The sequence below is a fragment of the Heterodontus francisci genome, chromosome 7 (genome assembly GCF_036365525.1).
Source record: "Heterodontus francisci isolate sHetFra1 chromosome 7, sHetFra1.hap1, whole genome shotgun sequence".
In the NCBI taxonomy this organism is placed as follows: Eukaryota; Metazoa; Chordata; class Chondrichthyes; order Heterodontiformes; family Heterodontidae; genus Heterodontus; species Heterodontus francisci.
This window is the reverse complement of record NC_090377.1, coordinates 136,864,536-137,114,115: the sequence shown is the minus strand read 5'-3', so window position 1 is coordinate 137,114,115 and position 249,580 is coordinate 136,864,536. Positions and strand designations below refer to the sequence as shown.

The 249,580-nt window shown below is 45.8% G+C and overlaps 2 protein-coding genes and 1 long non-coding RNA gene across 3 annotated transcripts; 2 read left to right on the top strand and 1 right to left on the bottom strand.

Moving 5' to 3' along the window:
- Positions 1-111,639: 111,639 nt before the first annotated feature.
- Positions 111,640-115,236, top strand: LOC137372427 (probable G-protein coupled receptor 139). Its single transcript, XM_068036314.1, has 2 exons — positions 111,640-111,709; positions 114,329-115,236. The coding sequence occupies exons 1-2, from the start codon at positions 111,640-111,642 to the stop codon at positions 115,234-115,236; spliced, it is 978 nt and encodes a 325-aa protein (XP_067892415.1).
- Positions 115,237-123,992: 8,756 nt separating this feature from the next.
- LOC137372426 (uncharacterized) lies at positions 123,993-231,200 on the bottom strand. Its single transcript, XM_068036313.1, has 26 exons — positions 231,118-231,200; positions 226,759-228,071; positions 226,509-226,611; positions 225,413-225,552; positions 219,013-219,131; positions 218,778-218,856; positions 218,463-218,620; positions 212,346-212,503; positions 210,562-210,629; positions 209,759-209,825; positions 201,686-201,877; positions 199,020-199,107; positions 196,767-196,918; positions 191,466-192,686; positions 191,150-191,257; positions 186,256-186,398; positions 160,198-160,444; positions 157,535-157,696; positions 157,094-157,252; positions 154,903-155,869; positions 153,932-153,984; positions 132,828-132,892; positions 132,240-132,473; positions 131,982-132,088; positions 130,204-130,265; positions 123,993-128,252 (listed from the first exon to the last, which is right to left on the bottom strand). Exons 2-26 carry the CDS (start codon positions 227,961-227,963, stop codon positions 126,939-126,941), a joined length of 7,371 nt encoding a protein of 2,456 aa, XP_067892414.1. The 5' UTR covers positions 227,964-228,071; positions 231,118-231,200; the 3' UTR covers positions 123,993-126,938.
- On the top strand, positions 196,860-226,605 carry LOC137372361 (uncharacterized). Its single transcript, XR_010975424.1, has 3 exons — positions 196,860-196,942; positions 197,107-197,280; positions 226,463-226,605. It is a non-coding gene; the product is annotated as an uncharacterized lncRNA (long non-coding RNA).
- Positions 231,201-249,580: the final 18,380 nt, after the last annotated feature.

Genomic DNA, 249,580 nt, shown 5'->3' with positions numbered 1-249,580 from the left:
ACACGAAAAAAGGAAAGAAGGTACCAGCCCTTCGCTTTGCAAGCTGGAACATCAGAACTATGTGTCCTGGCCTGTCGGAAGACCTTACGCAAATCAACAATTCTCGGAAGACCGCCATCATTAACAACGAGCTCAGTAGACTCAATGTAGACATTGCAGCACTTCAGGAGACACGCCTCCCCGCGAGTGGATCTCTAGCAGAGCAAGACTACACCTTCTTCTGGCAGGGCAGGGATCCTGAAGAACCAAGACAGTACGGAGTGGGCTTCGCCATCAGAAACTCCTTGCTCAGCATGATAGAGCCTCCCTCAAATGGCTCGGAACGCATACTGTCCATCCGACTGCTCACCACCTCTGGTCCAGTACACCTACTCAGCATCTATGCTCCAACACTCTGCTCCCCACCTGAAGCTAAAGACCAGTTCTACGAGGAACTCCATGACATCATTAGCAGCATCCCCAACACCGAACACCTATTCCTGCTGGGGGGCTTTAATGCCAGGGTTGGGGCCGACCATGACTCATGGCCCTCCTGCCTTGGGCGCTATGGCGTTGGAAGGATGAATGAGAATGGGCAGAGACTGCTTGAGTTGTGTACCTATCATAACCTCTGCATCACCAACTCGTTCTTTCACACTAAACCCTGTCACCAGGTTTCATGGAGGCACCCAAGATCGCGTCGTTGGCACCAGCTAGACCTCATTGTCACAAGGCGAGCTGCCTTAAACAGTGTTCAAATCACACGCAGCTTCCACAGTGCAGACTGCGACACCGACCACTCCCTGGTGTGCAGCAAGGTTAGACTCAGACCAAAGAAGTTGCATCATTCCAAGCAGAAGGGCCACCCGCGCATCAACATGAGCAGAATTTCTCACCCACAGCTGTTACAAAAATTTCTAAATTCACTTGTAACAGCCCTTCAAAACACTCTCACAGGGGATGCTGAGACCAAGTGGGCCCACATCAGAGACGCCATCTATGAGTCAGCTTTGACCACCTGCGGCAAAAGTGCGAAGAGAAATGCAGACTGGTTTCAATCTCATAATGAAGAGCTGGAACCTGTCATAGCCGCTAAGTGCATTGCACTGTTGAACTACAAGAAAGCCCCCAGCGATTTAACATCCGCAGCACTTAAAGCAGCCAGAAGCACTGCACAAAGAACAGCCAGGCGCTGCGCAAACGACTACTGGCAACACCTATGCAGTCATATTCAGCTGGCCTCAGACACCGGAAACATCAGAGGAATGTATGATGGCATGAAGAGAGCTCTTGGGCCAACCATCAAGAAGATCGCCCCCCTCAAATCTAAATCAGGGGACATAATCACTGACCAACACAAACAAATGGACCGCTGGGTTGAGCACTACCTAGAACTGTACTCCAGGGAGAATGCTGTCACTGAGACTGCCCTCAATGCAGCCCAGCCTCTACCAGTCATGGATGAGCTGGACATACAGCCAACCAAATCGGAACTCAGTGATGCCATTGATTCGCTAGCCAGCGGAAAAGCCCCTGGGAAGGACAGCATTACCCCTAAAATAATCAAGAGTGCCAAGCCTGCTATACTCTCAGCACTACATGAACTGCTATGCCTGTGCTGGGACGAGGGAGCAGTACCCCAGGACTTGGGCGATGCCAATATCATCATCCTCTCTAAAAACAAAGGTGACCGCGGTGACTGCAACAACTACCGTGGAATCTCCCTGCTCAGCATAGTGGGGAAAGTCTTTGCTCGAGTCGCTCTAAACAGGCTCCAGAAGCTGGCCGAGCGCGTCTACCCTGAGGCACAGTGTGGCTTTCGTGCAGAGAGATCGACCGTTGACATGCTGTTCTCCCTTCGTCAGATACAGGAGAAATGCCGTGAACAACAGATGCCCCTCTACATTGCTTTCATTGATCTCACCAAAGCCTTTGACCTCGTCAGCAGACGTGGTCTCTTCAGACTACTAGAAAAGATTGGATGCCCACCAAAGCTACTAAGCATCATCACCTCATTCCATGACAATATGAAAGGCACAATTCAACATGGTGGCTCCTCCTCAGAGCCCTTTCCTATCCTGAGTGCTGTGAAACAGGGCTGTGTTCTCGCACCCACACTTTTTGGGATTTTCTTCTCCCTGCTGCTTTCACATGCGTTCAAATCCTCTGAAGAAGGAATTTTCCTCCACACAAGATCAGGGGGCAGGTTGTTCAACCTTGCCCATCTAACAGCGAAGTCCAAAGTACGGAAAGTCCTCATCAGGGAACTCCTCTTTGCTGACAATGCTGCTTTAACATCTCACACTGAAGAGTGCCTGCAGAGTCTCATCGACAGGTTTGCGGCTGCCTACAATGAATTTGGCCTAACCATCAGCCTCAAGAAAACAAACATCATGGGGCAGGATGTCAGAAATGCTCCATCCATCAATATTGGCGACCACGCTCTGGAAGTGGTTCAAGAGTTCACCTACCTAGGCTCAACTATCACCAGTAACCTGTCCCTAGATGCAGAAATCAACAAGCGCATGGGAAAGGCTTCCACTGCTATGTCCAGACTGGCCAAGAGAGTGTGGGAAAATGGTGCACTGACACGGAACACAAAAGTCCGAGTGTATCAGGCCTGTGTCCTCAGTACCTTGCTCTATGGCAGCGAGGCCTGGACAACGTATGTCAGCCAAGAGCGACATCTCAATTCATTCCATCTTCACTGCCTCCGGAGAATACTTGGCATCAGGTGGCAGGACCGTATCTCCAACACAGAAGTCCTCGAGGCGGCCAACATCCCCAGCTTGTACACACTACTGAGTCAGCGGCGCTTGAGATGGCTTGGCCATGTGAGCCACATGGAAGATGGCAGGATCCCCAAAGTCACATTGTACAGCGAGCTCGCCACTGGTATCAGACCCACCGGCCGTCCATGCCTCCGCTATAAAGACGTCTGCAAACGCGACATGAAATCCTGTGACATTGATCACAAGTCGTGGGAGTCAGTTGCCAGCGTTCGCCAGAGCTGACGGGCAGCCATAAAGACGGGGCTAAAATGTGGCGAGTCGAAGAGACTTAGTAGTTGGCAGGAAAAAAGACAGAGGCGCAAGGGGAGAGCCAACTGTGCAACAGCCCCGACAAACAAATTTCTCTGCAGCACCTGTGGAAGAGCCTGTCACTCCAGAATTGGCCTTTATAGCCACTCCAGGCGCTGCTTCACAAACCACTGACCACCTCCAGGCGCGTATCCATTGTCTCTCGAGATAAGGAGGCCCAAAAGAAATAAAAAGAATTTCAGAAAGCGAAAACAAATTCACCATCCAGCATTCGGCTGCCAGCGACAATTTCATCACCTGCCGTGAACAAAGAGTCCCAGAATCATCACTCAGAATCACCACCATAAAAGTAGGAAACTGCTCCAAATACACAAGAGGACGGGCGCTTGTCAAAAGGTATTGCAGTTTTGGTGTGTAGACGTTTCCCAGAACTGCAGGCAGGACCGACTGACAATATAAACTGGGAGTGTGTGTATGTAATTTTCGTGTCTCTAGACAAATTGAGTGTTTATGCAACGAGTGCAATATTTTGTGTGTGTGTGCGTGTGAGTTGTAAATTTACTTCATTTTTATATTACATCACGTTCTAAATCTATATATATTTATGATTGAAACTGTGATGCATGTAAATGTATTGTGGGTGTATTAGTGTGCTAGTTATGAACAAATATGGGTGCATCTGTGCGTTATTTCTCCATGTATTTTTGTCTATCTGTGTTGTGTATAAACGTATTTACTTGTAATTGATGAGTAAGAGGGAAATAAATAGGCAGGAAATCCTTTCCAAATTAAGACAGAATCAGCTGAGAAAAAGAACAAAGGATACAGATACATGTCAATAGTTTTGTAAGCAGAAGAGTCATGAAATGTATTTAGATCTGGCACAGGGAGTCAAAATCATATCTCAATTAATATTGATCAGTTCAATTATATTTACAATGGTCAAAGCACTTGAAAGCACTGATGTTTGTTGGCCAGGATTTGATGCTGTCACTGCTGCAACCTAGGTTTGATTTCCAGCCAGGTTTATCCGTTAGATGAATGATAATTGTTTGATCCCTGCTGCCGGTCTGGTTTTGGTGACACTGGGCATTTCAGCGAGAAATTTTCTTGCCATTTCTATCACAAGATTTGTAACCAGACCTGCTGAATGGCACTTTAAATTATGTCAACCTTTTGCTATCGCTCACAGTATTAGAGCAGTCACTGTTATCACCGGCTTGTTATCTATTTTCCTGTGGCACATTTGCTGAACAACATTAGCTCATCGTATCTCCACTTTCTTCACTTTGAACACCAGTGCGAAAATATGCACAATTTCAACATAATGCAGCATGTACCAGATTGGAAGTAGAGTGTGATTGTGGATTATGGGCGGTGGGAGCAACTCTTGTATTCTGGTCATCTGCCCTAAAATTTCCTTATGTGACCCACTGTCAAGTTCTGTCGAATAATGCTCCTATGAAGCATCTTTGGACAGTTTACTACGTTAAATGTGCTATATAAATGATATAAATGCAAGTTGTTGTTGTTAGCAACATAGGATTACACAATTCGGCCCCTTGAGACTGTTTCACCATCTATTAGATCATGGCTGATCTTTGTCTTAACTTCATTCACCCGCCTTACAAAGAACAGTACAGCACAAGAACAGGCCATTCGGCCCTCCAAGCCTGCGCCGATCTTGATGCCTGCCTAAACTAACACCTTCTGCACTTCCGGGGCCCATATCCCTTTATTCCCTTCCTATTCATATATTTGTCAAGATGTCTCTTAAACGTCGCTATCGTATCTGCTTCCACCACCTCCCCTGGCAGCAAGTTCCAGGCACTCACCACCCTCTGTGTAAAAAACTTGCCTCGCACATCCCCTCTAAACTTTGCCCCTCTCACCTTAAACCAATGTTCGCTAGTAACTGACTCTTCCACCCTGGGAAAAAGCTTCTGACTATCCACTCTGTCCATGCCGCTCATAACTTTGTAAACCTCTATCATGTCACCCCTCCAACTCTGTCGTTCCAGTGAAAACAATCTGAGTTTTTCCAACCTCTCCTCATAGCTAATGCCCTCCAGACCAGGCAACATCCTGTTAAACCTCCTCTGCACCCTCTCCAAAGCCTCCACGTCCTTCTGGTAGTGTGGCGACCAGAATTGCACGCAATATTCTAAGTGTGGCGACCAGAATTGCACGCAATATTCTAAGTGTGGCCTAACTAAGGTTCTGTACAGCTGCAACATGACTTGCCAATTTTTATACTCTATGCCCCGACCGATGAAGGCAAGCATGCCGTATGCCTTCTTGAATACCTTATCCACCTGCGTTGCCACTTTCAGTGACCTGTGGACCTGTACGCCCAGATTTCTCTGCCTGTCAATACTCCTAAGGGTTCTGCCATTTTACTGTATACCTCCCACCTGCATTAGACCTTCCAAAATGCATTACCTCACATTTGTCCGGATTAAACTCCATCTGCCATTTCTCCGCCCAAGTCTCCAACCGATCTATATCCTGCTGTATCCTCTGACAATCCTCATCATTATCCGCAACTCCACCAACCTTTGTGTCGTCCGCAAACTTACTAATCAGACCAGCTACATTTTCCTCCAAATCATTTATATATACAAACTGCAAAGGTCCCAGCACTGATCCCTGCAGAACACCACTAGTCACATCCCTCCATTCAGAAAAACATCCACCCACCCTCTGTTTTCTGTGACTGAACCAGTTCTGTATCCATCTTGCCAGCTCACCTCTGATCCTGTGTGACTTCACCTTTTTCACCAGTCTGCCATGCGGGACCTTGTCAAAGGCTTTACTAAAGTCCATAAAGGCTCCGGTTTCCTCCCACATGCCAAAGACATGCAGGTTGACAGGTTAATTGGCCATTATAAATTGCCTCTAGTATAGGTACGTGGTAGGGAAATATAGGGACAGGTGGGGATGTGGTAGGAATATGGAATTAGTGTAGGATTAGTATAAATGGGTGGTTGATGGTCGGCACAGACTCGGTGGGCCGAAGGGCCTGTTTCAGTGCTGTATCTCTAAACTAAACTAAACTAAACATCCACCGCCCTTCCCTCATCAATCATCTTCGTCACTTCCTCAAAAAACTCAATCAAATTAGTAAGACACGACCACCCCTTCACAAAACCATGCTGTCTCTCACTAATAAGTTCGTTTGTTTCCAAATGGGAGTAAATCCTGTCCCGAAGAATCCTCTCTAATAGTTTCCCTACCACTGACGGAAGGCTCACTGGCCTATAATTTCCTGGATTATCCTTACCACCCTTCTTAAACAAAGGAACAACATTGGCTATTCTCCAGTCCTCTTGGACCTCACCTGTAGCCAATGAGGATGCAAAGATTTCTGTCAAGGCCCCAGAAATTTCTTCCCTTGCCTCCCTCAGTATTCTAGGGTAGATCCCATCAGGCCCTGGGGACTTAGCTGCCTTAATGCTTTGCAAGACACCCAACACCTCCTCCTTTTTGATAATGAGATGACTGAGACTATCTGCATTCCCTTCCCTAGGCTCATCATCCACCAAGTCCTTCTCCTTGGTGAATAGTTCCCTATCTTATCTTTTCTCCTTGTTATATGAAACTTTTAGACTGTGTTTGAATTCTTACAAATTCTGCCTCATTCTCTTGATCATTTCTGACAATCCCATTGAGCTGCTGAATGTTTCTTTTTCTATTTGAATTCTAGCATCCTGGACTGCGTGAGTGTTCCAGAGGATGAGACCAAGGTTCTGTCATTGAGGCAACAATAAGAACATGGCAGAAGTGGGGAAATACTTCCTCCAGCTCGAGCCTGCTGTCGACGATGCGGCATAGAATTATCCAATCACACAGCATAGACAGAAGCCATTTGACTCATCATGCCTTCTTGTACTGCTGCAGTCCTTGGGGTGTAGGTACACCAACAGTGCTGTTAGGAAGGGAGTTCCAGGATTTTGATTCAGTGAAGGAACGGCAATATAGTTCCAAGTCAGGATGATGTGTGGCTTAGAGGGGAACTTGCAAGTGTTGGTGTTCCCATGCATCTGCTGCCCTTGTCCTTCTAGATGATAGAGTTCATGGGTTTGAAAGGTGCTGTCGAAGGAGCCTTGGTGAGTTGCTACAGTGTATCTTGTAGATGGTAGACACTGCTGCCACTGTGCAGTGAATGTAGGTGAAGGTAGTGAATGTTGAAAGTTGTGGATGGGGTGCCAAGCAAGTGGGCTGCTTTGTCCTGGATGGTGTCGAGCTTCTTGAGTGTTGTTGGAGCTGCACTGATCCAGATAAGTGGAGAGTATACCATCTCACTCCTGACTTGTGCCTTGCAGATGGTGGAGGTGAGTAACTCGCCGCAAAATTCCCAATCTCTGACCTGCTCTTGTAGCCACAGTATTTATGTGCCTGGTCCAGTCATTTTCTGGTCAATGATAACACCTAGGATGTTGATAGTGGGGGATTCAGCAATGGTAATGTCATTGAAAATCAAGGGAGATGGTTAGATTCCCTTTTGTTTGAGATGGTCATTGCCTGGTACTTGTGTGGCGCAAATGCTACTTGCCACTTATCAGCCCAAGCCTGGATGTTGTCCAGGTCTTGCTGCATGTGGACAGACTGTTTCAGTATCTGAGGAGTCGCAAATGGTGCTGAACATTGTGAAATCATCAGCCAACATCCCCACTTCTGAACTTATGATGGAGGGAAGGTCATTGATGAAGCAGCTGATGATGGTTGGGCCTAGGACACTACCCTGAGGAATTCCTGCTGTGATGTCCTGGGACTGAGATGTTTGTCCTCCAACAGCCACAACCATCTTCCAAATGGATCCTAAAGAGAGCAGTCTGATTCAGAAAGTTCAGGGAAGTAAATTCGGAAGCTCCTCTGGGAGTTTAAAGACTTTGTGATAGCTATTCTGCCCGTATGACTTGTGTGGCTTGGAACGACGAAGTTTTTTTTATTACAGCCAGGTGGTAAAAGGTATGGGTGGTTCCCACTGTTCACCTCCCAACTGACCACAATTATATTTCCTTAAAATGATGAGTTTGCCCCGAAGTGTTTTTCTTGCCAAATAAGCAGAGAGTGACAGTTTTTTCTTGTAGGTTTAAAACGGAAGATAAACTACTTATTGAACTATATTCATTCCCCAAAACATTCAGAACGCCACTTATACATGCATTCACTCTCAAGGGAAGATGGATAGAAGGTAAGAGTTCAAGATATGGTAGGTATTCGTGGTTTACGGTAAACCTGTTGAATCTTCTAAGTAAAGCAGTCTTTACCAAAGATGCAGTCCTGGTTTGTTTGTCGTCACCAGTGTAGCAGTTATCATCTGCACATCACAAGCAAAAGGTACCTGGTCACTAGGAAACATTTCCTTCATTGTGCAACGGACTGTCATGGAGTTATTAATAGTAATGACGGATTAATAGTCTGATGGATTAACTGTTTCATAAGAGCTGCTTCCCTGATTGGGAATTACCCTGGTCTGTGGTTGTGAGAGCATTGGAGCTGAGGCACTAGACCCCCAGGGAAAGCTGCAGTCACACAATGTGATCAGTGTACATATAGTTAGACTTATGCTATGACTGAAGTGGGAGGAGTACACTGTCTTTCTTTAGTTCCACTACTCCAAGTGTCACAAAATATACTTAAATGTTTACCCAGTTTCTGATATGGACAATTATATACTCTTTTTATTTCAGAATAAAATGCTTCAACCAGGTTTCTTAAATAAACAACAAAATTATTCATTCATTACAAAACATGACTGAGTAAAGATACAAAGCATTAACACACACTTTGAAAAATGAAAGTTCCTTTTTTAAAATCAGACACACACACACACCAATTAAAGAAAAAGAAAATAAAGACGTTTTCTCTGCATAGATCTTCTAACAAAAAAAACTTCAGCCAAATACTTGTTAATTCTTGAAGGAAAAGTAGAAGATATGGAATAATATCAGTTGTCCCTTTATTCTGACGTCTCAAATGCACGTAGATGGCTATTACTGGGATCTTTTTGGAGCAGTTCTTTTCAGATGGCATCGAGAATTAGTCTGGCGGGCTTTCCAGGAGAAATGCAGCATCAGGCATTTCAGCTATCACGCACTGGATTTTGCAGGGTTTCTCGGAGAGGTGGAGAAAGGATGAGCTGGGTGTTTCTCTCTTAGCAGGCTACAAACCCAACTGACTCAAAACAATATTCCAAAATGAAAGCAACTCTTGACCTGTCACTTCTCTGTAAACAACGACCCACATCATCAAAGTTGTTTATCTAGCTTAAGACATGTGACATCCAGTAAATGTTATTTTTAAACAAAAAGCTCAAGTCCTTCCTGTAACCTTTTTTGGAAAAAAAAAGACAAAGTCAAACCTCTATGGAATCACTTTAGTCCCAAATGAATTCAGCCCCATAATTTTCAACCATGATTCCTCAAAAAATATTTTAAAAGAAGCACTTTCATAACACTGATCAGTGTTACATGTAGCTATATTTTGATTTCTTGTGTTGGATGTTATTTTTTTTTAAAACCTAAATCAAATCGCCATTTACCTTTGTATATTCCAAGGAGTAAACACCTACTTTATTTAATTTCGCCTCATAATGTAACCATTTGTTATGACCAGGTAAGAAAGCGGTCTAGGGGTTCCTGCTCAGCCCTTTCCTGGCTTGACCGTAACACAGTTTAATTTTTAAAACAACATCCCAAGTGTCTCCTTTTCTATGGTGGAGTACCTTTTCTGGTGCCGATTTAACTTTTTGGAGAAGTACCCTCCCGGTCCCTTAATGCCTCCTGGAGCAGGACAGCACTGGCATCAACCCTTTAAAGGGTTGATCAAAGTTGGGAGCTTCTGGCACCTGTTCATTCATCAATACGGCCTTTAGCCTCTCGAAAGCAGTTTGACACTTTTCTGACCACACCACCTTTGCCTTTTTTGCAGTAAGTCAGTTAGTGGGGTAGTTAAGGTGCTGAATTTTGGAACGAACTTGCAGTAAAACCCGCACATCCCCAAGAAATGCATGATTTTGCATTTCAAGGTAGGGGCGAAAAGGTCCACCAACGCTTGTACTTTTGCTGCCCTGGGTAGCACTCGCCCCTGTCCTACCACATGACCAAGGTAGATCACTTGGGCCATAGTGAACTCACTCTTGGCGTGGTTTACCACCAGCTGGGCTGCCTGTAATTGTTGGAAGAGGGCGTCTAATTGGGCCACGTATCCCCCTAGGTCTCGCTGTATACCAGCGTATCGTCTAGGTATACCACACAGATGGGTAGGCCAGCCACCACGCGGGTCATCAGCCTTTGTACGGTGTCTGGGGCACTCTTTAGCCCAAAAGGCATTACTTGGCACAGGGATAGGCCATCTGGGGTGACAAATGCTGATATCTCCTTGGTTTGGGGTGTTAAGAGAACCTGCAAATATCCCTTTAGTAAATCTAATTTTGTCATGTAGGTGGCATTCCCCACCCTGTCAATACAGTCCTGCAGGCAGGGAATAGAATAGGAATCAGCTCTGGTCACTGCATTGACCTTCCGATAATCAATTCAGAGTCAGATAGAGCCATCAGGTTTGGGCACTAGCACCACTGGAGAATTCCAGCTGCTCTTGCTGGGCTCAATCAGATTATTCTCTATCATATATTGAATTTCCTCCCAAACCTGGACCAGTTCCTGGGGGCCCATGCGGCAAGGATTCTATTTATTGGGGGTGGGGGGGTCTCCCCCTCCTCCACATCATACAGGGTTAAATTCTTACACCTTGGTTGTCGTGGCAGGCTGCTTTCTAGGTGGCGAGCAGCCTAGCTAGGGCTTCTCTTTCTTCCACCCCTAAATAGGAGAGTGTGGTATCTAGGTTGTTTAACACTTCGGTGTTAGTCAACTGGACAGGACGGGGTTTGATGTGAGGGCCGCCAGGCCTTCCTCTAGCTTAGTCCCTATGATCCTGATCATCCTCTTCCTCCCAGACTATCAGAAAAACCTGTGCCTGTCTGTCCCCTTTCCGGCTGTGATATTGTTTAGTTTAGTTTAGAGATACAGCACTGAAACAGGCCCTTTGGCCCATCGAGTCTGTGCCGACCATCAGCCACCCATTTATATTAATCCTACACTAATTCCATATTCCTACCACATCCCCACCTGTCCTTATATTTCCCTACCACCTACCTGTACTAGGGACAATTGCTAATGGCCAATTTACCTATCAACCTGCAAGTCTTTTGGCTGTGTGAGGAAACCGGAGCACCCGGAGGAAACCCACACAGACACAGGGAGAACTTGCAAACTCCACACAGGCAGTACCCAGAATTGAACCCGGGTCGCTGGAGCTGTGAGGCTGCGGTGCTAACCACTGCGCCACTGTGCCACCCATGCTTTAACATGTTAATGTGGCACAGCCTTTGCTTTTTGTTTCCTTTGGTCTGAGGTGTTGATTATATAATTTACTTGGTGGATTTTTTTTGCCACTCGGTATGGGTCACTTGCAGGCGTTCACCCTAAATGAGGAGTAATACCAATACATGCATCCCAAGCCAAAGAGCTCTGGCTTTGCCATGTTTATCTGCTTGCCTTTTCATAGTTGCCTGGGAGGCCTTGATGTGCTCCTGAGCCAGTGTGCAGGCTCTCGTGAGCGGCTCACGCAATGTCGAAATGTAGTCTAAAATATGTCTACCTCAAAGTTGCGGGACAGGTACTTTAAGTGGGTATCAAAGAACCAACGCCTGGAAACTCGAGTGCCAAGCGATCAAAGCACATGCCAGGGTAATAGGTCGCATGTTGAGAGAACCGGACAGAGAGGTGAAGCAGGGGATTTAGAGGTATCCTGAAGGCCGTTATCCCGCAGGAGAGTGTGCTGAGTGAGACTGCCAGGCAGACCTTCACTACAGGTAAAGCTGTACAGGAGATTTAAAGAGTGTCACGTAGGTCCATATACCATTTAGGGGATTTTATTGGCATCCTGTAGGTCAATACCGCTCAGGCAGACCACACTCTGACAGAATGACCAGTAGCACAGAAGGACTAGATTGGGGACCGGAGGGGTCCCTTACCAGGTTTACAACAGATAAATATAAGAATTTTATCAGTAAAATGAAAAAAGATGGGTAGAAATCTATTGACCCCCTTCCCCCACCATCGGAAGGATAATCATAATGAACTCTTACCTAGGACTCTGTCAGTGAGGTTTTTTTTTAATTCATTCATGGGATGTGGGCGTCGCTGGCCAGGCCAGCATTTATTGCCCATCCCTAATTGCCCTTGAGAAGGTGGTGGTGAGCTGCCTTCTTGAACCGCTACAGTCCATGTGGGGCAGGTACACCCACAGTACTGTCAGGAAGGGAGTTCCAGGATTTTGATCCAGCGACAGTGAAGGAACGGCGATATAGTTCCAAGTCAGGATGGTGTGTGAATTGAAGGGGAACATGCAGGTGGTGGTGTTCCCATGCATTTGCTGCCCTTGTCCTTCTAGTTGGTAGAGGTCGCAGGTTTGGAAGGTGCTGTCTAAGGAGCCTTGGTGCGTTGCTGCAGTGCACCTTGTAGATGGTACACACTGCTGCCACTGTGCATCGGTGGTGGAGGGAGTGAATGTTTGTAAATGGTCTGCCAATCAAGCGGGCTGCTTTGTCCTTCATGGTGTCGAGCTTCTTGAGTGTTGTTAGAACTGCACCCATCCAGGCAAGTGGAGATTAATCCATCGCACTCCTGACATGTGCCTTGTAAATGGTGGATAGGCTTTGGGGAGTCAGCAGGTGAGTTACTCACCTCAGGATTCCTAGCCTCTGACCTGCTCTTGTAGCTACGGTATTTATATGGCTATTCCAGTTCAGTTTCTGGTCAATGGTAGCCCCCACAATGTTTGATAGTGGGGATTCAGGGATGGTAAGGCCATTGAATGTCAAGGGGAGATGGTTAGATTCTTTATTGTTGGAGATGGTCATTGCCTGGCACATGTGTGGCGTGAATGTTACTTGCCACTTATCAGCCCAAGCCTGGACATTGTCCAATTCTTGCTGCATTTCTACACGGACTGCTTCAGTATCTGAGGAATCACGAATGGTGCTGAACATTGTGCAATCATCAGCGAACATCCCCACTTCTGACCTTATGATTGAAGGAAGGTCATTGATGAAGCAGCTGAAGATGGTTGGGCCTAGGACACTACCTTGAGGAACTCCTGCAGTGATGTCCTGGAGCTCAGCTCTGACCTCCGACAACCACAACCATCTTCCTTTGCGCTAGGTATGACACCAACCAACAGAGGGTTTTCCCCCTGATTCCCATTGACCTCAATTTTGCTCGGGCTCCTTGATGCTATACTCGGTCAAATACTGCCCTGATGTCAAGGGCAGTCACTCTCACCTCACCTCTAGAGTTCAGCTCTTTTGTCCATGTTTGAACCAAGGCTGTAATGAGGTCAGGAGCTGAGTGGCCCTCGCGAAACCCAAACTGAGCATCACTGAGCAGTCTATGAATACACCCGAAACCAGAAACAGAACCCTAAAATAGCCATTGCTAAGATAGGTCTACGGGATCAAGGGATATGGGGGGAAAGCGGGGACAGGGTATTGAATTTGACAATCAGCCATTATCGTTTTTGAATGGTGGAGCAGGCCCAAAGGGCCTACACCTGCTCCTATTTTCTATGACTCACTGTTTCTAGGTTCTAATGAGGACAACAACGACAGTGAAGACAGTGACTACAATATTGAGTGGGAAGAATTAGAAATAGAGGCAGCCGAATATGGGAGCCAAGCGGGTGGGTGGGGGATACCCCCACCATAGGACGAGGCAGCAAAGGGCACAGCGCCTTTGGCCCCTCCACTCCCGAACAAATTGACACCGGACAAATCCTCAGCCCCTCTAAGACTAAACGCCAAGACCCCGGTTAAGAGGATGATAAAGAAAAAGTGAGGGAGGCCGCACAAAGGCAAGAAGAGTGTGGGCGATGAGAGACAAGTGCCGAGTATGGTGCAGGGGGAGGAAGAGACTGAGGAAGTTAGAGTAGAAGAAAGGATAGAACATCCCGTTTACACCTGGGGGAAAACAATTGATCCTCAAGGATCTGCCCCAACTTAGAGAAGATGACGATGACAAAGACTTTTGGGATAAATTACAGGAGATGCAGGCATCTCACACCATGCACCCGAAGGACACAAATATCCTTGTGTGGTACACGTGTCCCAAGAGCCGCTGGGCTGAGGTGGACGTGGTTTATAGGGATGGGCAGTGGGCAGCGGATAAGGAAGCTGAAGATGAGCCTCAAGACATGAAACACCGACCATTCCACATGGTGGCCCAGAGCATACTGGGGAATAGGCAAGCAAACTGGGGTGCCATAACGTCCACTGTTCAGCAGAAAGGCGAGGGCACCACAGAATACGCCGAAAGAAAGTTTGACTCATATGTAAAATGGGGCAGTCTTCCCAATCCCCGTGGAAACTATGAGATCTTCCTTAAACTACTGGCCACCAGAAGATTCTGCAGTTGGGTCTGCCATTTGGTGGCAATTATCCCGAAGTTCTCAGGTCGACCACTGAGGTGGAGACCCACAAAAACTCGAATGCCTCACTGGGGGCTGTAGCCGTGACTGGGGCGGGGGGACCATACACAGGGGCGCAAGGAGCATGTTACAATTGTGGGAAGCTAGGACACCAGGCCAGAGAATGCAGGCAGGGCCAGAGGTGTACGAATTGCCACAGAATTGGGCATGGAAAGGGACAGTGTTAGGATCCAGGCGGCGGGATTGAAGGGAACAGACCGAGGTAGGAGAACCAACAAACAGAGATCAAACTTGTGACCCAGGAGGAGATCAGAGCAATTATTCTAGGAATATTGGAAAAGAAATAGGTCGGATTATAGGGGCCACAGGATGTACATCAACGCACTGATGGGGGGCTGACAGTACAGGATGTTGATAGACGCGGGGGCCTCAGTATCCTTGACAGATTTAGATACTCCAATGGGTAAACAATATATTACATTTTTGGTGAAAGAGCCAAAAGAAGCGAGAACATCCTGTTGGAAATAGGAGGATTGATAATTCCCACCCACCTGTGGGCGCGTAGAAACACAGAAGGGACGATCCTGGGAATGGATCTATTCTGGAACTAGGAGCACTGAACGACCCTAAAAAGGGACGAGAGGTGTGGCCCAGTGCAGGGAGTAGTCACAGACAATCGATCCCAGTAGCCAGGATGTCAAAAGTGGCACCCGTCAAGACAGCAGAAATGCATTGGGAGATACATGGGGCGTAGAGACAGTTGTGTCAGCAGATCCCTGAATTGTGGACTAGTAATAGACAAGTCTGTGGGCGAGTGCAAATGGAGCCGGTAGTGGTGAATGGACCCAAAACACCAGGCAAAGAAACAATACCCAATTAAACCAGAGGTGCAACAGGCTGTAGCAGAAATAGTCCAACAACTGAGGGATAGGGGCATGATTTGTCCCACTGTCTCTATGACCAACTCATGGGCCTGTCCAGTGAGGAAGCTCGATGGGACATACCAACTTACTACAGATTACACTGCCCTTAACAAGGTTACCCTATAGGAACACCGGATATTGGCAAGCCCTGTCACTATTTTCAATGGACCAAAACCAGAATATCAGGTCTTTACAGTATTGAACATAGCTAATGGTTTTTGGGCAATGCCCCTAGCAAAAGAGTCACAGGAGAAGTCCGCCCTTATAATGGGTTGCCGACAGTACACCTGGACCAGGTTACCACAGGGTTTCCACAATAGCCCTGCAGTATTCTACAGAGTCATGAGCTCCTTACTGGAGCCTCTGGACTTGGGAAGATTTAACAGCACTATACTGCAATATGTGGACGATCTCCTCATTGCATTGGAGACGGTGAAGGGGAACCGTTCTGGAGGCATTGAGTGAGGCAGGACTTAAAAGCCAATCCAAGGAAGGCTCATATTGGAGAGTGGAAGGTGCAGTACCTAGGTTAAGCTTCAGAAAAGGGGCACAGGTTCATTCTCTTAGACCAGAAGGGATCTATTAATAAAAAAGCCTAGACCAAAAATAGTAAGAGGAGTATGCATTGTGCTCGGGTTATTTAACTACTGTCGAGATTTTGTGGAAGAGTTTGCACGAAAGGCAGCCCCTATACAACAGCTTGTGAAGGGGGGGGTAAGGCCGCTTCAGATCCAGTAGAATGGGGAGAGGAGCAGGAACAGGCTTACACATGTCTGAAACAAGCCCTTACATCGGTACCAGCCCTCGGGCTGCCAGACATGGGGAGGCCATTCCACATTTATACCAACAACAATGCTGGGCATTACAGTGCCGTGGTAGCTCAGGTACATGGAGACCGAATGAGGCCGGTAGCATACTTCTCTACAAAACAAACTCCTGTGGCAATCAGGACACTGCGATGTGTGGTGGAACTCAATTGCGCTGCTTGGGCAGTAAAGGTTAGCGAACCTATTATAATGATGAGGAGATCGTGTTACACACCAAGCACATCTTAGTATCTCATTATCAAAAAGGATCGGTATCAGCGGTAGCAGTGAGAGTGCGAGCCAGGGGGCAGCTGGGAAGGTAAGATCAGTACAAAGTACTTACCTAGCGATTCGGCAGCTTCTTTTTGAACAGCAGTAGCAGTGAGAGTGCTAGCCAGGGGGCAGCTGGGAAGGTAAGTTTCAGTATAAAGTACTTACCTAGCGATTCGGCAGCTCCTTTTTGAACAGCGGTAGCAGTGAGAGTGCGAGCCAGGGGGCAGCTGGGAAGGTAAGTTTCAGTATAAAGTACTTACCTAGCGATTCGGCAGCTTCTTTTTGAACAGCGGTAGCAGTGAGAGTGCGAGCCAGGGGGCAGCTGGGAAGGTAAGTTTCAGTACAAAGTACTTACCTAGCGATTCGGCAGCTTCGGCAGGGTGGGGGGGGAAAAAACTGAAAAAGTGACGTCACAGGAAAGCTGTGACCAGATTGGCTGGTAGGGAATCGATACCGAATTTGAAAATAAAACTGATAAAAATTGATTAAAACACTAATTAACTAATTAATAAGTAGAGTAACTAAACCAGAGGGAGGAGATTACTGTAATTAGACAGCATTTAATATTTATTGTAGAAATCTAGCACGAGGGACCACATAGTTAAGTAAGGATTTAATAAGTATTTATTTATTTTATATCAAATAACTAGTGATAGAAATGACAGTTAGAGGGGTGAAGTGCTTCACCTGTGAGATGTGGGAGGTCCGTGATGCTTCCAGCGTTCCGGACGACTACATCTGCAGGAAGTGTACCCAGTTGCAGCTCCTCACAGACCGCATGGATCGGTTGGAGCGACAACTGGATGCACTGAGGAGCATGCAGGTGACGGAAAGCGTCATACACAGGAGTTTTAGAGAAGTGGTTACACCCAAGGTGCAGGCAGATAGATGGGTGACCGCTAGAAGGGACAGGCAGTCAGTGCAGGAATCCCCTGTGGCTATCCCCCTCTCTAACAAGTATTCCGTTTTGGATACTGTTGGGGGGGATGGCCTATCAGGGGAAAACAGCAGCAGCCAGAGCAGTGGCACCACAGCTGGCACTGTTGTTCAGCAGAGAGGGACAAAGCGCAGAAGAGCAATAGTTATGGGGGACTCTGTAGTCAGGGGCACAGATAAGCGCTTCTGTAGATGTGAAAGTGACTCCGGGGGCATTCTGAAGGGAGAGGGTGAACAGCCAGAGGTGGTGGTACACATCGGTACCAATGACATAGGCAGGAAGAGTGATGAGGTCCTGCAGGGGGAGTTTAGGGAGTTAGGTAGTAAGTTAAAAGACAGGACCTCTAGGATTGTAATCTCTGGATTACTCACTGTGCCACGTGCCAGTGAGGCTAGAAATAGGAAGATAGTGCAGCTAAACACGTGGCTGAGCAGCTGGTGTAGAAGGGAGGGTTTCAGATATCTGGACCATTGGGCTCTCTTCAAGGACAGATGGGACCTGTACAAGAAGGACGGGTTGCTTCTAAACTGGAAGGGCACTAATATCAAAGAACAAAGAAAATTACAGCACAGGAACAGGCCCTTCGGCCCTCCAAGCCTGCGCCAATCCAGATCCTCTATCTAAACATGTCGCCTATTTTCTAAGGGTCTGTATCTCTTTGCTTCCTGCCCATTCATGTATCTGTCTAGATACATCTTAAAAGACGCTATCGTGCCCGCGTCCACCACCTCCACTGGCAACGCGTTCCAGGCACCCACCACCCTCCGTGTAGAACTTTCCACGCATATCCCCCCTAAACTTTTCCCCTTTCACTTTGAACTCGTGACCCCTAGTAATTGAATCCCCCACTCTGGGAAAAAGCTTCTTGTCTATACCTCTCATGATTTTGTACACCTCAATACTGGCTGCAAGGTTTGCTAGCGTCACTCGGGAGGGTTTAAACTAGTGTGGCAGGGGGGTGGGAACCAGAGCAGTAGGACAGCTAGTGAAGTAAATGAGGAGGACATAGTAAATAAGGCCAGTAGGACCAAGAGGAAGAGCAGGCAGGGAGATGTTGCTGAGCACAGCGGGACTGGTGGTCTGAAGTGCATTTGTTTCAATGCGAGAAGTATAACAGGTAAGGCAGATGAACTTAGAGCTTGGATTAGTACTTGGAAATATGATGTTGTTGCGATTACAGAGACTTGGTTGAGGGAAGGGCAGGATTGGCAGCGAAATGTTCCAGGCTTTAGAAGCTTCAGGCGGGATAGAGGGGGATGTAAAAGGGGTGGGGAGTTGCATTACTGGTTAAGGAGAATGTCACAGCTGAACTGCGGGAGGACACCTCAGAGAGGTCATGCAGCGAGGCAATATGGGTGGAGCTCAGGAATAGGAAGGGTGCAGTCACGATGTTGGGGGTTTACTACAGGCCTCCCAACAGCCAGCGGGAGGTAGAGGAGCAGATTTGTAGACAGATTTTGGAAAGATGTAAAGGTAACAGGGTTGTAGTGGTGGGTGATTTTAACTTCCCCAATATTGACTGGGACTCACTTAGTGCTAGGGGCTTGGATGGGGCAGAATTTGTGAGGAGCATCCAGGAGGGCTTCTTGAAACAGTATGTAGATAGTCCAACTGGGGATGGGGCCATTCTGGACCTGGTATTGGGGAATGAGCCCGGCCAGGGGGTCGAAGTTTCAGTGGGGAGCATTTCGGGATCAGTGACCATAATTCCATAAGTTTTAATGTACTTGTGGATAAGGATAAGAGTAGTCCTCGGGTGAAGGTGCTAAATTGGGGGAAGGCTAATTATAACAATATTAGGCAGGAACTGAAGAATTTAGATTGGGGGTAGCTGTTTGAGGGTAAATCAACATCTGACATGTGGGAGTCTTTCAAACGTCAGCTGATTCGAATCCAGGACCAGCATGTTCCTGTGAGGAAGAAAGACAAGTTTGGCAAGTTTCGGGAAGCTTGGATAACACGGGACATTGTGAGCCTAGTCAAAAAGAAAAAGGAAGCATTTGTAAGGGCTGGAAGGCTAGGAACAGATGAAGCACTTGAGGAATATAAAGACAGTAGGAAGGAACTTAAGCAAGGAGTTAGGAGGGCTGAAAGGGGTCATGAAAAGTCATTTGCAAACAGGATTAAGGAAAATCCCAAGGCTTTTTATACATATATAAAGAGCAAGAGGGTAACCAGGGAAAGGGTTGGCCCACTCAAGGACAGAGATGGGAATCTATGTGTGGAGCCAGAGGAAATGGGCGAGGTGCTAAATGAGTACTTTGCATCAGTATTCACCAAGGAGAAGGACTTGGTGGATGATGAGCCCAGGGAAGGGAGTGCAGATAGTCTCAGTCATCTCATTATCAAAAAGGAGGAGGTGTTGGGTGTCTTGCAAAGCATTAAGGTAGATAAGTCCCCAGGGCCGGATGGGATCTACCCTAGAATACTGAGGGAGGCAAGGGAAGAAATTGCTGGGAACTTGACAGAAATCTTTGCATCCTCATTGGCTACAGGTGAGGTCCCAGAGGACTGGAGAATAGCCAATGTTGTTGTTTATAGCCTTTGTTTAAGAATGGTGGCAAGGATAATCCAGGAAATTATAGGCTGGTGAGCCTTACGTCTGTGGTAGGGAAACTATTAGAGAGGATTCTTCGGGACAGGATTTACTCCCATTTGGAATCAAACGAACTTATTAGCGAGAGACAGCATGGTTTTGTGAAGGGGAGGTCGTGTCTCATTAACTTGATTGAGTTTTTTGAGGAAGTGACGAAGATGATTGATGAGGGAAAGGCGGTGGATGTTGTCTATATGGACTTTAGTAAAGCCTTTGACAAGGTCCCTCATGGCAGACTGGTGAAAAAGGTGAAGTCACACGGGATCAGAGGTGAGCTGGCAAGATGGATACAGAACTGGCTCGGTCATAGAAGACAGAGGGTAACAGTGGATGGGTGTTTTTCTGAATGGAGGGATTTGACTAGTGGTGTTCTGCAGGGAAAAGTGCTGGGACCTTTGCTGTTTGTAGTATATATAAATGATTTGGAGGAAAATGTAGCTGGTCTGATTAGTAAGTTTGCGGAGGACACGAAGGTTAGTGGAGTTGCGGATAATGATGAGGATTGTCAAAGGATAAAGCAGGATATAGATCGGTTGGAGACTTGGGCGGGGAAATGGCAGATGGAGTTTAATCCGGACAAATGTGAGGTAATGCATTTTGGAAGGTCTAATGCAGGTGGGAGGTATACAGTAAATGGCAGAACCCTTCGGAGTATTGACAGGCAGAGAGATCTGGGCGTACAGGTCCACAGGTCACTGAAAGTGTCAACGCAGGTGGATAAGGTAGTCAAGAAGGCATTCGGCATGCTTGCCTTCATCGGTCGGGGCATAGAGTATAAAAATTGGCAAGTCATGCTGCAGCTGTACAGAACCTTAGTTCGGCCACACTTAGAATATTGCGTGCAATTCTGGTCGCCACACTACCAGAAGGACGTGGAGGCTTTGGAGAGGGTACAGAGGAGGTTTACCAGGATGTTATCTGATCTGGAGGGCATTACCAATGGGGAGAGGTTGGAAAAACTCGGATTGTTTTCCCTGGAACGACGGAAGTGGAGGTGTGACATGATAGAGGTTTACAAAGTTATGCGCGGCATGGACAGAGTGGATAGTCAGAAGCTTTTTCCCAGGGTGGAAGAGTCAGTTACTCGGGGACATAGGTTTAAGGTGCGAGGGGCAAAGTTTAGAGGGGATGTGCGAGGCAAGTTCTTTACACAGAGGGTGGTGAGTGCCTGGAACTTGCTGCCAGGGGAGGTGGTGGAAGCAGATACGATAGCGAAGTTTAAGAGACCCTTGACAAATATATGAATAGGAAGGGAATAGAGGGATTTGGGCGCGGGATTGCAGAAGGTGTTAGTTTCGGCAGGCATCAAGATCGGCGCAGGCTTGGAGGGCCGAATGGCCAGTTCCTGTGCTGTTCTTTGTTCTTTGCTCTAAAGTAACTAAGCACAGGCAGACTGAAAACAGTCTCGGATAACCGTAGGACAACATGGGAGGCGGTATTGTTGCCCAAGAATAAGTCACTGCAAATAATAAGAGAATTGGGAGTCAACCCCACAGAAGGGATGCTGGATGAGGGGGAACCTCATGAATGTGCAGAAGCAATGACAACCGAGGATAGTAGTAGACCTAGCAATCAGCCACTGTCAGATACTGATATTACACTGTTTGTGGATGGGTCGAGACAATATGTGGACGGAGTGCCAGATACTATTTGGGCCGTGGATGGTACAGTGGTTAAGGACGGGAGTTTGATTTTTGATTTAGAGATACGGCACCGAGTCTGTGCCAACCATTAACCACCCATTTATACTAATCCTACACTAATCCCATGTTTCTACCACATCCTCACCTGTCCCTATATTTCCCTACCACATACCTACACTAGGGGCAATTTATAATGGCCAATTTACCTACTACCCTGCAAATCCTTTGGCTGTGGGAGGAAACAGGAGCACCCGGAGAAAACCCACGCAGACACAGGGAGAACTTTCAAACTCCACACAGGCAGTACCCAGAATTGAACCCGGGTCGCTGGAGCTGTGAGGCTGCGGTGCTAACCACTGCGCCACTGTGCCACCCCAAGGCGGATTATCAGCAAGGGTCATGGAATTAACCACATTAACAGAAGCTTTGAGGGTGGCAGAAGATCAGATAGTGAACATATATACAGACAGTAGATATGCCTTTGGTGTGGTACATGACCATATGGCAGCTTGGAGAAGGCCAGTGTGAATGAGGAGGTGGTCGGGACCTGGTGGAAGCCACAAACTTGCCACAAACGGCAGCCATTATCAAGGTGAGAGCACATCAAAAGTACAGAATGTTGTACAAAATGGTAACCAATTAGCAGGTGAGGCAGCAAACCGGCTGCAATGCATCCCCCGACACACCCTAGGGGATGACCATTTGTGCTATTGCTCCGGAGGAGGTGAATGTGCAGAAGCTTCATGCAGAAAACTCACAAGAAGAAAAGAAGGAATGGGAGCGTGGAGGAGCTAGAACAGATGCAGATCACGTATGGAGGAAGGAAAGTAGGGTGGTGGCCCCAAAATGTATTGAGCAGAATTTACTCAAAATCTATCATAGGGACTAACACACTGGGTGCAACGCCATGATAGGATGGATGGAATGCTGTTGGTGCAGGCCTGGCATGGGCAGGGACATAGCTAAGCACTGTCAGTGGTGTATTGTATGTGTCCAATTTAACCCAGGCAAGGCCATTAAGATCAAGATCTCCCATCAACCCGGGCTAGGAACACTTACAAATCGACTTCACGGAATCCCGTTACCCTAGTAAGGGTAAAACCTACTGCCTGGTGATAATGGATCATTTCATCTGGTGGATAGAGGCATTTGCCGCACGTGAGTGCTCCGCCACCACCGTAGCAAGAATCTTGGCAGAAGAAGTAATACCGTGCAGGCTGTTGGTGGGGGGTGGGGGAGAGGGGGTACAATTGCAAATTGACTCAGACCAAGGAATCCATTTTACTGGAAAAATAGTGAAGCCGATATGAGCCTTGATGGGAATTCGGGAAAAGTTCCACATGCCATATCATCCTCAGAGCTCAGGAATGTCCTTAGCTAAAGCAATAACAGAGACATGGAAGGGATGGGCACACCTGTTACCCAGTATCCTGATGAAGGTACAGGCCGCCCTTAACAGAACGACCGGACTGACACCCTTCGAGTTGATGATAGCCAGGTAGACAGGGCTATGAGGCTTTCAGGGGATGTCTATGTAAGAAGTGAGGATGTAGGACCCGCGAGGTAGCGGGTAAAGTGATTTGTGAAGGAGTTATGTAAACAGTTACATGGTTTAAGACAGGAGGCAAGGGACCAGCAGCTGATCAAAGACTTAGAAACTGATGAGGCTAAGGAGAAGGAAAGATTACCCAGTACCGGAGACTTGGTTACGGTAAAGGCCTTGCCAGGAAAACCCAGCTGGGCACCATGCTGGCTGGGACCCTATGAGATCCTTATGACCAGCGACTCATGCGCTTGCATGGAAACATGGAAACATAGAAAATAGGAGCAGGAGTAGGCCATTTGGCCCTTCGAGCCTGCTCCGCCATTCATTACGATCATGGCTGATCATCCAACTCAATAACCTGTTCCCGCTTTTGCCCCATACTCTTTGATCCCTTTAGACCCAAGAGCTATATCTAACTCCTTCTTGAAAACATACAATGTTTTGGCCTCAACTGCTTTCTGTGGTAGCGAATTCCACAGGTTCACCACTCTGTGGGTGAAGAAATATCTCCTCATCTCAGTCCTGAAAAGTTTCCCCCGTATCCTTAGACTATGACCCCATATGCAGGGCAGGGGCCGATGGAAACATTGGTCCCAATTACGGCCTTACACTGGCACTAGGAATAACTGAGGCCGACCGGTGACGACTGGTGTCCATCATATGTTACCCCTGCAGGATCATGAGGGTCGCAATGTTGTTCACGTGAATGGAGATCTTCCTTCCCATCGCTGAGGGAGCCAAGGCTATCATCCGACTCCTCGTTCCTGGTCGCACTTAACGTTACTTGTGGTTTACCAATGTCCTGTCTGCTGTTGTTGGGTTACCGTGGGGAAGCAAATAACCTTGAATTGCAGCACAGGTGTACGCACGACAAGGAACGAAGATGACGGGTTTGGTGAGAATTTGAACAGCGGCACATACATAACGTTCCCAAACTCAAACAATGTGTGCATTAAAAACAAGGAGGAGAGCTTTTGTAGTTGTTCAAACGTGGGCTATATACGAGCATGGTGTAAGACAGATTATACCCAGTTCAATCATTTGCACTCCACGAATTCAGGGTGGGGTTTGTGCAACCCGAGGGGAGGTAGTTTGTGGACGTGGGATGTGTGCCCTAAGGAAAAGCTCCATACAACAACGAGCCACTACGGTAAACACCAGAACTGCGGGAGCTGCACAACCCTTTGTACCTTGTCCAGAGCTGAACCTGGGCCCAGACAATGGGCTGGTGGTAATAAAAAAAGACAAGCTTCTGTGTGACAGTGTATACCATGAGCTGGTACTTGTAGTATTGAATATATCGGATATAGGCATACCGTTTGTTTTCCGTTAAAACCCAAACATTATTGCCCTATTGAGGCAAGTGTTGAAACAGACTGCTCAGTTTAATGGTGGGAATGGGCGAAGTCCCGGCTCCTGAGGCAAGGGATGGAGAAAGCGCAGTCAGGTAAGTGACACTGCCACATTGTTTAATACCGGACCTCTAGTCAATTCCATTGATTTAGCCTCAGTGGAATATAAGGTCTGCAGATAGAGTGCCCAAATTAAAGTGATATTAACTAGAGAGCAAGAAGTCCAGGCCAGACAACTTCATACAGACCAGGATCTAACCCAAACGGTGCAGGCCCTGGCAACTGTATTGGAGAGTTACACACGGACCATTAACGAATAGATTAATGAAGGCCACAATGCCTCACACAAGCAGCCCAAAATGATGTCTGCAGTAGAAATGGGTGCTCGAACAGGCACGGGAAATTCATGAGGGAAAAGTACCCATGTGGGTTACAAATGAACAGTTGACCGACCTGTCTAGAAAGGCAGGGTCAAACATCACCGGTTGCCAGCTCAGGTGTTTAAGACGGGTGTATTCCACAAATGCTGAATGTGTTATAAGAAACAGAATGTTGCTTGGCATGGTCTTAGCAATCCCAGTTTTGGCAAAATTTTGGAAGGACTTTGTATAGAATCGAGAATATAGGCGTGATTGGAGCAGATTTTTATGTGAGGCACCGTGACGTGCTATCATATGCAGTAGAGAAAGAAGGAAGTATGCTAGGTACCACTTTGGATGAGTGCAGTGTAGGGACCTCTACAGTAGTGTGCCCCACCCAATAAATGAGACAGAAGAGGCCAGATGTGGCTTTAAGGCAACAGCTAACTGTACAATGGAAGCCATAGCAGCCGGAATGGAACCGACATGTGTAGCAGACCAGGGCAAAGGGAGATATTGCTTCACCACATCACACAAGGAATACCACCACGGGAATCGCCTATGTCCACTGGCCAAGCATACCATATGTCTGCACCCCCAGGTGTCAGCCCGGGTAAGAAGGGTTAAACGAATAGATATCCACAAGCGGGGGACCGTTTATATGCAGGTTGAGGAGGACATGAAAGATAACCTGACACTATACATCAACGGGTTTTCCTAACCAATACCCCCACTACCCGAGCACTTCACTGCAATACAAGAAGAACTTGATAGGGTGCATAAAGTATACTATATCCTGCAGCAGAAGAGCAAGGAATTCGATAAGGGCTTAGAACAGATAGACAACACCACCTGGTGGGAGAACCTCTGGAATTGGGGCCTCAGTGTGCAGATCCATCCATGGATCCAGATTATCTCCCATGTTTTGGTGGTTGCCCAGTTGGTGACGCAGCTATATATGGTTTGCACCGTGTATAGTTTGAAGAGACAACGGAAAAATACACTGGCCAATGTTCTGGACAATATGGAACGGGTGCCCTTGAGGGGCGGGAGCACCTGCTAGAGAGTTTGGTCCTGAGTTAACTAGAGTAGCAATCGAGTTTAGCTTCAGCAGATGTTATACCTAGGCTAAGAGTTTTTTAGCATTTTCATAGCATATTACAAAGTATCAATTCCAGCCTGTTCACTAGGACATAGGTGACATTGTAAGAGGATGCGAGGGAAGGATCCGAAGCTCATTGAAACTGGTAGGGTCCCTGGATTATTCGATGGACAGAGAATCCCAGGGTAATGGCTACATTGGGCCAGGTGCTGGCCAAAGGCCAAAGGGGGAGTCTATAAGGGGAGACTGGCATAGGGAATCATGGGATACTTGGCGTAACAGAGTCCCTGAAACTTGAGAAAAGCTTGCCTGTTAGACACTCGAATCACATGAATAACCTAATCAAGAGTTTGACGAGGTGAATAATACAATCAAGGCAGGATAAGATTAGGGAAGACCGTAGATGGGAGATGATGTAATTAAATCTCAAGTAAATCTCCGTAAACTGCATAAAATGACATTGTACTAGTAGAATCCTTACAATCACTCAGGAGAGTAGGACTTCTCCTTGTATGCTCGTAATAAAGTTTGCTTGTTTGAACAAGACATCTGATTCCCGAGGCGTTTTTTGGGTACTGGGACAAGCCCTCACCCTTACAATATTAAAACAATACATGATGTAGCCGCTGGTCTATGTGTGGATTTGTCCAACTTGAAGAGCGATCCTGTGTCAAGGCGCTTCTAGGAATATCCCTCAGTGAGACTGTCAGCATGAAAATTCGATGATGGTCCACGGGAAAGCAAGAAAGAAACTTAACTGACTGAGAGAGATTGCTGATTCAGTGTCATGTGGCCAGGAGCAGGGTGCCGTGGTTTGTGGAGAGTTGGGTGGAGCAGAGGAACTGCTGGACTTCTTAAAGATGATTTAGTTGACCAGATTATTCCAGCATACTTTCATGTAGATTTGTATTATTTGACATTGTGGGACAAAGGGTTAATCTTGCCTCTAGATATGAACAAATGACAGTTCCAATTTCAACACATTTCAACCTAAGAGATAAGATGTAGTGTACGCATGTATATGCTATAAGCAAGGCTTGTAACACAGATGCAGAGGCTGGCAAGACTATAATCTTGGTAAAAACTAAAAATGTGGCCTCAGCTAAACATACAAACTATGTATTTATACCTACTTAGTGCATAAGCATGGATAAAGTAAGCATTGCAATATATGGGCGGCACAGTGGCGCAGTGGTTAGCAGCGTAGCCTCACAGCTCCAACGACCCGGGTTCAAGTCTGGGTACTGCCTGTGTGGAGTTTGCAAGTTCTCCCTGTGACAGCGTGGGATATCGTCGGGTACTCCGGTTTCCTCCCACCACCAAAGACTTGCAGATGATAGGTAAATTGGCCATTGTAATTTGCCCCCAGTGTAGGTAGGTGATAGGGAACATGGGATTACTGTAGGGTTAGTATAAATGGGTGGTTCTTGGTCGGCACAGACTCTAAGGGCCTGTTTCAGTGTTGTATCTCTAAATCAAAAGAATAGAACATAGCACAGTACAGGCCCTTCGGCCCACGATGTTGTGCCGACCCTTTAACCTACTCTAAGATCAAACTACCTACATACCCTTCATTCTACTATCGTCCATGTACCTATCCAAGAGTTGCTTAAATGTCCCTAATGTATCTGCTTCTACTACCACCGCTGGCAGTGCATTCCACGCACCCACCACTCTCTGTGTAAAGAACCTACCTCTGACATCTCCCCGAAACCTTCCTCCAATAACCTTAAAATTATGCCCCCTAGTGATAGTCCTTTCCGCCGTGGGAAAAAGTCTCTGGCTATCCACTCTATCTATGCCTCTCATCATCTTGTACCCCTCTATCAAGTCACCTCTCATCGTTCTTCGCTCCAATGAGAAAAGCCCTAGCTCCCTCAATCTTTCTTCATAAGACACGCCTTCCAGTCCAGGCAGCATCCTGGTAAATCTCCTCTGCACCCTCTCTAAAGCTTCCACATCCTTCCTATAATGAGGCGACCAGAACTGAACACAATATTCCAAGTGTGGTCTAACCAGGGCTTTATAGAGCTGCAGCATAACCTCGCGGCTCTTAAACGCAATCCCCCTGTTAATGAAAGCCAACACACCATACGCCTTCTTAACAACCCTATCAACTTGGGTGGCAACTTTGAGCGATCTATGGACGTGGATCCCAAGATCCCTCTGTTCCTCCACACTACCAAGAATCCTGTCTTTAAGCCTGTATTCTGCATTCAAATTTGACCTTCCAAAATGAATCACTTCACACTTTTCCAGGTTGAACTCCATCTGCCACTTCTCAGCCCAGCTCTGCATCCTGTCAATGTCCTGTTGCAACCTACAACAGCCTCCACACTATCCACAACTCCAGCAACCTTTGTGTCATCGGCAAACTTACTAACCCAGCCTTCCACTTCCTCATCCAAGTCATTTATAAAAATCACAAAGAGCAGAGGTCCCAGAACACATCCCTGTGGAACACCACTGGTCACCGAGCTCCAGGCTGAATACTTTCCATCAACTACCACCCTCTGTCTTCTGTGGGCCAGCCAATTCTGTATCCAGACAGCCAAATTTCCCTGTATCCCATGCCTCCTTACTTTCTGAATGAGCCGACCATGGGGAACCTTATCAAATGCCTTGCTAAAATCCACATACACCACATCCACTGCTCTTCCTTCATCAATGTGTTTTGTCACATCTTCAAAGAATTCAATAAGGCTTATTTATTTATTTAGAGATATAGCACCAGGCCAACCAGGGGCGATGCCACATTGGATTTGGTACTGGGTAATGAACCCGGCCAGGTGTTAGATTTAGATGTAGGTGAGCACTTTGGTGATAGGGATCACAATTCGGTTAGGTTTACCTTAGCGATGGGCAGGGACAGGTATATACCGCAGGGCAAGAATTATAGCTGGGGGAAAGGAAATTATGATGCGATTAGGCAAGATTTAGGATGCGTAGGATGGGGAAGGAAACTGCAGGGGATGGGCACAATCGAAATGTGGAGCTTATTCAAGGAGCAGCTACTGCGTGTCCTTGATAAGTATGTACCTGTCAGGCAGGGAGGAAGTTGTCGAGCGAGGGAGCCGTGGTTTACTAAAGAAGTTGAAGCGCTTGTCAAGAGGAAGAAGAAGGCTTATGTTAGGATGAGACGTGAAGGCTCAGTTAGAGCGCTTGAGAGTTACAAGCTAGCCAGGAAGGATCTAAAGGGAGAGCTAAGAAGAGCAAGGAGAGGACACGAGAAGTCATTGGCGGATAGGATCAAGGAAAACCCTAAGGCTTTCTATAGGTATATCAGGAATAAAAGAATGACTAGAGTTAGATTAGGGCCAATCAAAGATAGTAGTGGGAAGTTGTGTGTGGAATCAGAGGAGATAGGGGAAGCGTTAAATGAATATTTTTCGTCAGTATTTACAGTAGAGAAAGAAAATGTTGTCGAGGAGAATACTGAGATTCAGACTACCAAGCTAGATGGGATTGAGGTTCACAAGGAGGAGGTGTTAGCAATTTTGGAAAGTGTGAAAATAGATAAGTCCCCTGGGCCAGATGGGATTTATCCTAGGATTCTCTGGGAAGCCAAGGAGGAGATTGCAGAGCCTTTGTCCTTGATCTTTATGTCGTCATTGTCGACAGGAATAGTGCCGGAAGACTGGAGGATAGCAAATGTTGTCCCCTTGTTCAAGAAGGGGAGTAGAGACAGCCCTGGTAATTATAGACCTGTGAGCCTTACTTCGGTTGTGGGTAAAATGTTGGAAAAGGTTATAACAGGATTTATAATCATCTTGAAAAGAATAAGTTCATTAGCGATAGTCAGCACGGTTTTGTGAAGGGTAGGTCGTGCCTCACAAACCTTATTGAGTTTTTCGAGAAGGTGACCAAACAGGTGGATGAGGGTAAAGCAGTGGATGTGGTGTATATGGATTTCAGTAAGGCGTTTGATAAGGTTCCCCATGGTAGGCTATTGCAGAAAATACAGAAGTATGGGGTTGAAGGTGATTTAGAGCTTTGGATCAGAAATTGGCTAGCTGAAAGAAGACAGAGGGTGGTGGTTGATGGCAAATGTTCATCCTGGAGTTTAGTTACTAGTGGTGTACCGCACGGATCTGTTTTGGGGCCACTGCTGTTTGTCATTTTTATAAATGACCTGGAAGAGGGTGTAGAAGGGTGGGTTAGTCAATTTGCGGATGACACGAAGGTCGGTGGAGTTGGATAGTGCCGAAGGATGTTGTAGGGTACAGAGGGACATAGATAGGCTGCAGAGCTGGGCTGAGAGATGGCAAATGGAGTTTAATGCGGAAAAGTGTGAGGTGATTCACTTTGGAAGGAGTAACAGGAATGCAGAGTACTGGGCTAATGGGAAGATTCTTGGTAGTGTAGATGAACAGAGAAATCTTGGTGTCCAGGTACATAAAACCCTGAAAGTTGCTACCCAGGTTAATAGGGCTGTTAAGAAGGCATATGGTGTGTTATCTTTTATTAGTAGGGAGATCGAGTTTCGGAGCCACGAGGTCATGCTGCAGCTGGACAAAACTCTGGTGAGACCGCACCTGGAGTATTGCGTGCAGTTCTGGTCACCGCATTATAGGAAGGATGTGGAAGCTTTGGAAAAGGTGCAGAGGAAATTTACTAGGATGTTGCCTGGTATGGAGGGAAGGTCTTATGAGGAAAGGCTGAGGGACTTGAGGTTGTTTTCGTTGGAGAGAAGGAGGAGGAGAGGTGACTTAATAGAGACATATCAGATAATCAGAGGGTTAGATAGGGTGGATTGTGAGAGTCTTTTTCCTCGGATGGTGATGGCAAACACGAGGGGACATAGCTTTAAGTTGAGGGGTGATAGATATAGGACAGATGTTCGAGGTAGTTTCTTTACTCAGAGAGTAGTAGGGGCGTGGAACGCCCTGCCTGCAACAGTAGTAGACTCGCCAACTTTAAGGGCATTTAAGTGGTCATTGGATAGACATATGGATGAAAATGGAATAGTGTAGGTCAGATGGTTTCACAGGTAGGCGCAACATCGAGGGCCGAAGGGCCTGTACTGCGCTGTAATGTTCTTATCTTCTAATCTAATTCTGATCACTGAAACAGGCCCTTCGGCCCACCGAGTCTGTGCCGACCATCAACCACCCATTTATACTAATTCTACATTAATCCCATTACCCTCTCACATCCCCACCTTCCCCCTAACTATACTAGGGGCAATTTATAATGGCCAATTTACCTACCAACCTGCAAGTCTTTGGCTGTGGGAAGAAACCGGAGCACCCGGCGAAAACCCACGCAGTCACAGGGAGAACTTGCAAACTCCGTACAGGCAGTAACAAGAATTGAACCCGGGTCGCTGGAGCTGTGAGGCTGCGGTGCTAACCACTGCGCCACTGAGTAAATCTTCGCTGCACCGCCTCCAGTGCAAGTATATATTTTATGATTCTGATATGTCTTCCTTTTTCCTCAACCAAGAATTTCCCCCCATTGTGGTTGACAGGGCCCTCGACCGTGCCCGGCCCATTTCCCGCAACTTTACCTTCACCCCTTCCCTTCCCTCCCAGAACCGCGACAGGTTTCCCCTTGTCCTCACTTTCTACCCCACCAGCCTCCACATCCAAAGGATCATCCTCCACCATTTCTGCCACCTCCAGCGTGATGCCACTGCCAAAGGCATCTTCACCTCCCCTGTCAGCATTCCGAATAGATCTTTCCCTCCGTGACACCCTGGTCCACTCCTCCATTACCCCCACACCTCTTCCCCTTCCCACGGCACCTTCCCATGCAATCGCAGGAGGTGTAACACCTGCCCTTTTACCTCCTCTCTCCTCACTATCCAAGGCCCCAAACACTCCTTTCAGGTGAAACAGCGATTTCCTTGTACATTTTTCAATTCAGTATACTGTATTCGCTGCTCACAATGTGGTCTCCTCTACATTGGGAGACGAAACGCAGACTGGGTGACCGCTTTGCAGAACACCTCCGCTCAGTCCGAAAGCATGACCCCGAGCTTCCGGTTGCTTGCCATTTCAACACACCTCCTTGCTCTCATGCCCACATATCTGTCCTGGGCTTGCTGCAGTGTTCCACTGAACATCAACGCAAGCTCAAGGAACAGCATATCATTTACCGATTAGACATGCTACAGCCTACCATACTGAACATTGAGTTCAATAATTTCAGAGCATGTCGGGCCCCACTTTTTGTTTTTAGTTATTTTTTCTTTTTTATTATTTATTTTTATTTGTTTATTTTATTTTAGTTTGTTTCATCATTCATTTTTTTACCATGTGCCTACCCACCTTTTTTTTTCATGGTTGTGCTTTGGGCCAGGGTTGTTCATTTTTCTGTCAATTAACACCCTCTTTGCACTAACGCTTTGTCTTTCAGCACACCATTAACATACCGTTTGCCTTTGCGCCATGACCTTCTGGTCAGTTATTCTCTGTGACCCTCTGTCCTATCAACACCTTCTCTTTTGTTATCTCTTGCCCCACCTGCTTAAAACTTATTACATTTCCACCATTTGCCAGTTCTGATGAACAGTCACTGACCTGCCCCTCGCAAAGCCATGCTGACTATCTCTAATCAAACTATGCTTTTCCAAATAATCATAAATCCTGTCTCTCAGAATCCTCTCCAATAATTTGCCCACCACCGACGTAAGACTGACTGGTCTGTAATTCCCAGGGTTACCCCTATTCCCTTTCTTGAACAAGGGAATAACATTTGCCACCCTCCAATCATCTGGTACTAGTCCAGTGGACAGTGAGGACGCAAAGATCATCGCCAAAGGCGCGGCAATCTCTTCCCTCGCTTTCCGTAATAACCTTGGGTATATCCCGTCTGGCCCCGGGGACTTATCTATCCTCATGTCTTTCAAAATTTCAAGCACATCCTCCTTCTTAACATCAACCTGTTCGAGCATATCAGCCTGTTTCACGCTGTCCTCACAAACGACAAGGTCCCTCTCACTGGTGAATACTGAAGCAAAGTATTACTTACCTTCCCGGCTGCCTCCTGGCTCGCGCTCTCACCGCTCCTGCTGCTCAAATGGAAGCTGCCGAATCACTCAATCAAGTTAGTGAGACACGACCTCCCCTTCACAAAACCATGCTGCCTCTCGCTAATAAGTTCATTTGTTTCCGAATGGGAGTAAATCCTGTCCCGAAGAATCCTCTCCAATAATTTCCCTACCACTGACGTAAGGCTCAGCGGCCTGTAATTTCCTGGATTATCCTTGCTACTCTTCTTAAACAAAGGAAAAACATTGGCTATTCTCCAGTCCTCTGGGACCTCACCTGTAGCCAATTAGGATGCAAAGATTTCTCTCAAGGCCCCAGCAATTTCCTCTGTTGCCTCTGCCAGTATTCTGGGCAAGATCCCATCAGGCCCTGGGGACTTATCTACCTTAAAGTTTTTCAAGACGCCCAACACCTTCTCCTTTTTGATATCGACATGACCCAGACTATCTACACTCCCTTCCCTAGACTCATCATCCACCAAGTCCTTCTCTTGGGTGAATACTGATGCAAAGTACTCATTTAGTACCTCGCCCATTTCCTCTGACTCCACACATAGATTCCCGCCTCTGTTCAAAAGTGGGCCAACCCTTTCCCTGGTTACCCTCTTGCTTTTTATATACGTATAAAAAACCTTCGGATTCTCCTTAATCCTGTTTGCCAATGACTTTTCATGACCCCTTTTAGCCCTCCTGACTCCTTGCTTAAGTTCCTTCCTACTTTCTTTATATTCCTCAAGGGCTTTGCCTGTTCCTAGCCTTCTAGCCCTTACGAATGCTTCCTTTTTCTTTTTGACTAGGCTCACAATTATCCAAAGTTCCCGAAACTTGCCAAACTTATCCTTCATCCTCACAGGAAAATGCCTGTCCTGGATTCTCATCAACTGACGTTTGAAAGACTCCCACATGTCAGATGTTGATTTACCTTCAATCAGCCGCCCCCAATCTAAATTCTTCAGTTCCTGCCTAATATTGTTATAATTAGCCTTCCCTCAATTTAGCACCTTCAACCGAGGACTACTCTTACCCTTATCCACAAGTACCTTAAAACTTATGGAATTATGGGCACTGCTCCCGAAATACTCCCCTACTGAAACTTCGACCACCTGGCCTGGCTCATTCCCCAATACCAGGTCCAGTACGGCCCCTTCCCTAGTTGGACTATCTACATATTGTTTCAAGAAATGCTCCTTATAAATTCTGCCCCATCCAAGCCCCTAGCACTAAGTGAGTCCCAGTCAATATATGGGAAGTTAAACTCACCCACCACTACAACCCTGTTGCTTTTACATCTTTCCAAAATCTGTCTACATATCTGCTCCTCTACCTCCCGCTGGCTGTTGGGAGGCCTGTAGTAAACCCCCAACATCGTGACTGCACCCTTCCTATTCCTGAGCTCTACCCATATTGCCTCGCTGCATGACCCCTCCGAGGTGTCCTCCCGCAGTACAGCTGTGATATTCTCCTTAACCAGTAATGCAACTCCCCCACCCCTATTACATCCCCTTCTATCCCGCCTGAATCTTCTCAATCCCGGAACGTTTAGCTGCCAATCCTGTCCTTCCCTCAACCAAGTCTCTGTAATAGCAACAACATCATATTTCCAAGTACTAATCCAAGCTCTAATTTCATCTGCCTTATATGTTATACTTATCGCATTGAAACAAATGCACTTCAGACCACCAGTCCCACTGTGCTCAGCAACAGTTCCCTGCCTGGTGTTCCTCTCAGTCTACTGACTTTATTTACTAGTTCCCCCTCAGTTATTACACTTGCTGACCTACTGCTCTGGTTCCTCCACCACCCACCCCACCCCACCCCACCCCACCCCCCTGCCACACTAGTTTAAACCCTCCCGAGTGACACTAGCAAACCCCGCAGCCAGGATATTTGTGCCCCTCCAGTTTAGATACAACCCGTCCTTCTTGTACAGGTCCCATCTGTCCCTGAAGAGATCCCAATGGTCCAGATATCTGAAACCCCCCCTCCTTCACCAGCTATTCAGCCACGTGTTTAGCTGCACTATCTTCCTAATTCTAGCCTCACTGGCACGTGGCGCAGGGAGTAATACCGAGATTAGAACCCCAGAAGTGCTGCTTTTTAACTTTCTTCCTAACTCCCTGAACTCCCCTTGCAGGACCTCATCACTCTTCCTGCCTATGTCGTTTGTACCAATGTGTACCATAACCTCTGGCTGTTCACCCTCCCCCTTCAGAATGTCCCCGGCCCATTCAGAGACATCCTTGACCGTGGCACCAGGGAGGCAACATACCATCCTGGATTCTCTGTCACGTCCACAGAAGCACCTATCTGTGCCCCTGACTATGGAGTCCCCTATAACTATTGCTCTTCTGCGCTTTGTCCCTCCCTGCTGAACAACAGAGGCAACCGTGGTGCCACTGCTCTGGCTGCTGCTGTTGTTTTCCCCTGATAGGCCATCCCCCCCAACAGTATCCAAAACGGTATACTTGTTAGAGAGAGGGATAGCTGCAGGGTATTCCTGCACTGACTGCCTGCCCCTTCTAGCGGTCACCTATCTATCTGCCTGCACCTCGGGCGTAAACACGTCTATAAAACTCCTGTCTATGATGCTTTCCGCCACCTGCATGCTCCTAAGTGTATCCAATTGCCGCTCCAACCGATCCATGTGGTCTGTGAGGAGCTGCAGTTGGATACACTTCCTGCAGACGTAGTTGTCCGGAACGCTGGAAGCGTCACGGACCTCCCACATCTCACAGGTGAAGCACTTCACCCCTCTAACTGTCATTTCTAGCACTAATTAATAAATTAATTTAAAGTAAATACTTATTAAATCCTTACTAAATTAAATTACAATTAACTATATTGTCCCTAGCTCTAGATTTCTGCTATAAATATTAAATGCTAATTACAGTAATCTCCTCCATCCTCTACTTATTAATTCAGTTATTACTACTGGAGACCCTGTCTCTGTTTAGTTTAGAGATACAGCACTAAAACAGGCCCTTCGGCCCACTGAGTCTGTGCCGACCATCAACCACCCATTTATACTAATCCTACACTAATCCCATATTCCTACCACATCCCCACCTGTCCCTATATTCTCCTACCACCTACCTATACTAGGGGCAATTTATAATGGCCAATTTACCTACCAACCTGCAAGTCTTTTGGCTTGTGGGAGGAAACCGGAGCACCCGGAGAAAACCCACGCAGACACAGGGAGAACTTGCAAACTCCACACAGGCAGTGCCCAGAATTGAACCCGGGCCGCTGGAGCTGTGAGGCTGCGGTGATAACCACTGCGCCACTGTGCCGCCCCTTTATATTACACTAGACCTTGTCTCAGTTATTACTGCAATAGATTCTGCCTCTATTCATATTATATTGTCTGTCTCAATTATTACTGCATGAGACTATAGATATGTTTATATTATACAAGGTCATGTTTCCGTGATAGTTCTATTTCAGAACTTGTCTCTTTTATTTTACATCGGATACTGTGCCTTTTAATCAATTATTTTGGGAGACAGCGCTTAAACTTTGAACTCTGCTCTGAGCGAAACAAGGAGTGCTGAAGTATATGTTATGTTTAGTCGTACCTTTCTTCTTTGGCCTCCTTATCTTGAGGGACAATGGGTAAGCGCCTGGAGGTGGTCAGTGGTGTGTGGAGCAGCGCCTGGAGTGGCTATAAAGGCCAATTCTTGAGTGACAGGCTCTTCCACACGTGCTGCAGAAAAATTTGTTTGTCGGGGCTGTTACACAGTTGGCTCTCCCCTTGCACTTTTGTCTTTTTTCCTGCCCACTGCTAAGTCTCTTCGACTCGCCACACTTTAGCCCCACCTTTATGGCTGCCCGCCAGCTCTGGCATACCTTTGTATTGCATTTTATTTGTAGCACTGTATCTGACGTCTCATTGTTTAGTTGACATTCTGTGTCTTGTTCATGTCTCAGAGTATTGTTTAATTAACCACACTAATCTGCACATAGCTCGCTGGGAGTGTTAGAGGAGAGACATTTTCCATCTGCAAGGAGCAGACTGCATGAGCCTTTCTGTTCACAGGTTTGCTACCACCTGGTGGTGTGCTTAGCATTTACATAGATGGCAAAAATTAGCATGATGGTGATTTTTTATTATTATCTACTACGAAGGAATATGAATTTATACACATCATTATCACGCCTTCAGGCAACACAAATGACAGGCAATGCAAATGAAATGCTACAACTTTAAAGCGGGTTCAGGAGCAGAGAGATCTAGGAATTTGGCAGGACAGCTCGATTAGGCTGCTATTAAATGCAGGATCCATCGTTTGATGCATTGAAGCATGGATGCAAGTAAGTTATGCAACATATTTATTTATCACTGGTTAGATCTCAGGTAGAGTAATGTGTCTAATTCTGGACACCACGCCTTAAGAAGGATGTCAAGGCCTTGGTGTAGGCACATGCCTTCAAGGAAAGATCCTGTGAGACAAGGGCTACCCACTAAAGGTATGACTACTCACAGCTGTCTGGAACCCATGCAAGGAGACATGGGAGAGGTACAACACCTACCACGGATCAACCGAGCGACCATTGGACTTCTGAAGATGCAATTCGGGTGCCTTGATCAATCCAGTGGAGCCCTTCAGTATAGCCCAGCGAGGGGCTTACGTATTGTGATGACCTGCTGTACACTGCACAACCTAGCACTGCAGAGGGGGGAGACATGAAGCAATGAGGACATCGTTGATCACGATACCTCCTATGACAATGAGGATATGGAGGAGCCAGCTGACTAAGCGACGCAAGATGAGGAACTGCTTGGACGACTGGCAAGGGAGATTGCAGAGCCTTTGTCCTTGATCTTTATGTCGTCATTGTCGACAGGAATAGTGCCGGAAGACTGGAGGATAGCAAATGTTGTCCCCTTGTTCAAGAAGGGGAGTAGAGACAGCCCTGGTAATTATAGACCTGTGAGCCTTACTTCGGTTGTGGGTAAAATGTTGGAAAAGGTTATAAGAGACAGGATTTATAATCATCTTGAAAAGAATAAGTTCATTAGAGATAGTCAGCACGGTTTTGTGAATGGTAGGTCGTGCCTCACAAACCTTATTGAGTTTTTCGAGAAGGTGACCAAACAGGTGGATGAGGGTAAAGCAGTGGATGTGGTGTATATGGATTTCAGTAAGGCGTTTGATAAGGCTCCCCACGGTAGGCTATTGCAGAAAATACAGAAGTGTGGGGTTGAAGGTGATTTAGAGCTTTGGATCAGAAATTGGCTAGCTGAAAGAAGACAGAGGGTGGTGGTTGATGGCAAATGTTCATCCTGGAGTTTAGTTACTAGTGGTGTACCGCAAGGATCTGTTTTGGGGTCATTGCTGTTTGTCATTTTTATAAATGACCTGGAAGAGGGTGTAGAAGGGTGGGTTAGTAAATTTGCAGATAACACTAAGGTCGGTGGAGTTGTGGATAGTGCCAAAGGATGTTGTAAGGTACAGAGGGACATAGATAGGCTGCAGAGCTGGGCTGAGAGATGGCAAATGGAGTTTAATGCGGAAAAGTGTGAGGTGATTCACTTTGGAAGGAGTAACAGGAATGCAGAGTACTGGGCTAATGGGAAGATTCTTGGTAGTGTAGATGAACAGAGAGATCTTGGTGTCCAGGTGCATAAATCCCTGAAAGTTGCTACCCAGGTTAATAGGACTGTTAAGAAGGCATATGGTGTGTTAGCTTTTATTAGTAGGGGGATCGAGTTTCGGAGCCACGAGGTCATGCTGCAGCTGTACAAAATTCTGGTGAGACCGCACCTGGAGTATTGCGTGCAGTTCTGGTCACCGCATTATAGGAAGGATGTGGAAGCTATGGAAAGGGTGCAGAGGAGATTTACTAGGATGTTGCCTGGTATGGAGGGAAGGTCTTACGAGGAAAGGCTGAGGGACTTGAGGTTGTTTTCGTTGGAGAGAAGGAGGAGGAGAGGTGACTTAATAGAGACATATGAGATAATCAGAGGGTTAGATAGGGTGGATAGTGAGAGTCTTTTTCCTCGGATGGTGATGGCAAACACGAGGGGACATAGCTTCAAGTTGAGGGGTGATAGATATAGGACAGATGTCAGAGGTAGTTTCTTTACTCAGAGAGTAGTAGGGGCGTGGAACGCCCTGCCTGCAGCAGTAGTAGATTCGCCAACTTTAAGGGCATTTAAGTGGTCATTGGATAGACATATGGATGAAAATGGAATAGTGTAGGTCAGATGGTTTCACAGGTCGGCGCAACATCAAGGGCCGAAGGGCCTGTACTGCGCTGTAATGTTCTAATTCTAAGGTGAAAATGAGGTACCTGCAAGGGAGGCTCAGGACACCTTCATACAAAAACTTTCCTTTGATTCCTGTGCACTTTCAGAAAGATTACAGTAAAACGTTTTCTTGAATTAGCCCTGCTGTCACCTCTTCCATTTGGCTGTCCATCAGCCAGGTGCACATCACATACTGGCAAGGCTGAGGAGTGCAATTGACACGGCTGAGTGCACCACTTCCAGCCCCTTGAGGGAGAAAAGGTGTAGAGACAATCTTACAGGGAACCGAGTATTAAAATAAGAAGCAGGAAGATCGAGTGACAGATTTATTGAGGCGCAGACTAGAAATGAAACTTAACATATAAAAATGTAAAACACCCATGACTTCCAAGTGCAACAAATTGATATTTGTAAATCTCTTACGGATGCTGCTCTGTGGTGCTTTCCCTGTGCTTTCAGCTGAGGTGGAGACAGACTACTGATGGTGCTGCCGCAAGTCTTGGGATGACCTTGGTCCTTGCAAGGGATCAGTATTGCTTTAAGAACCAGCAAGCCTTAAAGGCAAAACGCATATTTCAAAAAACTACAGGACCATGACAACACCCATCCACAGATGATGGAGGAGTCCATCCAAGCCATGAGTGCTACCATGTCTCTGATGGGACACATTTGGCTTCCTCCATTGAGAGATTGGTGACTCTCATGGAGAGCCAAATCCAGTGGGTATCGGGAATGCACACAGACCTACCTTGGCCTTGACCTTAATACAACAGTGCCAAGATGAGAGGGCGACAAGGTGCCTCGATTCTCCACCAGGTCTTCATCCTTCTCAGTTCAAGGCTTGCAAGGGATCAGTATTGCTTTAAGAGCCGGCAAGCCTTAGGAGTTATAGGAAGATGCATTTTCGTTGCCTTAGAAACAGCCATTTGGAGACTGCAATTCAAAGGGTGCATTCTCATTACCATGGAAACAGCCACTGGGAGTGAACCTGATGTGATACATTGGTTACAATTCAGTTCTGAACTGGCAGTTGAAGACAGTTTGTCCTAACTGAACACACACAGAAGGCACAGACAGCTGTGGCGTCAGCACTGAAAAAGAGCTCTCAATCATTTAAACTGATGGAAATAGGATTTTTGTCTATTTAATTATTATTTCTCGAAATTCTAAAAAGTCAAGCCAAGACAGAGATCTCTGGTAATTTAAATTGAAGAAAGGAAAGTCAGACTGTGACAAACTTTTATCCCTCAAAAAACTCTAAAGTCAGATTGATTCTGTTGAAAGTATTTGCAAGTCATTAATTGTTGAAATTCACAGGACTTTGAACAACATTCTGCGAGGACTTCGAACAACATTGGACTGTAAATTTGCAAGGACTCTAATTTTTTTTCTATTTTTAAATGTTCATAGTGTTTAAGAATGTAGTTATTTTGATTAAACAGTTAATAATTAAAGACACCTGGTTTGGTTAGCCTTATTCGGGGGTTAATAAATGGGACAATTTAGTGGGTCTTTCTTTAACTTGGAAAGTTTTTAAATGATATGTTAGCCAATCTGTGGAACGACAGGATTGAATTAACAGTGCATTGGTCCCACCACATTCAGAATGGCATATTTTGATTGGGGGCTTTGACAGAAGCGGTCTGTCATATTCTTCTTTCTTTGGGCCTCCTTATCTCGAGAGACAATGGATACGCGCCTGGAGGTGGTCAGTGGTTTGTGAAGCAGCGCCTGGAGTGGCTATAAAGGCCAATTCTGGAGTGACAGGCTCTTCCACAGGTGCTGCAGAGAAATTTGTTTGTTGGGGCTGTTGCACAGTTGGCTCTCCCCTTGCGCCTCTGTCTTTTTTCCTGCCAACTACTAAGTCTCTTCGACTCGCCACAATTTAGCCCTGTCTTTATGGCTGCCCGCCAGCTCTGGCGAATGCTGGCAACTGACTCCCACGACTTGTGATCAATGTCACACGATTTCATGTCGCGTTTGCAGACGTCTTTATAAAGGAGACATGGACGGCCGGTGGGTCTGATACCAGTGGCGAGCTCGCTGTACAATGTGTCTTTGGGGATCCTGCCATCTTCCATGCGGCTCACATGGCCAAGCCATCTCAAGCGCCGCTGACTCAGTAGTGTGTATAAGCTGGGGGTGTTGGCCGCTTCAAGGACTTCTGTGTTGGAGATATAGTCCTGCCACCTGATGCCAAGTATTCTCCGAAGGCAGCGAAGATGGAATGAATTGAGACGTCGCTCTTGGCTGGCATACGTTGTCCAGGCCTCGCTGCCGTAGAGCAAGGTACTGAGGACACAGGCCTGATACACTCGGACTTTTGTGTTCCGTGTCAGTGCGCCATTTTCCCACACTCTCTTGGCCAGTCTGGACATAGCAGTGGAAGCCTTACCCATGCGCTTGTTGATTTCTGCATCTAGAGACAGGTTACTGGTGATAGTTGAGCCTAGGTAGGTGAACTCTTGAACCACTTCCAGAGCGTGGTCGCCAATATTGATGGATGGAGCATTTCTGACATCCTGCCCCATGATGTTCGTTTTCTTGAGGCTGATGGTTAGGCCAAATTCATTGCAGGCAGACGCAAACCTGTCGATGAGACTCTGCAGGCATTCTTCAGTGTGAGATGTTAAAGCAGCATCGTCAGCAAAGAGGAGTTCTCTGATGAGGACTTTCCGTACTTTGGACTTCGCTCTTAGACGGGCAAGGTTGAACAACCTGCCCCCTGATCTTGTGTGGAGGAAAATTCCTTCTTCAGAGGATTTGAACGCATGTGAAAGCAGCAGGGAGAAGAAAATCCCAAAAAGTGTGGGTGCGAGAACACAGCCCTGTTTCACACCACTCAGGATAGGAAAGGGCTCTGATGAGGAGCCACCATGTTGAATTGTGCCTTTCATATTGTCATGGAATGAGGTGATGATACTTAGTAGCTTTGGTGGACATCCGATCTTTTCTAGTAGTCTGAAGAGACCACGTCTGCTGACGAGGTCAAAGGCTTTGGTGAGATCAATGAAAGCAATGTAGAGGGGCATCTGTTGTTCACGGCATTTCGCCTGTATCTGACGAAGGGAGAACAGCATGTCAATAGTCGATCTCTCTGCACGAAACAGTGTTCAAATCACACGCAGCTTCCACAGTGCGGAGTGCGACACCGACCACTCCCTGGTGTGCAGCAAGGTTAGACTCAGACCAAAGAAGTTGCATCATTCCAAGCAGAAGGGCCACCCGCGCATCAACACGAGCAGAATTTCTCACCCACAGCTGTTACAAAAATTTCTAAATTCACTTGTAACAGCCCTTCAAAACACTCCCACAGGGGATGCTGAGACCAAGTGGGCCCACATCAGAGACGCCATCTATGAGTCAGCTTTGACCACCTACGGCAAAAGTGCGAAGAGAAATGCAGACTGGTTTCAATCTCATAATGAAGAGCTGGAACCTGTCATAGCCGCTAAGTGCATTGCACTTTTGAACTACAAGAAAGCCCCCAGCGATTTAACATCCGCAGCACTTAAAGCAGCCAGAAGTACTGCACAAAGAACAGCTAGGCGTTGCGCAAACGACTACTGGCAACACCTATGCAGTCATATTCAGCTGGCCTCAGACACCGGAAACATCAGAGGAATGTATGATGGCATGAAGAGAGCTCTTGGGCCAACCATCAAGAAGATCGCCCCCCTCAAATCTAAATCGGGGGACATAATCACTGACCAACGCAAACAGATGGACCGCTGGGTTGAGCACTACCTAGAACTGTACTCCAGGGAGAATGCTGTCACTGAGACTGCCCTCAATGCAGCCCAGCCTCTACCAGTCATGGATGAGCTGGACATACAGCCAACCAAATCGGAACTCAGTGATGCCATTGATTCCCTAGCCAGCGGAAAAGCCCCTGGGAAGGACAGCATTACCCCTGAAATAATCAAGAGTGCCAAGCCTGCTATACTCTCAGCACTACATGAACTGCTATGCCTGTGCTGGGACGAGGGAGCAGTACCCCAGGACATGCGCGATGCCAACATCATCACCCTCTATAAAAACAAAGGTGACCGCGGTGACTGCAACAACTACCGTGGAATCTCCCTGCTCAGCATAGTGGGGAAAGTCTTTGCTCGAGTCGCTCTGAACAGGCTCCAGAAGCTGGCCGAGCGCGTCTACCCTGAGGCACAGTGTGGCTTTCGTGCAGAGAGAGGTCTGTCATAACAGTACGCATATCCTCTGGAAACTTCACCAGATGTTTCATCACCTCTCACCGAACCTGTAACAGTTGCTGTGTCACGGCCAACTCCAAAGTCACGTTATCAGCCTGGGGCTCTGCATGGGCCCTCAAGTCCTCCGACTGTCTGTGACCTCACTGTCACAGTCTCCATCAACTGCTCTGGCACACCTGTGCTTTGCTTAACAACTTGTGACCCTGAATCTATTCATGAATGCATACCCACTGATGTGAGAGTATCTGCAATGATGGTGAATGTGAGGAAATGATGCAATGCTGCACCCATTGAGGACTCTCCTCCACCCCAGGGGTGGCCAACTGTTTCCAGGTCGCTCGCTGCCTTCTGGCCTCAGCTTGTCCCTGACCTTCATGAGAGAAGATAAACATGCAAGGCTTAAATCCCTCCCATTTCTTCACCAAGTCATGCTTGCTGTGGCTGTGGAGCTCCATGCATCCAGATTTGGTCACATGGGGACTATGTCTTCTGTGTACCAGATGCAGCCTTGTGCACCTCATTCATTAACTCACCCTCTTGGGTTGACACTCCTGTCTCACAACAGCAATAGAACGGCCACCCTCGTGGCCAGACAGCAACAAGGCCTTCGCTTTCATGGGGTTGGGGGGGGGGGGGGTGGGTGAGGATGTGGAGATACTGCTCCCGATCTTGACCCTCTTTTTAAAGTCGTGTGTCATCTTTTCCTGGGAGCACAAAAAGGAAGACTGTTAGTTTCCCCTTGGAGACAAGCACAACGCCTTTCAGAAGTGGCCCAGCGGGTCATGACGGGGTCACACGGATGAGACCTGCATACAGCAGGTCTTAAGGGACCTTGTGGGGGTCAGAGAACCCAGAAAAGTGCCTCTCACCAAAAGGCAGCCACGCCTCATACATGATATGCTGCTTCCTAAGTGCCATGGCAATGATGGATGATCACTCCCTCAGCACCAAGCCAACCCTCTTGTGTTACCACATGCAAGCCCCAAATAGAAAAAAAAAAGTAACATTGATTACTCACCTCGGTGGAGCGAATGAGGTAATTGACGCACTCCCGCCAATGGATCCAGGTTCTGGGGTGATCCCATGGCTGCTGACCTCCTCTGCAATCTCTGTTCAGGGTCGCTTGGTCAGGCGGGATCCGCTCCTCCTCTGTCCTTTGGGAAGATGACCTTGGCCCTTGCCCTTGCAACCTAGATGAGAACCTCATCATGCAGGGAGGCATCACTGGGAATTGTGGGGCCACCTGGGACCTTCTTTCTGGCATTTCGATGTTGCTTCCCATGGAGCTTCTTAGTGCCTTTGAGTCCTGAATGAGGGGAGCAGCAGCATGGTGGTTGATGGCAGGATGTCTCCAGGCAGCAGTGGCAGGTTACACCAAGGCTTCAGCAGCAGAGTGTCTCCACACAGCAGTGGCAGGTTACAACAAAGAAATATCAGCAGAGTGCTTCCAGGTAGGAGTGGCAGGTTACACCAAGACAATAGCTGCTGTGTCTCCAATCAGCAGTGGCAGTTTAAACCAAGACATCAGGAAAAAAGACTGCTTTGTTTAAGCAGGAATGAACGCAGGGCTGGCTGCCCTTTAAATATGACATCAGCACATGCCACGCCATGACCTCACTGCCACTGTTGCCGCCTCAGGCCCAGGATTAAATGGTTCCCACATCTCCTGCTTATTAACTGGATAGCCCCCATGCCACATAATCCTTCAGTATCTGGCCACTGTGAGATCACGTGTGAACAGCTACCGCACGCCAGAACAGAAATGCCACCCAGTTCTGGTGCCTCCCATGACCTGTGCCATCATCATAAAGTTCAAACCTTTTGTCATTGAAAACAATGTGTTGTGGTTGGAGTATGTGGGAGCTCGTGGACGCCGGTGCGATCCACAGTGACCACATCTGCAGCAAGTGTTGGCTGTTCGAGGAACTTCAGCTCAGAATTGCTGAGCTGGAGTCCGAGCTGTGGACACTGCAATACATCAGGGAGGGGGATAGTTAACTGGACACTATGTTTCAGGAGACAGTCACACCGCTTCGATTAACTACCCTGAATTCGGCCAGTGGTCAGGGACAGGAAGGTGTGACTGCGAGTGAGGCAGGTATGGGGATCCAGAATTTAGCTTTGGAGGAGCCTCAGCCAGTGTCCTTATCCAATAGGTACGAGGTTCTTGCTCCCAGTGTGGACGAGGGCACAGACTGTAGGGAGGATGAGCAAACTAACCACAGCACCGTGATTCAGAGCGACATTCAAATGAGGGCAGAAAAGAGAAATGTAGTTGTAGTAGGGGATAGTATAGTTAGGCGAGTAGATATTGTTCTCTGCAGCAATGATAGAAAGTCCCGAAGGCTCTGTTGCCTACCTGCTGCCAAGGTTAAGGACATCTCTTCTGGGCTGGAGAGGAACTTGGAGTGGGAGGGAAATGATCCAGTTGTCGTCGTCCACGTAGGTACAACGACATAGGTAGGACTAGGGAAGAGGTTCTACTGAGGGACTATGAGCAGCTCGGGGCCAAATTAAAAAGCAGAACCACAAAGGTAATAATCTCCGGCTTACTACCTGAGCCACGTGCAAATTGGCATAGGGTAAAAATGATTAGAGAGGTAAATGTGTGGCTCAAAGATTGGTGTGGGAGAAATGGGTTCTGATTTATGGGACGCTGGCACCAATACTGGAGAAAGAGAGAGCTGTGCCGTTGGGATGGACATCACTTGAATCATGTTGGGACCAGTGTCCTGGCGAATCGTATAACTGGGTTTGTAGATAAGGCTTTAAACTAAGTAGTTGGGGGGAGGGTTCAATTGAAAGGAAGTTTAAAAAGTCGAAAAGCAACGAGAGAGCAGAGGTGCAGGATTGTGAAGGAGCATACATTAATCAGAGAGTGACAGGAAGGGACAGAGAACACAAGCATAAGAGTACAGCAGAAATTAGAACCAGAGTAGGTAAAAATGGTAAAAAGTCAAAACTTAAGGCTCTTTATCTGAATGCACGTAGCATTTGTAACAAGATAGATGAGCTGACGGCACAGATAGAAATAAATGAATATGATTTGATAGCTATCACTGAGACGTGGTTGCAAAATGACCAGGAATGGAATCATAATGTTCCAGGATATTCAATATTCCAGAAGAATAGAAAGAAAAGAAAAAGAGGTGGGTACCTTTGTTATTAAAGGAAGGGATCAGTGCAGTTGCTAGTAATGATGAAGGTGTAATTGATGGTGATGTAGAATCAGTTTGGGTGGAAATAAGGAATAGCAAGGGAAATAAATCAGGGTGGGAGTGGTCTATAGGCCCCCGAAGAGCAGCCTCTCTGCAGGACAAGATATTTATCAGGAAATAATGGAGGCGTGTAAGAAGGGCACTGCGATTATCATGGATGATTTTAATCTGCAAATGGACCGGACAAGTCAAATTGGCAAGGGTAGCATGGAAGAAGAATTTGTAGAGTGCTTCAGGGATTCTAACAAAGAACAAAGAACAGTACAGCACAGGAACAGGCCATTCGGCCCCCCAAGTCTGCGCCGATCTTGATGCCTGCCGAAACTAACACCTTCTGCAATCGCGCGCCCATATCCCTCTATTCCCTTCCTATTCATATATTTGTCAAGATGTCTCTTAAACGTCGTTATCGTATTGGCTTCCACCACCTCCCCTGGCAGCAAGTTCCAGGCACTCACCACTCTCTGTGTAAAGAACTTGCCTCGCACATCCCCTCTAAACTTTGCCCCTCGCACCTGTGTCCCCTAGCCTCTGACTAACCACTCTGTCCATGCTGCTCATAACTATGTAACTATGTCGTCCCTCCACCTCCGTCGTTCCAGTGAAAACAATCCAAGTTTTTCCAACCTCTCCTCATCGCTAATGCCCTCCAGACCAGGCAACATCCTGGTAAACCTCCTCTGTACCCTCTCCAAAGCCTCCACGTCCTTCTTGTAGTGTGGTGACCAGAATTGCACGCAATATTCTAAGTGTGGCCTAACTAAGGTTCTGTACAGCTGCAACATGACTTGCCAATTTTTATACCCTATGCCCCAACCGATGAAGGCAAGCATGCCGTATGCCTTCTTGACTACCTTATCCACCAGCGTTGCCAATTTCAGTGACCTGTGGACCTGTACGCCCAGATCTCTCTGCCTGTCAATACTCCTAAGGGTTCTGCCATTTACTGTTTACCTCCCACCTGCATTAGACCTTCCAAAATGCATTACCTCACATTTGTCCGGTTTAAACTCCATCTGCCATTTCGCCGCCCAAGTCTCCAATCGATCTATCTCCTGCTGTATCCTCTGACAATCCTCATCATTGTCCGCAACTCCACCAACCTTTGTGCCGTCCGCAAACTTACTAATCAGACCAGCTACATTTTCCTCCAAATCATTTATATATACTATAAACAGCAACGGTCCCAGCACTGATCCCTACGGAACATCACTAGTCACATACCTCCATTCAGAAAAACACCCATCTACTGATACCCTCTGTCTTCTATGACCAAGCCAGTTCTGTATCCATCTTGCCAGCTCACCTTTGATCCCGTGTGACTTCACCTTTTGTACCAGTCTGCCATGCGGGACCTTGTCAAAGGCTGTACTAAAGTCCATATAGATAACATCCACTGCCGTTCCTTCATCAGGCATCTTCGTCACTTCCTCAAAAAACTCAATCAAATTAGTAAGACACGACCTCCCCTTCACAAAACCATGCTGTCTCTCGCTAATAAGTTCGTTTGTTTCCAAATGGGAGTAAATCCCGTCCCGAATAATCCTCTCTAATAATTTCCCTACCACTGACGTAAGGCTCACCGGCCTATAATTTCCTGGATTATCCTTGCCACCCTTCTTAAACAAAGGCACAGCATTGGCTATTCTCCAGTCCTCTGGGACCTCACCTGTAGCCAATGAGGATGCAAAGATTTCTGTCAAGGTCCCAGCAATTTCTTCCCTTGCCTCCATCAGTATTCTAGGGTAGATCCCATCAGGCCCTGGGGACTTATCTACCTTAATGCTTTGCAAGACAACCAACACCTCCTCCTTTTTGATAATGAGATGACTGAGACAATCTGCACTCCCTTCCCTAGGCTCATCATCCACCAAGTCCTTCTCCTTGGTGAATACTGATGCAAAGTACTCATTTAGCACCTCGCCCATTTCCACTGGCTCCACACATAGATTCCCATCTCGGTCTTTGAGTGCGCCAACCCTTTCCCTGGTAACCCTCTTGCTCTTTATATACGTATAAAAAGCCTTGGGATTTTCATTAATCCTGATTGCCAATGACTTTTCATAACCCCTTTTAGCCCTCCTGACTCCTTGCTTAAGTTCCTTCCTACTGTCTTTATATTCCTCAAGTGCTTCATCTGTTCCTAGCCTTCCAGCCCTTACAAATGCTTCCTTTTTCTTTTTGACTAGGTCACAATATCCCGTGTTATCCAAGCTTCCCGAAACTTGCCAAACTTTCTTCCTCACCGGAACATGCTGGTCTGGATTCTAATCAACTGACATTTGAAAGACTCCCACATGTCAGATGTTGATTTACCCACAAACAGCCACCTCCAATCTAAATTCTTCAGTTCCTGCCTAATATTGTTATAATTAGCCTTCCCCCAATTTAGCACCTTCACCCGAGGACTACTCTTATCCTTATCCACAAGTACCATAAAACCTCTGGAATTATGGTCACTGCTCCCGAAATGCTCCCCCACTGAAACTTCTACCACCTGGCCGGGCTCATTCCCCAATACCAGGTCCAGTATGGCCCCATCCCCAGTTGGACTATCTATGTATTGTTTCAAGAAGCCCTCCTGGATGCTCCTCACAAATTCTGCCCCATCCAAGCCCCTAGCACTAAGTGATTCCCAGTCAATATTGGGGAAGTTAAAATCACCCACCACTACAACCCTGTTACCTTTACATCCTTCCAAAATCTGTCTACATATCTTCTCCTCTACCTCCCGCTGGCTGTTGGGAGGCCTGTAGTAAACCCCCAACATCGTGACTGCACCCTTCCTATTCCTGAGCTCCACCCATATGCCTCGCTGCATGACCCCTCTGAGGTGTCCTCCTGCAGTACAGCTGTGCTTTCTCCTTAACCGGTAATGCAACCTCCCCCATCCCTTTTACATCCCCCTCTATCCCGCCTGAAGCTTCTAAAGCCTGGAACATTTAGCTGCCAATCCTGCCCTTCCCTCAACCAATTCTCTGTAATAGCAACAACATCATAGTTCCAATTACTAATCCAAGCTCTAAGTTCATCTGCCTTACCTGTTATACTTCTCGCATTGAAACAAATGCACTTCAGACCACCAGTCCCACTGTGCTCAGCAACATCTCCCTGCCTGCTCTTCCTCTTAGTCCTACTGGCCTTATTTACTATGTCCTCCTCATTTATTTCACTAGCTGTCCTACTGCTCTGGTTCCCACCCCCCTGCCGCACTAGTTTAAACCCTCCCGAGTGACGCTAGCAAACCTTGCAGCCAGGATATTAGTGCCTTACCAGTTTAGATGCAACCCGTCCTTCTTATACAGGTCCCATCTGTCCCTGAAGAGAGCCCAATGGTCCAGATATCTGAAACCCTCCCTTCTACACCAGCTGCTCAGCCACGTGTTTAGCTGCACTATCTTCCTATTTCTAGCCTCACTGGCACGTGGCACAGGGAGTAATCCAGAGATTACAACTCTCGAGGTCCAGTTTTTTAACTTACTACCTAACTCCCTAAACTCCCCCTGCAGGACCTCATCACTCTTCCTGCCTATGTCGTTGGTACCGATGTGTACCACAACCTCTGGCTGTTCACCCTCCTCCTTCAGAATGCCCCCTGTCCGTTCAGAGACATCCTTGACCCTGGCACCAGGGAGGCAACATACCATCCTGGAGTCTCTTTCACATCCACAGAAGCGCTTATCTGTGCCCCTGACTATAGAGTCCCCTATAACTATAGCTTTTCTGCGCTTTGTCCCTCCCTGCTGAACAACATTGCAGGCCGTGGTGCCACTGCTCTGGCTGCTGCTGTTGTTTTCCCATAATAGGCCATCCCCCCCAACAGTATCCAAAACAGTATACTTGTTAGAGAGGGGGATAGCCACAGGGGATTCCTGCACTGATTGCCTGCCCCTTCTAGCGGTCACCCATCTATCTGCCCGCACCTTGGGTGTAACCACTTCTCTAAAAAGTGATACTTAGAGTGATACGTTGCAGATCTTACCAGGGAACAGGCTATTTTAGATATGGTATTGTGTAATGAGGTAAGATTAATAAGAGATCTCATAGTTAAGGATCCCTTGGTGGGAAATGATCACAACATGGTCGAATTTCAAATTCAGTTAGAGGGTGAGCAACTCGGGTCTCAAACCAGTGTCTTCAACTTAAACAAGGCAATTACAGAGGTATGAAGAAAAAGTTGTCTAAAGCGGGCTGGGCAGATAGACTAAAGGGGAATTCAGTAGATAGCAGTGGCAGACTTTATGCAGATATTTCATAACACTCAGCAAACACTTATTCCAGTCTGAAGGAAGGATTCAAAGAGAACGATGAACCACCCATGGATAACAAAGGAGGTTAAGGAGAGTATCAGATCAAAAATAAGAGTGTATAATGCGGTGAAAATGAGTGGTAGGCCAGAGGATTGGGAATTTTTTTTACAAACCAGCAGCGGATGACTAAAAAACTAATAAAGCGGGAGAAAATTGATTATGAGAGTAAATTGGCAAGAAATATAAAAACAAACAGTAAGAGCTTCTATGGCTATATTAAAAGGAAGAGAGAAGCTCAACTAAGTGTGGGACCCTTAGAGGACGAGACTGGGGGATTAATAACAGGGAACAGGGAAATTGAAGATAATTTAAACCAATATGTTGCATCGGTCTCAACATCACAACAATAATAGATGAACAAAGTATAAATGGGAGGGAGGAACTTGTAACAATCTCTATCACGAGGGAAAATGTGCTGGACAAACTGATGGGACTAAAGGCAGGCAAATCGCCAGGATCTGATGGCCTGCATCCAAGGGTTATAAAAGACGTGGCTGCAGAGATAGTGGAGGCATTGGTCATAATATACCAAAACTCATTGGATTCTGGTCGGGTATGAAGGGATTGGAAAACCATTAATGTGACACCCCTATTCAAGAAAAGAGGGAGACAGAAAGCAGGAAACTACAGACCAGTTAGCTTAACATCAGTCATTGCGAAAATGCTAGAGTCCATTATTAAGGAGGAAATAGCAGGACATTTAGAAAAACATAATGCAATCAAACAGAGTCAACATAGTTCTATGAAAGGGAAATCATGTTTGACAAATTTGTCAGAGTTCTTTGAGCATATAGCAAGCAGAGTAGATAAAGGGGAACCAGCAGATGAAGTGTATTTGGATTTTCAGAAGGCTTTCGATAAGGTGCCACATAAAAGGTTATTGCACAAAATAAGAGCTCGGGGTATTGGAGGTAATGTGTTGGTATGGATTGAGGATTGGCTAACACACAGAAGGCAGAGAGTCAGGATCAATGGGTCTTTTTCAGGTTGGAAAACCGTAACTAGTGGGGTGCCACAAGGATTGATGCTAGGACCTTAACTATTTACTATCTATATTAATAACTTAGAGGAAGGGACAGAGAGTAGTGTATACAAATTTCCTGACGAAACAATAATAGGTGGGAAGGCATATTGTGATGAGGAAACAAAGATTTCTTTTATTCATTCATGAGATGTGGGCATCGCTGGCCATGCCAGCATTTATTGCCCATTCCCAACTGCCCTTCAGAATGTGGTGGCGAGCTGCCTTCTTGAGCCGCTGCAGTCCATGTAATGTAGGTACACCCACAGTGCTGTTAGGAAGGGAGTTCAGGATTTTGATCCGGCGACAGTGAAGGAATGGTGATTTAGTTCTAAGTCAGGATGGTGTGTGCCTTGGAGGGGAACATGCAGGTGGTGGTGTGCCCATGCACTTGCTGCCCTTGTCCTTCTAGTTGCTAGAGATCGCGGGTTTGGAAGGTGCTGTCTAAGGAGCCTTGATGCGTTGCTGCAGTGCATCTTGTAGATGGTACACAATGCTGCCACTGTGCGTCAGAGGGAGTGAATGTTTGTAGATTGGGTGCCAATCAAGAGGGCTGCTTTATCCTTGATGGTGTCGAGCTTCTTGAGTGTTGTTGGAGCTGCATCCATCCAGGCAAGTGGAGAGTATTCCATCACACTCCACAATTGTGCCTTGTGGGCAGGCTTTGGGAAGTCAGGAGGTGAGTTATTCGCCACAGGATTCCTAGCCTCTGACCTGCTCTTGTACCAATGGAATTTATATGGCTACTCCAGTGCAGCTTCTGGTCAATGGTAACCCTCGGATGTTGATAGTGGGGGATTCAGCGATGGTAATGCCATTGAATGTCAAGGGGAGATGGTTAGATTCTCTCTTGTTCGAGATGGTCATTGCCTGGCACTTGTGTGGCGCGAATGTTGCTTGCCACTTATCAGCCCAAGACTGGATATAGTCCAAGTCTTGCTGCATTTCTACACGGGTACTGCTTCAGTATCTGAGGAGTTGCAAATGGTGCTGAACAATGGTGAACATCCCCATTTCTGACCTTATGATTGAAGGAAGGTCATTGATGAAGCAGCTGAAGAAGTTTGGGCCTAGGACACTACCCTGAGGAACTCCTGCAGTGATGTACTGGAGCTCAGATGATTGACCTGCAACAACCACAACCATCTTCCTTTGTGCTAGGTATGACTCCAACCAGCAAAGGGTTTTCCACCTGCTTCCCATTGACCTCAGCTTTGCTAGGGCTCCTTGATGCCATACCCGGTCAAGTGCTGCTTTAATGTCAAGGGCAGTCACTCTCACCTCACCTCTTGAGTTCAGCTCTTTTGTCCATGTTTGTACCAAGGCTGTAATGAGGTCAGGAGCTGAGTGGCCCTGGCGGAACCCAAACTGAGCAACACTGAGCAGGTTATTGCTAAGCAAGTGCCGCTTGATGGCACTGTTGATGACACCTTCCATCACTTTATTAATGATTGAGAGTCAGCTGATGGGGTGGTAATTGGCCGGGTTGGACTTGTCCTGCTTTTTGTGTCCAGGACATACCTGGACAACTTTGCACATTGCAGGGTAGATGCCAGTGTTGTAGCTGTACTGAAACAGCTTGGCTAGGGGCGCAGCCAGTTCTGGAGCACGGGTCTTCAGTACTATTGCCGGAATATTGTCAGGCCCATAGTCTTTGCAGTATTCAGTGCCTTCAGTCGTTTCTTGATATCATGCGGAGTGAATGGAATTGGCTGAATTCTGGCATCTGTGATGCTGGGGACTTCAGGTGGAGGCTGAGACGGATCATCAACTTGACACTTATGGCTGAAGATTGTTGCAAATGCTTCAGCCTCATCTTTCGCACTGATGTGCTGGGCTCCCCCAACATTGAGGATGGGGATATTTGTGGAGCCACCTCCTCCAGTTAGTTGTTTAATTGTCCACCTGCATTCACGGTTGGATGTGGCAGGGCTGCAGAGCTTAGATCTGATCCGATGGTTATGGGATCGCTTAGCTCTGTCTATCACATGCTACTTACGCAATTTGGCACGCAGATAGTCCTGTGTTGTAGCTTCACTAGGTTGACACCTCATTTTGAGGTATGCCTGGTGCTGCTCCTGGCATGCGCTCCTGCACTCTTCAATGTACCAGGGTTGGTCTCCTGGTTTGATGGTAATGGTAGCGTGGGGGATATGCCGGGCCATGAGGTTACAGATTGTGGTTGAGTACAATTCTGCTGATGCGGATGGCCCACAGCGCCTCATGGATGCCCAGTTTTGCATTGCTAGATCTGTTCAAAATCTATCCCATTTAGCATGGTGATAGTGCCACACAACACGAAGGAGGGTATCCTCAATGTGAAGGCGGGACTTCATCTCCACAACGACTGTGCGGTGGTCACTCCAACCAATACTGTCGTGGACAGATGCATCTGTGGCAGGCAGATTGGTGAGGACGAGGTCAAGTATGTTTTCCCCTCTTGTTGGTTCGCTCACCACCTGCTGCATACCCATTCTAGCAGATATGTCCTTTAGGACTCGGCCAGATCGGTCAGTCGTCGTGCTACCGAGCTACTCTTGGTGATGGACATTGAGGTCCCCACGCAGAGTACATTCTGTGCCCTCAGTGCTTCCTCCAAGTGCTGTTCAACATGGAGGAGTACTGATTCATCAGCTGAGGGAAGGCAATAGGTGGTAATCAGCAGGACGTAGATAGGTTAAGTGGGTGGGCAAAAACTTGGCAGATGGAGTTCAATGTGGGAAAGTGTGAGGTCATCCACTTTTGTAGGAAGAATAAAAAGGCGGATTATTATTTAGATGAAGAAAGACTATAAAATACTGCAATACAGATGGATTTCGGCGTTCTTGTGCATGAAACACAAAAGGTTAGCATGCAGGTGCAGCAAGTTATTAGGAAGGCAAATGGAATTCTGGCCTTTATTGCTCGAGGGTTAGAGTTTAGAAATGGGGAAGTCTTGTTACAACTGTTCAGGGTGTTGGTGAGGCCACACCTGGAGTACGGCATACAATTTTGGTCCCCATATTTAACAAAGGATATACTAGCATTGGAGGCAGTTCAGAAAAGGTTCACTTGGCTGATTCCTGAAATGAAGGGGTTGTCTTATCAAGAAGGGCTAAACACTATTCATTGGAGTCTAGAAGAGTGAGAGGTGACCTTATAAGATTTAAAGGGGGCTTGACAGGGTAGATATTGAGAAGATGTTTCCACTTGTGGGGGAATCTCGAACTAGGGGACATAGTTACAGAATAAGGGAGCACACATTTAAAACTGAGATGCGAAGGAATTTCTTCTCTCAGAGGGTGGTGAATCGCTGGAGTTCTCTGCCTCAGACAGTTGTGGAGGCTCGATCACTAAATGTATTTAAGGAGGAGGTATATAGATTTTTGAAATCTGGTGAGTCGAGGGTTAGGTGGAGCAGGCCCAAAAGGGGAGTTGAGGCCTGGGACAAATCAGCCATGATCTTTTTGAATGACGGGGCAGGCTTGAGGGGCTGAATGGCCTACTCCTGCTCCTATTCCTTATGTTCTAATGTTCTTATATTCAACCATCAGCACTCACCTTAGAGTGGGATTGGACCAAGACTCTGTGAAAATCATAGTAAAGCAAGTGCAGTCGTCATTCCTCGATGAGGTACAGGGAATCACAGATTCACAGATATACTGAAGAGCTACACAAACTTATGATGCACAAGTCAGTAGCTTGTCCTTTGTATCTTTCAAATCTGCGACATGCCTAGAGAAAGAAGCATCAGAACAGCCCAGTTCCTCCCGAAGTACCGTTCCTGTACTTGATCCACACATTCTGTCATGTCTCTTGTTTACTCAGAAAATCAGCTCCGATACATCCATTCATGGAGGCAGTAATATGGAAGCAGAGCAATTGTGATTAAGAGGCAATTCTCCCTCCAGGTGACATAAACAAGAGGCCTCAGCTGCTGATTCCAAGACCATGACCTCAGAGGTCAAACCTGCTAAAGAACGACGATTAAGGAGCATTGGGTTCAGATGCAGACAGTGGAGGCTGTCTTGTCTCCCATGTTTCTGTTGATGGGACATGTTGAGGAGTCTGGAACCAGCATCCGCAATGCAATGAGAGAAACAGGAAATGAAGTGATGAAGATATGGAGATATTTAAGAAGGATAAGTCTGGTAAACTACAAAATCAGAGGCCCTTTAGTGTAAAGTTAGTCATGTCTAAAGTACTAGAACCTGTCACAAGGAAATAAGAACAAAATAATTAAGAACAGGAGTAGCCCATTCGGTCCTTCAAGGCAGCTCCATCTTTCAACAAGATCATAGCTGATCTTCTACATCAATGTCACTTGCCCGCAGTATCTCCATATCCCTTAATTTCCTCAGCTACAATCAACCATGAGTGAATTGATATTGGAACAGCCTTGAGGGATTGAATTTCCTCCTCCTGTAGCAGTGCAGAAATCAATGTAGCCACCAGCTAGACGTTAGGAGTATCATGTTGACATTTCTGAAGTGGCAACTGTTACTATCCCAGTGTATCCACCACAAGCTCCATTCCCTCCCTACTGATTCAATTCCCATCCCTGGGAATTTCCTCAGGCTGACACAACTGGTCACAAACTCAGCAACCTATTTGACTGTGAGGTGAGGTGCTGACACCATATTTTTTATTTAGAGATACAGCATTGAAGCAGGCCCTTCGGCCCACCAAGTCTGTGCCCACCATCAACCACCCATCAAACTAATCCTACATTAACCCCACCCCCACCTTTCCTCAATTCCCCTACCAATACTAGGGGCACTTTATAATGGCCAATTTACCAAATAACCTACAGGTCTTTGGCTGAGGGAGGAAACCAGAGCACCCGGTGAAAACCCACGCAGACACAGGGAGAACTTGCAAACTCTGCACAGGCAGCACCCAGAATTGAACCCGGGTCACTGGAGCTATAAGGCTGCGGTGCTAACCACTGCACCACTGTGCCGCTCTGTCTTTCATAAACACCACTTCACCTCCAGCACATTGTTTGTCTAAGCTCCTGCTTCATTCCATCTGCTACTGAAAACCACATCCATGCCTTTCTTTCCTCTATTCCAATTCTCTTTTGCTTGGTCTCCTATCTTCCTCTCTCAATATCCTTGAGCTCATCAAAAACTCTGCTGCACATATTTTAACTTGCCGCCAGTCTCGTAAACCCATCACCACTTTGTGCACGCTGACGTCTATTGCCTCCCAGCTCAACAAGACATTGATTTTCAAAATCTCATCTTCATACTGAAATCCCTCCATTGCCTTACATCTTCCTACATGAAATTGATAGGACTCTGCATTCTCTGAAATCGGTTGTTTCAGCGCTTTGTATTGTCTGAACTCAGTAGTTTCAGTGCTCTGTGTTCTCTGAACTCAGTAGATTCAGCGCATTGTGTTCTCTGTACTCAGGAACTTCAGTCTTTGCATTCTTTGAAATCGATAATGTCAACGGCGTGTGTTGGCTGAATCAGTTTGTCTGAACTCCCTAATGCTAGTGTTGTGCTTTCTCTCAACTCAGTAGTGTTAGTGCGATACATTCTCTGAATGCTGTACTGCTAGCACATTGCTATTCATTCTGAACTCTGTGGCCTGGTTAGCAAAAACTAGATTAAACTACGCATTGACAACAAAGTGTTTGATGAATCTTGTACTCCCTGTTGGTGGGAATAACATGCCAGCTCTTCCCGGAACGTGGTTGAAATACAGGTAGCCTAGAATCATGCAATACATTCTTCCCACCGTGCCTGCACCAGCTCTTTCAAAGAGCTATAGAATTAGTCCCACTCCCCTACTCTTACCCCATCACTACAATGTTTACCTTTTCAAATATATATCCAATTCTTTTTTGGCAAGTTACTATTGAATCGGCTTCCAGCAACATTTCAGGGAGTGCATTCTATATAGTAACTGCTCTGAGTCTAAAAACAATCATCCCATTTCGCCCCTGATTCGTTTACCAATTACCTTTAATTTGCGTCACCTGGTTACGACCTTTCCTTCCAGTGGAAGCAGTTCTCCCTATATATTCTATATAAAAAAGATCATAATTTTGAGAATTTCTCTGCTCGATAGAATCTTACGGAAAGGGAAATAGGACCTGAATTTGTGTAAATTGTTTGTCATGTTTCCTCCACTGCATCGGTGACTACACATCAAGACGTGCTTTGTGGCGTCCCGAGATTGCCAGAGGCGCTATATAATTGCAAGTGTTTCTTTCTTTTCTCTCTCTATCTACTCTATCAAAACATTTCATAATTTTACCTCTTCAGTTTTAAGGAGAACAATCCCAGTGTCTGTAGTCTCTCCACTAACCGAAGCGCACCATCCCTCATATCAATATTGCAAATCTCCTCTGCACCCACTGTAAGGTCTTCATATCAGTCCTGAGGTATGTTACCAATAACTGGACACAATTGTCCAGCTGAAGCCTAATTTGTGATTCACTAAGGGTTAGTATAACTTTTATGTTTTATGCTAGATGTCTATTCTGGAAGCCAAGGATCCCGTACATTTTCTGAACAGGGGGCAAGTAATTTATTTGATATGGGAATTGGAACTGCTGGGTGTTTCAGAAGCACGTGGTTACAGTATTCACATTACTCAGAACAACTGTGCAAAATTAAGATGAATAAATCTCAGGGATAGAATAAGATGCATTCAAGAATACTTATGGAAATCGAACATATATCTTGGAAAAATTTGTAAATGCTACAGAGATGTTTGAGGCTGGACAAAGGTGGACGTTACACCTTTTTAAAAAATGTAACAAAAGTGACCTAGCAGACTCCATTGTAGCGAGTTTGACTTTTACTATTGGTAAAGTTGTGGAATCCTTTATTAAAGATAAAATGATGGAAATATAACCTGAAAATTAGCCATTATGCGTTCATGAAAAAAGACCTGCATTTATATAGGGTCTTTTACAGTCACAGGACGTCCCAAAGCGCTTTACAGCCAATGAAATAGTTTTGAAATGCAGACACTGTTCTAATAGGAAAAGCTGCAGCTAATTTGCGCGTAGAAATCCCCAACAAACAGCAAGGTGATAATAACCAGATTACCGGTTTTTATGATTTTGATTGAGGGATAAATATTGGCCAAATCACTGGGGATAAATGATTCTTCTTCGAAATAATGCCATTGGAATCTTTGACATCTACCAGAGAGGGCAGACGGGTCCTTGTTTTAATGTCTCACACGGAAGACACACCTCTGACAGTGCAGCACTCCCTCAGTAGGAAAGGTCGTGTTAACAGAAGGGGAGGTCTTGCTAATTCCGCTGACTAGTTTTTTTGAGGGTGTGACAAAGGAGCTTGACATGGGAGCTTGGCAATGGATGGATGGGGTGCACTTGGATTTCAGCAAGGCCTTTTACAAAGTTCCTCTAAAACGCTGATACTGAAAACATGATTGTGACAATCTGTGGAAATGTTTTACAAGGCATTCGTAATCTGTGCACCAATAGAACCCAGAGGGGGTGACACATGGTTGGTCATTAGCCTCGGAGAATGTTACTAATGGGGTTCCACATAGGTCTTTGTTGCACCGCATTTGTTTAATATTTCTGTAAATGATTTGGATCAAGGAGTCACAAGCACAATGGAACATTTATAGCTGATTCAAAGATGTTGAAGGTGTAAATTGCAAAGCTGAAGACAATCAACTACAGCAGGATTTAATACCTGGGAATTGGGCAAAGAGGCGAGAGAGGAATTACAATATAAAGAAATTCTAAGTGCTTCACAGGGGGAAAAACTCAATAAGGGACTATTCCTTAAATGGAAAGAAAACAATTACATGGTTAATAAAAGAGATCTGGAACCCTTGATTCATGATAACTTGAAACTATCGCAACAATGTTCAGCAGCAATAAACAAAGCCAATCAGATGTTGGGATATATTAAAATGCCAATATTGATCTGCGATATGGAGTTAATCCTGTCACTTTATAAATCATTGGTGTCCCTGCAAGTCGAATACTGTTCACAGTTCTGGTCACTAAAGAACAAAACGATATTGCAGCTACTGAATGCATGCAGAAGGCAGTAATCAGGATGGAGAGATTAACTTGTGAGCAGAGATTAGAAACATTGACTAAGTTATCGCTGGAAATGAGAAAACTGCGAGGTGATATGTTTACTGGTTTTAATATTCTAAAGGAACTAGAGCTGAGCAAGTTATTTCACCTTGTCCAAAACAGTAGTACCAGTGGACACGGCCTATGCTTGAAGATAGGTCAATTGAAAACATATTGGTGGAAACATTATTTCAGTTGGTAAGTGGTCAATATATTAAGCAGTCTCCATAGATATACAGTGAAAATAGGTGATATTGATTCCTTCGAATGTAAGTTAGACTTAATTCAGAAAATGTTTTTTGGGGACAGAGTGTGTGTGCAATTTGAGACATGACATATAGTAAGTGTTACACAACTTAGGAGGAACAGATGGTTCCAAAAACTCTCCACCACTAGGGTTTTCCTCGCCTCATGTCCGGGTTTGTTATAGACTAATTGATAGAAATTAATTGCAATTGGATTTAATTTGTTTTAAATTAGCTATTAATTGCATCAACTTCATTATTGTTATATCACGCGAATACCAGACCTTCAGAAGATGAACTAAATGATGCTTTGTCTTTTTCTTCCAGAAATTCCTCTGCTCTTACGTTTATTGACACAGAAGTGCAGCTGCGGGAGAAACCCAATGAGAGATGAACAAGTCTTGGGGACAGTCACTGCTCTCATTTCAGACCACATCCTGCCTTCAGAATCCAAAATAATCTCAGAAGGGATGTTGAACATATTAGTTAAACATTGAAACTTATTATCCAATAATATATCAGAGGACAGACGCTTTGTCACCCAAAGAAATGTAAAGATACACCAGGGTGCTCTGTGCTGCAGGAATATACCAGGCCTGAGTCAGTACGAAAACAAAACTAGAAATTAACTGAAAACGAGTACAGCGCCGAATTGTGTGATGGTGCAATTTTCCTCATCCGTTTTTAAATTCACATTGGGTAAGGATATTTGATGGAGTGTTTCTTGATCTGGAAGCAGAGACCATGTCTGACACTGCCAAGAGGAGCAACCAGAAAAATACAATGTATATTTCATGCTATACTTTTCATCATTTAAATAATTTAACAATTAAACTCAGTGTATATTTCAACCCATTCTTCAACTCCTCTCTGAATTTACTCTGGGTTCCTGCATAAATAAATGGGTTGATGCAAGAACTCAAAAGCTGAAACATAAATCCGCTTTACTCCAGAAGAAAATTTGATTCAGTGAAATTGGAATCAGAGAAATAACGAACTCTTGCAATTCTGACGTAGAGTAAAGTTATTAGAAACAACAACCATAAAAGGATGAAACTTTAATATTTATAGTAGGAAGCTAGCACTAGGGATGGCACAGTGGTACAGTGGTTCGCACCGCAGCCTCACAGCTCCAGGGACCCGGGTACGATTCTGGGTACTACCTGTGTGGAGTTTGCAAGTTCTCCCTGTGTCTGCGTGGGTTTCCTCCGGGTGCTCCGGTTTCCTCCCACATGCCAAAAGACTTGCAGGTTGATAGGTAAATTGGCCATTATAAATTGCCACTAGTACAGGTAGGTGGTAGGGAAATATAGGGACAGGTGGGGATGTGGTAGGAATATGGGATAAGTGTAGGATTAGTATAAATGGGTGGTTGATGGTCGGCACAGACTCGGTGGGCTGAAGGGCCTGTTTCAGTGCTGTATCTCTAACTAACTAACTATATCCTATGGTAACAAAAATGCACTCTTTGAATCACAGTCTCTGAGTGGCTGTATCCTGGGGCAACAAGAATGCATTCTTTGACTCAGTCTCTGGAGCCTGTTGCCTTAAAGCAGTACTGTTACTTTTCCAGCTTTAAAGACACATTGCATTCTTCCTGGAAAAAAAACTACAGGGTCATAACACTGTCAATAAATAAATAAAACAACTGCCTCATCCCAGGGCATCCATGAGGCACTGTGCCTCATCAGTAACAGTATTCAACCACATTCTGTAACCTCATGGCCTGGTATATTCATCACTGTACCATTACCATCAATCGACGGGATCAACACTGGTTTAATCAAGAGTGCATGTTAGGAGAAGCAACAGACATACCTCAAAATGAGGTGTCAAGCTGGAGAAGCTATAACACAGGACTACATGCATGCCAAACAGTGGAAGCAGCATGCAATGGAAACATAGAAAAATAGGAGCAGGAGTAGGCCATTTGGCCCTTCGAGCCTGCACCGCCATTCAATACGATCATGGCTGATCATCCAAACTCAGTACCCTGTTCCTGCTTTCTCTCCATATCCCTTGATCCCTTTAGCATGAAGAACTATATCTAACTCCTCAACAGGTCTGGCAGAATCTGTGGAAAGAGAAGCAGAGTTAACGTTTCGGGTCAGTGACCCTACTTCGGAACTTACCTCGGGGATCCTCGGAGCAAACTCGGAGGGCGGAGTTCCGGAACGGTGGGTATACAGAGTGAGTTAGCTCGGGTGGGGAAAAAAAACCGAAAAAGTGACGTCACAGAAAAGCTGTGACCTTATTGGCTGGTAGGGAATCTGTACCGAATTTGAAAATAAAACTGATAAAAATTGATTAAAACCCTAATTAACTAATTAATAAGTAGAGTAACTAAACCATAGGGAGGAGATTACTGTATTTAGACAGCATTTAATATTTATTGTAGAAATCTAGCACCAGGGACCATATAGTGAAGTGTATCATAATTTAGTAAGGATTCAATAAGTATTTATTTATTTTATATTAACTAACTAATTAGTGCTAGAAATGACAGTTAGAGGGGTGAAGTGCTTCACCTGTGAGATGTGGGAAGTCCGTGACGCTTCCAGCGTTCCGGACAACTACATCTGCAGGAAGTGTACCCAGTTGCAGCTCCTCACAGACCGCATGGATCGGTTGGAGCGGCAACTGGATGCACTTAGGAGCATGCAGGTGGCAGAGAGTGTCATAGACAGGAGTTTTAGAGAAGTGGTTACACCCAAGGTGCAGACAGATAGATGGGTGACCGCTAGAAGGGGCATGCAGTCAGTGCAGGAATCCCCTGTGGCTATCCCCCTCTCCAACAAGTATACCGTTTTGGATACTGTTGGGGGGATGGCCTATCAGGGGAAAACAGCAGCCACCAGAGCAGTGGCACTGTTGTTCAGCAGGGAGGGACAAAGCGCAGAAGAGCAATACCTATAGGGGACTCTATAGTCAGGGGCACAGATAGGCGCTTCTGTGGACGTGAAAGAGACTCCAGGAAGGTATGTTACCTCCCTGGTGCCAGGGTCAAGGATGTCTCTGAACGGACAGGGGGCATTCTGAAGGGAGAGGGTGAACAGCCAGAGGTTGTGGTACACATCAGTACCAACGACAAAGGCAGGAAGAGTGATGAGGTCCTGCAGGGGGAGTTTAGGGAGTTAGGTAGTAAGTTAAAAAACTGGACCTCTAGGGTTGTAATCTCTGGATTACTCCCTGTGCCACGTGCCAGTGAGGCTAGAAATAGGAAGCTAAACACGTGGCTGAGCAGCTGGTGTAGAAGGGAGGGTTTCAGATATCTGGACCATTGGGCTCTCTTCAGGGACAGATGGGACCTGTACAAGAAGGACGGGTTGAATCTAAACTGGAAGGACACTAATATCCTGGCTGCAAGGTTTGCTAGCGTCACTCGGGAGGTTTTAAACTAGTGTGGCAGGGGGGTGGGAACCAGAGCAGTAGGACAGCTAGTGAAATAAATGAGGAGGACATAGTAAATAAGGCCAGTAAGACTAAGAGGAAGAGTAGACAGGACTGGTGGTCTGAAGTGCATTTGTTTCAATGCGAGAAGTATAACAGGTAAGGCAGATTAACTTAGAGCTTGGATTAGTACTTGGAAATATGATGTTGTTGCTATTACAGAGACTTGGTTGACGGAAGGGCAGGATTGGCAGCTAAATGTTCCAGGCTTTAGAAGCTTCAGGCGGGATAGAGGGGGCTGTAAAAGGGGTGGGGGAGTTGCATTACTGGTTAAGGAGAATATCACAGCTGTACTGCGGGAGGACACCTCGGAGGGGTCATGCAGCGAGGCAATATGGGTGGAGCTCAGGAATAGGAAGGGTGCAGTCACGATGTTGGGGGCTTACCTCAGACCTCCCAACAGCCAGCGGGAGGTAGAGGAGCAGATATGTAGACAGATTTTGGAAAGATGTAAAGGTAACAGGGTTGTATGGTGGGTGATTTTAACTTCCCCAATATTGACTGGGACTCACTTAGTGCTAGGGGCTTGGATGGGGCAGAATTTGTGAGGAGCATCCAGGAGGGCTTCTTGAAACAGTATGTAGATAGTCCAACTGGGGATGGGGCCATTCTGGACCTGGTATTGGGGAATGAGCCGGGCCAGGTGGTAGAAGTTTCAGTGGGGGAGCATTTCGGGAGCAGTGACTATAATTCCATAAGTTTTAATGTACTTGTGGATAAGGATAAGAGTAGTCATCGGGTGAAGGTGCTAAATTGGGGGAAGGCTAATTATAACAATATTAGGCAGGAACTGAAGAATTTAGATTGGGGGCGGCTGTTTGAGGGTAAATCAACATCTGACATGTGGGAGTCTTTCAAATGTCAGCTGATTCGAATCCAGGACCAGCATGTTCCTGTGAGGAAGAAAGACAAGTTTGGCAAGTTTCGGGAAGCTTGGAAACACGGGATATTGTGAGCCTAGTCAAAAAGAAAAAGGAAGCATTATGTAAGGGCTCAAAGGCTAGTAACAGATGAAGCACTTGAGGAATATAAAGACAGTAGGAAGGAACGTAAGCAAGGAGTTAGGAGGGCTAAAAGGGGTCATGAAAAGTCATTGGCAAACAGGATTAAGGAAAATCCCAAGGCTTTTTATACATATATAAAGAGGAAGAGGGTAATCAGGGAAAGGGTTGGCCCACTCAAGGACAGAGATGGGAATCTATGCGTGGAGCCAGAGGAAATGGGTGAGGTGCAAAATGAGTACTTTGTATCAGTATTCACCAAGGAGAAGGACTTGGTGGATGATGAGCCTAGGGAAGGGAGTACAGATAGTCTAAGTCATCTCATTATCAAAAAGGAGGTGGTGTTGGGTGTCTTGCAAAGCATTAAGGTAGATAAGTCCCCAGGACCTGATGGGATCTACCCTAGAATATTGAGGGAGGCAAGGGAAGAAATTGCTGGGGCCTTGACAGAAATCTTTGCATCCTCATTGGCTACAGGTGAGGTCCCAGAGGACTGGAGAATAGCCAATGTTGTTCCTTTGTTTAAGAAGGGTGGCAAGGATAATCCAGGAAATTATAGACCGGTGAGCCTTACGTCAGTGGTCGGAAAACTATTAGAGAGGATTCTTCGGGACAGGATTTACTCCCATTTAGAAACAAAGAACAAAGAAAATTACAGCACAGGAACAGGCCCTTCGGCCCTTCAAGCCTGCGCCGATCCAGATCCTCTATCTAAACATGTCGCCTATTTTCTAAGGGTCTGTATCTCTTTGCTTCCTGCCCATTCATGTATCTGTCTGGATACATCTTAAAAGACGCTATCGTGCCCGCGTCTACCACCTCCACTGGCAACGCGTTCCAGGCACCCACCACCCTCTGCGTAAAGAACTTTCCACGCATATCCCCCCTAAACGTTTCCCCTCTCACTTTGAACTCGTGGCCCCTAGTAATTGAATCCCCCACTCTGGGAAAAAGCTTCTTGCTATCCACCCTGTCTATACCTCTCATGATTTTGTACACCTCAATCAGGTCCCCCCTCAACCTTCGTCTTTCTAATGAAAATAATCCTAATCTGCTCAACCTCTCTTCAAAGCTAGCGCCCTCCATACCAGGCAACATCCTGGTGAACCTCCTCTGCACCCTCTCCAAAGCATCTACATCCTTTTGGTAATGTGGCGACCAGAACTGCACGCAGTATTCCAAATGTGGCTGAACCAAAGTCTTATACAACTGTAACATGACCTGCCAACCCTTGGACTCAATACCCCGTCCGATGAAGGAAATCATGCCATATGCCTTCTTGACCACTCTATTGACCTGCGTTGCCACCTTCAGGGAACAATGGACCTGAACACCCAAATCTCTCTGTACATCAATTTTCCACAGGACTTTTCCATTTATTGTATAATTCACTCTTGAATTGGATCTTCCAAAATGCATCACCTCGCATTTGCCCTGATTGAACTCCATCTGCCATTTCTCTGCCCAACTCTCCAATCTATTTATATTCTGCTGTCTTCTCTGACAGTCCCCTTCACTATCTGCTACTCCACCAATCTTAGTGTCGTCTGCAAACTTGCTAATCAGACCACCTATACTTTCCTCCAAATCATTTATGTATATCACAAACAACAGTGGTCCCAGCACGGATCCCTGTGGAACACCACTGGTCACACGTCTCCATTTTGAGAAACTCCCTTCCACTGCTACTCTCTGTCTCCTGTTGCCCAGCCAGTTCTTTATCCATCTAGCTAGTACACCCTGGACCCCATGCGCCTTCACTTTCTCCATCAGCCTACCATGGGGAACCTTATCAAACGCCTTACTGAAGTCCATGTATATGACATCTACAGCCCTTCCCTCATCAATCAACTTTGTCACTTCCTCAAAGAATTCTATTAAGTTGGTAAGACATGACCTTCCCTGCACAAAACCATGTTGCCTATCACTGATAAGCCCATTTTCTTTCAAATGGGAATAGATCATATCCCTCAGTATCTTCTCCAGCAGCTTCCCTACCACTGACGTCAGGCTCACCGGTCTATAATTACCTGGATTATCCCTGCTACCCTTCTTAAACAAGGGGACAACATTAGCAATTCTCCAGTCCTCCGGGACCTCACCCGTGTTTAAGGATGCTGCAAAGATATCTGTTAAGGCCCCAGCTATTTCCTCTCTCGCTAACCTGGGATAGATCCCATCCGGACCTGGGGACTTGTCCACCTTAATGCCTTTTAGAATACCCAACACTTCCTCCCTCCTTATGCCGACTTGACCTGGAGTAATCAAACATCTGTCCCTAACCTCAACATCCGTCATGTCCCTCTCCTCGGTGAATACCGATGCAAAGTACTCGTTTAGAATCTCACCCATTTTCTCTGACTCCACGCATAACTTTCCTCCTTTGTCCTTGAATGGGCCAATCCTTGCTCGAGTTACCCTCTTGCTCCTTATATATGAATAAAAGGCTTTGGGATTTTCCTTAACCCTGTTTGCTAAAGATATTTCATGACCCCTTTTCGCCCTCTTAATTCCTCGTTTCAGATTGGTCCTACATTCCCGATATTCTTTCAAAGCTTCGTCTTTCTTCAGCCTCCTAGACCTTATGTATGCTTCCTTTTTCCTCTTAGCTAGTCTCACAATTTCACCTGTCATCCATGGTTCCCTAATGTTGCCATTTCTATCCCTCATTTTCACAGGAACATGTCTCTCCTGCACGCTAATCAACCTCTCTTTAACAGCCTCCCACATATCAAATGTGGATTTACCTTCAAACAGCTGCTCCCAATCTACATTCCCCAGCTCCTGCCGAATTTTGGTATAGTTGGCCTTCCCCCAATTTAGCACTCTTCCTTTGGGACCACTCTCGTCTTTGTCCATGAGAAAGAAACGACCTTATTAGCGAGAGGCAGCATAGTTTTGTGAAGGGGAGGTCGTGTCTTACTAATTTGATTGAGTTTTTTGAGGAAGTGATGAAGATGATTGATGAGGGAAGTGCTGTGGATGTTGTCTATATGGACTTCAGTAAAGCCTTTGACAAGGTCCCGCATGGCAGACTGGTGCAAAAGTTGAAGTCACACGGGATCAGAGGAGAGCTGGCAAGATGGATACAGAACTGGCTCAGTCACAGAAGACAGAGGGTAACAGTGGATGAGTGTTTTTCGCAATGGAGGGATGTGACTAGTGGTGTTCCGCAGGGATCAGTGCTGGAACCTTTGCTGTTTGTAGTATATATAAATGATTTGGAGGAAAATGCAGCTGGGCTGATTAGTAAGTTTGCGGACGACACAAAGGTTGGTGGAGTTGCGGATAATGATGAGGATTGTCAGAGGATGCAGCAGGATATTGATTGGTTGGAGACTTGTGCGGAGAAATGGCAGATGGAGTTTAATCCAGACAAATGTGAGGTAATGCATTTTGGAAGGTCTAATGCAGGTGGGAGACATACAGTAAATGACAGAACCCTTAGGAGTATTGACAGGCAGAGAGATCTGGGCGTACAGGTCCACAGGTCACTGAAAGTGGCAACGCAGGTGGATAAGGTAATCAAGAAGGCATACGGCATGCTTGCCTTCATCGGTCGGGGCATAGAGTATAAAAATTGGCAAGTCATGTTGCAGCTGTACAGAACTTTAGTTAGGCCACACTTAGAATATTGCGTGCAATTCTGGTTGCCACCCTACCAGAAGGACATGGAGGCTTTGGAGAGGGTACAGAGGAGGTTTACCAGGATGTTGCCTGGTCTGGATGGCATTAGCTATGAGGAGAGGTTGGAAAAACTTGGATTGTTTTCACTGGAACGACGGAAGTGGATGGGAGACCTGATAGAGGTTTACAAAGTTATGAGCGGCATGGACAGAGTGGATAGTCAGAAGCTTTTTCCCAGGGTTGAAGAGTCAGTTACTAGGGGACATAGGTTTAAGGTGCAAGGGACAAAGTTTAGAGGGGATGTGCGAGGCAAGTATTTTACACAGAGGGTGGTGAGTGCCTGGAACTTGCTGCCAGGGGAGGTGGTGGAAGCAGATACGACAGCAATGTTTAAGAGACATCTTGACAAATATATGAATAGGAAGGGAATAGAGGGATATGGGCCCCGGAAGTGCAGAAGGTGTTAGTTTAGGCAGGCATCAAGATCGGCGCAGGCTTGGAGGGCCGAATGGCATGTTCCTGTGCTGTACTGTTCTTTGTTCTTTGCTGACCGTGGTGACTACCGTGGAATCTCCCTGCTCAGCATAGTGGGGGAAGTCTTTTCTCGAGTCGCTCTAAACCGGCTCCAGAAGCTGGCCGAGCGCGTCTACCCTGAGGCACAGTGTGGCTTTCGTACAGAGAGATCGACCGTTGACATGCTGTTCTCCCTTCGTCAGATACAGGCGAAATGCCGTGAACAACAGATGCCCCTCTACATTGCTTTCATTGATCTCACCAAAGCCTCTGTCCTCGTTAGCAGACGTGGTCTCTTCAGACTACTAGAAAAGATTGGATGTCCACCAAAGCTACTAAGTATCATCACCTCATTCCATGACAATATGAAAGGCACAATTCAACATGGCGGCACCACATCAGACCCCTTTCCTATCCTGAGTGGCGTGAAACAGGGCTGTGTTCTCGCACCCACACTTTTGGGGATTTTCTTCTCCCTGCTGCTCTCACATGCGTTCAAGTCTTCTGAAGAAGGAATTTTCCTCCACACAAGATCAGGGGGCAGGTTGTTTAACCTTGCCCGTCTAAGGGCGCTGTCCAAAGTACGGAAAGTCCTCATCAGGGAACTCCTCTTTGCTGACGATGCTGCTTTAACATCTCACACTGAAGAGAGCCTGCAGAATCTCATCGACAGGTTTGCGGCTGCCTGTAATGAATTTGGCCTAACCATCAGCCTCAAGAAAACGAACATCATAGGGCAGGACGTCAGAAATGCTCCATCCATCAATATTGGCGGCCACACTCTGGAAATGGTTCAAGAGTTCACCTACCTAGGGTCAACTATCACCAGTAACCTGTCTCTAGATGCAGAAATCAACAAGCGCATGGGAAAGGCTTCCACTGCTATGTCCAGACTGGCCAAGAGAGTGTGGGAAAATGGCGCACTGACATGGAACACAAAAGTCAGAGTGTATCAAGCCTGTGTCCTCAGTACCTTGCTCTATGGCAGCGAGGCCTGGACAACGTATGTCAGCCAAGAGCGACGTCTCAAATCATTCCATCTTTGCTGCCTCCGGAGAATACTTGGCATCAGGTGGCAGAACCGTATCTCCAACACAGAAGTCCTCGAGGCAGCCAACATCCCCAGCTTATACACCCTACTGAGTCAGCGGCGCTTGAGATGGCTTGGCCATGTGAGCCACATGGAAAATGGCAGGATCCCCGAGGACACATGGTACAGCGAGCTCGCCACTGGTATCAGACCCACTGGCCGTCCATGTCTCCGCTTTAAAGACGTCTGCAAACGCGACATGAAATCCTGTGACATTGATCACAAGTCGTGGGAGTCAGTTGCCAGCATTCGCCAGAGCTGGCGGGCAGTCATAAAGACAGGGCTGAAGTGTGGCGAGTCGAAGAGACTTAGTAGTTGGCAGGAAAAAAGACAGAGGCGCAAGGGGAGAGCCAACTGTGCAACTGACAAATTTTTCTGCAGCACCTGTGGAAGAGCCTGTCACTCTAGAATTGGCCTTTATAGCCACTCCAGGTGCTGCTCCACAAACCACTGACCACCTCCAGGCGCTTATCCATTGTCTCTCGCGATAAGAAGGCCAAAGAGAAGATGACGATGAGCCTCTTCTTCCGTTGCGTTCACCTCTGGGCTCACTTCTTTGACCAAGCAAACCCATTCACACGCCTCCAGAATTCTCCCTCTACCTGGACCCCTCCTTCTGTCCTCTTCCCCACTCTTGATCTTTTCATTGAAAAGTGTTGGCGAGACATTGGCCCTCTCAATTTCTCTGCCTCCCTCCCTCACACTGACCTATCACCCCCTGAACTTGTCACATTTCGTTCTCTCAGGTCTAACCCCAACAATGTCATCAAACCTGCAGACAAGGGTGGTGCTGTTGCTGTCTGGCGTACTGACCTCTACCTTGCAGAGGCTCAGTGCCAACTCTCAGGCACTTCTTCCTACTTCCCCTTGGACCAGCACCCCTCCAACGAACATCAAGCTACTGGCCACAGGACTGTCACTGACCTCATCTCCTCTGAAGATCGTCCCTCTACAGCTTCCAAATAGTCCCACATCCCCAGACAGCCCGCTTCTACCTCCTTCCCAAAATCCACAAACAGGACTGTCCCAGCAGACTCATTGTTTCAGCCTGTTGCTGCCCCACTGAACTTATTTCTTTCTTCCATGACTCCATCTTGTCTCCCTTGGTCCAGTCTCTTCCCACCGTGACTCTTCTGACACCCTACGTCATTTTGACAACTTCCAGTTTCCTGGCCCCACTGCCTCCTCTTCACTATGGGTGGACAATCTCTATGCACCTCCATACCCCACAAGGACAGTCTGAGGGCTCTCCACTTCATCCTTGAACAGAGGCCCAACCTGTCCCGATTCACCACCACCCTCCTTCACCTGGCTGAATATGTTCTCACATTGAACAACTTCTCCTTCAACTCAACTCACTTCCTTCAAATAAAATGTGTTTTATGGGTACCTGTATGAGTCCTAGTTATGCCTATCTTTTTGTGGGATATGTCGTACATTCCTTGTTCCAGTCCTACTCAGCCCCCCTCCCCCAACGTTTTTTCCGGTACATTCATGACTGTATCGGTGCTGTTTCCTGCTCCCACCCGAACTGGAAAACTTTATCAATTTTGCTTCTAATTTCCACTCTTCTCTCACCTTTACATGGTCCATCTCTGACACTTCCCTTCCCTTCCTCGGCTTCTCTCTCTACTAATAGTCATTATTAGACCACCAACTCCCACAGCTCCCTCGACCAGACTTCTTCACATCTTGCCTCCTGTAAGGACTCCATTCCATTCTCCCAGTTTCCCCATCTCCGATGTATCTACTCTGATGAAGCAACCTTCCATGACAGTGCTTCGGATATGTCTTCCTTTTTCCTCAACCGAGGATTCCCCCCACTGTGGTTGACAGGGCCCTCAACCGTGTCCAGCCCATTTCCCGCACCTCTACTGTCACCCGTTCCCCTCTCTCCCAGAACTGCGACAGGGTTCCCCTTGTCCTCACGTTCCTCACCACCAGCCTTCACGTCCAAAGTATTATCCTCCGCCATTTCCGTCACATCCAGCATGATGCCACTACCAATTGCATCTTCCCCTCCCCTCCCCTGATAGCATTCCGAAGGGATCATTCCCTACACGAAACCCTGGTCCACTCCTCCATTACCCACACCACCTTGTTCCCTCTGCACAGCACCTCCCCAAGAGGTGTAATACCTGCCCATTTACCTCCTCTCCATCAGTATTCAAGGCCCCAAACACTCCTTTCTGGTGAAGGTGCGATTTACTAGTATTTCTTTCAATTTAGTATACTGCATTGCCTGCTCACAATGTGGTCCCTACATTGGTGAGACCAACCGCAGGTTGGCTGACCACTTTATGGAATACCTCCACTCAGCCCGAAAGCATGACACTAATCTTCCAGTTGCTTGCCATTTCAACACACCCCCCTGCTCTCATGCCCACATCTCTGTCCTGGGATTGCTGCAGTGTTCCAGTGAACATCAACGCAAGCTCGAGGAACAGCATCTCATTCACCTATTAGGCACACTACAGCCTGCCAGATTGAATAGTGAGTTCAATAATTTCAGGGCATGACGGGCCCCTCTTTTTATTTTTATTTTTCATCATTTTTTTCTTTTTTTATTTGTTTATTTTATTTTAGTTTGTTTCTACTGTGCCTATCCAAGGTTTTTTTCATGTTTGCGCTTTGGGCCAAGGCTGTTCATTTTTCTGTCGATTAACACCCTCTCTGCACTAGTTCTTTGTCTCCCTGCACACCATTAACATACTGTTTGCCTTGGCTCCATGACCTTTTGGTCAGTAATTCTCTGTGGCCTTGTCCTATCAACATCTTCTCTTTTGTTATCTCTTGCCCCACCCCTGCTTTATTTGCTTAAAACCTATTACATTTCTAATATTTGCCAGTTCTGATGAGGGGTCACTGACCTGAAACATTAACTCTGCTTCTTTCTCCACAGATGTTGCCAGACTGGCTGAGTATTTCCAGCATTTCTTGTTTTTATTTCAGGTTTCCAGCATCCACAGTATTTTGCTTTCACCCTCAGGTTTACCACTCTTTCTCGCACTTTATAGACCTTTTCTTTTAATATTATACAATCCTCAACATCCTTCATTATCCACGGTTGACTGCCTTTACATTTGAGTTTTTTGCGACTTGAAGGAATGTACAGTTGCTGTAAACTATGTAATTTTTTTTAAAAGACTATCCATTGCCTATGTGCTGTCAGACCTTTTAATGTATTTTCCCAATCCATCTCAGCCAATTTGCCCCTCAGACCTTCATAGTTTCCTTTGTTCAGATTTAACACCCTGGTTTCAGATTGAACTACTTCAGTTTCAAGCATAATGTAAAGTTCTATCATATTATGGTCACTCCTTCCTAAAGGTTCTTTTATAACAAGATTATTAGTTAGCCCTTTCTCATTACATAATACTAGATCTAAAATAGCCTGTTCTCTAGTCGTAGCTAAAACCAAGAAGTGCTGGAAATACTCAGCAGGTCTGGCAGCATCTGTGGAGAGAGAAGCAAAGTTAACCTTTCATCAGAACTTATGGCACATGCCACATGCTTCTCTAACCTCTTGATTAATACCCCAAACTACCAACACTGTTTTTGAACCAGGTGTGTAATGAGGTCAGGAGCTGAGTGGCTCTGCGGAACCCAAACTGAGTGTCACTGAGCAGGTTATTGCTAAGCAAGTGCCGCTTGATGGCACTGTGGATGACACCTTCCATCACTTTACTGATAATTGAGAGTAGACTGATGGGGCCGGGTTGGACTTGTCCTGCTTTTTGTGTACAGGACATACCTGGGCAATTTTCCACATTGTTGGGTAGATGCCAGCGTTGTAACTCTACTGAAGCAGTTTGGCTAGGGGTGCGACAAGTTCAGGAACACAGGTTTTCAGTACTATTGCCAGAATATTGTCAGGGCCCTTTGCTTTTGGAGTATCCAGTGCCTTCAGTCATTTCTTGATAGCATGCAGAGTGAATCGAATTGGCATCTGTGATGCTGGGGACTTGAGGAGGAGGCCGAGATGGATCATCAACTCGGCACTTCTGGCTGAAGATTGTTACAAATGCTTCAGCCTTATCTTTTGCACTGATGTTCTGGGCTCCCCCAACAGTGAAGATGGGGATATTTGTGGAGCCACCTCCTCCAGTTAGTTGTTTAATTATCCATCACCATTCATGGCTGGATGTGGCAGGACTGCAGAGCTTGAATCTGATCCGTTAGTTATGGGATTGCTTATCTCTGTCTTTCGCATGCTGCTTACACAGTTTGGCATGCAAGTAGCCCTGTGTTGCAGCTTCACCAGGCTGACAGGTCATTTTGAGGTATGCCTGGTGCTGCTCCTGGCATGCCTTTCTGCACTCTTCATTGAACCAGGGTTGTTCTCCTGGCTTGATGGTAATGGTAGCGTGGGGGATATGCCGGGTCATGACTTTACAGATTGTGGTTGAATACAATTATGCTGCTGCTGATGACCCACAGCACCTCATGGATGCCCGGTTTTGCATTGCTAGATATGTTCAAACTCTATCCCATGTGGCACAGTGGTAGTGCCACACAATACGATAGAGAGTATCTTCAATGTGAAGGTCGGACTTTGTCTCCACAAGGACTGGGCAGTGGTCATTCCTCCCAATACCGTCATGGACAGATGCATCTACGGCAGGCAGATTGGTGAGGACGAGTTCAAGTATATTTTTCCCTCTAATTAGTTCCTTCACCACCTGCTGCATATCCAGTCTAGCAGCTATGCCCTTTAGGACTCGGCCAGCGTGATCAGTAGTGGTGCTGCCGTGCCACTCTGAGTGATGGACATTGAAGTCCCCCACCCAGAGTACATTCTGTGCCCTTGCCATACTCAGTGCTTCCTCCAAGTAGTGTTCAACATGGAGGACTACTGACTCGTCATCTGAGGAATTCTCCTATTCCGATGCTCACTAGCAGGTGATACTGGGAGAAATCCTGAGATTACTGCTTTGGAGGTCCTGATTTTTAATTTCCTTCCTAACTCTCTAAAATCGGCTTTCAGGACCTCATTCCTCTTCCTACCTGTAGTGCAGCGGCTTATGACCTGGCTGCACTTCCCCAGGGAACCACCACTCTAACCAGTATCCAAATGGAAAACCGATAGACTCAGGGGACTCCTGCACTGCCTTCCTGGTTCTCTTAGACTGCCTGCATTCCCTCTCTGCCTGCATGCTCCTAACCTGCGGTGTGACATAGGAAACATAGAAAACATGAGCAGGAGTAGGCCATTCAGCCCTTCGAGCCTGCTCCACCATTCATTATGATCATGGCTGATCATCCAACTCAGTAACCTGTTCCCGCTTTCGCCCCATATCCTTTGATCCCTTTAAACCCAAGAGCTATATCTAACTCCTTCTTGAAAACATACAATGTTTTGGCCTCAACTCCTGTCTGTGGTAGCGAATTCTACAGGTTCACCACTCTCTGGGTGAACATATTTCTCCTCAGCTCAGTCCTGAATGGTTTACCCCATATCCTTAGACTATGAACCCTGGTTCTGGACTCCCTACCATCGGGAACATCCTTCCTGCATCTACCCTGTCAACTACTGTCAGAATTTTATAGGTTTCTATGAGATCCCCCCTCACTCTTCTGAACTCCAGCGAATATAATCCCAACTGAATCAATCTCTCCTCATTCGTCAGACCAGCCATCCCAGGAATCAGTCTGGTAAACCTTCAATGCATTCCCTCTATAGCAAGAGCTTCCTTCCTCAGATAAGGAGACCAAAACTTCACACAATATTCCAGGTGTGGCCTCAAAAAGGCCCTGTATAATTGCAGCAAGACATCACTGCTCCTGTACTCGAATCCTCACGCTATGAAGGCCAACATACCATTTGTCTTTTTTACCGCCTGTTGCACCTCCATGCTTACCTTCAGCGACTTGTGTACGAGGACACCCAGGTCTTGTTGCACGTTCCCCTCTCTCAGTTTATAGCCATTCAGATAATAATCTGCCTTCCTGTTTTTGCCACCAAAATGGATAACCTCACATTTATTCTCATTGTATTGCATCTGCCATGCATTAGCCCACTCACTCAACTTGTCCAAAGCACCCTGAAGCTTCTCTGCATCCTCCTCACAACACACCCTCCCACCCAGTTTTGTGTCATCTGCAAATTTGGAGATATTACATTTAGTTTCCTCATTTAAACCATTAATATATATCGAGAATAGCTGGGGTTCTAGCACCGATCCCTGCTGTACCCCACCAGTCACTGCCTGCCATTTTGAAAAAGACCTACTCTTTGTTTCCTGTCTGCCAACCAATTTTCCATCCATCACAATACACTACACCCAATTCCATGCGCTTTAATTTTACACGCTAATCTCTTATGTGGGACTTCGTTGTAAGCCTTCTGAAAGTTCAAATAAACCACATCCACTGGCTCCCCCTCATCAACTCTATTAGTTACATCCTCGAAGTATTCTAGTGGATTTTTCAAGCATGATTTCCCTTTCATAAATCTATGCTGACTCTGTCCGATTCTACCACTGTTCTCCAAGTGCTCTGCTCTAAAATCTTTGACATGGACTCTAGTGACCACCTCCATAAATGTGCTATCCACGTGGTCCTCTGTCTCGTGGATGCACAACAATGACTCCAGCCACCACTTGAGTTCTGAAACCCTGAGTTCATGTTTCTGCAGCTGGTGACATTTCCTGCAGATCTGGTTGCCTAGGGCACGTGGTGTGTCCACGACTTTCCCCATACCACAGGACGAACATTCCACTTGGCCAAGCTGACCTACCATAACGTAACTTTAAAACTTTTTGTTACAAGAAGTCAAATAACTTACCAGTTACTCACCAATCAACTTCTTCCCCTGTACCGAAGAGAGAGGCAGCTACTGGAGACTGAAACAATGTGAAAAAAGAAAGAAAGAAAGGAGCCCCTCCCTCACGCACCAAACTCCCACTTTCTCTTCTGCTCACTCAGGTTTATTGTCTTCTTAATTTATAGTTCCTCTCCTTCCTGAATTCCCTCAATTACCAAACTCCCTTCTTCACACTCTGTGCCTTCCAGCAGCATCCTCAAGATATGGGCATTACTAGCAGGTCAATCTTACTTCTGAGCCAATCTTTAGTTCGACTTGATGGACTCCTTAGCGCTTTCACCAATATGAAGAGGGAATTGGAGTGGGAGAGCATCAGACTCTTAAATGAGACTTCAGTTTGATCGACCATCTCCTTCTCCTTGCACATGTGTTGTAATTAAAGATGGAATAGGAGAAAGTTGGCAGAAAGTCGCTGTGTGAGGTTTTTGGTGGAGGACAGTTTTAGATTTGGCTGCAAATGAACCTTCAATCTCAGACTGAGTCAATTGGAGAGACACTGGAGGTTCTTTTTATTCATTCTGGGCGTCGCTGGTAAGACCAGCATTTGTTGTCCATCCCTAATTGCCCTGGAGAAGGTCGTAGTAAGCTGCCTTCTTGGACCACTGCATTCCATGTGGTGTAGGTATACCCATTGTGCTGTTAAGGATGGAATTCAAGGATATTTACCCAGTGATGGTGAAGGAACAGTGATATAGTTCCAAGGCGGGATGGTGAGTGACTTGGAGTGGAACATGCAAGTGATAATATACCCAAGCATTTGATGCTTTTTCCTTCCAGGTAGCAGAGGCCGCAGGTTTGGCAGGTGCCATCGAAGGAGCCTTGGTGAGTTGCTGCAGTGCATCTCATAGATGGTATGCACTGCTACCACTGAACGTCGGTGGGGGGAGGGGAGTGAATGTTTAAGGTGATGGAAAGGGTGCCAATCAAGCTGGCTGCTTTGACCTGGATGGTGTACAGCTTTCTGAGTGTTGTTGGAGCTGCACCAATCCAGGCAAGTGGGGAGTATTCCATCAGACTGCTGAATGTGCCTTGTAGATGGTGGACAAACTCTGGGGAGTCAGGAGTGAATTATTTGCCACAGAAATCCCAGCCTCTGAACTACTCTTGTAGCCACAGTACTTATATGGTTGGTCCAGTTTAGTTTCTCGGCAATGGTAATCCCACAGGATGTTGATGGTGGGTGATTTAGTAATGATAATGCTGTTGAATGTCAAGAGGGGGTGGTGTGGCTAGATTCTGTCTTGTTAGAGATGGTCATTTCTGGCACTTGTGTTGCTAGTACTTATTTTCTTCACACAAATCTCAGATTTCCCCAAATTTGCCTTTCTTGTTTGAGTCAAGGTTCTCACCCCAACCACTGTAACCAATAGATCACCATTTTAGATCACATGTTGAGGTCTCATTCCTGCAGTTCAGGAAGTTCTGCAGAATCTTTTCCAAGTGCCAGATAGTGAGTTATCCTATTAACGATGCACATTTGCAACTGTTCGTTTATCAGAGTAGCCTCGTTCAAGGCTCGCAATAATTGACCAAGACATTGGGTAAACGAACGTTTTCTGTTAAAAATGTGGAAATTTTTGTCCTTTCTCCCATGAAAGGATAAATAAGTTCTGAACTCATGTTGCTGTTTTCCTGGAGCTAGTCAGCAATATCTCAAAACATTTTGTAACAGGCACCCATCAGAGCAATAATTACCTCTTGGACCATTTTCCTGTAGCACTTACCCACGCACATTTATGTCCCCCATTTGCAAGGCTGTTACTGTTTATATCCCCATCTTTTCTGTTTTCCTTTCACCCACTAAATATATGTTAAAATTGTTTCTATTTATTCAAAGTACTTGCAACTGATTGGGCGATATATACATTTATTCCACTTCAAATTGCATCCAGATACGTAGATAACAAGCAGGTTTATTCATATAATAAAAGTAAAATATTACAGATGCTGGAAATCTGCAACACAAACAAAAAATGCGAGAAATACTCAACAGGTCTGGCAGAACCTGTGGAGAGAGAAACAGAGTTAAGGTTTCAGGCCTTAATTCTGATGGAGGGTCACTGATCTGAATCATTAACTCTGCTTCTCTCGCCACAGATGCTGCCAGACCTGCTGAGTATTTCCAGCATTTCGTGTTTGTGTTTCAGGTTTATTCATATAACAATTATTCGGTGATATATTGATTAATTACATAGAATTACATAGAATTTGTAAAAGACAAGCTAACAGGAGCAATACAATCACTGGAAATATCCCCATGTTTATTTGCCCCACATTTTTCTCAGGATTTGAGGAACTGAAATCTAGAATTGTAGAAATAAAGGTGAGTTACTCGCCACAGAATACCCAGCCTCTGACCTGCTCTTGTAGCCAGAGTATTTATGTCTCTACTTATGTATATATTTTTGGTACCTCATTTACCAATTAGGCACACTATAGCCTGCCAGACTGAACATTGAGTTCAATAATTTCAGAGCATGACGGGCCCCCCATTTTACTTTTATTTTAGTTATTTTTTCTTTTTTCTTTTTTGTTATTTTTTGTGTTTATTTTATTTTATTTTATTTTAGCTTGTTCAGTTTGCCTACCCACTGTTTTTTTTCATGTTTGTGCTTGTGGCTATTCAGTTTTCAGTCCAGTAATACCCCATCTGTACTAATGCTTTGTTTTTCAACACACCATTAACATATTTTCTGCCTTTGCTCCATGACCTTCTGGTCGGTTATTCTCTGTGACCTTGTCCTATCTACACTTTCTCATTTGTTGTCTCTTACCCACCCCCCCCACCCTCCACCACCTCCCTCCCCCACCCCCACCCCCCTCCACTTTATTTGCTTACAACCTTTCACATTTCTAATATCTGCTAGTTCTGACGAAGGGTCACTGACCTGAAACATTAACTCTGCTTCTCTCTCCACAGATGCTGCCAGACCTGCTGAGTATTTCTCGCATTTCTTGTTTTTATTTAAGATTTCCCACAGCATCCACAGTATTTTGCTTTTATATTTATGTGAGTGGTCCAGTCAAGTTTCTGGTCAGTGTTGGCCCTGCAGCATGATGATGGTGGCGTGTGGCACAGAGGGGTGGTGATGGAAAAGGCACTGAATGTCAAGGGGATCCGTTCGATTCTCTCTTGTTGGAGATGGTCATTGCCTAGAGCTTGTGTGGTGCCAACGTTACTTGCCAATTATCAACTTAAGCCTGAAAGTTGTCCAGCTCTTGTTGCACTGCGAACGTGGACTGCTTCATTATGTGTGGCATGGGCTGCAGAATTGCAAATGGAACCGAAGACAGTGCAATCATCAGATAACTTCTCCACTTCTGACTTTATTATGGAAGTAAGCTCAATGATGAAGCAGCTGAAGATGGTTTGGACGAGAACACCACCCTGAGGAACTCCGCAGTGATGTCCTAGGGCTTAGCATATTGTCCTCCAACAACTACAACCATCTTCATTAGTGACAGGTATGATTCCAACCACTGGCGAACCGTTTCTTTGTCACCACTCTGGCTACTTAGGACCACATTCCGTTGAATGCTGTCTTAGTGTCAATGACAGTCACTCTCTCCTCACTACGGGAATTCAACTCACATTTCCATGTTTGGACCAAGGCTGCAATGATATCTGGAACTGAGTGGTCCTGGCAGAACTGATACAGAACATTGATGAACAGGTTATTGGTGAAGTAAGTGCTGCTTGATAGCACTGTCAATGACACCTTCCATTACTTTGCAGTTGATGGCAAGTAGGCTGATAGGAGAGTAATTGGCTAATTAGGATTTGTCCTGATTTTTGTGGACAGGACATACCTGGGTAATTTACAAATTGTCACTGTGATGTTTTCTATTTTATTTATTTTACAATAACAGCATGATCACGGTGAAAAGGATTAGTAGAGTCAGCCTGCTGATTGTTTTGCAACACTGTGCTTGCTTAAGATCAAATTTTATCCAATTAGTTTTAAATAACACCAGGCCATAAAGTGGATTATAGAGAGCACACACATATTGTGTCTGAATAATAGGGGCCAACTGGAATAAACAAAAAGTAGATGGAATTGATTTTACTTCTGGAAAATCTTCAGGTCTTCACATTGTTTACTTAATGTAATAATTCCAGTAAATGTATATTTAACTGCATTCTTCAACTCTTCTCTGAATTTAGTCTGGGTCACTGCATAAATACAAGTCTTGGTGCAACAACTCAGGAGCTGAAGCATAAATCCCAGCTCCCGTACAAAATACAGTGGATTTACAGGTAAATTTACCAGAAACCACATTCGGCTCCATATTGAATGGATGATAAATGTCATTCATAACAGGATGAAATTCCCTGAAATAACAAATAATAAAATGATGGATTTTCTTCGCTTCTCCAACTCTGGGTCACTGGGACTCTCCCCACTGCTCTGGGCCTGCAGTCTTCTGCGGACTTTGCTCGATACTAAAATGTGTCTGACAGTTAAAGCATTGAGCAGCAGAATTGAAATAAATGGGACCCCCGGGGTTAGAATATAATGAAGGAATTCGATTACTGTCCATACTTGTGACTTACGAACAATAACTGGTACTGTGCAAAACCATGGGGAATTGAAAGTCCTGTATTTACTTGTATACAAAAAGTACCAGAAAGTGTTTTTAACACAGAACAGCACACTCACTGTTCCCAGAACCACAGCTGCAGTTTTCTCGGTGCAATATTTTGTTTTCATCTTTTGGCAACAAATGGCAACAAATCGATCAAAGGTGAAAGTGACTGTGAACCAGACAGAGCAGTCTGTTGCTGTGTAAAGCAGGATGCCGTGAATATTACACACTTTAATCTTCCACATGAACTGAAACTCGGCCGGATAACAAATAGGAATCTGTCTGAATATTAGATCAGTGATAATGACCAGTAGATCTGCAGTTGCCATACCCACCAGGTAACGGGTGATACATTTGGAAAGACCACATTTTCCGCGAGACAGGATCACAATCATCACTAAGTTTACTGTCAGGAAGAGAAAAACAGGGAAATTATACTTTTTTAAATATCATATTTCCAGCAAGCCCAGTACTTTTCTTTTGAACTTACTACATTGAGAGCAAAATGAGCTCCTTGTGAAATGTGAAGCCATATTACTTAATTGTGCTTTTGATGAGTCTATCAAGGACAATGTTTAAAATAAGGATAATCCAAAATGAGTTAGGAAGATGGTAACTGAACTGAGTGCAGTGATCATTTTACAAAATTACATAAAAATTATTTATGCTCCACAGGATTCTCCTCCCGCCCTTTTTTATCTAACCATACATTTCTATTTCTTTCTTTCACATGAACTTTTGTAATTTCCCCCTACGTTCATCTATCCTCCTTGACTCAAATATTCCTTGTGGTAATGTGTTTTACATTCTTACCACTTCCTGGACATTGGACTTTCTCCCAGATACTTTATTGGTATATTTCTAACATATCTTATAATTATGACCTCTAGTTTTGGCCTCCCCTCTACTTTGCTCTACGGCTACTCTATCAAATCCTTTCATAATCTTGAAGACGGCTGTCAAGTCGCTCCTCAGATTCCCCCTTTCTAAAGTGGAGAAAACACGGAAGTAAGAGGATTGGAATGAATAACAAAATGACAATAAGAGTATAGGGTCCCGCCAACTTCAGAAAAAGTAGGTAAAAGACCCACCCGAATTTGTGCAACTGAAATGATCAGAGGAACCCTGGGGTCAAATTAAAGATGCGACAAAGGAACAGAAGAAGAATGTAACCCTGAATTTAAAAAGAAAGACTTATGTTTCTACAGCGTCTTTCAGAAAAGACAGAATGTCCCAAAATACGTCACAGCCAATTAAGTGCAGTCACTGCTGGAAATGCAGAAATTATTGTACAGACAGTGGACTCCCACAAACAGCAATGTGATAATCTGATTTTGCCTAAGGGATCAATATTGGCCAGAACGCTAGGGATACCTTCCTTACTTTTCTTTGAAATAGTTCCATGGGATCTTATATATCCACATGAGAGGACAGACATGGCATCAGTTTAACCTCTCAACTGCAAGAAGGTATCTCTGATTTCTCCCTCTGTACTGCACTGGCGCATCAGCCTATATTTTTATGCTCAAGTCCTGGAGTGGAACTTGAACACTCAAAACCTTCCAACTCAGAATTGAGAGTGCTACCCACTGAAGCCACTGCTGGGTCCTCAATTGCACCCAGAAAGAGAAGTCAGTTCTTACAGGAGATAAGAAAATGGAATATCAGGAAAAAAATGAAAAACATGAATGCAGAGCTCAGGGTAGATTTTTAACCTGATGCCCAGGCATAAAATTGGAGGTGGAACTGGCTGTTCAATAGAACCCTTCTGAGTTGCATTGATGCCAGTTTTATGCTTAGGCAGTAGGTTGATCCTAGCATCGCACTGAGGATGAGGAGCAGTGTGCATGAGTCAAACGAGATCACCCATGTGATCCCAGCGTGGTGCTAAGGTGAAACCATTTATATTGAACGCACAGTCGAAAAGTAATTAATTTAAACCACACAAGACACAATGATAATCGAGGGAGGCTCTGGTCATTGAAATGAGATCAGCCAATTAATGGCTTTGGGAAAGAGGAGTTTACTAAAGAAGTTGAAGCGCTTGTCAAGAGGAAGAAGAAGGCTTATGTTAGGATGAGACGTGAAGGCTCAGTTAGGGCGCTTGAGAGTTACAAGCTAGCCAGGAAGGATCTAAAGGGAGAGCTAAGAAGAGCAAGGAGAGGACACGAGAAGTCATTGGCGGATAGGATCAGGGAAAACCCTAAGGCTTTCTATAGGTATATCAGGAATAAAAGAATGACTAGAGTTAGATTAGGGCCAATCAAGGATAGTAGTGGGAAGTTGTGTGTGGAATCAGAGGAGGTAGGGGAAGTGTTAAATGAATATTTTGCGTCAGTATTTACAGTAGAGAAAGAAAATGTTGTCGAGGAGAATACTGAGATTCAGACTACTCGGCTAGATGGGATTGAGGTTCACAAGGAGGAGGTGTTAGCAATTTTGGAAAGTGTAAAAATATATAAGTCCCCTGGGCCAGATGGGATTTATCCTAGGATTCTCTGGGAAGCTAGCGAGGAGATTGCAGAGCCTTTGTCCTTGATCTTTATGTCGCCATTGTCGACAGGAATAGTGCCGGAAGACTGGAGGATAGCAAATGTTGTCCCCTTGTTCAAGAAGGGGAGTAGAGACAGCCCTGGTAATTATAGACCTGTGAGCCTTACTTCGGTTGTGGGTAAAATGTTGGAAAAGGTTATAAAAGACAGGATTTATAATCATCTTGAAAAGAATAAGTTCATTAGAGATAGTCAGCACGGTTTTGTGACGGGTAGGTCGTGCCTCACAAACCTTATTGAGTTTTTCGAGAAGGTGACCAAACAGGTGGATGAGGGTAAAGCAGTGGATGTGGTGTATATGGATTTCAGTAAGGCGTTTGATAAGGTTCCCCACGGTAGGCTATTGCAGAAAATACGGAAGTATGGGGTTGAAGGTGATTTAGAGCTTTGGATCAGAAATTGGCTAGCTGAAAGAAGACAGAGGGTGGTGGTTGATGGCAAATGTTCATCCTGGAGTTTAGTTACTAGTGGTGTACCGCAAGGATCTGTTTTGGGGCCACTGCTGTTTGTCATTTTTATAAATGACCTGGAAGAGGGTGTAGAAGGGTGGGTTAGTAAATTTGCGGATGACACTAAGGTTGGTGGAGTTGTGGATAGTGCAGAAGGATGTTGTAGGGTACAGAGGGACATAGATAGGCTGCAGAGCTGGGCTGAGAGATGGCAAATGGAGTTTAATGCGGAAAAGTGCGAGGTGATTCACTTTGGAAGGAGTAACAGGAATGCAGAGTACTGGGCTAATGGGAAGATTCTTGGTAGTGTAGATGAACAGAGAGATCTTGGTGTCCAGGTGCATAAATCCCTGAAGGTTGCTACCCAGGTTAATAGGGCTGTTAAGAAGGCATATGGTGTGTTAGCTTTTATTAGTAGGGGGATCGAGTTTAGGAGCCACGAGGTCATGCTGCAGCTGTACAAAACTCTGGTGAGACCGCACCTGGAGTATTGCGTGCAGTTCTGGTCACCGCATTATAGGAAGGATGTGGAAGCTATGGAAAGGGTGCAGAGGAGATTTACTAGGATGTTGCCTGGTATGGAGGGAAGGTCTTACGAGGAAAGGCTGAGGGACTTGAGGTTGTTTTCATTGGAGAGAAGGAGGAGGAGAGGTGACTTAATAGAGACATATAAGATAATCAGAGGGTTAGATAGGGTGGATAGTGAGAGTCTTTTTCCTCAGATGGTGATGGCAAACACGAGGGGACATAGCTTTAAGTTGAGGGGTGATAGATATAGGACAGATGTCAGAGGTAGTTTCTTTACTCAGAGAGTAGTAGGGGCATGGAACGCCCTGCCTGCAACAGTAGTAGACTCGCCAACTTTAAGGGCATTTAAGTGGTCATTGGATAGACATATGGATGAAAATGGAATAGTGCAGGTCAGATGGTTTCACAGGTCGGCGCAACATCGAGGGCCGAAGGGCCTGTACTGCGCTGTAATGATCTAATTCTAATTCTAACACAGAATATAATTAATAACAGGGCTTAGGAACTTAAGTGACAAGAACAATAAAGTAACTAAAGATAGTTTGCAGCGGTAATATGTGGTTGTTGTGACTTACCAGCAACACCCACAGCAGCAAGTACAGGATAGTAAACTTCTTGGAAGTCATAAAGTGCATACAATATCTGATAGGTGATTAGAAAATTCCTGTACATTTCCTCAGTTTCTGTGAGAGTCGACAGTCCCTAGCAATGCTGGAATGTGGGAGGTAAGGGTCGCCAAGGGTGTCCCTGCTGACTACATCTGCGGGAAGTGCACCCAGCTCCAGTTCCTCGAGGACCGCGTTAGGGAACTGGAGCTGGAGCTGGAGGAACTTCGGATCATTCGGGAGGCGGAGGGGATTATTGAGAGGAGTTATCGGGAAGCAGCCACACCTCAGGTAAAAGAAGAAGGTAGATGGGTTACCGTCAGGGGAAGGAGAGGGAACCAGCAGGCAGTGCAGGGATCCCCTGTGGCCGTTTCCCTCAACAACAGGTATACCGTTTTGGATACTGTTGGGGGAGACGACTTACCAGGGGTAGGCAATGGGATACAGGTCTCTGGCGCAGAGTCTGTCCCTGTTGCTCAGAAGGGAAGGGGTAAGAGGAGCAGAGCATTAGTCATTGGGGACTCCATAGTTAGGGGAACAGATAGGAGGTTTTGTGGGAACGAGAGAGACTCACGGTTGGTGTGTTGCCTCCCAGGTGCCAGGGTACGTGATGTCTCGGATCGTGTTTTTGGGATCCTCAAGGGGGAGGGGGAGCAGCCCCAAGTCGTGGTACACATAGGCACCAACGACATAGGTAGGAAGACAGATGGGGATTTAAGGCAGAAATTCAGGGAGCTAGGGTGGAAGCTTAGAGCAAGAACAAACAGAGTTGTTATCTCTGGGTTGTTGCCCGTGCCACGTGCTAGCGAAGTGAGGAATAGGGAGAGAGAGGAGTTGAACACGTGGCTGCAGGGATGGTGTAGGAGGGAGGGTTTTGGTTTCCTGGATAATTGTGGCTCTTTCTGGGGTAGGTGGGACCTCTACAAACAGGATGGTCTTCACCTGAACCAGAGGGGTACCAATATCCTGGGGGGGGAGATTTGCTAGTGCTCTTCGGGGGGGTTTAAACTAATTCAGCAGGGGGATGGGAACCTAAATTGTAGTTCCAGTGTGCAGGATGTTGAGAGTAGTGAGGTCAGGGATAAGGTTATAAGGACACAAGAGGGCACAGGCAAGCAAGAGCTTGGTTTAAAATGTGTCTACTTCAACACCAGGAGCATCCGGAATAAGGTGGGTGAGCTTGCAGCATGGGTTGGTACCTGGGATCTCGATGTTGTGGCCATTTCAGAGACATGGGTAGAGCAGGGACAGGAATGGATGTTGCGGGTTCCGGGATTTAGATGTTTCACGAAGAACAGAGAAGATGGTAAAAGAGGGGGGGGTGTGGCATTGTTAATCAAGGAAAGTATTACAGCGGCAGAAAGGACGTTTGAGGACTCGTCTACTGAGGTAGTCTGGGCCGAGGTTAGAAACAGGAGAGGAGAGGTCACCCTGTTGGGAGTTTTCTATAGACCTCCAAATAGTTCCAGAGATGTAGAGGAAAGGATAGCAAAGATGATTCTTGACAGGAGCGAGAGTAACAGGGTAGTGGTTATGGGGGACTTTAACTTTCCAAATATTGACTGGAAATACGATAGTTCGAGTACTTTAGATGGGTCTGTTTTTGTCCAGTGTGTGCAGGAGGGTTTTCTGACACAGTATGTAGACAGGCCAACCAGGGGCGATGCCACATTGGATTTGGTACTGGGTAATGAACCCGGCCAGGTGTTAGATTTAGATGTAGGTGAGCACTTTGGTGATAGTGATCACAATTCGGTTAGGTTTACCTTAGCGATGGGCAGGGACAGGCATATACAGCAGGGCAAGAATTATAGCTGGGGGAAAGGAAATTATGATGCGATTAGGCAAGATTTAGGATGCGTAGGATGGGGAAGGAAACTGCAGGGGATGGGCACAATCGAAATGTGGAGCTTATTCAAGGAGCAGCTACTGCGTGTCCTTGATAAGTATGTACCTGTCAGGCAGGGAGGAAGTTGTCGAGCGAGGGAGCCGTGGTTTACTAAAGAAGTTGAAGAGCTTGTCAAGAGGAAGAAGAAGGCTTATGTTAGGATGAGACGTGAAGGCTCAGTTAGGGCGCTTGAGAGTTACAAGCTAGCCAGGAAGGATCTAAAGGGAGAGATAAGAAGAGCAAGGAGAGGACACGAGAAGTCATTGGCGGATAGGATAAAAGAAAACCCTAAGGCTTTCTATAGGTATATCAGGAATAAAAGAATGACTAGAGATAGGTTAGGGCCAATCAAGGATAGTAGTGGGAAGTTGTGTGTGGAATCGGAGGAGATAGGGGAAGTGTTAAATGAATATTTTTCGTCAGTATTTACAGTGGAGAAAGAAAAAGTTGTCGAGGAGAATACTGAGATACAGACTACTAGGCTAGATGGGATTGAGGTTCACAAGGAGGAGGTGTTAGCAATTTTGGAAAGTGTGAAAATAGATAAGTCCCCTGGGCCAGATGGGATTTATCCTAGGATTCTCTGGGAAGTCAGGAAGGAGATTGCAGAGCCTTTGTCCTTGATTTTTATGTCGTCATTGTCGACAGGAATAGTGCCGGAAGACTGGAGGATAGCAAATGTTGTCCCCTTGTTCAAGAAGGGGAGTAGAGACAGCCCTGGTAATTATAGACCTGTAAGCCTTACTTCGGTTGTGGGTAAAATGTTGGAAAAGGTTATAAGAGATAGGATTGATAATCATCTTGAAAAGAATAAGTTCATTAGAGATAGTCAGCACGGTTTTGTGAATGGTAGGTCGTGCCTCACAAACCTTATTGAGTTTTTTGACAAGGTGACCAAACAGGTGGATGAGGGTAAAGCCGTGGATGTGGTCTATATAGATTTCAGTAAGGCGTTTGATAAAGTTCCCCACGGTAGGCTATTGCAGAAAATACAGAAGTATGGGATTGAAGGTGAATTAGTGCTTTGGATCAGAAATTGGCTAGCTGAAAGAAGACAGAGGGTGGTGGTTGATGGTAAATGTTCATCCTGGAGTATAGTTTCTAGTGGTGTACCGCAAGGATCTGTTTTAGGGCCACTGCTGTTTGTCATTTTTATAAATGACCTGGATGAGGGTGTAGAAGGGTGGGTTAGTAAATTTGCGGATGACACGAAGGTCGGTGGAGTTGTGGATAGTGCAGAAGGATGTTGTAGGTTACAGAGGGACATAGATAGGCTGCAGAGCTGGGCTGAGAGATGGCAAATGGAGTTTAATGCGGAAAAGTGTGAGGTGATTCACTTCGGATGGAGTAACAGGATTGCAGAATACTGGGCTAATGGGAAGATTCTTGGTGCAGAGAGCAGAGAGATCTTGGTGTCCAGGTACATAAATCCCTGAAAGTTGCCACCCAGGTTAATAGGGCTGTTAAGAAGGCATATGGTGTGTTAGCTTTTATTAGTAGGGGGATCGAGTTTAGGAGCCACGAGGTCATGCTGCAGCTGTACAGAACTCTGGTGCGGCCACACCTGGAGTATTGCGTGCAGTTCTGGTCACCGCATTATAGGAAGGATGTGGAAGCTTTGGAAAAGGTGCAGAGGAGATTTACTAGGATGTTGCCTGGTATGGAGGGAAGGTCTTACGAGGAAAGGCTGAGGGACTTGAGGTTGTTTTCGTTAGAGAGAAGGAGGAGAAGAGGTGACTTAATAGAGACATATAAGATAATCAGAGGGTTGGACAGGGTGCATAGTGAGAGCCTTTTTCCTCGGATGGTGATGGCAAACACGAGGGGACATAGCTTTAAGTTGAGGGGTGATAGATATAGGACAGATGTCAGAGGTAGTTTCTTTACACAGAGAGTAGTAGGGGCGTGGAACGCCCTGCCTGCAACAGTAGTGGACTCGCCAACTTTAAGGGCATTTAAGTGGTCATTGGATAGACATATGGATGAAAATGGAATAGTGTAGGTCAGATGGTTTCACAGGTCGGCGCAACATCGAGGGCCGAAGGGCCTGTACTGCGCTGTAATGTTCTATGTTCTATGTTCATACTTCTAAAATATCTTTTAAAAAAACTTAACGATAAATATAGAAGCACCGTCATAACTGAAAGATGTAAACTTAAATGTACAGGCATGATGGAGAAGTTTGCTGTTGACACAAAAATTGGTCATGTGGTTGATTTTGCGGTAAAAATTAATAAGCTGAGGAAAGCTGTCAATGGACTGGTCAGGTCGGCAACAAGATGGTAAATGGAATTTAATCTGGAGAAATGTAAGGTAATGCATTTGAGGATGGCAAACAAGACAAAGGAATACATAATAAATGGCAAATGCTGAGAAGTGTCGAGGAACAGAGGCACTTTGGAGCGTATGTCCACAGATATAACAGGTAGATAAAATGGTTAACATGGCATACGGGACACTTTCCTTTATTAGCCAAGGTAGAGAATATCAGAGTAGGAAGGCAAAAGTACCTTTAAGATGCATGTATGCGTGGCCATGCACCAATTTTAAAGGGCTCATGCAGTGCAAGAAATGGGCTTCACGTTGCAAAGGGCAATTAGAGGGACCATTTCAGGGGCAGAATGCTAGAACTGTATTCAACATTGCTAGATTACAGGAGGGAAATGATTGCACTGGAAAAGGTATGGAGAAGATTTATGAGGATGTTGGGAGGAATGGAGAATTTTAATTATGAACGAAGATTGGTTGAGGTGGTGTTGTTTTCTTTGGAACAGAGGAAGCTGAGGGAAAACTTAATTGAACAATGAACAAAGAACAGTACAGCACAGGAACAGGCCATTCGGCCCTCCAAGCCTCTATTTCCATCCTATTCATGTTTTTGTCAAGATGCCTCTTAAACGTCGCTATCATACCAGCTTCCACCACCTCCCCTGGCAGCAAGTTGCTGCCACTCACCACCCTCTGTGTAAAGAACTTGCCTCGCACATCCCCTCTAAACTTTGCCCCTCTCACCTTAAACCTACGTCCCCTAGTAACTGACTCTTCCACCCTGGGAAAAAGCTTCTGACTATCCACTCTGTCCATGCCGCTCATAACTTTGTAAATCTCTATCATGTCACCCCTCCACCTCCGTCGTTCCAGTGAAAACAATCCGAGTTTATCCAACCTCTCCTCATAGCTAATGCCCTCCAGACCAGGCAACATCCTGGTAAACCTCTTCTGTACCCTCTCCAAAGCCTCCACTTCCTTCTGGTAGTGTGGCATAAAATAATGAACTTCCAAGATAGAATGGATAGGAAGAGGTTATTTCCCTTAGTACAGAGGTCAGTAAGCAAGGGCATAGATTTAAGGTAATTGGCAGAAGTATTGGGGGAAAATTAAGGAGAAATTCTTCCACTTGAGCATAGTGCGGTCTGGAACTCACTGCCTGAAAGGGTAGAAGCATAAATCCTCATAGCAATAAAAGAAAACACTTGAAGTGCTGTAAATTACAAGGCTACAGACCAAGAGCTGGACAGTGGAATTAGGCTGGATAGCTCTTTTTCAGCTGGCGCTGTACTTTTTTTTGTTTCCATATTTCTAAAGGCGAAAACAAAACCACCATTACACTGGATTCCAGTGATGTCAAAAATGCATAACTATCTATCATATATATTAAACAGTCAATCAGTTTAATAAATATGTTTGCTGTCGACAACTCAGGTCCCCCGTCCAGATGACCATTTTCTGCGATATTGCAAGCATTGGTTCATTGAGAAGTCTTGTCCCCCTGGGTTTTTAGTCGTCGTCCTAATATCTGTTTAGGTGGCTCCTTGTCAAATGTTTAATTAACCCCCTCTGAAGAGCTTTAAAATGTTTCACTATGACAGAGGTGCTTACATGTTTACCTGTAAGTTAATGGCTGTGGGATCAGTTACTTACTTATTTGTTAAGGATCATTGCTGAGTTACATTAGTTAATTATGTCAATTACTATGATGCTGCCACTCGGGAAATGTGGTCTTCCAAAATAAGCAATGTAAACACTCAGACTGTAAATAATGACATTATAATGAGTGGTAAATAAGGAAACCCTGGTGATCAGGAACACATTAGATAAAACTATGTGAAGGAATAGATCAAACTACAACAACCACCTTTTCATAAAGTATCCCTGAGGCAGGTTTACACTGAATGCACTGTAATGAAAGTGGGATTACAGACCTAATAGTAGGTTTACAGGCCAGTTTTGTGGTGAAGGTATCGGCATGGGAGTTGGGTTACAGAGCCAATGATAGGTTTATAAGACTATTAGACTGTAGGTATCAGTGAGGGGGCGTAGTGAGAAGATATATCTGCCTGCGTGAGACATTGCCAGATTGAAGCTGGAATTTGGTGCACGTGGTATGTTCTGGTAAGTTTTTGTCAAACTTAAATTTTAGATTGAGTCAGGTTTTAAAATCTCCTGGTTAGGTAAATCGCCTTGATGAACAAGATGCAGCCAGCAGTGGCAGCTATCTGTCAATCATTTGGAAGTAGTTAGGTTCAATAGGTGCTAATTATTGTAGCAGAAGCTGAGCTAGTGAGTCAACAGAATCTCTATATAAAGCAGACCAGTTCTTAGCTGAATGCAGTGAGGGGATGCAATGAGAATCTGCCTGAGTGAGTCATTGCCAGAATGAAGCTGGGATTGGTGCATTTGGGAATTCGGTACAGAGGGGGAAAGAGGGGTTCCTTGTCCTATCTTTTTAGTCGCCAACAGCTGGTGAGTCTTCATCCTTTGACTCCAAGATAGTTGCTTGGTTGGCGAGTGTTTTATTATTTATCTTTCGGAACTCAGGTAGTTTTAGAAATTGTAAGGTGTCATTTAGTAAAACTAGTTAAGTTTAATAGTTTGGGAAACAGTGAGAGTTAATTAAGAAAGTGATTAGGAAATTAATTAAAATAAATTAACTAAGCATAAGTAACAATGGCAAGGCAAGTGTTATGTTAGAGCGGTGGTATGTTGAAGCTTTTGGATGTCAAGGCGGTCCAGGACAAACACGTCTGCAGAAAGTGTAGGCAGCTAGAGGAGTTCTGGATCAGGATCATTGATCTGGAAGGTGAACTGCAAACACTGCACAACATAAGTGAGGGAGAGAAATACCTGGACATTTTGTTCCAGAAGACGATCACGCCTCTTAGATCATGCTTATCTATTTTGGTCAGCAGTGAAGGACAGGAAGATGTGACCATGAGTGGGGTAGGTAAAGAGACTGAGCAGACAGTAGTGGGGGAGCCTCAGACATTGCAATTGTCAAACATGTTTGAGGTGCTCTCAACCTGTGTGGACGAAAGTGAGGTCTGCAATGTGGTTGAGCAGACTGGCCCTGGCACTGTAATACAGGAAACCATTCAAGTGGGGGAGCAATAAGGAATGTAGTGGTAGTAGGGGAAGGTATAGTGAGGGGGATTGACACTGTTCTGTGCAACCGAGAGCATGAGTCCAGAAGGCTGTGTTACCTATCCTGTGCCAGGGTTTGGGACATCTGCTCAAGGCTGGAAAGGAACTTGGAGTGGGAAGGGGAGGATCCAGTTGTCGTAGCCCAGTAGGTACCAACGACATAGGTAGGACTAGCGAAGAGGTGCTGCTTATACAGTATGAGGAGCTAGGCACCAAATTGAAGAGCAGAACCTCAAGGATAATAATTCCTGGATTATTATCTGAGCCACGTGCCAATTGGCAGAGGGAACATAAGATTAGTGAAATTAATACGTGGCTCAAAGACTGATGTGGGAGAAGTGGGTTTGGGTTTGTGGGACACTGGCACCAGTACTGGGGAAAGTGGGGGCTGTAACTTTGGGACAGTCTACACCTGAACCGTGCTGAGATCAGTGTTCTAGCAAAGTGTATAAGTAGGGAAGTAGAGAGGGCTTAAACTAAACAAAGGGGGGTGAGGATCAAGCCAGGGTAGATGTAGAAAACCAAGGGGTAGAGTCAAGGCAGGACAGCGGAATAGTAATATGGGTTATGAGGGTCAGAGAAGGGTAGGAAGTGGCAGAGAGAAAAAACCTAATAACACACCAACAGTCAAGACTGGATGTTACAAAGATAACAAAAAGACAGAAACTAAAGGCTCTGTATCTGAATGCACAGAGCATTCATAACTAGGTAGACGAATTGGTAGCTCACATTGAAGTAAATAAATATGATCTGATAGCCATTATGTAGATGTGGCTGCAGGATGACAAGGATTGGGTCCTGAATTTTGAGAGGTATATTCAAGAAGAATATAAAGCTAGGTAAAGGTAAAGGCGTTGCACTCGTAATCAATGGTGGCAGTGGTACAATAGTTAGATATGATCTCGGTTCAGGATATCAGGATGTAGAACTGGTTTGGATGGAGGTGAGGAATATTAGGGGAAAGATGTCACTAGTGGAAGTGTCTAAAGCCCCCAGAACAGTAATCACAATGTAGATAGACGTATACAAGAAGAAATATTGGATGCTTGTGATAAAGGAACGGCAATAATTATGGGTGATTTTAATCAACATATAAACTGTAAAAATCAGATTGTCAATAGTAGCCTGGATGAGGAGTTCATAGAATGTTTCTGAGATAGTTTCTTGGAGCAGCATGTTCTGGAACAGGTTATATTAGACTTGGTATTGTGTAATGTGACAGGATTAATTAATGACCTCAGAGTAAAGGCACTCTAGGTAGCAGAGACAATAATATGATTGAATTTTTCATCCAGTTTGAAAGAGAGAGGAGTGAGTCTAAGACTAATATTTTAAACTTCAATAAGGGCACCTATGTGGGCATGAAAGCTGAGCTAGCTGAAGTGAACTGGGTTAATCGGCTAGGCGATAGATCAATAGAGAAGCAGTGGCAGACATTTAAGGGGATATAAAGAATGGCAGAGAATGACTTAAAGGTTAATCAGGAGAAAGAAATTAAAGTATGAGAGGAAGCTAGGTAGAAATGTAAAAACGGATAGCTAGAGTTTCAACAGGAATCTAAAAAGGGAAAGAATAAGTAAAGTGAGTGTTCGTCCTCTCGAGTGTGAGAATGGGGAGTTCATAGTAGATAACAAAGAAATGTCAGATGAAATGAAAAAATATTTTGCTTCTGCCTGCACTATAGAGGATATAAAACATTCCAGTAACAACTGTAAATCAGGAGGTGGATTGAAGAGAGGAACTTGGTGAAATTATAATCATCAGGGAAGCGATACTGACCAAACTGAAGGAGCTGCGTGACTGACAAGTCCTCGGGCCCTGATGGGCTTCATCCTAGGGTCTTAAAAGAGGAGTCTAATGAGGTAGTAGATGCGTTGGTGTTAATTTTTCAACATTTGCTGGATCTTGAAAGGTTCCATCAGACTGGAAAGTAACAAATATAACCCCTCTATTCAAGAAATGGGGGTGGGGGGGGGAGTTTGAGGCAAAAAACAGGTAACTATCGAGCAGTTAGCTTGATGCCTGTTGTGGAGAAGGTATTAGAATCGATAATTAAGGAGTCTATAGCTGGGCACTTAGAAGAACAGGAGGTAATTGGGAATAGTCAGCATGGCTTTGTGAAAGGAAGATCGTGTTTAACCAATTTATTGGAGTTCTTTGAAGGAGTTTCATGTGCCGTGGATAAAGGGGAGCCCATTGATGTACTGTACTTGGATTTCCAGAATGCATTTGACAAGGTGCCACATAAAAGGTTAATTCGCAAAGTAGGAGCTCATCATGTAGGGGCTAAGATATTAGTATGGATAGTAGATTGGTTGGCTGGCAAAATCAGAGTATGCATAAATGGGTCCCTGTCTGATTGGCAGGATGTGACGAATGGAGTCCCGCAGGGGTCTGTGCTGGGGCCCCAACTTCTTACAATTTATATAAATTACTTAGATGAGGGGAGTGATGGCATGGTAGCTAAATTTGCAGATGACACAAAGATAGGTGGGAAAGTATGAAGAGGACATAAGGAGCTTGCAGACTAATATAGATAGGTTGAATGGGCAAAAATCTGGCAGATTGAGTATAATGTGGGAAAATGTGAAGTTGTTCACTTTGGCAGGAAGAATGAAAAAGGAGAGTATTACTTAAACAGAGAACGACTGCAGAATTCCGAAATGCATGATTCACAATAAGTTAGTATGCAGGCACAACAAGTAATAAAGGTGGCTAATGGAATTCTGTCCTTTATTATGAGAAGAATTGAAAATAAAAGTAAGGATATTATGCTTCAGTTATACAGGGCATTGGTGAGACTACATCTCGAATACTGTGTGCAGTTTTGGTCTTCTTATTTAAGGAAGGCTGTGAATGCATTGGAGGCGGTTCAGAGGAGGTTTACTAATTTGATACCTGGAATGAGTGGGCTGTCTTATGAGCAAAGGTTAGACAGACTGGACTTCTTTTTACCGGAATATAGAAAAGTGAAGGGAGACTTGATTGAAGTATATAAGATCCTGAACGGTCTTGACAAGGTGGATGTGGAAAGGATATTTCCGCTTGTGGGGAGTACAGAACTAGGGGGCACTGTTTTAAAATTACGGGTCGCCCTTTTAGGGAAGAGATTAGGAGAATTTTGTTCTCTCAGAGGGTTGTGCGACATTGGAACTCTCTGCATCAGAAGGTGGTGGAGGCAGGGTCATTGAATAATTTTACAGTGGGGGTAGCTGGATCCTTGTTAGGCAAGAGAATCAAAGGTTATCGTGGGTACATGGGAGTGTGGAATTCGAGGCACAAACAGATCAGCCATAATCTTATTGAATGTGGAGCAGGCTAGAGGGGCCGAATGGCCTACTTATGCTCCATCTCATATGTTCGTATATACTTGGAGTCATGGTAACAATGCAGAAGAATTATGACCATACAGCAGGTGTATATGGCAGTATTATGATGACTGAATTTATACTGTGATTCACAGTACAGGGTAACAGATTTATTGACTACACAACAGGTGTGTGAAGCAGTATTACAATGACTGTAACTGTACTGTTAGTTGCCGGAACAGGGTAACAGATTTATTGACCATACAGCAGGTGAATAAAGCAGTATTGCAATGTCTGTATCTGTACTGTGAGTCAGTTTATGGGTTGGATAGGATCAGTATTGTTGTTGTATACAATGAGTATTTGATTGGTATAGGATGAGATTTATGGTAGTCGAGCATCAGTGTATGAGTGGTACTATGGCTATAAGGTCAAGATAAAGGTAGAATCGGATATGTGACTTGAAGTTGATAGTGTTCCCATCCAGCTGCTGCCTTTGTCCTTCCAAATGGTAGAGGTTGCAGTTTGGAGGTGCTGTCAAAGTTGTTACCCTGCATATGTAAATAGTACACACTGCACCCACATTGCACCATTGGTAGAGTGAGTAATTGCTTAAGGTGGTGGATGTTCGATCAATCTGACTGCTTTGTGTTGGATGGTGTCAAGCTTCTTGAGTGTGCTTGGAGGTGCACCAATCCAGGTGAGTGGGGAACATTCTGTCACTCTCTTGATTCGTCCCTGGTAGATGGTGGATGGCTTTGGGGAATCAGGAAGTGAGTTACTCACGACAGAATTCCCAGCCACTGACTAGTTACTGTAGCTACAGTGTTTATGTGCCCCGTCCAGTTATGGTTCTTGTCAATAGTGAGCTCCAGGATTTTGTGTAATGCGATAATCGGTGATGGTAATGTCACTAATGTCAAGAAGAGGTGATAAAGCTTTCTCTTGCTGCAGACTGCCAATACCTGACACTACTGTGACATGAAAGTGGCTTGCCACTTATCAGCACAAGCCTAGATGTTATTCAGGTTTTGGCAGAAAGGTGGAAGATGATAGAGATGGTTTCCCCTTTTTCGCCTTTCAACTAACCATAGACAGCATGTTTTTAAAAAAAATTTTCAACCCTTGAGCATTTTAATGGTCAACAAACAGACAAATGACAGGTTTTCTTGTATGCTTAACAGAAATATACATGTTTATTGTGCAACATCCAAAAGTTAGCGCAACTTCACCCACTCTCACGCACATATCGATACACACACACACACACACACACATAAAAGATAGAGATTAAAGGACAGCATGTGTTTAGGTATGATGGTTTTAAGAGTTAACTGTAAAACTTGCTTTTTGGCCGGGGTGAAGACTTGAAACGGCATAGGCATGTTTTCCCCATTTTTCTGATTCACTGAAGGAAAGAAAAAAGAAACTCTGAAGGTTCGGCAAGACGGGTGCATTGTTGCAGACTTCTCTTGTTCTATCTCAGTCACAGTTCAATGTGAAAGCCTGGTTCGATTTTTCAGGTAGGAAGGTCAAGGCCAACTCAAATCTCTGACCATCACCCTCTGCCTCCTGCCACTAAGCCAATTTTGGATCTAATTTTCCAAATTACCCTGGACCCCATGGGCTCTTACCTTCTTGACTAATCTCCCATGCAGGACCTTATCAAAAGCCTTACTGAAGCCCATGTAGACTACATCAACTGCTTTACCCTCATCTACACACCTAGTCACCTCCTCGAAAAATTCAATCAAATTTGTTAGACATGATCTCTCCCTGACTAAGCCATGCTGACTATCCCTGATTAATCCCTGCCTCTCCAAGTGGAGATTAATTTTGTCCCTTAGAAATGTTCTTACTATTGCTTCCCTACCAACTGATGTTAGACTCACTGGCCTGTAATTACTTGATTTATCCCTAGTACTCTTCTTGAATAATGGTAACACATTCGCTGTCCTCCAGTCTTCTGGCACCTCTCCCGTGGCCAGAGAAGATTTGTTCACATCAAATGTGTCTATGGGTAGCAGTGACATCCTCACAGATACTCAGCCATCGACCCAATTCACCTCCATTAAGCCTTAACAAAAAGCGACCAGTAATTAACATTGGACATTAACAATGGTGATAAGAACACTTGTGTGACTGAACAGCAGCCACTCCAGTCAGAGGCTAAATACGTAAATAGACCCAGTGAAGCTCATTAGCAGGTGTCTAGAACTGTAGCCCTCAATGGGACAGAACAGACAAAAGGACGGGAATCATAATTCAGTGCATCCAATCTCAAAACATCCAAGTTATAGTGACTGTGGATGTAAGTGCAGTGCCTACAAGTTCTTCAAGCTCTTACTATGAAGGTGCAGAGTGTAAGGACTTGTCAATGTTTTCCCATGAGCTTTTTTGCTGGATATTTTCTTGCATTTTCTCCTAGATTTAATATTCAATCCCAATGCAGAAGGTTGCGAAATCTTCCAGCAAAGCACTTTAGTTCAATAGTTGAAATTACATAGCTAGCGTCCTTTGACATTATGCTGTTTCTGGATGAATCTTGAAGTAATCTCAGCAAGTTGAAGATAGATAAATCCTTCACCGCTACAGTCCATGGCGTGGGGATGCACTTCATTATCTGGATATCTGCTTACAGTATTATGATCAATGAGTTAATCTGTTGTCGGGTGCATAACTTTGACTTCAGATGCAGAATTATCATGGGCCAGGTAGTTCTATCAGCTCAGGTTCTCTGGGGACTTCCTTCCCCATGGTAACCTTTTGCACAGTTGTGCATGTGATCCCCGGGCACTGCTTTATTTCTTATGCAGCGTTAGCCTGGGAATTTCCATCCAACTCATATTCAAAACATAAATCTCCCAGTGCCATATTGAAGCATATTTGCTGCTCGCAAACTTCATCAGCAACAACAGCAGGGTTTCAAATCATTGATAGTGACAAACTTAAGTGTCATTGGATAGTAGATAAGTTAACAGCATTGCATATCCCACAGTATTGAATTGATTAATTTAGATATGCTCGCAGTTAGCAATTGATTAGCAATAGCAACTCAGGTCAAGGGCAATTAGGGATGGACAATAAATGCTGGCTTAGCCAGAGATGCCCACATCCCACAAACGAATAAAAAACTAGAACCAAGCTACAAACTAAGGACTAAGGATGAAGACTTTAATGTCAGAAACGTTGGGCTGAATACTGTGTGGCTATTTAAGGTGGGTACAGTGGTGTGGGGAATGGAGAATCACAGTGGAACCATCCGCCCTGAAATCTAATGTCATTATGTGGATTCCTGATTTTGTCAGAGGCAGGGAAGTACCATGGTGGAATTGATGCCCCGACCGCAACCTGTTTTAAATTACTGAAATACTGTTCAACATGAATTTAAATGTAATTATCTCCAATTTAACGACTGTAGCATGATTTTGTGAATGGCGTGCGGCACTCACGTGCCAAAGCTTGGCGACAATTAAAAGCTGGCGACACCATGGTCACGGCTTCAGTGGTGTGACGGCGACATATCCTGACAATTGCAGCTTAGGGGAAGTGATAGGCTCTGAGGTCATTGTCGCTTTACTGATGTAGGCTCTGCCGGGGTGTGGGGTGTGGGGGGTGGGGGGGGCTAGTGGGTGGGTGGTGGAGGAAGTGTGAGGGAATGGGGGAGAGTGTATCTATCGGCGACTTTTCACCAGGGTATTGTGCATCAGGGGCTTTAAAAGGGGGTTTTGACCATTGGGGGCTGTGCAAGGGGGCTGTGTCTATTGAAGAATCTGCAAGGGATTTGTCTCAGGGGCTATGCAAGGGGGTCGTGTTTATCAGGGGCTCTGAAAGGGGGCTGTGTCTATTGGGAGATTGGCAAGGGGGTATTGTGTAGCAGGGGCTCTGAAAGAGGGTTGTGTCTATCGGGTGCTCTGCAAGGATTTTGTTTCTCTTGGGGACTCTGCAAGGGGGCTTGTCTACCGGGGGCTCTGCGTGGGGGTTGTGTCTATCAGTGGCTCTGCAAGGTGTTATGACTGAGGTGAGAGGTGTACACTGTCTTTTCTATTCCCAATTCTCTGCAGGTCACAATATATATTTTTAAAATGTTTACCCAGTTGCCAATTCAGTCAGTCATAGACTCTACTCTTTATCCCAAAATAAGATACACCAACCAGGTTTCTTTAACAAACAAAAAAATTATCAGTTTATTGTCAAACAAGACTTAGCCAGTAATGAAGCAAAGCATTAACACGCAGATCGATAGATGAAAGTTCCCTTTTTAAATTCACCACATACACACACACATACAGAAAAATGCAGAACTTCTCGCTGCAGAGGTTCTTTACAAAAAAGACAAAAAAAGAATACAGTGACCAAATGCTAGCTAATTCTTGAAGAAAAGAGCATATATGGAACCAAGTCAGTTGTCCCTTTCAGTCTGTCGTTTGAATATACAGAAACGAGTCAGAGTTATACAGCACAGAAACAGGCCCTTTGACCCACCGTGTCCATGCCAGCCATCAAGCCTATCTATTCTAATCCTATTTTCCAGCACTTTGCCCGTAGCCTTTTATACAAGTCACTAGGATCTTTTCTTCTCAGTGGTGTTGAGAATTAATCTGGCAGGTTCTTTTTCCCAGCTTCTCTGGAGAGATGCAGCACCAGGGAGGTTAGCTGTCCAACACTGGATCTTTCCAGGGTTTCTTCCAAGCGGTAGAGAAAGAGGTGAGCTGGTGTTTTTTCCTTGGTAAGTTGATCTCCAACTGTCTTCAAAACAGCTCACACCTCAAATAGAAAGTCAACGTCCTAACCTCCATAAACCTTGGTATGTGGCTTCTCTGTAAACACCTTCCCCAGGTCACCACGGCTTCTGATGTTTATTGAGCTTAAAGCACATGATTTCTAGCACATATCTACCAGTTCTGAAGAAGGGTCGCTGACCTGAAACATGAACTCTGCTTCTCTCTCCACAGATGCTGCTGGACTTGCTGAGTTTTTCCAGCACTTTCTGTTTTTATTTATGATTTCCAGTACAGGTTGTTTTCAAACAAATGTCCTTTCAGTGAACTTGATGAAAAGAAACACGTCCATGGAATCTTTTCAGTTTTCACACAAGCCCTCAAAAATAATTTAAATGGAAGCCCTTTTGTAACAAAGGAGGGTTATGTCTATTGGGGCTCTGCAAGGTGGCTGTGCTTATTGGAGCTCTGAAAGGGGGCTGTTTTTATCAAAGCTCTGCAAGGGGGTAGTGTCTACTGGGTGCTCTGCGAGCGGGTATTCTGTATCTGTGGCTCTGTGACTATCTGAGCTTTGCAGGGTGGTTGTGTCTATCTGGGGCTTCTGCAAAGTGGTTGTGTCTATCTGGAGCCTCTGCAAAGCGGTTGTGTCTATCTGGAGCCTCTGCAAAGCGGTTGTGTCTATCTGGGGCTTCTGCAAGAGGGTTGTGTCTATCTGGGGCCTCTGCACGGGGTTTGAGTCTATCAGGGGCACTGTAATGTGGTTGTGTTCATTGGGGCCTCTGCAGGGGTCTGTGTCTATCGGGGGCTCTGCATGATGGTTGTGACTACTGGGGGCTCAGCAAGAGGGTTGTGTCTATTGGAGGCTTTTCAAGGGGGTTGTGTGCATCAGGGGCTCTGCAAGGATGCTGTATCTATCGTGGTCTCTGCAAGAGGGTTGTGTCTATTGGAGGCTTTGCATGGAGACTATATCTATTGGAGGATTTGCATCAGGGGGTTGTATCTATGAGAGGCTTTGCAAGGCTCTATTGTGTATTGAGGGCTCTGCAAGGGAGTCGTGTCTATTGGGAGTTCTGAAAGGGAGTTGTGTGTATCATGGGCTCCACAAAGGTTTTGTTTGGTTGCAGCTGGGCATTAGAAGGTCACGTTACTGCTGTGTTACTGTGTTTAATGGCGCATACTGCTGGAGAAGATCATGGCCATCAGTAAGTTTGAGTCCTGAGGTACATCAGGCATTCTGCCGACAAAATATTGATAATCATAGATACCAAGGCATAGATACCTCTTCATTTGAAGCAGTCAGAAGGTCCCAGGTCTCATAAAACCTGTGTTTTAGGATCCCCATGGCTTGCTGAGGCACCTCCAATGAAGGCAGGCACAAGAGGCAGTGGCACCTAACCCTGAAGCTCCACAATGAAGGAAGCACCTAAAGGGTGGTGCCCAGAATTAAACACAATACTCCAGTTGTGGCCAAAACTGTGTTTTTCAAAGGTTCATCATAACCTCCTGGCTTTTATACTCTATGTCTCCATTTATAAAGCCCAACAACCAATATGACTTATTAACTGCTTTGCTACCCTGTCCTGCCACCTACAAAGACTTGGTGCACAAACATCCCTGAGGTCTCCCTGCTCTTGCACTCAATTTATAATTGTATGATAAACCAGGTATTATCTCTCCTTATTGTTTCTACGAAAATAGATCACTTCATACTTTTCTGCATTGAATTTCTTTGTCATGTGTCCGCATATTCCAACAGTCATCTATCTCCTCTTGAAGATTATTACTATCCTGTTCATTGTCTACTACTTTTTCAGCATTCATATCATCGGCAAATTTCAAAATTGTGCCCGTTACCCCCAAATACAATCCTTTAATGTAAGTACATTCAAGAACAGCAGTTGTCAGAGCTTTGAACACTTTGTAACGTCACTGAAAATCTCCTTTCCCTGCAGAAAACAGCCATTCATCACAGCCTTTTTTTTCTGCCTTGCACAATCACCCCTTTAGTCCTTTAATCTCTTATGCCTCCCAACCTATCACAGATCTTTTCTTTTGTTCTTTCCTCCTCTCTCTCCTTTCCCTGCTCTGTACTTGCTCAAAATTTTTTACACCTCTTACTTTTTCGATTACTCAGTTAAGGCCATCGAGCTCAAATGTTAACTCTGTTTGTCTCTCCACGGGTGCTGTCTGACCTGTTGAGTATTTCCATCACTTTCTTTCTTTTTTAAACTGTATTTCCTGCAACTGCAGCAATTGGCTTTTCTCTCTGTTTTCTATCACTCAGCCATTTTGTGTTCATTCTGCCCCTGTCTCTTTTATTCCATAGGTTTCAATTTTACTAACAAGCCTAATTTGTGATATTTAATCAAACACCATTTAAAAGTCCATAAGAACAAGAACAACTACACTTCTTTGACCAACACCAATATTGCCTCATTAAGAAACTCAATTATGTTAATAAAAGACGATTTGCCCTTAACAAAAATCCATGCTGGCTCTACTTATCAGTGTATACCAGTGCAGATGGTTGTTAGTTTTCTCTGATATTACTGTTTCCAAGTGTTTCCCCACCACCGATGACTGACTGGCCTGTAATTGACAGTCTTATCCTTCCCTTTTCAGCACAAGGATGCGACATTTGCAATCCTGCAGTCCATTAGTACTACATGGTATCTAAGGAGGATTAGAAGATTGTGGCCAACAGCTCCGCAGTTTCTCTCCTTACTTCCCTCAGCAACCCTCTGGACCTATTGAATTAATCACTTTAAGCAGCGCCAAAATTGTTATTGCGATTGTTATTGTTGTTGTTATTGTTATTGCGACCTATTTTATCTCATCTGGTGTCCTTCATGTTTGGCCATAAATTTTGCAAATTCCTTTTCTTTGATAAGCATCGATGAAAAGGTATTCAATTCGTACCTCAGGCATACCTTCCGCCTTGACCAACACATCTTAATTTTGGTCCATAATCGGCCGCACCACTCCTCTGATAATTCATTTATTTTTTAATTTTTGTAATGTTTCTGTGCGTGTGTTGTTAATTTTTCACCTTGCCTCTACAGTTGTATATTCAGCCTGTATTCTCCCTTCACCTGTTTTATCCTGTGTTTCTTTAATACCTTCATCATCCGAGGAGCTCTGACTTTGGTTTTTCTCCCTTCCCATCTTTTTTTTTAGAGATACAGATCTGAAACGGGCCCTTCGGCCCACCGAGTCTGTGCCGACCATCAACCACCCATTTATACTAATCCTACACTAATGCCATATTCCTACCACATCCCCACCAGTCCCTATATTTCCCTACCACCTACCTATACTAGGGGTAATTTATAATGGCCAATTTACCTATCAACCTGCAAGTCTTTGGCATGTGGGAGGAAACCGGAGCACCCGGAGGAAACCCACGCAGACATAGGGAGAACTTGCAAACTCCACACAGGCAGTACCCGGAATTGAACCCGGGTCCCTGGAGCTGTGAAAATATACTAAGCCTATGCCTGAATCGCCTCCTCTTTAATGCCGTCCATTTCTTCAATACTTTTCTGGCTGCCAGTTTTTGCCTCCAATAGGGTGGCACAGTGGCGCAGTGGTTAGCACCGCAGCCTCACAGCTCCAGGGACCCGGGTTCGATTCCAGGTACTGCCTGTGTGGAGTTTGCAAGTTCTCCCTGTGTCTGCGTGGGTTTTCTCCGGGTGCTCCGGTTTCCTCCCACAAGCCAAAAGACTTGCAGGTTGATAGGTAAATTGGCCATTATAAATTGTCACCAGTGTAGGTAGGTGGTAGGGAAATATAGGGACAGGTGGGGATGTTTGGTAGGAATATGGGATGTGTAGGATTAGTATAAATGGGTGGTTGATGTTCGGCACAGACTCGGTGGGCCGAAGGGCCTGTTTCAGTGCTGTATCTCTAATCTAATCTAATCTAATCTAATTACGCAGATTCCTCCTCAACTCACTGAAAATTGTCCACCTCGTATTCAGTACTGTTTCAGCCCTAGATTATTCCTTCTCCTACTCTATAACTAATTAGAACATTAGAACATTAGAACATTACAGCGCAGTACAGGCCCTTCGGCCCTTGTTGTTGCGCCGACCATCTGACCTACACTATTCCATTTTCATCCATATGTCTATCCAATGACCACTTAAATGCCCTTTAAGTTGGCGAGTCTACTACTGTTGCAGGCAGGGCGTTCCACGCCCCGACTACTCTCTGCGTAAAGAAACTACCTCTGACATCTGTCCTATATCTTTCACCCCTCAACTTAAAGCTATGTCCCCTCGTGTTTGCCATCATCATCCGAGGAAAAAGACTCTCACTAGCCACCCTATCTAACCCTCTGATTATCTTGTATGTCTCTATTAAGTCACCTCTCCTCCTCCTTCTCTCTAACGAAAACAACCCCAAGTCCCTCAGCCTTTCCTCGTAAGACCTTCCTTCCATACCAGGCAACATCCGAGTAAATCTCCTCTGCACCCTTTCCAAAGCTTCCACATCCTTCCTATAATGCGGTGACCAGAACTGCACGCAATACGCAAGGTGCGGCCTCACCAGAGTTTTGTACAGCTGCATCATGACCTCGTGGCTCCGAAACTCGATCCCCCTACTAATAAAAGCTAACACACCATATGCCTTCTTAACAGCCCTATTAACCTGGGTAGCAACTTTCAAGGATTTATGTACCTGGACACCAAGATCTCTCTGCTCATCTACACTACCACGAATCTTCCCATTAGCCCAGTACTCTGCATTGCTGTTACTCCTTCCAAAGTGAATCACCTCACACTTCTCCGCATTAAACTCCATTTGCCATCGCTCAGCCCAGCTCTGCAGCCTATCTATGTCCCTCTGTACCCTACAACATCCTTCGACACTATCCACAACTCCACCGACCTTCGTGTCATCCGCAAATTTACTAACCCACCCTTCTACACCCTCATCCAGGTCATTTATAAAAATGACAAACAGCAGTGGCCCCAAAACAGAACCTTGCGGTACACCACTAGTAACTAAACTCCAGGATGAACATTTGCCATCAACCACCACCCTCTGTCTTCTTTCAGCTACCCAATTTCTGATCCAAAGCTCTAAATCACCTTCAACCCCATACTTCCGTATTTTCTGCAATAGCCTACCGTGGGGAACCTTATCAAACGCCTTACTGAAATCCATATACACCACATCCACGGCTTTACCCTCATCCACCTGTTTGGTCACCTTCTCGAAAAACTCAATAAGGTTTGTGAGGCACGACCTACCATTCACAAAACCGTGCTGACTATCGCAAATGAACTTATTCTTTTCAAGATGATTATAAATCCTATCTCTTATAACCTTTTCCAACATTTTACCCACAACCGAAGTAAGGCTCACAGGTCTATAATTACCAGGGCTGTCTCTACTCCCCTTCTTGAACAAGGGGACAAAATTTGCTATCCTCCAGTCTTCCGGCACTACTCCTGTCGACAATGACGACATAAAGATCAACAACAACGGCTCTGCAATCTCCTCCCTGGCTTCCCAGAGAATCCTAGGATAAATCCCATCTGGCCCAGGGGACTTATCTATTTTCACTCTTTCCAAAATTGCTAACACCTCCTCCTTGTGAATCTCAATCCCATCTAGCCTAGTAGGCTGTATCTCAGTAATCTCCTCGGCAACATTTTCTTTCTCTACTGTAAATACTGATGAAAAATATTCATTTAACGCTTCCCCTATCTCCTCCGATTCCACACACAACTTCCCACTACTATCCTTGATTGGCCCTGTTCTAACTCTTATCATTCTTTTATTCCTGATATACCTATAGAAAGCCTTAGGGTTTTCTTTGATCCTATCCGCCAATGACTTCTCGTGTCCTCTCCTTGCTCTTCTGAGCCCTCCCTTTAGATCCTTCCTGGCTAGCTTGTAACTCTCAAGCGCCCTAACTGAGCCTTCACGTCTCATCCTAACATAAGCCGCCCTCTTCCTCTTGACAAGCGCTTCAACTTCTTGAGTAAACCACGGCTCCCTCGCTCGACAACTTCCTCCCTGCCTGACAGGTACATACTTATCAAGGACACGCATTAGCTGCTCCTTGAATAAGCTCCACATTTCGTTTGTGCCCATCCCCTGCAGTTTCCTTCCCCATCCTACACATCCTAAATCTTGCCTAATCGCGTCATAATTTCCTTTCCCCCAGCTATAATTCTTGCCCTGCGGTATATACCTGTCCCTGCCCATCGCTAAGGTAAACCTAACCAAATTGTGATCACTATCGCCAAAGTGCTCACCTACATCTAAATCGAACACCTGGCCGGGTTCATTACCCAGTACCAAATCCAATGTGGCATCGCCCCTGGTTGGCCTGTCCACATACTGTGTCAGAAAACCCTCCTGCACACACTGGACTAAAACAGACCCATCTAAAGTACTCGAACTATAGTATTTCCAGTCAATATTTGGAAAGTTAAAGTCCCCCATAACCACTACCCTGTTACTCTCGCTCCTGTCGAGAATCATCTTCGCTATCCTTTCCTCTACATCTCTGGAACTATTCGGAGGTCTATAGAAAACTCCCAACCTCTCCTCTCCTGTTTCTAACCTCGGCCCATACTACCTCAGTAGACGAGTCCTCAAACGTCCTTTCTGCCGCTGTAATACTTTCTTTGATTAACAATGCCACACCCCCCCCTCTTTTACCCTCTTCTCTGTTCTTACTGAAACATCTAAATCCCGGAACCTGCAACATCCATTCCTGCCCCTGCTCTACCCATGTCTCTGAAATGGCCACAACATCAGGATCCCAGGTACCAACCCATGCTGCAAGCTCACCCACCTTATTCCGGATGCTCCTGGCGTTGAAGTAGACACACTTTAAACCAAGTTCTTGCTTGCCAGTGCCCTCTTGCGTCCCTGTAACCTTATCCCCTACCTCACTACTCTCAACAGCCTGTACACTGGAACTACAATTTAGGTTCCCATTCCCCTGCTGATTTAGTTTAAACCCCCCCGAAGAGCACTAACAAATCTCCCCCCCAGGATATTGGTACCCCTCTGGCTCAGGTGAAGACCATCCTGTTTGTAGAGGTCCCACCTACCCCAGAAAGAGCCCCAATTATCCAGGAAACCAAAACCCTCCCTCCTACACCATCCCTGCAGCCACGTGTTCAACTCCTCTCTCTCCCTATTCCTCTCTTCGCTAGCACGTGGCACGGGCAACGACCCAGAGATAACAACTCTGGTTGTTCTCACTCTAAGCTTCCACCCTAGCTCCCTGAATTTCTGCCTTAAATCCCCATCTCTCTTCCTACCTATGTCGTTGGTGCCTATGTGGACCACGACTTGGGGGTGCTCCCCCTCCCCCTTAAGGATCCCAAAAACACGATCAGAGACATCACGTACCCTGGCACCTGGGAGGCAACACACCAACTGTGAGTCTCTCTCGTTCCCACAGAACCTCCTATCTGTTCCCCTAACTATGGAGTCCCCAATGACTAATGCTCTGCTCCTCTTCCCCTTTCCCTTCTGAGCAACAGGGACAGACTCTGTGCCAGAGACCTGCACCCCATTGCTTACCCCTGGTAAGTCGTCCCCCCCAACAGTATCCAAAACGGTATACCTGTTGTTGAGGGAAACGGCCACAGGGGATCCCTGCACTGCCTGCTGGTTCCCTTTCCTTCCCCTGACGGTAACCCATCTACCTACTTCTTTTACCTGAGGTGTGACTGCCTCCCTATAACTCCTGTCAATAATCCCCTCCGCCTCCCGAATGATCCGAAGTTCATCCAGCTCCAGCTCCAGTTCCCTAACGTGGTCTGCGAGGAGCTGGAGTTGGGTGCACTTCCCGCAGATGCAGTCAGCAGGGACACTCTTGGCGACCCCTACCTCCCACATTCTGCAGGAGGAACATACAACTGCCTTTACCTCCATTCCCACTATTCTAGATTCCCAACAAATCTACTGAAAAACCAAACGAAAAAATCTCAACACTAAAATATTATGATCATTATTCTTAAGCTATTTCTGGAGACTAGATCCAGCAAAGCCTCCTTCCTCGTTGGGCAGGAACTTTACCCATGAAAATTCATCTGAACACATCTTCATCTCTGCCCATAACGCAATCACTGCCCATGGAATATTACTGTAATTAAAATCTCCCATTATTATTACTCCATAGCTCTTGTACCTCTCGTTAATTCAGTTGCAATTCTTCTCCTCTATCTACTTCGCACTAGTTTGTGGCCTGTAAAATGCATCAAGTATCGTAATATCACCATGTCTTTTTAAATTGCAAATAGATTCTGTCTTTGATCCCTCAAGGACATTCTTTGTAACACTGCAAAGCTTTTTCTTTATCAAAACTGCTACCCTCTTTTTCTCCTGCCCATTGTTTCCTGAATGCCTTGTATCCATGAATATCAAGCATACAATCATCCCCTATTTTGAGAAAGGTCTCAGACATCGCCAGAAAGTCATATTCCCACGTGACTATTGTGGTTACAGCTCACCGATCTTATTAACTACAATTCGTGTTTTATTTTTACACACATGTATGTGAATATTCGGGTAATGGAGGTACAGCTGTTCAATATAGCTTTATAGATATTTGGTCAATGGGGTAAAATGTCCGGGTAATAAGAGGATTTTAGCTGATCGAATTATATTTAACTGGTCCAAGATAATTGGTCAATGGGATAGAATGTACAGGTAATAGAGGATTAGCTGATCAAAGTATCTTTAACCGGCCCAAACTGGTCAATGGGATAAAATATAAAGGTAATAGGGGATTGACTGATTAATATAGTTTTGCCCTGTCCCAGGTGTTTGGTGAACAAACAAAATTCTAAACTAATAGCTGTTGAAATTATTTTACAAGGATCAAGGGTTTGATGAACTAGACGGTATGTCCAGGTAATAGAGGAATGCATTAATAGCTCAATGTAGCTTTACCCTCCCCATGTGTTTGGTAAAAAGGACAGAATTTAGCAGTGATTGAGGAATAACTGATCAATACCATGAGTTTAATGTGTGGCTAAAACAGTGGTGTGGGAGACAGGCATTTTGTTTCATGAGTCACTGGCTCTAGTACTGGGGGGAAAGGGAGCTGTTCCATTGGGACCAATGTCCAGGTAATAACTAGCGCTTTGATGGGGCTTTAAGATAAAACGTTTGGGGAGGCTTAAAGTGATGGGGAATTTATAAATATAAAGGGAAAAGTCAAGGGCACTGAGCAGTGTAATGATTTGGGTAAAGTTGAGCAGAATGTGACAAGAGGGACAGAATGTTTAACAGTTATAGTGTATCAGGTAAAACAAGGGGGAAATGAAGAAAGCTAAGAGATAACATCACTTTATATGAATGGTTTATGTGGAGGATTTGTAGCAAGATAGACAAGTTAATGACACAAATAGAGGTAAATAGTTTGATCTAATAGCATTATTGAGACGTGGTTGCATGGTGACAAAGTTTGGGAACTAAATATTCCATGGTACATGCATTTTGCAAAAACAAAATGAAAAACGAGGTAGCGTAACCCTGATAATAAAGGATCACATAAGGACAGTAGTAAGGAAGGACCTTGGCTGCAAAGAACAGGAAATAAAATCAACACGGGGTGAGATACAAAATAACAAGGAGAAGCTAAGAAATGTGAAAATAGTTTATAGGCCTCCTAGTAACACCTATATTGTTGAATATGGTATTAATCAAAGACAATTAGGATTGCCAGCAAATGCCTGCCTTGCCAGACACGAACATCAATTTAAAAAAAGGATCTTGTATCAAAGGTTTACATTCAATGGCCGAAACATAACTGTTCCAACCAAATAAAGACTGTGGCTACAATAACAGGACACAGACTGGGATTTCTGCAGTGAGTAACTCACCGCCTGACTCCCCAAAGCCTGTCCACACCGAATGCTACCTCACTTAACTGGATATGTGCACACTAAATGTAGCCATGTGAAACTGGCCGTTTCTACAATAATTGGAACCCTGATGAACTGGACCACTCCACACTAAAATTAACTGTGCAGTACTGAACTTGTGCACACTGGCAGTAACCATGGTCAACTAGCCATCTACCCATTAAATATAAGCACACTGACTCGGACAAGATCATATTCATTGCAACGGTGCTGAACTGGGCCTGTCCACATTGATTGGGACCATGTGGAATTGAAGCTACCCTCACTGAAAGTAATAATACAGAACTGGATATGTCCACTTTGCATTGAAGTGGATGTACCTTCTAGAGGGATTTGGAGTTAGGTGCATATGACATGGGATCACAAGTACTGGAGCTGACTAGTGATCAGGAGTGAGAATTTGGCTGCAGGTTCCTTCAGGATCAGAATATCTCTGGTCAGCTATACACTGTGCTGAAGTCACTTAACTCAGCACTAAAGGGTTGAAACCTAGGGATTCCTCATATACAAAGTTCACTTTCATCATTGCAACCTCTTATTAAACTTTTCATTATTGTAACTGGGATCATATTGTAATCTGAGTATTTCACTTCAGAGGCGTGCCGGATCCCCTGAAAAACATTCCATGCCATCAATACAAAAACACAAGTCCAGCAGCTGCTGCACTAATCTGTTTTTTTCAATTAATTTAATTATTGTAAAAGATCAAACCATCTAATTACCTCTCAAGAGCCTGACATTAGGTATAAATTTGACAATTTTTGAATGCAGTTCTGAGCTTGCTCAGAGCTTCTAATAGAAATGCACGGATCAGCAAAAGGTCTGGTGTTTGCAATTTACTATCCCATCCTTGCAGCTATTGGAGTTCCAGGTAAAGTATTGTACTTAGATATTAGCTACTGAAATCATTGATTAGCTGTGTCACTGTTTTTATTTACCACTAGCACTTCTTCACATGATGGATATCCTTTCTCCCCTTTACTAGGATAATTTCTCCATTTTAATGGGAAAATTTCTTCCCTCTATTTGGTATAATTTCTCCTATTTACAGTATATGTTTTTACATTTTAACAGTATTATTTCTCCATTTTAATATAATTTCTTGGAAATTTACTGATATTTTGTTGTCATTAATGTTATAATTTCTCCCTCTTAGAAGTATCATTACTGGTATAATTTCTTTACGTTACCAGCATAATTTCTCCCACTTTCCATTATCACGTTCCACATTGGTGGCACAATTTCTCCCCTTCAGTGGTATCATTTTCGCATTAACTGGAGTAATTGGTCCTGTTTAAAAGTATAATTTAGTGTGTCTAACTGTATAAGTTCTTCCCTTTACATCATTTCACAGTTTAAATGTAGTTCTATTGTGTTATTAATAGTGTTACTATGAGTGAATTAACTCCCTGTTATCACGGTGTAACTGGAGTTCTGTTGTGTTATTGACACGGTTACTGTGGGTGAATTATCACCGTTACCACAGTGTACATGCATTTCTACTGTAATAATGACATTGACGGCGGCTGTCTGATTTTCACAAATGATTCACTGATTGAAATTACTCAACAATTAAATAATTTATAACTGAATTTAATGATTTAATTCATTGAAGAGACATTGTTAGGCATCGAATTATTAACAGAAATATAAAAAAGGTAACAAGTGGCCGTTTTCTGAATTAACCTGTACTGACCCTAAACTCACAGAGCGCAGTGCTTCTGCTGTCAGTTTCAAACTCGCACTGCTTCAGCCCAGCTCTCATCTTCCACATTAGCTCTACAGTGACCGCTACTGACTCCGAACGTTCCTTCTGCTCCAAGCTCCTGACAATGCCCTGGACTGTTCCCGTCTTCAATCTGTTCTCCATTTTTTTTATAACGGCTGCCATCTCTCGCATCTGAGTCAAAAAAATTTCATTGCAATACAAAGAACAAAGAACAAAGAACAGTACAGCACAGGAACAGGCCATTCGGCCCTCCAAGCCTGCACCGATCTTGATGCCTGCCTAAACTAACACCTTCTGCACTTCCAGGGACCGTATCCCTCTATTCCCATCCTATTCATGTATTTGTCAAGATGTCTCTTAAACATCGCTATTGTACCTGCTTCCACCACCTTCTCCGGCAGCAAGTTCCAGGCACTCACCACCCTCTGTGTAAAGAACTTGCCTCGCACATCCCCTCTAAACTTTGCCCCTCTCACCTTAAACCTATGTCCCCTAGTAATTGACTCTTCCACCCTGGGAAAAAGCTTCTGACTATCCACTCTGTCCATGCCGCTTACAACTTTGTAGACCTCTATCATGTCGCCCCTCCACCTCCGTTGTTCCAGTGAAAACAATCCGAGTTTTTCCAACCTCTCCCCATAGCTAATGCCCTCCAGACCAGGCAACATCCTGGTAAACCTCTTCTGTACCCTCTCCAAAGCCTCCACGTCCTTCTGGTAGTGTGGCGACCAGAATTGCACGCAATATTCTAAGTGTGGCCTAACTAAAGTTCTGTACAGCTGCAGCATGACTTGCCTATTTTTATACTCTATGCCCCGACTGATGAAGGTAAGCATGCCGTATGCCTTCTTGACTACCTTATCCACCTGCGTTGCCACTTTCAGTGACCTGTGCACCTGTACGCCCAGATCTCTCTGCCTGTCAATACTCCTAAGGGTTCTGCAATTTACTGTATACTTCCCACCTTTATTAGACCTTCCAAAATGCATTACCTCACATTTGTCCGAATTAAACTCCATCTGCCATTTCTCCACCCAAGTCTTCAACCTATTATATGACTAAGCTGCTCATCAATGCGGACAGCGCAGCGCAGAACTGAGGAAGTGTTGCATTGTAGGAGGGACCTTTCTCTGAATGAGACCTCATCATATGTCAGTGCCGCTGGAACAGATCGAGCCCGAAGATCCCAGTGGACTAACAGGAGAAGTGATCAGAGTTATTACTGCATCTTCAGTAGCATCCCCTCCGCAAAATGAAAAAACACGAATTGTATGCCCGTATGAGGCTCTTTTCAAACAACTTGAGAATGGAATTTACATAGAATCCGTTTTAAATGCAAGCTTTCCCTATTTTCCTCTTAGTTTCCACTTTTATTGTTGATTATTTTATTATTTACCCTCTTAAATGTCTTCTATAATATGTTACTGATGTTATTTTTCTTGTCTGTTTGATGTTCCCATGTTGCTTTCAATTGGCTTCCGATGACTTCTTGTTCTCCATTATGTTTGATTGTATTATTTTACATTCCAATGTTATTGACCTGTCTTATTTTTACTCCAGGTGATTATTTTAAACACAGAAACAAGTGCCTGGACGTTAAGCGATAGTTTTCCACTCAGCATCAGTTGTAAAAGCTGTGAATTTCGCACAGAATTCTGTAAAATGGATAATTTTGATAGGAGTTGGACCAGTAATTTTCCTGTTCTCGCTCGCACACACAAACTCTCCCTCTTTCTCTCAGTTTCTCTGTCTCTATTACAGCTAACTTGGCAGTGATTGTGATCCTGGCCCGAGGAAGATGCGGCCTCTCCAGATGTATCACTTACTACCTGATGTCCATGGCAGTGACGGATCTCCTGGTCATTATCACCGTTGTGATATTAAACCGGATTGCTGGTATTTATTTCCCAGATAGTTTTCTGTCCATCACTCCGGTATGTAGTCTCCGTATTGCCGTAAACCTTGCAATCATCGACTGTTCTGTCTGTGTAACGGTCGCTTTCACCTTTGATCGATTTATTGCCATTAGTTACCAGAAGCTGAAAGCAAAATATTGCACCGTGAAAACAGCAGCTTGGGTTATAGGAACGGTCTGCACACTGAGCTGCTTAAAAAATATCTTCTGGTATTTTATATATGAACCTTTGTATATAATTGACAATATACCCTGGTCCTGCAGCATAAAATTAATATTTTATACGTCACCTGCATGGGCAGCATATGACTGGATTCACCGCATTTTAACCCCCTGTGTCCCATTCATTCTGATTTTACTGCTCAATGCTCTGACTGTCAGACACATTCTAGCTGCCAGTACAGCCCGCAGGAGACTCCGGGCCCACAGCAATGGAGAGAATCAGAGTGACCCAGAGATGGAGAAGCGGAGAAAGTCCATTGTTTTACTTTTCTGTGTCTCGGGCAGTTTTATCCTGTTATATTTGGTACTTCTTGTAAATTTCCTTTATGTCCGAATTGCGAAACTTAATTATTTTTCCGGTTCCAATTTCAACAAATCAAATTTCATTCTGGATCAAAGCGGATATATGCTTCAGCTTTTCAGTTCCTGTGTCAATCCGTTTATTTATGCAGGGACCCAGAAAAAATTCAGGGAGGAATTAAAGAACGGAGTGAAATATCCATTGAGTCTAATTGTTAAATTGTTTAAATGATGAAAACAGTAAAATCCAACATGAATTGCACGTTATATTCGATCCATTGCTGTCCTTGTGCTTGTCACACATGACCTCCCTTTCCAGAAAATTATTCACTGAGATCCTTATCCATTGTGTGAATTTAAGAATGCATAAACAACGCCGCATCATCGCACAATTCAATATCGTAACATGATCGTGTTTAGAGTCTAGTTTTGTCCCCGTGCTGACTCTAGCTTCTGACATTCCCATCAGCCCAAAAGCCCAGAAGTATCAGTACATTCATGTGGGTGACAGAGAATCCGACCTGATAGGCTGTGAAATGGAAACGTGTAAATGCCCCATGCATTTTTAAAAATTCATTCATGGGATGTGGGCGACGCTGGCCAGACCAGCATTTATTGCCCATCCCTAATTGCCCTTGAGAAGGTGGTGGTGAGCTGTCTTCTTGAACCGCTGCAGTCCTTTTTGGGGTAGGTATACCCACAGTGCTGCTAGGAAGGGAGTTCCAGGATTTTTACCCAGCGACAGTGAAGGAACGGCGATTTAGATCCACTATCTCTGCTGCCACCTCCTTTAAGACCCTAGGATGTTGGCCATCAGGCCCTGGGGACTTGTCTGCCTTCAATTCCAATAGTTTTCTCAGTACTTTTTCCCTGGTGATGATGATTGTTCTAAGTTCCTCCTTTTCTATAACCTCTGCATTTCCTGTTACTATTGGGATGGCACTAGTGTCCTCCACCATGAAAACTGAGGCAAAATACTGATTTAGTGTCTCTGCCATTTCTGCGTTCCCCTCTATTAACTCCCCAGTCACATCCTCCAAGGGACCAACTTTCACTTTAGCCACTCTCTTCCCTTTTATATACTTATAGAAGCTCTTTTATCCATTTTTATATTTTGCACTAGTTTTCTTTCATAATTTACCTTTGCTCTTTTTATTATCTTTTAGTAACCCTTTGTTGATCTTTAAAAGTTTCCCAATCTTCCAACCTGCCACTGACCTTTGCCAAATGGTATGCCTGGGTTTTTGTCTTTATTTTATCCTTAACTTCCTTGCTTAGCCATGGATGTTTTCCCCTTCTTATAATTTTTCTTCTACTCTGGAGTATATTTTAGTTGGGAGGAATTGAATATCTCCTTAAACATCTGCCACTGCTCATCAACTACCTTTCAGTCTTCCTGCCCAGTCAACTAAGGCCAAATCTGACCTCATGCCTATGTAATTACCTTTATTTAACTCCAGAACACTAGTGTGAGACTCCAGTTTCTCGCCCGCAAACTGAAATTGAAATTCTAGTATGCTATGATCACTCTTCCCTAGAGAATCCTTAACTATGAGATCATTAATTAATCCCACCTCATTATATAATACCTGGTTGGTTCCAAAACATATTGCTCCAAAAACAATCTCTAATACATTCAATGAACTCTGCCTCGAGGCTACCCTTGCCAATATAGTTAATCCAGTCTATATGCATATTAAAATCACACATGATTATTGCAGTACCTTTCTTACAAGCCCCCAGTATTTCCTGCTTTATACTGTGCCCCACTGTGGAACTACTGTTTGGGGACCTATAGATTACTTCCACCAGGAACCTCTTTCCCTTGCTATTTCTTATTTCAACCAGACTGATTCTACGTCTTGATCTCCAGTGCCTATATCATTTCTCACTACAGCACTGATCTCTTCCTTTACTAACAAAGCTACACCTCCTTCCTGCCTATCCTTCCGAAATACTGAGTACCCTTAGATATTCAATTCCCTGCAACCACGTCTTAGGAATCGCCATTAAATCACACCCATTCATCTCTATTAGTGCTGTTAACTCATTAATTTTATCCGAATGCTTCGTGCATTCAGGTACAAAGCCTTTAGGTTTGTTCTATTATCAAAGATCCCTACACTTGTAGATTTCTTGATGCAATATGACGTTCACACGTTCTGTCCCTACCTTTTATTTTCTGGTAACAATCAGCCTCATCCTTTTCCATGCAACTGAACCCTCCACCCCACAATTTAGTTTAAAGCCCTATCTACAACCCTAGTTATGCCCTTCGCCAGGAGTCTGGTCCCAGCATGATTCAGGTGGAGCCCGTCCCATCGGTATAGTTCCCTCCTTCCCCAGTATTGGTGCCAAAGCCATTTCTCTCACACCAATCTTTCAGCCACACATTTATCTCTTTAATCGTATTGACCCTGTATCAATTAGCTCGTGGCTCAGGCAGTAATCCAGAGATTATTACCTTTTTGGTTCTGATTTTTAATTTAGCCCCTAGCTGCTCATATTCCCTCAGCAGAACCTCTATCCTCGTTCTACCTATATCGTTGGTACCTAGGTGGACCACGACAACTGGATCTTTCCCCTCCCACTCCAAGTTCCTCTGCAGCCCAGATGAGATATCCTGAATCCTGGCACCAGGTAGGCAACACAGCCTTCAGGACTCTTGATCCTGGCCACAGGGGATATGCAGCCACAGAGAACAGTGTCTATGCTCCTAACTATATTATCCCCGATTACGAATACATTTCTCTTTTCTGCCCCCACTCGAATAGATCCCTGTACCACGGTGCTATGGTCAGTTTGCTCATTTTCCCAACAGTCCCTTCTCTCGTCCACACAGGGAGCAAGAATCTCAAACCTGTTAGACAGGGACAAGGGCTGAGGCTCCTGCAACACTACCTCCTGGATCCCGCTACCTGCCTCACTGATAGTCACACCCTCCTGTCCCTGACCACTGGCCGAATTCAGGGTAGTTAATCTAAGGGGTAAGACTGTCTCCTGAAACACAACGTCCAGGTAACTCTCCCCCTCCCTGATGTGTCACAGGGTCCGAAGCTCAGACTCCAGCTCATCAACTCTGAGCCGGAGTTCCTCGAGCAGCCAACACTTGCTACAGCTGTGGTCACTAAGAACCAGAATGGAGTCCACCAGCTCCCACATCATGCAGTACAACACTAGCCCTGCATCTCTAGTTTATTTAATTAGATCTTATTTTATTTTATTTATGGTAGAGGGAAGGTCATGAAGCAGCTGAAGATGTTTGGGTCTAGGACACTACCTTAAGGAACTCCTGCAGTGATGTCCTGGGACTGAAATGATTGACCTCCAAAAACCGCAACCATCTTCCTTTGTGCTAGGTATGATTCCAACCAGTGGAGAGTTTTCCCCCCGATTCCCATTGACTCCAGTTTTGCTAGGACTCTCACTGATGTTCTGGGCTCCTCCCTCATTGAGGATGGGGATATTTGAATTCAACTAATAAATCTGGAATAAAAAGCTGGTCTAATGATAACCATGAGACCACTGTCGATTGTTGTAAAAACCCATCTGGTTCATTAATGTCCTTTAGGGAAGGAAATCTGCTGTCCTTACCTGGTCTGGCCTACATGTGACTCCAGACCCACAGCAATGTGGTTGACTCTTAAATGCCTTCTGAAATGGCCGAGGAAGCCACTCAGTTGTATCACAGTGGCGCAGTGGTTAGCACCACAGCCTCACAGCTCCAGCAACCCGGGTTCGGTTCTGGGTCCTGCCTGTGCAAAGTTTGCAAGTTCTCCCTGTGACCGCATGGGTTTTCGCCGGGTGCTCCGGTTTCCTCCCACAGCCAAAGACTTGCAGGTTGATAGGTATATTGGCCATTGTAAATTGCCCCTAGTGTAGGTAGGTGGTAGGAGAATGGTGGGGATGTGGTAGGGAATATAGAATTAATGTAGGATTAATATAAATGGGTGATTGTTGGTCGGCACAGACTTGGTGGGCTGAAGGGCCAGTTTCAGTGCTGTATCTCTCTATGACACCGCTACAAAGTCAAAAAGGAATGAAACCAGACGGACCATCCCACATTGACCAAGGCACCGGAAACGACAACGGCAAACCCGGCCCTGTCAACCTTGCAAAGTCCTCCTTATTAACATCTTGGGGCTTGTGCCAAAGTTGGGAGAGCTGTCCCACAAACCAGTCAAGCAAGAGCTTGACATTATACTCACCAAATCATACCTTACAGACAATTTCCCAGACACCGCCATCACCATCCCTACCCAGAAGAGGTGGCGGCACAGTGGTGTACAGTTGGGAGGGAGTTGTCCTAGGAGTCCTCAACATCGACTCCTGACCCCATGAAGTCTCATGGCATCAGGTCAAACGTGGGCAAGGAAACCTCCTGCCGATTACCACCTACTGCCCCCTCCTCTGCCTTCAGCTGATGAATTGTGGGAGGCGCTGGTGTAATGGTATTGTCACTGAACTAGCAACCCAGAAACCCAGGGCATTGCTCTGGGGACATGGGTTTGAATACAACCACGGCAGAACGTGGAATTTGAATTCAATTAACAAATCTGGATTTGTTTTTTAAAATGATGGCCATGAAACCATTGTCGATTGTTGTAAAAACCCATTTGATTCACTAATGTCCTTTCGGGAAGGAAATCTGCTGTCCTTACCTGGTCTGGCCTACATGTGACTCCAGACCCACAGCAATGTGGTTGACTCTTAAATGTCCTCTGAAATGGCCTAGAAAGCCACTCAGTTGTATCTGACCACTACAAGAAGTCAAGAAGGAATGAAACTGGATGTGCCACCCGCCATCGACCTGGGCACCGGAAACAATGGCAAACCCAGCCCTGTCGATCCTGCAAAGTCCTCCTCACTAACATGTGTCCTGTGCCAAAGTTGGGAGACCTGTCCCACAGACTAGTCAAGCAGCAGCCTGACATAATCATACCCACGGGATCATACCTTACAATGTCCCAGACACCGTCATCACCATCCCTGGGTGTGTCCTGTCCCTCCGGCAGGATAGATCCGGCAGAAGTGGCAGCACAGTCATATACAGTCGGGAGGGAATTGCCCAGGGAGTCCTCAACATTGACTCCACATCCCATGAAGTCTCATGGTATCAGATCAAACATGGGCAAGGAAACCTCCTGCTGATAACCACTTACAGCCCTCCCTCAGCTGATGAACACCACTTGGGGGAAGCACTGAGGGAGGCAAGGGCACAAAATGTACTCTGGATGGGGAACCTCAATGTCCATCACCAAGAGTGGCTCAGTAGCACCGCCACTGACCAGGCTGGCCGAGTCCTAAAGGACATAGCTGCAAGACTGGGTCTGGAGCAGGTGGTGAGGGAACCAACAAGAGGGAAAAACATACTTGACCTTGTCCTCACCAATCTGCCTGCTGCAGATGCATCTGTCCATGACTTTATTGGTTGGAGTGACCGTCACACAGTCCTTGTGGAGACAAAGTCCCGTCTTTGCCTTGAGAATATCCTCCATCGTGTTGTGTGGCACTACCACCGTGCTAAATGGGATAGATTTCGAACAGATCTAGCAATGCAAAACTGGGCATCCATGAGGCACTGTGGACCATCAGCAGCAGCAGAATTGTACACAACCACAATCTGGAACCTCATGGCCCGGCATATCCCCCATTCTACCATTACCATCAAACCGGGGGATCAACCCTGGTGCAATGAAGAATACAGGAGGGCATGCCAGGAGCAGAACCAGGCATAACTAAAAATTAGGTGTCAACCTGGTGAAGCTAGAGCCCAGGACTACTTGCATGCCAAATAGCGTAAGCAGGATGTAATTGACATAGCCAAGCGATTCCACAATTCCAACGGATCAGATCTAAGCTCTGCAGTCCTGCCACATCCAGTCATGAATGTTGGTGAACAATTAAACAACTAACAGGATGTGGCGGCTCCACAAATATTCCCATCCTCAATGATGGGAGAACCCAGCACATCAGTGCAAAACATAAGGCTGAAGCATTTGCAACAATCTTCAGCCAGAAGTGCCGAGTGGATAATCCATCTCAGCCTCCTCCTTAAGTCCCAACATCACAGAGGCCAGTCTTCAGCCAATTCGATTCACTCCATATGATATCAAGAAATGACAGAAGGCACTGCAAAGGCTATGGGCCCTGACAACATTCGGCAATGGTACTGAAGACCTGTGCTCCAGAATTGCCACTTCCCTAGCCAAGCTGTTCCAGTACAGCTACCACACTGGCATCTACCTGACAATGTGGAAAATTGCCCAAGTATGCCCTGTACACCAGAATTGCCGCTTCCCTAGCCAAGCTGTTCCAGTACAGCTACCACACTGGCATCTACCTGACAATGTGGAAAATTGCCCAAGTATGCCCTGTACACAAAAAGCAAGACTATTCCAACCAGGCCAATTACCGCCCCAACAGTCTACTCTCGATGATCAGTAAAATGATGGAAGGTGTCATTGTCAGTGCTATCAAGCAGCACTGGCTTAACAATAACCTGCTCAGTTTGGGTTCAGCCAGGGCCACTCAGCTCCTGACCTCATTACAGCCTTGGTTCAAACATGGACAAAAGAACTGAACTCAAGAGGGGAAGTGAGAGTGACTGCCCTTGAGATCAAGGCAGCATTTGACAGAACATGGAATAAAGACCCCTAGCAAATCTGGAGTCAATGGGAATCGGGGTAAATTCTCCACAAGGGAGAGCCTAGGCCCAACCATCTTCAGCTGCTTCAACAATGACCTTCCTTCAATCATAAGGTCGGAGGTGGAGATGTTCGCTGATGATTGCACAATGCCCTGCACCACTCGCGACTCCTCAGACACTGAAGCAGTCCGTGTAGAAATGCAGCAAGACTTGGATAATATCCAGGCTTGAGCTGATAAGTGGCAAATAACATTTACGCCACACAAGTGTCAGGCAATGACCATCTCCAACAAGAAAGAATCTAACCATCTCCCCATGACATTCAATGGCATTACCATCACTGAATACCCCACTATCAACATCCTGGGGGATTACCATTGAGAGTAGCCATATAAATTCCATGGCTACAAGAGCCAAGGTCAAGAGGTTAGGAATCCTGCAGAGTAACTCACCTCCTGACTCCCCAAATCCTGTCCACCATCTACAAGGCACAACTCAGGAGTGTGATGGAATAATCTCCACTTGCCTGGATGGATGCAGCTCCAAAAACACGAGAGAAGCTCGACATCATGCAGGACAAAGCAGCCCGCTTGATTGGCACCCCATGCACAAACATTCACATCCTCCACCACCAACACACAATGGCAGCAGTGTCCCATCTGCAGCAACGCACCAAGGCTCCTTGGACAGCACCTTCCAAACCCATGGCCTCTACCACCTAGAAGAACAAGGGCAGTAGATGAATGGGCACACTACCACCTACAAGTTCCACTACAAGCTATACACCATCCTGACTTGTAACTATATTGCCATTCCTTCACTGTCACTGGGTCAAAATCGTGGAACTCCCTTCCTAACAGCACTGATGTACCTACACCACACGGACTACAGCGGTTCAAGAAAGCAGCTCACCACCACCTTCGCAAGGGCAATTGTGGATGGGCAATAAATGCTGGCCTTGCCAGCCTTGCCCAAAATCCCATGAATGAATTTTTAAAAATTTATGGAGCTTCCTCCTCCTGTTAGCTGTTTAATTGTCCACCATCATTCACGACTGGATGTGGCAGAACTGCAGAGCTTAGATATGACCGGTTAGTTGTGGGATTGCTTAGCCCTGTCTATTGCATGCTGTTTCCACTGTTTGGCATGCATGTAGTCCTATATTATAGCTTCTCCAGACTGATCCCTCATTTTCAGGTATGTCTGGTACTTCTCCTGGCATGCACTCCTGCACTCTTCATTAAACCAGCATTGACCCCCTAGCTTGATGGTAATGGTAGAGTGGGGAATTTGCCAAGCCCTGAGGTTACAGACTGTGGTTGAATACAATACTGCTGCTGCTGAAAGCCCACAGCCTCTCATGGATGCGCTGGGATGAGGCAATTGTTTTATTTATTTACATAATGTAGGCATTACTGAAAGGCCAGCATTTATTGCCCATTCCTAATTGCCCTCGAGAAGATGGTGGTGAGCCACCTCCTTAAATATAACTGAATGGCTTGCTGGACCATTTCATAGGGTAGGTAAGAATCAACCTCATTTCTGTGGGTCTGGAGTCACAGAGGCCAGATCGGGTGAGGACGGCAGATTTCTTTCCCTTAAGGATATTAGTGAATCAGGTGGGTTTTTAGGACAATCCAGGAGTTTTATGGTCACTGCTACTGATCCCAAATGTATTTAACTAATTGAGTTTAAATTACTGAACTGCGTGGTGGGATCTGAATTCATGTTTCTGCATCATTAGTCCAGGCCTCTGGATCACTAGTTCAGTAACGACCACTATACGACATAGCCTCCTACGAGGAGAGATTGAGCAGATTAGGTTTATATTCCCTGATGTTTAAAAGAATGAGATATGCACTGACTGAACCATAATAAACTCTTAAGGGACTTGGCTGGGTGGATGCTGAGAAAATGCATCCCTGGCTGGGGAATCTGGAAGACCAGGTCACAGTCTCAGTATAAGGGTTCAGCCATTTAGGACTGAGATGAGGAGAAATTTCTTCACTGAAAGGATTGTGAATCTTTAGACTTGGCTACCCCAGGGAGCTATGGCTGCTCAGTCGTTGAATACATTTAAGACAGAGAGTGATAGATTTTTGGGTACAAAGTGAATTAAGGGATATGGGGACAGTGTGGGAAGGTGGAACTGAGGTGGACGATCAGCGAGGTGGACGATCAGCCATAATCCGGTGAATGGCAGAATAGGCTCAAAGGGCGAAATGACCTCCTCCAGCTCCCATTTCCTATGTTCATTAAATCTCAGTCTGGTTCTTCTCAAGCTGCTGAGTAAGGGAATTAAATATTTCTTGACAAACATCAAAATACCAGACTACAAGTCATGCCAGACATATCATTTATTGGTTACAAATCACAACTTAGTTAAATCTGGACACACACACTTTATAGACATGTATAAACATGTAAAAATGTAATCAGAGTTACCACCAGTTGAGCACTAATAGGGACAGTATTTCACAAGACAAGTAACAAATGCAGGGATGAGAGTGGCCAAAGACCAAAAGGTCTGAAAATTAATGGCCGAAGAAATCATGAAATTATAGCAGTGTTATTGAAGCAAACTAGTTGAAAAATGACAATTTCGTACAATTGTGTATGTAATGGATAAAATTGCACTGTACTGAATACATTTTCATGAGACTTACTTACCTGACAGCTGATAATTGGTTTTACAGAGTGTCACATTCTCAACACCCTACTTCTGCCTATTTATGGCATGCTCATGGAAAATGTGTTCTGTGAATATAGTCATAGAGTCGTACAGCATAGAAACAGGCCCTTCGGCCCACCGCGAATGTGTGTCAACTTTAATGAAAAGTAATATTTATAAGCATACCAGATGGCTTGTTCTGGTACCTTGGTAAGTAATATGCACAAGTCAGAAGATATATAAATTAATAAAAAGTAAACATTTATGAGAGCACTAAAATAAAAGCAAAATACTACGGATACTGGAAGATGTGGGTTCTGAAGAAGGGTCACTGACCTGAAATGTTAACTCTGCTTCTCTCTCCCACAGATGCTGCCAGACCTGCTGAGTATTTCCAGCATTTCTTGTTTTTATTAAACATTTATGAGACATTGACAATCCAGAAACTTGAAAATAAGCGGGGTAATTTTTCTTATTTTGTGCTACGACAATCACCTGAACGAAGCAGAGAGCAAAACCAGGTAGGGAGGATTGTATGCTAGTTATTTTAGTTTAGTTTAGAGATACAGCACTGAAACAGGCCCTTCGGCCCACCAAGTCTGTGCCGACCATCAACCATCCACTTATACTAATCCAACACTAATCCCTTATTCCTACCACATTCCCACCTGTCCCGATATTTCCCTACCACCTACCTATACTCGGGGCAATTTATAACGGCCAATTTACCTATCAACCTGCAAGTCTTTTGGCTGTGGGAGGAAACCGGAGCACCCAGAGAAAACCCACAGACACAGGGAGAACTTGCAAACTCCACACAGGCAGTACCCAGAATTGAACCCGGGTCGCCGGAGCTGTGAGGCTGCGGTGCTAACCACTGCACCGCCCAATTTGCAGTCCATTAACTTAAATGGACAGGAATATCACATACATTCTGTTAGGTGCATGTGATACTCCCGACCCAATTTTCTTTGACAATTATTTACCTCCAAGCACAAAAAAGAGGAAATTAAGCTTAACTTCAGCAAATGTGGTGTCTCTATAGATAGTATGTTTGTTTTTAAAATATGACTCATGGTGAATTTTATAATTTAAAATAGTCACATTATAAAGATTCTAACCTAAAATAATCTTGTTTGCAGCACAGATCTCATCACAATCTTAATGAAAACTAATTAAAAATGTGGTTTTGCTCTGCAAAGGGTCCAAATATTGTGCAATGTACAAATTGCACCAAATCTTGCTAGCCACCGTGGAAAAGTAATGAGACCAGAGTTCTACCTCTTGGAAGCAAATGCTGCATTCTGGGTCCCACTACCTCGTGGGACGTCCTGCCCTATGTGCCCAAAGATCTGTATGTCAAGATCACCTGAAGATCCATGGCAGAAATTCACAACCTTGAGTAGACGTCATCATCGAATTGAGGGACAGCCGACAATGACCTTGATGGTAACATGTCTGAGGTTCTATTGCATCATCCCCAAATGAGGCTCAAAAGTTTGGTCATGATCCTGTGACAATGCAGCTGTGCATCCCAAAGTGATGAACACTCCTGGCTCCTGTTCTACTGCAGCAATTGGTGTAGTGGCAGTTGCATTTAACAGCAAGCTGAGCTCAAAATCATAACTATTGTGTTGGCCTGAAGAATGACAATACTACAGAGTATTGTGCCAGCCTCAGAAGCTGACTATTTATAGCGACTGCACAGAGTTCACAGTATAGTTGTACTATAGCCAATGCACAGCACCTGTGCTGCAGGACAGCATTTTCCAGATAATCTTAAGCAACGCCAAATCACACATTGAAGAAAGATGGCCAGAGTTATACTCCTTGTCTTGCATCACTATGGTGCAAAAGAGGCTTCACACTGACTCAGGTTTACAGTGTGACTGGGGCAGTAGACAGTGAAAGTGGAGATGAACAATGAATGGAATTCAGCCATACACCTGAGCAAACCGATAAGTGGAAATTCCAGATCACTTCAGTTGCTGCAAAGCACAGGACGTGTTACGTTTATGCAGCTCATGCTCACTGTGGGATATTCACATGCAGTAACCAGTTTGTGCAGCATTTTCAGAAATTACTTCACTGCTGTGTAATTGAAAGCAAGTTTCAAATTCCTATTGACAGAACAATGTTTTTGCTGCAGACAAACGACTTGCCAGCTACTGTACCTGCACCATTAATTTTAAGCCATGTCAAATGAGCTGCGTCAGTTCTCAGATGGTCTCTGCTAAGATATCCCATGAAGGCAAAAACAAACATTTGGGAATTGGTCTGTGCATACGCACACCTCCTTTTTGGCCATTTACAGAATATTGCCACACTGAAATTGTGAAGGAGTATGCAGTTCACCCACTTGCTTTCCTGGTTGAAGTTCATTTTCACTGAGGTGGAAGACTATAAAAAAATAAAGGCAACTTAAAATCAGGTAAAATGACCTCCCGGCAGCTTTGTGGTTGGCCGGCTTAAAAAAAAACAAATTGGAACTGACGGTTCCAAATTTTTTAAAAAGCTGGTCTTTTGGTTAAGGTTGGAAACGGAGAAGCCAATGATGGATTTCGGAAACACCAATGTCGGAAATCTGCTATGTGGTGCAGATTTCTCATCAGAGTTACTTGTGAACTCGCTGGTGTTTCAGCAAGTTGAATGAAGTAGTGAATCCCTTACAACACTCTGAGCAGGTAAACGGTCTCTCCCCAGTATGAAGTCGCTGGTGTGTTATCAGGTGGGATGACCGAGTGAATCCCTTCCCACACTCTGAGCAAGTGAATGGCCTCTCCCCAGTGTGAGTGCGCTGGTGTACAGAGAGCTCAGATGGTCGCTTGAACCCAGTCCCGCAATGAGAACATCTGAATGGTCTCTCGTCAGTGTGAACTCGCTGGTGTGTCAGCAGGTGGGATGACAGAGTGAATCCTTTCCCACACTCTGAGCAGGTGAACGGCCTCTCCCCAGTGTGAATACGCTGGTGTGTCAGAAGGTTGCATGAAGTAGTGAATCCCTTCCCACACTCTGAGCAGGTGAATGGTCTCTCCCCACTGTGCACTCGCTGGTGTGTCAGAAGACTGTATGAAGTAGTGAATCCCTTCCTACACTCGGAGCAGGTGAACGGTCTCTCCCCAGTGTGAATCCGCTGGTGTACAGTGAGATCAGATGATTGCCTGAACCCAGTCCCGCAATGAGTGCACCTGAATGGTCTCTCGTCAGTGTGAACACGTTGATGAATCATCAGTTCAGCTGAACATTTATAGCAATTCTCACAGTCTCGACATTTAAAAGGTCTCTCATCAGTGTGAACTCGTTGGTGTTTCAGCAGCTCGGATGAAGTAATGAATCCCTTTTCACACGCTGAGCAGTTGAATGGCCTCTCCCCACTGTGAACACGCTGGTGTTTCAGAAGGTGGGATAACTGAGTGAATCCCTTCCCACATTCAGAGCAGGTGAACGGTCGCTCCCCAGTGTGAATTCGCTGGTGTGTCACGAGGTTGGATGAATCAGTGAATCCTTTCCCACACACTGAGCAGGTGAATGGCCTCTCCCCAGTGTGAACTCGTTGATGTCTCAGCAGGTCGGATGAACTTGTGAATCCCTTCCCGCACACGGAGCAGGTGAATGGCCTCTCCCCAGTGTGAACTCGCTGATGTCTCAGCAGGTCGGATGAATTAGTGAATCCCTTCCCACAGTCAGAGCAGGTGAATGGCCTCTCCAAGGTGTGACTGCATGGATGAATATCCAGCTCAACTGGATAATTCAATCCCTTTCCACAGTCCCCATGTTTACATAGTTTCTCCCCAGTGTGACTGCGCTTGTGTTTTGACAAGCCAGATGATCGGCTGAAAACACGTCCACAAACAGAACATGTGTATGATTTTTCCCCACTGTGAGCAGTGCTTTTTCCTTTCATGTTCACAATGTGGTGATATTTGGGTTATAATAAATTGGGCAACTCCTTCAGATCGTGTTCGATGTTTACTTTGCATTTCACGGCTGTAATTCCTCCCCTTCCAAAACCCTGCGAAATTGATTTAAAACAGAAAAAAAAAGTGCATGAGAGAACCCACAAAGCCAGGTTGCGAAATTGAGCAGAACGAATCTGGTAATTTGTCGGGCCGGCACTAGGAAAAAGTGACCATGAAAGCTGCTGGATTGACATTCAACCCCAAGTGATTCTTGAATGTCCTTCAGGGAAGGAAATCTGCCAAAGTCTGGACCTACACAGACTCTGCCCTCTATAGATAGAGAGGTAGGAAGGAGGGAAGGAGGGAGGGAAGGGAGGGAGGGGAGGGGAGGGAGGGAGGGAGATAGATAGAGCGAGAGCGAGGTGGGGCAGGGAGTGGAGAAGGATTTTATATATGGACAACTCGACCACGACTTTGAAAGAACCTGCCAAACCCTCAACTTCCATCATCTAAAGGACCAGGGTAGCAGGTGTATGTGAACACCATCACCTCCAAGTCACACACCAACCTGACTTGTCTGACATTCAGTACTGGATGAACAGAAATTTCCTCCAGTTAAAAATTGGGAGGTCTGAAGCCACTGTCTTCATTTTCTGCTACAAACTCCATTCCACAGCCATCGACTCCATCCCTCCCCCTGGCAACAGACCATTAATAACCTCAGGGTCGAATATGACACCAAGATGAGCTTCCAACTGCATATCACTCAGATCGCCTATTTCCACCTCAGTAACGTCGCCAGATTTCGCCACTGTCTCAGCTCATCTGTCTCTGAAACTTACATCCATGCATTTGTGACTTCTCAACTTGACTATTCTAACACACTCTTGGCCGGCCTCCCACATTCTACCCTCCGTAAACTTGAGATCATCCAAAACTCTGCTGCCTGTGTCCTTACTCGAACCAAGTCCTGTTCACCCATCACCACTGTGCTCGCTGCCTACACAGGCTCCCAGTTAAGCAGCAACTCAAGTTGAAAATTCACTATCTCGATAACCTCCTCCAACCCAACAAGCACCCCCCCCACCCGCCGCGAGAGATCAGGGATCATCTAATTCTGGCACCTTGAGCATCCCCGATTTTCATTGCTCCACCACTGGTGGCCGTACCTTCAGCTGCCACGGCCGTGATCTTTGGAAATCCGTTCCTAATCCTCTCCACTCTCTAACTCATCTTCCATGCTTCGGACTTGTTAAAACCCACCTCTTTAATCAAGCTTTTGGTCAACTGCCCTAATCTCACCTTATAAAGCAACATTTGACACTGAGCCGCATAACACTGTGAACAGCCTTGGAACGGGCCACTGCAGGACAAATGCTTGAGCGCCAGCCGTTTATAATCTATATCAGTGATTTCGATGTGGGGACCAAATTAAATATTTCCAAGTTCGCGGATGAAATAAAACTAGGTTTATTTATGCGTGCGCTGTGAAGATGATGCAAAGCGGCTTCAAGGGGATTTCGACAGACTTAATGAGTGGGCAAAAGCATGGCAAATGGAATATACTGTGGAAAAATGTGAGGTTATCCACTTTGGTTGGAGGAACAAATGTGCAGAGTACTTCATAAATGTTAAGAGTTAGAAAGTGCAGATGTTCAAAGGGACCTGGGTGTCATTGTCAATAAGTCACTAAAAGCAATTAGGAAGGCGAATGGTATGTTGGCTTTTATCGCAAGAGGATTTGAGTACAGGAGTAGTGAAGTCTTGCTTCAAGTGCATAGAACCTTGGTTAGACCGCAGTTGGAGTACTGTGTGCAGTTTTGGTCCCCTTTCCTTAAGAAGGATGTTATTGGCATAGAGGGAGTGCAATAAAAATTCACCAGACTTGTTCCCAGGATGACAGAACTATCCTATGAACAGCAATTGGAACTGTATTCTCTAGAGTTCCAAAGAATGAGAGATGATCTCATTGAAACCTACAAAGTACTTAAACAAATAGAAAAGAGTAGATGCAGGTAAAATGTTTTCCCAGTCTGGGGAGTCTAGAACCAGGGACACAATTTCAAAATAAGGGGGAAAGACACTTAGGACCGAGATGCGGAGAAATTTCTTTACTCAGTCGTTGAGTACGTTTAAAGCAGAGATTGACAGATTTCTAAATACCAATGACATAAAGTGATATGGGGATTGTATGGGAAAAAGGCATTGAACTGGATAATCAGCCATGATCGCATTGAATGGCAGAGCAGGCTCGATGGGCTGAATGGCCTACTCCTGCACATATGTTCCTACTGTATTACATTAAAGGCACTACATAAATGCAAGTTGATGTTACCTTGAACATACATCACCGTTCCTTCATCATCACTGGATGAAAATCCTGTAACTTCCGTAACAGCATTGTGGGAGCACCTTCACCACAGGTTCAAGAAGGCGGCCCACCATCACCACCTCATTGGGCAACTGGGGTCTGGCAATATATACTGGTGATGCTGATATCCCAGGAATGAAGTAAGAAAATCTGTATATGCAAAATGGATTAAAAGCCTCTACACAAATACTTGTTACTAAAACAATGCTCTTCACATTGAGTGGTTTGTGTCCGTTAACCAACCTCAACTCACTTGGAATCTACCTCCCATGACAGTCTCACATTGGAAATTATTGGGCCCGACTGGGCTCAAAAGTAGTCGAGATTAAACCCAGCAGCTTGTCCTCCATCTCCACTTCTGCTCAAACTGATGCAACAAAAAAATACCTACATAGATCAGGGACTGACATCCACATCCAACCTGAAACAAACCAAGTGGCTCTTAATTGGTCCATTTGTGCTTCTCGACTCAGTTCTGTGAGCAACGCCTATAATACATCAAAAGCAAAATACTGCGGATGCTGGCAATCAGGATAAGGGGGGAAAATGCTGGAAATACTCAGCAGGTCAGGAAGCATCTGTGGAGAGAGAAACAGAGTTAACATTTCTGGCACACACAGCCGTCGGAGCCTGCAGCCTGGAACTCAAGAGTGGGAGGAGGAGGAAGAATGAGGAGAGGCAATATAGCCCAACACTCACAGCAACCTACAATCCACTGACATTACCTAGAGAGTTTAGAAACACTCACCAATCTCGGGGAGTCGAGGGTTATGTGGTTGCAGGCCCGAAAGAGGAGTTGAATCCTGGGACAGATCAGTCATAATCTTATTGAATGGCGGGGCAGGCTTGAGGAGCTGATTGGCCTACTCCTGCTCCTATTTCTTGTGTTCTTATACCAACACGACTCCAGTAAAACATGCCAAGGAAGAAAAGGGGGGAACAGATTTTTTAGATTTAGAGATATAGTACTGAAACAGGCCCTTCGGCCCACCGAGTCTGTGCCGACCATTAACCACCCATTTATACTAATCCTACACTAATCCCATATTCCTATCACATCCTCACCTGTCCCTATATTTCCCTACCCAGGCCTGTCAGTCAAACCCCCCCCACTCCACAGCTCACTCAGCCGAGCAGCTTCCTGCACCTTGAGCCAGCCGTGCTCGAGTGTGGCCCAGTCCAAGCGGAGTCTCTGTGGAACCAGGCAGTGGTGGAGAGGGGACCTCCTGCCCTGTGTCCTAAATGGTTCCTCCCTCCCTCCTCCAGGTCCCTTTATAACTCAGCTACATTTCCTGTATAGTTTTGTCCTTTGATGATACAATGTGTTAATTCTTAGTTTCCCCCAAAAGAGCTGGAAAGGTCGCGGCCGTTAACCCGGGAGAAGCACCGCAACTGCGACCTCGTTCACGCGGGACCGGGAGCTTCTTATTGCGGATTGTGAGGCGCCCTGCGGCCGTTATATATATGGCGGCCGCGGCCGCCGCCGCGTGCCGTCTGCAGAGGCGAGCACAGTGCGCATGCTCCAAACAATGAACCGTAATACGCCTGCGCATTCGCTACTTGAAGCGACCTCGAACCTGACAATGTTCGGTTGATTGACGGCAGCTCCGGAACAATAGCAAGAGGGGGCGGGACTGGAGGTCACTCGCCGGCCGCTCCGCTCACCCCAGGCCCGCTCCGCTTCCCTCCGTCACCGGCCTGCTCCCACTCGCCGGCCCGGACCATCACTCCGCCATTGTGTGCCGCCATGTGTTTGTCAGGTTGTTTCCTTGTGATTATTTGAGCAGCGCCATCTTTAGTCCTGGCAGCTGCGTAAGTCGCAGTCTGTGACGTTTCAGTGGCACATGCTGCATTTACGTATGCGGCACAGCAGCGCCACCTAGCGGTAGCGTTGTCAGCAAATGCAGCGTTTCTGCAAAGCTGTTCAAAAATCCCCATCATTTAAATTGACTCATTCACAGGATTCTTCATCGGTTTGTTGCAACTCAGCGAACACACCCTGCACAAACACAGAGTTCAGGTAGGTTTACTAATTTAATAGTCTTCGCTGCAAGGTTTAGTAAACGCGAGGGGGTTGCAAAATCGCAGAGGGTTTAACAGGCTGACAAATTAAAATAAATAAAAACTCATGCTGTTTACAACTCAGATATATCACAAGGTATGTTAACTGTTTTCTACCACTCCCAGGTATCCACTGAACTCACATATGCAAGAGGCAATAACATGAACGAACTTTGCCTCATTCATTTCTACAGACAGGATATTCCAAGACATTTCAAAAATGAGAAGTGCCAAAAACTAATTGGAGATAACACAAAAAAGCACAATAGTAATTCGAAAAGACATGCATAATTAATAGCAGTATTTAGTATCTTTAGTCTCAACAGTAAACTGGTTTTGCAGGACCGAAATAGATGGGCGGATCTGTGGCAAATGGAATTTAATCCTGAGAAGTGTGAGGTGATGCATTTAGAGAGGACTAACAAGACAAGGGAATATACAATGGATGGGAGGACCCTAGGATGTACAGAGGGACCTTGGTGTGCTTGTCCATAGATCACTGAAGGCACAGGTAGATAAAGTGGTTAGGAAGGCATATGGGAAACTTGCCTTTATTAGCCGAGGCATAGAATATAAGAGCAGGGAGGTTATGATGGAATAAAAGCAAAATACTGCGGATGCTGGAAATCTGAAACAAAAACAAGAAATGCTGGATTCACTCAGCAGGTCTGGCAGCATCTGTGGAAAGAGAAGCAGAGTTAACGTTTCGGGTCAGTGACCCTTCTTCGGAACTGGACCGAAGAAGGGTCACTGACCCGAAACGTTAACTCTGCTTCTCTTTCCACAGATGCTGCCAGACCTGCTGAGGTTATGATGGAGCTGTATAAAACGCGAGTTAGGCCACAACTGGAGTACTGTGTACAGTTCTGGGCACCACATTATCGGAAGGATGTGATTGCGCTGGAGAGGGTGCAGAGGAGATTCACCAGGATGTTGCCTGGGCTGGAGCATTTCAGTTATGAAGAGAGACTGAAAAGACTTGGGTTGTTTTCCTTACAGCAGAGAAGGCTGAGGGGAGGTATGATTGAGGTAAACAAAATTTTGAGGGGCATTGATAGGTTAGATAGGAAGAAACATTTTTCCCTTAGCGGAGGAGTCAATAACCAGGGGGCCTAGATTTAAGGTAAGGGGCAGGAGGTTTAGAGGGGATTTGAGGAAAAAAAAATTTCACCCCAGAGGGTGGATGGAATCTGGAACACACTGCCTGAAGAGGTGGTAGAAGCAGTAACCCTCACAACATTTAAGAAGTATTTAGATGAGCACTTGAAATGCCATAACATACAAGGCTACGGGCCAAGTGCTGGAAAATGGGTTTAGAATAGTTAAGTGCTTGATGGCCGGCACAGATACGATGGGTCTGTTTCTGTGCTGTATAGAACAAAGAACAGTACAGCACAGGAACAGGCCATTCGGCCCTCCAAGCCTGCGCCGATCTTGATGCCTGCCTAAACTAACACCTTCTGCACTTCCCGGGCCCATATCCCTCTATTCCCTTCCAGTTCATGTATTTGTCAAGATGTCTCTTAAACATCGCTATCGTATCTGCTTCCACCACCTCCCCTGGCAGCAGGTTCCAGGCACTCACCACTCTCTGTGTAAATAACTTGCCTCGCACATCCCCTCTAAACTTTGCCCCTTGCACCTTAAACCTATGTCCCCTAGTAGCTGACTCTTCCACCCTGGGAAAAAGCTTCTGATTATCCACTCTGTCCATGCCGCTCATAACTTTGTAAACCTCTATCATGTCGCCCCTCCACCTCCGTCATTCCAGTGAAAACAATCCGAGTTTTTCCAACCTCTCCTCATAGCTAATGCGCTCCAGACCAGGCAACATCCTGGTAAACCTCCTCTGTACCCTCTCCAAAGCCTCCACGTCCTTCTGGTAGTGTGGCGACCAGAATTGCACGCAATATTCTAAGTGTGGCCTAACTAAGGTTCTGTACAGCTGCAACATGACTTGCTAATTTTTATACTCTATGCCCCGACCGATGAAGGCAAGCATGCCGTATGCCTTCTTGACTACCTTATCCACCTGCGTTGCCACTTTCAGTGACCTGTGGACCTGTACGCCCAGATCTCTCTGCCTGTCAATACTCCTAAGGGTTCTGCCATTTACTGTATACCTCCCACCTACATTAGACCTTCCAAAATGCATTACCTCACATTTGTCCGGATTAAACTCCATCGGCCATTTCTCCGCCCAAGTCTCCAACCAATCAATATCCTGCTGCATCCTCTGACAATCCTCATCATTATCCGCAACTCCACCAACCTTTGTGTCGTCCGCAAACTTACTAATCAGCCCAGCTGCATTTTCCTCCAAATCATTTATATATACTACAAACAGCAAAGGTCCCAGCACTGATCCCTGTGGAACACCACTAGTCACACCCTCCATTCAGAAAAGCTACCCTCTGTCTTCTATGACCGAGCCAGTTCTGTATCCATCTTGCCAGCTCACCTCTGATCCCATGTGACTTCACCATTTGTACCAGTCTGCCATGAGGGACCTTGTCAAAGGCTTTACTGAAGTCCATGTACCGCAAGGATCTGTTTTGGGGCCACTGCTGTTTGTCATTTTTATAAATGACCTGGAAGAGGGTGTAGAAGGGTGGGTTAGTAAATTTGCGGATGACACGAAGGTCGGTGGAGTTGTGGATAGTGCCGAGGGATGTTGTAGGATACAGAGGGACATAGATAGGCTGCAGAGCTGGGCTGAGAGATGGCAAATGAAGTTTAATGTGGAAAAGTGTGAGGTGATTCACTTTGGAAGGAGTAACAGGAATGCAGAGTACTGGGCTAATGGGAAGATTCTTGGTAGTGAAGATGAACAGAGAGATCTTGGTGTCCAGGTACATAAATCCCTGAAAGTTGCTACCCAGGTTAATAGGGCTGTTAAGAAGGCATATGGTGTGTTAGCTTTTATTAGTAGGGGGATCGAGTTTCGGATCCACGAGGTCATGCTGCAGCTGTACATAACTCTGGTGATACCACACCTGGAGTATTGCGTGCAGTTCTGGTCACCGCATTATAGGAAGGGTGTGGAAGCTTTGGAAAGGGTGCAGAGGAGATTTACTAGGATGTTGCCTGGTATGGAGGGAAGGTCTTGCGAGGAAAGGCTGAGGGACTTGAGGTTGTTTTCGTTGGAGAGAAGGAGGAGGAGAGGTGACTTAATAGAGACATATAAGATAATCAGAGGGTTAGATAGGGTGGATAGTGAGAGTCTTTTTCCTCGGATGGTGATGGCAAACACGAGGGGACATCGCTTTAAGTTGAGGGGTGATAGATATAGGACAGATGTCAGAGGTAGTTTCGTTACGCAGAGAGTAGTAGGGGCGTGGAACGCCCTGCCTGCAACAGTAGTAGACTCGCCAACTTTAAGGGCATTTAAGTGGTCATTGGATAGACATATGGATGAAAATGGAATAGTGTAGGTCAGATGGTTTCACAGGTCGGCGCAACATCGAGGGCCGAAGGGCCTGTACTGCGCTGTAATGTTCTTAAAAAAAAAATTCCAATATAGACAACATCCACTGCCGTTCCTTCATCAATCATCTTCGTCACTGCCTCAAAAAACTCAATCATGTTAGTGAGACATGACCTCCCCTTCACAAAACCATGCTGCCTCTCGCTAATAAGGTCATTTCTTTCCAAATGGGAGTAAATCCTGTCCCGAAGAATCCTCTCTAATAATTTCCCTACCACTGACGTAAGGCTCACCGGCCTATAATTTCCTGGATTATCCTTGCTACACTTCTTAAACAAAGGAACAACATTGGCTATTCTCCAGTCCTCTGGGACCTCACCTGTAGCCAATGAGGATACAAAGATTTCTGTCAAGGCCCCAGCAATTTATTCCCTTGCCTCCCTCAGTATTCTGGGGTAGATCCCATCAGGCCCTGGGGACATTTTTTAAATTTATTCATTTAGAGATACAGCACTGAAACAGGCCCTTCGGCCCATCGAGTCTGTGCCGACCAACAACCACCCATTTATACTAACCCTACAGTAATCCCATATTCCCTATCACCTCCCTACACTCGGGGCAATTTACAACGGCCAATTTACCTATCACCTGCAAGTCTTTTGGATGTGGGAGGAAACCGGAGCACCCAGCGAAAACCCACGCAGACACAGGGAGAACTTATCTACCTTAATGCTTTGCAAGACGTCCAACACCTCCTCCTTTTTGATAACGACATGACCCAGACTATCTACACTCCCTTCCCTGGACTCATCATTTGGTGAATATTGATGCAAAGTACTCATTTAGTACCTTGCCCATTTCCTCTGGCTCCACACAGATTCCCTCCTCTGTCCTTGAGTGGGCCAACCCTTTCCCTGGTTACCCTCTTGCTCTTTATATCCGTATAAAAAGCCTTGGGATTCTCCTTAATCCTGTTTGCCAATGACTTTTAATGACCCCTTTTAGCCCTCTTGACTCCTTGCTTAAGTTCCTTCCTACTTTCTTTATATTCGTCAAGGGCTTTGTCCGTTCCCAGCCTTCTAGCCCTTCCTTATGCTTCCTTTTTCTTTTTGACTACCTTTTGACAACCTTCTCACTAGTACTAATTTCCTTCAATTCCTCATTCCCCCAATCCCTTGGATCTCTAATTCTGGGAGATTTCTTGCATCTTCCTCAGTGAAGACAGACACAAAGTAATCATTTAGCTTCTCTACCATTTCTCTACTCCCCATTATAAATTCTCCTGACTCTGCCTGTAATGGACACACATTTGTCTTAGCCAAACATGTCCTTTTTACATACCTGTAGAAGCTTTTACAGTCCATTTTATATTTTTTGCTAGCTTACATTCATATTCTGTTCTCCCTTTCTTTATCAGTTTCTTGGTTCTCCTTTGCTGTATTCTAATATCCTCCGAATCCTCAGGTTTTACTATTTCTGGCAACTTTATAGGCCTTTTCTTTTAATTTTATACAATCCTTAACTTCCTTTGTTATCCACAGTTGACTGCCTTTACTTTTTGGGGGGTTTTTCTGCCTTGAAGGAATGTTTGTTGCTGTAAACTAAGTAATATTTCTTTAATGCCTATCCATTGCCTATGTACTGTCACGCCTTTTAATGTATTTTCCCAATCCAGCTCAGCCAATTTGTCCCTCATACCTTCATAATTTCCTTTGTTCAAATTTAACACCCTGGCTTCAGATTGAACTACCTCACTTTCAAACATAATGTAAAATTCTATCATATTATGGTCACTCATCCTTCAAGGTTCTTTTACAACAAGATTATTAATTAGCCCTTTCTCATCACATAACACAAGATCAAAATAGCCTGTTCTCTAGTCAGTTCCTCAAAATACTGCTCCAGAAAACCATCCCTAACACACTTCAGAAATTCATCCTCCACAGCATTAGTGCTCCAGGTTTATCCAGTCTATTTGCAGATTGAAATCACCCATGCTTACTGTATTACCCATACCACATGCTTCTCTAATCTGCTGATTAATACAATGTGCCACACTACCACTACCGTTTGGTAGCCTATAAACAACTCCTCCCAATGTTTGCTGCCCCTTGCTGTTTGTCGGCTCCACCCAAACAGATTCCACATTTTGTTCTTCCGATCAGAGATCCTCCCTTACTAATGTATTGAACCCATCCCTTATTATCAGTGCAACACCACCTCATTTTCCTTTTAGCCTGTCCATCTTAAATGTTGAATATCCTTGAATATTCAGTTCCCAGTCATTGGATCAAAATCTTGGAACTCCTTCCGTAACAGAAATAGGAAGATAGTGCAGCTAAACTGGCTAAGCAGCTGGTGTAGGAGTGAGGGTTTCAGATATCTGGACCATTGGGCTCTCTTCAGGGACAGATGGGACCTGTACAAGAAGGACGGGTTGCATCTAAACTGGAGGGGCACAAATATCCTGGCTGCGAGGTTTGCTAGCGTCACTCGGGAGGTTGAGACTAGTGTGGCAGGGGGGTGGGAACCAGAGCAGTAGGACAGCTAGTGAAGTAAATGAGGAGGACATAGTAAATAAGGCCAGTAGGACTAAGAGGAAGAGCAGGCAGGGAGATGTTGCTGAGCACAGCGGGACTGGTGGTCTGAAGTGCACTTGTTTCAATGCGAGAAGTATAACAGGTAAGGCAGATGAACTTAGAGCTTGGATTAGTACTTGGAAATATGATGTTGTTGCGGTTAGAGAGACTTGGTTGAGGGAAGGGCAGGATTGGCAGCTAAATGTTCCAGGCTTTAGAAGCTTCAGGCGGGATAGAGGGGGATGTAAAAGGGGTGGGGGAAGTTGCATTACTGGTTAAGGAGAAGATCAGAGCTGTACTGCGGGAGGACACCTCAGAGGGGTCATGCAGCGAGGCAATATGGGTGGAGCTCAGGAATAGGAAGGGTGCAGTCACGATGTTGGGGGTTTACTACAGGCCTCCCAACAGCCAGCGGGAGGTAGAGGAGCAGATATGTAGACAGAGTTTGGCAAGATGTAAAGGCAGAAAGGACGTTTGAGGACTCGTCTACTGAGGTAACAGGGTTGTATGGTGGGTGATTTTAACTTCCCCAATATTGACTGGGACTCACTTAGTGCTAGGGGCTTGGATGGGGCAGAATTTGTGAGGAGCATCCAGGAGGGCTTCTTGAAACAGTATGTAGATAGTCCAACTAGGGATGGGGCCATTCTGGACCTGGTATTGGGGAATGAGCCCGGCCAGGTGGTTGAAGTTTCAGTGGGGGAGCAGTGACCATAATTCCATAAGTTTTAAGGTACTTGTGGATAAGGATAAGAGTAGTCCTCGGGTGAAGGTGCTAAATTGGGGGAAGGCTAATTATAACAATATTAGGCAGGAACTGAAGAATTTAGATTGGGGGTGGCTGTTTGAGAGTAAATCAACATCTGACATGTGGGAGTCTTTCAAACATCAGTTGATTAGAATCCAGGACCAGCATGTTCCTGTGAGGAAGAAAGACAAGTTTGGCAAGTTTCGGGAAGCTTGGATAATACGGGATATTGTGAGCCTAGTCAAAAAGAAAAAGGAAGCATTTTTAAGGGCTGGAAGGCAAGGAACAGATGAAGCACTTGAGGAATATAAAGACAGTAGGAAGGAACTTAAGCAAGGAGTCAGGAGGGCTAAAAGGTGTCATGAAAAGTCATTGGCAAACAGGATTAAGGAAAATCCCAAGGCTTTTTATACGTATATAAAGAGCAAGAGGGTAACCAGGGAAAGGGTCGGCCCACTCAAGGACAGAGATGGGAATGTATGCGTGGAGCCAGAGGAAATGGGCGAGGTGCTAAATGAGTACTTTGCATCAGTATTCACCAAAGAGAAGGACTTGGTGGATGATGAGCCGAGGGAAGGGAGTGTGGATAGTCTCAGTCATCTCATTATCAAAAAGGAGGTGGTGTTGGGTGTCTTGCAAAGCATTAAGGTAGATAAGTCCCCAGGGCCTGATGGGATCTACTCTAGAATACTGAGGGAGGCAAGGGAAGAAATTGCTGGGGCCTTGACAGAAATCTTTCATCCTCATTGGCTACAGGTGAGGTCCCAGAGGACTGGAGAATAGCCAATGTTGTTCCTTTGTTTAAGAAGGGGAGCAAGGATAATCCAGGAAATTATAGGCTGGTGAGCCTTACGTCAGTGGTAGGGAAACTATTAGAGAGGATTCTTCGGGACAGGATTTACTCCCATTTGGAAACAAACAAACTTATTAGCGAGAGGTAGCATGGTTTTCTGAAGGGGAGGTCGTGTCTTACTAATTTGATTGAGTTTTTTGAGGAAGTGGTGAAGATGGTTGATGAGGGAAGGGCGGTGGATGTTGTCTATATGGACTTTAGTAAAGCCTTTGACAAGGTCCCGCATGGCAGACTGGTGCAAAAGGTGAAGTCACACGGGATCAGAGGTGAGCTGGCAAGATGGATACAGAACTGGCTCAGTCACAGAAGACAGAGGGTAACAGTGGATGGGTGTTTTTCTGAATGGAGGGATGTGACTAGTGGTGTTCCACAGGGATCAGTGCTGGGACCTTTGCTGTTTGTAGTATATATAAATGATTTGGAGGAAAATGTAGCTGGTCTGATTAGTAAGTTTGCAGACGACACAAAGGTTGGTGGAGTTGCGGATAATGATGAGGATTGTCAGAGGATACAGCAGGATATAGATCGGTTGGAGACTTGGGCGGAGAAATGGCAGATGGAGTTTAATCCGGACAAATGTGAGGTAATGCATTTTGGAAGGTCTAATGTAGGTGGGAGGTATACAGTAAATGGCAGAACCCTTAGGAGTATTGACAGGCAGAGAGATCTGGGTGTACAGGTCCACAGGTCACTGAAAGTGGCAACGCAGGTGGATAAGGTAGTCAAGAAGGCATACGGCATGCTTGCCTTCATCGGTCGGGGCACAGAATATAAAAATTGGCAAGTCATGTTGCAGCTGTACAGAACCTTAGTTAGGCCACGCTTAGAATATTGCGTGCAATTCTGGTCGTCACACTACCAGAAGGACATGGAGGCTTTGCAGAGGGTACAGAGGAGGTTTACCAGGATGTTGCCTGGTCTGGAGGGCATTAGCTATGAGGAGAGGTTGGAAAAACTCGGATTGTTTTCACTGGAATGACGGAGGTGGAGGGGCGACATGATAGAGGTTTACAAAGTTATGAGCGGCATGGACAGAGTGGATAGTCAGAAGCTTTTTCCCAGGGTGGAAGAGTCAGTTACTCGGGGACATAGGTTTAAGGTGCGAGGGGCAAAGTTTAGAGGGGATGTGCGAGGCAAGCTTTTTACACAGAGGGTGGTGAGTGCCTGGAACCTGCTGCCAGGGGAGGTGGTGGAAGCAGATACGATAGCGACGTTTAAGAGGCATCTTGACAAATACATGAATAGGAAGGGAATAGATGGATATGGGCCCCGGAAGTGCAGAAGGTGTTAGTTTCGGCAGGCATCAATATCGGCGCAGGCTTGGAGGGCCGAATGGCCTGTTCCGGTGCTGTACTGTTCTTTGTTCTTTGTTCTGTGGGTGTACCGACACTAGTGAACCACTGCAGTGGTTCAAGATGTATCACCACCACCTTGTCATGAGCAATTAGGGATGGACAATAAATGTTGGCATTGCCAGTGATGCTCACATCCCTTCAATGAATAAAACGTTTAAATGACATTCTAAACCGTAAGACAAACCGTTCAAGAAATTCAAGATTGCATTCTGAATCCAGATACGGCATCACAGATTGTAACTTACTTCAATACAATTGCTACTGAAACAGACAATTCTCATTGGGAAGCTTCTTTGAGGAAAATTACCATCTATCTTTCAAGAAGAAAGTTTGAGTAACACTACAACAGATCATTTGCTTCTTGGCACTAATAAGGAAGGAACATCAAAAAAAAAGTTCTGGTAAACAAAAAAAAAAACCACAATTTCAAAACACGTGATTGTCTAGATACAGCTGCAAAATTGGACTTTTTTTTACCCTTCTGGACATTAGAACCACAGAACCTTGACCATGCAGAGAGATCGTGTAAGTTCAGATTCAACCATCCAGTACTTTCCTTTTGTATAACAAGTATGTGCTGCGGCAACAATCATAAGGTAATCATAGGGCGCCGCAGTGGCGCAGTGGTTAGCACCGCAGCCTCACAGCTCCAGCGACCCGGGTTCAATTCCGGGCACTGCCTGTGTGGAGTTTGCAGGTTCTCCCTGTGTCTGCGTGGGTTTTCTCCTGGTGCTCCGGTTTCCTCCCACAAGCCAAAAGACTTGCAGGTTGGTAGGTAATTGGCCATTATAAATTGCCCCTAGTATAGGTAGGTGGTAGGGAAATATAGGGACAGGTGGGGATGTGATAGGAATATGGGATTAGTGTAGGATTAGTATAAAATGGGTGGTTGATGGTCGGCACAGACTCGGTGGGCCGAAGGGCCTGTTTCAGTGCTGTATCTCTAAACTAAACTAAACTAAAACATCTCTGTGTCAGTAGGTTGAGGGTTCAAATGCACATCCAGAGATCTAAGCACAAAATCTAGGCTGATATTCCAATGCAGGACTGAGGGGATCCTGCACTGTCAGATGTCCTGTCTTTCAGATGACACCTTCAACCAAGACCCCATCTGTCCTCTCAGATGGACACAAATAATCCCATAATGTTATTTTGAAGAGCAGGGGTGTTCTCCCCAGTGCTGCCAATATTTATCACTCAACAACATCACTAAAAGAGATTATGTGGTCATAGCCACCTTTCTGGGACTTTGCTGTGTGCAACTCTCCTCCTGTATATCCGACATTAAAAGAAGAAATGGCATTCATATAGCGCCTTTCATGACCTCAGGATGTTCCAAAGCATTTTATAGCCAATGAAGTACTTTTGAAGTGTTGTCACTGTTGTAATACAGGAAACACAGCAGCCAATTTGCACACAGCAAGCTCCCACAAACAGCAATATCATAATGACCAGATCATCTGCTTGACTGATGTTGAAGAAGAGATATTGGTCACGACAACAGAGATAACTCCCCTGCTCTTCTTTGAAATAATGCCATGCGATCTTTAATATCTACCCGAGGGGGAAAAGACATGGTGTCAGTTTAATGTTTCATCTGAAAGATGAGACCTCAGACAGTACAGCACTCCCTCAGTTCTGCACTGGAGTGTCAGCCTGGATTTTTCTGCTCAAGACCTGCAGAAAACTTGAACCCACAACCTTCAGACTCAGCTGAGCGTGCTACCCACTGAGCCACAGCTGCCAACAGCACGGAGTACAGATCAAAAGAACTTCATGAGCTGTAAAACGGTATGGTACGTCCTGAAGTCATGAAATGCACTATACAAATACAAATCTTCCATTAAAAAAGGAAAAAAGGCCCAAAAATGCAACAGTCGGTCACAGAACATCAGCATCCTCTTATCTTAGAGAAACCAAGGATTTGAATACTGTGCAATTGTTATAATTAATATATTCATTTTGAGTGACCCTGGTGGGGAGTGTACTCTGGGAGGGAGACTTCAATGTTCATCACCAAGAGTGGCTCGGTAGCACCAATACTGACTGAGCTGGCCGAGTCCTAAAGGACATTGCTGCTAGACTGGGCCAGCGGCCGAGTCCTAAATGACATTGCTGCTAGACTGGGCCAGCGGCAGGTGGTGAGGGAACCAACAAGAGGGAAAAATATAATTGACCTCTTTTTCTCCAATCTGCCTGCTGCAAATGCATCTGTCCATGACAGTATTGGTTGGAGTGACCACCGCACAATCCTCGTGGAGACAAAGTCCCGTCTTCACATTGAGGATACCCTCCATCGTGTTGTGTGGCACGACCAGTGTGCTAAATGGGATAGATTTCAATCAGATCCCACAATGCAAAGCTGGGCATCCATGAGGCGCTGTGGGCCATCAGCAGCAACAGCATTGTACTCAACCACAATCTGCAACCTAATGGCCCGGCATATCCCCCACTCTACCATTACCATCAAGCTGGGGGACCAACCCTGTTTCAAAGAAGAGTGCAGGAAGGCATGCCAGGAGCAGCACCAGGCATACCTCAAAATGAGATGTTAACCTGGTGAAGCTACAACCCAGGACTATCTCCATGCCAAGCAGCACGCGATAGAGCTAAGCGATCCCATAACCAACGGATCGGATCTAAGCTCTGCAGTCCTGCCACACCCAGTCATGAACAGTGGTGGGCAATTAAACAACTAACTGGAGGAGGTGGCTCCACAAATATCCCCATCCTCAATGATGGGGGAGCCCAGCGCATCAGTGCATAAGATAAGGTTGAAGCATTTGCAAACCTTTCAGCCAGAAGTGCCGAGTGGATGATCCATCTCGTCCACCTCCTGAAGTCCCCAGCATCACAGATGCCAATCTTCAGCCAATTCGATTCACTCCGCCAGGTATCATGAAACAACTGAAGGCACTGGATACTGCAAAGGATACGGACCTTTTCAACATTCCGGCAATAGTACTGAAGGCCTGTGCTCCAGAACTTGCCACGCCCCTAGCCAAGCTGTTCTAGTACAGCTACAACACTGGCATCTACCCTGCAATGTGGAAAATTGCCCAGGTATGTCCTATACACAAAAAGTAGGACAAGTCCAACCTGGCCAATTACCACCCCATCAGTCTACTCCTAATCATCAGTAAAGTCATAGAGTGATACAGCACTGAAACAGGCCCTTCGGCCCACCGAGTCTGTGCCGACCAACAACCACCCATTTATACTAATCCTACATTAATCCCATATTCCCTACCACATCCCCACCATTCTCCTACCACCTACCTACACTAGGGGCAATTTACAATGGCCAATATACCTATCAACCTGCAAGTCTTTGGCTGTGGGAGGAAACCGGAGCACCCGGCGGAAACCCATGCAGTCACAGGGAGAACTTTCAAACTCCGCACAGGCTGTACCCAGAATCGAACCCAGGTCGCTGGAGCTATGAGGCTGCAGTGCTAACCACTGCACCATCCGTGATGGAAGGCGTCGTCAACAGTGCCATCAAGCAGCACTTGCTCAGCAATAACCTGATCACTGACGCTCAGTTTGGGTTCCGCCAGAACCACTCAGCTCCTGACCTCATTAAAGCCTTGGTTAAAAAATGGAAAAAAGAGCTGAGCTCAAGAGGTGAGGTGAGAGTGACTGCCCTTGATAGCAAGGCAGCATTTGACCGAGTATGGCATCAAGGAGCCCTAACAAAACTGGAGTCAATGGGAACCAGGGGGAAAATACTCCGCTGGTTGGAGTCATACCTAGCGCAAAGGAAGATATTTGTGGTTGTTGGACGTCAAGCATCTCAGGTCCATGACATCACTGCAGGAGAACCTCAGCCGAGTGTCTTCGGACCAACCATCTTCAGCTGCTTCAACAATGACCTTCCTTCAAGCATAAGGTCAGAAGTGGGGATGTTCACTGATTGCACAATGTTCAGGACCATTCGTGACTCCTCAGATACTGAAGCAGTCCGTGTAGAAATGCAGCAAGACCTGGACAATATCCAGGCTTGGGCTGATAAGGGACAAGTAACATTTGTGCCACACAAGTGCCAGGCAATGACCATCTCCAACAAGAGAGAATCTAACCATCTCTCCTTGACATTCAATGGCATTACCATCGCTGAACTCCCATCATCAACATCCTGGGGGTTACCATTGACCAGAAACTGAACTGGAGTAGTCTGTGGCTCCAAAAGCAGGTCAGAAGCTAGGAATCCTGTGGTGAGTAACTCATCTCCTGACTCCCCAAAGCCTGTTCACTATCTACAAGGCACAATTCAGGAGTGCGATGGAATACTCTCCACTTGCCTGGATGGGTACAGCTCCAACAATACACAAAAAGCTCGGCACCATCCAGGACAAAGCAGCCCACTTGATTGTTTGTGGATGCAGTGCCATTCACTTCCTCCACCACTGACACACAGTGGCAGCAATGTGCATCATCTACAAGATGTACTGCAGCAAAGCACCAAGGCTACTCAGGCAGCACCTCCCAAACGCACGACCACTACCACCTAGAAGAAATAAGGGCAGTAGAAAATGGGAACACCACCAGCTGCAAGCTCCCCTCCAAGCCACACCATCCTGACTTGGAACTGTATCACCGTTCCTTCACTGTCGCTGGGTCAAAAGCCTGGAACTCCCTTCCGAACAGCACTGTTAATGTACCTATACTACACAGACTGCAGCAGTTCAAAAAAGCAGCTCATCACCACCTTTTGACGGGCAATTCGGGATGGGCAATAAATGCTGGCTAAGCCAACATCGCCCAAAATCCCATTAACAAATAATAAAAAAAAGTGGAGCTTCATCCTCCTGTTAGTCGTTTAATTGTCCACCACCATTCACGACTGGGTGTTGCAGGACTACAGAGCTTAGATCTGATTTGTTGGTTGTGGCATCACTTAGCCCTGTCTATTGCATGCTGCTTCCACTGTTTGGCATGCATGTAGTCCAGTGTTATAGCTTCTCTAGCTTGACACCTCATTTTGAGGTATGTCTGCTGCTTTTCTTGGCATGCCCTCTTGCACTCTTGATCAAACCAGCGTTGATCTCCTGGGTTGATGGTAATGGTACAGTAGGGAATATGACAGGCCATGAGGTTACAGAATGTGGTTGAATACAATTCTGCTGTTGCCAATGGCTGACAGCACCTCATGGCTGCCTTGGGATGAGGTAGTTGTTTTATTTATTGACAGTGTTATGACCCAGTAGCTTTTTTTTCCCGGAAAGAATGCGGTGTGCCTTTAAGGCTGGAAAAGGAGCAGTACTGCTTTAAGGCAACAAGCTCCAGAGACTGAGTCAAACAATGCATTCTCGTTGCCCTGGAATACAGCCACTCAAGAGACTGTGATTCAAAGAGTGCATTCTCATTGCCATATAATACAGGCATTCAGGACCAAAGACATGAGATACGGTGTTGCCAATTGACACTAGTTGAAAAACTGGCTTTGGAGACAGTTAACAGAGACAGACAGACAGCTGGACCAGTATATACTGAAGGAAATGAGAGCTCTCAGTTTATTTAATCCCTATTTATTATACTCTCAGAATTACGGGCGGCACAGTGGCGCAGTGGTTAGGACCGCAGCCTCACAGCTCCAGCGACCCGGTTCAGTTCTGGGTACTGCCTGTGTGGAGTTTGCAAGTTCTCCCTGTGTCTGCATGGGTTTTCGCCGGGTGCTCCGGTTTCCTCTCACCTCCAAAAAACTTGCAGGTTTATAGGTAAATTGGCCATTATAAATTGCCCCTAGCATAGGTAGGTGGTAGGAGAATATAGGGACAGGTGGGGATGTGATAGGAATATGGGATTAGTGTAGGATTAGTATAAATGAGTGATTGATGGTCGGCACAGACTCGGTGGGCCGAAGGGCCTGTTTCAGTGCTGTATCTCTAAATAAAAAAATAAAAAATTCTGAGGTCAACCCAGATTAATTTCTTCAAAGAAAATAACCAATTCCTTTAACTACTGAATTGTAACTGTTGAAATTCATAGCTGGCTAAGAGCATCAATTCAACTGCTGAACTGGACAATGGAATGTTCTACTGTTGAAGAACCTTTTTTTCCCCCTGCCCCCCCCCCCCCAAATCGGACAGCTGTGAGAATTTCAAGCAACCTTGAACTATTCCACATTGGAAGATTTCACTTCGGCAGGAGCGTAAATACGCAAGGACACTATTTTTTTTTGATTTTAAATGTTGTTTATATCTTAGAAGTGTTTAAGAATTTAGTTTTTCTAATTAAAGAGTTAATTTGTTGATCTAAAGATACCTGGTTTGGTTAGCCTCATTCGGGGGTCAATAAATGATGCAATTTGGCTGGGTCTTTCTTTAATTTGGAAAGTTTAAAAATATGTTAGGCAATCTGTGGCAGGACGAGACTGAATCAACAGTGTTTCTCCCATCACCATCAGAATCGTATATTTTGATAGGGCGCTTTGACTTGAGCGGTCGGTTGTAACAGAATGTAGGTATTCCTGGTCAGGGCAGCATTTATTGCCCATTCCTAATTGCTCTTGAGAAGGTGGTGGTGAGTCACGTCCTAGAAATATAACTGAGTGGCTTGCTAGGCCATTTCATAAGGTGGCTAAGAGTCAACCCCATTTTTGTGGGTCTGGAGACACAAAGGCCAGATGAGATAGGTCAGCAGATTTCTTTCCCTAAAGGACATTAGTGAACCAGGTGGGTTTTTAAGACATTCCAGTAGTTTCATGGTCACCATTGCTGATACCAGTTTTCTTAATCCCAAATTTATTTAATTGAGTTGAAATCACTGAACTGTGTGTTGGGATTTGAATTCATGCCTCTTCATCCAGGCCACTGGATTACTAGTACAGTAAAATAACCATTATACTACATCATCCCCTACGAGGAGAGATTGAGTGGACTAAATTTATATGCCCTGATGTTTTTTTTTATTCATTCATGGGATGTGGGCGACGCTGGCCAGGCCAGCATTTATTGCCCATCCCTAATTGCCCTAGAGAAGGTGGTGGTGAGCTGCCTTATTTGTTTAGAGATACAGCACTGAAACAGGCCCTTCGGCCCACTGAGTCTGTGCCGGCCAAGAACCACCCATTTATACTAACCCTACAGTAATCCCATATGCCCTACCACCTACCTACACTAGGGGCAATTTACAATGGCCAATTTACCTATCACCTGCATGTTTTTGGCGGTGGGAGGAAACCGGAGCACCCGGCGAAAACCCACGCGGTCACAGGGACAACTTGCAAACTCCACACAGGCAGTACCCAGAATTGAACCCGGATCCCTGGAGCTGTGAGGCTGCGGTGCTAACCACTGCACCGCCCTTATTGAACCGCTGCAGTCCATTTGGGGTAGGTATACCCACAGTGCTGTTAGGAAGGGAATTCCAGGATTTTGACCCTGCGACAATGAAGGAACGGCGATATAGTTCCAAGTCAGGATGGTGTGACTTGGAGGGGAACTTGCAGGTGGTGGTGTTCCCATGTATTTGCTGCCCTTGTCCTTCTAGTTGGTAGAGGTCGCAGGTTTGGAAGGTACTGTCTGAGGAGCCTTGGTGCATTGCTGCAGTGCATCTTGTAGATGGTACACACTGCTGCCACTATGCGTCGGTGGTTGAGGGAGTAAATGTTTGTAGATGGGATGCCAATCAAGCGGGCTGCTTTTCCTGGATGGTGTCGAGCCTCTTGAGTGTTGTTGGAGCTGCACCCATCCAGGCAAGTGGAGAGTATTCCATCACACTCCTGACTTGTACCTTGTAGATGGTGGACAGGCTTTAGGGAGTCAGGAGGTGAGTTACTCACCTCAGGATTCCTAGCCTCTGACCTGCACTTGCAGCCACGGTATTTATATGGCTACTCCAGTTCAGTTCCTAGTCAATGGTAGCCCCTAGGATGTTGATAGTGGGGGATTCAGCGATGGTAATGCTGTTGAATGTCAAGGGGAGATGGTTAGATTCTCTCTTGTTGGAGATGGTCATTGCCCGGCCCTTGTGTGGCGCGAATGTTACTTGCCACTTATCAGCCCAAGCCTGGATATTGTCCAGATCTTGCTGCATTTCTACACGGACTGCTTCAGTATCTGAGGAGTCACGAATGGTGCTGAACATTGTGCAATCATCAGCGAACATCCCCACTTCTGACCTCATGATTGAAGGAAGGTCATTGATGAAGCAGCTGAAGATGGTTGGGCCTAGGACACTACCCTGAGGAACTCCTGCAGTGATGTCTTGGAGGTCAGATGATTGACCTCCAACAACCACAACCATCTTCCTTTGCGCTAGGTATGACTCCAGCCAGCAGAGGGTTTTCACCCTGATTCCCATTGACCTCAGTTTTGCTCGGGCTCCTTGATGCCATACTCGATCAAATGCTGCCTTGATGTCAAGAGCAGTCACTCTCATCTCACATCGGGAGTTCAGCTCTTTTGTCCATGTTTGAACCATGTTTAGAATAATGAGACATGATCTGACTGGAACATAATAAGTTCTTAAGGGACTTGGCAGAGTAGATGCTGAGAAATTGTTTCCCCTGGCTGGGAAACCTAGAACTCCAATCACAGTCTCAGGATAAGGGGTCAGCCACTTAGGACTGGCAACCAACCAGGAATAAAGCTATCTTAGATCTCCTCTTGTGTAATGAAGCAGGGTTAATAAGCAATGTAATCGTAAAAGATCCACTGGGAAATAGTGATCACAATACCAGTGAATTTCATGTTAAGTTTAAAGTGACACATTTCAATCACAAACAAGAATCTTAAACTTAAACAAAGCCAATTACAAAGGTAGGAGGGAATAACTGACTAGGGTTAATTGGGTGAATAAACTGGAAGGTATGGCAGTAAACGAACAGTAGGAAACATTTAAAGAAACAATTCAAAGGGTTCAACAAAAGTACATTCCATTCAAAAACAAAAACTCATCATGGAAGACCCATCTGTGACTCACTCAGGAAGTTAAGGAGAGTATTACATTAAAAGAGGCTTACAATGTTGAAAAAAAAGTCGCAAGTCTGAGGATTTGGAGTGTTTTAGAAACAAAAAGTTGATAAAAGGGGAAAAAACAGAATGAGAGTAACTCGCCAGCAATATAAAAACAGATTGTAAGAGCTTTTATAAGTACATAAAAAGGAAGAGAGTAGCTGAAGACGTTGGTCCCTTAGAGGCAGAGACAGGAAATATCATCATGGGAAATGAGGAAATGGCAGAGGCGTTGAACACGTATTTTGTGTCTGTCTTCACAATAGAAGACAAGCTCCATACCAGAAATAGGCAGTAACCTAGGATCTAAAAAGAGTGAGGAAATTAAGGAAATTGACATCAGCCGAGAAAAAATATTGGAGAAACTTGAAGGACTAGCATCTGACAAGTCCCCGGGACCAGATGGCCTACACCCTAGGGTTCTAAAAGAGATAGCTGCAAAGATACTGGATGCACAAGCTATGATTTTCCAAAATGCCTTAAGATTCAGGAACGTTTCCACCAGCTTGGAAGCTGGCAAATGTTACATTGCTTTTCAAGAAAGAATGGACAGAGAAAACAGGGAACAACAGGCCAGTTAGCCGAACATCAGTCATTGGGAAGATGCTGGAAACTATTAAAGAAGTCTTAACAATTCACGTGGAAAAGTATAGTATGATCAGAACAAGTCAGCATGGTTTTACTAAAGGGAGATCCTGTTTGACACATTTATTAGAGTTTGTTGGGGATATAACTAGTAGGGTAGATAAAGGGGAACCAGTAGATGTAGTATAACTGGATATTCAAAAGGTATTCGATAAGGTGCCACAGAAAAGATTAATAGACAAAATAAGAGTTCATGGTGTTCAGGGTGATATATTGGCGTGGATAGAGGATTGGTTAACAGACAGGAAGCAGAGAGTGGGCATAGATATGGCATTCAGTTGGCAGGCAGTGAATAGTGGGGTTCCACAAGGATCAGTGCTGGGACCTCAGCTATTTACAGTCTATATTAATGACTTGGATGAAGATACAGGGAGTAATGTATCTAAGTTTGCTGATGATACAAAGCTCGGTGGAAAGGTAAGCTGTAGGGAGGATGTAGAGAGGCTGCAAAGTGATATAGACAGGTTAAGTGAGTGGGCAACAAGATGACGAATGCATTATAATGTACAAAAGTGTGAAGTTGTTCACTTTGGTCGTGAAAATAGAAAAGCAGAATATTTTTTGAAAGGTGCGAAACTGCTAAGCGTTGATATTCAGACAGACTTGGGGGTACTCATACAAGGAACGCAAAAGTTAACATGCTGGTGCAGCAAACTATTAGGAAGTCAGATGGCATGTTGGCCTTTATTGCAAGGGGATTGTAGTACAGGAATAATGAAGTCTTACTAAAAATGTACAGGGCTTTGGTGAGACCACACCTGGAATACTGTGTGTAGTTTTGGTCTCCACATATAAGAAAGGCATTGCTTGCACTGAAGGCAGTGCAACAAAGATTTACTAAATTGGTCCCGAGATGAGGGGGGGTTGTCCTATGATGAGAGGCTGAGTAAATTGGGCCTATATTCTCTGGACTTTAGAAGAATGAGAGGCGATCTAATCGAGACATACAAGACTCTGAAAGGGTAGAAGCTGAGAGATTATTTCCACTGATCAGGGAATCTAGAACGTGGGGGCACAATGTCAGCATAAGGGGTCAATCATTCAGGACTGAGATGAGGAGAAATTACTATACTCAAAGGGTTGTGAACCTTTGGAATTCTCTACTCCAGAGGGTTGTGGAAGCTCCATCATTGAATACATTTAAGGCTGGGGTAGATAGATTTTTGATCTCGTAGGGAATCAAGGTATATGGGGAGCAGGCAGGAAAGTTGAATTGAAGCCCGAGATCAGCCATAATCATATTGAATGGTGGAGCAGGCTCGATGGGCTATATGGTCTACGTCTGCTCCCATTTCTTCTGTTCTTGTGAGATAAGGAGAAATTTCTTCACCCCACTGCTCAGTGGTTGACAATATTTAAGACAGAGATTGATAGATTTTTTGGTACTAAGATAATTAAGGGATATGGGGCTAGTTCAGGAAGGTGGAGTTGAGGTGGAAATCAGCCATGATCTAGGTAAATGGCAGAACAGGCTCAAAAGACCAAATGGCCTTCTCCAGCTCCTATTTCTCATGTTCATTAAACTTCAGTTTGGTTCCTCTCAAACTGCTGAGTAAATTAAACCTTTCTTAACAATCAAGATACCAAACTACAAGTCATGCCTGACACATGATTTGTTACAAATCACAACTTAGTTAAATCTGGGCACACAGACACTTTAGACATGTATAAACACGTTTCAGAGTTATCCAGCAGTTCAGCACTACTAGTATTTCACAAAACAGGTACCAAATGCATGGATGAGAGTGGCCAAAGACCAAAAGGTCTAAAAATTAGTGGCCGAAGAAATCATGTAACTATAGCATTGTTATTGAATCAAACTTGAAACATTAAAATTTTGTACAATTTTATGTAATGGATAAAATTGCAGTGGGCTCAGCATACAATTTCATGAGACTTACTTAACTGACAGCTGATTGAGAACGTGAAGCTCTGTAAAACCAATGTCCTGCTTCTGCCTATTTATAGGTTGCTCATGTAAAAGGTGTTCTGTGAATATGTCAACTTTAATGGAAAGCAATATTTATAAGCAAACCGGATGGCAGATTCTGGTACCTTGGTAAGTGCTATGCACAAATCAGAAGGTATATAAATTAATAAGTAAACATTTATGAGACATTGACAATGCAGAAACTTGAACAGAAGCAGGGCAATTTTTATTATTTTGTGCTGTGACATACATAATCACCTGAATGAAGCAGAGAGCAAAACCAGGTAGGGAGGATTGTTTTTAAACATCATGACTCAGGGTAGATTTTATAATTTAAAATAGTCATATTTATAAAGCTTCTAAACTAAAATATTCTTGTTTGCAGCACAGATCTCATCACAATCTTTATCAAAGCTAATTAAAAATGTGGTTTTCCTCTTCAAAATGTCCAAATATTGTGCAATGTAAAAATTGTACCAGTTCTTGCGAGTGACAGTGGAAAACTAATGAGACTAGAGTTCTACCTCTAGGAAGCAAATCCTGCACTCCGGGTTCCACTACCTCGTAGGACATCCTGCCCCATGTGCCCAAAGATCTGCGGGTCAAAATCACCTGAAGTCCCATAGCAGGAACTCACGACCTTGAGTAGATATCATCGAATTGAGGGACAGCCAACAATGACTGCTACAGTAACATGTCTGAGGCTCTGTTGCATCATCCCCAAATGAAGCTTAAAGGTTTGATAATGACGCTGTGACAATGCAGCTGTGCATCCCAACAGTGATGAACACTCCTGGCTCCTGTTCTACTGCAGCAACTGGTGCAATGGCAGCTGCATTTAACAGCAAGCTGAGCTCAAAATCATAACTATTGTGTTGGCTTGGAGAGAGATAGCACACTGCACATGTATGAATATGTATGTACAGAGTATTGTGCTATCAGCCTCAGAAGCTGACACAGACCATTTATAGTGACTGCAGAGAGCTCACAGTATAGTTGCACTGAAGCCATTGCACAGCATTCGTGGTGCAGGACAGCATTTTCCAGATAATCTTAAGTAATGCCAAACCACTTGAAGAAAGATAGCCAGAGTTATACTCCCTGTCTTGCATCACTATGGTACAAAAGACGGCTTTGCACTGACTCAAGGTTTCCAGTGCGACTGGGGCAGTAGACAGTGAAAATGGAGATGAACAATGAATGGAATTCAGACATATACCTGAGCAAATTGATAAGTGGCAATTCCAGATCACTTCAGTTGCTGCAAAGCACAGGACATAGTAAGTTTATACAGCTCATGCCCACATCAGGATATTCACATGCAGTAACCAGTTTGTGCAGGGTTTTCAGAAATTACTTCATACTGCTGTGTAAATGGAAGTTTCAAATTCCTATTGACAGATCAATGTTTTTGCTGCAGACAAGCGACTTGCTGATCCTGCACCATTAATTTTAAGCCATGTCAAATGAGCTGTGTCAGTTCTCAGGTGGTCTTTGCTAAGATATCCCATGAAGGCAAAAAACAAACATTGGGAGTTGATCTGTGCATACACACACCTCCTTTTTGGCCATATACAGAAGACTGACATACTGAGGTTGCGAAGGAGCATGCAGTTTCATTGACTTGCTTTTCCGGTTGAAGTTCATTTCCACCGATTTTTTTGAAAAGCCTGTCTTTTGGTGAAGGTCGGAAAGGGAGAAGCCAATGTTGGCAATCTGCTATGTGGCGTAAATTTCTCATCCCAAAGTTACTTGTGAACTCGCTGGTGTTTCAACAGGTTGGATGAAATACTGAATCCCTTCCCACACTCTGAGCAGGTGAACGGTCTCTCCCCAGTATGAAGTCGCTGGTGTGTTATAAGGTGGGATGACCGAGTGAATCCCTTCCCACACTCTGAGCAGGTGAATGGCCTCTCCCCAGTGTGAGTGCGCTGGTGCACAGTGAGTTCAGATGATCGCTTGAACCCAATCCTGCAATGAGAACACCTGAATGGTCTCTCGTCAGTGTGAACTCGCTGGTGTGTCAGCAGGTGGGATGACAGGGTAAATCCCTTCCCACACTCTGAGCAGGTGAACGGCCTCTCCCCAGTGTGAACCCGCTGGTGTGTCAGAAGGTTGCATGAAGTAGTGAATCCCTTCCCACACTCTGAGCAGGTGAACGGCCTCTCCCCACTGTGAACTCGCTGGTGTCTCAGAAGGCTGCATGAAGTAGTGAATCCCTTCCCACACTTGGAACAGGTGAACGGCCTCTCCCCAGTGTGAACTCGCTGGTGTCTCAGCAGGTCAGATGAACTAGTGCATCCCTTCCCACACATGGAGCAGGTGAACGGCCTCTCCCCAGTGTGAACTCGCTGGTGTCTCAGCAGGTCAGATGAATTAGTGAAGCCCTTCCCACACTCAGAGCAGGTGTATGGCCTCTCCAGGGTGTGACTGCGTGGATGAGTTTCCAGCTCAACTGGACAACTTAATCCCTTTCCATAGTTCCCATATTTACATGGTTTCTTCCCAGTGTGACTGCGCTTGTGTTTCGACAGGCCAGATGATCGGCTGAAACCTCGTCCACACACAGAACATACATACAATTTCTCCCTACAGTGATCGGTGCTTCTTCCTCTCATGTTCAAAATCCGGTGATATGAGGGTTCCGATAAATTGGGCGACTCCTTCAGATTGTATTGATGTTTGCTTTGCATTTCACGGCTGCAATTGCTTCCCTTCTAAAACCCTGTGAAAGTGATTTAAAAAAAGACTGTGTGAGAACCCAGAAAAACACAAAGGCAGGTTGTGAAATGGAGCTAAATGAATCTGGTAATTTGAGGGTCCGGAACTAGGAAAAAGCGACCATGAAAGCTGCTGGATTGCCATACACACCCAAGTGGTTCACGAATGTCCTTCAGGAAAGGAAACCTGCCAAACAGTCTGGACCCACACAACACTCTAATCTCCATGGGCGGGTGAGAGCGCGAAGGGCGGGTGAGAGAAAGAGAGATATTTTAGTTTTTTTTTTAAGAGATACAGCACTGAAACAGGCCCTTCGGCCCACCGAGTCTGTGCCGACCATCAACCACCCATTTATACTAATCCTACACTAATCCCATATTCCTACCACATCCCCACCTGTCCCTATATTTCCCTACCACCTACCTATTAGGGGCAATTTATAATGGCCAATTAACCTATCAACCTGCAAGTCTTTGGCATGTGGGAGGAAACCGGAGCATCCGGAGGAAACCCACGCAGACACAGGGAGAACTTGCAAACTCCACACAGGCAGTACCCAGAATTGAACCCAGGTCGCTGGAGCTGTGAGGCTGCAGTGCTAACCACTGCGTGGCCGTGTAACTCGACCAGAACAGGTAGCAGAGGTATGTGAACACCATCACCTCCAAGTTCCCCTCCAAAGGGGACACCATCCTCACTCTTCTGACATCCAGTACTGCATGAGCAGAAATTTCCTCCAATACTGGGAAGTCTGAAGCCGTTGCCTTCATTATCTGCTACAAACTCCACTCCCTAGCCATCGACTCCATCCCTCTCCCTGGCAATTGCCTGAGGCTAAACCAGAACATTAAGAACCTTGGTGTCACATTTGACCTCGAGATGAGCTTCTGACTGCATATCAGTGCCATCACTCAGACTAGAGTCCTGCTTTAGGTCAGGATAAAGCACCCGACTGAACCACAGCGGACCCAAGCCCCACCCGGCCTGAGTCCCTCAGATTTTGCCCCGAGCCCGACCTGACCTGGACTCGGTCCGACCCGACCCAAGCCCGAACGCCAGTCCCAGAAGTTGGGCCCGACCCAACCCGATCCCGACACATGTCGTCGGGTCCCATCGGGTTCGGGTCGGGTGGCAGGCCTCTAACTCAGACCACCTATTTCCACCTCAGTAACATCACCAGATTTCACCACTGTCTCAGCTCATCTGCCTCTGAAACTTACATCCATGCATTTGCGACCTCTCAGCTTGACTATTCTAACACACTCCTGGCCAGCCTCCCACATTCTACCCTCCATAAACTTGAGATCATTCAAAACTCTGCTGCCCGTGTCCTTACTCGAACCAAATCCTGTCCACCCGTCACCACTGTGCGGGCCAGCCTACACAGGCTCCCAGTTAAGCAGCACCTCAATTTGAAAATTCTCATCCTTGTTTTCAATACCTCCATGCCCTCACATCCCCAATTTTCATTGCTCCACCACTGGTGGCCGTGCCTTCAGCTGCCAAGGCCATAAGCTTTGGAAATCCGTTCCTAATCCTTTCTGCCACTCTACCTTGCCTTCCATGCTTCAGACACTTAATAAAACCCACCTTTTTGATCAAATTTTGGGTCAACTGTCCTAATATCACCTTATGTGACTCAGGGTCAAATGTTGCTTTACAACACTGTGAACAGCCTTGGAACGGGCTTCTGCAGTATCAGTACTTGAGCCCCAGCTGTTCATAATGTATATCAATGACTCGGATGTGGGGACCAAATTAAATATTTCAAAGTTCACGGATGACACATAATTAGGTGGGAATGCGTATTGTGAGGACATTACCTATTTTTATAACCTCATGAAGTGAATTAAAATTGAAAATTATCACAGAAAAAAAAAAAGGGGATTTGGACTGATAGTGAGTGGGCAAGAACATGGCAGATGGAATATACTGTGCAAAAATGTAAGGTTATCTACTTTGGTAGAAGGAATTGATGTGCAGAGTACTTCATAAACAGTAAGAAATTAGAAAGTGGAGATGTACAAAGGGACCCCGGTATCCTCGTCAATAAATCACTGAAAGCTAACATGCAGGTGCAATTAGGAAGACAAGAGGATTTGAGTACAGGCATAGTGAAGTCTTGCTTCAATTGTATAGAACCTTAGTTAGACCGCACCTAGAGTACGGTGTCCAGTTTTGCTCCCCCTACCCTAGGAAGGATATTATTGCCATAGAGAGAATGCAACCAAAGTTCACCAGACTTGTTCCCGGGATGGTGGGACTGCCCTATGAAGAGAGATTGGGGAAACTGGGCCTATATTCTCTAGCGTTCTGAAGAATGAGAGATGATCTAATTGAAAACTACAAAACACTTAAACGGACAGATGCAGGTAAGATGTTTCCCCGGCTGGGGAGTCTAGAACCAGGGGACACAATTTCAAAATAAGGGGGAAAGACACTTAGGACGGAGATGAGGAGAAATTTCCGTCCTCAGAGGGTTTGGAAGCTTTGGTATTCTCTATCCCAGAGGGCTGTGGAAGCTCAGTCGTTGAGTACGTTTAAAGCGGAGATTGACAGATTTCTAAATACAAATGACATAAAGCAATATGGGGATTGTATGGGAAAAAGGCATTGAACAGGATAATCAGCTATGATCGCATTGAATGGCAGAGCAGCCTCAATGGGCTGAATGGCCTACCCCTGCACCTATGTTCCTACTGTATTACACAGTGGGCGGCACAGTGGTTAGCACCGCAGCCTCGCAGCTCCAGCGACCCGGGTTCAATTCTGGGTACTGCCTGTGCGGAGTTTGAAAGTTCTCCCTGTGTTTGCGTGGGTTTCCTCCGGGTGCTCCGGTTTCCTCCCATATGCCAAAGACTTGCAGGTTGATAGGTAAATTGGCCATTAGCAATTGCCCCTAGTATAGGTAGGTGGTCAGGAAATATAGGGACAGGTGGGGATGTGGTAGGAATATGGGATTAGTATAAATGGGTGGTTGATGGTCGGCACAGACTCGGTGGGCCGAAGGGCCCGTTTCAGTGCTGTATCTCTAAACTAAACATTAAAGGCACTACATAAATACAAGTTGATGTTAACTTGGGCATATATCACCGTTCCTTCACCATCACTGGCTGAAAATCCTGCAACTTTCCCCAACAGCATTGTGAGAGCACCTTCACCGCACGGAGTGCACTGGTTAAAAAAGGCCCACCATCACGATCTCATTGGGCAACTGGGGACTGGCAATGTATGCTGCTGATGCCCATATTCCAGGAATGAAGTAAGAAAATCTGTATATATAAAATGGATTAATAGCCTCTACACAAATACTTGTTACTAAAACAATGCTCTTCACATTGAGTGGTTGGTGTCCATTTAACAACTACTCACCTGGAATCTACCTCCCATGACAGTCTCACATTGGAAATGGTTGGGCCCAACTGGGCTCAAAAGTAGGCGAGTTTAAACCTAATAGCTTGTCCTGCATCTCCACTCCTGCTCAAACTGATGCAACAAAAAATACCTAAACATATCAGGGACTGACATCCACATCCAACCCAATACAAACCAACTCTTAATTGGTCCACCTGTGTTTCTCGACTCAATTCTGTGAGCAACGCCCGTCATAGAACAAAAGCAAAATACCGCGGATGCTGGCAATCAGAAATAAAGGGAGAAAATGCTAGAAATACTCAGGTCAGGAAGCGTCTGTGGAGAGAGAAAGAGAGTTCACGTTTCAGGCGGATTGATCCACTGGAGCCTGCAGCCTGGAACTCGGAGTGGGGGAAGGAGGAATAATGAAGAGAAGCAATGTAGCCCAACAGTCACAGAAACCTGCAATCCACCTACATTACCAGGATAGGGAAACAGAGTTCAGGAAACACTCACCAACACAAGTCCAGTAAAACATGCCAGGAGGAAAAGGGGGAGCAGTGTGTGTACTGTCCTGATATCCCCCTCCCCAGGCCTGTCAGTCAACCCCCCACTCCTCCCAGTCCACCCCCCACTCCTCCCAGTCCACAGCTCAGCCTAGCAGCTTCCTGCACCTTGAGTCAACCCTGCCCAGGTGTGGCCCAGTCCAAGGTGAGTCTTTGTGGAACCAGGGGGAGGGGGAACCTCCTGCTGTGTCCCCAAATGATTCCTCTCTCTCCCCCCAGACCCCTTTATAACTGTGCTAATTTTCCTTTAATGTTACAATGTATTAATTCTTAGTTCCCCCAAAAGAGCTGGAAAGGTCGCGGCCGTTAACCCGGGAGAAGCACCGCAAACGCGGGGCCGGGAGCTTCTTATTGGGGATGCTGAGGCCTACACCGGCTGTTTCTGAAACTGCCCCGCTGCTTACCGACTGCGCATGCTCCAAACACCACCGTAATACGCCTGCGCATTCGGTACTTGAATCTTCCGTCTGCGACCTCTGACCTGTCAGCTCACACTGTTCGGTTGATTGAAGGCAGCTCCGGACCAATAGCAAGAGAGAGCGGGACTGGAGGTCTGTGCATTTCTGCAAAGCTGTCCAAAAAACCCCAGCATTTAAATTCGACTCATTCACAGAATTCTTCATCTGTTTGTTACTACTCAGCGAACACACCCTGCACAAACACAGAGTTCAGATAGGTTTACTTATTTAATAGTCGCCCTTTCCTATCCTGAGTGGTGTGAAACAGGGCTGTGTTCTCGCACCCACACTTTTTGGGATTTTCTTCTCCCTGCTGCTTTCACATGCGTTCAAATCCTCTGAAGAAGGAATTTTCCTCCACACAAGATCAGGGGGCAGGTTGTTCAACCTTGCCCGTCTAAGAGCGAAGTCCAAAGTACGGAAAGTCCTCATCAGAGAACTCCTCTTTGCTGACGATGCTGCTTTAACATCTCACACTGAAGAATGCCTGCAGAGTCTCATCGACAGGTTTGCGTCTGCCTGCAATGAATTTGGCCTAACCATCAGCCTCAAGAAAACGAACATCATGGGGCAGGATGTCAGAAATGCTCCATCCATCAATATTGGCGACCACGCTCTGGAAGTGGTTCAAGAGTTCACCTACCTAGGCTCAACTATCACCAGTAACCTGTCTCTAGATGCAGAAATCAACAAGCGCATGGGTAAGGCTTCCACTGCTATGTCCAGACTGGCCAAGAGAGTGTGGGAAAATGGCGCACTGACACGGAACACAAAAGTCCGAGTGTATCAGGCCTGTGTCCTCAGTACCTTGCTCTACGGCAGCGAGGCCTGGACAACGTATGCCAGCCAAGAGCGACGTCTCAATTCATTCCATCTTCGCTGCCTTCGGAGAATACTTGGCATCAGGTGGCAGGACTATATCTCCAACACAGAAGTCCTTGAAGCGGCCAACACCCCCAGCTTATACACACTACTGAGTCAGCGGCGCTTGAGATGGCTTGGCCATGTGAGCCGCATGGAAGATGGCAGGATCCCCAAAGACACATTGTACAGCGAGCTCGCCACTGGTATCAGACCCACCGGCCGTCCATGTCTCCGTTATAAAGACGTCTGCAAACGCGACATGAAATCGTGTGACATTGATCACAAGTCGTGGGAGTCAGTTGCCAGCATTCGCCAGAGCTGGCGGGCAGCCATAAAGACAGGGCTAAATTGTGGCGAGTCGAAGAGACTTAGTAGTTGGCAGGAAAAAAGACAGAGGCGCAAGGGGAGAGCCAACTGTGCAACAGCCCCAACAAACAAATTTCTCTGCAGCACCTGTGGAAGAGCCTGTCACTCCAGAATTGGCCTTTATAGCCACTCCAGGCGCTGCTTCACAAACCACTGACCACCTCCAGGCGCGTATCCATTGTCTCTCGAGATAAGGAGGCCCAAAAGAAAGAAAGAAGTCTTCGCTGCAGGGTTTAGTAAATGCGCAGGGGGTTGCAAAATCGCAGAGGGTTTAACAGGCTGACAAATTAAAATAAATAAAAACTCATGCTGTTTACAACTCAGATATGTCACAAGGTATGTTAACTGTTTTCTACCACTCCCAGGTATCCACTGAACTCACACGTGCAAGAGGCAATAACATGACAGGAATGAGAAGTGCCAAAAACTAATTGGAGATAACACAAAAAAGCACAATAGTAATTCGAAAAGACATGCATAATTAATAGCAGTATTTAGTATCTTTAGTCTCAACAGTAAACTGGTTTTGCAGGACCGAAATAGATGGGCGAATCTGTGGCAAATGGAATTTAATCCTGAGCAGTGTGAGGTGATGCATTTAGGGAGGACTAACAAAACAAGGGAATTTACAATGGATGGGAGGACCCTAGGATGTACAGAGGGACCTTGGTGTACTTGTCCATAGATCACTGAAGGCACAGGTAGATAAAGTGGTTAGGAAGGCATATGGGAAACTTGCCTTTATTAGCTGAGGCATAGAATATAAGAGCAGGGAGGTTATGATGGAGCTGTATAAAACGCGAGTTAGGCCACAACTGGAGTACCGTGTACAGTTCTGGGCACCACACTATAGGAAGGATGTGATTGCGCTGGAGAGGGTGCAGAGGAGATTCACCAGGATGTTGCCTGGGCTGGAGCATTTCAGTTATGAAGTGAGACTGAAAAGGCTTGGGTTGTTTTCCTTACAGCAGAGAAGGCTGAGGGGAGATATGATTGAGGTATACAAAATTTTGAGGGGCATTGATAGGTTAGATAGGAAGAAACATTTTTCCCTTAGCGGAGGGGTCAATAACCAGGGGGCCTAGATTTAAGGTAAGGGGCAGGAGGTTTAGAGGGGATTTGAGGGGAAAAAAATTTCACCCCAGAGGGAACACACTGGAACACACTGCCTGAAGAGGTGGTAGAGGCAGTAACCATCACAACATTTAAGAAGTATTTAGATGAGCACCGATAAGAACAGTAGAAAAGGCAAGAGCCAGGACAAGTTATTAAACTCATCAAAGAACATGATAACAACACACAAAGGAGCATAATCACTCATCGAACAAAAGAACAGCCACAATAACAATACAGCTGAGTTCAAAATCTCTGAGTTCAGACGATGGTGTATAGACAGAGAGATTCTTTTGTGGGTTGGAGGTCATCAGTATCTTGAAATTGCATTGCAGTATTGAACACAATTATTTGGTGTACATAAAAACAGTGATGTCATTCACCACCATCACCACCTGCAAATTCCCCTCCAGGTCACACACCAGGCCAACTAGGAATTATCATAAGAACAAACAAAGCAACATAGAAGCAGCAGTAGGCCATTCAGCCCATCGAGCCTTTCCCGCCATTCAATATGATCATGGCTGAGCATCCACTTCAATGCCTTTTTCCCACACTATCCCCATATCCCCTTATGCCATCTGTATTTAGAAAACTGCCAATCTCTGCTTTAAACATACTCAATGACTGAGCTTCCACAGCCATCTGGGGTGGAGAATTCCAAAGATTCACAATCCTCTGAGTAAAGAAATTTCTCCTCATCTCTGTCCTAAGTGGCTTCCCCGTTATTTTGAAATTGTGTCCCCTGGTTCTAGACTCTCCAACCAGGGGAAACATCTTACCTGCATCTACCCTGTCTATCCCTTTAAATGTTTTGTAGGTTTCAATGAGATCACCTCTCATTCTTCGAAACTCTCGCGAATACAGCCCCAGTTTCCCCAATTTCTCTTTATAGGACTGTCCCGCCATCCTAGGAACAAGTCTGGTGAATCTTAGTTGCAATTCCTCTACGGCAATAATATCCTTCCTGAGGTAAGAGGACCAAAACTGCACACAGTACTCCAAGTGCGGTCCAACCAAGGCTCTAAACAATTGAAGCAAAACCTCACCACTCCTGTACTCAAATCCTCTTACAATAAAGGCTAACATACTATTAGCCTTCCTAATTGCTTGCTGAAGCTGCATGTTAGTGACTTATTGACAAGGACACCCAAGTGCCTTTGTACATCTACAATTTCTAATCTCTTACCATTTAAGAAATACTCTGTAAATCTATTCCTCCTACCAAAGTGGATAACCTCACATTTTTCCACATTATCTTCCATCTGCCATGTTCTTGCCCACTCACCAAGTCTGTCCAAATCCCCTCGAAGCCACTTTGCATCTTCACAACACACATTCCCACCTACTTTTGTGTCATCCGTGAACTTGGAAATATTACATTTGGTCCCCACATCCAAATCAATGATATATATTGTGAACAGCTGGGGCCCAAGCACTGATCCTTATACTATCCCACTGGTCACAGCCTGCCAATGCAAGAATGACCCATTTATTCCTACCCTCTGCTTTCTGCCTGTTAAACAATCATTAATCCACGCCAGTATATTACCTCCTATCCCATTTGCTTTAATTTTGCTAACCAATCTACTGTGGGGGCCTTTATCAAAAACCTTCTGAAAATCCAAGTATACCACATCCACCAACTCCCCTTTATCAATTCTGTTAGTAACGTCCTCAAAAAAATCCAACAAGTTTGTCAAACCTGATTTCTCATTCATAAATCCGTGTTGACCATGCCCAATCACATCATTATTATCTAAGTGCCAATTTATCACAACCTTTATAATAGATTCTAGTATTAACCCAACGACTGATGTAAGGCTAACAGGTCTGTAATTCCCTGTGTTCTCTCTCCCTCTCTTCCTAAATAGTGGGCTGACATTTGCAACCTTCCAATCTCCAGGAACCACTCCAGAATCTATAGAATTTTGGAAGATCACCAATGCATCCACTATTCCCATCGCTACCTCTTTCAACACTCTTGGATGTAGACTATCAGGTCCTGCGGACTTATCAACCTTCAGCCCATTAATTTCTCCAATACAACCTGCTTACTAGTACTAATTTCCTTCAATTCCTCATTCCCCCTAATCCCTTGGATCTCTAATTCTGGAAGATTTCTTGTATCTTCCTCAGTGAAGGCAAGCACAAAGTAATCATTTACCTTCTCTGCCATTTCTCAACTCCCCATTATAAACAGCGGCACAGTGGCGCAGTGGTTAGCACCGCAGCCTCACAGCTCCAGCGACCCGGGTTCAATTCTGGGTACTGCCTGTGTGGAGTTTGCAAGTTCTCCCTGTGTCTGCGTGGGTTTTCTCCGGGTGCTCCGGTTTCCTCCCACAAGCCAAAAGACTTGCAGGTTGGTAGGTAAATTGGCCATTATAAATTGCCCCTAGTATAGGTAGGTGGTAGGGAAATATAGGGTCAGGTGGGGATGTGGTAGGAATATGGGATTAGTGTAGGATTAGTATAAAAATGGGTGGTTGATGGTCGGCACAGACTCGGTGGGCCGAAGGGCCTGTTTCAGTGCTGTATCTCTAAACTAAACTAAACTCTCCTGACTCTGCCTGTAATGGACCCACATTTGTCTTAGCCAAACATTTCATTTTTACGTACCTGACGAAGCTTTTACAGTCCATTTTTATATATTTTTCTAGCTTACATTCCCATTATCAGTTTCTTGGTTCTTCCTTACTCTATTCTAAAATCCTCCCAATCCTCAGGTTTACTACTATTTCTGGCAACTGTATAGGCCTTTTCTTTTAATCTTATACAATCCTTAACTTCCTTTGTTATCCACAGTTAACTGTCTTTAATTTTGGGATTTTTGTGCCTTGAAGGAATGTATAGTTGCTGTAAACTATGTAATATTTCTTTAAAGACTATCTATTGCCTATGTACTGTCACGCCTTTTAATGTATTTTCCCAATCCACCTCAGAAAATTTGCCCCTCATACCTTCATAATTTCCTTTGTTCAAATTTAACACCCTGGCTTCAGATTGAACTACCTCACTTTCAAACATAATGTAAAATTCTATCATATTATGGTCACTCATCCCTAAAGGTTCTTTTACAACAAGATTATTAATTAGCCCATCCAGTTCCGATGAAGGGTCACTGACCCGAAACGTTAACTCTGCTTCTCTTTCCACAGATGCTGCCAGACCTGCTGAGTGGTTCCAGCATTTCTTGTTTTTATTTCAGATTTCCAGCATCCGCAGTATTTTGCTTTTATATTAATTAGCCCTTTCTCATTTCATCAATGACCTTCCTTCAATCATAAGGTCAGAAGTGGGGATGTTCGCTGATGATTGCACAATGTTCAGCACCATTCGCAACTCCTCAGATACTGAAGCAGTCTGTGTAGAAATGCAGCAAGACCTGGACAATATCCAGGCTTGGGCTGATAAGTGGCAAGTAACATTCGCGCCACACAAGTGCCAGGCAATGACCATCTCCAACAAAAGAGAATCTAACCATCTCCCCTTGACATTCAACGGCATTACCATCACTGAATACCCAACTATCAGCATCCGCTGGGTTACCATTGATCAGAAACTGAACTGGAGTAGCCATATGAATACTGTGACTACAAGAGCAGGTCAGAGGCCAGGAATTCTGTGGCGAGTAACTCACCTCCTGACTCCCCAAAGCCTTTCCATTATCTACAAGGCACAACTCGGGAGTGTGATGGAATACTCTCCACTTGCCTGGATGGGTGCAGCTTCAACAACACACAAAAAGCTCGACACCATCTAGGACAAAGTAACCCACTTCATTGGCACCCCATCCACACACATTCATGCCCTCCATCACTGACACCTGGTGGCAGCATTGTGTACCATCTACAAGATGTGCTGCAGCAACGCATGAAAGACTACTCAGGCAACACCTTCCAAACCCACGACCTCTACCTCCTTGAAGAAATAAGGGCAGTTGAAAATGGGAACATCACCAGCTGCAAGCTCCCATTCTGACTTGGAACTAAGTCGCTGTTCCTTCACTGTCGTAGGGTCAAAATCCTGGAACTCCCTTCCAAACAGCACTGTTGATGTACCTATACCACACAGACTGCTGCGGTTCAAGAAAGCAGCTCACTATCACTTTCTCAAGGTCAATTCGGCGTGGGCAATAAATGCTGGCCTAGCCAATGTTGCCCAATATCCCATGAACGAATAATAAAAAAAAATTGTGGAGTCTGCTCCTCCTGTTAGTTGTTGAATTGTTCACCACCATTCACGACTTGGTGTGGCAGGATTGCAGAGCTTAGATCTGATCTGTTGGTTAGATCTGATCGTTTAGCCCTGTCTATTCTAAAATTAAAATTAAAGCACATGGGATTGGGGGTAAGGTACTGACATGGATAGAGAACTGGTTGGCAGACAGGAAACAAAGAGTAGGAATAAATGTGTCTTTTTACGAGTGGCTGGCAGTGACTGGTGGGGTAGCGCAGGGATCAGTGCTAGGACCCCAGCTATTCACAATATATATTAATGATATAGATGAGGGAATTAACTATAATATATCCAAGTTTGCAGATGACACAAAGCTGGGTGGGAGTGAGAGCTCTGAGAAGGATGCAGGGAAGCTCCAGTGTGACTTGGACAGGTTGAGTGAGTGGGCAAATGCATGGCAGATGCAGGACAATGTGGATAAATGTGAGGTTATCCACATTGGTGGCAAAAACAGAAAGGCAGATTATTATCTGAACGGCGATAGATTGGGAAATGGGGAGGTGCAGCAAGACCTGGGTGTCCTTGTGCACCAGTCGCTGAAAGTAAGCATGCAGGTGCAGCAGGCAGTTAAGAAGGTATGTTGGCCTTCATAGCAAGAGGATTCGAGTACAGGAGTAAGGATGTCTTGCTGCAATTATACAAGGCCTCGGTGAGACCACATCTGGAGTATTGTGTGCAGTTTTGGTCTCCTTCTCTGAGGAAGGATGTTCTTGCTATGGAGGGAGTGCAGCAAAGGTTCACCAAACTGATCCCTGGGATGTCAGGACTGACATATTAAGAGAGATTGGGTCAATTAGGTTTGTATTCGCTGGAGTTTAGAAGAATGAGGGGGAGATCTCATAGAAACCTACAAAATTCTCATGGGACTGGATAGACTAGATGCAGGAAGGATGCTCCCAATGGTGGGGGAGTCCAGGACCAGGGGTCACAGTCTAACAATAAGGGGTAAGCCATTATGGATGAGATGAGAAGGGATTTCTTCATCCAGAGAGTGGTGAACCTGTGGAATTCTCTACCACAGAAAGCAGTTGAGGCCAAATCATTAAATATATTCAAGAAAGAGTTAGATATAAAAGCAAAATACTGTGGATGCTGGAAATCTGAAATAAACACAAGAAATGCTGGAACCACTCAGCAGGTCTGGCAGCATCTGTGGAAAGAGAACAAAGAACAAAGAACAGTACAGCACAGGAACAGGCCATTCGGCCCTCCAAGCCTGCGCCGATCTTGATGCCTGCCTAAACTAACACCTTCCGCATTTCCGGGGCCCATATCCCTCTATTCCCATCCTATTCATATATTTGTCAAGATGTCTCTTAAACGTTGCTATCGTATCTGCTTCCACCACCTCCCCTGGCAGCAAGTTCCAGGCACTCACCACCCTCTGTGTAAAAAACTTGCCTCGCACATCCCCTTTAAACTTTGCCCCTCACACCTTAAACCTATGTCCCCGAGTAACTGACTCTTCCACCCTGGGAAAAAGCTTCTGACTATCCACTCTGTCCATGCCGCTCATAACTTTGTAAACCTCTATCTTGTCGCCCCTCCACCTCCGTCGTTCCAGTGAAAACAATCTGACTTTTTCCAACCTCTCCTCATAGCTAATGCCCTCCAGACCAGGCAACATCCTGGTAAACCTCTTCTGTACCCTCTCCAAAGCCTCCACGTCCTTCTGGTAGTGTGGCGACCAGAATTGCACGCAATATTCTAAGTGTGGCCTAACTAAGGTTCTGTACAGCTGCAACATGACTTGCCAATTTTTATACTCTATGCCCCGACCGATGAAGGCAAGCATTCCGTATGCCTTCTTGACTACCTTTATCCACCTGCGTTGCCACTTTCAGTGACCTGTGGACCTGTACGCCCAGATCTCTCTGCCTGTCAATACTCCTAAGGGTTCTGCCATTTACTGTATACCTCCCACCTGCATTAGACCTTCCAAAATGCATTACCTCACATTTGTCCGGATTAAACTCCATCTGCCATTTCTCCGCCCAAGTCTCCAACCGATCTATACCCTGCTGTATCCTCTGACAATCCTCATCATTATCCGCAACTCCACCAACCTTTGTGTCGTCCGCAAACTTACGAATCAGACCAGCTACATTTTCCTCCAAATCATTTATATATACTACAAACAGCAAAGGTCCCAGCACTGATCCCTGCGGAACACCACTATTCACATCCCTCCATTCAGAAAAACACCTATCCACTGCTACCCTCTGTCTTCTGTGACTGAGCCAGTTCTGTATCCATCTTGCCAGCTCACCTCTGATCCCGTGTGACTTCACCTTTTGCACCAGTCTTCCATGAGGGACCTTGTCAAAGGCTTTACTAAAGTCCATATAGACAACATCCACCGCCCTTCCCTTGTGAATCTGAGTTCTTTTTGCATTCAGTCTGGTTCAGTAAATATACCGAGTCGGATGTGTAGGTAAAATCAATTACTTTATTTGCGCAGTCGCCAGCGGACTCACTCTGAGAACAGCGGCACTGACTCCACCAGAGTCTGTCGGGTCCACCAGAGTAAGTGAAGTTTGTGATACAGGTACTACTGTTTATACATTAAGATTCATGCTACACCTCCTTGTTTAACCAATCAGTGCGGTACAATTCGACTTCACCCACGTGGTGACATGCAGTACATCTGTTATTGAGGTTACAATACACTCCATTCTCAATACATACTTGTTACTAATAAAATATTGTTTCGTACCAGCAAGATAAAACAAAACGGATAAGCAAGCTAATTAACAAGAGCATAGGAATCATCAATAAACATTCTGGTCTCACTCCCTACATGGATCATGAGTCTGTCTCTACCTTGTGACAAGTAATTGCGGCGCATCCTGCTATCTCTATTAGGTGTACATTCCTGAGTGTTTCGTGCAGTCTGCAGCTACAAGTAGTGGCAGTTCACGAAGATAAGAGGGGCCTAGCACTCCTTATCACTCACACAGGGATGGACATCATTTGATTCACAGGAATCCATTTGTTCCAAACCACAGGGAGTCACACAATCAGGCCATAAAGAACAGATCTCTTTGCAATTACCAGTGTCGGCTAGTCTTTACAGTCTCACACGCTCTGCCTTTACTTTTAACTATTTCATTGTGCTTTCTGCCACTTAAAATCAAAGCTCAGCAAAGCTACTATTCCTAACTTGGCTATATTTCCCATTAAGCATCGTGCCATACCTTTCTGCTCACTTCCACACCCTCATCAATCATCGTCGTCACTTCCTCAAAAAACTCAATCAACTTAGTAAGACATGACCTCCCCTTCACAAAACCATGCTGTCTCTCGCTAATAAGTTTGTTTGTTTCCAAATGGGAGTAAATCCTGTCCTGAAGAATCCTCTCTGATAGTTTCCCTACCACTGACGTAAGGCTCACCAGCCTATAATTTCCTGGATTATCCTTACCACCCTTCTTAAACAAAGGAACAACATTGGCTATTCTCCAGTCCTCTGGGACCTCACCTGTAGCCAATGAGGATGCAAAGATTTCTGTCAAGGCCCCAGCAATTTCTTCCCTTGCCTCCCTCAGTATTCTGGGGTAGATCCCATCAGGCCCTGGGGACTTATCTACCTTAATGCTTTGCAAGACACCCAACACCTCCTCCTTTTTGATAATGAGATGACTGAGACTATCTGCACTCCCTTCCCTAGGATCATCATCCACCAAGTCGTTCTCCTTGGTGAATACTGATGCAAAGTACTCATTTAGTACCTCACGCATTTCCTCTGGCTCCACGCATAGATTCCCATCTCTGTCCTTGAGTGGGCCAACCCTTTCCCTGGTTACCCTCTTGCTCTTTATATATGTATAAAAAGCCTTGGGATTTTCCTTAATCCTGTTTGCCAATGACTTTTCATGACCCCTTTTAGCCCTCCTAACTCCTTGCTTAAATTCCTTCCTACTGTCTTTATATTCCTCAAGTGCTTCATCTGTTCCTAGCCTTCCAGTCCTTACAAATGCTTCCTTTTTCTTTTTGACTAGGTTCACAATATCCCGTGTTATCCAAGCTTCCCGAAACTTGCCAAACTTGTCTTTCTTCCTCACAGGAACATTCTTCAGTTCCTGCCTAATATTGTTATAATTAGCTTTCCCCCAATTTAGCACCTTCACCCGAGGACTACTCTTATCCTTATCCACAAGTACCTTAAAACTTATGGAATTATAGTCACTGCTCCCGAAATGCTCCCCCACTGAAACTTCAACCACCTGGCTGGGCTCATTCCCCAATACCAGGTCCAGAATGGCCCCATCCCCAGTTGGACTATCTACATACTGTTTCAAGAAGCCCTCCTGGATGTTCCTCACAAATTCTGCCCCATCCAAGCCCCTAGCACTAAGTGAGTCCCAGTCAATATTGGGCAAGTTAAAATCACCCACCACTACAACCCTGTTACCTTTACATCTTTCCAAATTCTGTCTACATATCTGCTCCTCGACCTCCCGCTGGCTGTTGGGAGGCCTGTAGTAAACCCACAACATCGTGACTGCACCCTTCCTAATCCTGAGCTCCACCCATATTGCCTCGCTGCATGACCCCTCTGAGGTGTCCTCCCGCAGTACAGCTGTGATATTCTCCTTAACCAGTAATGCAACTCCCCCACCCCTTTTACATCCCCCTCTATCCCGCCTGAAGCTTCTAAAGCCTGGAACATTTAGCTGCCAATCCTGCCCTTCCCTCAACCAAGTCTCTGTAATACAACAACATCATATTTCCAAGTACTAATCCAAGCTCTAAGTTCATCTGCCTTACCTGTTATACTTCTCGCATTGAAACAAATGCACTTCAGACCACCAATCCTGCCTGCTCTTCCTCTTAGTCCTACTGGCCTTATTTACTATGTCCTCCTCATTTACTTCACTAGCTGTCCTACTGCTCTGGTTCCCACCCCCCTGCCACACTAGTTTAAACCTCCCGAGTGACGCTAGCAAACCTTGCAGCCAGGATATTAGTGCCCTTCCAGTTTAGATTCAACCCGTCCTTCTTGTACAGGTCCCATCTGTCCCTGAAGAGAGCCCAATGGTCCAGATATCTGAAACCCTCCCTTCTACACCAGCTGCTCAGCCACATGTTTAGCTGCACTATCTTCCTATTTCTAGCCTCACTGGCATGTGGCACAGGGAGTAATCCAGAGATTACAACCCTGGAGGTCCTGTTTTTTTAACTTACTACCTAACTCCCTAAACTCCCCCTGCAGGATCTCATCACTCTTCCTGCCTTTGTCGTTGGTACCGATGTGTACCACAACGTCTGGCTGTTCACCCTCCCCCTTCAGAATGCCCCCTGTCCGTTCAGAGACATCCTTGACCCTGGCACCAGGGAGGCAACATACCTTCCTGGAGTCACTTTCACATCCACAGAAGCGCCTATCTGTGCCCCTGACTATAGAGTCCCCTATAGGTATTGCTCTTCTGCGCTTTGTCCCTCCCTGCTGAACAACAGTGCCAACCGTGGTGCCACTGCTCTGGTGGCTGCTGTTTTCCCGATAGGCCATCCCGCCCAACAGTATCCAAAATGGTATACTTGTTAGAGAGGGGGATAGCCACAGGGGATTCCTGCACTGACTGTCTGCCCCTTCTAGCGGTCACCCATCTATCTGCCTGCACCTTGGGTGTAACCACTTCTCTAAAACTCCTGTCTATGACACTTTCCGTCACCCGTATGCTCCTAAGTGCATCCAGTTGCCGCTCCAACCAATCCATGTGGTCTGTGAGGATCTGCAACTGGGTACACTTCCTGCAGATGTAGTCGTCCGGAACGCTGGAAGCGTCACGGACCTCCCACATCTCACAGGTGAAGCACTTCACCCCTCTAACTGTCATTTCTATCACTAATTAGTTAATTAATATAAAATAAATAAATACTTATTAAATCCTTACTAAATTATGATACACCATCAACATTCTGTCAGCAATCTGTCGAGATTGTAATTATGTAAGTTTTTACTTTTCATTTGTGGTCCCTAGTGCTAGATTTCTACAATAAATATTAAATGCTGTCTAAATACAGTAATCTCCTCCCTATGGTTTAGTTACTCTACTTATTAATTAGTTAATTAGGGTTTTAATCAATTTTTATCAGTTTTATTTTCAAATTCGGTACAGATTCCCTACCAGCCAATCAGGTCACAGCTTTCCTATGACGTCACTTTTTCAGTTTTTTTTCGCACCCGAGCTAACTTACTCTGTATACTGCGATGCTAACCACTGCGCTTCACAGCTCCAGCGACCCAGGTTCAATTCTGGGTACTGCCTGTGTGGAGTTTGCACGTTCTCCCTGTGTCTGCGTGGGTTTTCTCCGGGTGCTCTGGTTTCCTCCCACAAGCCAAAAGACTTGCAGGTTGGTAGGTAAATTGGCCATTATAAATTGCCCCTAGTATAGGTAGGTGGTAGGAAAATATAGGGACAGGTGGGGATGTGGTAGGAATATGGGATTAGTGTGGGATTAGTATCAATGGGTGGTTGATGGTCGGCACAGACTCGGTGGGCCGAAGGGCCTGTTTCAGTGCTGTATCTCGAAACTAAAAATCTACGCCACTCAGGACCAAAGAAACGAGATACGCTGTTGTTGATTGGCTTTTGAAACTAGTTGAAAAACTGGCTTTTGAGACACAGTTAACAGAGACGGACACAGACAGCTGGACCAGCATATGCTGAAGGAAATGTGAGCTCTCCCTCAGTTATTTAATCCTTATTCATTATACTCTCAGAATTCTGTTGTCAAGCCAGATTAATTTCTTAAAAAGAAATAACCAATTTCTTTAACGACTGAACTGTAATTGTTGAAATTCATTGCTGGAAAAGAGCATCAATTCAACTGCTGAACTAGACTACGGACTGCTCTACTGTTAAAACACCTTTCCCCCCCCCGCCTTGTGAGAACTTCAAGTAACCTTGGACTATTCCACATTGGAAGATTTCACTTTGGTAGGAGTGCAACGACGCTTTTTCTTTTCCATTTTTATTGTTGTTTGTATGTCAGTAGTGTTTAAGAATTTAGTTTTTCTAATTAAACAGATAATTTGATCTAAAGGTTTTGTTAGCCTCATTCTGGGGTTACTGGATGGTACAATTTGGCTGGGTGTTTCTTAATTTGGAAAGTTTAAAAATAATATGCTGGGCGATCTGTGGCAGGACAGGACTGAATCAACAGTGCGTTTCTCCTACCACAATTGGAATCATATATTTTGATTGGAGGCTTTGACTTGAGCAGTCGGTCGTAACAACAGAATGTAGGCATTACTGGAAAGGTCACAATTTATTGTCCAGTCCTAATTGCCCTTGAGAAGGTGGTGGTGAGCCACTGAGTTGCTTGCTGGGCCATTTCATAGGGCGGGTACAGTCAACCCCATTTCTGTGGGTCTAGAGTCACAAAGGTCAGATCAGGTGAGGACGGCAGATTTATTTTCCTAAAGGGCAGTGGTGAACCAGGTGGGTTTTTAAGACAATCCGGTAGTATCAGTAATGGTGACCATGAAACTATCTTTTTTAATCCCAAATTTATTTATTTGAGTTTAAATCACTGACCTGGATGGTGGGATTTAAATTCATGCCTCTACAACATTTTGCATTGGAGTGCTGACTTGGGTTGCAATAGAGTACTACAGTGGAAGTTTGGTAAGTGAGGAAGTTTGGTGAGGAGGGAGCGAGGAGCTCCTTTCATTTCCTACCTGTCCTCAGAGTGAGGGGAGCCCAGAGCTTCCAAAGAGCACAGCTGACTGGGAGAAGACTCGGAGGGCAGAGTTCCGGACCGGTAAGTATAAAAAACTTACCTCTGGTCAAAAAAACTGAAAGTGACGTCACAGGAAAGCTGTGACCTGATTGGCTGGTAGGGATTTTTTTTACTGAATTTGAAAATAAAACATTGATAAAAATTGATTAAAACCCTAATTAACTAATTCATAAGTAGAGTAAGTAAACCAGAGGGAGGAGATTACTGGATTTAGTTAGCATTTAATATTTATAGTAGGAATCTAGCACTAGGGACCATATAGTAATAACAATTTAGTAAGGATTTAATAAGTATTTATTTATCTTAAGTTAATTTATTAATTAGTGCTAGAAATATCAGTTAGAGGGTGAAGTGCTTCACCTGTGAGATGCGGGAGGTCCGTGATGCTTCCAGTGTTCCGGACGACTACATCTGCAGGAAGTGTACCCAGTTGCAGCTCCTCACTGACCGCATGGATCGGTTGGAGTGGCAACTGGATGCACTTAGGAACATGCAGGTGGCAGAGAGAGTCATAGACAGGAGTTTTAGAGAAGTGGTTACACCCAAGTTGCAGGCAGATAGATGGGTGATCGCTAGAAGGGGCAGGCAGTCAGTGCAGGAATCCCCTGTGGCTATCCCCCTCCCTAACAAGTATACCATTTTGGATACTTTTGCGGGGAATGGCCAATCAGGGGAAAACAGCAGCAGCCAGGGCAGTGGCACCACGGCTGGCACTGTTGTTCAGCAGGGAGGGACAAAGCGCAGAAGAGCAATAGTTATAGGGGACTCTATAGTCAGGGGCACAGATAGGCGCTTCTGTGAATCTGAAAGAAACTCCAGGATGGTATGTTGCCTCCCTGGTGCCAGGGTCAAGGATGTTTCTGAACAGACAGGGGGCATTATGAAGGGGGAGGGTGAACAGCCAGACGTTGTGGTACACATCGGTACGAATGACATAGGCAGGAAGAGTGACGAGGTCCTGCAGGGGGAGTTTAGGGAATTAGGTAGAAAGTTAAAAGTCAGGACCTCTAGGGTTGTAATCTCTGGATTACTCCCTGTGCCACGTGCCAGTGAGGCTAGAAATAGGAAGATAGTGCAGCTAAACACGTGGCTGAACAGCTGGTGTAGAAGGGAGGGTTTCAGATATCTGGACCATTGGGATCTCTTCAGGGACAGATGGGACCTGTACAAGAAGGACGGGTTGCATCTAAACTGGAGGGGCTCAAATATACTGGCTGCGAGGTTTGCTAGCATCACTCAGGAGGATTTAAACTAGTGTGGCAGGGGGGTGGGAACCAGAGCAGTAGGACAGCAAGTGAAATAAATGAGGGGGAACTAGTAAATAAGGCCAGTAAGACTAAGAGGAAGAGCAGGCAGGGAGATGTTGCTGAGCACAGCGGGACTGGTGGTCTGAAGTGCATTTGTTTCAATGCGAGAAGTATAACAGGTCAGGCAGATGAACCTAGAGCTTGGATTAGTACTTGGAACTATGATGTTGTTGCTATTACAGAGACTTGATTGAGGGAAGGACAGGATTGGCAGCAAAATGTTCCAGGATTTAGAAGCTTCAGGCGGGATAGAGGGGGATGTAAAAGGGGTGGGGGAGTTGTATTACTGGTTAAGGAGAATATCACAGCTGTACTGCGGGAGGACACCTCAGAGGGGTCATGCAGCGAGGCAATATGGGTGGAGCTCCGGAATAGGAAGGATGCAGTCACGATGTTGGGGGTTTTCGACAGACCTCCCAACAGCCAGCGGGAGGTAGAGGAGCAGATATGTAGACAGATTTTGGAAAGATGTAAAGGTAACAGGGTTGTAGTGGTGGGTGATTTTAACTTCCCCTATATTGACTGGGACTCACTGAGTGCTAGGGGCTTAGATGGGGCAGAATTGTAAGCAGCATCCAGGAGGGCTTCTTGAAACAATATGTAGATAGTCCAACACCATTAACATATTGTTTGCCTTTGCTCCGTGACCTTTTGGTCAGCTATGTGGCCTGGTCCAATCTGCACCTTCTCCTTTGTTATCTCTTGCCCAACCCCCACCTCACTTGTTTATAATCTGTGACTTTTCTAATATTTGTCAGTTCCGAAGAAGGGTCACTGACCCGAAACGTTAACTCTGCTTCTCTTTCCACAGATGCTGCCAGACCTGCTGAGTGAATCCAGCATTTCTTGTTTTTGTTGTAGATAGTCCAACTAGGGATGGGGCCATACTGGACCTGGTCGAAGGTTCAGGAGGGGAGCATTTCGGGAACAGTGACCATAATTCCATAAGTTTTAAGGTACTTGTGGATAAGGATAAGGATAAGAGTAGTCCTCGGGTGAAGGTGCTAAATTGGGGGAAGGCTAATTATAACAATATTAGGCAGGAACTGAAGAATTTAGATTGGGGGCGGCTGTTTGAGGGTAAATCAACATCTGACATGTGGGAGTCTTTCAAATGTCAGTTGATTAGAATCCAGGACCAGCATGTTCCTGTGAGGAAGAAGGATAAGTTTGGCAAGTTTCGGGAACCTTGGCTAACGCAGGATATTGTGAGCCGAGTCAAAAAGAAAAAGGAAGCATTTGTAAGGGCTGGAAGGCGAGGAACAGACGAATCCCTTGAGGAATATAAAGACAGTAGAAAGGAACTTAAGCAAGGAGTCAGGAGGGCTAAAAGGGGTTATGAAAAGTCATTGGCAAACAGGATTAAGGATAATCCCAAGGCTTTTTATACATATATAAAGAGCAAGAGGGTAACGAGGGAAAGGGTTGGCCCGCTCAAGGACCGAGAAGAGGAAATGGGCGAGGTACTATGTGAGTACTTAGCATCAGTATTCACCAAAGAGAAGGACTTGGTGGACGATGAGCCTAGGGAAGGGAGTGTAGATAGTCTCAGTCATCTCATTATCAAAAAGGGGGTGTTGGGTGTCTTGCAAAGCATTAAGGTAGATAAGTCCACAGGGCCTGATGGGATCTACCCCAGAAGACTAAGGGATGCAAGGGAAGAAATTGCTGGGTCCTTGACAGAAATCTTTGCATTCTCATTGGCTACAGGTGAGGTCCCAGAGAATAGCCAATGTTGTTCCTTTGTTTAAGAAGGGTAGCAAGGATAATCCAGGAAATTATAGGCCGGTGAACTTTACATCAGTGGTAGGGAAACTATTAGAGAGGATTCTTCGGGACAGGATTTACTCCCAATTGGAAACAAACGAACTTATTAGCGAGAGGCAGCATGGTTTTGTGAAGGGGAGGTCGTGTCTCACTAATTTGATTCAGTTTTTTGAGGAAGTGACGAAGATGATTGATGAAGGAAGAGCAGTGGATGTTATCTATATGGCCTTCAGTAAAGCCTTTGACAAGGTCCCTCATGGCAGACTGGTACAAAAGGTGAAGTCACACAGGATCAGAGGTGAGCTGGCAAGTTGGATACAGAACTGGCTCTGTCGTAGAAGACAGAGGGTAGCAGTGGAAGGGTGCTTTTCTGAATGGAGGGATGTGACTGGTGGTGTTCCGCAGGGATCAGTGCTGGGGCCTTTGCTCTTTGTAGTATATATAAATGATTTGGAGAAAAATGTAGCTGGTCTGATTAGTAAGTTTGCATACGACACAAAGGTTGGTGGAGTTGCGGATAGTGATGAGGATTGTCAGAGGATACAGCAGGATATAGATCGGTTGGAGACTTGGGCGGAGAAATGGCAGATGGCGTTTAATCCGGACAAATGTAAGGTAATGCATTTTGCAATATCTAATACAGGTGGGAAGTATACAGTAAATGGCAGAACCCTTAGGAGTATTGACAGGCAGAGAGATCTGGGCGTACAGGTCCACAGGTCACTGAAAGTGGCAACGCAGGTGGATAAAGTAGTCAAGAAGGCATACGGCATGCTTGCCTTCATCGGTCAGGGCATAGAGTATAAAAATTGGCAAGTCATGCTGCAGCTGTACAGAACTTTAGTTAGGCCACACTTAGAATATTGTGTGCAATTCTGGTTCCCACACTACCAGAAGGACGTAGAGGCTTTGGAGAGGGTACAGAAGAGCTTTACCAGGATGTTGCCTGGTCTGGAGGGCATTAGCTATGAGGAGAGGTTGGATAAACTGGGATTGTTTTCACTGGAACGACGGAGGTGGAGGGGTGACATGATAGAGGTTTATAAAGTTATGAGTGGCATGGACAGAGTGGATAGTCAGAAGCTTTTTCCCAGGGTGGAAGATTCAGTTACTAGGGGACATAGGTTTAAGGTGAGAGGGCAAAGTTTAGAGGGGATGTGCAAGGCAAGTTCTTTACAAAGAGGGTGGTGAGTGCCTGGAACTTGCTGCCGGGGGAGATGGTGGAAGCAGGTACGATCATCACGTTTAAGAGGCATCTTGACAAATACATGAATAGGATGGGAATAGAGGGATACGGTCCCCGGAAGTGCAGAAGGTTTTAGTTTAGGCAGGCATCAAGATCGGCGCAGGCTTGGAGGGCCGAATGGCCTGTTCCTGTGCTGTACTGTTCTTTGTTCTTTGTTCATTAGTCCAAACCTCTGGATTACGAATTCAGTAACATAACCACTATGCTACATCTCCTCTGATGAGGAGAGATTGAGTAGACTAAGCTTATATTCCCCGGAGTTTAGAAGAATGAGAAGTGATCTGACTGAAACAACATAAATTCTTCAGGGACTTGGCAGGGTGGATGCTGAGAAATTGTTTCCTCCGGCTGGGAAACTTAGAACTCAGATCACAGTGTCAGGATAAGGGGTCCGCCATTTAGGACTGACAACCGACCAGGGATAAAGCTATCTTGGGTCTCGTATTGTGTAATGAAGCAGGATTAATAAGCAAAGTCATAGTAAAAGATCCACTGGGAAATATTGATCACAATACCATTGAATTTCATGTTAAGTTCAAAGTGACACATTTCAATCACAAACAAGAATCTTAAACTTAAACAAAGCCAATTACGAGGGTATGAGGGGAGAACTGGCTAAGGTTAATTGGGTAAATAGACTGGAAGGTATGGCAGTAAATGAACAGTGGGAAACATTTAAAGAAACAATTCAAAGGGTTCAACAAAAGTACATTCCATTCAAAAACAAAAACACATCAAGAAAAAACCATCTGTAGCTCACTTAGGAAGTTAAGGGGTGTGTCAGAAAAAAGAGGCTTACAATATTGCAAAAAAAAAGTAGCAAGTCTGAGGATTTGGAGTGCTTTAGAAACAAGTTGATAAAAAGGGAAAAAAAACAGAATGAGAGTAAACTATCCAGCAATATAAAAACAGACTGTAAGAGCTTTTATAAGTACATAAAAAGGAAGAGAGTAGCTAAAGTAGACATTGGTCCCTTAGAGGCAGAGACAGGAAATATCATCATGGGGAATGAGGAAATGGGCAGAGGCATTGAACAAATATTTTGTATCTGTCTTCACAGTAGAAGCCGGAAGTTCCATACCAGGAATAGCCAGTAACCTAGGTCTAAAAAAAGTGAGAAAATTAAGGAAATGGGAATTAATATCCGTTGAGAACAAATTATTGGAGAAATTTGAAGGACAAATATCAGACAAGTCCCCCAGACCAGATGGCCGACACCCTAGGGTCCTAAGAGATAGCTGCAAAGATGGTGGATGCACTAGCTATGTTTTTCCAGAATTTCTTAGATTCAGGAACATTACCACCAGATTGGAAGGTGGCAAATGTGACATCGCTTTTCAGGAAAGAATGGACAGAGAAAACAGGGAAGTACAGGTGAGTTAGCCTATCAGTCATTGGGAAGATGCTGGAAATTATTAAAGTCTTAACAATGCACTTGGAAAAGTATAGTGTGATCAGAGCATGTCAGCATGGATTTTTTTTATTCAATTCATGGGATGTGGGCGATGCTGGCCAGGCCAGCATTTATTGCCCATCTTGAATTGCCCTTGAGAAGGTGGTGGTGAGCTGCCTTCTTGAACCGCTGCAGTCCATTTGGGGTAGGTACACCCACAGTGCTTTTAGGAAGGGAGTTCCAGGATTTTGACCCAGCGACAGTGAAGGAACGGCGATATAGTTCCAAGTCAGGATGGTGTGTGACTTGGAGGGGAACTTGCAGGTGGTGGTGTTCCCATGTATTTGCTGCCCTTGTCCTTCTAGTTGGTAGAGGTCGTGGGTTTGGAAGGTGCTGTCTAAGGAGCCTTGGTGCATTGCTGCAGTGCATCTTGTAGATGGTACACACTGCTGCCACTGTGCATCGGTGGTGAAGGGAGTGAATGTTTGTAGATGGGGTGCCAATCAAGCGGGCTGCTTTGTCCTGGATGGTGTCGAGCCTCTTGAGTGTTGTTGGAGCTGCAGCCATCCAGGCAAATGGAGAGTATTCCATCACACTCCTGACTTGTGCCGTGTTGATGGTGGACAGGCTTTGGGGAGTCAGCAGGGGAGTTACTCGCCTCAGGGATTCCTAGCCTCTGACCTGCTCTTGGTAGCCCTAGGATGTTGATAGTGGGGGATTCAGCGATGGTAATGCCGTTGAATGTCAAGGGGAGATGTTTAGATTCTCTCTTGTTGGAGATGGTCATTGCCTGGCACTTATGTGGCGCGAATGTTACTTGCCACTTATCAGCCCAAGCCTGGATATTGTCCAGGTCTTGTTGCATTTCTACACGGACTGCTTCAGTATCTGAGGAGTCACGAATGGTGCTGAACATTGTGCAATCATCAGCGAACATCCCCACTTCTGACCTTATGATTGAAGGAAGGTCATTGATGAAGCAGCTGAAGATGGTTGGGCCTCGGACACTACACTGAGGAACTCCTGCAGTGATGTCCTGGAGCTCAGATGATTGACCTCCAACAACTACAACCTTCTTCCTTTGCGCTAGGTAGGACGCCAGCTAGCGGAGGGTTTTCCCCTGATTCACATTGACCTCAGTTTTGCTAGGGCACCTTTATGCCATACTCAGTCAAATGTTGCCTTGATGTCAAGGGAAGTCACTCTCACCTCACCTCTTGAGTTCAGCTGTTTTGTCCATGTTTGAACCAAGGCTGTAATGAGGTCAGGAGCTGAGTGGCCCTGGCGGAACACAAACTGAGCGTCACTGACCAGGTTATTGCTAAGCAAGTGCCGTTTGATGGCATTGTTGATGACACCGTTCCATCACTTTACTGATGATTGAGAGTCGGCTGATGGGGCGGTAATTGGCCGGGTTGGACTTGTCCTGATTTTTGAGTACAGGACATACCTGGGCAATTTTTCACATTGCAGGGCAGATGCCAGTGTTGTAGCTGTACTGGAACAGCTTGGCTAGGGGCGCGGCAAGTTCTGGAACACAGGTCTTCAATACTATTTCTGGAATATTGTCAGGGCCCATACCTTTTGCAGCATCCAGTTCCTTCAGTCATTTCTTGATATCATGCGGAGTGAATCGAATTGGCTGAAGTCTGGCATCTGTGATGCTGGGACTTCAGGAGGAGGCCGAGATGGATCATCAACTTGGCACTTATTGTTGAAGACTGTTGCAAATGCTTCAGCTTTATCTTTCGCACTGATGTGCTGGGCTCCCCCCTATCATTGAGGACGGGGATATTTGTGGAGCCACCTCCTCCAGTTAATTGTTTAATTGTCCACCACCATTCACGGGCTGGATGTGGCAGGACTGCAGAGCTGAGATCTGATCTGTTGGTTATGGATGGCTTAGCTCTGTCTATCGCATGCTGCTTACGCAGTTTGGCATGCAAGTAGTCCTGGGTTGTAGCTTCACCAGGTTGACAGCTCATTTTGAGGTATGCCTGGTGCTGCTCCTGGCATGCCCTCCTGCACGCTTCATTGAACCAGGGTTGGTCTCCTGGCTTGATGGTAATGGTAGAGGGGGGATATGCCGGGCCATGAGGTTACAGATTGTGGTTGAGTACAATTCTGCTGCTGCTGATGGCCCACAGCGCCTCATGGATGCCCAGTTTTGCCAAAGTGATTGATGACAACGCTACGTCATCAGAATGCGCCGCGGTGCGCACATGCGCACACGGTCTCGGGTCCTCTGCGCATGCGCTGCTGTCCGGATTGCCAGGACCAGTTTGCGCATGCGCAGACGACGTCATCGCGTAACGTCATCTTCCTCAGGGAACACGCCAGGTTGGCCTTTGCGCATGCGGAATCTGGTCCTGACAATCCGGACCGCAGCGCATGCGCAGAGGGCCTGAGGACCGTGTGCGCATGTGCGTCAATCTTCCAAAAGCTTCGGCGCGAGTTTTTGAAAATGGAAGGAGGAGAGGTTTCGTCGGGCATTTTATCTCAATTATTTAGTCATTTTGGACATTTGCTTCATTTTTATTAGACAGAGGAGATTGTTCCAAGGTAAGTTGCTCTGAAAATACATTTCAAGGGAGGGGAAGGGAGGGGAGGGAGGGGAAGGGAGGGGAGGGAAGGGAGGGGGGGAGGGGGGGGAAGGGAGGAGGGAAGGGAGGGGGGTAAGGGAGGGGGGGAAGGGAGGAGGGAAGGGGGGGAAGGGAGGAGAGAAGGGGGGAAGGGAGGGGAGGAGGGAAGGGAGGGAGGAGGGATGGGGGGGAAGAAGGAAGGAGGGAGGTGGGGGGAAGGAAGGAGGGAAGGTAGGGGGGGAAAGAGGGAAGGTAGGGGGGAAGGTGGGGGGAAGGGAGGGAGGGACGGGGGGGGAAGGGAGGTCGGGGGGAGGGGGGGAAAGGAGGGAAGGGAGGGAGGGAAGGGAGGAGGGAAGGGAGGGGGGGAAGGGAGGAGGGAAGGGAGGGGGGAAGGGAGGAAAGAAGGGGGGAAGGGAGGAGAGAAGGGGGGAAGGGAGGGGAGGAGGGAAGGGAGGAGGGAAGGGGAGGAGGAAAGGGGGGGAAGGAATGGAGGAGGGAAGGGGGAAGGAAGGAAGGAGGGAAGGTGGGGGGAAGGAAGGAGGGAAGGTAGGGGGGAAGGTAGGGAGGGACGGGGGGGGGAAGGGAGGGACGGACGGGGGGAAGAAGGGAGGTCGGGGGGGAGGGGGGAAAGGAGGGAAGGGAGGGACGGGAAGAAGGGAGGGATGGGGGGGGAAAGAGGGAAGGGAGGGGGGGAAAGGAGGGAAGGGAAGGGGGGGGAAGGGAGGTCGGGGGGGAGGGGGGGAAAGGAGGAAGGGAGGGACGGGGGGGGGAAGGGATGTCGGGAGGGAGGGGGGAAGGGAGGTCGGGGGGGAGCAGCGGAGCGGAAGGGGAGTGCCTTTTTCTGTGCATGCGCCATAAACACAAGGACTGGCTGATGAGATGGAGCCAATTAATTTGCCCAACAATTGCCCGGAAGCACCTTCGGATGGAGGTGGCCACGCGCTGGACATCAGTCGCGTGCCACAATCCATGGATCCTGAGCGTTTCACCCCCTGGCCTAATGATCTGATGGACCATACATATGCCTGCCTGTTCAAAGCTCCACTTCCCCCACCTGCGGTACCCTCTCCTTGCTGTTCAGTTACACAGTTACCTGTTCCTGCACCATCCAAGCAGTGCACGTGGACACACAGCCACATGTTTCCCCATCCGCCCTTGAAACAACCATGCAGAGCCTTGTGAGACTCCGCAATTGCCAGCTGCTGCCTGTCAAGCAGAAAAGGCGTCCAAAGGGGTCAAGCACTTGGGGAACATTCAGCAAGAAGAGACTGAGCACTAAAAGAAACAAGCATGCCGTGTCCAGTGGCAGCACAAATGTGAATGCTCTTGCTGCGTACACAACTGGTGAGGTGGGAGTGCAGCCACACCATTCTCCATCCTCAGTGTTGCTTTAAGGCAAAGGTAGATAAGAGTGAAAGAAATGGAAGATGATGCTGATAGTAGTAGGCAGGATTAAATGGGAATGGATGGGAAGACGCATGAGTAGCATAACCACTAGCAGGGAACAGCTGGGCTAAATGGCCTGCTTTATGTTCATAGTCCAAAAGAAATGTGCTTCTTTTTCCAGCACCCTCACATCATTCATGTTTTCCCTGAGAGCAGCATTGAACCATCACGAGATAGGGGCAGTTACATCATCCTGACTCCTACAGCTGAGGTGGGTACTAAGTGATTCATTGGCCTATACTGCAGAGCATAAAGCATGCGCAACAGTAATTTCATTGGAGGGAGGGAAGCTCTGACACTGATGTTCTTTCATTATTTCCTTTCGTGTAAAATGTGCCCTTGAGAAAACAATCCTTGACACTTAAGGACGGCATTCCAGCAAAGGAGGCAGTGCAGGAGATGACGCAAGGATGTGATGATTCCTGCATCTGAGGTGGGTAATAAGTGCTTCATTGGCGATGTTATCAATTGGTGCCTTCACTGCAGAACTTAAAAAGGTGTGCACAACAGTAATTTCAGTGGATGGAGGGAGGGAAGCTCTGACTCTGATTTGCTTTTCTTCTTTTCATGTAAAACATGCCGTCGAGAAAACAATCCTCGAGACTTACGGTCAGCATTCAAGCAACGAAGGCAACTGGATCATGCTGCGGAGCTCATCACGATGTGGAAAGGAACATTGCATTTATGGATGAATTGGGAATGCACATTGGGATGCGCTTGGGGAACATTCACCAAGAATAGACTGAGCTCAGACTCTTGTGACTTTGCCTTCTTCACATGGACAATACAGTAGTGGAATAGAGAGCCAAGCGTTCATTCACCACAAGGCTCTCCAGGAACAATCTCTTTAGCTGTGCATAGCAGAGACTCGGCCTGTCTGTCTAATGGGAATGCTGGACACAACACTCATGTATCCATGCACAGCAGTTCCTCGGATACTTAATGAACTTAATAAAACTTTTCAATAATTAAGCCCAGAATTGTTGAGGTTTTGTTTTGCATGCTATTTCCCCGACTTTGCAACTGCACTTCAGATATTCAACTATGGTGGAGGTAGGGGGGTAAAGGGGGGGTGGGTGAAGAGGGGGAGGGGTGGGTGAAGAGGGGGAGGGGTGGGTGAAGAGGGGGAGGGGTGGGGAGAGCGGGGAGGGGTGGGGGAGAGGAGCATGCAAAATGCAGGGACCAGACAGTTGCAATGCCTGAAGTACTGTGGAGAAGTAGAGAAAGCAACTGGGGTAGGGGAGAAAGCAACTGGATTGGGCATCCGCAGCTGGAGGGAACGGCTGAATGGAGAGGGCCGGAAGCGAGAGGCCGTCGAGAGCCGCGGGGAGCGAGCGTGCGAAGACCTTGATGTCACCGGGTCCAGGGACTGGCCAGTAAGTCTTTTGCTGTTGTGTTTATGGCGCATGCACAGAAAAAGGCACTCCTCTTCCGTTCCGCTGCTCCCCCCCCCCACTCTCTCCCCTTCTCCCCCCCCCCCCCTACTCTCTCCCCTTCCTCCCTCTCCCTCCCCTCCCTCCCTCTCCCCCACTCTCTCCCCTTCCTCCCTCTCCCTCCCCTCTCTCCCCCCCACTTCCCCCAGCTCTCCCCCTCCCTCTCCCCCTTTTCTCCCCCTTTCTCCCCCCTCCCTCTCCCCCTTTCTCCCCCTCCCTCTCCCCCTTTCCTCCCCCCTCCCTCTCCCCGTTTCTCCCCCCTCCCTCTCCCCCTTTCTCCCCCCTCTCCCTCTCCCCCCTCTCTCCTCTTTCCCCCTCCCTCTCCCTCTTCTCCCCCTCCCTCTTCTCCTTTCTCCCCCCTTTCTCCCCCTCCCTCTTCTCCCCCCCTCCCTCTTTCTCCCCCCATCCCTCTTTCTCCCCCCCTCCCTCTTTCTCCCCCCTCCCTCTTTCGCCCCCCCCCCCTCTCCCTCTTTCTCCCCCCCGGCACCGCTACCGCTACCGCTGCTCTCCCGCGCTGCTCTCCCCAACCCGCTCCACTCTCTCACTCCGGCCATTGTACTCTTCCACGTGTTTGTTCGGTTTCATCTCTGTGATTTTTTGAGCAGCGCCATCTTTAGTCCTGGCAGCTGCTACAGTCGCAGGCTGTGACGTTTTCGTGGCACATGCTGTGTCTGCTCATGTGCCAAAACAGCGCCACCTACCGATCGCGTTGTCAACAATTGCGGTCCAGTTTTGCATTGCTAGATCTATTCGAAATCTATCCCATTTAGCACGGTGATAGTGCCACACAACACGATGGACGGTACCCTCAATGTCTCCACAAGGACTGTGCGGTAGTCATTCCTACCAATAAAGTCATGGACAGACGCATCTGCAGCAGGCTGATTGGTGAGGACAAGGTCAAGTATTTTTTTCCCTCGTGTTGGTTCCCGCACCACCTGCCGCAGAGCCACTCCAGCAGCTATGTCCTTTAGGACTCAGACAGCTCGGTCAGTAGTGGTGCTACCGAGCCATGTGATGGACATTGAAGTCCCCCACACAGAGTACATTTTGTGCCCTTGCCACCCTCAATGCTTCCGCTAAGTGTTCAACATGGTGGAGTACTGACTTATCAGCTGAGGGAGGGCGGTAGGTGGTAATCAGTAGGAGGTTACCTTGCCCATGTTTGACCTGATGCCATGAGACTTCATGGGGTCCGGAGTCGATGTTGAGGACTCCCAGGGCAACTCCCTCTCTACTGTATACCACTGTGCTACCACCTCTGATGGGTCTGTCCTGCCGGTGGGACAGGACATACCCTGGGATGGTGATGGCAGTGTCTGGGACATTGTCTGTAAGGTATGATTCCGTGAGTATGACTATGTCAGGCTGTTGTTTGACTAGTCTGTGGGACAGCTCTCCCAACTTTGGCACAAGCCCCCAGATGTTAGTAAGGAGGACTTTGCAGGGTCGACAGGATTGGGTTTGCCATTGTCATTTCCGGTGCCTAGGTCGATACCGGATGGTCCGTCCGGTTTCATTCCTTTATTTCCTTTCATTTCTTTTACTAAAGGGAGATCCTGTTTAACACATTTATTAGAGTTTGTTGAGGATATAACTAGCAGGGTAGATAAAGGGGAACCAGTAGATATAGTATAACTGGATTTTCAAAAGGCATTTGATAAGGTGCCACAGAAAAGATTAATAGGCACAATAAGGGCTCATGGTGTTGGGGGTAATATATTGGCATGTATAGAGGATTGGTTGACAGTCAGGAAGCAGAAAGTGGGCATAGATGTGGCATGACGTTGACAAGCAGTGAATAGTGGGGTGCCACAAGGATCAATGCTGGGGCTTCAGCTATTTACAGTCTATATTAATGACTTGGATGAACAGACAGAGAGTAATGTATCTAAGTTTTCTGATGATACAACGCTCAGTGGAAAGGTGAGCTGTGGGGAGGATGTCGAGAGGCTGCAAAGTGATATAGACAGGATAAGTGAGTGAACAACAAGATGGCAAATGGAGTATAACGTAAGGAAGTGTGAAGTTGTTCACTTAAGTCATAAAAATAGAAAAGCAGAATAATTTTTTTAATGTGTGAATCTGGTAAGTGTTGACGTTCAGGGAGACTTGGGGGTACTCGTACAAGGAACACACAAAGTTAATACGCTGGTGCAGCAGGCGATTAGGAAGTCAGATGGCATGTTGGCTTTTATTGCAAGGGGTTTGAGTACAGGAATAAAAAAGTCTTATTAAAATTGTACAGGGCATTGGTGAGACCACACCTGGAATACTGTGTGCAGTTTTGGTCTCCAAATTTAAGAAAGGATATACTTGCACTGGAGGCAGTGCAGCTAAGATTGACTAAATTGGTCCCTGGGATGAGGGGGCTGTCCTCTGATGAGAGGCTGAGCAAATTGGGCCTATATTCTCTGGAATTTAGAAGAATGAGAGGCGATCTAATCGAGACATACAAGATTCTGAAAGGGCTTGAAAGGGTAGAAGCTGAGAGATTGTTTCCACTGGTCAGAGAATCTAGAACGTGGGGGCACAATGTCAGCATGAGGGGTCAATCATTCAGGACTGAGATGAGGGGAAATTACTATACTCAAAGGGTTGTGAATCTTTGGAATTCTCTACTCCAGAGGGTTGTGGATGCTCCATCATTGAATACATTTAAAGTTTTTTGATCTCACAGTGAATCAAGGGATATGGGGAGCAGGCAGGAAAGTGGAATTGAAGCCCTAGATCAGCCATAATCATATTGAATGGTGAAGCAGGCTCGATGGGCTATCCGGTCTACTTCTGCTCCCATTTCTTCTGTTCTTGTGAGATAAGGAGAAATTTCTTCACAGAAAGGATTGTGAATCTTTAGAATTGTCCACCCCAGGGAGCTGTAGCTGCTCAGTTGTTGAGTATATTTAAGACAGAGACTGATAGATTTTTGGGTAGTAAGGTAATTAATGGATATGGGGCTACTTCAGGATGGTGGAGTTGAGGTGGAAATCAGCCATGATCTGGGTGAATGGCAGAACAGGCTCGAAAGGCCAAACGGCCTCCTCCAGCTCCTATTTGTTATGTTCATTAAACTTCAGTTTGATTCCTCACAAACTGCTGAGTAAATTAAATCTTTCTTAACAAATCATTAAGATACCACGCTACAAGTCATGCCCGAAATATCATTTATTAGTTACAAATCACAACTTAGTTAAGTCTGGGCACACAGACACTTTAGACATGTATAAACACGTTATCAATGTAATCAGAGTTATCCAGCAGTTGAGCACGAATAGTATTTCACAAAACAAGTACCAAATGCATGGATGAGAGTGGCCAAAGACCAAAATGTCTAAAAATTAGTGGCCGAAGAAATCATGTAACTATAGCATTGTTATTGAATCAAACTTGAAACATTAAAATTTTGTACAATTTTATGTAATGGATAAAATTGCAGTGGGCTCAGCATACAATTTCATGAGACTTACTTAACTGACAGCTGATTGGTTTTACAGAGCTTCACGTTCTCAATGTCCTGCTTCTGCCTATTTATAGATTGCTCATGTAAAAGGTGTTCTGTGAATATGTGTCAACTTTAATGGAAAGCAATATTTATAAGCAAACCGGATGGCAAATTCTGGTACCTTGGTAAGTGCTATGCACAAATCAGAAGGTATATAAATTAATAAGTAAACATTTATGAGACATTGACAATGCAGAAACTTGAACAGAAGCAGGGCAATTTTTATTATTTTGTGCTGTGACATACATAATCACCCGAATGAAGCAGAGAGCAAAACCAGATAGGGAGGATTGTATGTAAAAACAAAGTGCTGGTGTCACTCAGCAGGTCTGACAGCATCTGTGGCGAGAGAAGCAAAGTTAACGTTTCAGGTCTGTGACCTTTCATTTTTTGTGATGAAAGGTCACAGACCCGAAACATTAACTTTGCTTCTCTCTCCACAGATGCTGCCAGAACTGCTGAGTAATCCCAGCACTTTTTGTTTTTATTTCAGACTTCCAGCATCTGGAGCAGTTTGCCTTTTAGGGAGGATTGTATGCCAGTTATGCACTCTGCCCAATTTGCTGTCCATTAACTTAAATGAACTGGAATATCACATACATTCTGTTAGGAGCATCTGATCCTTCTGACCCAATTTTCTTTTCGACAAAAGACGAAATTAACCTAATTAACTTCAGCAAATGTGGTATCTCTATAGACAGTATGCTTGTTTTTAAATAACATGACTCATGGTAGATTTTATAATATAAAATAGTCATGATAAAGATTCTAAACTAAAATAATCTTGTTTGCAGCACAGATCTCATCACAATTTAATGAAAACTGATTAAAAATGTGGTTTTCCTCATCAAAGGATCCAACTATTGTGTAATAGTTGTACTTCTAGGTCCCACTACCTTGTAGGACGTCCTGCCCTATGTGCCCAAAGATCTGTGGGTCAAGATCACCTGAAGACCCATGGCAGAAACTCACAACCTTGAGTAGATATCATCGAATTGAGGGACAGCCAACAATGACTGCTACAGTAACATGTCTGAGGCTCTGTTGCATCATCCCCAAATGAAGCTTAAAATTTTGGTAATGACCCTGTGACAATGCAGCTGTGCATCCCAACAGTGATGAACACTTCTGGCTCCTGTTCTACTGCAGCAACTGGTGCAATGGCAGCTGCATTTAACAGCAAGCTGAGCTCAAAATCATAACTATTGTGTTGGCTTGGAGAGGGATAGTACAATACACTGTACATGTATGTACAGTGTGCTATCAGCCTCAGAAGCTGACACAGACCATTTATAGCGACTGCAGAGAGCTCACAGTATAGTTGCACTGAAACTATTGCACAGCATTCGTGGTGCAGGACAGCATTTTCCAGATAATCTTAAGTAATGCCAAACCACACACTGAAGAAAGATGGCCAGAGTTATAGTCCTTGCCTTGCATCACAATGGTGCAAAAGAAAGCTTTACACTGACTCAAGGTTAATGTGACTGGGGCAGTAGACAGTGAAAGGGGAGAAGCGCAATGGATGGAACTCAGCCCTACACCTGAGCAAACCGATAAGTGGAAATTCCAGATCACTTCAGTTGCTACACAGCACAGGACATAAGTTTATACAGCTCATGCTCACTGCAGGATATTCACATGCAGTAACCAGTTTGTGCAGGGTTTTCAGAAATTACTTCACACTGCTGTGTAAATGGAAACAAGTTTTGAATTCCTATTGACAGATCAATGTTTTTGTTGCAGACCAGCAACTTGCCAGCTAATGTACCTGCACCATTCATTTTAAACCATGTCAAATGAGCTGCGCCAGTTCTTAGGTGTTTTCTGCTAAGATATCCCATGAAGGCAAAAACGAACATTGGGAATTGATGCGTATACACACACACACCTCCGTTTTAGTCATGCACAGATTATTGTCACACTGAGGTTGCAAAGGAATATGCGCTTTCATTGACTTGCTTTTCCAGTTAAAGTTCATTTCCAACGAGGTGGAAGACTATAAAAAAATAAACACAACTTAAAATCAGGTGAAAAGACCTCCGGGCAGCTTTGTGATTGGACAGCTTTAAAAAAAGAAAATAAATTGGAACTGACAGATCCAATTTTTTTTTTTTTGGAAAAACCGGTCTTTTGGTGAAGGTCGGAAAGGAAGAAACCAATGTTTGAAATCTGCTATGTGGCATAAATTTCTCATCCCAAAGTTACTTGTGAACTCGCTGGTGTTTCAGCAGGTTGGATGAAATACTGAATCCCTTCCCACACTCTGAGCAGGTGAACGGTCTCTCCACAATATGAAGTCGCTGGTGTGTTATAAGGTGGGATGACCGAGTGAACCTTTTCCCACACACTGAGCAAGTGAATGGCCTCTCCCCAGTGTGAGTGCGCTGGTGCACAGTGAGTTCAGATGATCGCTTGAACCCAATCCTGCAATGAGAACACCTGAATGGTCTCTCGTCAGTGTGAACTCGCTGGTGTGTCAGCAGGTGGGATGAAGTAGTGAAACCCTTCCCACACTCTGAGCAGGTGAATGGCCTCTCCCCACTGTGAACTCGCTGGTGTCTCAGAAGGCTGCATGAAGTAGTGAATCCCTTTCCACACTTGGAGCAGGTGAACGGCCTCTCCCCACTGTGAACTCGCTGGTGTCTCAGCAGATCAGATGAACTAGTACATCCCTTCCCACACATGGAGCAAGTGAATGGCCTCTCCCCAGTGTGAGTGCGCTGGTGTACAGTGAGTTCAGATGATCGCTTGAACCCAGTCCTACAAAGAGAACACCTGAATAGTCTCTCATCAGAGTGAACTCGCTGGTGTGTCAGCAGGTGGGATGACAGGGTAAATCCCTTCCCACACTCTGAGCAGGTGAACGGCCTCTCCCCAGTGTGAACTCGCTGGTGTGTCAGAAGGTTGCACGAAGTAGTGAATCCCTTCCCACACTCTGAGCAGATGAATGGCCTCTCCCCACTGTGAACTCGCTGGTGTCTCAGAAGGCTGCACGAAGTAGTGAATCCCTTCCCACACTTGGTGCAGGTGAATGGCCTCTCCCCAGTGTGAACTCGCTGGTGTCTCAGCAGGTCGGATGAACTAGTGAATCCCTTCTCGCACACGGAGCAGGTGAACGGCCTCTCCCCAGTGTGAACTCGCTGATGTCTCAGCAGGTCGGATGAACTAGTAAATCCCTTTCCACACTCGGAGCAGGTGTATGGCCTCTCCAGGGTGTGACTGTGTGGATGAGTTTCCAACTCAATTGGACAATTTAATCCCTTTCCATAGTCCCCATATTTACATGGTTTCTTCCCAGTGTGACTGCGCTTGTGTTTCAACAGGCCAGATGATCGGCTGAAACCTCGTCCACACACAGAACACGTGTACGATTTCTCCCCACTGTGATCAGTGCTCCTTCCTTTCATGTTCAAAATCCGGTGATATTAGGGTTCCGATGATTTAGGCGACACCTTCAGATTGTGTTCTGATGTTTGCTTTGCATTTCACAGCTGCAAATCCTTCCCTTCTAAAACCCTGTGAAATTGATTTAAAAAGACAGTGTGAGAACCCAGAAAAACACAAAGGCAGGTTGTGAAATGGAGCTGAATGAATCTGGAAATTTGTGGGGCCTGAACTAGGAAAAAGTGACCATGAAAGATTGACATACAACCCCAAGTGGTTCCTGAACGTCCTGCAGGGAAGGGAACCTGCCAAACAGTCTGACCTACACAAGACTCTGCCGTCTATGGGGAGGAGAGAGAGTGAGGGTGGGAGAGAGAGGGAGGGAGGGAGGAGGGGGAGGGAGGGAGGGAGGATGCGCAGCACAGTGGCGCAGTGGTTAGCACCGCAGCCTCACAGCTCCAGCGACCCGGGTTCAGTCCTGGGTACTGCCTGTGCGGAGTTTGTAAGTTCCCCCTGTGACTGCATGGGTTTCCACTGGGTGCTCCAGTTTCCTCCCACCACCAAAGACTTGCAGGTTGATAGGTAAATTGGCCATTGCAAATTGTCCCTAGTGTAGGTAGGTGGTAGGAGAATGGTAGGGAATATGGGATTAATGTAGGATTATAATAAATGGGTGGTTGATGGTCAGCACAGACTCGGTGGGCCAAAGGACCTGTTTCAGTGCTGTATTTCTCTATGACTCTATAGTGCGGGAGGGAGGAAGGGCACAAGATGCGACCCCAAGATGAGCTTCCGACTGCATATCAGCGCCAGCACTCAGACCTCATATTTCCACCTCAGTATCACCTGACTTCATCACTGCCTCAGCTCAACTGGCTCTGAAACTTACATCCATGCATTTGTGACCTTTCAACTTGACTATTCTAACACACTCCTGGCTGGCCTGCCACATTCTACCCTCCGTAAACTTGAGGTCATTCAAAACTCTGCTGCCAGTGTCCTTACTCGAACCAAGTCCTGTTCACCCATCACCACTGTGCTTGCCGACCTACACATGCACCCAGTTAAGCAGCACCTCAATTTGAAAATTCTCATCTCTGTTTTCAAATCCCTCCATGCACTCGCCCCTCACTATCTATATAACCTCCTCCAACCTGACAACCCTCCGAGAGATCAGGGATCATCTAATGCTGGCATCTTGAGCATCCCCAATTTTCATTGCTCCACCACTGGTGGCTGTGCCTTCAGCTGCCAAGCCATAAGCTTTGGAAATCCTTTCCGCCTCTCTAACTTGCCTTCCGTGCTTCAGACACTTAATAAAACCCACCTCTTTGATCAAACTTTTGGTCAACTGTCCTAATATCACCTTATGTGGCTCAGTGTCAAATGTTGCTTTATAACTCCTGGAAAGAGCCTTGGAACGGGCTTCCATAGGATCAGCCCCAGCTGTTCACAATATATATCAATGATTTGGATGTGGGGACCAAATGAAATATTTCAAAGTTCACGAACGACACAAAATTAGCTGAGAATAAGTGTTGTGAAGATGCAGCAAAGTGGCTTCAAGGGGATTTGGACAGACATACTGAGCTGGCAAGAACATGGCAGATGGAATATACTGTGCAAAAATATGAACTTATCCACTTTGGTAGGAGGAATAGATGTGCAGAGTATTTCTTAAATGGTAAGCGATTAGAAAGTGCAGATGTACAAAGAGACCTGGGTGTCCTCATCAATAAGTCACTGAAAGCTAACATGCAGGTGCAATTAGGAAGGCCTTTATCCCAAGAGGATGTGAAGTAGTGAAGTCTTGCTTCAATTGTATAGAACCTTGATTAGACCACACCTGGAGTACAGTGTGCAGTTTTGGTCCCCTTACCAAAGAGGTGTACCAGGATGTTGCCTGGTCTGGAGGGCATTAGCTATGAGGAGAGGTTGAATAAATTCGGATTGTTTTCACTGGAACGACGGAGGTGGAGGGGCGACATGATAGATGTTTCCAAAGTTATGAGCGGCATGGACAGAGTGGATAGTCAGAAGCTTTTTCCCAGGGTGTAAGAGTCAGTTACTAGGGGACATAGGTTTAAGGTGCGAGGGGCAAAGTTTAGAAGGGATGTGCGAGGCAAGTTCTTTACACAGAGGGTGGTGAGTGCCTGGAACTTGCTGCCGGGGGAGGTGGTGGAAGCAGGTACGATAGCGATGTTTAAGACGCATCTTGACAAATACATGAATAGGATGGGAATAGAAGGATACGGTCCCCGGAAGTGCAGAAGATTTTAGTTTAGACAGGCATCAAGATCAGCGCAGGCTTGCAGGGCCGAATGGCCTGTTCCTGTGCTGTTCTTTGTTCTTTACCCTAGGAAGGATGTTATTGCCATAGACAGAGTACAACCAAGGTTCACCAGACTTGTTCCCGGCATGGCGGGACTGTCCGACAGAGAGAGATTGGGGAAACTGAGCCTAAATTTTCTAGAGTTCTGAAGAATGAGATGATCTCATTGAAACCTACAAAACACTTAAACGGACAGATGCAGGTAAGATGTTTCCCCTGGTTGGGGCGTTTAGAACCAGGGGACACAATTTCATAATAAGGGGGAAAAGACACTTAGGACCAAGATGAGGAGATATTTCTTTCCTCAGAGGGTTGTGAATCTTTGGAATTCTCTACCCCAGAGGACTGCGGAAGCTCAGTCATTGAGTACGTTTAAAGCAGAAATTGACAGATTTCTAAATACCAATGACATAAAGTGATATGGGGATTGTATGGGAAAAAGGCATTGAACTGGATAATCAGCCATGATCGTATTGAGTGGCAGAGCAGGCTCGCTGGGCTGAATGGCCTACTCCTGCACCAATGTTCGTTCTGTATTATATTAAAGGCACTACATAAATAAAAGTTGATGTTAACTTGGACGTATATCACCGTTCCTTCATCATCACTGGATGAAAATCCTGTAACTTTCCCCAACAGCATTATGAGAGCACCTTCACCGCACGAAGTGCACTGGTTCAAAAAGAAGGCCCACCATCACGACCTCATTGGGCAACTGGGGATTGGCAATATGTGTGGGTGATGCCCATATTCCAGGAATGAAGTAAGAAAATCTGTATATGTAAAATGGATTAAAAGCCTCTACACAAATACTTGTTAATAAAACAATGCTCTTCACATTGAGTGGTTTGTGTCCGTTAACCAACCTCAACTCACCTGGAATCTACCTCCCATGACAGTCTCACATTGGAAATTATTGGGCCCGACTGGGCTCAAAAGTACTCGAGGTTCAACCCAGCAGCTTGTCCTCCATCTCCACTTCTGCTCAAACTGATGCAACAAAAAAATACCTACATAGATCAGGGACTGACATCCACATCCAACCTGAAACAAACCAACTCTTAATTGGTCCATCTCTGCTTTTCGGCTCAGTTCTGTGAGCAACGCCGGTAATACAACAAAAGCAAAATACCGCGGATGCTGGCAATCAGGAATAAAGGGAGAAAATGCTGGAAATACTCAGCAGGACACAAAGCATCTGTGGAGAGAGGAAGAGAGTTAACGTTTCAGGCGCATTGAGCCGTCGGTGCTTGCAGCCTGGAACTCGGAGTGGGAGGAGGAAGAATGAGAGGCAATACATCCCAACACTCACAGAAACCTGCAATCCATCTACATTACCAGGATAGGGAGACAGAGTTCAGGAAACACTCACCAACATGACTCCAGTAAAACAGCCCAGGAGGAAAAGGGGGAGCAGTGTGTGTACCTGCCCTGATATCCCCCTCCCCAGGCCTGTCAGTCAAACCCCCCACTCCTCCCAGTCCACAGCTCAGCCTAGCAGCTTCCTGCACCTTGAGCCAGCCCTGCCCAGGAAGGGGAACCTCTTGCTGTGTCCCAAATGGTCCCTCCCTCCCCCAGGCCCCTTTATAACTCAGCTACATTTCCTGTATAGTTTTGTCCTTTGATGATACAATGTATTAATTCTTAGTTTCCCCCAAAAGAGCTGGAAAGGTCGCGGCCGTTAACCCGGGAGAAACACCGCAACTGCGACCTCGTTCGGTGCAAACGCGGAACCGGGAGCTTCTTATTGAGGATGCTGAGGCCTCCCCGCCCTGCCGCCGCCGCGTACCGACTGCGCATGCTCCAAACACTGCGCCGTAATACGCCTGCGCATTAGGTACTTGACGCGACCTCTAACCTGACGGTTGATTGACGGCAGCTCTGGACAGCAAGAGGGGCCGGGAGTGGAGGCATCTGTTTGTGACAACTCAGCGAACACATCTTGCACAAACAGAGTTCAGATAGGTTTACTTATTTAATAGTCTTCGCTGCAGGGTTTAGTAAACGCGCAGGGGGTTGCAAAATCGCAGAGGGTTTAACAGGCTGACAAATTAAAATAAATAAAAACTCATGCTGTTTACAACTCAGATATGTCACAAGGTATGTTAACTGTTTTCTACCACTCCCAGGTATCCACTGAACTCACACAGTGAATCATAGAAAAATTACGGCAAAGAAGGAGGCCATTCAGTCCGTCGTGTCCGTGCCGGCCGAGAAAGAAAGAAAAATAGAAACTAGCCGCCCGTTCTAATCCCACCTTCCAGCACTTCCTGCAGGTTACAGCACTTCAGGCGCAGGTCCAGGTACTTTTCAAAGAATTGAGAGTTTCTGCCTCCACCTCTGTCCCTGGCAGTGAATTCCAGACACCCACCACCCTCTGGGTGAAAATGTTTTTCCTCATGTTCCTTCTAATCCTTCTACCAATTACCCCCTGGTAATTGACCTCTCCGCTAGGGAAAACAGGTCCTTCCTGTCTACTCTATCTTGGCCCCTCATAATTTTGTACACCTCAATTAAGTCACCCCTCAGCCTCCTCGGTTCCAGGGAAAACACAGGGCGGCGCAGTGGTTAGCACCGCCGCCTCACAGCTCCAGCGACCCGGGTTCAATTCTGGGTACTGCCTGTGTGGAGTTTGCAAGTTCTCCCTGTGTCTGCGTGGGTTTCCTCCGGGTGCTCCGGTTTCCTCCCACAGCCAAAAGACTTGCAGGTTGATAGGTAAATTGGCCATTATAAATAGGTAGGTGGTAGGGGAATATAGGGACAGATGAGGATGTGGTAGAAATATGGGATTAGTGTAGGATTAGCATAAATTGGTGGTTAATGGTCGGCACAGACTCGGTGGGCCGAAGGGCCTGTTTCAGTGCTATATATCTAAATTTAATCCTAGCCTATCCAATCTTTCCTCATAGCTGCAACTTTGAGCCCTGTTAACATTCTTGTAAATTTCCTCTGTACTCTCTCCAGAGCAATTATGTCCTTTCTGTAATGTGGTGACCAGAACTGTACGCAATACTCCAGCTGTGGCCTAACAAGCGTTTTATACAGTTCCAGCACTACATCCCTGCTTTTGAATTCTATACCTCAGCATGTAAAGGAAAGCATTCCATATGTCTTCTTCACCTGTCCTGCCACCTTCAGGGGCCTGTGGACATGCAGTCTAAGGTTTCTCACTTCTTCTACCCCTCTCAATATCCTCCCGTTTATTGTGTATTCCCTCGCTTTATTTGCCCTCCCCAAATGCATTACCTCACACTTATCTGGATTGAATTCCATTTACCACTTTTCTCAACCAAACCATTGATATCATTCTGGAGTCTACAGCTATCCTCTTCACTATCAACTACACAACCAAGTTTTGTATCATCAGCAAATTTCTCAATCATGCCTCCCACATTTAAGTCCAAATCATTAATATATACCACAAACAGCAAGGGACCCAACACTGAGCCCTGTGGAACATCACTGGAAACAGCTTTCCATTCACAAAAACATCTGTCGACTACTACCCCTTGTTTCTTGTCCCTGAGTCAATTCTGGATCCAAGCTGCCACATTGCCCTGTATTCCATGGGCTTTCATTTTACTGACCAGTCTGCCAAATGGGACCTTGTCAAATGCCTTACTAAAGCCCATATAGACCACATCCACTGCACTACCTTCATCAATCCTCCTTGTTACTTCCTCACAAAATTCAATTAAGTTAGTAAGATATGACCTTCCCTTAAATCCATGCTGACTATCCCTGATTAATCTGTGCCTTTCTAAGTGGCAGTTTATCCTGTCCCTCAGAATAGATTCTAACAATTTACCCACCACCAAGATCAGACTGACCGGCCTATAATTATTTGGCCTATCCCTCGCACCCATTTTAAACAATGGTACAACATTTGCAGACCTCCAGTCATCTGGTACCTCTCCTGTATCTAGTGAGGATTTGAAGATGATCCTCAGCGCTTCTGCTATTTCCTCCCTGGCTTCATTTAACAATCTGGGATGCAATCCATCTGGCCCTGGTGACTTATGCACTTTCAAGGTTGTTAGACCCTCTAGTACATCCTCGCTCATTATGCTTATCGTATCTAATATCTCACACTCTTCCTCCTTAACTACAATGTCTACATCAACCCTCTCCTGTGTGAAGACAGAGACAAAAACCTCATTAAGAACCCTTCCCACATCTTCTGCATCCATGCATAAGTTACCTTTTATATCTGATAGGCCCTACCCTTTCCTTAGCTATCCTCTTGCTCTTAATGTACTGATAAAACATCTTCGGGTTTTCCTTGATTTTACTTGCCAATCATTTTTCATGTCCTCTCTTTGGCTTTTCTAATTTCCTTTTTTACTTTACCCCTGCACTTTCTATACTCCTCTAGGCTTTCTAAAGTATTAAGATTTTTGTGATTGTCATTTTTCTGCTTTAAATGATCTTGTAAACTTCCAGCTAACCAGAGTGCTCTAGATTTGGCAGTACCACCCCTTATCTTAGTGGGGACATGCCTACACTGTGCCTGTAGTATCTTGCTTTTGAATGCCTCCCACTGGTTTGCCACTGATTTTCCCTCAAGTATCTGTATCCAGTCCACATTTGCCTCTCAGTTTCTTAAAATTTGCCTTCCCCCAATTTAGAACTTTCATTCCTGTTTATCTTTTCCATGATTATGCTAAAACTTACTGTATTATGGTCACTATCTCCAAAATGGTCACCCACTGTTACTTCCTCCACTTGCTCAGCTTCATTACCAAAGACTAAATCTAGAATTGCGCCCCCTCTCGTTGGGCTTGTTACGTGCTGGCTAAAAAGGTTTACTTGAATGCAGTTCAAGACTTTTGTGCCCTCTGTGCTCATCTACAAGCGGAAGGGGGAGAGGGCAGAAATCAGAAACTGGCGGCCCATCTCACTGCTTAATGTTGACTACAAGATTCTGTCCAAAGTCATCGCCTGTTGAGTCAAATCTGCTCCGGAGTCAGTGATTCGCCCTGACCAGACCTGCACTGTACCCGGCAGGAAGATCTCTGATAGTCTTGCGTTACTCAGGGATACGATTGCCTATGTACAGGACAGGAGGGTGGACACCTGCCTCATCAGCTTGGACCGGGAGAGAGATCATGTAAGTTCAGGCTCAACCATCCAGTACTTTCCTTTCATATAAAAAGTATGTGCTACTACAACAATCATAAGGTGAAACATCTCTGTCAGTAGGTTGTGGGTTCAAATGCATATCCAGAGATTTGAGCACAAAATCTAGGCTGATATTCCAATGCAGTACTGAGGGGGTGCTGCACTGTCAAATGTCCCGTTTTTCAGATGACACCTTCAACCAAGACCCCATCTGTCCTCTCAGATGGACACAAACGATCCCATAAAGTTATTTTGAAGAGCAGGGGTGTTCTCCCCAGTGCTGCCAATATTTATCACTCAACAACATCACTAAAACAGATTATGTGGTCATAGCCACCTTTCTGGGACTTTGCTGTGTGCAACTCTCCTCCCGTATATCCGACATTCATAGAAGGACTTGCATTTATGTAGTGCCTTTCATGACCTCAGGATGTTCCAAAGTATTTTGCAGCCAATGAAGCACTTTTGAAGTGTCATCACTGTTGTAATGTAGGAAACACACAGCAGCCAATTTGCACACAGCAAGCTCCCACAAACAGCAATATCATAATGACCAGATCATCTGCTTGACTGATGTTGATGAAGGGGTAAATATTGGCCAAGACATCGGAAATAACTCCCCTGCTCTTCTTTGAAATAATGCCATGGGATCCTTTACACCCACCTGAGGGGGAAAGACATGGTGTCAGTATAATGTTTCATCTGAAAGATGGGACTTCAGAGAGCGCAGCACTCCCTCAGTTCTGCACTGGAGTGTCAGCCTTGATTTTTGTGCTCAGGTCCTGGACAAAACTTGAACCCACAACCTTCAGACTCAGCTGAGAGTGCTACCCACTGAGCCACAGCTGCCAACAGCACGGAGTACAGATCAAAAGAACTTCATGAGCTGTAAAATGGGACATCCTGAAGTCGTGAAACAAATACAAATATTCCATTATAAAATATGAAAAGGCCCAAAAATGGAACAGTCGGTCACAGAACATCAGCTTCCTCTAATCTCAAGAGAAATCAAGGATTTGAAGACTGTGTGCTGAATTTTACACTCCCCCAAAGAGTGGAAAGCTGGCGGCGAGTGGGTGGGGGGAGCGTAAAATGGAGCGAGAAGCTCGGGGGACCCTTCTTGATCCGCTCCTGCCTCCAGCACCACTTTACGCAGGACAGCAGCAGCGAGAAACGGCCTGATGGCCCCAGGCCGCCACGAGGATTTTATCGTTGGCAGACGGGCGTCCCAGGCTCAGGAAAAGCCGCCTGACAAAAGTAGGTAGCTCTCTGACAGCCTGGGGTGGTGGGGGGGGCCTCATGATTGAGTACCCTGTGCCCGATGGTGGGCCGTCCCTGCTGCCCCAACCACCCCCAACACCCAACAAGCCCCCCTTTCCCCCAATCGACCACACTTGCCTTACCAGGGCCCGACCAACCGCCCCAGCGAGGCAACAAAACTTACCTTAGGTCTGGGTCTCCCCGACATCATCTGCTGTTGGCTGGGCTGCAGTCCCAGCAGTGGCCATCGCTCCCAGTGGCGCTGCTGGGACTAAGAGCTGACGGCCCGCTGATTGACCGGCAGCTCCATCAAGCAGGACCTCCTACCTCAGGCGGGTGGAAGTCCCACCTCGGACGAATTAAAGGCCGGGCACCTGCAGAATACAGGTTGGATCCCCAGGCCAGGCGGAGGTGGGTTCGCCACTGACTTTCCAGAAGGCTGAGCGTGTCTACCCAGAGGCACTGTGCGGCTTTCGAGCAGAGAGATCCACCATTGCCATGCTGTTCTCCCTTCACCAGCTACAGGAGAAATGCTGCCAACAACAGATGCCCCTCTACGTTGCTTTCATAGATCTCACCAAACCCTTTGACCTCGTCAGCAGACATGGTCTCTTCAGACGACTAGCAAAGATCGGATGTCCACCAAAGCAATGAAGTATCATCACCTCATTCCATGACAATATGAAAGGCACAATTCAGCATAGCGGTGCCTCATCATCCCTAACCCTTTCCTATCCTGAGTGGCATGATACAGGGCTGTGTTCTCGCACCTACACTGTTTGGGTTCTTCTTCTCCCTGCTGCTCTCACATGCATTCAAGTCTTCAGAAGAAGGAATTTTCCTCCACACAAGATCAGTTGGCAGGTTGTTCAACCTTGCCCGTCTTAGAGCGAAGATCAAAGTATGGAAAGTCCTCATCAGGGAACTCCTCTTTGCTGATGATGCTGCATTAACATACCACACAGAAGAGTGTCTGCAGAGATTCATCGACAGGATTGTGGCTGCCTGCAACGAATTTGGCCTAACCATCAGCCTTAAGAAAACGAACATCATGGGACAGGACATCAGAAGTGCTCCATCCATCAATATTGGCGACCATGCCCTGGAAGTGGTTCAAGAGTTCACCTACCTAGGCTCAACTATCACCAGTAACCTGTCTCTCGATGCAGAAATCAACAAGTGCATGGGAAAGACGTTCACTGCTATGTCCAGACTGGCCAAGACGGTGTGGGAAAATGGCGCACTGACACGGAACACAAAAGTCCAAGTGTTTCAAGCCTGAGTCTTCAGTACCTTGCTCTCCGGCAGCGAGGCCTGGACAACGTATGTCAGCCAAGAGCGACGATTCAACTCATTCCATCTTCGCTGCCTCCGGAGAATCCTTGGCTCTCCAATGTATCTCCAATGCAGAAGTCCTCGAGGCGGCCAACATCCCCAGCGTATACACCCTACTGAGCCAGCGGCGCTTGAGATGGCTTGGCCATGTGAGTAGCATGGAAGATGGCAGGATCCCTAAGGACGCATTGTACAGCGAACTCGTCACTGGTATCAGTCCTACCGGTCATCCATGTCTCCGCTTTAAAGACGCGACATGAAGTCCTATGACATTGGGAGTCAGTTGCCAGTGATCGCCAGAGCTGGCGGGCAGCCATGGAGGCGGAGCTAAAGAGTGGCGAGTCGAAGAGACTTAGCAGTTGGCAGGAAAAAAGACAGAAGAGCAAGGAGGGAGCCAACTGTGTAACAGCCCCGACAACCAACTTTATCGGCAGCGCCTGTGGAAGTCTGTCACTCTAGAATTGGCCTTTATAGCCACTTCAGGCACTGCTTCAGAAACCACTGACCACCACTAGGTGCTTACCTATTGTCTCTCGAGACAAGGGGGCCAAAGAAAGAAAGAAAGGATGGCTCCCATCCACCAACAGTAAAAACCCAGACTGTGTGCTTGATGCAATTGTTATAATTCATATATTCATTTTGAGCAACCCTGGTGGGGGAATTCAATGTCCATCACCAAGAGTGGCTCGGTAGCACCACTACTGACCGAGCTGGCCAAGTCCTAAAGGATATAGCTGCTAGACTGGGTCTGCGGCGGATGGTGAGGGAACCAACAAGGGGAAAAAGCATACTTGACTGCATCTTCACCAATCTGCCTGCTGCAGATGCAGCTGTCCATGACAGTATTGGTAGGAGTGACCACCACACAGTCCTTGTGGCGACAAAGACTGGTCTTCACATTGAGGATACCCTCCATCGTGTTGTGTAGTCAACCACCGTGCTAAATGGGATAGATTTCAAACAGATCCAGCAATGCAAAACTGGGCATCTAAGAGGTGCTGTGGGCCATCAACAGCAGCAGAATTGTACTCAACCACAATCTGTAACCTCATGGCCCGGTATATCCCCCACTCTACCACTACAATCAAGCCAGAAGACCAACCCTGGTTCTATGAAGAATGCAGGAGGACATCCCAGGAGGAGCACCAGGCATAACTAAAAATGAAGTGTCAGCCTGGTGAAGCAACAACCCAGGATTAGTTTAGAGATACAGCACTGAAACAGGCCCTTCGGCCCACCGAGTCTGTGCCGTCCATCAACCACCCATTTATACTAATCCTACACTAATTCCATATTCCTACCGCATCCCAACCTGTCCCTATATTTCCCTACCACCTACCTATACTAGGGGCAATTTATAATGGCCAATTAACCTATCACCCTGCAAGTCTTTTGGCATGTGGGAGGAAACCGGAGCACCCGGAGAAAACCCACGCAGACACAGGGAGAACTTGCAAACTCCACACAGGCAGTACCCAGAATTGAACCCGGGTCGCTGGAGCTGTGAGGCTGCAGTGCTAACCACTGCGCCACTGTGCTGCCCTTTTTTGCTTGCATGTCAAACAGTATAAGCAGCATGCAATTGGCAGAGCTACGCGACCCCATAACAAACAGATCAGATCGAAGCTCTACAGTCCTGCCCCATCCAGTCGTGAATGGTGGTGGACAATTAAATAACTAACAGGAGGAGGTAGCTCGACAAATATCTCCATCCTCAATGATGGGAGAGCTCTTCGGGAGGGTTTAAACTAGTTTGGCAGGGGGATGGGAAACGGAGCCACGGATCAGTGGATGGGGTAGCTGTTGAACAGGCAGATACAGAGTGCAGAGAGTCTGTGAGGAAGGTTAGACAGTTGACAGGGCAAAGTTGCAGCCAGTATGATGTGTTGAAGTGTGTCTATTTTAACGCAATAAGTGTCAGGAATAAGGGTGATGAACTTAGAGCATGGATCAGTACTTGGAGCTACAATGTTGTGGCCATTACGGAGACGTGGATATCACAGGGGCAGGAATGGATGTTGGATGTTCCGGGGTTTAGATGTTTCAAAAGGAATAGGGAGGGAGGTAAAAGAGGTGGGGGCGTGGCATTGTTAATCAGGGATAGTATCACAGCTGCAGAAAGGGAGGTCGTCGAGGAGGGTTTGTCTACTGAGTCATTATGGGTGGAAGTCAGAAACAGGAAAGGAGCAGTCACTTTGTTGGGAGTTTTCTATAGACCCCCCAATAGCAGCAGAGACATGGAGGAACAGATTGGGAGGCAGATTTTGGAAAGGTGCAGAAGTAACAGGGTTGTTGTCATGGGTGACTTCAACTTCCCTACTATTGATTGGAACCTCCTTAGTGCAAATAGTTTGGATGGAGCAGTTTTTGTCAGGTGTGTCCAGGAAGGTTTCCTGACTCAATATGTAGATAGGCCGACTAGAGGGGTTGGCTATGTTGGACTTGGCGCTTGGCAACGGACCAGGCCAGGTGGCAGATCTCTCGGTGGGAGAGCATTTCGGTGATAGTGATCACAACTCCCTGACCTTTACTATGGTCATGGAGAGGGACAGGAGCAGACGGGATGGGAAAATATTGAATTGGGGGAGGGGGAATTACAATGCTATTAGGCAGGAACTGAGGAGCATAAATTGGGAACAGATGTTCTCAGGGAAATGCACGACAGAAATGTGGAGGTTGTTTAGGGAGCACTTGCTGCGACTGCTGAATAGGTTTGTCCCGATGAGGCAAGGAAGGGATGGTAGGGTGAAGGAACCTTGGATGACAAGAGATGTGGAACAGCTCGTCAAGAGGAAGAAGGAAGCTTACTTAAGGTTGAGGAAGCAAGGATCAGACAGGGCTCTAGAGGGTTACAAGGTAGCCAGGAAGGAACTGAAGAATGGACTTCGCAGAGCTAGAAGGGGACATGAAAAAGTCTTGGCGGGTAGGATTAAGGAAAATCCCAAGGCATTCTACACTTATGTGAGGAACAAGAGGATGGCCAGAGTGAGGGTAGGGCCGATCAGGGATAGTGGAGGGAACTTGTGCCTGGAGTCGGAGGAGGTAGGGAGGTCCTAAATGAATACTTTGCTTCAGTATTCACTAGTGAGTGGGACCTGGTCGTTTGTGAGGACAGCGTGGAACAGGCTGATATGCTCGAACAGGTTGAAGTTAAGAGGGAGGATGTGCTGGAAATTTTGAATGATATGAGGACAGATAAGTCCCCGGGGCCAGACGGGATATACCCAAGGATATTACGGGAAGCGAGGGAAGAAATTGCTGCGCCTTTGATGATCTTTGTGTCCTCACTGTCCACTGGAGTAGTACCGGATGATTGGAGGGTGGCAAATGTTATTCCCTTGTTCAAGAAAGGGAATAGGGATAACCCTGGGAATTATAAACCAGTCAGTCTTACGTTGGTAGTGGGCAAATTATTGGAGAGGATTCTGAGAGGCAGGATTTATGATTATTTGGAATAGCATGGTTTGATTAGAGACAGTCAGCATGGCTTTGTGAGGGGCAGGTCATGCCTCACAAGCCTTATTGAATTCTTTGAAGATGTGACAAAACACATTGATGAAGGAAGAGCAGTGGATGTGGTGTATATGGATTTTAGCAAGGCGTTTTAGTTTTAGTTTAGTTTAGTTTAGAGATACAGCACTGAAACAGGCCCTTCGGCCCACCGAGTCTGTGCCATAAACCACCCATTTATACTAATCCTACACTAATCCCATATTCCTACCACATCCCCACCTGTCCCTATATTTCCCTACCACCTACCTATAATAGGGGCAATTTTATAATGGCCAATTTACCTATCAACCTGCAAGTCTTTGGCATGTGGGAGGAAACCGGAGCACCCGGAGGAAATCCACGCAGACACAGGGAGAACTTGCAAACTCCACACAGGCAGTACCCAGAATTGAACCCGGGTCGCTAGAGCTGTGAGGCTGTGGTGCTAACCACTGCGCCACCGTGACGCCCCTATCCCGCATTTGATAAGGTTCCCCATGGTAGGCTCATTCAGAAAGTAAGGAGGCATGGGATTCAGGGAAAGTTGGCTGTCTGGATACAAAATTGGCTGGCCCAAAGAAGTCAGAGGGTGGTACTAGATGGAAAGTATCCAGCATGGAGCTCGGTGACCAGTGGTGTTCCACAAGGATCTGTTCTGGGACCTCTGCTCTTTGTGATTTTTATAAATGACTTGGATGAGGAAGTGGAAGGCTGGGTTAGCAAGTTTGCCGATGACACGAAGGTTGCTGGAGTTGTGGATAGTGTGGAAGGCTGTTGTAGGTTGCAACGGGACATTGACAGGATGCAGAGCTGGGCTGAGAAGTGACAGATAGAGTTCAATCTGGAAAAGTGTGAAGTGATTCATTTTGGAAGGTCGAATCTGAATGCAGAATACAGGCTTAAAGACAGGATTTTTGGTAGTGTGGAGGAACAGAGGGATCTTGGGGTCCATGTCCATAGATCGCTCAAAGTTGCCACCCACGTTGATAGGGTTGTTAAGAAGGCGTATGTTGTGTTGGCTTTCATTAACAGGGGGATTGAGTTTAAGAGCCGCGAGGTTATGCTGCAGCTCTATAAGGCCCTGGTTCGACCACACTTGGAATATTGTGTTCAGTTCTGGTCGCCTCATTATAGGAAGGATGTGGAAGCTTTAGAGAGGGTGCAGAGGAGATTTACCAGGATGCTGCCTGGATGGAGGGCATGTCCTACGAAGAAAGATTGAGGAAGCTAGGGCTTTTCTCATTGGAGCGAAGAAGGATGAGAGGTGACTTGATAGAGGTGTACAAGATGATGAGAGGCATAGATAGAGTGGATAGTCAGAGACTTTTTCCCAGGGTGGAAAGTGCTATCACCAGGGGGCATAATTTTAAGGTGATTGGAGGAAGGTTTCGGGGAGATGTCAGAGGTAGGTTCTTTACACAGAGAGTGGTGGGTGCGTGGAATGCGCTGCCAGCGGTGGTAGTAGAAGCAGATACATTAGGGACATTTAAGTGTGGGAGTGAGGACAGAGTGGATTCCTCCAGAATGTGCGTGGGTGGGGAGGCGTCTCTGTGAACATGTCTGTACCCCTCACCCCAACAACCTGCGTGGGTTTCCTCCGGGTGCTCCGGTTTCCTCCCACATGCCAAAGACTTGCTGGTTGATGGGTAAATTGGCCATTAGCAATTGCCCCTATTATAGGTAGGTGGTAGGGAAATATAGGGATAGGTGGGGATGTGGTAGGAATATGGGATTAGTGTAGGATTAGTATAAATGGGTGGTTGATGGTCGGCACAGACTCAGTGGGCCGAAGGGCCTGTTTCAGTGCTGTATCTCTAAACTAAACTAAAGCGACTCTTGGATAGGTACATGGATGATAGTAGAATGAAGGGTAGGTAGTTAGTTTGATCTAAGAGTCGGTTAAAGGTTCGGCACAACATTTTGGGCCGAAGGGCCTGTACTGTGCTGTACTGTTCTATGTTCTATCAGTACAAAAGATAAGGCTGAAGCATTTGCAACAATCTTCTGCCAGAAGTGCCGAGTGGATGATCCATCTCGGCCTCTTCCTGAAGTCTCCAGCATCACAGATGCCAGTCTTCAGCCAAGTCGATTCACTCCACGTGATATGAAGAAAAGGCTGAAGGCACTAGCTACTGCAAAGGCCTCTTGGGCCCTGACAACATTCCAGAAATAGTACTGAAGGCTCCAGAACCTGTTGCGCCCCTCGCCAAGCTGTTCCAGTATCGCGACAACACTGGCATCTACCCTGGCAATGTGGAAAATTGCCTGGGTATGTCCTGTACACAAAAAGCTGGACAAATCCAACCCGGCCAATTACTGTCCCATCAGTCTACTCTCAGCCATCAGTAAAGTGATGGAAGGTGTTGTCGACAGTGCTCTCAAGCAGCACTTGCTTAGCAATAACCTGCTCAGTGACGCTCAGTTTGGGATCCGCCAGGGCCACTCAGCTACTGGCTTCATTGTAGCCTTGGTTAAACGATGGACAAAAGAGCTGAACTCCAAAGGTAAGGTGAGAGTGACTGCCCTTGACATTAAAGCAGCATTTGACAGAATATGGCATGAAGGAGCCCTTGCAAAACTGAAGTCAATGGGAATCAGGAGGAAAATTCTCCGCTGGTTGGAGTCATACCGAGCACAAAGGAAGATGTTTGTGGTTGTTGAAGATCAATCATCTGAGCTCCAGGACATCACTGCAGGAGTTCTTCAGGGTAGTGTCCTAGGCCCAACCATCTTCAGCTGCTTCATCAATGACCTTCCTTCAATCATAAGGTCAGAAGTGGGGATGTTCGCTGATTGCACCATTCGCGACTCCTCAGATACTGAAGCAGTCCGTGTAGAAATGCAACAAGACCTGTACAACATTCAGTCTTGGGCTGATAAGTGACAAGTAACATTCGCGCCACACAAGTGCCAGGCAATGACCATCTCCAACAAGAGAGAATCTAACTATCTCCCCTTGACATTCAATGGCATTACCATCGCTTAATCCTCCACTATCAGCATCCTGTGGGTTACCATTGACCAGAAACTGAACTGGTGTAGCCATATAAATACCATGGCTACAAGAGCAGGTCAGGGGCTAGGAATCCTGCAGTGAGTAACTCACCTCCTGACTCCACAAAGCTTGTCCATCATCTACAAGGCACAAGTCAGGAGCGTGATGGAATACTCTCCACTTGCCTGGACGGGTGCAGCTCCAACAACACTCAAGAAGCTCAACACTATCCACGACAAAGCAGCGCGCTTGATTGGCAAACCATCCACGAACAGTCACTCCCTCCACCACTGATGCACAGTGGCAGCAGTGTGTACCATCTACAAGATGCACTGCAGCAATGCACCAAGCCTTGTTAGGCTTTCCAAACCCACAGCCTCTACCAACTAGAAGAACAAGGGCAGTAGATGAATGGGAATACCACCACCTGCAAGTTCCGCTCCAAGCCACACACATCCTGACTTGGAACTATATCGCTGCTCCTTCACTGTCGCTGGGTCGAAATCCTGGAACTCCCTAACAGTTCTGTTAGTGTATCTACACCACATGGACTGCAGTGGTTCAAGAAGGCAGCTCACCACCACCTTCTCAAGGGCAATTGGGGATGGGTAATAAATGCTGGCTTTGCCAGCATCGCCCAAAATCCTATGAACAAATTTTAAAAAAAATTGGAGAGCCTCCTCCTCCTGTTAGCTGTTTAATTGTCCACCACCATTCACGACTGGATGTGGCAGGACTGAAGAGCTTAGATCTGATTGGTTGGTTGTGGGATCGCTTAGCCCTGTCTATTGCATGCTGTTTCCACTGTTTGGCATGCATGTAGTCCAGTGTTATAGCTTCTCCAGATTGATCCCTCATTTTTAGGTATGTCTGGTGCTTCTTCTGGCCTGCCCTCCTGCATTCCCTGGCTTGATGGTAATGTAGATTGGGGAATATGCCAAGCCCTTAGGTTACAGACTGTGGTTCTGCTGTTGCTGATAGCCCACAGCATCTCATGCATGCCTTGGGATGAGGGAATTGTTTAATTATTTGCATAATGTAGGCATTACTGGAAAGGCCAGCATTTATTGCCCATTCCTAATTGCCCTTGAGAAGGTGGTGGTGAGCCACCTCCTTGAATATAACTGAGTTGCTTGCTCAGCCGTTTCATAGGGCAGGTAAGAGTCAACCCCATTTCTGTGGGTCTGGAGTCACAAAGGCCAGATCGGGTGAGGACGGCAGATTTCTTTCCCTGAAGGACATTAATGAACCAGGTGGATTTTTAGGACAATCCAGTAGTTTCATGGTCACTGTTACTGATACTAGCTTTTTTTTTATCCCATATTTATTTACTTAATTGAGTTTAAATCACTGAACTGTATGGTGGGATTTAAATTCACACCTCTGCAACATTAGTCCAAACCTCTGGATTCCTAGTTCAGTAACATAACCGCTATGATACATCTCATCCTATGAGGAGAGATTGAGTAGACGCAGCTTATATTCCCTAGAGTTTAGAAGAATGAGACATGATCTGACTGAAACATAATAAATTCTTCAGGGACTTGGCAGGGTAGATGCTGAGAAATTGTTTCCTCTGGCTGGAAAACCTAGAACTCTGATCACAGTCTCAGGATAAGGAGTCAACCATTTAGGACTGACAGCCGACCAGGGATAAAGCTATCTTAGATCTTGTATTTTGTAAATAAGCAATGTCATAGTAAAAGATCCACTGGAAAATAGTGATCACAATACCATTGAATTTCACGTGAAGTTTGAAAGTGACACATTTCAATCACAAACAAGAATCTTAAACAAAGTCAATTACGAGGGTATGAGGGGAGAACTGGCTAAGGTTAATTGGGTAAATAGACTGGAAGGTATGGCAGTAAATGAACAGTGGGAAACATTTAAAGAAACAATTCAAAGGGTTCAACAAAAGTACATTCCATTCAAAAACAAAAACTCTTCAAGAAAAACCCATCTGTGGCTCACTTGGGAAGTTAAGGAGGGTATTAGATTAAAAGAAGAGGCTCACAATGTTGCAAAAAAAGTAGCAAGTCTGAGGATTTGGAGTGTTTTAGAAACAAAAAGTTGATAAAAAGGGTAAAAATAGAATGAGAGTGAACTAGTCAGCAATATAAAAACAGATTGTAAGAGCTTTTATAAGTACATAAAAAGGAAGAGAGTAGCTAGACGTTGGTGCCTTAGAGGCAGAGACAGGAACAACTATCAGGAGGAATGAGGAAATGGCAGAGGCATTGAACAAATATTTTGTGCTTGTCTTCACAATAGAAGACACACATTCCATACCAGAAATAGCCAGTAACCTAGGGTCTAAAAAGAGTGAGGAAATTAAGGAAATTGACATCAGCTGAGAAAAAGTATTAGAGAAACTTGAGGGACTAATATTTGGCAAGTCCCCGGGACCAGATGGCCTACACCCTATGGTCCTAAAAGAGATACCAGCAAAGATGGTGGATGCACTAGTTATGATTTCCAGAGTTCCTTAGATTCAGGGATGTTCCACCAGATTGGAAGTTGGCAAATGTTACGTCACTTTTCAGGAAAGAAGGGACAGAGAAAACAGGCAACTACAGGCCAGTTAGCCTAACATCAGTTATTGGGAAGATGCTGGAAACTATTGTTTAATAAGTCTTAACAATGCACTTGAGAAGTATAGTATGAGTAGAACAAGTCAGCATGGTTTTACTAAAGGGAAATCCTGTTTGGATTGGAAGAGTAGGCGAAGCTCCCGGGATGCCCCTCACTGCAGGTGACGAGGGAGCTTGGGAGTGCGCAGATCTCCCAGCCGAGCTGAACCCTGCTCAGCCGGAACTGCTCCTGCACGCTCTCCACTTCCTTGCCCTCGTCAGCTGGCCGGACAAGCCATAGTGGTCCGTGTTGCCATCTAGTGGTGAAGGGAAACCACGGTGGAGGTCTCCCTCCCTCCCCCTTTACATCAGGGACCTGGGGTGGAGGGTGCTGCACAGGGCAGTCCCGCGTAATAGACTGTTAAGTAGGTTCATAGATTCCCAGGCTGCCTGTAATTTCTGCGGCCTGGACGAGTCCGTGTTCCATGTTTATATGGAATGTGCGAGGTTGCAGCCCCTGTTCCAGTATTTAAAGAGGCTGCTCCTCAAGTTATGGTTGCACTTCAGCCCCACGCTCCTGATCTTTCAGTACCTGGTGTGGAGGGGGATGGGCCGGTAGGAGGATCTCATTGGTCTGCTCCTGAGCCTGGCCAAGGTGGCAATTCACAGGTCCAGGCTGCGGGCCGTCAGGGGGCCGTCCATCCTGATTGCCTGCACCTCTTATGAGGTTACGTTCGGGCCCGGGTGTCCCTGGAGAAGGAGCATGCAGAGTCCGCCGATTCGTTTGAGGCCTTCCGCGATCAGTGGGCACCGCAGGGACTGGAGGGCATCATTGATGCCAAAAATGGCATTTTAGTTTGAGTTTTGTTTTACTTATCTGTTTGTAATAAAGTTATTTATTTAAAATGTATATAAAGGGGACCTGAGGAATAAAGGCCCCCTCGACATAAAATACATAAAAAGGGCCTGAGGTCCAAAGGCCACCTTAAAAGAAAATGGGGTTAGATATAGAGTAAAGCTCCCTCTAAAGAAAAATTAAAAACAGGTTCGATGCGGAGTAAAGCTTCCTGTACACTGTCGCATTAAACATTCCCGGGACAGATACACGTATGTCTTATTAATACCTTCCCTGGATACCAGGACTAGGAGTGGCACTCTGGAATAAATAGGCAGTTTGGACATGTCCAGGAGAACAAAGGTCTGAGATGTGAAATAATCTAAAGTAAAAATAAAGTGTTGTTATCTCTGTGTCAGTAGGTTGTGGGTTCAAATCCACCTCCAGAGACTTGAGTATAAAATCTAGGCTGATAATCCAATGCAGTACTGAGGGGGTGCTGAACTGTCAGAGGTCCCATCTTTCACATGACACCTTCAACCAAGACACCAATTGTCCCCTCAGATTAAGGCAAACAATCCCATAAAGTTATTTTGAAGAGCAGGGTTGTTCTCCCGGTGCTGCCAATATATCCCTCAAACAACATCACTAAAACAGATTATGTGGTCATCGCCACCTTTCTGGGACTTTGCCATGCGCAATTTTCCTGCCATAATTCCAACATTAAAAGAAGGATTTGTATTTATATAGCATCTTTCATGACCTCAGGATGTTCCAAAGCATTTTACAGCCAATGAAGTACGTGGATATCACAGGGGCAGGAATGGATGTTGAATGTTCCAGGGTTTAGATGTTTCAAAAGGAATAGGGAGGGAGGTAAAAGAGGTGGGGGAGTGGCATTGTTAATCAGGGATAGTATCACAGCTGCAGAAAGGGAGGTCGTCGAGGAGGGTTTGTCTACTGAGTCATTATGGGTGGAAGTCAGAAACAGGAAAGGAGCAGTCACTTTGTTGGGAGTTTTCTATAGACCCCCCAATAGCAGCAGAGACATGGAGGAACAGATTGGGAGGCAGATTTTGGAAAGGTGCAGAAGTAACAGGGTTGTTGTCATGGGTGACTTCAACTTCCCTAATATTGATTGGAACCTTCTTAGTGCAAATAGTTTGGATGGAGCAGTTTTTGTCAGGTGTGTCCAGGGAGGTTTCCTGACTCAATATGTGGATAGGCCGACTAGAGGGGAGACTATGTTGGACTTGGTGCTTGGCAACGGACCAGGCCAGGTGGCAGATCTCTCGGTGGGAGAGCATTTCGGTGATAGTGATCACAACTCCCTGACCTTTACTATAGTCATGGAGAGGGACAGGAGCAGACGGGATGGGAAAATATTTAATTGGGGGTGGGGGAATTACAATGCTATTAGGCAGGAACTGGGGAGCATAAATTGGGAACAGATGTTCTCAGGGAAATACACAACAGAAATGTGGAGGTTGTTTAGGGAGCACTTGCTGCGACTGCTGGATAGGTTTGTCCCAATGAGGCAGGGAAGGGATGGCAGGGTGAAGGAACCTTGGATGACAAGAGATGTGGAACAGCTCGTCAAGAGGAAGAAGGAAGCTTACTTAAGGTTGAGGAAGCAAGGATCAGACAGGGCTCTAGAGGGTTACAAGGTAGCCAGGAAGGAACTGAAGAATGGACTTAGCAGAGCTAGAAGGGGACATGAAAAAGTCTTGGCGGGTAGGATTAAGGAAAATCCCAAGGCATTCTACACTTATGTGAGGAACAAGAGGATGGCCAGAGTGAGGGTAGGGCTGATCAGGGATAGTGTAGGGAACTTGTGCCTGGAGTCGGAGGAGGCAGGGAGGTCCGAAATGAATACTTTGCTTCAGTATTCACTAGTGAGCGGGACCTGGTCGTTTGTGAGGACAGCGTGGAACAGGCTGATATGCTCGAACAGGTTGAGGTTAAGAGGGAGGATGTGCTGGAAATTTTGAATGATATGAGGACAGATAGGTCCCCGGGGCCAGACGGGATATACCCAAGGATATTACGGGAAGCGAGGGAAGAGATTGCTGCGCCTTTGGCGATGATCTTTGCATCTTCACTGTCCACTGGAGTAGTACCAGATGATTGGAGGGTGGCAAATGTTATTCCCTTGTTCAAGAAAGGAAATAGGGATAACCCTGGGAATTATAGACCAGTCAGTCTTATGTCGGTAGTGGGCAAATTATTGGAGAGGATTCTGAGAGACATTATTTATGATTATTTTGAAAAGCATGGTTTGATTAGAGACAGTCAGCATGGCTTTGTGAGGGGCAGGACATGCCTCACAAGCCTTACTGAATTCTTTGAAGATGTGACAAAACACATTGATGAAGGAAGAGCAGTGGATGTGGTGCATATGGATTTTAGCAAGGTGTTTGATAAGGTTCCCCATGGTAGACTCATTCGGAAAGTAAGGAGGCATGGGATACAGGGTAAGTTGGCTGTCTGGATACAAAATTTGCTGGCCCATAGAAGTCAGAGGGTGGTAGTAGATGGAATGTATTCAGCATGGAGCTCGGTGACCAGTGGTGTTCCACAAGGATCTGTTCTGGGACCTCTGCTCTTTGTGATTTTTATAAATGACTTGGATGAGGAAGTGGAAGGCTGGGTTAGCAAGTTTGCCGATGACACGAAGGTTGCTGGAGTTGTGGATAGTGTGGAAGGCTGTTGTAGGTTGCAACGGGACATTGACAGGATGCAGAGCTGGGCTGAGAAGTGGCAGATGGAGTTCAACCTGGAAAAGTGTGAAGTGATTCATTTTGGAAGATCGAATTTGAATGCAGAATACAGGCTTAAAGACAGGATTCTTGGTAGTGTGGAGGAACAGAGGGATCTTGGGGTCCATGTCCATAGATCGCTCAAAGTTGCCACCCAAGTTGATAGGGTTGTTAAGAAGGCGTATGGTGTGTTGGCTTTCATTAACAGGGGGATTGAGTTTAAGAGCCGCGAGGTTATGCTGCAGCTCTATAAGGCCCTGGTTCGACCACACTTGGAATATTGTGTTCAGTTCTGGTCGCCTCATTATAGGAAGGATATGGATGCTTTAGAGAGGATGCAGAGGAGATTTACCAGGATGCTGCCTGGACTGGAGGGCATGTCCTACGAAGAAAGATTGAGGGAGCTAGGGCTTTTCTCAATGGAGCGAAGAAGGATGAGAGGTGACTTGATAGAGGGGTACATGATGATGAGAGGCATAGATAGAGTGGATAGTCAGAGACTTTTTCCCAGGGTGGAAAGGGCTATCACCAGGGGGCATAATTTTAAGGTGATTGGAGGAAGGTTTCGGGGAGATGTCAGAGGTAGGTTCTTTGCACAGAGAGTGGTGGGTGCGTGGAATGCGCTGCCAGCGGTGGTAGTAGAAGCAGATACATTAGGGACATTTAAGCGACTCTTGGATAGGTACATGGATGATAGTAGAATGAAGGGTAGGTAGTTAGTTTGATCTTAGAGCAGGTTAAAGGGTCGACACAACATCATGGGCCGAAGGGCCTGTACTGTGCTGTACTGTTCTATGTTCTACTTTTGACGTGTTGTCACTGTTGTGATGTCGGAAACACAGCAGCCAATTTGCACACAGCAAGATCCCACAAATAGCAATGTCATAATGACCAGATCATCTATTTTACTGATGTTGATGAAAGGATAAATATTGGCCAGAACACCAGGAATACCACCCCTGCTCTTCTATGATATTGCACCACAGGATCTTTTACATCCATCTGAAGGGGAAAGACAGGGTGCCAGTTTAATGTTTGATTTGAAAGACAGAACCTCAGGTAGTGCAGCACCCCCTCAGTACTACACTGGAGTGTCAGCCTTGATTTTTATGCTTCGGACCTGGAGAAAACTTGAACCCACAACCTTCTGACTCAGAGGCGAGAGTGCCACCCACTGAGCCACAGCTGCCGACAGCACTGAGTACACATCAAAAGAACTTCATTCGCTGTAAAACACTGGGACGTCCTGAAGTCATGAAAGGCACTACACAAATACAAGTCTTCCATCAACAAAGGAGAAAAGGCCCAAAAAATGGAACAGTTGGTAACAGATCAGTTTCCTCTTATCATGAAGAAATCAAGGACTCGAACACTTCGTGTTTGTGCGAAGCTAATTTATTTGACATATATCCAGAATATTAAACTCCAGCCCAGTTACATGGATTAACATCAAGTTAAATAAAATCCAACTGTCAGAATGAACATGGTTCAATCCTGGATGTGATTAACAGCAGCAATAACAGCAGAATCCAACCTCGCCTTTGGCGATGTTCTTTGCGTCTTCACTGTCCACTGGAGTAGTACCGGATGATTGGAGGGTGGCAAATGTTGTTCCCTTGTTCAAGAAAGGGAATAGGGATAACCCTGGGAATTATAGACCAGTCAGTCTTACGCCGGTAGTGGGCAAATTACTGGAGAGGATTCTAAGAGACAGGATTTATGATTATTTGGAAAAGCATGGCTTGATTAGAGACAGTCAGCATGGCTTTGTAAGGGGCAGGTCATGCCTCACAAGCCTAATTGAATTCTTTGAAGATGTGACAAAACACATTGATGACGGAAGAGCAGTGGATGTGGTGTATATGGATTTTAGCAAGGCGTTTGTTAAGGTTCCCCATGGTAGGCTCATTCAGAAAGTTCTCTGCAGTCACTGGTGTCTCAGCAGGTTGTTTGAACATAGAACAGTACAGCACAGTACAGGCCCTTCGGCCCACGATGTTGTGCCGAACCTTTAACCTACTCTAAGATCAAACTAACTACCGACCCTTCATTCTACTGTCATCCATGTACCTATCCAAGAGTCGCTTAAATGCCCCTAATGTATCTGCTTCTACTACCACCGCTGGCAGCGCATTCCACGCACCCACCACTCTCTGTGTAAAGAACCTACCTCTGACATCTCCCCGAAACCTTCCTCCAATCACCTTAAAATTATGCCCCCTGGTGAAGCCCTTTCCACCCGGGAAAACGTCTCTGACTATCCACTCTATCTATGCCTCTCATCATCTTGTACCCCTCTATCAAGTCACCTCTCATCCTTCTTCGCTCCAATGAGAAAAGCCCTAGCTCCCTCAATCTTTCTTCGTAGGACATGCCCTCCAGTCCAGGCAGCATCCTGGTAAATCTCCTCTGCACCCTCTCTAAAGCTTCCACATCCTTCCTATAATGAGGCGACCAGAACTGAACACAATATTCCAAGTGTGGTCGAAACAGGGCCTTATAGAGCTGCAGCATAACCTCGCGGCTCTTAAACTCAATCCCCCTGTTAATGAAAGCCAACACACCATACGCCTTCTTAACAACCCTATCAACGTGGGTGGCAACTTTGAGCGATCTATGGACATGGACCCCAAGATCCCTCTGTTCCTCCACACTACCAAGAATCCTGTCTTTAAGTCTGTATACGGCATTCAAATTCGACCTTCCAAAATGAATCACTTCACACTTTTCCAGGTTGAACTCCATCTGCCACATCTCAGCCCAGCTCTGCATCCTGTCAATGTCCCGTTGCAATCTACAACAGCCTTCCACACTATCCACAACTCCAGCAACCTTCGTGTCATCAGCAAACTTGCTAACCCAGCCTTCCACATCCTCATCCAAGTCATTTATAAAAATCACAAAGAGCAGAGGTCCCAGAACAGATCCTTGTGGAACACCACTGGTCACAGAGCTCCCTGCTGAATACTTTCCATCTGCTACCACCCTCTGACTTCTATGGGCCAGCCAATTTTGTATCCAGACAGCCAACTTTCCCTGAATCCCATGCCTCCTTACTTTCTGAATGAGCCTACCATGGGGAACCTTATCAAACACCTTCCTAAAATCCATATACGCCACATCCACTTCTCTTCCTTCATCAAGGTTGAATGAGTGAATCCTTTCCCACACACAGAGCAGATGAATGGCCTCTCTTCCCAGTGTGAACTCGCTGGTGTCTCAGCAGGTTGGATGGCTGAATGAATTCTTTTCCACACAGAGCTGCTGAATGGCCTCTCCAGTGTGTACGTGTAGGTGTTTCATCAGATCATTTCTGCTTTTGAAGCTCTTCTCATGGTCAGAACAAGTTAGCATTCAGTGAGGTGGAATGAATGAGTGAATCTCTTTCCACAAAGAGCAAGTGAACAGCCTCTCATCAGTGTGAACTCACTGGTGTCTCAGCAGGTTGGATGACTGAGTGAATCCCTTTAAACACACGGAGCAGGTGAACGGTCTCTCTCCAATATGAACTCATTGGTGGACCAGCAGTAATAAAAACAAGAAATGCTGGAACCACTCAGCAGGTCTGGCAGCATCTGTGAAAAGAGAAGCAGAGTTAACGTTTCGGGTCAGTGACCCTTCTTCGGTGGATCAGCAGATCCTGTTTCCTTTTAAGCTGCTCTTACAGACAGAACATTTAAAAGGTTTGTTATCAGAGTGAACAAGTTGGTGTGTCAGAAGGTAGGATGATCGAGTGAATGCTTTCCCACACACAGAGCAAGTGAACGACCTCTCTCCAATGTGACTGCATCGATGAGATTCCAGCTTTGACAGGGAACTGAATCCCTTTCCACAAATCCACATTTCCACAGTTGTTCCCTGGTGTGGGTGTCCTTGTATTTCTCCAGATTGGACAGAGTTGAATCCTCATCTACACACACAACACGTGTACGATTTCTCCCCACTGTGAATACTGTGATGATTTTTCAGTCTGCATAACTGGTTCAAGCTCTTTCCACAGTCAGTGCACTGGAATACCCTCACTCGATTGTTTGTCTCAGTGCTTTTCCAGTCACATTAATTTTTGAAATCATTTCCCACAGACAGAACAGACAAACATTTCTCATTCCACATTCAAAGGCCGATGATATTCAGGTCCTGATGTGTTGAGTGACTCTGTCAGATCTTGAAGTGATCCTTGCTTTGAGTCTCACATTTGTGGTGTTTACAAAAGCTATGACTATCAGACTAGGGTAGACATTCAGAAGAGACAAACATTTCTCTTGGATTGAACAAAGAACAAAGAAAATTACAGCACAGGAACAGGCCCTTCGGCCCTCCAAGCCTGCGCCGATCCAGATCCTCTATCTAAACATGTCGCCTATTTTCTAAGGGTCTGTATCTCTTTGCTTCCTGCCCATTCATGTATCTGTCTAGATACATCTTAAAAGACGCTATCGTGCCCGCGTCTACCACCTCCACTGGCAACGCGTTCCAGGCACCCACCACCCTCTGCGTAAAGAACTTTCCACGCATATCCCCCCTAAACTTTTCCCCTCGCACTTTGAACTCGTGACCCCTAGTAATTGAATCCCCCACTCTGGGAAAAAGCTTCTTGCTATCCACCCTGTCTATACCTCTCATGATTTTGTACACCTCAATCAGGTCCCCCCTCAACCTCCGTCTTTCTAATGAAAATAATCCTAATCTGCTCAACCTCTCTTCATAGCTAGCGCTCTCCATACCAGGCAACATCCTGGTGAACCTCCTCTGCACCCTCTCCAAAGCATCTACATCCTTTTGGTAATGTGGCGACCAGAACTGCACGCAGTATTCCAAATGTGGCCAAACACAGTTTGCTGTGTGTAAATCCACCCCTTGTAATACACTGTAAAAGGGGATTACAAAAGCCATCACTGACACTACTGGATAGATATTTAGAAGAGGCAAACATTTCTCTTGGTTTGAGCTTGCTGTGTGTAAATTCTCCCCTCTAAATCCCTGTAAAAGGAGTTTACAAAATGCGGCTATGAGGAAAACTGGACAGGCTAGGGTTGTTCTTCTTGGAACAGAGAAGGCTGAGCTAGATCTGATTGAAATGACGTTTAAGAGGCATCTTGACAAATACATGAATAGGATGGGAATAGAGGGATACGGTCCCCAGAAGTGCAGAAAGTTTTAGTTTAGGCAGGCATCAAGATCGGCGCAGGCTTGGAGGGCCGAATAGCTTGTCCCTGTGCTGTACTGTTCTTTGTTCTTGAAATGTACAAAATTTTGAGGGGCCTGGATAGAGTGGAGGTGAAGGGTCTATTCACCTGAGCAGAGAGGTCAGAGACGAGGGGGCATAATTTAAAATGATTGGTAGAAAGATTAGAGGGGAGGTGAGGAAAAATGTTTTCACCTGGAGGGTGATGGAGGTCTGGAACGTACTGCCTGAAAGGGTAGTTGAGGCAAAGACCATCAACTCATTCAAAAGGAGTCTGGATATGCACCTCAAGTGCCGTAATCTGCAGGGCTACGGACCAACGGAAGGTGGGATTAGATTGGGTGGATAGTTTTCTGGCCGGCAGAAACACGATGGGCCAAATGGCCTCTTTCTGTGTCTTAAACTTTCTATGATTCTAAAATGTCTAATGGAATGTTTGGCTTTATCTGAAGAGTGAAAGTAATACTGCAGTTATCTGCAACTCTGGTCACACCATCTGAAGTGAGGTTTCAAATCTGGGCACCACACCTCAGGAAGGATATATCGGCTGGGGAGGGGGTTCATTGCACACTCAAAACAATGATATCAGGGCTAAAAGGGTTAAATTGTGAGGACAGGTCAGATAGACTAGCCTTGTATTCTACTGAGTGTGAAGATAATATAATTGAGGTGTTCAAGAAGATTAAAGGATTTAACAGGGTTGATAAAAAGAAATCATTTCCTCGGTTGGTGGAATGCTGAACAAGGTGGCACAACATAAAAATGAGAACTGGGCCATTCATGGGTGCTGTCAGGCAACGCTGCTTCACACAAAGGGTAGTGAAACCTGGAACACTCCCTCAAAAAGCTGCTGAAAATGGGGCTAGATGGAAAATGTCAAAACTTGAGATTGATGTATTTTTATTGGGTAAGGTTAATGGGACATGGGACCAAAACAGGTAAATGTCGCTGCGATATGGATCAGTCATGATATAATTGAATGGCGACGGAACAGGCTTGAGGGCTGAGTGGCCTCCTTCCACTCATGCGTTCCTCTATTTTACAGGATCACCTAGACTGATGCCCTGAGGCTCCTTTCACAATACTGGGACCTTCTCTTCCTGACAGTTATGAAGCAAGGGTATTCAGGGTGGTCAACACAGGACAACAACCTCCCCTTCACAGACACATGATCCCGACAGTGAGGTGATGCTGTGTCTGGGAGAATGATGGATGTCACAGTGTGTAATCATTTAATAATAACCTTAACTTCAAGAAACAAACAGCCCCCAGCAGCAAAATAAGGCTCCTTGGTTCCTGTTATCGGGGCTGCTGCAGCTGGACAAGGACTGACCCAGCACTGATAGGTCAAGCTTACTGAGTTGACATAAGGCCAAATTCAGACTCAAATGCATCACTTTCATGATATAGTCATGATATTAGTTAAGGTATGTTCCCTCGAAGAGGAAAAGTAAGGCAAACAAATCCAGAGCCCCCTGGATGACAAAAGGGGTCGAGATTAAGATAAAGAAGAAAAAATGTACTTATGCTAAATACCAGGTAGAAAATACTATTGAGAACCAGGCTGAATATAGAAGGTCCAGAGATGAAGTGAAAAAGCAAATAACAGAAGCAAAGAGAGAGCATGAAAAAAGACTGACAGCTAGCAAAGAACAAAGAAAAGTACAGCACAGGAACAGGTCATTTGGCCCTCCAAGCCTGCGCCGATCCTGATGCCTGTCTAAACTAAAACTTTCTGCACTTCCGGGGTCCGTATCCCTCTATTCCCATCCTACTCATGTATTTGTCAAGATGCTATCAGCAGCAGGCAAAATGTTCGAATGTATTATTAGGGACGTGGTAACAGAACACTTAGAAAGTCAAAGGAAAAAAGAGAGTAGGCATAAATGGGTCATTTTCTGGTTGGCACGATGTAACAAGTGGTGTGCCACAGAGATCAGTGCTGGGACCTCAAAGTTTTACAATTTATATAAATGACTTGGATGAAGGGACCAAAGGTATTGTTGCTAAATTTGTTGATGACACAAAGATAGGTAGGAAAGTACATTGTGAAGAGGACATAAGGAGGCTACAAAGGGATATAGATAGGTTAAGTGAGTGGGCAAAGATCTGGCAAATGGAGTATCATGTGGGAAAATGTGAAATTGTCCATTTTGGCAGGAAGAATAAAAAAAAGCATATTATCTAAATGGTGAGATATTGCAGAGTTGCAGAGGGATCCGGGTGTCCTAGTGCATGAATCGCAAAACATTAGTATGCAGGTACAGCACGTAATTAGGAAACCTGATAGAATGTTATTGTTTATTGCGAGGGATTTGTATTCAAAGTATGAAGTTTATGCTTCAGTTATACAGAGCATTGGTGAGACCATATCTGGAGTACTGTGTACAGTATTGTTCTTACTTAAGGAAGGATGTAAATTCGTTGGAAGCAGTTCAGAGAAGGTTTACTAGACTAATACTCGGAATAGGCAAGCTGTCTCATGAGAAAATGTTGGACAGGCTCGGCTTGCATTCGCTGCAGTTTAGAAGAGTAAGAGGTGTCTTCATTGAAACATGTAAGATCCTGAGGGGTCTCGATAGGGTGGATGTGGAAAGGATATTTCCCTTGTGGGGGAATCTCGAACTAGGGGTTCACTGTTTAAAAATAAGGGGTCACCCATTTGGAACAGAGATGAGGAAAAATGTTTTCTCTCAGAGGGTCGTGAGTCTTTGGAACTCTTTTCCTCAAAAGGCAGTGGAAGCAGTGTCTTTAAATATTTTAAGGCAGAGGTAGATAGATTCATGATAAGTAAGGGCTGAAAGGCTATTGGGGGTAGGCAGTAATGTGGAGTCACGGTTACAATCAGATCAGCCATGATTTTATTGAATGGCAAAGCGGGCTCGAGGGGCTGAGTGGCCTACTCCTGCTCCTAATTCATGTTTGTATGTTCATAACATGATTAAGCAGAGTCAACATGGACTTGTGAAAGAGAAATCATGTTTGACAAATCTGTTTAAGTTTCTTGAGGATGTAACGAGTAAGGTAGATAAGGGGGAACCAGTAGTGTATTTGGATTTTCAAGAAACAAGAAACATTTGATAACGAACCACACAAGAGGTTATTACACAAAATCAGAACTCATGAGATTGAGGTATTAGTGTGGATTGTGGATTGGTTAATAGATAACAGAGAGTAGAAATAAATGAACCATTTTCAGGTTGGCAGGCTGTAACTAGCAGGGTACTTGCAAGGGTCAGTACTTGCACCTCAGCTATTTACAATCTATATTAATGATTCAGATGAGGGGATTGAATGTAATGTATCCAGGCTTGCTGTTTTATTTTTTTATTTATTTTATTTTATTTAGAGGTACAGCACTGAAACAGGCCCTTTGGCCCACCGAGTCTGTGCCGACCAACAACCACCCATTTATACTAACCCTACAGTAATCTCATATTCCCTACCACCTACCTACACTAGGGGCAATTTACAATGGCCAATTTACCTATCACCTGCAAGTCTTTGGTGGTGGGAGGAAACCGGAGCACCCGGCGAAAACCCACGCGGTCACAGGGAGAACTTGCAAACTCCGCACAGACAGTACCCAGAATCGAACCCGGGTCCCTGGAGCTGTGAGGCTGCGGTGCTAACCACTGCGCCACTGTACCGCCCGAAGTTATACAAAGTTAGGGAGGAAAGTAAAAAGTGAGGAGGACACGAAGAGGCTGCAGAGGGATATAGACCAGGTTGGGTGAGTGGGCAAGAACATGGAAGATGGAATACAATGTGGTGAAGTTATCCACTTTGATAGGAAAAATGAAAAAAAAACAGAATTTTTTTCTGAATGGTGAGAGACTGAGAAATTTTAGCATTGAGAGAGATCTGTACGTGAATCACAAAAAGTTAACATGGAGGTACAGCAGGTAATTAGGAAGACAAGTGGTATGTTAGCTTTTGTTACAAAGGGATTGGAGTATAAAGAGTAAAGATTTCTTACTACAATTATACAGGACATTAGTGAGGCCACACCTGGAATAGTGTGCGCAGTTTTGGTCTCCTTACATAAAGGAGGACATCCTTGCCCTTGTGGGAATGCAATGAAGGTTCACTCGTCTGGGTCCTGGGATGAAGCAATTGCTCTGTTTATTCATGGAATATGGGTTTGCTAGAAAGGCCAGCATTTATTTCCCATCCCTAATTACCCTCAAGATGGTAGTGAGCCACCTCCTTGAATATAACTGAGTGGCTTGCTGGGCCGTTTCATAGTGCAGTTATATCAACCACATTTCTGTGGGTCTGGAGTCACATATAGGCCAGATCGGGTAAGGATGGCAGATTTCCTTCCCTAAAGGACATTAGTGAACCAGGTGTGTTTTTAGGACAATCCGGTAGTTTCATGGTCACCATTACTGATACTAGCTTTTTTATCCCAGATTTATTTAATTGATTGAGTTCAAATCCCTCAACTGCCATGGTAAAATGTGACTTTGTGTCTCTGCATCATTAGTCCAGGTCTCTGGCTTACTAGTTCACTAACATAACCACTATGCTATATCTCTTTCTCCGAGGAGAGATTGAACAGACTAGGCCTATATTCCCTGGAGTTTAGAAGAATGAGAGGTGACTTGACTGAAACATAATAAATTCTTAAAGGACTTGGCAGGGTAGATGCTGAGAAAATAATTAGTCCATTAAGATTCTAAACTAAAATAATCTTGTTTGCAGCACAGATCTCATTATAATAATGAAAACTAAATAAAAATACGGTTTTCCTCTTCAAAGGGTCCAAATATTATGCAACGCACAAATTGTACTAGATCTTGCTAGTGACAATGGAAAAGTAATGAGACTAGTGATGTACCTCTAGGAAGCAAATCCTGTGCTCTGGGTCCCACTACCTCGTAGGACGTCCTGCCCCATGCGCCAAAAGATCTGCAGGTCGAGAATCAGCCTGTTCAGTGACCTGAAGACCCATGGCAGAAACTCGCGACCTTGAGTAGATGTCATCCTCGAATCGAGGGATAGCTGACGATGACCTCTACAGTAACAAGTTTGGAAGTTCTATTGCATCATCCCCAAATCAGGCTCAAAAGTTTGGTAATGGCCCTGTGACAATGTAGCAGGTCCAATGGACAGCTGTATATCCCAACAGTGATGAACACATCTGGCTCCTGTTCTACCACACCAACCGGTGTGGCAGCTGCATTTAACTGAAAATCGTAACTATTGTGTTGGCTTGGAGAAAGGGAGTAACTCTGCATATACATGTTCACACATACACAATATCGTGCCATCAGCCTCAGAAGCAGTGACCATTTATAGTGACTGCAGAGAGCTCACAGGATAGTTGCGCTGTAGCCGATGCATAGCACATGTGATGCAGGACAGCATTTTCTAAATAATCTTAAGCAATGCCAAACCACACATTGAAGAAAGATGGCCAAAGTTATACTCTTTGTCTTGCATCACTATGGTGCAAAAGAGGCTTCACACTGACTCAAGGTTTACAGTGTGACTGGGGCAGTAGACAGTGAAAGTGGAGATGAACAATGAATGGAATTCAGCCATACACCTGAGCAAACCGATAAGTGGAAATTCCAGATCACTTCAGTTGCTGCAATGCACAGGACATGTTAAGTTTATACAGCTCATGCTGTCTGCAGGATATTCACATGCAGTAACCAGTTTGTGCAGGGTTTTCAGAAATTACTTCAGACACACACTGCTGTGTAAATGGATGCAACTTTCAAATTCCTATTGACAGATCAATGTTTTTGCCACAGACAAGCGACTTGTCAGCTACTGATCTTGCACAATTAATTTTAAGCCATGTCAAATGAGCTGAGTCAGTTCTCAGGTGGTCTCTGCTAAGATATCCCATGAAGGCAAAAAACAAACATTGGGAATTGGTCTGTGCATACACACACCTCCTTTTTGTCCGTTTACAGAAGACTGACGCACTGAAGTTGTGAAGGAGTATGCAGTTCCACTCACTTGCTTTCCTGGTTGAAGTTCATTTCCATCGAGGTGGAAAACGATAAAAAGTAAAGATTTAAAAACAGGTAAAAAGATCTCCGGGCAGCTTTGTGGTTGGCCGCTTAAAATAAAAAATCAGAACTGACGGTTCCATTTTTTTTTTAAAGCTGGTCTGTTGGTTAAGGTCGGAAAGGGAGAAGCCAATGATGAATTTCCAAAACCTCAATGTCGGAATCCGCTATTTGGCGGAAATCTTTCATCCCAGAGTCATTTGTGAATTCTCTGGTGTCTCAGCAGGTAGGATGAAATAGTGAATCCTTTCCCACACTCTGAGCAGGTGAATGGTCTCTCCCCAGTGTGAACTCGCTGGTGTGTCAGCAGGGCGGATGAAGTAGTGAATCCCTTCCCACACTCTGAGCAGGTGAACGGTCTCTCCCCAGTGTGAACTCGCTGGTGTGTCAGAAGGTTGGATGAAGTAGTGAATCCCTTCCCACACTCGGAACAAGTGAATGGTCTCTCCCCACTGTGAACTCGCTGGTGTCTCAGCAGGGCGAATGAAGTAGTGAATCCATTCCCACACTCTGAGCAGGTGAATGGCCTCTCCCCAGTATGAACGCGCTGGTGTGCCAGAAGGTTGGATAACCGAGTGAATCCCTTCCCACACTCGGAGCAGGTGAATGGCCTCTCCCCAGTGTGAACTCGCTGGTGTGTCAGAAGGCTGGATAACTGAGTGAATCCCTTCTCACACTCTGAGCAAGTGAATGGCCTCTCCCCAGTATGAACTCGCTGGTGTTTCAGCAAGGCGAATGAAGTAGTGAATCCCTTCCCACACTCTGAGCAGGTGAATGGCCTCTCCCCAGTGTGAACTCGCTGGTGTATCAGAAGGTGGGATGACTGAGTGAATCCTTTCCCACACTCTGAGCAGGTGAATGGTCTCTCCCCAGCATGAACTCGCTGGTGTGTCAGAAGGTGGGATGACTGAGTGAACCCCTTCCCACACTCGGAGCAGCTGAACGGTCTCTCCCCAGTGTGAATTCGCTGGTGTGTCAGCAGGTAGGATGACTGAGAGAATCCCTTCCCACACTCGGAGCAGGTGAATGGCCTCTCCCCAGTGTGAACTCGCTGGTGTGTCAGCAGGTCAGATGAAGTAGTGAATCCCTTTCCACACTCTGAGCAGGTGAACGGTTTCTCCCCAGTGTGAACTCGCTTGTGTATCAACAGGGTGGAGGACTGAGTGAATCCCTTCCCACACTCAAGGCAGGTGAACAGCCTCCCCAGGGTGCGACTGCGTGGATGAGTTTCCTGCTCCACTGGATAATTCAATGCCTTTCCAAAGTCCCCATATTTACATGGTTTCTCCCCAGTTTGACTGCACTTGTGTTTCAACAGGCCAGATGATTGGCTGAAGCGTCGATCACACACAGAAGACACATACAGTTTCACCCCACTGTGATTGGTGCTTTCTCCTTCCATGTTCAAATTCTGATGATATTCGGGTTACGATAAATTGGGCGACTCCTTCCGCTTGCTTTTCATATCACGGCTGCAATTCCTCCCCTTCTAAAACCCTGTGAAATTGATCTAAAACAGAAAAAAGTGTGAGAGAGAACCCACAAAAACACAAAGGCAGGTTTATTTATTTATTTAGAGATACAGCACTGAAACAGGCCCTTCGGCCCACTGAGTCTGTGCCGACCATCAACCACCCATTTATCCTAATCCTACACTAATCCCATATTCCTACCACATCCCCACCTGTCCCTATATTTCCCTACCACCTACCTATACCAGGGGCAATTTATAATGGCCAATTTACCTATCAACCTGCAAGTCTTTGGCTGTGGGAGGAAACCAGAGCACCCGGCAGAAACCCACGCGGTCACAGGGAGAACTTGCAAACTCCGCACAGGCAGTACCCAGAACTGAACCCGGGTCGCTGCAGCTGTGAGGCTGCGCCGCTAACCACTGCGCCGCCCTTATCCTGACATCATCCTGACTTGTCTGACATCCAGTACTGGATGAACAGAAATTTCCTCCAATTAAATATTTCGAAGTCTGAAGCCATTGCTCTTCAGCCATTCTTCTTGAGCACTTGGCACGCCATAACATTCAAGACTATGGGCCAAGTGTTGGCAAATGGGATTAGGTGGACAGGTCAGGTGTCTTTAATGCACCAGTGCAGACTTGATGGGCCAAAGGGCCTCTTCTGCACTGTATTATTCTGTAAGTTCCTGCTACAAACTTCACTCCCTAGCCACCAACTACATCCGTCTCCCTGGCAACCGTCTGAGCCTAAACCAAACCGTTTATAACCTTGGTGCGATATGCATCCCAAGATGAGCTTCCGACTGCATATCAGCATTATCACACAGACTGGCTATTTCCACCTCAATAACATCACCAGATGTCGCCACTGCCTCAGCTCGTTTGCCTCTGAAACTTACATCCATGCATTTGTTACCTCTCAATTTTACTATTCAAACACACTCCTGGCTGTCCTCGCACATTCTACCTTCTGTAAACTTGAGATCATGTAAAACTCTGCTGCCTGTGTCCTTACTCGAACCAAGTCTTGTTCACCCTACACAGGCACCTCAATTTTAAAATCCTCACCCTGGCTTTCAAATCCCTCTATGCCCTTGCACCTCACTATCTCTCTAATCTCCTCCAACCCTCCAAGAGATCAGGACTCATCCAATTCAGGCACCTTGAGCATCCCTGATTTTCATTGTTCCACCACTGGTGGCTGTGCCTTCAGCTGCCAAGGCCACAAGTTTTGGAAATCCCTCCCTAATCCTCTCCACCTCTTTACCTCACCTTCCATGCTGCAGATACTTCTTAAAATCCACCTCTTTGATCAAGCTTTTGGTCATCTGCCCTAATATCTCCTTATGTTTAGTTTAGAGATACAGCACTGAAACAGGCCCTTCGGCCCACTGAGTCTGTGCCATCAACCACCCATTTATATTAATCCTACATTCCTACCACATCCCCACCTGTCCCTATATTTCCCTACCACCTACCTACACTAGGGGCAATTTATAATGGCCAATTAACCTATCAACCTGCAAGTCTTTGGCTTGTGGGAGGAAACCAGAGCACCCGGAGGAAACTCACGCAGACACAGGGAGAACTTGCAAACTCCACACAGGCAGTACCCGGAATTGAACCCGGGTCGCTGGAGCTGTGAGGCTGCGGTGCTAACCACTGCGCCGCCCCAGTGTCAAACGTTGCTTCATAACACTCCTGTGAAACGCCTTGGAACATTTTATTACATTAAAGACGCTACATAAATACAAGCTGATGTTAACTTGGACATATATCACCGTTCCTTCATCATCACTGGGTGAAAATCCTGTAACTCCTTCCCGAACACCATTGTGGGAGCACCTTCACCACATGGACTGCAGCTATTCAAGAAGCAGACCCACATCACCTTGTCAATGGGCAAATGGGGGTTGACAATATATGCTGGTCTGGCTACTGATGCCCATATCCCAAGAATGAAGTAAAAAAAAAAATCTGCATATGCAAAATGGATTAAAAGCCTCTACAGAAATACTTGTTACTAAAACAATACTCTTTTACACTGAGTGGTTGGTGTACATTTATCAACCTCAGCTCCACTGGAATCTACCTCCCTTGACAGTCTCACATTGGAAATTGTTGGGCCCGATGGGCTCAAAAGTACTCGCAGATAAACCCAGCAGCTTCGCTTCCATCTCCACTCCAGACCAAACTGATGCAACAAAAAAGATCTACACAGGATGTCAGAGAGCGACTTCCGCATCCAAGGCCACCCAGATACAAACTGGCTCTTGATTGTGTCTACGTTTCTCGACTCAGTTCTGTGAGCAACGCTTGCATTAAAATAAAAACAAAATACAGCGGATGCTGGAAATCTGAAATCAAAGGAGAAAATGCTGGAAATACTCAGGTCAGGAAGCATCTGCAGAGAGAGAAACTGAGTTAATGTTTCAGGCACATTAAGCCACCGGAGTCTGCAGCCTAGAACTCAAGAGTGGGAGATGGAGGAAGAATAAGGTGAGGCAATATAGTCCAACACTCACTGCAAACTGCAATCCACCTAAATTACCGGGAAAGGGCTATAGAGTTTAGAAACACTCACCAACATGACAAAACACCAACATGTGTGTACCTGCCCTGATATCCCCCTCCCCAGGCCTGTCAATCAACCCCCCACTCCTCCCAGTCCACAGCTCAGCCTATCAGCTTCCTGCACCTTGAGCCAGCCCTGCCCAGGTGTGGCCCAGTCCAAGGTGAGTCTTTGTGGAATCAGGGAGAGGGGGAAGGGGGGAACCTCCTGCCCTGTGCTGTATCCCAAATAGTTTGTCCCTCCCCTGCCCCAGGCTCCTTTATAACTGAGTTAAGTTTCCTTTAAAGTTTTGTCTTTTGATGTTACAGTTTATTGATCTTTAGATCCTCGAAAAGAGCTAAAAATCTGGCGGCCGTTAACCCCGTCACCGGGAGAAGTCCCGCAGCTGCCGCCCCGCTTAATTTAAACGCGGGATCAGGAGCTTCTTGTTCGGGATGTTGAGGCCTACAGGAGGTGTTCCTGAAGCCACGGCACCCACCTGCCGGCTCCATCGCTCTTACGGACACTCACCGACTGCAGATCCGACTAAATAGCAACACCGCCATCACTCACACCGCGCATGGTCCAAACACTGTGCCGTACTGCGCATGGTCCAAACACTGTGCCGTACTGCGCATGGTCCAAACACTGTGCCGTACTGCGCATGGTCCAAACACTGTGCCGTACTGCGCATGGTCCAAACACTGTGCCGTACTGCGCATGGTCCAAACACTGTGCCGTACTGCGCATGCCCCAAAACTGTTCGGTACCACGCATGCTTCAAACACTGCGCCGGCGCACTGTTCTCTTGTGGGATGAATTTTTTTTAATTCATGGGATGTGGGCATCGCTGGCCCGGCCAGCATTTATTGCCCATCCCTAATTGCCCTTGAGAAGGTGGTGGTGAGCTGCTTTCTTGAACCACTGTAGTCCATGTTGGGTAGGTACACCCACAGTGCTGTGAGGAAGGGAGTTCCAGGATTTTGACCCAGCGACAGTGAAGGAACGGCGATATAGTTCCAAGTCAGGATGGTGTGTGACTTGGAGGGGAACTTGCAGGTGGTGGTGTTCCCATGTATTTGCTGCCCTTGTCCTTCTAGGTGGTAGAGGTCGCGGGTTTGGAAGGTGCTGTCTAAGGAGCCTTGGTGCGTTGCTGCAGTGCATCTTGTAGATGGTACACACTGCTGCCACAGTGCATCGGTGGTGGAGGGAGTGAATGTTTGTAAATGGTCTGCCAATCAAGCGGGCTGCTTTGTCCTGGATGGTGTCGAGCTTCTTGAGTGTTGTTGGAGCTGCAGCCATCCAGGCAAGTGGAGAGTATTTCATCACACTCCTGACTTGTGCCATGTAGATGGTGGATAGGCTTTGGGGAGTCAGCAGGTGAGTTACTCACCTCAGGGTTCCTAGCCTCTGACCTGCTCTTGTAGCCACGGTACTTATATAGCTACTCCAGTTCAGTTTCTGGTCAATGGTAGCCCCTAGGATGTTGATAGTGGGGGATTCAGCAATGGTAATGCCGTTGAATGTCAAGGGGAGATGGTTAGATTCTCTCTTGTTGGAGATGGTCATTGCCTGGCACTTGTGTGGCGCGAATGTTACTTGCCACTTATCAGCCCAAGCCTGGATATTGTCCAGGTCTTGCTGCATTTCTACACGGACTGCTTCAGTATCTGAGGAGTCACGAATGGTGCTGAACATTGTGCAATCATCAGCGAACATCCCCACTTCTGACCTCATGATTGAAGGAAGGTCATTGATGAAGCAGCTGAAGATGGTTGGGATCTAGGACACTACCCTGAGGAACTCCTGCAGTGATGTCCTGGAGCTCAGATGATTGACCTGCAACAACTACAACCATCTTCCTTTGCGCTAGGTATGACTCCAACCAGCGGAGGGTTTTCCCCCTGATTCCCATTGACCTCAGTTTTGCTAGGGCTCCTTGATGAGTCAAATGCTGCCTTGATGTCAAGGGAAGTCACTCTCACCTCACCTCTTGAGTTCAGCCCTTTTGTCCATGTTTGAACCAAGGCTGTAATGAGGTCAGGAGCTGAGTGGCCCTGGCGGAACCGAAACTAAGCATCACTGAACAGGTTATTGCTAAGCAAGTGCCGCTTGATGGCACTGTTGATGACACTTTCCATCACTTTACTGATGATTGAGAATAGGTAATTGGCCGGGTTGGACTTGTCCTGCCTTTTGTGTACAGGACATACCTGGGCAATTTTCAACATTGCAGGGTAGATGCCAGTGTTGTAGCTGTACTGGAACAGCTTGGCTAGGGGTGCGGCAAGTTCTGGAGCACAGGTCTTCAGTCCTATTGCCAGAATATTGTCAGGGCCCATAGCTTTTGCAGTATCCAGTGCCTTCGGTCGTTGCTTGATATCATGTGGAGTGAATCGAATTGGCTGAAGTCTGGCATCTGTGACTTCAGGAGGAGGCCAAGATGGATCATCAACTCGGCACTTCTGGCTGAAGATTGTTGCAAATGCTTCAGCCTTATCTTTCGCACTGATGTGCTGGGCTCCCCCATCATTGAGGATGGGGATATTTGTGGAGCCACCTCCTCCAGTTAGTTGTTTAATTGCCCACCATCATTCACAGTTGGATGTGGCAGGACTGCAGAGCTTAGATCTGATCCGTTGGTTATGGGATCGCTTAGTTCTGTCTATGGCATGCTGCTTGCGCAGTTTGGCATGCAAGTAGTCCTGGGTTGTAGCTTCACCAGGTTGACAGCTCATTTTGAGGTATGCCTGGTGCTGCTCCTGGCATGCCCTCCTGCACTCTTCATTGAACCAGGGTTGGTCTCCTGGTTTGATGGTAATGGTAGAGTGGGGGATATGCCGGGCCATGAGGTTACAGATTGTGGTTGAGTACAATTCTGCTGCTGCTGATGGCCCACAGCGCCTCATGGATGCCCAGTTTTGCATTGCTAGATCTGTTCGAAATCTATCCCATTTAGCACGGTGATAGCGCCACACAACAGGACTAACCGAATCCTCAATGTGAAGGCGGGACATCGTCTCCAGAAGGACTGTGGTATGGACAGAAGCATCTGTGGCAGGCAGATTGGTGAGGACGAGGTCAAGTATGTTTTTCCCTCGTGTTGGTTCCCCCACCACCTGCCGCAGACCCAGTCGTTGGATCCCATTAGTTACACAAAGAGAGACGAAGTCCGACTGTAGCTTTAAGAAACTTTATTGCAGTACTTCTTGGTTACATCATCAGCAAAGCAAACTACAACAACACCTGGGCTCTTCTCTCCTCTCCTTTTCTCTCCCTTGTCTCCTCCTGCCCTCTCCTGCCTGAGTAGGGAAAACAAGCCTTTCCTTACAGTTCTTCATACACATCAGTAACACCCCCTTTATGTTCCCAATTGGTTTACAAACTTTGCAGTTTCTTGGTGTCAGGGCCTGATTGGGGTACTGCCTTGTCACCCTCTCCTCAAGCAGTTTCTTATTCCCCTATCTCCTTGGAACGTTGGGCTGATTGTTGTACAATAGGCTATTATGAAGCAGCTTACAGTTGTCCTGTCAATTTTTACTTGTTAGTCTACTCCTACTGATAAGCTGTCTGTGCAGCCCTGAAGCTATGAAGTCATTTCTGATAAGCTGTCCCTCCCTGCAGCTCCGAAGTTAGTTTATTAGTAGTACATGATTGATTAATTATTTCATTTTAAATGTCCCCATATTATTCTGTTTCCAAAAATTCTGTTCCCTGTTCTTTAGGGCTCGGTCAGTAGTGGTGCTATCGAGCCACTCTTGGTGATGGACATTGAAGTCCCCCACCCAGAGTACATTTTGTGCCCTTGCCACCCTCAGTGCTTCCTCCAAGTGGTGTTCAACAGGGAGGAGTACTGAGTCATCAGCTGAGGGAGGGCGGTAGGTGGTAATCATTAGGAGGTTACCTTGCCCATGTTTGACCTGATGCCATGAGACTTCATGGGGTCCGGAGTCGATGTTGAGGACTCCAAGGGCAACTCCCTCCCTACTGTATACCACTGTGCCACCACCTCTGGTTGGGTAAAATGTTGGGTAAAAGCTCCTTCATTGAACCTCCCAATAGGAGTGGCAGAGTGAACGGCGACGTGGAGAGTCACGAGCGCAGGAGAAAGCGGTGAAGAGCAGCGGCGCCTGAGTGGGGAACTGAATGTGGCGATCGTGGCTACAGAGAGGATTTGAGTTTATTTCGCGTTTATTGTGTCAAATTGAGCCGTGCCATCTTTATTACTGGTAACTGCCTGTGACGTCGTAGGCAATGACGTTCCAGTTGATGACGCTACATTTGCGCATGTGCAAGTACTGCTTGCGATTTCTAAATAGCGAACGCGATTTCTAAAAAATATAGTGTTGAAAGAGATGCGGGAGTTGCTGCAGTGTCAATGCACAGTTTGCGATCATTGACAAAGATGCCCTGAACCAATGACGTTAGACGGGATTCTTGGAAAGTTTTGGGGTTTTTTTGTTAATATTTATTGATGGAATTTCGAATTCTTAAACTGTTTCTTCTGATTAAATAGTCTTTATTTTGCGGAGTCGCCACGTAACTATGTAATTACCCTCGCTGTACAATCTGTTACAGAGGCAGTGCCGTTTTGCTACAGGTAAAACAAAGTCCTGGTTAGGCCACTCCTGAAATACTGTGCATCGTTCTCGGCACGACAGTTTAGAAAGGATACATATTGGCCTTGGGAACAAGGCAGTACAGATCCACCAGATTGCAGGACTTGAATGGGCAGCTTATGAGGCCATCTCCCTTATGACAGTGAGACAACTGTTGGTTTCGACCTGGTGCCTCACCTTCTTCTGAATTTCAAGGTGTGGAAGGAAATCGACCAACAAAAGTCCAAGGGTGCAATGCATTCCACTCAATCATCAATAGTATCATTCCCATCTTCCAGTTCTCGGCTGCAATCCATGTTATACAGTATTTGTTCCTGGATTCAATCCTTAATGGCAATGATAATATCACTGGACTAGTAATTCTAAACTACTTCTTTGGAGACATTGGAATTCAGTTAATCTGGGAATTAAAAAAAAAAGCTGATGGTGACTATGAAACTATTGTCCATTGTTATAAAAACCCAACTGGTTCACTAATGTCCTTCAGGGAAGGAAATCTGCTGTCCTTACCTGGTCTGGCCTACATGCGACTCCAGACCCACAGCAATGTGGTTGACTCTTAAAAATGCCCTCTGAAATGGCCTGGCAAGCCACTCAGTTCAAGAGCAATATTATGCATGCCTAGACACTGATGCTTAAATCCCACAAATGAATAAAAAAAACATTGTGTCCTCAGACCTGTAAATATAAAAAATTTACCTCTGGTTAAAAAAAACTGGAAAAAAAACTGAAAAAGTGACGTCACAGGAAAGCTGTGACCTGATTGGCTGGTAGGGAATTTGTACTGAATTTGAAAATAAAACATTGATTAAAAATTGATTAAAACCCTTATTAACTAATTAATAAGTAGAGTAACTAAACCAGAGGAGATTACTGTATTTAGTTAGCATTTAATATTTATAGGAGAAATCTAGCACGAGGGACCATATAGTTAATTGTAACATAATTTAGTAAGGATTGAATAAGTATTTATTTTAAATTAATTTATTAATTAGTGCTAGAAATGTTAGAGGGGTAAAGTGCTTCACCTGTGAGATGTGGGAGGTCCGTGACGCTTCCAGCGTTCCGGATGACTACATCTGCAGGAAGTGTACCCAGTTGCAGCTCCTCACAGATCACATGGATCAGTTGGAGCAGCAATTGGATGCACGTAGGAGCATGCAGGTGGCAGACAGCATCATAGACAGGAGTTTTAGAGAAGTGGTTACACCCAAGGTGCAGGCAGATAGATGGGTGACCGCTAGAAGGGGCAGGCAGTCAGTGCAGGAATCCCCTGTGGCTATTCCCCTCTCTAACAAGTATACCATTTTGGATACTGTTGGGCGGGATGGCCTATCAGGGGAAAACAGCAGCAGCCAGAGCAGTGGCACCACGGCTGGCACTGTTGTTCAGCAGGGAGGGACAAAGCACAGAAGAGCAATAGTTATAGGAGACTCTATAGTCAGGGGCACAGATAGGCGCTTCTGTGGACGTGAAAGAGACTCCAGGATGGTATGTTGCCTCCCTGGTGCCAGGGTCAAGGATGTCTCTGAACGGACAGGGGGCATTCTGAAGGGGGAGGGTGAACAGCCAGAGGTTGTGGTACACATCGGTACCAATGACATAGGCAGGAAGAGTGACGAGGTCCTGCAGGGGGAGTTTAGGGAGTTAGGTAGAAAGTTAAAAGACAGGACTCGAGGATTGTAATCTGGGGATTACTCCCTGTGCCACGTGCCAGTGAGGCTAGAAATAAGAAGATCGTGCAACGAAACAAGTGGCTGAACAGCTGGTGTAGAAGGGAGGGTTTCAGATATCTGGATCATTGGGCTCTCTTCAGGGACAGGTGGGACCTGTACAAGAAGAACGGGTTGCATCTAAACTGGAGAGGAACAAATATCCTGGCTGCGAGGTTTGCTAGCGTCACTCGGAAGGGTTTAAACTAGTGTGGCAGGGGGGTGGGAACCAGAGCAGTAGAACAGCAGGTGAAATAAATGAGGGGGAACGAGTAATAAGGCCATTAAGACTAAGAGGAAGAGCAGGCAGGGAGATGTTGCTGAGCACAGCGGGACTGGTGGTCTGAAGTGCATTTGTTTCAATGCGAGAAGTGTAACAGGTAAGGCAGATGAACTTAGAGCTTGGATTAGTACTTAGAACTATGATGTTGTTGTATTACAGAGACTTGGTTGAGGGAAGGACAGGATTGGCAGCTAAATGTTCCAGGATTTAGAAGCTTCAGGCGGGATAGAGGGGGATGTTAAAGGGGTGGGGGAGTTGCATTACTGGTTAAGGAGAATATCACAGCTGTACAGCGGGAGGACACCTCGGAGGGGTCATGCAGCGAGGCAATATGGGTGGAGCTCAGGAATAGGAAGGGTGCAGTCACGATGTTGGGGGTTTACTACAGGCCTCCCAACAGCCAGCAGGAGGTAGAGGAGCAGATATGTAGACAGATTTTGGAAAGATGTAAAGGTAACAGGGTTGTAGTGGTGGGTGATTTTAACTTCCCCTATATTGACTGGGACTCACTTAGTGCTAGGGGCTTGGATGGGGCAGAATTTGTAAGCAGCATCCAGGAGGACTTCTTGAAACAATATGTAGATAGTCCAACTAGGGATGGGGCCGTACTGGACCTGGTATTGGGGAATGAGCCCGGCCAGGTGGTCGAAGTTTCAGTGGGGGAGCATTTTGGGAATAATGACCATAATTCCATAAGTTTTAAGGTACTTGTGGATAAGGATAAGAGTAGTCCTCGGGTGAAGGTGCTAAATTGGGGGAAGGCTAATTATAACAATATTAGGCAGGAACTGAAGAATTTAGACTGGGGGCGGCTGTTTGAGGGTAAATCAACATCTGACATGTGGGAGTCTTGCAAATATCAGTTGATTAGAATCCAGGACCAGCATGTTCCTGTGATGATGAAGGATAAATTTGGCAAGTTTCAGGAACCTTGGATAATGCGGGATATTGTGAGCCTAGTCAAAAAGAAAAAGGAAGCATTTGTAAGGGCTGGAAGGCTGGGAACAGACGAATCCCTTGAGGAATATAAAGGCAGTAGGAAGGAACTTAAGCAAGGAGTCAGGAGGGCTAAAAGGGGTCATGAAAAGTCATTGGCAAACAGGATTAAGAAAAATCCCAAAGCTTTTTATCCGCATATAAAGAGCAAGAGGGTAACCAGGGTTGGCCCACTCAAGGACAGAGGAAGGGAATCTATGGTGTGGAGCCAGAGGAAATGGGCGAGGTACTAAATGAGTACTTTGCATCAGTTTAGTTTAGGCAGGCACAGTGGCGCAGTGGTTAGCACCGCAGCCTCACAGCTCCAGCGACCTGGGTTCAATTCTGGGTACTTCCTGTGTGGAGTTTGCAAGTTCTCCCTGTGTCTGCGTGGGTTTTCTCCGGGTGCTCCGGTTTCCTCCCACAAGCCAAAAGACTTGCAGGTTGGTAGGTAAATTGGCCATTATAAAAAATTGCCCCTAGTATAGGTAGGTGGTAGGGAAATATGGGGGACAGGATGGGATGTGGTAGGAATATGGGATTAGTGTAGGGTTAGTATAAATGGGTGGTTGATGGTCGGCACAGACTCGGTGGGCCGAAGGGCCTGTTTCAGTGCTGTATCTCTAAACTAAAGGCATCAAGATCGGCGCAGGCATGGAGGGCCGAATGGCCTGTTCCTGTGCTGTACTGTTCTTTGTTCTTAGTTCAGCTGGAAATGAAATTCTCATCAATATCCAATACAAATTGAATTGCAAACCTGATGGGAAGACAAGTCAGTATGTAACACAAGTGCCATGGTGCTCATTTTCAGATGCACAACAGTCAGTTTTTAAATAAAATGAAATAATGAAATGGAATGTAGGAGTTAATGGTATTTGTGCCTTTCTTTCTTCTAGTTATGCAGCATACTGTGTTATGACACGACCGCTCAAGACAAAGCCCCCAGTCAAAATATACGATTCTGATTGCGGTGGAAGCAACGCTCTGTAAATTCAGTTCCGTCACTCCACTGATCGCCTGGCATATTACTTTAAACTCTCCAAATTAAAGAAAGCCACAGCCAAACTGAACCATCTATTAACCCCCGAATGAGGTGAACCAAACCAGGTGTCTTTAGATCCACAAATTAACTGTTTATTTGAAAAAACTAAATTGTTAAACACTACTAAGGTAAAACAACATTTAGAAACAGAAAATTAGCGTCCTTGCAGATTTACACTTCCCGATGAAGAATCCTCTGATTAAAGTCCACTTGCAATCTTCCAGGGAAAGGAAAACAGTCTGACATCCGAAGCTTCAAACTTCTCTTTCTTCTAGCGATGACCACAGCTGATCAACAACTCGCAACCACTTTCGAAAGAATCAGTCTGGCTTCAGAATTTTGAGGGATAATAAAAAAAAAGTCACAGTTTAAATTCTCTTCCTTCAGTTTAAATTAACAGAGATCTCTGTTCAGTTCATGCTGGCCCAGCTGTCTGTCTGTTAGAAGTCTGTCTCAGCAAAAAGCCTGTTCAAAAGTTAATTGTAACACTGTATATCGATCCTCAGTCTCTGAATGGCTGTATCCAAGGCAACAACGATGCAGATTTGAAGCTCGCTGGTTCTTCCACTCTGTATGGTTGTATCCGACTAACCAAGTTGCACATTTACTCGGTAACTCATGAGGCTTGCTTTTCTTAAAGCAGTGCAGATCCTTTGCTGCATATTTCCTGAAAAAAAAAACAGGATCATGTCAACTGGCACCTAAATCCTGTTCATGTCTCTATAGGAAAGGAGTGGTTTGACATTGACCAGACCTGCAGTACATCTCATTTTGATTGTCTCATTGTTAATTTTTCATGTTACTCTACGATAAAGACAGATGTAAAGTGATTATTTTGCATGTCTGCCATTTCCTTACCTTCAATTACAGTATCGCCTGTGTCTGTCTTTAAGGGAACCAAAATATTCCGAACAGCTCTGTGAGATGGTTAATAATTATGTTAATTTGTATCAATAAACCCATGAATTTCTGTCACTGACTGAACAAAATGCTAATAAGTCTGCGAGTGATAGTGAAAACTTAAATATTTTTTCTGCACTGCATATTGCAGGCTGTATTGTAAGAGCTGGGTTATAAATGTGCTGAGGACACCAACAATCTGCTGCAGCCATTGTTAAATTTAAAAGGATTTTATCCCTTTCACACAAGAAGAAATGTTCGTGAGGAGCAAGTTCCCACAACCTGTTTCCATCATAATTTCTCCATTGAAGCTCAAAGAAGGTTTTACTCACTCAGATATTCTGTAACAGTTTAGTGAAACTGTTCAGTGACCTGGATATAATCTGCCTGTGTTTTCTTGAGCCTATGCTGAGTGTATGGGGAGATTTGGCCCGCGTTGTAGTATTTTTCATCCCAGGAATGGCCAGTAACCCGCTGATTGAGGCTGCAGTTGCAACTTACTGCTGACAGCGCTTAATTGGACAGTGCAGGGCAAAATATTACTGCTTGTCCCTGTCTCACTCACTCTACAGTCGGGGAAATCGAATATTTGATGGGTTTTTATTTCCTGCCTGAAATGAGGCTTAGATCTGCTGTTAGTTACCAAGCTAGTGCTGCAGGATTCTTTTATAATCTGACACAAATGAACTGGAATATCCAGCTTTTGAGGAGCTTTCTGCACCGTCAGGGTTGGAAACAGGAGTGAGTGAAAGGCATTGTGCAGAATTTGATTGTGCACGCAATGTGAAAATGTTACAGGGCTTTGAGAGATTGTGTTGTGTTAATGTTTAGCAGCCAATGTGAATTATTCCGTATTTATTCATAATTAGTTGCGGTCATTTTGAAAATGTTTCTATGCAGTTTCTAGCCGGTGACTTTTCACATGTTAGGAAAATGTGATCACCACTACACTATAGAAACCCCACACTGCTATTATACTGAGGGACCTACATACATTGTTAAACTATCAAGTCATGCTCTATTACAGGCGTTTGTTTAGTTAAAATACAATTCCACTGCAAAACTTCCAAAGCTGTAAAAATAGAATCATACAAAGTGTGTGGCACAGAAAGAGGCCACTTGGCCCATCATGTCTGCACTGGTCAAAAAATGGGCCACCCAGCCTCATCCCACTTTCCAGCTCCTGGTCCGTAGCCCTGCAGATTACAACACTTGAGGTACATATCCAGATATCTTTTCAATGAGTTGAGGATTTCTGGCTCTACCACCTTTACAGGCAGTGCGTTCCAGACACCCACCAACCTCTGGGTGAAAAAACGTTTCCTCATCTCCCCTCTAATCTTTCTACTAATCACTTTAAATTTATGCCCTTTCATCACTGACCTCTCTGCCAAGGTGGATAGGGCCTTCCAATCCACTCTATCCAGGCCCGTCACAATTTTGTACATCTCAATCAGATTTCCCCTCAGCCTCCTCTGTTCCAAGGAGAACAGCCCTAGTCTATCCAATCCTTCCTCATAGCTGCATTATTCCAGTCCTGACAACATCTTCGTAAATCTCCTCTGTAACCTTTTTTGGGCAATTACATCCTTTCTGTAATGAGGTGACTAGAACAGCACACAGTACTCAAATTGCAGCCTAACCAATGATTTATATAGTTCTAGCATAACCTCCCTGCTCTTATATCCTATACATCAGCTAATAAAAGAAAGGATTCCATATGCCTTCTTAACCACCTTATCGACCTGTCCTGCTACCTTCAGGGATCTGTGGACATTCACTCCAAGGTCTCTCACTTCCTCTACACCCTAATCCCTCATTAATCATGCATTCCTTTGCCTTGATTGACCTCCCCAAATGCATCTCACACCTCTCCAGGTTGAATTCCATTTCCCACCTTTCTGCCCACCTGACCAGTCCAATGATATCTTCCTGCAGTCTACTGCTATCCTCCTCACTATCTACCACAGGACCAATTTTTGTGTCGTCTGCAAACTTTTTAATCATGTCCCCTATATGTACGTCCAACCCAAAGCCATTACTGTCAGTCCAGGATAGAAATTCACAACAATCTCTCCTCCTGCTTCCTGGCCCAGGCTGGCGATGCATGTACCCTGTGGCACATTGTCCTGAGGAGATTCTCCTTAAAACTTACCGGGGGCGGGATAGGCCGATGACAACCTTCCTACCCAGAGGCTGATTGAAGCCCTTAATTGGCCTATTAACGGACAATTGAGGCTCTTCTCGCCACTGCTGGGACCTTACCAGCAGTAGAGGAGCTTCTGCTGCACGGGGAGGACACCCTCCCTGCGAGCTTGGGGGTGGTCTCTCCTTCGAGGGAAATTTGTGGCCCACGGAGGACACACCCTGGGAACAACTGTACATCCCGGGACCACCCCACCCCCCCTCATTGGGGCCTTCCGAACTGGCCCTGGCAACCCCGCCTCACCTACCTGTGTTCTGGGTTCCAGCTCTGGGCATCTGCAGTACCAGCAATGGCCACCGCACCAAGTGGAGCTGCCAATACTAAAATAAAAGCAAAATACTGCGGATGCTGGAAATCTGAAACAAAAACAAGAAATGCTGGAATCACTCAGCAGTTCTGGCAGCATCTGTGGAAAGAGAAGCAGAGTTAACGTTTCGGGTCAGTGACCCTTCAGCTGCCAATACTGCTGAGTTACTAGCCCTGTGATTGACCGGCAGTTCTTGGAGGTGAAATCCCCATCCACATAAAGTCTTCAAAGGGACGGGGATCCCGCCTCCTAAAACTTTAACCACAAAAGACCAGAGGATCACTCCAGGTGGCCGAAAAATTGCAGAGGCGGGGAATTCCCCCCGCCCCCCTCCCCGCCTTTTTAACACGGCACCAGGAGCCCTGTCTCCTGTATAAAATCCAGCTTGATGTGTTAGGGTGAAGTGTAAATGGCAGGATAGCAGCGTCCAAATGCACAGTAAAGGGATTAAGAGAGAAATGAGAGTTGGTGGGGGGGGCGGTGGTGCGGGAGGGGTGTTATGGTTAAATGAACTAGTGAAAACATGAAAAAAATGGGGGAAGAGGTTATGATCTAAAATTGTTGAACTCAATGTTGAGTCCAGAAGGCTGTAAAATGCCCAGTCGAAAGATAAGGTGCTGTTCCTCGAGCTTATATTATGAAGACAGGTTGTAGAAGTTGGGGCTGTTTTACTTGGAGAAGAGAAGGCTGAGAGGTGATTTGATAGAGGTATTCAAAATCATGAGGGGTCTGGACAGAGTAGATAGAGAGAAACTGTTCTCACTTGTGAAAGGATTGAGAACAAGAAGTCATAGATTTAAAGTAATTGGCAAAAGAAGCAAAAAAGTGACATGAGGAAAAACTTCCACACGGTGAGTGGTTAAGGTCTGGAATGCGCTGCCTGAGAGTGTGGTGGAGGCACGTTCAACTGAAGCATTCAAAAGGGAATTAGACAGTTATATGAAAAGGAAGAATGTGCAGGGTTACGGGGAGAAGGCAGAGGAATGGCACTAAGTGAATTCCTCATTCAGAGAGCCAGTGCTGACATGATGGGCTGAATGGCCTCCTTTTACACTGTAACAATTCTGTGATTCTGTGATTCATTGGAACACTGCAGCAGGTCAAGGACGAAAGGTCAGAATGGGAGCAAGGTGTTGAATTAAAATGACAACAGGAAGCTCAAGTTTGCAGTTGTGGACTGAATGGAGATGTTCCACAAAGCAGACGCCCAGTCTACGTTTTGTCTCCCTAATGTAAAAGAAACCACATTGTGAGCAGCGAGTACAATATACTAAATTGAAATAAGTACAAGTAAATTGCTGTCTCACTTGGAAGGAGTGTTTGGGGCTCTGGATGATGAGAAAGGAGGAGGTAAAAGGGCAGGTGTTGCATCTCCTGTGCTTGCATGGAAAGGTGCTGTAGGAAAAGGAGGAGGTGGTGGCAGTGACTGAGGGGACTAGGGTGTCGTGGAGGAAATGGTCCCTTTGGAATGCTGAAAAGCGAGAGAAACGTGTTTGGTGGTTGCATCACGTTGGAGGAGACGGAAATGGCAGAGGATGATCCATTGAATACAGAGGCTGGTTGGGTGGCAGGTGAGGACAAGGGGTTCTGGGAGGGAGGGGAAGGAGTGAGAGCAGAAGTGTGTGAAATCGATCAGAAAAAATTGAGGGCCCTGTCAACCATGGTTGGGGCCGGAGAGTCCTCAGTTGAGGAAAAAGAGAGATGAGGATGGGGAACTATGAGGTTGGAAGCCATGGAGGGAAGATCTCCAGTGGAGATGAGGTCAGTGACAGTCCTGGATACAATGGCTTGATATTTGGTGGTGGGGTCATGGTTCAGGAGGAGGTAGGAGGAAGTGCCAGAGAGTTTGCACTCAGCCTTTGCAAGGTAGCGTTTAGTACACCCTTATCAGCAGGGTTTGATCACAATATTCAGGTTGAACCTGAGAGATTGGAATGCTGTAAATTCAGAGGGAGACAGGTTAGAGTGAGTGAGGGGAACAGAGAAATTGACAGCGCCAATGTCACACTGGCAGTTCTCAGTGAAAAGATTGAGGGAGGATAAAAGGCCAGACAGAGGGGTCCAGGTGGAGGGAGGACATTGGAGACAGGTAAAAGGGTCCACTGAGCAGGGAGATGAGTCCTGGTCAAACAGGTGAGCGTGGTTCTGGAAGCAATGGAAGAAAAGCTCAGTGTCATGCCTTGCTTGAAATTTATTGAGGTGGGGAGGGGTGGGGGTGAAAGAGGATGAAGCTGAGTGAGGCCTTTGCTGAGGACAGATCATCCAGAGTCAGAGAGCTGAAGGTAAGAGACTATTGTAAATACACAGCAAAGAGTGAGATTCGAAGGAGAGATGTGGGTCAGAGGGAAGCGAAGGGAGTCAGAAGAAGGGTCCAGAGGGGTGTTGGTATCCATGAGTTGTTGAAGCTTCTGATCCTTCACACCAGAATGGAAGATAAATAGTTTATTGTTAAAGGGCCAGATGAGGCGAAGGATGAAATGAAACCGTGGAGCAGGACAGCTTTGAGATAGCGAGAGTCAGTGCTGCTGGAGAGAGAGGTTGAGACTGTGCATGTGACAGTGCACAGCATTGAGAGTGGATCTCAGGATGTTTTGCAGAGACCGGGGTTCAAGGATTTCTGAATGTCTACGAGATAGCTGTAATCCTGCAGGGCATCCTGAAGGAGGAGGGTGATAAGGCAGAGGTCATGGTACATGTTGGTACCGATGACATAGGGAGAAAGAGGGATGAGGTCTTGCATCAAGAATTCAGTGAGTTAGGCAGTAGACTAAAAAGCAGGACCTCTCGGGTTGTAATCTCTGTATTACTCCCAGTGCCACATGCTAGCGAGTATAGAAATAGGAGAATAGCACAGATGAATGCGTGGCTTAAGAGTTGGTGCAGGAGGGAGGGTTTTAGATTCCTGGACCACTGGGACCATTTCTGGGGAAGGTGGGACCTGTACAAGCGGGACGGTCTACATCTGAACCAGAGGGGAATAACATCCTTGCTGGCGGGTTTGCTAGTGCTGTTGGGAAGAGTTTAAACTAATTTGGCAGGGGGAGGGGATGCAGACTCCTAGCAGAATAGGGACACAGCTAAACACAGGAAAGTGAACAAGTCAGAGGGAATACAGCGGAAGTAAGTTTCAAGGGAGTAAGACCAGGATGGAAGGCCTCTACTTTAATGCCAGGAGTATTGCAGGTAAAACGGATGAGTTAAGGGCAATGATTGACACGTGGAATTGTGATATAGTAGCCATCACGGAGACATGGCTGAGGGAGGGGCAGGATTGGCAGCTCAATATCCCGGGATATAGAATCTTCAGGCGAGACAGAGGAGGCGGTAATGCAATATTAGTTAAGGAGTCAGTTACTGCAGTAAGGAGAAATGATATCTTGGAGGGGGCATCAAATGAAGCTTTATGGGTAGAGTTTAGGAATTAAAAAGGGACAGCCACATTGCTAGGTGTTTATTATAGACCCCCAGATAGTCAGTGGGAAATTGAGGAGCAAATATGTGAGCAATTTGCAGAGGTGTGTAAAAATAATAGGGTAATTATATTACGTAATGAGTACTAAATGAGTACTTTGCATCAGTATTCACCAAAGAGAAGGACTTGGTGGATGATGAGCCTAGGGAAGGGAGTGTAGACAGTCTCAGTCATCTCATTATCAAAAAGGAGGAGGTGTTGGGTGTCTTGCAAAGCATTAAGGTAGATTAGTCCCCAGGGGCTGATGGGATCTACCCCAGAATACTGAGGGAGGCAAGGGAAGAAATTGCTCGGGCCTTGACAGAAATCTTTGCATCCTCATTGGCTACAGGTGAGGTCCCAGAGGACTGGAGAATAGTCAATGTTGTTCCTTTGTTTAAAAAGGGTAGCAAGGATAATCCAGGAAACTATAGCCCTTACATCAATGGTAGGGAAATTATTAGAGAGGATTCTTCGGAACAGGATTTACTCCCATTTGGAAACAAACAAACCTATTAGTGAGAGGCAGCATGGTTTTGTGAAGGGGAGGTCGTGTCTCATTAATTTGATTGAGTTTTTTTGAGGAAGTGACGAAGATGATTGATGAAGGAAGGGCAGTGGATGTTATCTATATGGACTTCAGTAAAGCCTTTGACAAGGTCCCTCATGGCAGACTGGTACAAAAGGTGAAGTCACACGGGATCAGAGGTGAGCTGGCAAGATGGATACAGAACTGGCTCGGTCATAGAAGACAGAGGGTAGCAGTGGAAGGGTACTTTTCTGAATGGAGGGATGTGACTAGTGGTGTTCCGCAGGGATCAGTGCTGGGACCTATGCTGTTTGTAGTATATATAAATGATTTGGAGGAAAATGTAGCGAAACTGATTAGTAAGTTTGTGGACGACACAAAGGTTGGTGGAATTGCGGATAGTTTTTTTTAGATTAGAGATACAGCACTGAAACAGGCCCTTCGGCCCACCGAGTCTGTGCCGAACATCAACCACCCATTTATACTAATCCTACACTAATCCCATATTCCTACCAAACATCCCCACCTGTCCCTATATTTTCCTACCACCTACCTATACTAGTGACAATTTATAATGGCCAATTTACCTATCAACCTGCAAGTCTTTTGACTTGTGGCAGGAAACCGGAGCACCCGGAGAAAACCCACGCAGACACAGGGAGAACTTGCAAACTCCACACAGGCAGTACCCGGAATAGTGATGAGGATTGTCAGAGGATACAGCAGGATATAGATCGGTTGGAGACTTGGGCGGAGAAATGGCAGATGGAGTTTAATCCGGACAAATGTGAGGTAATGCATTTTGGAAGATCTAATGCAGGTGGGAAGTATACAGTAAATGGCAGAACCTTTAGGAGTATTGACAGGCAGAGAGATCTGGGCGTACAGGTCCACAGGTGGCAATGCAGGTGGATAAGGTAGTCAAGAAGGCATACGGTATGCTTGCCTTCATCGGTCGGGGCATGGAGTATAAAAATTGACAAGTCATGCTACAGTTGTACAGAACTTTAGTTAGGCCATACTTAGAATATTGTGTGCAATTCTGGTCACCAGACTACCAGAAGGACGTGGAGGCTTTGGAGAGGGTACAGAAAATGTTCACCAGGATGTTGCCTGGTCTGGAGGGCATTAGCTATGAGGAGAGGTTGGATAAACTCGGATTGTTTTCACTGGAACGACGGAGGTGGAGGGGTGACATGATAGAGGTCTACAAAGTTATGAGCGGCATGGACAGAGTGGATAGTCAGAAGCTTTTTCCCAGGGTGGAAGAGTCAGTTACTAGGGGACATAGGTTTAAGGTGAGAGCGGCAAAGTTTAGAGGGGATGTGCGAGGCAAGTTCTTTACACAGAGGGTGTTGAGTGCCTGGAACTTGCTGCCGGGGGAGATGGTGGAAGCAGGTACGATAATGACGTTTAAGAGGCATCTTGACAAATACATGAATAGGTTGGGAATAGAAGGATACGGTCCCCGGAAGTGCAGAAGGTTTTAGTTTCGGCAGGCATCAAGATCGGCGCAGGCTTGGAGGGCCGAATGGCCTGTTCCTGTGCTGTACTGTTCTTTGTTCTTTGTAGGTGATTTCAACTTTCCCAACATTAATTGGGATAGTCATCGTGTTAAGGGCTTAGATGGAGTGGAGTTCTTAAAATGTATACAGGAGAACATTTTTGCTCAATATGTAGAGGATCCAAGAAGGGAGGGTGCAGTGCTGGACCTAATTCTGGGGAATGAAGCCGGATAGGTGGTTGGTGTGTTGGTGGGGGTATATTTTGGTGATAGCGACCACAACATGGTACAATTTAAGCTTGTTATGGAGAAAGAAACAGACAAGTTGCAAAAAAAGGTTTGGGATTAGGGGAGAGCAAATTTTAGTAAAATAAGGCAGGATCTGGCCAAGGTAGACTGGAAAGAGTTACTTGTCAGGAAATCTACAGAAGAGCAGTGTGGGGCATTCAAAAAGGAAATGGGGAGGGTACAGGCCCAACATGTTCCCTCTAGGGTAATAGGTAGGAGCAACAAGCCCAGAGAACCCTGGATGACCAGAAGCATTCAGGGTACGCTGAGAAGGAAAAGAGAGGCTTTTAGCAAATACAAGGAGAGCAAATCAATGGAAGCATTAGTGGAGTACAGAAAGTGTAGGATGGAGCTTAAGAAAGCAATTAGGAGAGCAAAGAGGGGATATGAGAAAGCTCTGGCTGGTAAAAGTAGGGAAATCCCAAGATATTCTATAAGTATATCAAGGGAAGAGGATAACCAGGGAAAGAGTACGACCCGTTAGGGACCAAGGGGGAAATTTGTGGGTGGAGCCGGAGGACATTGGTAGGGTGTTGAACGAATACTTCACATCTGTCTTCACCCAGGAGAATGAGGATATAGATATGGAACTTAGAGAGAGAGACTGTGAGGTTCTTGAGTAAATTGTCATAGGGAGTGACAAGGTATTGGAGGTTTGGAAGCCTTAAAAGTGGACAAATCTCCAGGTCTGGACAATTTGTGTCCCAGGATACTGTGGGAGGTGAAGGTGGAGATTGCAGGGGCTCTGACCCTAATTTTTAATTCCTCTCTGGCCACGGGGAGGTGCCAGAGGACTGGAGAACAGCTAATGTGGTCCCACTATTTAAGAAAGGTTGTAGAGATACGCCAGGGAACTACAGACCAGTGAGTGTCACGTCAGTGGTAGGGAAACTATTGGAGAAAATTCTGAAGGAGAGGCAAAATTTGATTAGGAATAGTCAGCATAGCTTTGTCAGAGGGAGGTCATGTCTAACAAATTTGATTAAATTTTCTGAGCATGTGACCAGGTGTGTAGATGAGGGTAGTGTAGTTGATGTAGTTTACATGGATTTCAGCAAAGCCTTTGACAAGGTCCCACATGGGAGACTTATCAAGAAAGCAAATGCACATGGGATACAAGATAACTTGATAAGGTGGATTCAAAATTGGCTTAGCTGTAGGAGACAGAGAGTGATGAC

Excerpts from the sequence above, each read along its gene's own strand:
- LOC137372427 (XM_068036314.1), top strand. The coding sequence starts at position 111,640 with ATGCACGGATCAGCAAAAGGTCTGGTGTTTGCAATTTACTATCCCATC. Across the intron at positions 111,710-114,328 it reads TGCAGCTATTGGAGTTCCAG|CTAACTTGGCAGTGATTGTG; the intron begins GTAAAGTATTGT and ends TCTCTATTACAG.
- LOC137372426 (XM_068036313.1), bottom strand. The coding sequence starts at position 227,963 with ATGGAAGGAGAAAGCACCAATCACAGTGGGGTGAAACTGTATGTGTCT. Across the intron at positions 225,553-226,508 it reads AACTTCAACCAGGAAAGCAA|AGGTCATCGTCAGCTATCCC; the intron begins GTGAGTGGAACT and ends TTGTTACTGTAG. Across the intron at positions 199,108-201,685 it reads GGGACTTCCACCCGCCTGAG|GAGAGGGTTGATGTAGACAT; the intron begins GTAGGAGGTCCT and ends GTCTTCACACAG.